General features: G+C 52.9%; 8 protein-coding genes across 13 annotated transcripts; 3 read left to right on the top strand and 5 right to left on the bottom strand.

Moving 5' to 3' along the window:
• The first annotated feature begins 51,092 nt into the window (after positions 1–51,092).
• On the top strand, positions 51,093–201,575 carry SKAP1 (src kinase associated phosphoprotein 1). 3 transcript variants are annotated; one of them, XM_086626537.1, is made up of 13 exons: positions 51,093–51,127; positions 57,236–57,341; positions 68,037–68,062; positions 81,777–81,893; positions 174,026–174,106; positions 175,010–175,093; positions 176,598–176,722; positions 177,480–177,543; positions 178,313–178,477; positions 183,327–183,389; positions 184,711–184,713; positions 189,197–189,309; positions 201,465–201,575. In XM_086626537.1, the coding sequence occupies exons 1-13, from the start codon at positions 51,094–51,096 to the stop codon at positions 201,564–201,566; spliced, it is 1,083 nt and encodes a 360-aa protein (XP_086482663.1). In that variant the 5' UTR covers position 51,093; the 3' UTR covers positions 201,567–201,575. The 3 variants fall into 3 exon arrangements, with proteins under 3 accessions (XP_086482663.1, XP_086482664.1, XP_086482662.1); XM_086626538.1 differs by lacking the exon at positions 184,711–184,713 and adding an exon at positions 183,423–183,437 and having other exon boundaries at positions 189,212–189,309; XM_086626536.1 differs by lacking the exon at positions 184,711–184,713 and having other exon boundaries at positions 189,194–189,309.
• Positions 201,576–205,423: 3,848 nt separating this feature from the next.
• On the bottom strand, positions 205,424–213,281 carry SNX11 (sorting nexin 11). Its single transcript, XM_086626539.1, has 7 exons — positions 213,243–213,281; positions 209,549–209,597; positions 209,136–209,222; positions 208,685–208,785; positions 208,335–208,433; positions 207,924–208,139; positions 205,424–206,556 (listed from the first exon to the last, which is right to left on the bottom strand). The coding sequence occupies exons 2-7, from the start codon at positions 209,567–209,569 to the stop codon at positions 206,415–206,417; spliced, it is 666 nt and encodes a 221-aa protein (XP_086482665.1). The 5' UTR covers positions 209,570–209,597; positions 213,243–213,281; the 3' UTR covers positions 205,424–206,414.
• Positions 213,282–213,735: 454 nt separating this feature from the next.
• Positions 213,736–224,047, top strand: CBX1 (chromobox 1). Its single transcript, XM_086626519.1, has 5 exons — positions 213,736–213,771; positions 221,476–221,651; positions 222,130–222,307; positions 222,953–223,047; positions 223,688–224,047. Exons 2-5 carry the CDS (start codon positions 221,512–221,514, stop codon positions 223,830–223,832), a joined length of 558 nt encoding a protein of 185 aa, XP_086482645.1. The 5' UTR covers positions 213,736–213,771; positions 221,476–221,511; the 3' UTR covers positions 223,833–224,047.
• Positions 224,048–229,504: 5,457 nt separating this feature from the next.
• Positions 229,505–238,449, bottom strand: NFE2L1 (NFE2 like bZIP transcription factor 1). 2 transcript variants are annotated; one of them, XM_086626532.1, is made up of 6 exons: positions 238,366–238,449; positions 237,428–237,939; positions 233,125–233,340; positions 232,427–232,516; positions 231,877–232,038; positions 229,505–231,524 (listed from the first exon to the last, which is right to left on the bottom strand). In XM_086626532.1, exons 2-6 carry the CDS (start codon positions 237,935–237,937, stop codon positions 230,199–230,201), a joined length of 2,304 nt encoding a protein of 767 aa, XP_086482658.1. In that variant the 5' UTR covers positions 237,938–237,939; positions 238,366–238,449; the 3' UTR covers positions 229,505–230,198. The 2 variants fall into 2 exon arrangements, with proteins under 2 accessions (XP_086482658.1, XP_086482660.1); XM_086626534.1 differs by having other exon boundaries at positions 229,505–231,233.
• Positions 238,450–249,887: 11,438 nt separating this feature from the next.
• CDK5RAP3 (CDK5 regulatory subunit associated protein 3) lies at positions 249,888–253,929 on the bottom strand. Of its 2 annotated transcripts, none has more exons than XM_086626582.1 (14): positions 253,898–253,929; positions 253,632–253,689; positions 253,079–253,210; positions 252,779–252,879; positions 252,644–252,692; positions 252,198–252,376; positions 251,769–251,905; positions 251,430–251,574; positions 251,211–251,327; positions 251,022–251,097; positions 250,705–250,793; positions 250,390–250,595; positions 250,055–250,226; positions 249,888–249,976 (listed from the first exon to the last, which is right to left on the bottom strand). In XM_086626582.1, exons 1-14 carry the CDS (start codon positions 253,901–253,903, stop codon positions 249,911–249,913), a joined length of 1,533 nt encoding a protein of 510 aa, XP_086482708.1. In that variant the 5' UTR covers positions 253,904–253,929; the 3' UTR covers positions 249,888–249,910. The 2 variants fall into 2 exon arrangements, with proteins under 2 accessions (XP_086482708.1, XP_086482709.1); XM_086626583.1 differs by having other exon boundaries at positions 251,022–251,094.
• Positions 253,930–256,230: 2,301 nt separating this feature from the next.
• On the top strand, positions 256,231–256,533 carry PRR15L (proline rich 15 like). Its single transcript, XM_009989786.2, has one exon. The coding sequence runs from the start codon at positions 256,231–256,233 to the stop codon at positions 256,531–256,533; it is 303 nt and encodes a 100-aa protein (XP_009988088.2).
• Positions 256,534–258,627: 2,094 nt separating this feature from the next.
• On the bottom strand, positions 258,628–261,299 carry PNPO (pyridoxamine 5'-phosphate oxidase). Of its 2 annotated transcripts, XM_086626509.1 has the most exons (7): positions 261,252–261,299; positions 260,462–260,586; positions 260,275–260,374; positions 259,953–260,006; positions 259,539–259,667; positions 259,373–259,443; positions 258,628–259,298 (listed from the first exon to the last, which is right to left on the bottom strand). In XM_086626509.1, exons 1-7 carry the CDS (start codon positions 261,294–261,296, stop codon positions 259,133–259,135), a joined length of 690 nt encoding a protein of 229 aa, XP_086482635.1. In that variant the 5' UTR covers positions 261,297–261,299; the 3' UTR covers positions 258,628–259,132. The 2 variants fall into 2 exon arrangements, with proteins under 2 accessions (XP_086482635.1, XP_086482636.1); XM_086626510.1 differs by lacking the exon at positions 259,539–259,667.
• Positions 261,300–263,510: 2,211 nt separating this feature from the next.
• On the bottom strand, positions 263,511–272,434 carry SP2 (Sp2 transcription factor). Its single transcript, XM_086626500.1, has 7 exons — positions 272,394–272,434; positions 269,069–269,144; positions 267,477–268,430; positions 266,597–266,897; positions 264,512–264,686; positions 264,240–264,433; positions 263,511–263,631 (listed from the first exon to the last, which is right to left on the bottom strand). The coding sequence occupies exons 2-7, from the start codon at positions 269,129–269,131 to the stop codon at positions 263,531–263,533; spliced, it is 1,788 nt and encodes a 595-aa protein (XP_086482626.1). The 5' UTR covers positions 269,132–269,144; positions 272,394–272,434; the 3' UTR covers positions 263,511–263,530.
• Between the last annotated feature and the right edge of the window lie 2,295 nt (positions 272,435–274,729).

Here is a 274,729-nt window from a genome sequence, read left to right as displayed (position 1 = left end):
AAACGAATTTAGTTTTCTCCCGTTTTAAAAATGTGCACAACGACTTTCGCCCGCAAGAATCCTGCATTCGATGTGTTTTTCGTCCCCGCGAGATTGTAAAAAAAGTTTTGGGTATTTTTGTTTGTTTGTTTGTTTCCCTTTGATTTACTGTATGTATATCTCGGAACGAGATCTGAGGCGCCCGAGATGCTAAAGGCCTTTGCAAAGACCCAACCACCAAGCAAAAAAATGCAACTCCCCTGCTACCATTTTGCACTATTACCGCTTTACAGGGTTTTTCTGTGCTCTCTGCGACTGTGACTGCTCCTGATCCTGGGGGAGGGAGGGTTGTGCTAGCAGAGAAAACGAGACGAGGCGAAGGCTGACCTCGGGGTGCTTTGGGCAACGGTCACTGTCGTGGAGGTGTGAAGGTGGATGGAAACAAGGCTGCGGGGTGGCCGCGGGGCTTGGATCCCCTAGACACGGATGCACTGGCTGCTATTTATTGTACGTTTTCGATAGCCTGAAGTCTTGGAGCGAAGTGGCACGTTCCTTCTACCCTCTCCCCCCCCCCCCCCCTTCAGGCTTGTCGGAGTTCGATAAAAACATTATTTAACCACAGCGAAAGTATTTCCTTTCCCCACGAGAAACTGTAGGGTAGGACGAACTGAAAACCACGGCAACTTTTGTTCAAGATTGTTTTAAAGGGAAAAACGTCACCGAGAAAAACTAGCGGTTTCTTAAACGGAATCTCCCGTTTCCCCTCCACTCCCTTTCCCGTGCTCTGTATCTCGAAATGAAACTACCTCAGTCTAATAAAGTTTACTTTTTCCACATGCAAGTCCTCTCGACTTTAAGCGAAATGGAAATTTCTCCCGGCCAGGGAAATGTGCGACACGGGGCGGGGGGAGCTCGGGCTCGGAGGGAGGAGAAGGAAGGAAAAGGTCTCCGGCCGCTTCCAAAGCTCCCAAACAAAAACACCCGATCCTGCTTCCTGCGGGTACCCGTCCACACCCCCTTTGGCATCGACGGGATCGGGTCCGGCGCTCGCCTCCGCTTCGGGGGGGCTCAAAGCAGGTTGCCCAGACGGGACCGGATAGAAACGCGGCGCTCCCCACGTGGAGTTATTCCACAGTGCACCGAGGGCTGATGAGAACAGAAAATCATCATCATCCTCAGTGTAAGCATCCCGGCGCGGAAGCGGATCTGCAGTACTGAAGCAGCAACATTAACTGGAACGAACTGGGGCTGCGGGGCGGGGGCAGTTTCTCATTTATACGGAACAGTTCCGTGAGGCTGACCCAACTCAAAACCAATACGAAGCGTCAGTTTGGGTTCCTCCCTTCAGCTTCCCAAGGCGACACTCGAAACCCAAGGCGACCCCTGAAAGGGTGTTTTCCACGGTATAAGTAACACAGGAGACCAGTTCGCGGGGGATGGAGCCCGCGGCCCGGCGCGGGTACCGATATCGGCAGCGCTGCGGGGCAGAGCCGTCCGGGGGCCGGGTGGGGAGGGAGGGGGCAGCGAGCCCGGGTTATAGCTCTGACCTTTTTACCTCGAAACGCCTCTGGGATTTCTAAACAAGTAAACAGAGGGGCTGCCAGGAGAAACTATTGTTCTGGCTTCGTCAAATTTGCAAACCTTTTCGGTGGGGGCGTGAGTGGGGAGAGGAACGAGCAAAGAACCTGCTGCGACTGCGGCCGAGCCCGGACACCCGGCCCCGCTCACCTGGAGGTCCCTGGGCGACAGAGCATCGCTCTTCCCCGGCGATACAATCTTCCCCCATCTAATACACCTCTCTTGATGGAAATAAAAGAGGTTTGAGTGTCCAATTAGCTTAGAGATAAGGAAGAAAACCAAAACCAAAACCAAAACAAAACAACAAGAAAAAAAAAAAAAGAGGGAGAAAAGGTGAAAAGAGGATTCTGGTTCACTAGCAATTTGCAAAACATCAAGACAGGGAAAGAAAAAAAAGCGCACAGGCAGCCAAACTGACTTTATAACCTGTTGGGTGCGAGTCAACTTGGTTTAAACTATTCGTTGAGCCAACGCGATGGAAGGTTTTGTTGAACGTGTGTGATTCAAGCTGTCTCATCGAAACAGGGTGCTGTGCTTCAGAAAGCTCGTGGGTTTCCACAGAGACGATTTTCGTCCCCAGTTATGTCTCTGGGCCTTGCTGTGGCCGGGAAAGGACCCGGAGCCCCGCTCGCTCCCAGGTGAGGCGGGCAGCGCCGGGCCGGCCGGCCCCGTAAGAGCCCGGGGAGAGAGGAAAGGCCGGGACAAAAAGGAGGGCACTGATGTGTCAGTGTGTCGGGCACAACAAAGGCCCCCAGCTCCCATTTGAAACTCAAAGGGAGTCTCCGGAAGAGTCCGCAGAGACGGTGCCGATGCGCCCTTACATATGTAGCCCCCTCCGGGCTCCCCCCTCACCCCGCTCCCTTTGCCTCCCTCGCTGCTGAGTCTTTCTCTAACAACGATCACCGCGCACAGCTCATCTCTTCCCCCCTCCCGCTCTCCTTCCAAGTTTCTCACGCTCCCTTTTGTCTCAAGAGCCCGAAACCCACTGCTGTGAAGTAGGAGACGGCTGGAAAAGCCACGCCAGGACACCGCAGCTGGGGGTCCCTTGACCGGTACCAGATGCTCCTGTGAAGCGGTGAGGGACACCCATGCTGACCTCACAGCCAGAGATGCAGATAGAGAGCGGGCACCGGTACTTCAGTACCCACACAGGTACCTATGTATCCATACGGGACATGAACACGTGCTCCTTACCACCGTACACTGGCACAGACTGCACAGAAACAGACAGACCGACGTGCACAAGTCCCTATGGAGACTTACCCCGACGGCCATAGTTGGGCGTTATCACAAATATGAGGTCTATACACACTCCTTTGTTTTATATAAGTGATAAACAATGACGTGGCTATTTATAATCCGCCACATTCCCGTATCTCCATGTGTCCGTCCATGAGTCCCTGGTATTGCATTTTTCATGAGCAGGAAAATTGGCCGAGTCCCCCCGTACGCTCACACACAAAGACGTGTCTTAATGGAGATTTATTCTTTTAATATCCCAAAGGAAGGGGAAATTCCCAGTTAAAGAAACATAACCGTGTAAATTATTAATGGCAGTCGCCGTGCTGGAGCTGTTGTCCCTCTGCAGGACGAGGGGATGGGGAAGGGACGCCGAGAGTCCCTCTCCCTTGGCTCTGCTCCCAGAGCAGAGGCCTGAGGAGCACACCCGGTGCTCTGGCCCGATGTGGCAGCTACTCTGGGGCCATCTGTTCCCTACCCCTTGGTGTGAAATGTTTCTCCTCTCCCTAAAGCATTTGTTCTCACAATGTGAGGCCCTTTTGATCTCAGAAGAAGACATTCTATTAAAAAATAATAATAATAATAATACGCTGAAGACTTCCTGACTTTCATCTCCCCTTTGCTGGCTGCTATTAGCTCTGCTTCTGGAGCCTCTGTACACTGAAGGTGTGAAGCCTTCCTAGGGGTCTCTGGGGACAAAACCTCCCCTTGGTGACTGCACTGTGGCTGAGTTGGGCCATTGCTGGCCCCTAAAAACCTTTGATGCCTTGAAGTGGGGGAGAAGAGAGGAGGAAGCCTTTTGGATTTCTCCAAACTTGTTTCACACAGAATCAGTCCAGGGCCAGCCCTTGCCCAGCTCTCGGGAAAACCAGAGCAGGACGAGGACAAGACGCTTTTGTTACAGAGCTGAAACAGAGCTCGGTCCATCTTCTGTCGGTGTCACCGAGGTGGCAAGGTGCCCAGGCACCTGCTTACGCACCAGCATTGCCAGGGAGCCGATACACCCTCAATCCAGTAAACCAGGAGGGATTTTCATGCCTGCTAAGTTCTCTCAACACTTTGACATGGACACATTTTCAGGTGTCACCAAAAAAATCCCTGCAGATTTGGGAAGCTCTGGGTGGGTGCAACTGCCCTCGGATCACACTGGGCAGCAGAGCTTGCACACCCCACAGCCCTTCCCCGTCCCCGAGGACTTCCCCAGCAGCACGGCTGGGCTAGATCCTGGGAGCTGGGCATATATGTGTTTATTCAGACTATATACGTTTTATAGACAATATATTTCACTTGTATTTGTATCAAATATGTAGTATAGTTATTTTTCAGGATTGATGCTGCACAGGTCACTTGGATTTATGTTGGGGACCTCCGACCTGCCATCTCATGTCCTACCCTGGCTGTGATGCTCCAGGCTCATTACACTGACAGGGCCACCCCACAGTGCCATCCCCTCTTTCACCCCTCTGCCCCCCAGCCATTCGCTTCCACCAACACAGATATTTCAGCGCCGACCAGCTTCAGGGTTGCTTTAGCCTCTTAGGCAGGTGGAATGAGGTCTGGGGCAAAGGGCTCGGGTGGAAGGAACAATTGCAGAAGTGAGTGTACAAAATGTTTCCTTGCTTTTCAGAGGCCTCACCTATCCTTTCAGTTTACACCGGTCTGACAGCTCCATTTCAACCCCAGGCTTCACATGGACTTGTTCAATATTTACTCAGGCTGATGGGTTTGCTCAGAACTTGCCTCCATCAGCCTTGCTCTGTCGGGTTCCCTTCCCCTCGGGCCCAGGTTCACACAAAGTTCAGCCTGAAATGAATTCACCCAAAGATGGGCCCAGCTTGGCCTGAGGACCAGAGGTGGGGTCAAGCCTGGGTCTCCGCATCCCAGCCAGCCCTCACGAAGGCAGCACTCAGCACTCCTGGCCAGGAGGCTGCTTTGAAAAATTATTTGGGGTTAAAAAAGAAAAAAAGCACTGGGGCCGGGGAGGACACAGCAAGAAAGGCAGGAGCACAGGTCAGCCCTTCCGGGAGGGTGGATAGTTCATGGACGTTTACTCTGCCCGGGGGGCCTGTGTGACAAGGTACAATCCTGCAAACTCCCTACAACCATAAAAACTGCAGCAGGGGCAAGAAAGGGAGAGATATACCCACACACGCATATAAAAAGTGTTTTTATAAACTATAAAATGCACACACGTATATTGCATATTATATATTATTGAAATCTATATTTTTATATGTAAAAGTATATCCGACGGCAAGGGATTAAAACCTATCACGAGCGAAGGTAAGGCTGATTTGTTTCTGACTGAAGCCGTGACAGGGGAGATGGCTTTGGGTAACAGCAAGCTGAAATCTGCCTCAGCAACAATAACAAAAGACTTTTCTGAAAGCCTTTCAGCAGAAAAGCAAATCAAAATTTGATGCAAAGCAGAAATAGTGCAAAGGGGCTTATTGCAAAACCCGTGCGTGTTCCCGTGAAAAAGAAAGAAGGCAGAACCACCAGGGAAATCCAGAGGAGACAGCGGCTGGGTCGATCCAAGGGCAGCTCCATGGCCGACCCTGTGAGGCGACTGAGAGACCAGGGGTCAGCTGGGGACGGTCCCAGGGACCTGGGATGTCTCAGGGACATGGTGGGAGCCGAATCTGTCCCTGTTCGGGGCACTGGGGCTGTGGTAAAGTCGGGGAGACTTTGTTTTTGGGGGCACTCGCTGTCTTTCTGGGGCTTGGCGAAAAGCTTGGACGAATTTCCACAGGGTTTGGGGTCAGACTCTGGGGTAGGAGCTCCCACCTGAGAGCTGAAGGGTCCCAGGGAGGGCAGGGTTTGTCCCCAGAGCCCACGGCAAGAACTGCTGTTTGAGCATCTACAGCCTTGCGGAATATTTGCACCCTTGGCAGAGCGCCTCTGAGAAAAAGGGGAATTCGAGGTCTGTATTGTGAATCTACAGCCCTTTCACACAGGATTGCCAAATAACCGTGCGTGAGGCATCTCTTAAATCAGACACGAGGATGGTGAGCTCCCTCTTAGCGGCCATAAAGTTAATCCGATGAGATTTAACGGGTTTGTTAATGGCTATGAAATTCTGGAGGTTATCACAGTCCCTGTCGATTAAACAACCTGGCGAGGTGGCAAAACACGGGCGTTTTAGTCGCAGGAAAGAAAAAAAGGCGAGAGGGGAATCTCACACCATTCTCCTGGTCTTTCCCCCGGGAGCCAGTCCAGTGGAAATATTTCCTTGCGGAAATCTTACCTTAATCTGTCTTTATTTAATTTCTTCCTTTATTTACCAACTCTGCCCGAAACATTTTCTTTGCATTTTCCTCTCCCAGCTCAGCAGTGGGTGCTCGGAGTCTCCCATGCTTTTTTTTTCCACGTCTCCACAATATTTTCCTCTCGAGACAGAAAAGCACGGAGCTACACGGGGGGAGACAGCGAGGAACCAGCGTCACCAGAAAGAAAACAACACGAGGCTTCTTTTACATAGAGAAGCTGGCACTGCAAAAAGACGGTAAAACTGTTTCTCGTCTAAAAAAAGTCTCTCTAACTAAGAGAATGAGAATTCAAAAGAATTCTTATTAAGAAATTAAGAAATATTAAGAACTAAGAATTCAAAAAGTCCCTGTTCTCGCCAAGCTGAAAGATCAAAACTAGCAGCAAAGAGCCTTTCCTTCAAAATTTCAGTAATTTAAGTGAGAATTTTCCCTCAAACAAAAAAGTGGCTTTTAACCTGGGTTATATTATTAATATGTCTCGGAGAAAGGAAGGAATTTTGGTTTATTTTAGTTACTACTACAAAACATTCCTCTGTATGAGTTACTCTGGACGTGTCGCATCTGATAATGTTGGCACGGCTGGCACGAAAAGGAGCGGAACTTGAAATCCAGTTCCCGATTTGGATCCTTTTTGCTCCCATTACCGTGTCAAACGGCCACGGCTCGGCCGTGTGCTCCAGCACATCACACAGCGCGGGGACCCCGAGCCCAACTCCTGTATTTCGGAAAAGGACACGAGAAAAATGCTGTTTTAACGACACTTTAGTGGTGTTTCCTACGGAAGGGTTGGCGATAGCTCACATTTAAATGCCGATTGGCAGTGTGAAGAAGAGACAGCTCCTTCCAGCAGCCGGAAATTTTGGAAGGCTCTCGTATTTCAAAGGCGATGCTGAGTCTCCCTGATAAAACGCTCCGGCGGGTGCAAACGGGATGTTTTTGGAGGGATGCTTCTACACACGGAGCGCATCCGAGGGACAGCCTCCAGCTGCTGCCAGCTTCGCTGCAGTTTGCAGGAACCCCAGCAGAGGAGCCCGCTGGAGCCGGGGGTTCCCTCGGCGCTGGGACCCGCCGCCCCGCCGGGCCCGCCCCCGCCGCCGCCCGCCCCGCCGCCGCGCAGGTACCGGGCGCTTCGCTCAGCCGCAAACATCTACCGCGGCTCAACCGAAACGATGAGAAAAGTCAGGAAAACAGTGGAAGTCCTTCCCTTTGCCTCACCGGTATCCATTTCTTTAGCAGTTGCCAAAAGATAAAGCGTTTCCTCGCTAGACTTCCTCCAGTGAAACGGATGAATTTACTGCCTTCCCATTTTTTTTTTTTTTTCCCCAGCCATTCTCCCCTTTAATGTATTATTCCCTCTGAGCTGAATGGCAAAAAAAAAAAAAGAAGCTATTTTTGTGCATTAGAAATTGTCCTAAATTATTCTTCAATAAGAGATCAAAAGTCGCCGGGGCATTATCTCTCATAATTATTTTTGGAGGGGATCTTGTAAAGAAAAAGAAGTTTATGAGGATCATTCTCCGCTTTCCCTTTGTCCATTTGCTCCATGAAGGCTCTCTTCTCTTTATTATTAATGGATTTGGCGAAGCTTTTCCTGCAGTTTGAAGGAATATGCTAGCAAATGAAAGCATCTCGTTGATGGATGAGGAGCTGGGCTTTAAATCAGTCCCTACTGATACAAATTATTTTAATATGCCCCTTTTATGATTTATTTCAAATTTATGAAGTAGTGAGCTATGTTGTAAGACTTGATTATGGGGGCTGGTTGCCTACAAAGTTATAAAGTCTTCTAGGGGAGTTTTTTTTTGAATGGCTTATTACAAATTCAGTACATTGACAACTGTGTTGCCAAGGCTGTGAGTATCAAGGCAAAGTAAATCTTTTTTCCCTTGACCCATACCCTGCCTCTCCTCTACACTGGAGAGAAAATTGATAGTGCCATGAAAATCAGCAGGCATTCTTCATGCATTTAATATTGTTTCTGCTGCTGCATCAAAAAAAAAAAAACAAAAAACCCCATCACAAATAATACAGTCCAAACACAAAATCTTTGTTTTCTCTCAAGATAATAAGGGGAAGAAAGTAGGAAGAGACTAGATAAGGTTTTGTGCTGTGTGTGCTATTTCCTGAGAGGGTGAGGCTCACAGGAGGTGCTGTGAAGGGGAGACACGTTCTGCTCCATGCACCTTACAGTCAGACTGTCGGGGTACCACGGCTGGCTGGGCTGTCTCGAGTGGCTTCTGCCCTTCGCTGCGACTCCAGCACTTGGGAGGGAAGTGACATTCCTCAGGTTTGTTGGACTGTTTAACTATTCCTGAGGACACGGCAGTCGGAGTTGACCGATTCCCAGCCACCTGCGAGCAGGCTGATGCTGGAAGCGGGCGTGCATCAAGCCTTGTCTGCAGGAAGGGCGGTCCGAGTGCTCCCCCAGTCCCGTTTGAGCGAGGTCCACTCGAACAGCTGATGAAGGTGGTCTGAGGTCAGCTGGCTGATGCTGTACAGCAGGACAGAGCCCGAGGGCAGAAATCTGCAGCTTGCAGGCAGTGCCAGGCTTGTGAGGGTGATTAACCTCTTCAGCCTTCCAGTGAGATGCAGAAGAGGGTATTTATTAAGGGCCTGAATCTTTTCCATGTCTTTGACCTGCTGTGTTAAGCTTTGTCCAGTCATACAAGAAATACACCAAGAGCCCTGTTTTAACTAGCCTGCACTTTTCTGTCATCATCAGCACTGGACATAAATCAATTGCACAGTCTTGGCTATGAAAGGTATGACTGGAACCTCATCTGGCTTGCTGAACTGTCTCTGTGCCAAGGCCTCAGTACCCCGCTGTGCTGGACTGCATTCCAGATGAAGCACATTATATTAACTGTCTTTGGTGGTCATCATCTCAGCGAGAAGAAACATTCATGGAAGCACAAGAAGAGGATACGTGTCACTAAACTAAGGCATTTGATGCATATCCAAAGTATCTGAGTACCTTTTGGGCTCTGCCTCTGCAAGATCAGAGTATTTCAGGTCAGTATCAGCGCCATTTCAAAAGCTTAACAGTCTAAATTTTGGTCCTTCTGAAGACCTTTGTACGAGTTTAAAACTCGATTCATAAAATTGGCCTTGTACCAGCTACTTGAACATAAAAACTTAACGCAGTGATCAGAGGTCAACAGCATCAAGCTGAAAGTGCTGGTGTTTCTGCCAGTAAATTCAGAGCTGCATATCCCCCTGCAGTTTCCTCGTTCTTGTTCACTAAATGGAGAGTTTGTGAAAGGTGCCAGTGAGAGGGCCTCGGAGAATGAGCCCTTGTGTTTATTCATAAGGTGGGGAATGGCAGGGGAAGTTTCATCCTGCCAAGGTTCTTTCCCTTCCTGATCTCGAGGAATGGGAATCCAGTGTCAGCAATTCACTTGGTCCCCAGGCTGTGCCAGACAGCGACACTTGCAATGGCTTTTGCTTGTTTGTTTATTTTTCTTTTACAGCAAAACCGCACTTCTGCTTGGCCTTAGGTCTGCTGAACTCATTTTAAATAACATCAGAGAAAGTTTATTCTCAATATTCACCAGCTCAGTGAAAGTCAAACAGTGGCATGAGCTTCCCCAGCTTTCAGATATGTCCAATGTTGCTAAATTTCTACTTTCTGGCTAAATCTTCTTCCATGGCGTAGCCACATTGCTGTGTAAAAGGGGGGCAGGGGGAAGCATTCCAAGGACATTTATTCACTAGCTTATTTAAAACATCAAAAACATGGAGTTTTTTTTGTCTGTTCAGTTCCTACAAGACAAAACAGACAGAGATGGTTGCAAAACTTCTCCTGATATTACTGCAGAAGGATTTTAATAAAAAATAACAGCACACACACAAAGGCTCCCAGCAAGATAAAAACTCTCCTTCATCTGCTGATAGGAAGGAATCTATAAGAGTGGCAGATCAAAGGGAGAACAAAGGCCAAACCTTTGAATAACAAAAGCAGTTATGTCTCCTCTTCTCCATCAGTCCTCAGTTATATCTCCTTCCTATGTTCTTTGGGGCAAAAGATTTCCTACAGAAAATAATTTCCAGAAATTCAGTGTATCAAGTAGCACAATAACCCAAGGAACTCAGGGAAAAGGAGGAGGATTGCTTTTCATAATGTTTCTTGGAGGCTCCACATCTTTCAATTTCTTATCAGTTTTGAAATACAAGGCACGAAGTCTCCAGCACCATTGGGACCAAAAGGTTATCAGCATGTAAATACCTGAGCTGGAAAGACATGTTTGAGAAAGAACAGATAACATTTTAAACATACTTATACCCCGCATCCTTTCCAGCTTTTATCCCAATTTCACCTGAACTTTCACAAGTAAAGGTGTGCTTCTAATAACCCAGCAGATAAAAAAAGGGTTTATCTCAGATCAAGAGTAATAGAACCAGCACCGTGATCATCTCAGTTATTTACTTTTGGTTAGAAAGTGACAGCCAGCTCTTTCTGTTAATAAAGAGGTTTTAAACTTGCATCTGAGAGTGTGGAACTGTGGGCCAAAGGTAACAGGGCAACCTGTGTAAGAGGGGTTTCACTTTATCTCTGACAAACAAGGAAATGGAGGTGAAAGACGTGAATGTGGCTTTCTCTTTCCTGTACAGGGGCAAAATCAGAAAGAAAATCCAGGATTTCTTGTTCTCAGAAGTAACCACTAGGCAACATCAACTCTTAGAAGACCACAGTTCTTTGTATCTGGAAAGGAAATACATCAGCCCAGAGGCCAAGACTTCCTGTGAAAATAGGAGGGGAGGGCCTTGGTTTGTAAAGGAGCGCAAAAGAGAAAGCTGTACTTCTGATTTAAATGCTCAGACTGGAGGCCTTGCCAATCAAACTGGTCTCAAACTGGTCAGGATAACCCTCCAGATTTCACTGTCTGTATTGACTAGATCTCTGCTGACTGTGAAGAGTTTCTGGACAACCAGCTTAGATGAAGATGGCTACAACCTAGGCAGTGGTCCACCCTTAGAAACTGGAGTGTCCTGGTTGTTGGTGTAAATTGGCATCACCCGATCAACTACAAACTCACACAAGGAGAATGCACAGTCTTCAGTGGACAACCCAGAAACCATGACTGTATCAAAACCGTTTTAACTTACAGTGGGGTGGTGAAAGGGTATAGAACTGTCTCAGATACAAGGAAATGAGACTCACTTCAGTTCACTTCTTCGTCCTCCCCTTCCATCCATGCAGAAGTGGAGAAAACAATACCCAGACGAGACCGAACAAAATCCTGGCATTAAATCATGACTCAACCGTGTCATGACTTTCTTAAGCTCCTTACAAAGGCAGAACAGGGAAAATCTGGGAGATCACATGCTGCTGATGGCATTTAGACCAACGCAAAATTGGACCCCATAGTAAATTCCCTACTTTTTGCCCAGTCAGCCTCATACTATGTCTCATAAATCTCTGTTTGAAAAAAGATCACACATTAGTGTTTTATCTCTGGTATGTGCTACCCCATGTTTTCCCCACTCACAGCATATTAGCCTCACACAGGTGGGGAGAAAGCAAAATAAACATTATCAAACAAGGGCATCAAATATTTAGTGTAGAGGTTTCTGAGTGCTTCAGGATGAGTGGGACTGTTTAGATATCAGATGTTCTCCTGCCAGGTCAAATGAACCACTGCTGAGTAATGGCTAAGTTCCCCCAACCACCTTTGGCCATCAGTGCATTATCACCCCTGCCCTTTAACTTTCTGTCCAGGGCAAGAACCACTTTCTTAATCCAGCATCTCAGTCTAAAGCTGTTTCAGCTGAGACAGAGAATTGTTTACAGAAGGTGCTGGCTCCCTCCCCTCCACCTGGTTTCTGTCTGGGCCACACTGTTAGGGATGAGGGCAATACATCATTTATCTTGGCCTCATTTCACAGGCAGGTCCTGCTGTCATTGTGCTGTTGGTGTCTGGAGGTGCAGCATCCTGATAAGCACACTCGGCTCTCCGGTGGGTGAGTAGCCGCCCAGCAGTCAGCAGATGATCTGTGCTTTGCTCGATACCCCCCCGGCGTACAGAGTGCTGCAGGACATGGGATCCAGCTGGCAGGGGCTAACAGGAGTTTATGCAAAAGGGTCAAGTGGTTCTTGTGTTCAAGGGACCAATAGATGCTAAATAGGGGGGGATTCCCCCCCCTCCATCCTAGGAAAAAGGCTGGAGAGAATGATGGGAAATTGTACGTGTATTGACGCTGATTTAAACCCTGGTGTAACCCCAATAGAAGGTGTTCCTTGCTTTTTCAGAGGTTTAGGGTTTCAAAAGCAGATGATTAAGCACATAGGTCAACTTTTTAATATGGACATTTAAAGTGATTGCTGTTAGAAGCAGTCCAAGAAAGAAACACCGTCCTTATCTGAGAACACAGAAAAGGAGGGAGAAGGAAAGGAAATGTTCAGACATAGAGTTTTGTAAAGCTTATAAACCTTCACGCTGAAGGGTGTAAACTACCCTCTAATGGTCATCAGGAAAAAAGTTTCCTTATGGGTAAGTGATTTGATAATTGCATTTGCAGAGGTTTCTTGTACCTTCCAGTACAGCAGCTAGTGCTGTGTCTTCTGGAGAGAGTCTCAAACCAGGAGAAACAATGGTCTAAACCAGTTCCAGTTTTATGACCCTGTCGATCCTGTACATCACTTCAGACAAGATGTTTGCTCTTTGCTATGCTCTGTTGGAAGAAAGTCAGTGAACGGATGGTGGTGGAAAAGCTCAGTTTAAACGGAGGGTTTGTTCTGTGGGATATTGTCCAGGGCACTGCACGAATTTGCACACAGCAGGGTGCTCACCTTAGGTACATCTATTTTAAATTACTGGGAGTTCACTATTTGTTACAGGGCAGGGGCAGAGGTGCTATGTACAAGGGACAATTATCCAAAGCCAGTACATGGGTTGGAATGGGGTGGAGAGGGTGTGACACCTTTTTAGCAATAAAACCCCCTCACATACACTTTAGGACTCAGCCCTCTGCTGTCTTTTCCCCTCTGGCAGCGTTCTTACCTGTGCACTCCTCCTGTTCACCGTTGTGAAAACACAGAACATGCAGGTCACGTAGAAAGGACAAGGCAACAGAGAACTAGGCTCGACGACTTTAAAATGGTCTATTTTAATTCACACACGCCTGCTTCTCTCATCATATTGATTTCCCTTTTCTCAACAAGTGCTCTCGGCTGTTGAGAAGCTGGCTGAGGCTTTGACATCTCTGAGTAACTAATATATTGTGTCAGTGTGCAGCATTTCATAGAGAGAAAAATGGCAAATCAGGAAAGCAAGCCCAGACTGTTTGCTTAGATTGAAAAAAAGAAGCTGTGTCAGTAGGATGACAAACATGGTCATCTTTCTATCCCCAAAATGCAGGGTCATCTTGTTCATAAAGATGAATGTTATGGTTTCAACCAGCTGTTGGGTCACTTCACAAAGCATTGAGCAGTTGGGCACAGTCTATCTGGCTTCAGTTGTATGAAGGGGTGGAGCAGGATCTACTAGGGTTAAAAGAGCTGGAAAGAAGAAGAGCTGGATCAGAGAGGAGTTACTGGTGTGAGGAAGGCCTGCTGATAGCTGGCAGACTTGGCTGTAGGCACAGGTGGGGATAACAGAGAGTTCTGCAGAAAAAGGTCATTGCCATTGTCAGATCCGGGGCTGTGAGATGACCGGAGTGGTTGGGATTATTGCAGGTTCAGCTGCAGCCACCCTGGCAGCTGCAGAGAAATCCTGCGAGCCACTGGAGCAGGAGTCTCAGCTGAAGGGCTGCACGGTGTTCTTGCACGGCTACAGGCAAAGGACAAAGTATTCTGACAGCTAGAGAGGTGGAGTTTTGTGGAGGTTAAATCTTCTCATTCCTATTTTTAGTGTGAGCTCATTTCTTCAAAAACAGAATTTAAAAGATTTAAAAAAAAACCCAAACCATTTAGCCATGGGGACTGTTTGGTTCACCTGCTGCTCTGTCTTTAGTGCCTGCTTATTCCTTCCACGGTGTACCTAAGGAGGGAAAAGCAATAGAGTGATCATGTATTGGGTTAGGATTTTAAATTGCTGCCTATCCTAGTAAGAGCTGAATGCCTTTTACATAAGAACAAGCAGCAATAGCAAATTGACCAGCAGATTTCACCAGAGGGACTCATCTCTGCTAACTTTAGACCCTTACATTGTGTAAGTTTGCATTCAGTGCAGCCATCCAGGCTCCTTTTATAGCTGGTGGAGAGCGACTGGCACTTTGCCTGCACAGTTCAGCTGAACTCTGGCTTGGGAAGAGATGAGCCACAGTTTAAAAGTGCCCATTTCCCTCCAGTTATTATGGAGCAAATATAAAGCACCAGCTTAGGGGCAGACGTCTGCCACATCCATGATGACTCACCTGTAGTGTTATTCATATTGCTCCCTGTACGGATGTAACAGTCTGCCTGAGTCAATATTTTTAAAGGTGCTACAAGGCTTTAAACATTTTCTGTTTTTTTCCTAGATGGAGTTTTGGATGAAAAAGGAGATTTTCCTTCAGAGTTGGGATGATTTCCCTTACACCACCAAAGCTTTTGTAAGGAGGAGCAGCATCTTTCAGAAATGGCCAGCTTCAGAGTCTGGGTGAGTGTCTCTGAAAACCTACCCCTTTCCACACTGACACTACAGCACGCTGACAACATTGAGAATTTGTTTTCTGAACACCTGATTTTGCAGACAAGACGCAGATAAACAGCAACAGCCCCTCTTCACGAACACAGCAGCATCTCCAGATAAACTGTCACCACTTCTGTCGTGCCCAGCTTCAGTATCACCAGAGGAGGAAATGCCTCAAAGCTTGTAAAAATACATTCCCCTCTTACCTTCCTCTTCCCAAAGTTAGAAACCACAGAAGTAGTTATCCATCATGTTTTTTGAACAAAGTAGAGATGAGGTTGCTTCCACCTAATCTTCCCATGTACGATTAGGATGTACAAGGTTCTAAATTATGCCAGTTTCTGGAAGTGTAGGTTGGCTCATTATAAGCATCTGAAAAGAGAACTATTAAGCTTCAATCGAGTTGGCCATTTTTGAATCAATCCACAGAAGTCTGAGAGCAGCATATGTAAAAATGTGCTCGAATCGCTGCCTCCACACAAGAAATGACAAGGTAGGGTTGGAAATGTCGTGTGTCCTACACCACCTCCTGCTTCATGAGTCCCGGAGCTTGAAGCTGCTACTGTCACAGCTGCTGTTTCACCACAGATCAAAGGGGAAGAGGAAAATCCCAAACCTGGTCATTGAGTGACGAGGTTGTACCGCCCTGCAAAACAGGAAACATTCTGGACTAAACATCTTGTTGCTCTTCTGTGCTTGAGCATAAGGTCCTGACTCAGGAAAACAGCTTCTAGATGCTATCACAGCACACATTAACAATCAGGATAATCAGGAATCTGGAGACAGAGGCTGTGGCTGTCACAAGGGCTATTGGTGAAAGAATTTGACGTTTGTAACAGACTTATACAGATAAGTTAATATCAGAGGTTTGGGACTACAATCAAGAAAGCTCAGCTAACTATATTTATAATCCTCATCTGCCTGGGGAGACTGGTAGTCTGATTTTTTTGTTCCTGCTAAGGTCCCTCCACACAAATTCCTTTTGCACACACTTTAGAGGCACTTTTTCCAAGCCAGAGAATTGTAAAAGTAGTTTCATGTAAATGAGAATCAGGCCATCAGTCTGAACATTATCCATGTCTGCAAATGCCTGCCAAGCTTCGGTCCCCCTATAACATCTGCTGAGGAGAAAAAATTCGTGAGCCTCAGCAGTTAAGGGTTTGGGTTTTTTTTCAAAGCCACATCAAGGTCCTGTTAAGCTTTGTGGTGACTGTTAAGCTCATTGCCAACGAGTGCATTTCTTTGGACAACATCACAAGGAAACGTGAAATGGAGCAGAGATTAAAGCACGGGTGGATTTTGAAAAATGTAGAGACTGGTTTAATGCAACCAGGTGGAGACTGTCCAGTGCTTGGAGCTTTTCTAGGCCCCTTTGTTAAACATCTCAGCCTTCCCACTTCTTATTTGAAAAGAAACTTTTCCCCATTATTCGCTGCGGTTTACAAGAGGTCGGTGGAGCTGGGCCAATTCACACGAGCGCAGAACCCAGTTAATTTCAGCGCAGTTTTCTCAGCAATGTTGTGACACGCACCTGAGATCCATACAGTTTTATGGCCTTTGAAGATCCGTCTAAAAGCTACATGTACCTTTGTTAGTCCTTTGTCTCCTTTTTACATGATTTCCTACTCGTTCTGTTTGTTCCTTTTGTCTCTGCTGCATTTATGTTGGTCTGTAGCCAGAGCTTCTGGCTGTTCCATTCATGGCTAAGTTTAGATGCCCAGAAAAACACACTTGAAAGAGGAGTAACATACCCCACAGCCATAGTAGGTTTACCACCCATCTAGAAAGAAATCTAGGGCCTATTTTAGCAGGATTTTTCACAGGCAGATTGCTCATTCCCTTTTTTGCCTCCATCCAAATGTCTCTTGGACTAATCTAGGTCTCTGTCCACAGTTTTTTGACATTCAGCTCCAGTGGGTGTTTGGCAACCAGGAGGACAGGGTTATACTGGTACTGCTGCTGCCAACGGAGTGCCATCCCTTGATCATGTAGGATATACCTGTACATGCTCTCCAACTCCCTAGGCCATCCCGGAGATCCTGGTTTAACTGAATAGCTGGCAAATCTTGACTCCTGCATCATTTTTGGGATTTACTTCCACCTGCCCATGTGCCACCACCGTGTGGAGCCATGGTGACTGTGGAAAGGGACTCTTGGAAGCAGGTATCTAAGGCAGGGCTCCATCCAGGCTTTTTTTTTGTGACAGTTGTAGGCAAAATTGCCTTCCCTGTTCCAATAGCTATGGCCAGTGTCCCTCCAGTTGTGTCCCTCTGATTGTCTGGGTCTCTGTATCACCCCCTGGGGTAGAATCCATGTTTCAGATAATTGAGCTCAGATGCCTGCGTAAAGCAGGATTAGACTAACAATGCTGCCTTCCTCTGTTGTAAGAACAGTGTTCAGGCTGCAATTCAGTTCCAAAAGGAAAGGACAACTCTCTCTCTTCAGATTGCACAGACCTATAATCTGGGATCCTAAAATTCAAACACCACAGATTTTTTTTTCAGTACTTTTCTGAAAATCCAAAGGCCTCAGTCACGTTTTACCCCACACCCCACCCTCGTACACAGACAAAATGGGATCCCAGGCTTGGCAAGAGGTTGGAGAACAGTCTTTCTAAGCGTGCATGGTGTTCGAGTTCAAATGCTGTTCACTTCTTCCCGCAGAGACGGCACGGCTGTCAACAACCTCTCGGCAGGAATCTCGCCTCACTCTGGAGAAAGGGGATGCTGGGTCCTTGGCACAGACAACAATCCCCTGAGCTGTGCAAGAATCAAAGCGACTCAGCTAACGAAAAAGAACACCAGTAAATCTCTGGACGTGTTGAGTGAGACAGCGAAAAGGGGCATTAAATGAAATCAGAAAAATGTCTGTCATGGCAGCGAGGATGTGTCAGTCTGTCAGCCGGGTGTCTCAGCCCTTTGGAAGCTCTCAGTGAGGATCCCTTTCGATGGCTTCGAATTCAGAAATCCCAACGAGGCAGTGGGCTAGGATTTCGAACACCTTGAGTCTTTCAAGGATGAAGTCATTTCCTCTCCCCCTTCCCCAAATGCACATATTCCTCATCACGATTATTTCTCTGGAAGACTTTTTCCTTTTGGATATACCATCTTTCCAAAGATGGGAAAAAACCCCACAAACAACAAAGAAAAAAAGCAGGAGACATTTCAGAGGTGAAACTGGCCAGCTGGCAGTTGATTTATGAAGTGTTGAAAAGCATCTTCGGAGCTGTCATTTATCTTAAAGCTCTCAGCCTAAATAAACAAAGAGCCCCCCTTCCTAATTATAGTTACAGTAGAAACAACCCCAAGCCTAATAGCTGGCATCTGAAAACAGCACCTTTCAGACACCCAGCCCACAGATGCACTCTAGTGGATCAACGCTTCCAGCCTTTCCTGGACCAACTAACCTGGCCCTCCTCTCCCTTGCCTTCTGGAAGGGAAACCGAATCAAAAGCAACAGAGCCATCCCAGTCCTGCTGAGCAATTGCAGATCCACAGCATGCTGGCAAAGAAAACTTGCCCCGTCACTAGCATTAGATCCTGCTCAAACAGCAAAAGTGCTCCCCATGACTTTGGTTTTAACGTTGACTGATGCTGCATTTTTCCTGGGTTTTGCTGCATTTACCAGCCTAATGGATCTTATCCTCCTGTTTCAACTAAGGAAGGATAATAAGTCTTCTGTAATTGCTGGTTGTCCTAGAGAGTGTGGGCTTTGTTTTAGTTTTTCATCACACTGAAGTTTATACACACGGAGTAAGAATCCACACTAGAAGGAACTCTACTTACTGTCTAGGAATAACTCGGACACGGAAGCGTCACGGCAGCTGGCGACTTGATGGCAGAATAACTGCAGCTGTATGGACCTCCACATCGATCTACAGAGACACATGGAGCAGAAACCACTCTTTCAAAATTCCTTTTGGGACCTAATTTTCCTCTTGCTCCTGTTGTAGCAAGAGTTCACTGGAGGAACTGGACTCTCTTCTCAGCTATTGTAAATAATCAGAATTCCATTGAAGGAAACAAAATTGCCCCAGCTAGACCAGCTGAAGACATGCCAGGATAGAAATATGCCATTATCAAAGTGGTGTGATAAAAACACTCGACTGTGTCCACTCTCTTCATCCCCCTCCCTGCACTACTTGAACACCAGTTGCATGCAGCTGACTGGGCTGAGAGAATTGGCACGAAAGGAACGAGGCCAGAAGCTAAGGGTGATCAGAAGAATTTTGCATCATCAGAAAAAATGCCCAGAAGAGCAATAATGGAGAGGCACATGAAGCTGCTCATGAACTCTTCTCACCAAGAGCACTCTATTTCAAATTAAAGCCAGGCCGGATCTAATTCCCAACTGTCTGAATCACCTCTGTGCCAATATTCCTAATATCCCCTGTCAGGAACCATCCCCAAAGCATGCTGGCAAAAGCCAACATTGGAGATATTCACAGCAGATAGGCCAAGAATAGAAGAGGTCATAGATATTATATTTTCTTCCTGGTTAAGGAGAAACTGTTTCAGGGGCTTAGCCCCAACCACAAGGATGCTTACAGGGAGGTCCAACTCCCAGGAGCAAGGGCTGGAAGGAAGGTATCCTCTCATTTCTTGTATTAGGGTCATGGTCAACCAGTAGTTCTTGTGGTACTAGCAGGAGGGAGTTTAGACTGTCAGATCTTCTTTCAAGGGAACTAAATGCCCTATTAAATTAGATCTAATTTAGACAGAAAGGTTGCTCCTACTGGTGGAGGAGATCAGCCATAGTGTCACTTTCATAGCAGTGGATGATGAATAAAAAATCCAAAATCACTGGACTGTCACGGTTACAGTACTACTACTGGGTATGATACAAACAGGCCTGGGATTCCCTCTGACACACTGGATAATTAGAGTCACCTTCCATCTTCCTCAAGGGCACAAAACAATGCATTAGCAAACCTACACTCTGAGTAAAACTACTTGACAGCATCCCTTTAACCTCTCCAAGCAGCTGCATATTTCTCTGTTCCTGCTCAGTTTGAACATGTTCTTATCCATCAGAACAGATCTGCTTTCAGGGAGAGCAAGAGCAGCCTTTTCTCCCTCATATCTTTCTCTACACTCAGCATCCCACCCTGTAATCTCAGTTTCTCCAAACTGCATGAGATTAAACACTTTGGTCTATCAGCATTGCTAAGACCCTCCATACCTTTGATCAATTTATAGCTCTTCTTTGTACCTTCTCCAGAATTTGTAAATCAGATAACTCCTCATATCTAGCAGATAAGTGAGTGAGTCCAGATGCACCAGACTCACCAAGAAAGCACAAGAGATAATGTTAGGGATTCCACATGCATGAAATCTGGATCCTTGTCTACTGGAAGATAGCAGCGTTTTGGGACTTGTTAATTGTTGTTTTTTAGACACAGCATCCGATATCAGATTATTTTCTACCAGAAGCCACAATTGCATATCTGATGGAAAAATAAAGGGAAGGGGAGAAAAGAGACAGACATGAGGATGAGGGATGGGAGGTGTTTCATGGAGATAGGATAAACTGAAGTTGTCACTCTTCTGAGAGGGATTTATTGCACAACTCGCTTCAGAATACATGGAGCTCTGTAGGTAACTGAATTGCACCTGCTCATTGTGGGTGCAAAAATGTGAAAGAGAGAGAGGGAAGGGAAGGGAAGGGAAAAAGAAAGAAAAGAGGAGACTAAAAGAAAGGCAAAGGAGTTATTCCATTCTGCAAAGTCATTCTGGACTTTTTTGATTGCTTCAGTCTGTTACTGTTTTTGCACCAATTCAGCCTACCTATTACTGCTTACAGGAACAGAAAGAACTGCATCTCTTCACCCAGAAGAAACAGAAGGAGGGAATTATCCTGGGCTCAATTGAAACTGCAGCCAGCAGAAATTTGTGTCTGTTTTTTCCTCCAGCTGCGAGCCATCTGTAGTTATCCCTATTTTTTTTTTTTTTATCTGTAATAAATTGATAGCTCCAAGGGGTAAGCACACTGCAAGGCAGAGAAACAGATTTCCAGGTCGCCATCAAGAAGGGGTTCAAATGGATCAAATGAGAAAGGAGGAAGCTGGCTACTCCTGACAGCCATCGTAGCAAGTCATAGAGCAATGAGGCAGTGACATGTCACCTCCCAGTAGCAATGAGGCAGTGACATGTCACCTCCCAGTAGCAATGTGAGCTATGGGGAGGGGGACAGGAAAAGAGATACATTTGAAAGCTGTTTCTGCAAGTCTGGAGCTGACAAACTCCAGTGAATGTGTGTACATGAAGAGCGTGAAGACGAGGGTGTAGGAGAAACATCTGCCTACTGAAAGGTTTTACATGCTCCTCTAGTGATCTACTTCTGGCTTCTGAAACAAATGGGATCAAATTCAGTCCAGCCACGGCGGTATGCCAGCGTTCTCGTGTGGCCCTGGTGGCCTGTTTCTTGGCTATTGACACTCAGAGGCAGAGCTGGTGGAAAGGAAGTATTTGCACCAGTGCGATCATGAGAATTAATAACTGAGCAATGGATTTGAAATGACATCTCAGCTTCTAGCTCCAGAGTAGATTCCATGTTCCACAGGGCCTGTTGTACAGCCTTTCCCAAGGCTGGCTGTGCCCTAGCTGTAGTGTAAGTCCTCAAGGTCATGCTGGGAGGCTGTCTGGACCTGGGCTGTGAAGCTCATGGGAAGGGGAAAGCTCCAGCTCAGCATGCACCCAGGTTCTCGTTCATGCAATTGCAGAGGGATCGGATACGTTAGATGAAGCCGACTGTCCCACAGCTCCATCCGTCAGCAGATAGTCTGAGGTCAGCTCTTTCTAAGTGCACTGCACATCTCTGAGCCTGAGTGAAAGCTGGCCTAACAGATGGCCCTGCGAACGGAACGCGTGCGAGTCGCATCTGCTCTCAAGCCCATCCTTCATTTCCCAGAAGAGACGAAGCTTCTGCCTCACCTTAACACCAGATATCTTGTAAAGATGGAGAATGCTGAGGCTGCAAGTCCTCCTTTGCATCACACCTCCCACGGCCGCAGTCCTTTGGGCAGTGTGCTGATCTGGCAGGGCTTTTCATCCGCATCACACAAGTGTAAACTGGGCTACTAGAGATCAGGTCCTGCAGCTTTGCTTTGGTGCCTGGTAGCAGTGATACATAGAGGAATGCAGCTCTGCCCATCCTCAAATATGGGCACTTTTTTTTCAAGGGAATGCCAAACATTTCTGAACCTGAAACCCCAGCAGCTTGCCTTTAGATCAAATGGTCGCTGAGCGTTTCCAGGAGGCTGACTCAGTGACTTTGTGGAATCACTAACGCCAAGTGCTCCTGTGTTGACAGGCAGAGGAATAGCAGTTTATGGTCTTCCTTGTTCACCAAAAGAAACCTTATCTCTGATCCTATAGTCACCCTGAACAAATGCAAGGCCTTTCTGGGGGAGATGTGTGTGTTGTGTTAATTACATATTTTGCTGAGATGAAAGGTCTCAGCATCTCTCAGTAACTTCCTCTGCTTCCTTTTGTTCTCTAGAAGCCTCATTTTTTCCCTCCTAATATTTATTCATGAGGATTTTTGCTTTCAGAAGCTTTAGAGCAGCTGCTCCTGGTCTGATGGAATTCACTCAGCAGCAGAGATGTCTTTTCATCTGCTCAGCGCAGCCAGCTTCACCATCGACAAGCATCTGCTTCTCTGGACAGGACTCCAGCTTCAGCACCATTAATATGCATTTTATGGAGTGCAATGGAACACATGTGCAATCTGCAGGCTAAAGCGTCTGCATAGTTTTGCACATATGCACACCTGCGTGCAAAGGGCATCTTGTCAAGCCCAGACCCTGGTCTTCACAAAATGGACTTGTTTTCATGAACAGCAGTGACACATAAATATGTATACATATGAATAAATCCTAATATTCATACTAGGACTCTTGACTTTTTTGGTATGTGCTACAACTGGCCAATTTATCTTTGGTTTATCTCCAAAATTCAGATTTTTAAAGTCATTATTCTGTTTGCGAGTTGAATTTTGATGACTCAGTCCCAGAAAATGGAAATAGGCTTCGGTTTTATCACGGCAGAGCAAAAAGTGCTTTAACCTGTATAGCCTGGCAGAAACTTTTCTTGCAAGACGAGACAGACTAGAAGTTCTGTTGTTATTACAGTATTAATAATAAAAGAATAGAAGAAGTTTCCACCCTCTATAATGTTGTGCTCATTTCAGCACACACCACTGATTTAATCTATATATTGTGGATGTGCAGCTGATTTTGTACACACAAAACATCTGGTCTCATGGGCACATCTGGCAGCTGGAGAGCCAACCACCTGCTGTGCAAAGTGGCAGCTGCACGTAGGGAAAGGGGATGTACAACTCGAAGAGTGAGTGCACACATAAACTGGAGGATGGATTCAGGGTCAGTATGTGCCATCTAATATCTCATCATTTTCTGGAGATTTTAAGGACACTTCCACAGCTCAAGTACACATCACTGTTGTCATTTCCCCACACATTAGACCTCCTAATGGAAATTCGCCAAATTTAGGAAATTCGGAGCTAGCAAACAAAAATCTTTTCTGAATCCCTTCCACCCTCAGCCTGTTATCTTTGTTTACACAGGGAAGGTAACAGTATCTCCCCTAGAAAAGTGAATTTTGCAATTTCCAGGCACAAAAGAAGGTGAGGGATGAGTTTGGAGTCGCATTAGTACCAGTAGCCATGAATGCTTGATCTAGTACAATATATGACCTACGTGAAACACATCTGTCTTTTGGTATGTCTCCAAATACCCTGAGATGACTTTGACTTTATTTTAAAGATCTCAGCTCTGAAAATATAATGGAAAAAGGAAAAGGAAAAGGAAACGGAAAAAAGAGGGTAAGACTAAGCATATGGAACAGGTTCTGCTCTGGGGCAGAGTTAATATGACAGAGATGAGTAAAACTGGTGTGATTGCTTCATTCTCCTCCCACTTTCCCCATTAACTTCAAGAGAGGAACCTCTAGGTACCAACTAGAGTGGGACGACTTTATCAGCTGCACCTTTCAGAAGCCCATCTCCCTAACGCCTCTGATTCAGTTTCCTCTCTGGCACTAAAAGGCAATAAAGCTTGTCCCACCCAGAAAATTTTGGAGATCCTCAGGTGAGTCACACTGTGGAAGCCTGAATCGCTGCTATTTAATTACTTCATTATCTCTTTGGAGAATTTCAGTGGAGTTCGGAGAACCAGGGTGGAGGGTCCCCAGATCCCTGCCAGCATGGAGATGTCCCCTGGGGAAACCTCGAGCTCTGCATCAACTACTTCCAGAAGGAAATCTGTGGAGCTGCAGGGCTTGCACTGGGGCAATGGCCAAAGCCTCTGCCTCGCCTGCCAGGCCTTCCATCTGGATGTGTCAGGGAGCACTGGGGAGCCACCGAGCCAGAGACAGATGCAGTGAAGAGGGAGCAATGTTTCACGAGTCTGTCAACATGTCATTAGGCTCTCGTGAGGGAACATAGAGCAGAGGGGTGTGGGGAGGAGGGGGGGGGGATGCTGAGGGGAGAGAGAAAGAAAGAGAAAGAGGGGCAGAGAAAACAAGAGTATTGGAGAGATGGAGAGGTTGGTGCCAATGCCATGTAAATCACTGCCAAGGGGAGAGCTCCATCAAACACAAGGCCAGTACTATAAATCAGCCCATAATTAGGTGCAAAGAGAAAGCTTTAACATCCTCATCAAATTGATTAATACATCTCGTGGCTCAGGACAGATGTAGATGGTGTTTATGAACAACTGCAAAGCAGCCAAGGCTGTGTCTGGGGCAGGAGAAAAAGGGACTGGAGGGAGGAGTGATGGATCTGAAGGCAGAAGCTCCCCTTCTCTTCGTCACCACAATCTCCTGGGCAAGGGCTGAGGGTCTCCCCTGCTCGTCTGCCTGCAAGCTTTGTGGAAATGAATTAGTTAATGTTAGCACAGCATGAGGGCAATGGAAAGCCTTCATTTTAGGGGCTGATCCAAACCCGTTAGTGCTAATGAGCATCTTCCCATTGATTTTGGTGCAATTTGGTTTAGATGGTTATTAAGCATGATTACAGGTAGTCTTGGGTGAAGACAAAGAGCAAGCTGCTGGCTATGGGAAAGCAGAGGGACGAGGGAACAGAAGATGAGAGGCTGGAACTCTGCTCACATTCAACTCAGAAAACCTGCCACTGGTTTGAATGGATCAGGGGTTCAGTCCGGATCCCATATCCCAGACGGGAGGTCAACAACAGAAAGTGCAGAAAAGGATGGGAAGGGTGTTCCCAGCACTGAGATCCTGATGTCAGTCGTGGCTGCGAGGCAAAGCAAAGCTAGAAAGGAAGAGCTCCAAGCCACCCTCGTGGAATATGGTTTTAGTACTTGCCATGTTATGAGTTTGAGAGTACTCAAAAGTTTTGGACAAGGAATGTTACATGAATTCTGTGCCATTATTCTCATTGTTGATGTATTTTGAATCCCAGTCTGCGGATTGTCATGAGTTGCTAACGCTCATACTCATTCGGAATTACAAAAAACCCAGAGTCTCTACCCCAAAGTGCTTATAATCAAAGGATAAGAAAGACAGCAGGTGGATACAGATAGATGGGAGAACCTAAGAAAATGATGAGACAACGTTGGTCAGCAGGGCAAGGCCACGGTGTCAGCGCACTTGCTGCCCAGGCATTGTCAAATGAGTGTGCAGAGTGCACAGGTGAGGTGGTCAAAAGTGCACGATGCAAACCATTTATCACATGGCTCTACAACTTAGCTGTTATCCATCACTTCTAGGTGTGTGTGCAGCATGTGTGTGCGGCCACCTGACCACGGGGTGGGGGGAACCGCTCTGCGGAGGGCAAGTCGCAATAGAATCTCAAATCTGCAGCTTTTCTACTCATTTTGCTGCCATAAAGACTGCAATGTTCAGCTCTTACAGACTGGTTTTTGTCACTTTGGTCATAAAACCCTTCATAAAGCAGGTCAGCATCACTCTCACCTTTTTAACAAATGGAGAAACTGAGGCACAGAGAAAGAAAGTGACTTATTTGCCCACTATCATCCAGCAGGTCAGGCACAGAAGCTGGAGTAGACCCCAAAACTTTGGAGGTCTCAAAAGTTGGAGGACCTCCAATCTTTGGAGCCCCTCCTGTGCTCTCCCCTTTCCCCCTAGACTACTCTGCCTGACATTCAGATACTATTCTGGGGTGCTGAGAGGGAGCCCTCAGCTTTCACTCTGGCTTGACAGCAGGGATCCCCTACTCCTGCTGAGGAGGGTTGGTAAAAAGTCTGGGATTTGCAAGTGAGGTGTCTACACTGGAGTGACAAGATACTTAACCCCTCAGCCCTTAGGAGTTACAGACGTGATGTGGTGTGCATGTGTCAGCAAATAATTCAGAGGTGAAGGGGTTACAAGAAACACAGCTCCTCCGGATCCCTCCCTTTGAGAAGACACAGGTTGGCTTGATTCCTCTTCCAAATATTGCTTGTTTTAAGACTCACATTGAGCTGCAGGGACTGTTTCAGAGGATATATTCAAAAATAAATAAAAAAAATAAATCCTTCCATAGAAACAGCACAAGCCTTATTTACCGCCGAGAAGCACCCAAGAAAGGAACTCTTTGTAGACAGGTTTTAAACACCGCTGGTTCCGAGGACCTTTAACCTCTCTGTATTAATCCTGGCGGACAAAGACCTTGCCCATGTGTCATTGTGGCAGAAGGATAAGGCCCCAAAAGACATGAGCAACTCCCTGTGCTCACCAACAGACCACAGACTCCGGAGATCCCAGCAACAGCCATCCAGCCCCAAGAGATGAGCCATCAAAGGGATTTTGTCATCCTCTGTCTGCCTTGGAGATGAGTTGAAGAGGGAAACACAGTCTTAGCAGTTACTCCACTTCGTATCACCACCCACAAAATGTTATGAGCAAGCCTACCAAGAGAGATACCGAAACCACTTGGCTTCTAAGCTTAAGAAGTCTTCAGATTAAGAGGATGGTGCTTCCTTGCTTGTTCTCTCTTTTTCTGCTGGAACTATATAGTCTCAAAACATAGGAAACACTAAAAAAGCAGAATATCCTTTTCAGCTGTGAAATCTCTCCCGTCCACTTAGGCACCCTGCCCACGCTGAAGGATAAACATCTAATCCTTAGCTAGAGCAGTCATCCTTGCTGCAGAAAATAAATGCTTCCAAGGAAAAATAAATCAATGGAAATTAGCAAAGCTCAGGGTAAAAAAATCCATGCCCTGCCAGTGTGATATTTGAAACAACATTTTTTTGCATGATTTAATGTCATATAATTACAGATATCAGCTTCCATTTTTTTAATTGATTCTTTCCCTCCATTTATTAAAGTTTCTCAAGGCTGAACCTGCTCTCCTTGTAGTCAGTGGCAAAAGGCTTTTAATTTAACAAGGACAGAATCTGTCCATACTGTAAACTCTAGGGACAGAGATGGTTTTTCCTCCTGTATTTCCCAGTGCTTGTTGTAACAGATACCACTTTCTAATGGGACTTCTTGGGTACTACTGTGACACACTCAAATGGCTATACTTTTTTCTTTTAACACATACATGTGCACTTAATGAAAAAGAGCCTGGAATCATTACAGCCTGGTTCCCTTCATGCCTGGGGAAATACAGAACAACTCATTTCAGTCTGTAGAACTGCATTAGTAAAATAAGAGAATCAAACCTGAGGTGTCAGGTGCACTGTTGGCTCACTGCAGGGTCCACTACTGATTGCCATGGGAATTTTGCTTGAAATTAGGGCTAAATGAGAATTTTAGGATTTAACTCTATGTATATTCATACAGGATGATATAAAATTTACTTTTCAGGCGTCAGACCTGGTTTTCTCACCTTTAACCTGATTTTACTTGGGTTACTTTTGATTTCTGATTTTTAAAGCTATCTGGGATTTAGAAACAGCAGCTAACCCCTTGAAGCACAGCTTTAAGTTGCTGCTGAATAAACTCTCCCACAGAGCAGACACTGAAGCTTCCTTTCTGTCCCAGTCATTGTATCAGATTGGACATTGAAGCTTATGATGTTCCCCAGGTTAACTGACTTGCCCAGTTACAGTTTTCAAACTTCATAATAAACAACAAAATCACGTGTCTATTCCTCTCTCCCCCAACTCTGACTTCCCTACAGAGTTTTCAGTCAAATTACTCCTCATTAACACCACATGAAGTCAGGTGGGAAAAAAGGTTTGCTTAAAGGAGGAAAGGGAGTGTTTGGATCTGAACCACAGGAGGGAATTTGGCATCTCCCATCTACCCATCCTGCAGAGCTCTGGATGCAACTGGTGGTCCAGATCTCTAGTGGGCAGCTCTTCGACTGGTTGAGCTGACTTAAACATAACTTCAGTCCATCATCTGAAGGTTATACCTGCTCTGAGTCCATAGCATACCAGACACAACCCCAGAGAAATACAGGAGTTTAAACATTCAAAGGGTGAGGGAAAAGATTTCTCTGGTGCTTTGGACAGTGAGACCAGTGAGCAAGAGCCCCACTGCGGACTGTGCCCCCGCTGGAGTGACAGCACAACAGACGAGCCACTTTGTGTATCCTTCAGCCCTGTCAGGGACCAGTTATTGATGAGTAAGGGCCATTCTTAAGGTCTCTGCTTCAGCCCTTTCCTCTGGCTCAGGCTCCATTGTGGGTCCAGCCCAGGGAACAGTTCACGAACCCTGATAAGCAAAAAAGAAAAAAAAAACCAGCAAAAAACCCTGTTTGTAGTGCAGGGAGAAACCGTTCCCCGTGGCTCTGCTGGAGGAAGTCAAATGTGCATCACGCACAACAAGCCAGAGACATGACCTCCAAGAGCAAAACACACATTCAGCAATGCAACAGTTCTGGTATCTGCAAATATTTATGTGATCGAAACAGAAGGCTCGATCCTGCAAAGTGCTACTAGTCCTCAGTTCTTGTCTGAACCTCTGCTTCTGAATTCAACAGCATTCAGTATTTTTATTAATAACTTAGGCAATGGAATAGAGTATATGTGCAGATGATTTCAAGATGGGGAAGAGAGACAGAGCTGCAAGCCCTCCAGAGAGTAGGTTCTGAATTCGGAAACAGCAATAATCTGAAAGCAGCAAGGTAATACAGATGAGTGCTAAATTCCAAACTTGTGAAGGAATAACCAACCACACAAATGCGAGGTGGGAAATAAGAGCAAAGAAAGCAGTTTTGCAGGAAAAGATCTAGGACAATCATTGAGCCAAAACTGAAGAGGCATGAACAGAGTTAGGCAGGCCTGCCTAAAAGGGATGCCAGATTTAAGATACACAAAAAAACCTCCTCAGCCCTAACAAGGGCCTCAGCTGGCCCAGTTTTGGACACCACAAGAAAAGAATCTAGAGGGGGAGTAAAAAAATAATGTCAGATCTAGAAAACATGACCTACATGTAGAGACCGAAAGTAGTGGCTGAGTGTAGGGAGGAGACTGAGGGGAGATTCATCAATCTTCAAGCACGTTAAAAGCTGCCACAAAAAGGAAGGTAATAAACCATGCTCCATGTTCACTGCGGATTTGACAAGGGGTAATGAGCTTAAACTGCACCAAGGGAGGTTTAGGTTAGGCATTAGGGAAAACTTTCTGACAGTAAGGATGGTGCAGCACCAGCAGGTACTGCCTGAGGGGGCCGTGGGATCCCCATCGCCACGTTTTTAAATCTAAGAAAAGTTAAACGTCTGCCTGAAGTAGCTGTTCCCACTTCCGAAGGAGAGATTGGCTGATACAGCTCTATCTTCTGGGTTTCTACAACTGTGGCTTCCAAGTGCCCTTGAAATGTGTAAACGAAATTGCTCAAAAGCACCAACGAAGCAAAATAAACTCCACCTGTTGTAAACCAGCCAATATCGAGGCGCTGAATTTGCCAGCGAAACTTCCAAGAGTCATTTGCTTAATGCTCCTCTCACACCCAGGTAATAAAAGTGGAGCAATTTCTTCAGCAGCTCAGAACCAGGCACCCTCACCCATGTGTCGCTCTCTCCAGTTTTTCTCCTACTACCAAATCTTGTTGACTTAAACAATAATAAATCAAGGGGAACGGCTGCAGCACATACAACACAGGCGAAATCACGAGCCTCTAACCTTCACCTTCAAGCTTTCCCTACAAGGGTTTCAACATCTGGAGCCCATTCAGCTTGAAGTGATGACAATTTCCAATAAGCGTTAATGGGGGATCCTGCCCAGTCTATACTCTACGACTATAATTCAGTCTGTCTGTCCATCTGTCAGGGTTTATGACAGCCAGAGCTCACACACACAGGAACAAACTACAGGTACAGATTTCTTAATGAGCACATAATGAAGTCAACCTGCTTCGTTTTTTTCAGCCTGGCTGATCATTTCCACTGGGCAGACTTCTCTTTGCTCTACCAGCTCTCGGTGCCAGGAGCGTGTCGGGCTGCGGATGAGTTGATGGGAGCAAAAAGCCATAAACGGGAATCTTGGGAAGGGGAACTATGGGGTGACCATATGCATCACCCCTGGGCTGATGAAACACTCCAGACAGCGCGGTACCACGGCCTCGCTTTTGTCGTGAGGCTCAGGAAAGCTCAGCAGCAGAGGTGAGAGTTTCCACCATGCTACGAGCCTTCACCTTTTTCCTTTTGGGAAGCTTTCACCCAGGTTTTGCTTGGAGTTTGAATTTGATCCTATTCGTTCAACGCGGCTCCCACTCAGCCAGCCTGATCTGTGCCTGTCTGAGTCAATGGAAAAGCTCTCGGTGGTTTAGGATTAAAATATTGGGCACTAAATCTGTTCTGGTTGAACTTAAAACTTTTTAAAAGCGCCTTGGCAGATTGAGAAGCTGTGAAATTATTTGCTTCAAGTGAAAAAGTAAAAAAGAACGTACGGTTCAAACTGCAACTTTATCCTTCATTTTGGTGTAGGTCATTTTTACCCTTTTATTAAGTAAAATCAAAGGAAACCTGAAAACGGAATGAAATAACTCCCTCTGGATGAGAGTCCTGGGAAGCTGAGCTTCATCTTCTGCCACTGCCCTGAGGGCAGGAGTGGTAAATGCTGCCAGTGGACCCAGTCTGCAATAGCTGCTGCCCCTCAGCAGCCTCAGCAGCCACAGCAGCAGAAGGGGTTGTAACCTGGTGGGCAAACCCCAGAGAGATTCCCTATTCCTGTGGCACGTGTAGCCAGGATTTGTCTTCTCCATCATGGTCAAAGCAGTCAGCAAGGGCATGGGCATTCCTTACTGGGCCTGTTTTACTGCTGTTCTAAGTACCTGTCTGTCTGGTGTGGGTCCTACTGCCAGGTGTCGCTCCTGTAACTTCTCCTGACACTGGCAACAGGCAGAACAGATATCTGACCATGTCTGACAGCTCCCGTGCTCGCAGAAATTGCTGCTTTCCAGCTTAGGGTTTTCTGCAGTGGTGAGAACTCGAGGAGCTCATTTCAGATATCTCTTGATGTCACATCTATAGGACGGGCAGGAAGCTCACAAACCCACAGGGCATCTTGCTCTGCTCTTTGGTCCCACTGCTGTGCACCTGGCTGCTGTAGATATTTGCAGATGTGTTCTACAAAGCTCCAGATTTGGTCTGTGAAAGGGCTATTTAAAAGACTAATTCTGCCTTGGGAAATGTGGGGTGGCAATTCTACTCAGGTAATGATGAACACCCATCGAAGATCTCCACTTACGTGAATACTAAAGTAAGCAAGATCTGAATTAGACCCTGTCTCCCTGTTTTTTTCTCTATCTCCCTTTGAACATGCTGTTGCTGTTCCTAAGTTTTCACTTGCTCTGGGATCTTGGCGGATCTATACAAACCTTCTCTCCTTCCTGTCGAATAATCTGTTTTTATTCTGATTGCAGAGAGAAAAGGTCTAGAACATCCTAGTGGAATCCCTCTGCCCACATACACAGACACCAAAGGCTGTTCATCAGCCCTAAGCCTGTGTGGCAGATGTAACAGAGCAAGGCTTTCCGCTTCTGAATTTAACTTACAGCACCTGAGCTAAGGAGTTCAACGGGAGTTTCTTTCCTGCCCAGTTAAAATGACAAATTGGTACATGAGTGTTTAATGAAAGACGCTGGAAACGTCCGTGAAGATCAGAAAAATCACCTCTTGGAATTGACAGGCAGGCCATCTGCATTCCTGCGTTCCTATTAATTCCCTAACAATAAACGACAGGAGAGCCTAGAGGGTTAAAAGCTTAATTCAATCTCCTAGATTCCTTCCAGCGGCCTGTCTGCATGGAGAATGAGAAAGGCATTTATAAAACTGTTATTTGCACACTAGATTTTTCATATGGCTCCATGCACCAAATATCAATCACGCCCCTCTCAGCCGTGGTGTCACCATGCATCACACAGCCCTGCAGAGACTAATGATGCGCCCGCCTGTGACATCTGCCACACAGATTGATGACATCACACCCCCTGCACCCCATGTGACTGTTGCCACGGCTCACACGCCTAAATTTGACCTGATTCAAGGTTTAATAATATTCCTCCCAAACTCTGATACTGAATTTGGGGCATTTTGTTTACTAAATTGTAAATGAGCTAACACATTTTGGAGAAGTTCAGAGCCAGGTTAGGATTTTATTTCACTGCTGTCTTCGCACTGATCATTGTTTCAGGGTAATTTCCATCAGTAAAATGGCAGTCCTCTTCGTCACATCTTCTGTAATCTCTGTACGGATCAGGCCTTGATGGGAGCTTAATTAAAACAACAGTCAAGTTCATTCTGTTACACACGAAGCTTTGAGGAAGCCTCAGACATAGATTTTCTTCACGCTTCACCGAAGGATGACAGTCTCTCTGTTCGCTTTGCTGCGTGTTTATCTGTTCTGCTGAAATTGTAAATTCATGGGAAGCTGAAATGCCAAAACCGCCTTGTTTTCCCCTCGTTCAGCTCTCCTTTCCCTTGCTGGGCTACACACCGACACACGCACACATCCCTACCTGTGGGAACACTTAGACCTGGCACTATTTACGGTCCAAAGTTCACAGCATGGATCAAGCTCCAATTTTAATATGAGAAAAGACTTTTCCACTTTCTTCTCTCCTTGCTTACTGATTTTACTTTCCCATGTCTTGGACCAATGACCATTAAAGTCAGAGTAATCCTTCTGTAAACTCCAATGGGCACTGAAACATGGTCAGAAAATACCCATGAGCTTTTAAAGTTAAGGTAATTGTTTCTCTAATCATATGATGATCTTATGAAGGGAGCTTTTGTCCATATCTGAAACTTATTCTGCAGTAAAGTAAGGTGCAAATGCAGAATGCCTCGCTGGGAGAACTTACATGTAGACAAGCCCTTACACAGTGGCATTAATTTCTGTGAAGGAGTGTTACAAGCATTGATCCTGCAGGCTCATCTTGGATAGAGGAGACAAGATTCATATTAAAGCATCTTGCCTCCCAGGGCTGGCCTTTAAAAAAGCACTCTGGTAGCATTAGGGATAAATACTTAAACCATGGAAAAACCTTTTATCCATTGCTGTATTAGTCAAACTGTCCCTCATGAGCAGGGAGCTTCAGCAGAAACCCAAGGACTTGGTTACTTGAGGAAAGATGGATGGAAGGAGTCTGTATACTTGAAATATTCAGCCAGCTGCAGTGTGGTAGAGCTGCTGCTCAGAAGGTTTGTGCTCTGACTCAGTTTACTGACCGCAGTTTTATTACTGCCGCGGCACAAGAAACAGGGATGTGGCTGTTCCTCCAAATGGAGAGTCCCCATGTGCTTCTGCCCTTCTGAATGTATTGATTATGTTTTGCTCTGTGTGTGTGTTCAGACTGCTTTCGCTGCAGGAATCAGAAGAAGTTCTGAAAACCCAGTGGAGCAAGCTCTTCTCTCTAACGAAGGTTGCATCAGGGCAAGGATGGCCAGGCTGTACCTGTAGAGCCACACACACCTTTTCAGCACTTTACTGCTCCTGACCAGGATGGCTTGCAGTGTGACCCAGGAACTGGTGGAGGTAACATTCCCCCAGTCCACAGGAAGCTGTTAAGGCTGACGCTGATGCAGTACCTGGTTTCCAGTGAGCACTGGAAGGCCTTTTATACCAGCCCTTCCACCTTTGCCCTTTATAATGGACTGGTTTACATGTATTGCCAGATCCTGCAACAAGGGAAAATGTTTTGCTGAAGTCAGAGTGCTGCGTTATAGGTTTTTACCAAGTCTCTGTTCTAAGTACTGGTGGAAAGATTCTCTCTCTGCTGGTATAAACAGACCTCTGACTGTTCCAATCATCTGATTGTTCCAACAATCCAACAGCATTCCTGTTGGAAGGAAGGATTTCTGACAGAAATTTTCCCTTTCCAATAACACGAGGCTTGCACGACTGGATATCAGCCAGGTGGTCATCATCACCAGTTCTCTCCAGACCTACTCACACAGACTGAAGTGGACCAGCTTCTGCAGCCAACATGAGGGAGCATCACGACTCCCTTCCTAATCAGCAAACTTCAGCTTCCCGGCCCAAACGACCGGCTACACGTGCACAGATGCCGCAGCTTTGTCTCCTGCAGCAAGTTTTCTCAGCAGCTCTGCCACTGCAGCTCGTTCTCTGAAGATTGAGGGAATATTTTGCTATTTCTGGAGGTATTTGAGGTAACGTTCAGCTGTGCATTTTGAAGGAAGCATAAAGGGTGGATGAACTACTTAGGGATATGGTTTAATGGGAGATTAGGGACGGTTGGACTGGATGATCTCTGAGGTCTTTTCCAACCTAGAAAATCTATGAAATCTATGAAATCTATGAAGCCTGGGAGGTAGCTGTTAGCCTGAGGGCTGCCTCCCCAGATTCACAGCCCCTTTTCCTAAAGAGCAAACTCAGACAGTTTCTAAGCTGTGATTGGCATGTGGGAATATAGAAATCAGCTTCATAAAGGCCCGTGCTAGCTAACACTTCCCACTGGTGAGGAAGATGGATGATATCCTGTAGTGTTAACATGTGGAAAGTGCTAATATTTCATCTGATTGTTCAGTCTGTAGGAAGGTGAGACACAGGCCCAGAGCTCCCCACTCATGGACATCTTGAATAAAGCTTTTCTTAAATTATTTCCATTGGAACTAATTCTCCTGCCCCTTTTGTCAGTGGCCCATCCATCTCGTGTTGCAGCTCTGCACACTTACCAAAACGTAATACACGGAATACAAAGTATTCAGAGGAAAACTAGTGAGTGTTTCTAGGGCTGGAATCAGGCTGAGAACAGCTTGGGAAGTCTCTGATGAAATACTCTGTCAGAGTTGTTTGTGCAGGTAGGAACACGGCAGTGGATGACGCTTGGCAAAACAGATTTTTCTCCAGATACCAGTGGAATTACAGCAGACATTAATTTAATCAAAGTCTATTGTACCTGACCACCAGCTGCGTTACTTAGTGTAGAATGATCCTGATTTACATGAGCAAAAGACCTACACTATTGAATGCTCTGTGTCCACCTTTCCTGGAAACACAAAGCAGAGGAGTAATTCTTGTTCTCCAAAATCTTGAAAGGGCTGACTTCTCAGGGCTTCCTCCATCCTAAACCAAGTTTCAGCTGTATACTAATAATTATAGACCTCAGAACTTTGCCCTGAATTAATATAAGACATGAAACAACTGGATATTAGCAAAAATATGTAGACACAGAATTGATGAGGACCAACTTTTGAGGAAACAGGAAAAATAGCCTTCAAGAAGGAGGCTGAAGACAGATCCGTAGGGCAAAATGCGGCTTGGAAGCAGATGCATAATTATAGAGAGAGAATGGGAAAAGATCTGAAAGGAGAGAAGTAATATCAGAAAATAATGATGATGTGAAAGCAAAGGAAGGGCAGGTTTATGTAAATTCTGGGTGAGGAGAAAGACCAAGAAACTAAGGCTGGTTCTTGAGGGAATGAAGAGACAGAAAATGCAATGCCAGAGACAGGTAAGTCTCAAGGCCAGGTTGGATGAGGCTTTGGGCAACCTGGTGTAGTGGAGGGTTTCCCTGCCCATGGCAGGGGGGGTGGAACTAGATGGTCTTTAAGGTCCCTTCCAACCCAAACCATTCTGTGATTCTATGATTCTATGATTCTAACTGGTATTGGCGGGACTGGAATGAACATCGTAGGCTGGCAAGAGGCTGAGAATACTGTTTGGATCAAACAGGTGGGACACACGCACCTTTCCCTGCATAGCTCTGGGAAGACAGTCTTGACTTGCAGCATCTTTGGAATTTTAGCACTGTTGGTCTCACGTAGCTCTGCGAGAGATCAGTTTCTGACCCTGAACATCTGCTGCCTTTCCATTACCAGCCTTCTCCCACAGCCATTCCAATTCATCTCAATCCTCATTTCCAACACAGCTGTCATTGCAGGACTTGGGTTCCCCCTGACTCCTCGGAGGCTGCCAAGCACACTGAATTGTGCTGAACTGCGCAGCAAGTTCTGCCTTGTTTTTTATGATGTGGACAAATGTCTGCTAGTGACTGGCAACCGGAACAGCTGTCTTTTGGAGCCAGCACCGTTTAAGAACACCACCTCTGTTAAACCTTCTCTGGGCCACATGAATCTTGATGCTTTGTGAGATTTATTCAGTGACCTTCGCAGGTACAAAACTAGGAAGGTGGCGGTAGGAGGGGAAGAAAAGGGGAAATCAGCTCTGAAGCGGTTAATTTTACTGGCTGCAAAACTGATAAGCAGTGGTACGTCAGCCTGAAATGAACTTGCCTTGTTCAGTGGGGTTCTAAGACAGCGGAACTCAATCAGCAACGGGCCACATGGTTCAAAGCCGCAATTCATCCCGCCGCGCCTCTGAAAAATGGGAGGTGACAGTTCATTTTGCCAGTGACAGTCTGTCGGTCTCGCTCACTGCTTCTCCCGTCGATTGCACTGCTGAGGTGAAGTGTGAGCTCCGAGACACCCTTGCTTTGTATTCCACTCAGCTGAACAGGACAATCCGAGGATCAAAGGTGGAAAAAACCTCTCCTAGCCCTACCCTATCCACTTCTATTTCTCCCTCCTTACTTTCAAAAGGCTTTTGCAAGCCAGATACCACTAGCCCAGGAAAACCCTATTCCTCCCATCGGTTTCCTCACTCTTTTGGGTTAACATTTGTCCCAAGCATGTATGCCTCTCACCATCAAAACCTAGGTGTGCACGGAGCAATCCACATGACAGACTGGTGACTCAGTCCCGCTGCTCTGAAACGCTAGATCTGCTGCACACAACTAGACAGGATAATATTTCAGGTGACAGGGTTCTCTGAGATGCACAGGATCCTGGCAGAGTTTCCATTCTCTGTCCAAGCACAGTGTGGAGGCAGGCGAAGCAAAAAAGATAATAGAGATGACAGGCAGAGAGATTTCTGCTCCTGAGCTTTGTCTTTAGCAATCGATTAGTTCCTCTCAGAGAGCACTTGCGTGAATGTACTCAGCAAATTCCCTCCTGAGCACAGCGATGGCACTTTGAAAAGACTGGCACAGCGCAGCGTAGCGAAAGTAAAGGACTGAAGAACTGGCTGGTGAGTGCAAGGGAAGCATGAACCAGTGGTTAAGGCACTTGCTCACATGCTGAAAATCTTGAATATTTCTGAAGTGTTCTGTCAGCCAAAGATTCAAAGGCACAGTTGCAAGGAATCAGTGCATGCCACATTAGCTGCCCAGTCAAATATGGGTTTGACTACATGTGAAAGTTAATCTGAAATTAAAGGCTATAAAGCTACAGCAATTTTGGATGAGCGCTGAATGAACAAGCCCTCTAACTCTTCTTTTCCAGTATCTGTCAAACTTGCTACTGTGGTGCTGCTCTGTGGATCCGATAGCACTCAGGGACCGACTCAGAATGCATGTGGCTCCTGCTAGAGAGAAGCTTTTAACTTCTCTTCGCTGCAAATGCACAAATACACAGGAGAGAAAGCAGTAATTGCTCTTTGACTTCCAAAGTCATCTGTGCAAACTGTTGACTCAGAAAATGGAGATCTCCAATACTATTACAGGCTGGGCTTAAAATATTCTTGGCTTAACAAGAGGGGAGAAGCCAGTAATTAAAGCTTATTAAACACTGTGCATCACTAAAGCAGTTTGGCACATGCAGCTGCTTTTGTCTTTGAAGATGGGAACTATTCTGTTCTGATGCATCTTAGAAGCAGATAAACTGAGGCTTGCAATGCAAGACAGATATACAGCCAGAAAAGGAAGGATAAGGAAAAGCATAAAGGTGAGAACTATTGGAAATACTCAACATACGACAGTCAGCGAATATCCACCTTCTGTATATGTCATAAATAGCCAGAAATTCTGTGTCTCATAGAGCACAACCTCAGCCCAGACCCTATAAAAAATCAGCACATGCCCTTCTTGTAAATCTTCAGCATACTCAGTAAAAGCCCCTGGGTACCTTCCTGCAGAGCTCCTCTGCAACACGTCTCATAAGAAATCCTCCCACCCTACGGAAGAGTCGTCTGCCTCTCCGGCAGCACCGAGGTACGCTGTTGTGCTGTATTGCACTTGGCATGGAGGCGCTGTGCAGACAGGCACGTTACAACACGACATCCATGTATCCTGATGGAGAAGGAATGAGAGACCTGATAGATGTGGAGTGGAGGAGACTGAGCTATGCCTCCAACCTTCCACCTGCAGGGGCAGCCGGTGTGGGATAGGGAGCAGAAACGAGAAAAGGTGGTGGGCAGCTGAAATGGGATGAACAGGCTTTTGCAAAGCCCAGAGCCCTGAAGGTTGGGCCATGCTGGTGGAATTGCTCTGTCGGTGCTTAAAAATTAAGGTGAGCTGGCAGGTGTGCGAGAGGACTGGCAATAGGCAGTGCCATCCTGAAGATAACAGGTTGTCTGTCAACGTGAGGAGCTTATGTACATGTTGGACCACAGAGCTCCCACTAACGGAGAAATTAAACCTGTCTCCACACAGCAGTCCCAGTGCTCTGATTACATTTACAGAGGTTGTGACCTGCATCCTGTCACCATGGAAACCTCTCCTGCTGCCGATGTACAGTCAGGTTGTTTCTGTGGGTGGCTGATATTTAAAGGTAGAGGCTATGGCGCTGTAATATCAGAAGCCAGGGCACCAAGTTTACGAGCAGCCGAGTGGCAAAATTCATTTCGCTCCCTTTGACACCTTATAATCTCGACTGGCAATTCCAGGAGATGCTGAGAAGCTGGTAGAGAAAGAATAGTAGAAAAGAAGAGAAGAAGAGAAGAGGAAAGGCAGAGGAGGGGAAGATAAATCACTCGTCTTTATCAAGCAATTCTCCAGAATAGCGAAGGGAATTTGTATATTAAACTCATTATGAAACGCAGCACTTTATGGATCTGTCAAAATAGCCTTCCCGTTCCATTCCCCCCTTCCATAACAGCCTTTGCACCCAGTCCACGTCTCTCCTGTGCCAAACATACTCGTACTCCTAGTCTGCCTTGATGCAAAACGATCTTTTAATTTTCTTCTACAGCTCTTTAGTCTATGTATTTGGAACTGAATGTGCCCTTGGTATAATTCTGTGACATTCCCTGAAATCAGGGATGTTGCTCCGGAGATGGGTGGGGTCCTTGGTCCCTGGCTGAGAAACTAGACCTCCTCTAGCACTGGGCTCTGCATCTCAGCAGTTTCATCTTCTTGTCAGCTAACTTGCCGCGTGTGCAGTGCACATGGACGTACGGGGAAACCACGGCGTGCTGCTGTGCAAGGGGAGTCCCCAGTGGCATGGTTACAAATACCAGCACAGAGAAAGAGCACGAGCAGGAGGACTCTGGGACCAGGGCTGATGCTCAGCACGGAGATGGCTGACAGCGTAGCTGACTACGATGTCAGCTTCTCACGCAGGCGACAGACACTACCTGACAGGCAACTACTTAGCTTCCAATTTTCTCTGGTATAAAACTATTCTGTTAAGCAATGGAAGGCAGTGCAATGAAGGTAAATAAAACTGACACAGCACCCAGGCGCTGCCCTGTCTCTGCTCTTCTCGCAGACGTGATTCTCTGATCGTTTGGCGGAAGACGGAGGAGAGCTGGGAGCTGGGGACTAGCTGATGGAGGCAGGATGAAAGGAGATAAACTACAGGAGAAAGGCACTTGCGGTGATAAGGGCCGGTGGCTGGGAACCAGAGCGGTGCCCCACAGAATGGGAAGTTTGTAGCTAAAGCATTTGTTGGGATCTGAGACGAGCTTGGTCCAGTTCCAGATTCTTCCATGATTCTCTGTGTGATCTCAGGTGGGTCAGTCAAAGCCAGCTTCCTCTGCTGGAACATTAGTTTCTGCAGGTTCAATTTGCAGGTGGTTATCCAGGCTCCCTCCACAGACAGCAGGGACTGAGAGCTGGAGATGGACGTTTTAACATACGTGGTACAAAGAAAAGAACCATCATGATGACGATTGAACCAGCACGACAGAGTGTCACGGATTTACCTAACTGGAAGGGTGTGACAAAACGGAAACTGAAGCAAGGAGAGCTGAAACAAGGGGGATGGACTCAAGAGCTAGAAGCCAGAAACAATGTGGTACATAAAGGGTGCTTCGTGGTGTGAGGAGTCAAGGATGCTCCCAGGGAGCTGGGCAGGCTGGAGACCAGCGCATCTAGCTGAATTTTCCACTAGACTCTCATCCTTGCACCCCTTAAGGTCCTACCCCTTTGTTTCCCTCTCTCGTCTCCTGCCTTATGCATCGACTGTAAGCTCTCCGGGGCATCCCTTAGCCTGGCTTGCCTATCCCAGCAGAAGTCTGCACTATGAAAAGATTCAACAAAGCCATCATGGTACAAAGAATAAGAGTTTGCATACCAGCTCAGGAGCCCCTGGAGCCCAGCTCAGTGTCAGAGATCCATTGTTTAGGCACCACAAGAGTGATTACTGTGAGCGCTGTAGACAGAGGATGCAGAGCCATGACTAAGAGATCAGTTGGTTCAGGAGGAGGTGAGAAAGAAAAGGCATCAGCTGGAATCCCAGATCAGCTTGCTCTGGGTTGGATATCTGACCTTTGTAATGCTTTGATTTGAAATTGTAAACCCTTGTAATCCTGGTGGATTACATCTCCATACCTTTAATATGTGCATCCCCCAAAGCCATGCAAATGCAGAGTGAGAGAGAATGGGGCAGCACCACAGACATCCCTACCGATGAAGGGTACTTCTCCACTGCCCTCTCTTTCACCTTGAATAATCTCCATTTGCTCTGGGGTAGAAGCAGAGAAACAGGGCTCGGAGGTTAAAAGTAAGGGGCTGCAGAAGTTTAGAGAAGTGCAAAACAAAGCAGCAGATAATCACATCAGAGGAGATAAGAGAAAAGTAGAGAAGGAAAAGAGATTTTCAGGCTTAATGGTATAATCAGGCACTTAGCTGGGGAAAGATCTCTAGTGTGAACAACCACTCCAAAAGGCAGACATCGTTGTTTACACTAATCAGTGACTCAAAAGAAAGGCCAAACTTGCAAGTTGCCACCATCCCTTTTCAAGTTGAAAGAGGGGCAGCAGTGAGGCACTGTTACTGCCTGCCTGGGTCTGTTTGGAAGTGATAAGGGGATGAAGGAGGGGAAGCCCTGCTGTAGGTGTCATACACTAAAGCTGTATTTAGGAGCTCCAGATTTGATTCCAAACTCTTCTACAGGTTTTGACCAAATGACTGGAGTAGGCTGGATCCAGACAAGGAGTTATAACGTTTATCTAGGTTGTCCTACTGCAGTAGAGGCTGATACTTCTGCTGTCTGGTTGCTATACTCTGCCATGGAGAACTTGGTTAACTTTACTGAGATCTGCTGTGTAATTCCACCTGTGAACATCCAGCGGGAAGCAAGTCAGATCTGCAGGACTGTCAGGTGCTGCTTCATGGCCAGAAATGTGCTCCTTCCCTGGAAACACAGGAGACTGTCCGCATTTGAGATGGCAGCAAGCTCTGAGCACAGTTTGCTGGTGATCCAGTTCTAGATCTGGGCCATTGTCTGAGCAGCCCAGTTCAGTCTTCATCCAGAGTGCTTGTGCTGTGCCTGCACAGCACCCAGAAAGGATCTGCTTGCTCTTTCCATATGCAGCCAAGCACGGATGGCCCCTACAGCCAGCAGAAGAAATGAGCAGCTTCGGAGGATGGTTCAGATTGATGGTGGAGTGAGGAAGCACCACCCCGTTTCTCCATCGCTGATGGACAGAGCCCGGTGTGACACAGCTCCTAGTGCAGATGTGTTTGTTGTCTGCCTTTTCCTGAGGTGGGAAGCACTAATTAGGGAAATGGTGCTGTTTTCTTTCTAAAGTACCATTTCTGCTGTTCTCAGACAATTCATAAGCTTGGAGTGAACCACGTACTTAAGTGCTTCACTGGACGGAGGTCAGAGTGTCCAGCACTTTGCACAATTGCATCCTTGGGGGACACCCATTGCAGGAGGAGTCGCTAGAAGAGGACTCTGGCTTTAAACTTTAAAATTAATTGAGCTAGTGGGAAGGGCACTGGGTGGAAACTCAGAGAATGTGGGCTCTGCTCCTCATTCTTCCACCGGCTCGAGGTGTTGTTTATGCAAGACACTTCCTTTCCTTCAGCCTCAGTTTCCTCTCCCGTGAAATGGGGATTGCGTTTTTGTACTCTGAACGTTCTCAAATCTGTGCATGAAGAGTGTAAGAGCTCGGCATTGGTGCTGTTAGCTCAAACGTGTCTCTAGGGTTTCACCTGGAGAGCAGCTCCATGATGTTTGAATTCTTCCCTTACACAAGAGCGTTTAAAGCATCTGGCAGAAGGGGGCAACACGATAACAGCTGCGCAAATGTTTGGGGTATTTTTCAAGCCGAATTCTTTTGCATCTGCAAGTTTTATCCTTTAATTTCATTACGAACGAGCTGTAGTAACACTTTGCATTTATAAACTGCAGCGTCATTCATTGGAAGATCTCAGAGCAGTTTACAAACATTCATTGATTGCTTGACAAGCATGAAACGGGAGGGTAACTGTTCTACAAAATGACAGGAATGAAACAATAAGCTCCTGAATTTAGGACCTACTTCTGCCTTCCAGTTCTTTTAGCAGATAAGATCGCCGACTAACGGTAGTCATTTCTGTGTTTAATTAATAATGTGATGCATCCAATATCCAAGCTCGCAGATAATGGACTTGTAATCCAGCCTAACACGCCTCCCATATCATTAAGTTTAACTGTCACACTAAATACCGGAGTGTCATGCAGCCTTGTCAGTTTTTCTTTTTTTCTTTCTCCTGAGTATGGAACAAGAGCAGCTGCGGGGAAGGAGAAGCTGAAGAGCTGAGATGATGCAGTGTGGCAGCAAAAAACCCTTAAGGGACAAAAATCATGGCTTATTCACCATCACAGCTTTGAAGGAACAGCGAAGCAGTGAACACTTGCAGCCAGCCCCTGGTGTTGTGTCCGTCACATTGCAGGGCTGCTTCCAAGACTGCCTGGATTGCTTTTTGCTATTTTTTAAATGCAAAAAAGAATTAGGTTTTTTTTTCCCCCCCCCAGGAAAAAAATATGTTTTCTAAAAATTGTTTCTTTCTCTTCTTCAACAATGAAATATCCTCAATTCCCTGGAGTGCAACTTGTTTCAACTTGCAAATATTATTACATCGCATGTTACATCGGACATAATCCCGATAGTCCATGTAATCATTTACCTGGACCCTGCTCTCCTCTTTCCACCCCTCAGCTGTTTCTCCAGGATGTGCCATGGCCCCTGAGGACATACTGTCTTTGCCAGGACAAGTCAAGCACTACAGGGAAGGCAGCCTGATCCTGTTCATAGAGCCTGAAACACCCAAATTCCTCCTTCCGTACAGCAGAACAACCATGGTGCCCAGGCAAAATACTTCAGACTAATATTTTGGCCTTAAGTCAAACTAGTTTGATTTTTACATTTCTACCAAAATAATCAGTTTCTTCAGGAAATCATTTTTGACCAAATCTATCGCCGTGCTGCTTGCAGTGCTGTGCTTCCATTCCCCAGGCCTCTGCCTCTCATTTTTCTTCATGAAGATTTATAGTAATTTCTCCCATATCACTGATTTCTTCATAAGAGAAAAGATCACTTCAGGGACCTACCTCTGTCTCCAGCTACCCTGTTTAACACCTCCAGATATTCCTATTTATGAACTAACATCTGGGTCAGTCTACGCAGCATAGTTTGAAAGCCATTAAGACAGATGCCTGCATTTCATTAAGCAAGATTTGATAAGGTGGGTAGGGTTACAGGGCAAGATTACTATGGGAATTCAGTGAGTTTAAACCTTCACTCCAGTTAATAAAATCAAACAATACATCATAAAAGTGTCTGGAAATTGGCTCAATAATTGAAATAGAACTGTGTGATGGATGGAGATTTATGGATGTTAATGCAGAAGCAGGGCTACATTAGAACATCATATCCGAGTCTCTTCTGAATCCAGACCCTCGAGCCCAAATCTGTCTTTTGTGCTCATTTTAGATTCTTTTCCACAATGAAGGAAACCTCACGGAATGGCTAGTCCAGTTTTAATCTGAAATGTCACTGAACTCTCCATGAAACCTCAGGACCGTCAAGTGATGCGATTGATGTTTACACAGATGTCTCCAAACTGGCTTTAATCTGAGCTGTGGCAGCCTGGGTCCCAGTGCAGGTGAGCCAACTATGTGACACCAGTTTGGCAGAGTGTACTGAAGCCAGCACTACAATACTGTCTGTATTCCTGTTCACCAGTATTTGACACATGCTGCCATCACCACCTTCCACAGCAGCGTAGGCACACTGAGTCATTATTATACTGACTAATAAAATCAAGGCTAAATTGAGCCATTAGCCACTCAATAGTTTTTCATCTCTCATCTTCATCCTGAACTGAAATATTAAAGGAAGTCTCATGTCATGTCCTCTGTGTCCATCAAAAATCTTCTTCAGGCCTGATCTCTCCTTCCTCAGTCCACTTCTCAGATCATGTGGACTTTCATCCTACATCTTTGTTCTCTCTTGGGAGCATGCAGGGAGCGCTCCCTCCTGTAGAGAGCTCTGGATCCTCCTTCAGCTCCATCCTTCTCCCTTAGCCTTGATAGCAGCCCTTGGTCCTAGCCTCTTATAGGAAGTGTCCCCTCTGCAGCCTTAATGAAGTGTGTGGCAGTCCTCCTCATTAAGACTCAGTGTTGTCAATAAAAGAGTCATTAAAGTAGTTTGATGAGGATTGGGAGAAAGAGAAGAGGTGCTACAACACATCTACAGGGCAGAGGGCAGCTCCATCACACATTGTAACCGAACAGCAAGGGATCAATATCACCTTTGCATTAACCTGAAGACCATCCGTCAGCCTGAGGAACAGCAGCCTCCTCAGAAGCTCAGCTCACTGCTCATTTCTGGCTTCCTATCTTTCTAACCCTCCCCTTTACAGTGTGTTCTTCCCTTTCTGATGCTGGCCAGCTTTTGCCAGAAGCCATAGAAATGCTGTCTCAGAGTTGTGTCCTGCTTAGGATTCCAGTGGTGATATCCACTCCCCACATCTAGCTTCAGGATCACAAGATTTCTCAGAACATGCTGTTGGGAGATGCCTTCTCCGTGTTGACATCTCCTACAGATCACCTCCATCCCACTGTGGGTACTCCCAGAGAAGGGCCTCCTTGCCATATGCCACATCCACAGGGGAGATGTAGTGGACGGACCGGTGGAGTCCACGCACCATGCAGGTGAGAGGATGTTTGTACCATATGAAAAAGAAATGCGTGCTCGTTCTTCACTGGCTCGTGTCCATCGGATTACGGTGAGGGGCCACGTGGCGAGCATAGATGAACCTGGACTCTGGACAGAGGCCCGGACTTGAACTTGAGCTTGATATACCGTCACGCGTTGCACAGGAAGAATGAAGCAGGGGAGGAAACCCGGGCCTCTCCACTCCTGGGTTAAGACTCGGAGCTTCCTTCCTCCCTCTCAGCTAACAACTGCTCTGACTCCACCTTTCCATTTCTGGGGTGCTGTGCACAGCGCGCTACCGTCGACAACGGCAGTGGAGACCTTGACAACCTGAGCACTAGCCCAGGCACCAACACTCTGATTTATTTTCCCAACGTCTTCTCTCGAGATGTTGTGCTTCTCTTCTATCCTTCATCGTGCCCGGTCACACTATAAGCTCTCTCGGGGCTTTATGTGTGCTAGTGGGACATTTCGGTGGGGTCCTAATGTGTTGGTGTGATGAAAACCAGTTACTATACATTCACAGATCCTCCAATAAATACATCTCAACACACCTGCTTGCTTCCGAGAAGCCTTCACAACAGAGAAAATGCAGCACGTCTGGAAGGTAAATGAATCTGGAGTCTGGCAGTCTCAGCCAGGAGCAAGGTCCAGTCATTTAGTTTTGCTCTGGGACCAGACCTGTTTACCATAACTCAGAGCTGCTGACATATTTTTGTTTCTCTCTGGCTTCAGAGACTGATGAACAGTAACCCGCGAGCCCTTGTGAAGCAGAGGTGCAGAATCGAATTATGAAGACCACTTAGCTTTAAAAAATGAAAGAGGTTTTGTAAGGATCGTAACCAGGATTTAACCGAACGACTTAGTCACATTAAAAGACACGTGAGCTGCTGGACAATGAAAATGACATCAGCATGTAAACTCTGGGATTACAGCAAAGCATTACCATGGCATGGCTGATTAGTAAACCAGGAGACATTATTCAAGCAGCCAGGTGCATTACCAGATTGGAAAGTTGCCTTTTTTCTGAGTTGTTGGTCACTGTCAGAGGCAGCAAATGATACCCAGTGGCCCAACAATTTGCCCTGGAACGGCAGGAGCTGTGATACAGAAATGGATGGACTGGCATCTGCTCTGAAAAAGCAAGAATTAGAGTCTGCTCTGAATTGGCAGGAGCTGCAGTACTGGGAAGAGAGGACAAAAGGGCAAGACTGTCCAGGGATATCGAGCAAGATGAATAAAGGGGCTGGAAATGGACTTTCAGTGCTGCAGCACCAGACTAGGTGAACAAATAACCTGATCCGGCTTAATGAAGCCTGTGATCCTCCACCTCCACCCTGGAATGGGTGTCCCAGGGTCAGCGTGTGCCCGCACGAGCATGCACACGTCCTTATCTTATCTAATGACTAGAAGTTTCAGATTAATTTCAGTGCAGCTGCTTGAAAGGGCTGTTATCAGCCAGGGCTTTGTGGTTTAACCTTGTTACCCTTTTGTTGTTAACCTTCGAGGGGAAGGCTGAGATCCTGATGTGCAGGAGGAGCAGGGAGGGGGCAGCCGGGAACTGGTGGGTCTGGACCCCTCTGGTTTTGGTGCTTTCAGCTCCTCTTGAGGCTGCGCGACAAGACGGACCGCTGCTCACCCCACCGACAGGCACTGGTACCCGGCCACACAGGACAGCCCGGAACAGGGACATGTCTCCTGCCAAGCCCTCCAGATCCTTTGATAGCTCTGACAGCGCAGCAAAAGGTTCCGATTCTCCCGTTTTACCTTGCCTCGCTCAGCTCCTCTAAGGCTGCTCTGCTTCGTTTCCATAGCTACCCCCAATCGCATCCGGCTTCCTGTGAAATTGGATTTCAAAGCAAGACAAGCCTTCAAAGGAATTTGTCCGTTTAACAGAATATCATTAGGAAAGAGCCTGTCTGCTGAACTTGGGACCTGAAATGATTAAGGTGGGGCTTTTATCGTGTAGGGAGGCAGCGTTACATCTAGAGCCCGTAAAGCTCGATGCTACACAACCACGATGCAGTGGAAGCTGCCAGTCACTGCCAGGCTCCCCCATCTCCTTCCCAGCCGACGACAAAACTAAATTTGTAACCTATTCACACATTCAGAAAAAAAGGAAAGGAAAAAAAAAGGTCATTTGCCTGGGAATCAGTCTGCCTGGCTCTATCTAGAGCTGCATAAGGTTGAGTGGAAGGCTTGGCTTGGTGCTAAGGCTTCGGGTAATAGCACCTATGTCTCCATGAGGCTCTTTGCCTCAGTATTCCCTTCCTCTAGGGCATGAAAGCCTGTTTCAGGCCCAATTCTAGGTGCTGGGTCCTGTCTCCGACTGCCAGGGCCATGGGATGGATGTCCAAGAACATCCAGAGTGCAACAGTGCCAGCCTCCGCACAGGATGCGACTTTCAATGCTTTATGATAACCTTAGGATCTGTAGCAAAAGATCAAAAATCACAACTGCAATACAGCTCAGAAGTTGAGCAGAAAAGATCTAGAGCTTTACTGATGCTGTAAACACTGCAACAGCAGGAAATTTCTTGGGTGAAATCCCCGCACGCTCTTAAGCAGTGATCACACCCAAGGCAGCAAAGGAAGGCAAAACCACACAAAACACCTGCAAAACAAGTCACTGCTAGCTTGACATGAGGAAAAATTCCCTCCAGACCCTAAATATGATAAATTGGTTTAACTCCTGGGTGAGACTCACTGACCAGGTATCTTCTAGTTCACTCTTTACAATATTGTGCTTTCAGGTTGTTGTGCGAGCTACAGAAATGCAGAGAACGTGTGAGATGACCCTTTTCTTTGCAGTTGCATGAACATTTCTTCCTCTGAGGTTTGCATTGATCAGGTTTTATCGATCTTTCTGGCATATCTGAAGGCAGTTTCTTCCGTCTAAGGGACCGAGCTCATTCCTTTATAAACCCATTTTTAAAGTTAGTCAGTCTCAGCAAGCAGCTGCTTTTATTTGTAGTCTGTAATGAACCGACTAAGATTTCCACACAAAGGTGTTTAAATATTTATCCCTAAACACCTCTAGGTGAGAACACGGGTACAGATCCATCTGCTGTACACAGCCACCTACACGTGCCACCATTCCTTGCCCACAATCAGAACCACTCACACGTGTCAGGATCCTCAAGCAGCTAACAGATTCCTGTTTTGCCACAGGAGACTCTCAATTTTCCAAATCCTGACTCATGAAACCCTACCTGACTTGGAGATGTAATGGGGAAGACTACTGTGATGTCCACGCTTTCTAGCAAGGCAATCTCCCGTGTGAGGTCCTCTGAACTGCAGCAGCAACATTTTCTGAGCTTTAAGACCTCTGCATCCGCTGAAGAGCAATTTCTTGTACGTGTTGTTCTAAAATCAAGAATACGTTGCAGGGGTGTTGTGAATGTGGGGGAGCCCCCACGGCAGAGCACAAGGTAAAAGGAGAAGGACAGAAACTGAGTGAACTTACTCAGAATAGGAACCTTGTAAGGTCTGGATTGGTAATGTCAGACGTGCAGCCTGCCTCCAGGTTGTTCTGAAATTACATGTGCGTGCAGAGCACAGCCAAGTGACAAATCAGAAGTGGTGGTGTGTTGCTTTTCCCAGAGCCGGAGAGCAATTGAGCCTCCCTGAGCAGGAGAGAAAACACACTGTCTTCTTTTCTTTGCCACTAAACCCCACATGGCAGCTGCCACTTCAGCATCACCACGTGGAGAGACTCAGTGCACAGAAAACAGTGCAACGTTACTCTCCTGGTAAACCAGCTGCACACAGTAAACATGTTCATGGTCACGGTATCTTCACTTCTCCTTTAAAGACATCCCTTCCTGACAAGTGTTATTTATATGTGAATTATTGAGGTGTTGTCCCCATGCGTAAAAGTGCACATTTCAACCAAAAAGTCACAAACCAACTCTGCAGCTGCTGTGGGAGTTTCCTCTTTCGCTCCACTGTCCACAGTGGAGACAACGCACTGGAATTGAAGACACACACCCAAAACCAAAAAACACAAAGCACTGTGCTTCATCTTATACCTGTTCTTTATCTGATTTGTACTGATAACGAAAAGCGTAACAGAATCTTTTCCCTTGTTTCACCCACTTGTCTCAGAAAGTGGGTCACAAAGCCTGTTGGCAGCTGATAGCATATGGAGGAGCATCTCTCTCATGTATTTCCATCTCTTCCATATCTGAGCCAGTATAGCTCTTATATCACATGTGTGAGATAAACCTGAAACACACAGATTGCCTTGACTGAACCGAGCAAGAAGCTCAGGGCAAATCTGGAATCTGCTCCAGGTTTCCTTTCTCCAAGGCCTGCTGCCCAAACCTTTATTCCACGCAGGTGATGCATTCAGAGAGCTGTAAGAACCTGATCCTCCTTCTGCTCCTCTCTGGCTCAGCACAGTGAGTCGCAAAAAGCTTTGCAGCTTCTTCTCCTGCAACCACAGCAGATTTCCCCCACTAAGCAGAAGGGGAGCAAGGATCTAGTGGCCAGAACCGAGTCTGACCCGGTTCCAAAACCAGGGAAGTCACAGGGAGCAAATCCCCTCTCCTGCCACCAGAACCCCTTTACATCAACCCATCACACTTGGCCAGAGCAGGAGGATTGAAAAGCAGCAAGAGAAGCAGTTGTAGGAGCCTCCTTGGAGAGTTTGGAGTGGCCCTGCCTCATCATGGTATGATCCACCTTAGCACAGAGCCTGGGTCTCCTGTCAGGACCTCGTGTCGTGCCCCAGTGCAAGCAGCAAGTGTTAATTTTCGTGAAGCTTTGTTTTGTATTTGTGGCCAACACAGCCAGATTGTATATTTTTTTTGCCATCTCCAACATTTCCTATGTTGGGAAAATGTAATTAGACATCACATGCCAAGCATAAAATACCAGAAAAGTAAAAGTGTCAAGCATGTCCAGAATAACCTTTTCTATGTGCTATGGCGATAAATATTTGTTTGATACGAGGATATCGCAAAGTAACGACTGGATCCTGCACACTTCACCTATGGGAAAGCTTAAACTGGTCTTTGGAATCATTGATGAGCTTCAGATAAAGAAGACTGCCTTTGGAGTTGTCACTACTGAGCCTAAAATTTGGGAATGCAAGAATGAAAAATAATAGCGGTACGCTCACAGTCAGCTTGGGCTAATTCATTTATTTAGGAGAGGAGCAGATGTCGGGCTGCGGGTTAACCTAATGCAATGCCATTTTTGTTTTGTAGAGCACAGTTTGTGTTTATTGCCTGTCATAAAGCAAGTTAAAGTGCACAACCCTGTTATTTCTCTGGGCAAGACATAGAAATATGAACGGCTATTACAATCTAGCCCCCTTCCTATGCAGGAAGAGGGGAAGTTTTATCGCAGAACAACCCAGTACTGCTCTTTTCCCCTGTGCATTAGAAGAGGGAGCCTGCCTTTGCCTGGAACAGCTCCAATCCTCAACTCCTGTTGTGCCAGGAGCAGACCCAGGAGGTTAAATCAACGGCTACGCAGCCCCGCAGAGCCCAGCAGGTGCATGGAGTTGGGTGATAATGAAGGAGATGCACCCCCCCCCCCAACTGCCACTGGATTAAAAGGGTGATGCAGGAGGTTGGGTTCAGCTGTGCTGTTGCTGAGCTGGGGTCAGGCACTGCTGTAGCTTGTTTGGCTGGAGCTGAGGTGCCTGGGAGAATGGAGGTACTCAGCATCCAGAGGAGCTGGGTATCTTGGCTGCCTGCAAGGAGGTAGGTTGAGTTGGTTGGGGTTGTAAGAGGAGGAGGAGGAGGTATCTGAGTGGAGCCCTGTGGTTCCTCCTACTTTTTTTGGGGTGTCCCCGCCCTCCCTGCTTCCTTTCCTGCTGTAGTAGCAGATTTGACTCCTGTGGAAAGGAAGGTATGATCCCAGAGGAGATTCAGAGACTCCTGGAAGGTAACCATGAATTCTTCCTTGCTCCCCTTCTGCTTAATGGGGGAAATCTGCTGTGGCTGCAGGGGAAGAAGCTGCAAAGCTTTTTGCAACTCACTGTGCTGAGCCAGAGAGAGGAGTGGAAGGAGTGTGAGAGCTACTTCTTCTCTAAGGTTTTGGGGTCGTTAGGTTATGTGTGCCTTCCCTGTCTCTAACCTCAGTGAGAGTGTAGAGGATGTGGCTGCCTGTCCTGGTGTGTTTTTGGGGCTGTCCTGTTTCTCAGGAGCTGGCAGGTGGGTCTGTGCCTGTTTCAGGAGTGGGGAAGCTGTCTGGTGACCCTAGTGTCTGTGCTAGGGGAAAAGAGTGTATGCAAGATTGAGAGGTTTCTTCTGGCATGGTCAAAAGATGTGCCCACTGAGGGCTCTCAGGTAATTGAGGCTTTGCTGGTGAGCATCACGAGGGTGAGGCAAGGGAGTGGGTGCCATGGGTAAGAGAAGCTGCAGTGAGCCCTCTCTGCAGGTGGCTGTGATAGTGGTGTCTCCTCACTCTGGATGTTGTGCAGATGGGTACGTTGTGCTGGGGATGCAGTGAGCAAGGTCACCCGGTGGGGGTGCGTCCTTGGGAAAGCTTGAACCCCGTTGAAAATAGGGGTACAGCTGAGAGGGCAATGCTGGCTTCAAGCCCCACTTCTGCTTGATAATTTGAACACCCTCCTGAGGTCTTAACTTCTGAGTGAATGAGCTGTGCTAACAGCTGACAGCACTTACTTCTGTGTGTGTAAGGTGGGAGGCCCCTGAAGTTGGTTTTCATGGCTTTCTTCACAAACTTGGACTGCAACACCTCTACTCATTGAAGCGGTGGGTCAGCCAAACAGAAACTATGCTAAACCCTTTGGTTAAAATATGCTTCACAAACATAAACAAGTTCTGCACGGACCTTTGCAAGGGTTGCTGACCCCGTGGTCTGGTAAGCAAAGGTTTGGTGAGAGAAACGCCGTGCAGAGGTGACCACATCACAACCTGCCCATCAACAAAGCTTCAGCAGCGGCGTTGTGGGCTGGAGCGATGGTGTCAGCCCGTTGCTGAGCACCACGTGCCCGTGCTACCGACACATCCTGCTCTCGCAGATGTGGTGGGTGGTGGGGAAGGAGTCGTTAGCATCTAGCTGGAGCAGTTGCATTTGGGGCTGGCCCTGGCTGCTGCAGGGTTTTGTGACCTTTAGTTTCCTGTTGCGACGGCTCCTGGCAGCACGGAGCGCTCGCCCCTTCCCCTCCGAGATGCGGGATAACTCCCAGCTCTGGGATCTGTCCGTCTGAGGGAGAGCGTGCAGCCTGCGAGCCCGTCAAAGCTCCCTTCCAAATGCTTTGTGTCTTCCCCCAGATGTAGGTGTAAATTTTCTGCTCTGTTTTTTAATCATGGGGGCTTCAGTGAAGTTCACCCTTTCACGTTTTTGATGTGCAGCGCTTTATTGTTCAGCGCTGACACTTCTGTAAACAACTCATTTCTGCACCTGCCACCTTCCTTTAACTTAGATTATTTTCTTGTTAGCTGACTGTTTTTAATTGAAGGCTTCAGATCTCCTTCTAAAGCACAGCCTTTGTTTGCTGACAAGTATAGCAGGCTATGAATGGAGATTAATTGCATGTCACATACCTCGGTATCAAACTTGCTGTGTCTCAACAATCTATATGGTCTTGAGGCCTTCCAGTGGCTGAGGAGGTTTCCAGCTACGCAGGCTGGAAATGAAGGAGCTTAAGCTATTACAGTGTTTGCAAGCTGCCTTATTGGAATTCTTGTATTTAAAATAAAAATTACAAATAGAGGGGGAAACACGTACTGCTGTTCAGGCGGTAACATCTGCTTCCCTGTATCAAAGTTTGATCTGTAGAGCAGGACTGATCACACGATGCTCAAAACCAGGTAATCAATGACTTGCTCGTGACAGTTGTGTTATTATCACCGAAGACATCTCTGAGGTTACAGTGCTGAAAGCCAACATAATATGGCTCTTCTCTCTACACGACAATCCTGCAACGCTTATGAATGTGTGTTACTTTCCGTTTACGAGTAGATGTGGTTGCAGCAATTGTGTTACTTCAAGTTCCACCTTGCAGATAAGCAACCCAAGTTCTCATTAGCACTGCCTTGTCAGTTAATTGCACGGGGTTTCACTTTCGACTCTGTCGAGTCCTTTTTAAAACTACTTTTGCTTAAGGGTATTTCATGTTTGTTTAGCACAAACTTCTTCAGAAGGCTGAAACAGCGGTGCTAAAAAGTGTGATGTATCCCTGACAAACCCAGAGCTTCTGCTTTTGTTTGCAGAAGCAAAGGCAGTTTGGCAGTCTGATTATCTCCCCTTCACCTGCAGTGCTTCATCCTCTTCATTTCAGAAAAGCTCTTTTCTTGATGGAGTTTGGGCAACAGGAGGGACAGAGCAGGTGCTGTGTGGGGAGACTGGCTGCACCTGCACAGCCTGACGAAGCTGGGAGCTGCTAATTGCAAGGCAGGCAGCCTCAGCGCTGTTTTAAAAATACACAGTAAAATACTTTGGTTTGTGAAGGCGAATAGTCACAGTCAGCACTGGTGTAGCATCATGAGTAGCTCTGGAACTTAAATATCAGGGAATTCAGAGTTGAGACTTGGAAGCTGTTTTCAGTTCCCCCATTGCATAGGGGACAATGTCCCCTTCGGTCTGTTCCAGGAGGATGGATGAAGATTGCTGCAGTTCTCAAGGTTTTCTCTGACTCAGCCCCACAAAAGCAGGACGGCTTGTCTGAAAAATGTTGTTTCACAATTAAACCATCCTTTCTCAAGCTTGTGGAAAAGTCAAGAAATCCTGTGTGTGATAGTTCACAGCTCTTATTTTGACAAGTGGGACAGAGGATGATACCACTAGCTTTCCAAATCCCTGGCTGTCTTGGGACGTATCCTGGAAATATTAATGCAGTCTCAGGGAAGCTCAAGGTATCTGTGCTCTCTGTGGTGATAGGTGTCCTAAACTTTTTTAAAATTAATTTTTCCCAGCCAACTGGGGTGATAAACTGCAGGAGGCATCATGTGAAGCATCAAACAAGTGTTGGAGCAGACTGGTTGGCTCAGCACTATCTTGCATAGCTAAAATGTGATTCTGTGGGATTAGTTCCTCTGTGAATGGAGCGCTGGATTTCTGCTGGCAGCATTCTGGTGGTAGAGGAGTCGAAAAGAGGGAGGAGGGAAGTGAATGTGTGTATAGAAAGAATGCACATGGCATCTTAATACCTTTCAGCTCTGCTCATTGAGTGCTGATTAACTCCTAGAATTTAGTGCTGCCATTAAAAGGTTATTTACTACCTGGACTTCAGTGGTTGTGACATAATTTTTATGATGCTGTGCATCTCCTGCAGGATTAAAGTGGATAACTGCAATTGCCTCTAGAAACTCCCTTGAAACACTTGATGAAATCTCAGCTATTTTTTTTTCCCCTCTTACCTTTTTAGCTGCAGGAAATGAAAAGGAGAGTCCTGTAAACTTTCAGAGTGGATCGCAGAGAGCAATCTATAAACATCAAGAATATAATGTTACCGACAAGCAGTAAAACTAACATTAGGGTGATTTACTCTAGAGCTGCTTACATATTGCTCTTCCTGATCCACTTTGAGAGTTTATGGTTAGGCTTTCTTTTTCATTTCCTGGTGCTATAAACATAGTGGCTGGCTCTGAAAGGGGCTCTGCCTGGTTTGCAGAAGTGACCCTCCTTCTACCATAACTTATCCAGCAGCTGATCTGTGCTGACATCCCAGTAAGTAAATACCATATTAGAGCTAATCACATACTCATGGAGCTAATCTGTGCTTAAAAATGACAGAGGGATGCAGCTGATATTTGTGCAAGTTGTGGGAGCAGTTTGTTTTTTCTTGCTTGTTCTCTTTCACTGGGAAAATACAGCCTGGATGTAGTTTCTCTTGCTGACCCGTTTCTACTGTGCTGGTTTTATGCTGGTTTGTATATAATAAATTGTCCCCTTAGCCTCATCTGTTCTTAAACAGTAAGCTCCTCGGAGTGAGATATATCCTTTGTGTTTAGATACATGTACTTGGGTACTTTCTATGTAATTTGTAAGTGGTGTGAGCCTCAGAGTAGTTAGGCTTGTTGTAAGCTGGTACTGGATCTTAGGTGTACAACTAAAACTGCATAGAGATGTACTGATAACAAAACTTAGCTGAAGGACTACAGGATGGGCCTGGGATTTACAAAACTTCACTCAGCTGCTCTGGCAAAGCCTTCGTGTTATCCCAGGCAGGTCACCTAGAGCTGAATTCCCAGCAGTGATTGATGTAAATAGGCATTTTGACTTGACACCTCTGCACTTCTGGACCTCCCAAAACCACTGTTCGATGTAGGTGTGGATTTGAGAGCGATGCTGTGAATTGGCATTACTGAGATGTGGCAACTGTGCATCCCCCTCATCAGAGGGACTGTGCCAGGATGCTTCGATATCCCAATGCTGCATTTGGGCTTTAAGCTCTGTTTCTCAGCTATGCAGTGGTGGCTGCAGGTGTCAGGCACGGCTGGCTCAGAGCTGGTTCTTGTGGGTCAGGAGCCCTCCTGGTAGGAGGAAAAACAGGGAGACAGAGCAAGGAGGTAGTGAGGACCTGGAGGAGTCTGCATTTGGCTGAAATGTGCTTATTGGTGAATGCTTCTATGGAAACTGGTGCCTTCAGCTGAAAAAAATCCAGAAAGCAGAACCTGATTGTTACGGAGACAAGTGTCATGATGTGGATTCACTCTTCCTTCCCAGGCTGCTGTGGTCAGAGTTGGATCTCCCTAGTCCTGCCCCTCTCTTCCTCTGAGGGGGAGGTGGGAAGAGAGCCCTGTTCCTGGGGGATGCCCAAGCATCAGCCTTGTTCCCCTTCATGTCCTTCCTTATGCCTTCTGCTTTAAAGAGCTCAGTTTTTCTGTTGTTTTCTCCAACCTCCCCCCCAAGCCTTTCTTGAGCATGTCATGAGCAGGCAACAAAAAGAAATGAGGGCTTGTGACTTTAATAAAAAAAGGTATTAATTTCTCTTGTGGCTTTTTGATCTTGAGATGTGCTTGCAGGTGGAGGAGCTGTTTTTAAGGAGCCGTGCAGACTCCTGGGGTGTGCTAAACAGTGCTGGCTGTTGTACCGGCAGCTGAAGCATAAGGAGCTGAAAGTCTTGCAAGCAGGATATTAAGCTGACATTAGTGTCACAGTATGGGGCCTGAGTTAAAGGTTGGAGAGGCCTGTGGATGTACACCACCATAGCTTTGAAGCCAACCTTTTCTCTGCTAGGGCAAACTAGCAGTACTGCTGCTCAAGTACGAGGCTGATATTGTCTTATACAGAGCAGGTGTGATTGCAACTGTTTTGTTTTCTGAGAATTTTTGAGGCTTCTGTAAAGAACATAAATATTTATGCAAATAGAGGACACATAATCCTTTTATCTTCCAGTTCAGGTTAAATTTCTGCATATAGATGTGGCTTCCAGGTGAGAGAACGCTGTATTTACTTTTGTCTAGCTGTCTCTGAGTAAGCACAGGGTGTAGGATTTCAGTGATAACCTTGTGGGAGAGCCCATGTTGTGATGCTAGTGCACAACCAACCTGTTGTTCAGTGCTTGTCCTTTGTGAGCATCATTCTTGTGAGAACCACAGGTTGGGGTTTCCTTGAAGTGCCCGTGGTAGCTTGCATTAGTGTTTCAGAAATGCTTTGAATCCTCCTCTGAATGGGAAAACCAGTTCTGCCTTTCACAGCAGCAGATTTTTTTTTTTAGGGTTTGGGGCAGCAAAGAGGCAGGTGGAATTGCACTTTTGTCCAATAGACTTACCCATCTTTTGCTTCACCTTCCTTTTCCTTCCCTCTGCGTGGTGGCTTCTTTGCAGTTGCTTGTTGGCCTTATGCTATTGCAACCAGAGAGAAGCTCTGTAATCACATGCAATATTTAGAACCTCTCCTATCCATGATCAGTTTAATGTCTTAATTTCTCCTAATGAAGTCTTCAGACTGACTTGTGTCTCTAGATCAGGCTGCTTGGTGCGATGCTTTGAGGGCTTCCCAGTGCACAGCCAGGTCCAGGTTTCTTAGCCAAGAACAAGTACCTGCCCGTTAGTTTTAACCTGTAATTCTCTTTCCCAGATGTTGAAGACTTCCTGGCAGATGGACTGCAGAATGAAAACTTGAGTGCTAAAGCAAGGGAGCAGAGAGATGCAATTCTCTTTGGCTTCCAGCAAGTCAAAGCCAGGTTTGTGTTGTCTGCATTACTTTCTAATGAAAATGCTTCAGAATAGGGTCAAGCCTTGAGATACCACATGCTGTAGTCAACTAGCTGGACCATGCTTTGAAAGTGAATGGGTGTTCAGGGCTTGGTATAGTGTGAGAGTGCACTGCACACTCGTTTGTGTGCTCTTGGATTTTACTAGTTAAATAATGATAACTTTGCAGACAACCATGTATGTTTGGAATTTTTGTGTTGCAAGGCAAGAAAAAAAATAAGGAAAAAAAAGTATTATGCCTTGGGCTGTGTCTGTACAACTCTTTGCACATGGGTCTCTCATCCTGTCGTGCTCTTCTTTGTGCTAGGGAGGATTTTGTGGAAAAAAATCCATCACTTGATAACTTAGGCATGTGGGTAAATCAATACAGCGAGCAAAGATTCATGCTGCTGGCTTGCTGCTGGAAGTATCTATTTCACAAGTGGCTCTTAAAGTCAAATATGCGTTGCCTGGGCTTTGATATAGTAGAAAGGAATGAAGATGACGTTTTGAGTTAACACTTGGGTCTGACCTGGGTTCCAAAGTCTCATGTCCTCAGCACTGTTCAAGTCCTGCATGAGAACATGAATTACATCATTTGGGTATGTGAGTGAAGCAAACAAGTTGTTCTATTGTGCTGGGGGAAAATCAAAGAACATAAACAGAAAACAGATTGCTGGAGCCTTAAATAAAACTTTCAGCCTCAGCTGCATTATATGTTTGGCTAGAAACGTGATCCAGAGCTTGCTGTTAATGCTCTAGTTATAAGATATGAGTTGTGTCACTTGAAGTTAAGACCTGACAATAAAACTCAGGGTGGTTGACTGATCTAAGCATCCAGTTTAAATAAAACTGCTGTCGAGTCCCTGAGAAGCAGAGAATTTTATCCTTCGGAAGGGCACAGCCAGACTCTATTCCCTGCAGTCCCACTGAAGAACTTTGCAAGATGCCCTGCTGTATCTTAATCGATCTTTCCTGCTGGCTAATTAAGCATCAGTTTTACTCAGCAACTCGGGACTGTGTAATTATCAGCCTGGGTTGCCCTGAATAATTGAAACAAGCTGAATGCAGAAGATGGAAGCCTTTGGAAAATGGGGCTGCAGCTTATCTAATGGAGGAATGATGTGTGTGTATAGCAGTGGCCTGGAATATTGGGGAAGAAAGGGCTTGATTGCATGTTTGCAACAGATTGGTGTGGTTTCTCTGAAAAATTCCCACTCATTGGTGGGTATTGATCTTGGATGGAAAGAGTTAAGTAAGCGGAATTCTGAACCTGAAGTATTCAGACATCAAGCCAAGCTTTATCTGTGCTGAGAGCATGCAACTGTAAAAGTGACAACTCTTTATCTTCATGTAGTGCAATTCTAGGTCTGTCTTTAATGAATTAAAAACAAGTAGCATGGAACTTGATAAATGTGTGAGGCAGTCAGTGAACTTGGAAATACTGGATTGTTCTTGGTTCCTGAAGTGGTCTGTCTTTGTGTGCTGTTGGGGTTGTGGATGGTGCTTGAGCAGCGGGGAAAGATGCTGCTATGGCCATCGTCCCGTGGACATCTGGCTTACCAGAGGTTGTGTGTGGCTTTAGTGACTTGCTCAAGAAGGAGCAGCCTTCAGGGTCTTGGGGCAAATGCTGATGCTGTGATGCAGAACCCAACCTTGGCTCTTAGCTCTTGCTCAGCTTAAGAATACAATTTGGGAGAAAGCTTTTAGAACCAAGTCCTGTGAAAAAGGCAGGAGACTTGGTGAAGCAGCCTTTGCGTCAGGAGGAGGGGTGATACACAAACACCTCCTGGATGCTCGGGTTCAGATGTGAGCCTCAGCCCTGTTGCTTACTGAAACAAATTGCAGGTCCTTCTGGCCAGGACAGCGAGACCCTTGAGCCAAGACTATGGGGCACCGCTGATTTCCTACTGTTTTATTGCTTGGTGGGACTTGGAAAGGGTGAGAAGAACAGAGTTATACAGACGTCCTTGTTCTGACCTGAGCCATTAATGCAATGATTTGTGGTGGGAGATTACTGTAACGATAATTGTATCTTCTTTATTTGAAAGGATCCGAGCAGGTCTTGCTCTTGGGGATGAGGTTTGTCTCTTCGGGGAGCTTCCTGTGGCTTTTGTGGCGGGTGTTCAGGAAATCATCAGCCGTGGTCTTCAGGAAGCTCCTGCCTCCCCCGAGCAGCCCCACTCTCTGCATTCCACCTCTGCTGGGTGAAACACAACCCGGTGCGTAGGGTTTCGTTATTTGGGTTCATAATGGACATAAGTAAACTGCTGAACTCCTGGGGAGAGACACACATGTCTCTGAAAGAGAAGAGCTTCATCTAGTAGGATTATCCTGAGCCAGCCTCAATAGCTGTTCCTGTAACTTGGCCGTCAGGTCTTTATAGTGCTGTTCTCCCCGTGGCCTCATAGTGTTGCAAACCAGGAGGTTTGCTGATGGCCATAATGTGAACGAGTAGTTGGGCTTTATGTCTCCATGTGCTACCTGCGAGGATGTATTGTTCCCGTCTCGCCGCGAGAAGTGCGGTAGGTAGGGAGTGGATTGTGTTTGCAGGTTATAATTTTTTCCCAGGCAGCCTGGGGTATTTTTTGCTCGAGGAGGCGTTGCTGGTGGTGGCTGTGGGGAGGCTGTCACCGTACGGCTGAGTTATGAGTCCCCGAACCGTCTTACTTTCAGAATTCATTTGGTTATTTAAAGTACACTGTGTTGAAACAGTTCTATTTTTTTCCCTCTTTTTTCCCTCCCTACTAAGTCATCCTATTTCACTTTCTAATCTCTTATATGTAAATCCTGGCCTGGCAATTTTTTTTCTTTGGTTTTGTTGCTAATCTCTTTTTAAATTGCTTTCTCTGATTGCTTTGCCTGGCATCCAGGAAAACAAGCTCCAGAACACAACTGGAGGCTTGGTCCCCAGGAATTAGCTGTGTGAGGGATGAGGATCTTGCAGCCCAGTAGCATGTACAACTACGTGTGTCCTGACTCTGCTCTAGTCCTGAAAAGAAAAACAAAGTGTTTGTAATAGATAAAAATTGCTTAAAAAGCAGCTTTGGTTTGGGGACGGGTAGGTGGAGGATGTGGTGCTGGGGCAGAGTTTTGCTTGTCTCCCCGAAGCCCCAACTGTTGTCAGTTGCTTCTGGTTTTGGTCTGTTGGTGCTGAGAGTTGGTTTCAAGTTGTTCCTTGGGAATGTCGCTGCTGTTTCTTGTGTCCTAATGAAGCCAGCAGCAGATGTCTGACACCTGGGATGAATCGGATACATGACTCTGCTCAGGAACACAAGTCTGTTCTTGTCCTTTGGCAAGAGCAGTAACAAAAAACCCTGTTTTCTTGCTGTTAAATGACCTCACCTCAGCATTTCGACATTTCTAGAGCAGTTACAATGGCAGGGGGTGAGATGGGGAGAATGGGATTTATTTAAAAATATGGAGATAAATAGTTCCTCCATCTCCTTGGAGTCAGCTAGTCATTTAAACTCCCTGTAGGAAGGCAAGTTTGCATTGATGGAAACAAATTCTTAGTGGTTTTTTTTTTCCTCCCCTGAGGTGAAATGCAATAGTGCTAAAGGGAGAGCAAGGCAGACCTGTTGTATATCAAAGCAGAAATGAAGAGAGTTCCTCACGTACACCCACTAGGAAATCCAAAATAGACACTGAAACTCTACCTTTAATTTGCTCCGCTGTGACTAAAACACTGACGTGACCCTGAGGCCCAATCCTGCACACAGGACCTTTTTTTTTGACATTCCTACCTGCAGCAGGAGCTCCAGCATAGACCAGGCTCTTCACCTCTGGATAACAAGCCCCAAAACCTCACTTTACTGCCTGGTTGTCTAATCCTCCTTAAAGTTTATGGCAATATTCCCAGTGCTGCTACTGTGCTATTGGTGAGAAAAAGTCTGCACGTGGTCATTTAAGTCTGCAATGAAACTTTTCACTTATCAGATGTGTCCTGGTGTGCCAAAGCCAAGGTTTTTCCTGGAGCTCCGCAGTCACCGTGGTGCCGTGCCAGTACCAGTCACCTTTCACGCCGTGCCATGAAAGTGAGAGTGCTGTGGCTGGTGGCACGTTGGGGTTCCCAGCTGCGGAGCAGATGTGTGCTCCCTGCCCAGTCGAGTGATTTAAGTCTGTAACATAAGTCTGGGATGAGGTTTGAACATCTAATTCTGTAGTGAAACACCAAAGCTGTCCTGTGTTTTATTTTCAACCAGAGGCTGAGCTCTGCCACCATGAGCCTTGTTCAGGAAAATAAACAGAACCTCTGAGCTTAGATCTTGCTCACCCTTGGTGCAGAGATGCTCCCGGTGCCTGGATATACATTTCCATACTCTGAGCTGCAGAAATACTTGGTTTTGGGGAGCAAACTTGGGTAACAGTGTCACCTAGGTCCTGCTGGGTGCTTGGCCACATCTGGCCCCGACAGCATTACTGTCGGTAGGAAATCCTGCGCTTGCTGCTGGAGCTGGAACAAGATGGGTAAAGCCAACACAGTGTGACCACCTCTGGTTTGGGTGTCTGTGGGGTTGTGCTACAAATCTCAGGGAGCTTTTGTAGTATGTGGTTCATGTGTGCTGTCACAAACCAGTAAGCTACTGGTTTTATTGGTTTACAGGTGCAGCTGAACTGTAGATACTTCAGCACCAAGTGAACTTTGCCTCATTATCAGGTTGAACTTGATCCTTTCTGTGGCAAAGTATTACAGTAGGATTGTAAAAGATTTGCTAATGGAAATACATCCAAAATTGTCTAAAGCAGTGCATTTGGCCTGTTTTAATAAACTTCTAACCATATTAACTACATTTATTACTTCAATTTTCAACCTTATTTTAAAGTTTCAAGATTGAAATTAAAGCAAATGCAATTTCAGGGTAATTTTGCTTCATTAGTGTAAATGCACTGCCTGTAATTCCTACCAATATTAAACTCATTATGCTGAATAATGTGTGATACCAAGATAAAAAGGAATTTAAGAATGTGACCTGATGGGCAGATAATTGAGCTCAGCACATTAATGCCAGGGCTGGACTATAGCCCCACCACATTGTCCTTAATTAGGCAAAGTGCTGTTCTCCGTGTTCTTCAGAGAGCTGAAATTTATTTGCTCAGCAAGGAAACGATCTTGCTGAGCAGGGTTTCATTCACACTTACTTTGGCCATTAAATACAGATTCATTCTGCAAAAAAAGAAAAGCGAATCCCTGTCAATTCAGAAGTATTTAGTGTGTTGGTTTTTTTTGGATTTGCATTGTCTATCCTAAAAACGAGCTCCTCGTTGTTTGGGTTTTTCCCCTTCATGCAGGGGAGATGTGGCCCTGCTCAGAGTGGAGGGGGAGCACTGGCCTGGGGGGACACAAGCTGCTGTTGATGGAGATCTGAAGCCTCTGCCCACCTTGCACCAGTACAGCTATGTCTGGGTGTGTGAGCCTCTGCCCACCTTGCACCAGTACAGCTATGTCTGGGTGTGTGAGCCTCTGCCCACCTTGCACCAGTACAGCTGTGTCTGGGTGTGTGAGCCTCTGCCCACCTTGCACCAGTACAGCTGTGTCTGGATGTGTGAGCACGGGCATTCCTTTAGTTTTCAACACTCAAGTTTCCTGCTGACCATGGCAATTATTTCTTTTTCAAGTCTGTTAAAGTTTCTGTTAGGACGTTCCCAATTTATTCTGTAATCTTGGTAGGGTTTTTTTTTTCCACCCTCCTTTTGAGGAGTGCAGAGGAAGGAATTCTGCATTAATATATGGTGTGGCAGAGGCACAAATTCCATTCAGTTGTTATATTTTTACCTGCTTTTATACCTGGGGTGAATGTGGCCGTTCACTCTGCCACTAATGCAGTTTGGTGCCTTCTGGGTTAGACTCCTTTCAGTAATTTGCATCGTTTTCCATTCCAGCTGATAAAATTACCCCTCTTTCCCCATCCATTTCCTTGTGAATGCATTGTTAATCTGAAACCTGAGGACTGTAGATGATTGAAATTGTGTAACCAGAGTCTTTGCATAGCTGCTTCTGTAACGTTTAACCGAGAAATGCATTTGAAGTGGTTTGTAACCGACTTTGCTAATGGTGAGCTCCTCAATCCCATTTTCATCTTTTCTTTTTCCTGCTTGAAATCTTGTACAGCATTGATTTTTTTTTAATTTTTTTTTGCAAACATTAAAAACCAACGAATACTGTGCACCAAACAAATTAGCCTGTCTTGAAATATCTAATTTAATAACATCTGTGGTGATATTAGTGTTCTTAATTGGGCAGGAAAATACAGGAAATTTGATTGAAACCTGACTTTATTTTATGGTTCCTGCTGAAATTGAGTCTGAGAGGAAAGTGGGGTTTAGACTTTTATAGACTTTAGACCTGTGAAGAGACCATTATAACCATCAAGTTTGACCCCCTGCATCACACAGACCATAAGATTTCAGACAGCAATTTTTGCTTCTAGCCCCAAATGGATCTGGTTTGACCCCTCCAGCTCTGGGATTTGCTGCAACCAGTGGATGCTGGTCAGCAAAGCAAACTGACCAGTGGGTTAATCATGTCTTTTACTGGATTTCTCTGCACTGATGGGATTTGTGACCCCCTTCCATGCAATGGGGTAGATCTGCTGCTTGAGTTTTGTGTAAAGCCTGGAAATTTTGGAATAAAACTAAATTATTTTGGTGCTCCAAGAAAATGAGTCCCATACTCATACCAAAGGGTAAATCTAGACCTGGTGTGGCAGGAATAATACTGACCCAGGGGGTGAATTTCATCCTTGCAAGTTCCGGAGTTTAGTCTGCCCTTCCTTTTGGAACAAGAAGGGATGTTTCTGGATTTCCCTGGTTGCTGAGGTGAGAGGGGTGCTGAAGTAACTTCTTTGCTGATAGTCCTGCATCTGCAAGGAGTGGAGTCCTGCTTGGTCAGGCCTGGCAGCACCACTGTCCTTGGGTGGCTGCTGTTGAGTAAGAGTTATAGAAAGCAAACTCTACTTTGTTGAAGGTGAATCCATCACACAGTACAGCTAGGAAGGGATAGAATTTGGAGAGCTTACTTTCAAACCTCAGAAGTGCTTCACTGATGCTCTTGGGGTTGCTTCCAATCTTGCTTCTGTTATAAACCAGTGCAAGGATAAGATCTGTGATCAAGGTCTTGGTGTGTCCTGGAAGCTTTGCTTCTGAAGACCAAGTCCTGGCTCTGTGAGAGACAGCAGAAGGCTCTGGTCCTTACAGACCAGCCACTGAGAAATGTTAATTCTGCCTGAAGACTGTTGACAGTGGGTTCCTGTTGGGAAGAAGGCTTTTCTGGCAAACCCGCCTGCTCTGTGACTCGATTTCCCTTTCCAACACAAGAACAGCATCTTCTTTCTAGTCCTTCTCATGACAAGTCACCCTCTGAGGTCTGTTTACACAATTGAGTTGCAATTTTGATTGGGTCCAGTTGGAGACACTGCTATGGGGAGGCTGATTGAATTAGAACTGGGATCTGTATGTTTTTCAGGAGCAAAGAACATAAACATTTCCAGAAAAGCGAGCCCCTCTGATGTTTGCTTGTTGAGTGCGTAACCTCAAAGGCTACACGATCATGAAAAACAGTTTGTGTTTTCAACAGAACAAATCTGTGGCTTCTTCCTGTCTGGCCTGAAAAACGCACCGATGAGGTGAGAGGTGGGTGGTTTGTTACAAGCCATGTGGGGGGAAATACTTATAGGATGTCTTTTGTTAAAGTGTTGGCAGTGCAACACTCGTTTTTTGGCTTTGTCATGGAAACCAGATATTTTTGGGTTAGTTTCCTCATTTTACATATCACATCAAAAATCTCAATTGATTCCTTTGTGAGATCGTTTGGCTGAAGCTAGTTAATAATTTCACAAGAGTTTTCCCTGTCTCCTTCCACTTTCTTTAGGTCTGCTGTAGATTGGACCTTCCTCTTTGGCTGGAGACTCTTTGTGTTTTGCCTTAAGTGCTGCTCTTCTTGGAGGATTCCACTGATAGCTGATGGATAGGAGCTTTTTAAAATAAAGTGCTTAAAATATATCAAATATAGCCAAAGACATCTCCTATTCTCAAACTTTCTGGTTAAGAAAATGAATGAGAAGCTTTTACTCTTGGTGTTCGTGAGATCTAAAAACAGTTGATTAAGGATGAAAAGGTCAAACCTGATCCCAAGGCAAAAAAACCCTCCAAAATAAAGATGCTGTTGAATAAGGATTAGGCCTCTGGTTTCTAATGTCCACTGTCTGGCTGGAGGAGGGGATGTGCGTGGAGTAATCAAAATAAATTTTATTTGCAGTGAGGAATTATCAGACCTTAACTTTCAGGGCAAACCTGCAAAGCTAAAGAATGAAACGTTGTGTAACTGCCCGTTACCCACAGACAGGACGCGTTACAGGCGTAATAACATGCTTGTCAGTTAATACTGTCTTAATTGGGAACAAAAATCCTAATTGGCCTCAAGCTCTGTATTTTGGAGAATGGCCCAGAATGAGTGACCTCCTCCTGCTAGCTGAGTTCCTCCTCCGTTGCACAGAAACGTGCTTTATTCTCAATCGATACGTGCGTGTGACTCAGGGCTGTAGATGTATTTGAACTTGCCCTATTTGCTACCTAGGCTGCTGCAGCAAAATGGATGTTTTGCCCAAATAATTGCATTTATTGGATAATGTAGGAACAACAACAACAACAAAGAATATTCTGGCCACCTCTGAAATTGTGGCAATATAACTCGCTGAGTAGCTAAAGCTGAAGTTACCTGCAGGAAAGGGTGGGGGAAGCAGCTGCTGAAAGTCAGGTGTCCCCTCACCCTGTCTCAGACACGTCCAAAACATCAGAAAGGAAGAAATCCTGTAAGTGAATATACTGAAAAATACTGTGGCATCGTATGTGGGTGCCTTTTAAGCTCTCAAGATAAGTAATTTATTCAAGATTTTCATGCAGCCAGTGGCAGATGAAGGAATTAGATCATTACTCTTTCATCTTCCATAAGAACATGACCATCTTCCCCCCACTCCCGATTAAATTCCGAACTAACTTGCATTCTCTGCTTAAGCCTTTCCAGAGTGAAAATGATCAAAGCAGGAGATTAAAGACACATCCTGATCTGACGAGATTAGATTTTTTGACTGTTTCCTTATGGTTTTTAAAAAAAAAAAGCAAAGCATCTTTTTGGTATTTCCCCTCCCTTTAAATTTGATCAGAGTGAAGCTAACATGGGCTTGCTGGTCCGGTAGGAAATGGAACTCAATTTTACATTTTTTTTCAACCATTTTACTGTATTAAAAATGACAGAGGTTAGAAACAAAGCTCTTATACTTTTATTGAACTGGAATTAGAAGTGACAGAAAATCATTTTGGTCCTAGTGCAGTAAATGTTATCACTAAAACATGTTCAGGGGAGATTAGGACAGTCTCTCAAGCACAAGAGACAAAAGTTCACAAAAGAAGTGATTTTGCTGTCCTTGTCTTGCAGTGTCTGTTCAGCAGATGAAAGTATTTCAGCTCTCAGGGATGCAGGACTTGAGGGGTCGGGGGAATGTGGGTACCACTCCCCTGGCAGAGCAGGGGTTGAGCCCAGGGATGGGGTTTTTTTTCTCAAATCAGATGTTGAATAATGTTTGAATCCTCAAAGCAAACGTTGAGCAAAAGCTAATGCTGGTTGGAAACAAAAGGATGGAGCTGCTCTGATGGTTCCCCTGACCTTGGGCAGGTGGTGTCACTTCTCTGGGCTCCAGAGATAAGCTGTGGCTGCCAGAGGAGGGGTAGAAAAGAGCTGGTAAAAATGAGGGGACCACTGCCAAGAGCATCCAAAGGCCCAGAGAAATTTGCAGCCCTTTCTTGCTACAAGGCACAGTGGTGTGGCTCTTTCCAGTATAGTACAGCTGTTATTTATCCCTGAGCCCATTCTCCCAGGAAAGTTTCTTCTTTCTGTGCACATTTAAAATTTTTTTTTGTCCAAGCAAACAAGTCAAATATTATGCCCTTAATCAGAATTCTGTTGTTGTTTTCTAATTAATCTGTGTCAGTAGCTTGAATGTTTGTGTTAAATCATTTTCTTCATGAAAGCTTTTAATGAGGAAACAAATTGATTGGATTTTTACGTACTGGATTCTTGCCACTAATGCCTATAGACCAGTCCTTTGTTACTCATCCTGCCTGTGAATGGGTCACTTTCTGGTTTATCCCCCATCCTTGATCTGTTTCCAAAACTTGCCAGTGCTGGTCCCTTATTAAAATGACTCAGATGTCAGACCAAGATGTGCTTGAAGTGTGAGAGATGAAGAAATCATGGAGGATTTAGGGTTTTTTTTGGCATGGCCAAATGTGGGCAGTGTGTGTTCTGCCCTCTGCAATGCTGCTGCTGTAAGGGAAGGTGTGAGATGAGGTCAATTAAGGCTGCAAAGCAAAAGGTCGTGTAAACCTCTGTCTGGAGAAAGAGCCCTGTGCTCATGGGAGGAAGTTGGGAGCCTTTGAAACTCTTGAAGGGGAGGTGGTTTGGTTAGCAAAGGAGGTTCTTGGGTGGCAGAGGATGTTGCAGGGGCCAGCGAGCATCTGCAGGACTTGTGATTCCTCTTGAAGCTTCGTGTGTGTTGACCATTCTCTGGATTCCTGGCAGCCCTTCTGGTGTAATTCTCCCATCTGTCACTTATTCATCAGGCTGGAACAAATCATTAAGAAAAGAATGTATGCTTATGTCTGTCTTTTTTTGTCTTTTGGTCTTTTAGGTATCACTTGGAATTTCTGCCCCGAGGTGAGTACGAGCCGATGGGGAAGGAGGGGTGTGATTTCTTGCTGCTATGTGCTTGGGGTTAGTGTTCTCTCTGGGCAGCAGAAGTCTGTTTCTTCTTACCCTTGAGAGCAAATAATACAAAACTGTGTGGTGCTGACATGAATGTATTGTCTTGAACAAGTGCAGGAAATTTTTCTGCAAAACTGTCTCCAGAAAAGGCTTAAAGTTCAGAAAGGGCAGTGTATTCCCATGAGCTGTTGACTTAGGAGCAAAGACTGTCGGGTAACCTTCAGCACGTTTTTGCCAGTCTCATTGCTTCACGTTAACCCGAACTTGAAATTGAATCAACCTCCAGGTGTAGACAAATGGTCGGGCTGTAAATTTTTCAGGACCGTGACCATCTCTTGTTATGTCTGTTAACAAGCTGGGGGATTCCGATGGCCACTTTGATCTACATTTCTGCAATAATGCAGGTGATGATTTAAACTTTCCAGGGTGCCTGCAGGTCACAAGACGTGTCAGTGGGTACTTCTGCATATTTGGGGCAATTGATGGAAATGTATTTGCTCAGAGCTGACCTGGAGCTCCTTTGACTCTGTATTGGATCGGTGGAACTCAGACCCTACTCCTGATTTGGGTGCAGCCAAGGCTTGTGGTTCGGTGGGTTCGTCCTTTTTCCTTAAATAACGGTCGTGATACATGAGCACAGACAGAAGGATCTGCCAGTGTTCAGACAAGATGGGAGGTGGGGCCGTAATAAAAAAATCCTTGTGAGTGTTCCAACTCAGCTAATCCTTCATTTACTCCAGGAATAAATTCCAGTATGTTACCTCCTCGATCAGGGCCCACTTCCAGCACATCCTGCCTGTCTGGCAGCACAGAAATGTCAGAAATGCAGCAGCATTGCAATTCCCACTAGAACAGTGTTATCACATTTTAATATGAGCCTCGGTGCAGCCTCGGTGCTTCTAATTGCTTTCAAACCATTGTTTTCATGCGTTTGGTTGATGAACCCAGCATCTGGCATCATTTGAGAAAGTACAACAGACAGCTGTGTTCAAAATTAAAAAAAAAGAGAGAGAGGATTAGAACACATAAAAGGGCTCAAAATTAGGTTTTTTTATTTCGAAAGTTCACACAATTTAAAGGGTGGAGGAGGGATGCTTTTGTTCTTTTGAAATACTCTTTATTCTTTTATAGAGTTGGAAGCCTAAGTAATATTAGGAAGATTGGTTTGTAGAACTGGGTGTAGATTTGTAAACGAAGTGCTTGGCTCAAATGCCTGCTACGAATTACTGTACGAGTGTTTGGGTCTTCAGGTATGTAGATATCTCCAAATGTGTCCCTATGTCACTTTGGGAACTAATATAATCTGGAAAATTTACTAAGGGAACAGGACAACTTGGGAGTGAAAGAGTGGGCTCAGACATCACCTGGAGAGCCTTTACTCCAGTTTGTGATACCTAACTGGGGGAAGGAAAGGTGATGAGAACTTGGTGCATGCTGAATGGAAAAGAGCCAGAGAATCACGCTGTGAGGCTCAGTTTTAAAGGAAAAAAAAATAAAAATCCCATGTGCCTGGACATATTGGTGAGAGGACAGCAAAACCTCATAGCCAGCATAAACTAGCTGCCTAACTGCACTGCCAGGGCATTTAAATAAGGCCGATGTGGCAAAGGAAAAGGCTGCTTCTCAGAAGGTTTGGGATTTTCTCCATAGTACATGGCCTTTCTAAAGGGGATGAACACAACTTGAGACATCTGGTAAAGGCAGTTGAGCTGCTTGATCTCAGAGCTGTGTTGAAATCCCTCTGAAGACCAAACCCTCAGTGGTTCCAGCTCCTCCCAACCTGTTGACTTCCAGTTTTGGTCAAAACTAATAGAATTGGTCTTTATCTCCCAGCAAGCAGAAACATGTATGAAACAGGTGTGTAGGTCTTGTCTTGAGGATGAGCTGGGTAGAGCAGTGTGGTTTCAGAAAGGTGTAACTGAACAGAGGGTAAGACTTGCAGGATGAGTTGCTGTGCCCAGTTCATACGCATCAAGCGATGCTGTTTACCATAGTGTGTAGCTGCAAATTATTTTTGCCTTGTTCCTTAGGTGTTCTTTGAACAGAGCCCTGGGTTGACTTGTATTTTCCTTTTGGAGGAGGGCTGACGGCCTATGTAAAGCATTTTATACACTTAATATATTTTGTGCATACATGCTCTTGCAGCAGCCTCCCCACTTTGTGGAAAGAGAGCTAAGGAAAGTTGGCAAAGAAAATCCAGGGAGGACCTGGGTTGGTGGTAGCCCTCCCCCAGGTTCCCTTCTGCAGTTTCCATCTCTTCTTGCAGTTCAGTGCAGGGGAAATGTTCTGCAACAGCTTTGGTTTAGAAGAAATGGATGGTCTGAGGGAGCAGCGCCAGGCCGTTCTGGGGTACTGCAAGGGAAAACCAAGAGGAGGGGGAAGCTGGAGGAAAGAGATGAGTATTTGGGAGGAGAATGGAGCGACAGGGAGCAATGCAAAAGGAGAGATTAAAGAAGAAAAAGGTGCATGTGTGGTGAAATTGAGAGCTGTGGGTCGGGGCTGGAAGTTTGGCTTTGCTAGAATGGGACTTTGCTCTAATTTATTGTCACTGACGCAGCGCTTCATTCTCCATTCCCAAACCCAAAAGGCATGGAAAGATGGGGAAATGCAAAAAGGCGATATGGCCACTGGTAGGAGTGAATTAGATTAAATCATTGATGTCTATCCAGTATTTTGAGATACTCAGGAGCACAAGTTGCTCAGTAATACTCTGCTGGAAGACCCAGACATTTGGAGATGGAGAAAAGGTGGCTCTGCCTTTCCAGCTGAGGGCTCCAGCCTGGGGCTGACAAAGAATTGTCCCCCTGGATCCTCCTGTGGGTACCTGGGCCTTTCTGCTGGGCAGGTGTCCCCTTAGCATGACATTAGACAGGAAACTCAACTTCCACATACTCGTTCACACTAAAAAAAACTCACGGTGGATGCAGTTGTAGGCAATGCCTTTTTACTTTATTTCGAAGAAAACAACCTCAAATAGATAAATAATAAAACCAGATTTATTTTCATTGTGCTGATAACACCCTTGTTTTTTCCATCAAAAATTAATCCCAAATGATTTCATCTGAAGTGCTGTGTGTTGTCTGAATAGTAGTGTTCCTCAAAATATTCGTAAGTAGTCAAAACATGTGAAAGAGTGAGGATTGTTGCTCCTATTTATGAAATTTAGGAAAACTGAGGCTCAACAAATGTGCTGAAGGTACCAGGGCATCTACAGGTGTGTCTAGGAATTGGGTCTGGATCTGCTGCTTCTCTTAACCCCAGAAAACATCACCTCCCTGAAGCAGGGAGGAATAAATATAAATGTATGGCAGGGAGGTGGGGCAAGAGACAAGCCGCATAAAACATGACTTAAAAATTGGGAGCCTTCATGTTTTGTAAAAGGATTAAGAAAGAACCAGTGTGGAAAGTCTTAGTAGGCCACTTATCTCATAGTATACACTATTTAGATGAAGTGTGTATCGTTTTACCTCTATCGGCACCGCTCACTGCGGAGCACGTCGTGGGTCGCCAGTTATTCTCGGGGTCGGATGCTGGAGCAGCGCACGGGGTATGCGGATACCCGAGGCACGTGCATCGTTTTCTTTCATGAACTGGCATTATACAACAGCCTCAAGTGTTAGATTTATGAAGTAGCTTTTCTACATAAAGCCTCAAATCCATCGGATTGAAGCGGAGCGGAGCTGGGTGGGAGACGGAACTGCGCGTTTCCCTAAACCGCTGCTCCCTGGTATTGCATATTTGCTTCGTGTAGTTATGACAAGTACAAGTAGCAAATCATTAAAGCAGCAAAAACACCATCTTTACTGTAAAGATCCCCTTTGAAGCCGAGGCGGAGTGTTCCTGAATTAATGGAGTGCATAGTGATTTTACTAAGTTTTATTTATAAAAAAGCCTCTTTGCGCTCATGCCAAGAGTCTCCAGCTCAGTGGTAAGCAGGGTTCACGCACAGAAACCCAGTCTGGATTTATGATGTGTTTGAAAACGCAAGGGGGAAAAATATGGGATTGACAATATTTGTAACTTATTGTTAAAATATCTATTCCATCGCCATGCGTGGAATTCCTCCACTTTATAAACATGAGTGCCAACTACAACCCTTGAAATGTCATAACACGCAGGGACAAAAAGAAAACAAAAAAACTTCTGTTAGAATGCCTTCTAAAGTCCAAGATGTGTTTGGGTGGTGCGTGCAACGGAGTTAATTAATGAAAAATAAAATATACACAAAGGCATATGTTCTTGAACTGAAAAAAAAAAAGAGAAAAGCTTTAATATCAACACTTCTGACAGCTCCCTTTATCAGCGCTGAAGCTTTGCTTCCTGCAGCTCCGAGCGTGCCGTTCTCTGCCTCTGTGTGTGTATTATATTCTGGGCAAACTAATCTGTGCAGAGACAGTATTTTTTTTTTTTTGTGTTGCAATCCCTCCTGTTTCATAGTTTTGCAAACTCTGAGCAGCTGCACAGCTTTGCTTTTACACGAACTTGTAAATTACTCTGCTACCTAAGGTATTGTGCACAAATTTTAGAGGCAAGGAACGATTATAGGAGAAAACAGAACGCTCTGCTTGGAAAAATGTCATGGGGAAGAGGCAAGTGTCTGTGCTCTGGGAAGGGCTGCATGGAGGTGTATTTGCATTTTAATTTACATATATGAATAGAAAAACTAAACGGTATGTGTAGCTTTGGAACTGTTACTATTGCATTTTGAGTGTTCAAACCAGAACTCAAGCCCCTTCCTTATCACGAAGCTTTAAAATCTTATAAAAAACCTGGGAGTCAAGGCCAGGGGCTGGAGCAGATGGTGCAGCACCCATCAGCCAGAGAGGACAAGAAAACTTGGTGGAGCACTGGAGTGTGCTGACATCCAGCCTTGTCCCAGGATGGGGCTGGGATGAAGCCTCTCAACCCAGACTGGTCCAATGAGCACCCTTGAATGCAGTTCTGTAGTGGTCAGTTATGTTTAGCTTGTTGTGAGTGCACAGTAACGAAGGGAGAGATTTTTACTCGTGATTGAAACTCGTATTGCTGTAGCACAACGAAATACAAATGGCCTTTTCCGCATTTCTTGAAAACATGAGTCACTTTTTTCCTTTTTGAGTGTGTTCGCTGCATGAAAGGAGGGGAGGAGAAGAGAAAAGCCTCCAGAAATAAACATGTCATTTGATTTTTAAAAAAAAATAGAGTTTATTGTTATTGGTCTTTACTTGGAGCCAACAAATTAAGAACTTGCAGAATTTATAATGGGATTGAAAGACCAGGTAACAGCAAACTAGCAATTTGGCTGGGTTACTCTGCAGTTAACGTCAAAACTTTCATGACCTTTATAGAGAAGAAGTAGGTTAATGAGGAGGGCTTTTGAACCCTTTTAAAACCAGCCCATTGATTTAAAACTTCTTACAAACTTGAGGAAAGCTTCCTGGTTTGGATTACTAGGTGCTGCTTGGAGATCTTTACTTCATTAATCAAAGTGTTCAAGTTACTGAGTCCCCTGTAGTCCTTTGAAACCCATCCTGATTGTAACACCTTGGGGCAGAGCTTGCCCTCTTGGCTCACATTTAGCAGTGTCCTGTGCTTCCCTCCCCAGGGAAGTTCAGAGCATGCCAGACTCTTAAGAATAGAGCAATGCACCATAAAGAGGAAGGTATAAAAATGTCAGTAAAGATGCTAAATATACAGCAGTTTGGGGAGCCCCAGTAAGTTAAATATTAACAAGTTCTATTGCTCTCACTTTGGTCAGTTAATAAAATACTCTTAATTATTAGATTGCCTAAATTGCCTGATGTGCAGCTTTGGAGATAGAACCTTCTCAAATGAACCCTCTGTGTTTTCTGAACTTGTTTGCATAATAGGAATGTGCTGCAGCTTTCTTTATAAAAAGAAATCTCAGGGGTTATTGTAACGTGCTTAGATGAACACGCAGCCCAAGTGTTGCTCTCTGCTCATGCAGAACAGAAGAACGTTCAAGAAATTGCCCAACTGGGGATAGAGCACGAGAGTGTTTGCATATACCATCACCTGAGCTTCTCACAGTGGGTAACAGACTCTCCTGTTCCACAAAAATGGGGGAAAAAGGTTGAAAATTTTCTATTTTGGCCATTAAGACGTTTTGGAGCCCTTGGGAAAAGCAATGCCCTGTTGGATACCTTTGAGCTTTGCTGGGGAGTGGGGAGATCGGTGCCCTTGCTCAGCAGGAGCAGTTTGGGAGTGCTGCTCTGGGTCTCCATTCCTGAGTCCTTCAAACCTTCAGCTGGTTCAAATCTGGAGTTTTGAGTCTCTCTCCCCTTTCCCTACAACAGCTTCTGTGTTGCTTTGGTTTGTAGCACAAACCCCATCCAAATCATCTACAAAGGAGTAATTCTGCCCTTTAGTCAGGCTCCATCCTGAAACACGACTGTAAAATCATCCTTTGCGTTGTCCTAAACACCTCATGGGCATCTCTTCCAGTCCCTAGAGTGCCTGTGGCTTTGCATTCACTGGCTGTACTTATTTTTTTTCTTAGCAGTGGAAAATTGCTGCAGATACGGGCAAGACAGCCTCCTTGTGTCTTGTCACTGGAATACGCTCGCTAACTCCAGCTCCCTCGTGGGTTAGTCCTGTTTATTCCTCGTTTGCTTGGAAGGGTTTGGGTTAAGAAAACACGCTGAACCTCCTGACACTGCGATGGATGTTGCTCAAAACTGTTTGGCCTGTAGTCTCCTCTTTGGTGCTGATGATGCTGATGTCTTTTTTAGATCCCAGACTGTATTTGCAGAACCCTTTGTTAACTATTGCACGGCACAGGCGTGGGGTCTGGCTTCACAAACGCTGTTTTGCTGGGCTCCTAGCAGGGCTGGTACCCCAGCTGATGAACCAAAGTGCAGATTTGTGATCCTCCTCTGCCTCAGTATCCCCATCCTTTAAAAGAAGACCCTCTCTTCAAAGAGGCTCAGGAGGAATAATTTATTAGCAGGCAGCAACACAAACTGTTGGTAGCTTTAGGCTGGTTTTGCTCACATTGGAGGGGCTTTGTACTTCACTGATGTGTTACTGGGTCATAAAAGAAAGAATAAATCTTGTTTACTTGTTTACATCCCGTGGGAATCTGCTGCTGTGCTGGGTTTCAGGCTTGTTTCTAGCAAGACCGAAATGTGCTGTGCTGCTGTCAGGCAGCTGGTCTGTGTAGCTGCTGCCCACTTGAGAGGCAGAATGTGCTGTGCCTGTGCTGAAAGGGTGCCAGGGACTGGGAGAGAGGAGCTGGAGGGAGGAAAGTGGAGGGGGAGGGAGGGGGAAGAGCGAACACAGTGAGAAAAGGAAGAGAAAACTGGAGAGGAGAGCCCAGTTGGGAATGATACGAGGGGTTGGTAAGGAGAGTAGAAAATACAGAGTGATGGGAGAGATGCAGCGTGAGCTCAGCAGCTTCTTTGTGGGCTTGGGAGGGCGTCGAGGCCCCCCAACCTCATCAGCTAGTTGGATTCATGAGGACTTTTGCAGTTTTACAGAGCAGCTCTGCCCAAGTTATCTTTTGGGCAAGGCCTCCAAGCTGCAAACTTCTTGGGTGTCATTTGTGGGGTGGCCCTTGGGGTGTGGGGGTAGGACTTGGGTTTTTTATTGCTGTTGCTGCCTTTTTTTTTTTTTCCCCCTTTTAGAAATAAACCTATAATCACTTGTGGGAAGGCTTTGGTTTGAATATCTGCATATCAGATTAAAGATCTATGAAAGAATAACTTCCAGGTTATTTACTGTTTTGTATAATGGTGAAGTTTCTTTGCCATGTGACAGGGAAAGAAAATAATTTCAGCCCAGCCTGCTTTGAGCTTCTCAGCCTCCTTTAGCTTTATTCTCTCAAAGCTGAGAGTTGCAAAACTTGAATTCCTTTCGGTGTAACAAAATACTTGGACCTGTTGTAGGGCTTTGATTCCCCTCCGACAATAGGACTGTAGGTTTTGCCCCCCAGAAAGCTGCTATTTTCCTCAGTCCGTGCTTTAGGAAGTCTATATTGTTGCTTTGCCCGGCTCCTGCATGATGGATTTTATTGCTCCAGGGCAGTTTGTTGCCGTTCCCTGCCCCAGCAGCGGGTTTAGGGCCGGGCTGGGGGCAGCGGGGCCGGTTTCTGCATCCCCCGGCTGATGCTGCGCGCTGCAGCCCGACCTGGTGGGCGCAGGGGATCATTGCACCCCCGCAACCCGCCACCAGCAGCCCCAGCACCGCAGCAACCCGGCCTTCTGCAAAAGAGCTTTGCACTTCGGGTGGGTTTTTTACCAGAAGTGGCGTTTTTAGTAGACCATTAATTTGCTTGACTAGGTGTAATTAGCAAAAAGCGGGTACTGAGCGAACGGAATTAGGCTTGGACTGGATTCACTTGTCAGCCAGCCAAGACCTGTTTGGGTCGGCGTTTCTAAAACAATGATAAATCTGCTCCTCCTGTGTGCGAGGACGTCCCTCGCTTCGCTTTTGACCCTCTTGCCACGAGCCAGACCTGTCCTGCTGATAAAACACAGCCTAAGCAGAGATGGGTCCTGCTCTCACCGTGGCCTTATTTGCCTCCTGAGCCAGGGACAAAGTTATTTTCCTTCTGTGCATGATCTCCAGATCCAAGAAAATATTTATTAAGCGGGATAAACGCTTTGAGATCTGTAGAGAAAGAAATTTCTCGTGTAATTTGTTAATAATACCACCGTTGTTGGTACAGCCCAGGGAGGGGAGGATGGACATGCATGCATGTCAGTGCTGTGCGATAGAAAACGCGGGATTTTTCGGGGAAATGTGATATTACCCGGGCACTGGCACTATAAGGAAATCAACAATCTGTGTGAAGAAGGCGCAGAAAATCTGCATCCGCCAAAACTTCAGCTATTCACATATTAATCACAGGGGCTAACCACACAGATCCAAATGGGTGCTTAGGAGCCGATGAAGCCTTTAAGGCATTGAAAAAAGAAACATCATACATTTTCTAGCACATAAATGTGCTTAAAAAGGTATATAATTTATAATAGCAATGTTGACAGAGCTTTAACTACATTACAAAAGCTAAACTATAATATATTTACAAGTGAGCAGTACTTACTGTGTGGGTGCGCCTCTGTTGATGTGTTTCCATGTGATTCTCCATAATTTCAGCAAGTGATTGTAGTAAGGGATATTAAACCATAGTATTGATAATACTTTTACAGCTCTGCTTTGGGAAATGCATTACTGCTAAATTAGTCCCTGAAAATCGAGAGATATTAACACTGCCGAGCATGAAGGCAGATGGGATTTGGATCAGAGACCTTTATTTGTGGTATGATACTAAGGAGTCATTACTTTAAAGCAGGAACTTCGTTTCCTTGAATATTAACTCGAGTTGGGGATTTTACTTCCGCTTTGGCATGACCGAGTTTATCATAAAAGCGTAAATGGAACTCGCTCGGTATTGATTTTTCTTATGCTCTAAAAAGATGCTTAATGAAACTCCAGGTACCCAGATAAAGACCTTCCCTGAATGCAAAGTAAGCTTAATTGCAGTTCTCTTAACAAGCTACTGGAGATAATTTTTTTTTCCCCACTACAAAGCCCTTTCACCTATTTAGATTGTTTCTCTTCCTGTGTGTGCCAGGATGCATTAATTCACCTTTTTTTTTTTTCCTCTTTCCTTCCTTCCCCCCCCATGAGAGGCAAACTGCAGCTTGAAGAAAGGAAAACTTCTTTGCTAGTTCACATGTGGAAAAAAATTCAGTCTTGAGGAACTTGATTTTTGAGTTCTCAGTAACGAGTTTTGATCTTAAAAGAGAGTAACTGTCCCTCTCCCACAGAAGGGGAGATGGGCATGGAGGTATTTTCTGACACTGCACGACAAAATTGTAGCAAAACCAGAACCTAAACTGAGATTTTTCTAACATTTGTCCTAATATCTGTCATCTGCCAGATCCTGCAACCATGCCAGAGCAGAGGTAGGACTTCTGATTTTTACCCTCCAGTGTTGCACGTCCCAAAGTGAATGGGAGGGGAAGGTTCAGGTTATTCCCTTCCCCACAGAGAGCCCGTTCGTGCTGTCGAGGTTGTGCAGAGGGAAGCACCAGTGTGTTCCCTGATTGTAGTCACTCTTTCTCCAGTAGGTCCTGCTCACTTGGAGCCCTGTTAATGCTTCATTGGGTTCTTTTCATTCTCCTCTTGCTAATTTTTCCCTCCTCTGATGCCAGGGGTCTGGCAGAGGCTGGTCCTGCAGGGACCTGGTGCCACTGCTGTGACCTGCCTGGCGCTGCTGTCCCCCCCCTTCTGCTGGGGACACCCCTGTCACCAGAGACACAATCTGTCCCCTCTGCAACGTGCTTGGAGTTGATGTGTATGAAGTGTGATGCCTGTGTTAATGACACGGAACGCCTTCGAGCCCCTCTCTCTGCTGCCGTGCGAGAAACTTTCTGCAGAAAATGTCAAACAGCTAAAAGATGGCATATATCCTTTCATTTTTATTTTTTATTTCCTGTACCACAACCATCAGGAAGCAAGAAAGGCGGGTATCCAGCACGCTTGGGAGCAGCCAAACAGTGGCAGGGGAGCCCCTGGATGAGGTGTAAGCCCAAGAAGCCTCTTGCTCTTTCCCTTAGAGTCAATCTTGCTTTTGTTCGTGCTCCAAAGAGCGATAAGTTGGGGAATTTTGCTGAGGATTTGAGTAGGAAGATAGAGCAGCTTTGCGTCAGGTGCAGAGTAATTATTTGCTGGGGTTCTGTGCTATTTGGTTTTTATTCCCTGTGTTTTCATTAAAAGCTAATGAGTTTTTTCTTCATTCAGAACAATAGCTTGGCCCCTGACAAGTTGTTGGTTATTTTTTCTGCTTGGACTCAACTAGCTGTTGCTGCTCCATAAACTTTATGGAGAAGTGGATTAAAGCACAAGAAGTTCTCGTAATGCAAATCCAAATGGAAAGGCAATAGGATTTGTTTTAAGTAGCTCTGTCTGCAGAGTTTTTGTTGATTATTTTTTTTTTTTGGTTATGGAAGCTCTAAGCAGTGTTTGAAATTATTCCTAATACTAAACCAAACAAAATGCCTTTGTTTGTATTGATTTGTGTTGCAGCAGCTCCTGCAATTTGGAGTCCTGCTGTGCTTGGCAGGATGGATGTACGTACGTGCTGCAGCCTGGGTGTGCTGGAGTGGGATACGGTCGCTTCCATGACCACGTGAAGCCCCAGTTTCCACTCCGGCGTGGGGACAGCAAGAAAGAGCACCTTTGTGGTGACAACCCCCCGTATGGTTATTTCATGCCTGGAAATTCTCCTGCCAAAACAGAGACCTGTGCCTTGATTCTTCCTCCTGGCTGATGTGTGCACCAGTTTCTCCCGTCGTTGGGAGCCAGCGACTTATCCTTGCGAGTAACTTTCCTGATGGAGCCCTTGTTCTGGTTCCAAACGGTTTCCTGCCTCCCCGGCGCGGCGGCTGCACCGTGCCGCGCCGCCTCCTGCGAGGCAGCAACCAGGAGCAGTTTGCTCGTTATGGCAATAATCCTGCACCTGTATCTCGTTAGAAGGGACCACCTGTTACCGCGGGCTGGGTTTGAAAAGCCGGGTTTAATACCGTGCAGTTTGGTTGGGAGAAAATGTGAGAAAATGTTCTTTTTTTTTTTTTTTTTTTTAAGGGGCTGAACAGGCTTATGGAAACCGCCTGGCATCGCTGGCATCTTCCCATCGCTGCAGCGCAGCTCGGAGGAAGGCTCCTCGTTAGAAAGAACGTTGTGTTTTCCTGCAAGACCCAGTCACTATTTTTTTTTTTTTTTTTTTTCGGGAGGATCTCAAAGTGCTGCAGTAAAACAGGGAAGAAACATTCCCCTTGTCACACACAACTGAGCAAAGCACTGAAACCACTTCCCCAAGGTCAGGCGGGCACTGGTGTGCTCAGGGATGCGCTCCGCTTCCCCGAGTCTGGCCAGCGGAGCGGCGGATTTCGGTCTCTGCTTTTTAACCCCTAATTGTGTTTTTTTTTTTTTTTTTTTTCTCGTGGAGGTGCATGCATGAATTTCAGTTTGTAGCGTAGAGGAACGTGCTTTGCTTACTCTTCGTGACTGAGTAGCCGTCTGTGGATGGGAGATGAGTGAGGTACCACCTCTGCTGTCTGATCCCACAGGAGGGGATCCGGGGCCAGGGATATGCAGCTTTCTTCTTGGCATGGGAAATCAGCAACGCACCTTCCAAAAGGAGAAAAGTTATTTTACAAATTTCCTTTTTCCATGTGTTGGGATGGCTGCTGGAAGCAAGTGAGCGTAGAGCTGGGAAAAGATTTGATTTTCCCCTTTTAGGAAAGTTGTAGTGGCTTAAAGGGTGGACTGCAGGGACCCCTCTGTGCTGTCACTGACCCCCCATAGGTCTTTGGTAAACCTCAAAGTCAAATCTTCAATCGTTTTTTCCAGATCTTTGAGCTTATAATATCAGCAAGGCTCTCACGGGGTCTGGCACCCAGTGTGATTTGGTTTTTAAGGAACTGATCTCTGGGAGGCCAATCTTGTCCCCGTTACGTTCTTCACAGCCAGGTTTGTTCCTTTTGGTGAAGAACTGGAGTTTCCTTGAGAACGTGCCCTTGGACACAGGAGCCTGGGGTCTCCGAGAGCTTCACGCTCAGAGCAAGCAAGGGAAGGTTGCAACCTGGGATGCTGAAAATAAAACGCATCCGAAATATTGTCGCGTCTTTCTAGAGCTGGAGACTCGGTGGCGTCTGCGCTGTGTTTGTTGGTGGGAGGAAGAGCGTTGCAACCCTCCATCCCAGGTCCTGGTACCCTTTCATCAGTGCTTGATGTAAACCGTGGGGCGCAGCTGCTCTGTTTGCTGAGATAAAACTTGTTTTTTGTGTTTGAGCACAATTAACATCAGCTGAAAACTCACCTTTCTTGCTGTTTGTGGTGTGTTGAATGAGTAAGCAGCTGTCTTTACCTCTGTTATCAGCAGCCTGGGCTGTGTGTATTCAGGAAACATTAAGGCAAAAGCTTGAAAGACCACTTTTTTTGCTTTGTTTAGGGTGAGGAGTGTTTTCTTCTCCAGGTAGGCTAGCTGCGCGCCGTTTATATGAAAATTTGATATTAACAGCTGTCACTGTAGTATCTGCTGCATAAAATCCAATCCCAGTAGCAAATTCCCTGGCAAAATGTCTGCTTACAGAAAAAATTCAGTGCAGCATCAAGTACGGGGAGGTAAGAGCTCCTGCCTCCACACCGACACACCGCTTTGCTAATTTGTACGTGACTGCCGGTCACAGCGAGTCAATCTTCCCCACCCCCCCCCCCCCCACTCTTCAGTTAAGGATCTCCAAGCTTTTTCCTACAATATAGGAAGATTCTTCATTCTAGTGAAGCAGGTAGCATAGTCCCCCATTTTACAGATGGGTGATTGATGCAGAGGTCACGTACTGAGGGCAAGAACGAGGAATTGGACATAGCTCTGGTATTTTGGCCCCAGGACTGGTATTTCCAGCCTCCTCCTTGTGTGCCCTCCAGGTGTGAAGTCTGTACATATCCAGCGTGAGTGTTCTTGCAGTTGGAATGTGCTGCCTTGGCCCAAAGTGATGAATCTGGCCTTAAACCCACAAAAGTGGTGTTTGTTTTTGTAGAGAACTTCAGTGGAAGGTGGGAACCAGGAGGAAACATGTCTCACAGTGTAGGCAATAAGACTTGGGTTTAGAAATGTGTCCTCTTCACTAAAATCAGGCTCTCCTTCTCTTTCTAGGAGAGGATCAGCATGATGCTGGTTTTGGACAGGACAGCTCTGATGAAAATCAGAGCTGGAGTTTGGCCCCTTCCATGATATCTGATGCTTCACTTCCGTCAGACTTCCAGGATGATGGTAAGTCACTGATGCTTTTTGAAGTCCTTGCGTGAAGAAGATAAAGGCAAGTGTAATCTAGTATGACTTCTTTGTTGTCTTTCATCCATCTTGTAATCCAGGAGGTGTTTTTTGGGGTTTTCTTTGTTGACTGGTACCTGTTTTGTCAATAACTGTAAAATGTTGAGGCAATTCTGAATTGAATTTAGTATGGCTGGAGTTAAATGTGTTTCTTGATCATCTTGGTGCAAGCTGGAGTTGGTGGTTCTATTTTGGTTGGACAGCCGTGATGGAAAAAAGCAGAATTTGACTTGGTGGCTCGCGTTTCCCAAAGTCAATGTGTGATTTTTGAGTGTGTTCCTTCTTGGGTGCTCAGCCTCACACTTCAAAGACTGTCTTCTCAAACCTTGTCTCCCCCCACCCTTTGAAAATTAGACCTATTGAAATTGCCTTGCTTTGGAGGGCTTTTTTGGGGACCTTGAAGTGTTGGGGAATTTGGGACTCCTCCTTCCCATGAGTGTAGAAGCCCTCCCAGCTGAGCGGTGAATGGGAGGTGGCATCCAAGGGCACTTTCCAAAGCATTAAATATCAGATGGGGGTTTTCTGGACAAAGAGTTGCTGTGATGCTCATGTGTGCTTGTGAGGGGTGGTTTAGGAGTGATGGGTTTGCGATGTGCTGTTGGAATTGAAGCCTACAGAGCTGAGATTGTTCTGAACTTCTCAGGGGTTATCTCTGGGCCCTAGCGAAGGCTCGAGTGCTTTGATCTTGGATTCTCAATCTCCCTCTTCCCACAGATCTTGTTTCCTCCTCCTCTTTCACTTCCCTTGCACTTTTCCCCCATGCTTTCTTACCCCCCTGCCTTGTCCTTCCTCTTTCATTTTCTCTGCTTCCATCCCTCCTCTTCTCTTTCTCTGCTCAATGTACTCTTTCATGTCGACCCTCGTTAGTTGGTAGCCATCAGTCAAAAATACCAAGAAATGAGGATTTCTTTAGGACGAGGCCATAAGAGCTGGTGGGCACCAACATTGGCTTCTCTGCGCAGCGCAAATCACTGGGTGTATCTGCTGGACGTGTTGATTCGTGCTATAAAACAAATGGCTTCGTTTAGACTGATTAGAGACAAGGTTGGCCTGATAGCTGGTGATGGCAGCAGGAGGAGAGGTGTGGAGCTGGGGATTGGTGGTTTTAAATAATCCGTGTGCTCAGACACGATGCACTTACGCGGCGCGCGGCTGGAGAACGTGTGACAAGGATAATGGATGTTGGCCTAAATGGGACATGAAAGGGTGGTGAAGTCCTCAAGCTTGGCCTCGTCAGGCGAGCGATGTCTTTATGAAGTCTAGGGTTTCTCCTGGCGTGTTTATTAAGCTTGTCTAAGGAGGTATTTGCTTTGCTAACTTTGAGTGGTGGTTTTTGGCAGCTCGAAGGGGCAGAGTTTGACATAACACTTGCAAGGTATGCAAACACTTGGCACCACTGGAAGTTTTCAGACGCAGATGAAATGCCCGGCTCGATGGAAGGATGCCCAAATGGGTGAACGGCGAGGAGATTGATAACACAGAAAAATTACACACTACAAAAAGGAAGGGGGGGGATGTTGGCTCGGAGAGCAGTTACATTAAAATGAGGTGTTAGTTCTTGGAAGCTGGTAAGAGCTGAATAACAGCAAATCACCAGCTTGACTTTGTGTGTGCTCGTTCTGGATGAAAGCTGAGCAATTTCAGCTGATTAGATGCAGGCTGTTGGTAGTCTGAAACAGTGATATCAAAGGGAAAAAAGCTGGATGCAGGATTTTGGAACCTTTTCCTTGCCCTGCCGTGGTTTGTAGGGGCATCATCAGAATTAATTTTTCTAGATACCTGCCAGTGGGATGGATATGGATTGAGGCTGTGATTTCCCTTTGGTTTTTCAATTTCTGTGATGACTTACTATCAGATTTTTTTGTTTACTTGTTGCTTTTTTTTTCCTCATTTTCTTTGCTTACTTTTTTCGCTATAGAAGGTAAAAGCACAATGATTTTTTTTTTTTTTAATAGAAGGCACAATGACTCTTTTCTTAATGAATATGAACTCGGTCACCTGAGTTTAAATCATTACTTTTGTGGAGTAGATTAAGCTAAAGGGTATGTCAAAGAGCTTTGGTTTCTGAATTAGAACATCCTGGTGGGAAAAGTAGAAAGTTTTAAGATTGCATGAACTGATTTTTGTTTTTTTTCAGTTTGCCTTGGCTTTTCCAAGCGGACACGCTTCACTCTTACTGTGCCCCTTTCTGTTTCTGCACTCCCTTGTCCCTTTAGCCAGCAAGGTCCCCGGAGCAGGCACCCTGCCCCTGTGTGCTGGTACGGAGCCTGGGCCACCACGGACCCTGGGGCTGCTGCCATGGGATGGATGAGTGACCGAGAGCTGCTCCTTTCAGGCAGCACAGGTGGCTGATGCATGGGGGTAATCCATCTAGCCATGGCCAGGAGAATAAATTGGCCAGTTGTAGGAACATACTTATCATTCCTGTGGCTTTTTTCCATCCCTTCTTAGCCTGTTTTGCAACAACAAGAGGTGATGTCCTCAGGTGCAAGCCCACAGCCCTGTTAAAGGCTGCTGTCTCCCGCCTTCCTGAATTTCCCAACTTTATTAATTCAAGGTTTTAATGGAAGCAGGTCTCTGTGCTGGGGTGATGCTTACCTCTGCCTTTCCTTGCTGTGAAAAATGGGGGAGTTGGGGGCAGAGGAATGCCACTGCTGTTCGTTTTGAACAGATTCTTCCTCACTTGCTCTGAAACTTCTCGTGGGAATCAGAGAGAACCTTCCAAGTTGTCTCTGGAGGGAGCACGAGGGATGGAACGAGTTGGGGATGACTTTACTCAATGAGGCATGGCCCAGCTCTATAGGATCGTCCCTAATGAGTGATTAAGAAGCTAATGTTTGTGCAGTGCTGGGAGGCTGGGAAGCACTGCGGAAGCACTAAGTACTGTTACAATGATCAGTATTTCTTAGGAGACACTTCCCATGTAATGTACTCTGCTCAGACCACTTGAAGACTTTTCAAAAATGTTTTGTCTTTTAATCTGGCAGATCATTTGATTTGCCAGTGTTTGGTCATTCAGTTTTACTGAAGCACGAGGTAGATACCAAAGCATCCTGAGGGGAAGGAGTTGTGCATCTTTAATATTTAGCGCTTCCAGATATCACTTTATCAGTTGGGGTTTCCCCGTGGCTCCTTAGCGGTGCTTCTGCCATCACTGCAGAGCATCTCATCTCTTGCTGGAGGGATGCTGAGCCAGGATCCAAATGATTCACTGGGTGTCACAGCGAGATCCCAGGGAGCTGAGGGGGTGAGGGCCACCGCGGCTTCTGCCCCCGCGCCCGGCTATCGGCTGTACTGCCGTGTCACAACGACGGAAGAGACAATATATTTTCTTTTATATTACACAAGTATCTGTTAGCACGTGGAAGGGAGCATAACTCACGGTGACAGGAATGTACTTTACGGGTTCTGTTAGGCATGATCTCCAGGGTAAGAAATCTTGCCTCTGACTTCCAAGATTTTTTTCCATCATATCAGCAGAGAACTTTGCCCGGACATAGAGCTCATTCACTTCTGTGTTGTGGTATTTTTTTTTTTTCTTATATGTAAGTTTTGAGTAGCTCAAAATCAAATCCTTCAGTGAAATTTCCCTTTGCTTTATAAAAATGTGCCAAAAATGGCTTTTATCTTAGAAGGCGTGGAGGGTGGTAGATGAGATGGTGCTTCACTGTGCACCAGTGGCTTGGGGACAACACATACAAATGCAACATGATGCTAAAGGTTTTGAGGGGGTTAGAAACTGCAAAGAGGTGGTACGTCGTTACCCATCCCTAGGCACTTCTCAAACCCGTTTGCGTCCTGGAGAAGACCCTGTTTGCTCACGTTTGGCTTTCTAGCACATAGAAACGGGTCAGGAAACAGGAAAACACCAAAGCGAGTTTTGTACATAACTTCAGAACCAAGATGCTGGCGGGCAGCTTGCAAAGCCAGGGGAGAAGCCTGCCAACTTCTTCTGGAAGTTTCTTGCCAGGTCCGTGGCAGCCTCCAGCTGCCCGCGGCACGCGGCTGACCGGAGCCCTCTCTTGCGGGATGCACCGTTTTCCCTCTTGGAGCACCAAACGCTTTCTCCCTGGAGCACGTAGTGTTCTCAACCCACACGTGCTTCCCTGCTTTTGGGTACTCCATGCAGCTACAAGTCCAGCCGCTGCTTTTACTCCCCCCATTCCGCTCACACGCGTCTAATCGCTACGGAATCGCTTCCGACGGCGGGAATTGGCTGCTTTACCCAAACCCAGCCCGCAGGAGTGTTTCCAGCGGCACCTGGAGGAGGTGGGGATGCGGGTGGGTGCGCAGCCCTGCTCGGGCAACGGTGGGTGCGGGGGGGGGCGTGGCTTAGCGCGGAGGGGGCGGGGCTTAGCGCCCGGGGGCGGGGCTTAGCGCCGGGCGGGGCGCGGCGGCAGCGGAGTTCTGCAGCGCCCCCGTGTGGCGCCGGGCGGCGCCGCTGCCGCGGGGCTGCGCGGCCGGAATGTCGCTTTTTTTTTGTTACTTCTATTAAAAAAAAAAAAAAAAGAAAAACCCCAAATCAACCAGCAAACAAAACATCGTGGCCCCCCCGTCGTCGTCCCCCCCCCCCCCATCCTCCAAACCAGGTGTTTCTGCGGATTTCTTCTTCCCGCTGCGGGAACTCTGACGGCTCAGCGTGAGCTTGAATTAAGCTCTTGCCTCGATTCAGGAATACCAAATCTCTGCTTTTCCAAAGCAAAAGTGGAAATTGCTGTTTTCTTTCCCCATGGCAGCCTGATGCCTGCTGCGCTGGGATAAACTGGCGGTGAGGCACTAGGTGAGCAGTGCAGGGGAGGGCAGCCTGGCCTGGGGCTCTCAGCCTGCGCTGGGGCCCAAAGGAGCTGCTTGCACAAATGCTGCTGAATTTCGGGTGTAAAAAGAGAGTGTGTGAAATAAAACGCAGACTAAGAACATGTTTCAGAAATGCTGAGTACCCACGAGTTCGAGAGTCTGTATAGATCAAACCCTGAATGTCTGCAGATGGGTGGAAATGCCTCGTATGCTGCAGCTGAAAGCTTTAAATTTTTCTTTTCAAATACCATTAGAAGCAATTATCTCTGCCTCCCTGATGGCCAGAAATATCTTTTGCTGCTTTTGACCTGGTTATTACAAACTTGCTGCTGACGTCCTTTTGAGCCTTATGAAACAGCGTAGGAAGCGTTCAGGGGATGGGTTTGTGACAAGTGCCATGGCTGCTGAAGGTTTCTCCTGGCTCCTTTCCTTTCTGATCCCGGGCATCATCCAAACGAGCCCAGGGAGCGAGAGGTTAAAACCCAGAGAAGTTATTTCTCCTGATTCCTTACCAGGGCTTCGAGCAGGTTTGACCAGTTCAATGGGAGTTTTGCCAAGGGGAGGAGAAACGGGCACGGATCCTTGTATAAGGGAACAACATGTTTTCTAAAAAATGTCTACTTATACTGTGTGACAGTTTGTAAAGAAATCAGAGTCCCTCAAAGCTACAGAGCTCACGTTCTTTGATTTATCGTTTTCTGAATGGAAATGCACCAGAACATTAGCGCTTTCAAGCCCGGTGTGATAATGTCTCTGGCATTGTGCAAATAAGTTCCTGGAATGGTACTCTGGCTGGTCGAAAGGTTTGGCTATATTTCATACAGAGCAACTCAATTCACCTCTATATTAAGGATTATTTGTTCGGGGTGGAGAGGAGGAGGGTGGGTTGCTTCCAGACTGCCAGAAACAGATGCATAAATTATATAGGAGAGCACAGAGCTTTGTAGCAAACAAGCAACAGTGAGAGTAATTTTATCGAGATTTTCAGCTTTCATTTAAGGCAAACAGGGGGGAAAAAAACCCCAAACCCATCCCAAAGGGGCTTCGTGTTTCCATTTGGGATTTTACAGCTGCAGCAAATTGTAGGACAAATAATTGCTGCAGAAATCCGATGTGACTTGTGACCACAGCTTCCATCAGCTGGGCACGTCGAGCTGCAGGTGCTGGTCCGGAGGGTGGCAGCCTGAGCCCGCGGGGTCGTGGGTGCCCATTTGGAGCCCAAAGTTGTTTTTCCTTGAGTGGAGATGTTTAGAAGACGGTCTGAGAGGCCGTTCTTGTGCTAAGGATGTGTGGACGAGTGGGCAACTGCAAGTGTCTCCTTGCTTTGTCTGATCCCCCCCCTTACCTTGCCCTGCACCCCGTAAAAGCAGCTCTTCTTTATAAAGTGGGGAAACGTAACACATCGGCGCGACCGGAGCGCCAGTCCCAGCTGATGCTCAGCCCCGTGGGGGCCTGGTGGCCTGGATCTCTTAGGGAGGAGCCTGTCTGATGGTTCCTTAGCGCTTTTTTGGGATAAAATCCTGACACGATCCAGATTGGGCCCCGAAATGTTTTGGTCCAGCCTATCCCTTAAGCTCCCACACCTACAGGTGATGCGATCTCCTGGTGGTTCTTTGCGATCGAGGACCGTCAGCCTCACGATTCAAACGCTGCCGTTGAAAACATCAGTTGCTTTTACACAAAATAACGTGTTTGTGATTCGGGCTTCGGGTGTTGAGCGCCTCGGTTTGTGGTTTGGAAAAGGGGGTTTCTGCCCAACCACTGGGATGTTTGTTTGGTTTTTAAGCTGAGATTCTCGAGCAATTCCTTGATTGCAAGAGCTCTTAAGGAAAACAAAAATGTTATGATACATGTGGTGTAAAAATCTCGGCGGTTCGACGGGGCCCCGGACAGGAGTTATAATTCAAATCGCTTAGAAGTCAGCGAAATGCCGATAACTTATTAATGCGGCTTTTCCAAAGCAAAAATCCTGCCTCCTTTGCTGTTCGCCGACAGGGAAAAAAGCATAATTAAAGTTTCTTTGTGTTGCTTTATAAGTGCAGGATCAGACGAATAGATTTATTTTCCGTACCTAGAGGACAGTCTTTAACGACAAGGTGTTATTTGGATTCTTTTTCTTTTTTTTTTTTTTTAGTAAGCGGCTTAACGACAGCGAGCTGGTGTGAAAACAGGGAGCGCTGCCTTCCGAGCGCGGCGAAAAATTAATTGCAGCAGAGGATGCCCTCAGCCCGTAGATTATTTCAGCGGGAGCGGGGGGCTCGGTGCACGGGCGCCTTGGAGCCGATGCTGTCGGGTGCGTGGTCCCGGGTGGTGTGGCAGCTGTTGGGAGCCGGGATGGAGCTTCCTGTCGTGGCAAATTGCATGTTCCTCATGCCAAACACACGTGAATTATCAATGTGCAAGTTAGTGTTGTGCTGGGGGCTGGGATAACTCATGCACCCGCCTCCGAAAGGCCTTTTTATTCATGAGTATGTAAATCCACAGCATCAAGGCTTTGTGTCTCTGTGCTCTCCCCAGCAGAGGGGATCAATATGCAGGAAATGTAAGTTAACGAAGTGTCGGGGTGGAACTTCATCACAGTGTCTCTTTTGCCCTGTTTTAAAAGAAAGTCATCCTAGTTTCCTAAATTAAGTGACAATACAGTATGTTGTTACTGACCCACGTGGGGTTTTGTCTATAGGAGGGATGCTCGGAGGGCAGGGTGCTGAGGGGTGCGGTGCTCGGGGAGGTGCCAGGTTTGGATCAGCTGGTGGGTGCCCTGTGGCTGTGTAGAAGCAGCCTTGGGATGCCCAGAGCCCCCAGCATCTCACTGTGACTTGGGAAAGGGTGTTTTGCCCTTGTGGAAGGGCCGGGGTGGAGCGTGCTTGGCACCGGTAGCGATGGGGTTACAGCAAATCTGGAGATGATGTTCTTTCACCCAATATATGAATAGTAAGAGAAAATATTTGGTGGGTTCTGTGTGCATACTTCAGCAGGAGCAAGGGTAAGAGATGCTTCACCTTATGCAGTTGAAATGTTTTGGGCTTATAGAAAAGATTTGGGTTTTGTTTTTTTATATTAGAATTTTGAGCGTACTGAGGTTATTAGCAGAGGAGGTGAGGGAGGTTCTTCCTCTGCTCAAATGACGAGATGGTTTGTCTGAAACCAGGGTAAACTTCTCTTCATTCCTCTGTGGGACACGTTTGTGTGATAGCTCAAGGACAAAAAGGCAAAAAACCACATCCTTTCCCCGTGTTCCTGGTACATGTGCACGCAGAGCCCCGAGACCCATCTCGCTTGGGGCAGAAGCAAGCTCTGTTCCGAGTAAAGACAGCCTCATCCCACAAACACATTCCAAATATTGTCCGCTCACCTGGGTGGAACTGCTCGTGGGAATAATGATGATTGTACCCGTATCTTGCAGGATCAACCTCGAAACACTAACAAGTCCTGAAACACAAAATTCCCAGCTGAGAGAAATGGTCTGGACAGCAAGAAAAGTCCGTGCTACAGAGATGTTGGCACATGCTGAGCTACTACTGACTTCACTGAGACCTAAGTGTGTGCTTAAACGTGCGGTTCAGTGTGAGCCACAGGGAATACGTTAAATTATTACTCAGGTTATGCGGTGCTGAAAATCACTACGTGCAAAAACAAAGCCGCCGTCCTGAAGAATTTAATTTAAAGACTGGTTATAATAAATTCTAAAGTGAAATGTGTTCAAGGACAACGGGAGGGAAGAAAATACCTCTCTTTTTCCTTTTCTTTTCTTTCATTTCTCTTATAAACGTGAGGAGTCAAGTACAACTTTATTCAGCAAGCTTCTCCCTGGAGCTGTGGTACCTGCTGGTGGTTTTACCCGAGCAAAGAGGCTACTTGAGACATTCTGTCGTCGTCGTTTCGCGCGAAGGCGCTTTGTGCGCACGTGTGTATTTTGAAGGGGAGCTTTGTTCAAGGCTCACGGTGATGAACTACTTCTTCAAACAAGTTAAACTTTTATTGTTTAACCCTCGGAGAGATGTGGCAGTTGAAAGAGATGGGGTGTCCAGATTGATATTTTTTTTTTTTTTGGTGTGTGTGTGTTGAAGGGCGGCCGGGAGCACGCGGCCGCGTACCTGTGTGCGGCGGGGGCAGAGCCGGTGGGGCGTTGAGCAAACACTGGGACTTCTTCTAATCCAGTGTCACGGGAAGAGCAGCCGAAACAATCGGCGTCATCCTTCACCCTGATGATGCTTTCTCGCCAACTAATAGCTCCTTGTTCATCAAGGAAACGAATGTGCGCGGAGGTGACACGCTCTTCACCCCCCGCTCTTTGTTCTAGGGTGCTCCAGACTGATTGTATCAGCTCCAGCACTGACAAATATCCCCCCAAACTTTAACACTATGTAAAATTGAGTTATGGGGTTTTAAGGTTAGACTCCTCTGGCTGAAGGTTGATTGTCTCCGAGAGATAAAGGAATCAGTACTCAACAATAACAAAATCTTTGCCATAGGATAATGCCTGTTATTGAGCTCACAGCTCTCTTTATTTGGTTACAAAGCTTCACCCCTATTTTTTTTCCTCTGCTCATAGGTTAAAGTGGGAGCTGCTGTTTGAAATTGGTGAATTGCTGCTGTTCCTCTCTCCACCCTCACCCTGTGCTTGAACAAACGCTCTGGCAGATAGATCAATTCCTTGAAACATCCCATCACCCAGGGCTGTGTCTCCGCATCTGCAGTTTTTAACCAAGTTGCCCTCCCAATGGCACCTTCCCAGCGTGAAGCAGCGCAAAGATGCTGCTGGCACTTGGGTAGCCTTTGGAGAAAGAAGCCTTGGCTTCCTTGCCTGGAAAAACCCTAAAAAACCTTACTAAGCCAATCAAAGAGTAGCAGGAGGAGGCCATTCTCCTAGTTTTACAGTAAGATTTTGGAATGGAATGAAAATAATTCTCATTGAGCTGGGGCCGATGTGGAGTGCGAGTGGTTTGGCTCGGGTCCAACAAAGAGCCTGTGGTGTAGGTGGCAATCGCATCTCAAATGTCTTGAAGCCCCAAACACCTTGTTCAGATGCTCTGGCCAAAGAACTATTTTGCATTTAGTAATGAGCCTTGGCCATCTGCTGTAAATGAAAATGTTCTGGCATCGCTCTGCAGAGGATCAAAGCGTTAACAAAAATGATGGAATTTGGGGGAAGAAATCGGAAGTTTATTTTAACTTTAAACTGATGGTATCTGGGGCAGAGGCATTCAGTGTCAAGACAGTCTTATGTTGAGGGCAACAAGAGGCTGCCAAAAGAGATGCCTGGGGGGGACTGTGCTAGCAGCGGGCGAAGAAGTCATGAAAACCAAGGGAGGACAAAATTTGGTGGAGTGAAGCTCCCTGTGCTCTCTGAACTCCTTCCAAATCCTGGAAACAGTCTGCTGTTCTTGATAAACACCTGATGCATGAGGTGCGTGGAGAGGACATGCATGATAGGGATGAACTTTCCTTGAAGATTTGGAGCAGGCAGGTGGTTGGTGTCAATCTTTGGACATATACGTAGGGTGGTGCTCTCCATCCCCCATCAGTTGTGGTTAAGTCTCTGCTTTACCCACTTTCAGTTACCTACAAAGACAGAACTCTGCTGTCCCCCAAAGGTTGTGGTCTGGGGCATCCACAGGAGAGATCTTTGGCTCAGTGGACCTTTCAAGTCTACCCTGATTTCTGCTTCCTCAAACTTCATTCATGACCTTACGCTTCAAAGCAGACCTGATTATGCCAGGGAGCCGTTGACTACAGGATGAGTTCAGAGATCCCCTGCCTCTGACCTCGGAGGGAAATGGTTTCCATCCTGCTCCACTGTGCACCTTTTGTGTGGTGTGTGTATCAGGTGTGAGTTGTCAAGATTTTGGGCCAGATCCAGCATTGGGGTTTAGCCTGTCTTGGTGCCGCATCGTTGCTGGAAGAAGCCTATCGTTACCTTGCCTCCCCTGCTCTCGGTGGCAAAGGTCCCCTACTCCACTGCACCATGTAACCAATTTATTTTTGAGTTCCTCAATTACATCACAAATCCTTCCTTCCTCCCCTTTTACTCCATAACGTTCCCTCGTGCTGGATGTGCTCCAGATCACTTCTTTTGTTACCCTAGTTTATTCTTTAGTAGGATGAATCTCATTTTATTATTCTATCCATATTCCTAACCTCTCTGTGTCCCCTACTATTATTTCCTCTGCTTTCACTTGATATTTGCATTACCACCTAATTTAGTATCTTCCTGCTCATTGAATTAATGGACTGTTTACTTGCCTTAGATAAAACGGGGACTAATACCCTGCAGTACCCCAACACAGACGCTTCTCCCCCACGTGACGCAAAGCCATTTATCACCAGCTTTTGTCTGTGGCCCTTGGGCCAATTTTCAGCCTGTGACGATTGCTTCTATCCGAGCTGAGGTAAATTAATTTTTTCCAGTGAGATTTGCTGTGGCACCACATCAAACGCTCAGTAAAGTCTCTAGATATATTGCATCTTCCACATTACCCTGCGTCTGCTAATTTTGTGGCTTGATCAGAAAGGCTGACCGTATGTGCCTAAGGTCATTCGCTCTTTGCGAACCCGAAGGTGGCTTGTTGCTAAGAAGGCAATTACAGCCTACGTGCTCGTCGAGTAATTTAGTCGTTTTTTATTTATTTATTTCTAAAATCTATTCCGTTATTTTATGACTGTGACATTAGGTTTGCCAGAGCATTAGTCAGCTTCGCCTTGTTATTGTATTTTTAAGCTTTGGTGCTACCTTTGATTGTTGCCCTGTCTGTGTTTCTTAGTCCTCTGCTAGGATTAGAAGGAAAAGCCAGTGGTTTGGTAAGTTTGGGAACTTTGGCGTAATTCCTGTAAGACTTGATGCAAATGGAAATTGGTGGGAAGGAAAGTGCAACCTTGGGAGTACCAGACAATAAATGGGTACGTTTGTCTACCCCTTTCCATGCTCACGTCCCTGTCCTAGCTCTAGTCTAGGAAGCCCATGGCTACCTGAGTAATCTCCGTAGCCATCAAGGAGCAGAACATGACTTTGGCTCCCTCAAGTTGTAATGGCCTCTCCCAAGTAGGTGAGAAATCTTTGCTGCCAACTTTTAGCTGCTTTTGTCATCTAGTGGACGTCAGGGTGGTGATGCTCCACTTGAGATGGGTTTCCAGTTTGCTTTCTGCCAAGGTTGATTTGAAGTTGCTTTATTTTCAGCTGTAGGTGGAAATTCCACGTCTGCTTTGAGTGTCTCCCTGGATCTCCTAGCTCTGCTGGACTGGATCCATCAACTTCAATTGTTTTGTTGGGGAAAAAATGCATCTTATTTTGAATCAAGGAAAAGTTTTGTATCCCTCCTCCCTTCCTTCAATCTAGGAGAAATCTAGCTGGGGAAAAAAAACCCACAAGCTTTTCTTTTCAGATGCAATTGGAAAAAGTCAATCAGAAATGCTTCAATTTTGGATTTAAGGCCTTGCAAAACCACTCTTAATTTAAGAGAAAAAACCCCCTGACAACAGAAAAGCAAAGCAAGAAGACTGCAAAACACACAAACTTTTACGATGGAAAACTAACCAGCCCTACTAAGGGAAAGCGAGGCCAGACAATCTGTATTTGAATATTCTCTTTTCCTTCTTTTCTTTGATATGCAAACTTGCTGCTGATCAAAGAACTCTGGGAGGAGGAGGACAATAGTGCAGATCGTGGCGACTTTGGGTTTTGGCTCCTCGGTTTGATCCCATGATGGCTGGGGTAGGCTTGAGGACTGGGGACGAGCGCAGCTTTCCTCCCCTCCCCCTTGGTCTTCCCGTTCAACCCCTGAATTCAGGGATCAGCGGGGGAGCGGAGCTGTCGGAGCCCGGGGCACAGGCGCAAGCCCCGAGGTTGCCGAAACGGCCATAAAACGGCTATAGCTCTGCCGTCTACAAAGCCTCCATCCCTCTTGGGTACCCCAGTATGCTAAATCTGTGGGTTCAGGCTTGGGGCAGGTGGTAGGATTTGCTCCTTTAATCTTCGGTGTCTATTTATTACGCCGGAGCTCCAGGGCATCTGAGCATGGCCTTTCTCGCCCAGAGACCATAACAAATGGACGCGCTACCTCTTTGACGCAGAGCCGGGGCTTGCGCACCACCTATCTGCGCCGTCCGGCGCTGGCTCTTTCTGTCTCCGCTCCTTCTTTTGTTGTGGTGCTTGTAAAACGAAGAGGGAGTGGGAATGGGAAGGGATTTGAATGCAAAGAGCAGCCTCCCGTTGAAGGTCCACACCTGCCCTCTCCTTCGCTTCCCGGCCGGTCCTTGGATAATTTTTCATGGTGGAAGGGGGTAGGAGGGGGATGCTCACCTTGTAGATGAGAAAAGGCTCTGCCCCAGGCCATGGGACCATGACTTGGAGTAACCCTTTTCCCTTTGTTTACTCTTAGGTATTGAACCCTTTTGCAATTGCTAATTATTTTTCAATTGCCCAAGACAAATGAGAAGGTTAGGGAGGTGCCATTTCTCAGTGACCCTGCCTGTCAATTGCCTTGGCTCTTTATTAATGTTGGAGGTGGTTTCGTTAGATTTTTTTCTTGTTGGTTTTAAAGGTTAAGAGGGAAATCTTGAATTGCAGAGATAACTTAAACCTTTCTATGTCTCCGAATGCCATCAGAAATTAGCAGGCTGATGACACTGGTGGGGAGTTCCATCCTCTCATTGCAACTTAATTCTATTTTTAAAGGGAAAAACTGTCCTCAAAGAAGGTGAGGATCCACAGAAAACCTCAGCCTTATACAAGAAGGTACAACAGCCTTGTCCTAGTCTTCCGGAAGATGATTTAATTCTTCCCACAGTGATATTTTGTGGCACTATCCCAGGACCAAAGCTGTTTTGCACCAAGTCACAGCTCTGAAGAGCTTTTGGTTTGAACAGGCAAACCAACAAGGTGAAGGATGACAAGGGGGGTGATGCTAGAGGAGAGTGAAGCGGGTTTGACTCCACGCACCAGCTGTTAGAAGTAACGTTGGACTGGGATCAACCCAGTGCCCTCCAACTTTCCATTTTGTAGTTTGGGAAGGGTGAATTAGGGGATGAAAAACCAGCGGTGTGATGGGCACGCGAGTCCTGGGTTTGTCATACTGACTCGACTGAAGCTGAAAATACCATTTAGCTGGAAACTTTGATTCTTGGCAGTTGAGAGAGCTTGGCTCGACGGTGAGAGGCTCTTTTCTTGGATTTGGAGGAACAGGGGACTGTGAGGCCACCCAGACCCCAATTTTTTGTGTTTAGGTTCTCAATGCAGTCGCCTTGCTCTGGAGTCACAGGAAACGTTGGCTTCGATCAGAATTCCTGTTCCCTGGTAGCGAAAAGCTTTTAATCCATGGATGCCAACAGCCCAGGCTTCCCTGGAGGGGGGACTGTGATGTGGGGTGTCACTTTGGGGGGGTCTGAGGCTGCTCCCTGAGCCCACATGCTTGTGATGGGCACACACTGTGCGTGCTTCCATGGGAGACGGTTCTTGGCAGAGCTGAATCTCCTGGTCCCCTATTGAATGAGGGAGCTTGGAAAAAAAAAACCACAACCCAACAACCTGCTTTTTTTCAACATGAGATGTATTTTGCAGCCTGTCTCCAGGCAGCTCGCAACCCAAAGGGCATCACCGGACGCGCCGGCAACAAAATAGCAACTGGGGGAAGGGAACAAGAGGACAGAGGAAGATGGAAAACCTCCTATACAATAATTAGAATAAAATTGGGGTATCAAGAATACAGGGGTCAGCTTCTGTTCACACCAATATGGCTTTCACCTTGTAGAGAAAGGCCTGCACCAGGTAATTAGGTCAAGTCAATGATTATATATCTTTAAGCGAAGTGGAAGGGACTGTAATTGTGATGAAATTTGTTTGAAGAGGGAAAGCATGGGGAATTTTGTTTAAAGGTAACGAGTTCAAAGGGTAAATGAAGTTCAAGGTTCAGTTCCTGTTCACTCCTAACAAAAAAAAAAAAAAAAAGAAAACAGCACCCACGCACACCAAGCAGCCAATATTTCTATCAGACGAGTTGCTTTATCTTTTGGGGAAGGGAATGGGATCATATCCCTTTAGGAAAAGTGGAATTAAAGCAGTGACAGCTCTTTAATGGGGCTTTCTTTCTTTAGGAGCCAACAGAAGGGTAAACCTTGTGTAATTTTTTTTTTTTTCCTACTTGGTTTATTCTTCCCTTCGGAGCGCTGCCGCATGCAGCCACCTTGCATGCAAATCGGTGACATCCCGAGAAGGGCCGTGCCTGTGATATGCAAATACCAACTTTGTTTATGGGAACTTTTTCCAGAGAGGGGAAGGCAGCTGGGCCATGAAGGGTGGGGAAAACTGCTCATCTTGGGGGATTTAATAGGATTTCAACTTCCCGTAAATGTTTTCAGTGGAACAAAAATGTGTTCGGATTCACGATTTTGAAATAGTCTGGGTTTTCTCTCGGTAAATACGCAACTTCTGTCTCTGCTGGTGGGTGTTCTGGTTTGATGGAGGGCAGGAATGGGATTTCCTGCAGCCCGGCTGGGAAGCTTCTCTTGGACCTGGGAGAAAAGGACGTAAGAAAAAATAGCCACGGCTGCCCTTGCAAGGTTGTTTTTAAATTGCACATGTAGGGATAGAAAGGTGGGCTAACAGATATGACACGAGTCAGGACCTCTGGCCCCTTCCTTGCAGCATCATTACATGATCTGGGAAGCAGTTTTGACCGTGGCGCCAAATGTGATCTATAAACCAGGACTGCATCAGTTCTGGGGGGCTGGAGCCCCGCTCCTTGCTCCAGCTGTGCCGGGCTCCCGTGGTGCCTTGGCCACAACTGGGCTGTGAATGTGCAGCACCAACGTTTGGGCCCAAAGAGTTTGCAGCTGGTGCTCGGAGGTGGTTCTGGAGGAAGACTTGTCCTCTTTTCTCTTTGGAAACAAGGAGGGGTTGATGGTGGTGATGATCATCCTGTTTTTCTTGCATGGGTGTTGAGTCTTGCTGCTTTTTTTCACCTAATGGCTTAACTGTGGGACAGGAGGCTCATTCTGAGCACAGAATAATGTCGTTTGACCTCATCTTGAAAGTAAACCACTGAAGTTTAGTGCTTCCCTCACTTCAAGGGGAAAAGTACCGAAGCAGCTCCCCAGGAAACCTCTACATTGGATAGAGACAGGGGCAACCCCCAAACATCTTGCATGGTCAGTAAAGCTCGCTGTGAACTTGGTCTGTGATCCCACCGGCCTTGGTGCTGGTGCCTGGCTTTGAGGACACACCATGGAGGAGGACACGGTGACACGGGTGACGTGGGTCCTGACCCATTCCTGCTCGCAGCACCAACGGGCTGGCAACCAGAGCTGGGATCAGGGAGGGGTGGCCGGGGCATGAAGAGGGTAGAGCCTCACCTCTGCTGAACCCCAGCTGCAAATATTTCCACCCTGGCAAAATTTAGTAGAAGTTCAAGGAACAACATCGCGACAATATTAATGACCTCGAAGGGCATGCAAAGTTCAGAGTTCGCCTTCTGTTTACACCACCGGTCCTTTTCTCCCTTTTCCTATTGCACCCATCCTGTCTTCCATATAAATTTGATGTCGTCGGTCGCCGTTAAGATCTGTTTTGTGACATTTCAATCTGGTTTCGTGTTTTTTGTTTGTTTTTTTTTTTTTTTGATTTTTCCCCCCGGAAAAAATATACAAGGTTTTGTGGGGATAATAGAGGGTGAAGGGTGGGGGCGGAGGGTCTGCGGGGGAGCAGGGTGCTCTCGCCATCAGTTCAAGGTTCACTCTTTTGTTCGCATCTCATAAAAAGTCTTCAGTTATCAGGTATTTAAACCCAAATCAGCAGTTCCATATCCGTAACCTGAGCTGGAGCGTTCCTCCGCCTAATGGCCGCGCGGCTGTCGTTTGCGGCGAGTTGGGTGACACTCGATTTGTACTCGGTGACGGGAACAGATGGGTCTTCATTGTGAGAGCCCGCCTGTATGCAAATGTGAACGGAGTTTCACCCGCGCCCGCGCCTGACCTGACCACGCACAGGCATTTACCCAGCGCGCTGCGCCGGGGGGGCGGCCAAGGGCGATAAAAAATGGCACTCGGATAGTACCAGCGGCAGGTCAAGTTTACCATCCGTCTTGCCGCGGGACCGAGATGGCAACGCTGTTATTTAGTTTTCAGCGTCGATGTTGGTTGCAATAAACTCCGGCGGTTTCACCTGTTTATGAACCCAACCTCGTAGCGGGTTTCTCTGCGGAAAAGAAAAAAAAAAAAAAAAAAAAAGCAAATGAGGGCGGGCGGCTCCTCGTTTCTGCTGGGATGGGGAAGGGTCCTGCTCTTGGATGGGTTTTTTTTTTTTTTCTCTTTCATTTGATCCCACTGTCCGCGTCGTTGCGTTTTCCTTGCCCCCCCCACTTTGTATTTTGTTTATTTCTTCGGAAGAAACAGAAACCCGTCTGTGCCGAAATGGGCTTTTTTATTATTTAAAAATTGAGAAAAATGATAATTGATGCCAGAATAAACAAGCGGCGTTTTAGGCGCCGGTTAACAGTTTTGCATGTACATGGGCGGTATACAATCTATAATAAATCTTACCATTTAAATGTGCAGCCCTTCATTAGAGGGAAAATATGAACAGCTGTAATCGCGCATTTACGCCGGCGACAGAGAAAAATCTGGTTGCACTCATAATTTTTCATGCTGATGAAGAACCAAGAGCAGGTTCGAACACTGATTCTGTAACTGGGTGGAATTTTATTCCTCCATCCTCTCTTTCCCCCCCCTCCACCTCCCTCTCCCCCCACCCCCCCGCCACCTCTCCCCAGCCCCATCCAGTAGTGTAGCAAATTAGTGTCTTTTGCTCACAGCAATGCTCCGTTTTTATATTATTCTCTGGCTCATCAGAAAAGTAGATTTCTCATGCCAATTGTAGAAGCCCCCTTGGCTGTCGGCTCCTACGGGACTGACCCCCCAAACTGTGGTTAGGATGAATGGTTCCGCGTCCCCAGGACATCTGTTCTTCAAGGGATGCTGCGAGCTGGAGTCTGGAACCGATATAAAAGAAACGCTCCCTACAAATATAGTAAAAGCTTCTTGCTGCAGTAAATCTTATTTCTTGCAGCTTGGCTTCCAGCAAGTGACCGGCACATCTTGGGAGAGGAGGGGGGCTGAGAGGGCAAATGCTTTTTATTTTATTTTATTTTATTTTTTTATTATTATTTTTAATGGTGGAAATGTGCGTTTTGCAGAACCGGAGCCTGAAATGCGGTAGCTGTAACCATTGCGAAAAGCATCTTGAAATCTTCCTGTCTTGTTTTTATAGTTTATTGTTCCTTCCGTGGGAAAAAAAAGAAAAAAAAAAAAAAAAAAGGCACCAAAACGGAACTCATATATATTTTTAGGCAGTTGAGCCTCTGCTCAAATCATCATGAATAGAAATGAATGGCCGGAATTCGAGCTGGTATTTGTCCAGTCGGCACTTGTCATAACTGACAGGGATGATGAAAATAAGGCACTTTGTACGTATCGAGAAATGGAGGGTTTCTGAAATGGTTTTATTCCCTCGTTTTTAGTCATTGGAAAGTGGGGAGGTCATTAATTTCCTGTCCTGGAATAAGGAACCGCTTCGAACGCGCGGAAGGTTTCGGCCGTGCGTTTGTAACACAAACATCCCGGCCCGACGGTTCCCATTTAACCCGATTTTCTTATTTTCATACACCGAGGTCTTTATTAAACCATTATTTGGGCATTACTTGTGTGGGCTGCGGGTCACGGGCAAAACTCTCAGCGAAGTCAGAATAATTACTAAATAAAACTGAATAAAGGCTTCAGGATTTGGCCCTTTCTTTGTGACCTTGAAATTGCTCTCCGAGGAAATTCTGGCAGGTAAAGAGAATTGGATTTATATTCTGATGTATGAAATTCTGGTCGTCTTACTTCAACAGAAAACCGGCTGTAGGTTTGTTGAAATTTATGGGACTAACTAAAGAATTTGTAAATGATTTTTTTTTCATTATTTTCTGGAGGAAAAGAAGCTAAGGGTGACTGTTAGAAAATTATTGGTCACCTGAAAGCATAATTTTTACCATTGAAAGCAGCTTAAAAGAGACTGGTTTAAAAGAAAAGTAGAAAAAAAAATCCCCACAACTTTATTTCAAGCAAGTTGATTTTATTAATCGCTGCCTTACCAAAATGCGTTGAACAGTTTGCTGGTTATCTGCCAGTCTAAAGGAGCTTTTTCCAAGTCAGGCTATTTTATTTAAAAAAAATATATAAAATCTCGGGAAGCTGGGAGATGCTGCTGGATGCAGGAGTGCATATGTACTTATTACAGATGAGTGCCCTTCGGAAAATAACTGCGGTGTTCATCCGGAGTGCGGCAGCTTCCCATCACCGTCCGCGACTCGAGCACCCCTTAAAGTGTGACTGGTTCTCATTAAACCAGTTATAGAAACAATCTGGCTCATTTTCCCTAAAAGGCTGCAGCGTGGTTTGCAGAACACTCAAATTTTATTATTTCAGCCTTATCCTGTCGGCCCGGGTGAAGCTCCAGTGAGGTGCTGGGAGGCTCGGGGGGGGGGGTCAGCTCTGCGAGTGCCCGAGCAGCCACCGACTCTCAATATTTGCCCATCTGGGGTGTCTAATCCAGCCCCCCCCCAGAGAAAAGGGGCACCCGCTGGAGTCCTCTACCCCTCTCCCCATTTTTTTACCCATCTCACATCTTTTCCTACTTGCTAGCCTTCCTGCAAAAAAGAACAGCCAGAAGTGAGCTAATAATCAGGGAAAAACAAATTATTTGATTTTTCTTTTCGGCTGTGTGGCCACAGGAAACCCTTTTTCTCCGGCATTTCGGGTGCCCTGCTATTTTTAGGTTTTTAAATGAATACTCCATCTTTTTTTTTTTTTTTTTTTTTTTTCCCCCAGCATTTCGGGTGCCCTGCTGTTTTTAGAAGATATTCCATCTTTTTCTTTTTTGTTTTCCCCCTCCTATTATTTCTTAAAAGCAGCAAAAGGCAGTTATTGGGGGGGGGGGGCAGTTTTGTGCATAGATGTAGGTAGCGCTGATGCTCGGATGAAGTTGGGGGGGGGCTGTCCCTCCTGTCTGGTGCTGCATCCCAGCTCATGGCAGCATTGGCCCTTTGGGGGGGGGTTCCTGGTGTTTTTCTGGGACCCTGTGCAGACCCCGGCAGTGGCTGGAGAAGGGGTCCAGGAGCCATCTCGTGGCCACGGAGCCGAGCGGCAGCCACCCCGCTCCGAAGGTGGGACCTCAAGGAGAGGCGAGAAAAGGGGGGGAACCCGCCTTCAAATATAAATCAAACCCATCAGTCACTGGGAATCCGGAGAAAGTGGCACAGGATATAAATAGAGGCTATAACTGCGGTGACAAGCGGGGCTGCAGTTGTAAATACTCATTATCTTTCTTAATATGACACCGAGTGCATTGGGAGAGCTCGGGAAATTACAAAAAGGGGGGGAAAAATAAAATTAAAACCGAGAGAAGGGAATCCAGCGGTTTTTAAACCTAAAATCTCTGTCCTGCTTTTCTGTAAAACGATAAAAGGACACCCCCCCCCCCGACATTTATATATATTATTAATACATATTAACTTAGCACCCCGTCTCCTCCCCAAAGCTGAGAGAAAGCCCCAAAGACATCTGTTTGCATACATTGTGTGTCAGGCAACATCAGATCTGAATAGAATTTATCTAAATTTTATATGCATGGCTTGATGTAAATTGAAATAAATTGTACAGCATACTCTGCCTGGACATATTGGTTTTTCCTTCGTTGCTTGAACTTTTAACCTCGGGGTTTGAGCCGGTCACACGCTGACCCGTCTGAACTCTACTGGTGCAGAGCCCAGTCTGGAAGGATGACCTTGCAGCCATGGCAACCCCCAAAGATAGTCCAGGCCTCCTTCATCTTCCCCTTCCTCCCCCCTCCCAGCCCTTAAAAACTGCCAATAAATTGGTTATATTTCGGGCACCTTCTCGCCCGCATGCAAAAAGTTGGGTTTTGTTCGCCCTCCTCTCTGCCCGCTGCTAAAAAGCTTTTGCCGTGGCAGCAGTTTGTTGAAGACCAGTGGAAAGAAGATGGGTGCTGGGTACCGTGGCATGGGTGGGCAGGATGGGTGCCCCAGTCCTGCCTCGGCCACTGGCATTGGTGAGGAATTGCTGCAGAGTCGCTTTTCTCCTCTCTGTTGTGCCTCAGTTTCCCCATGTCTCATAGCAATAATCTTTTGGGGCGTGTTTATTATTTTTAAAAGCTTTGAGCTTCCGAGGTGATGGATGTTAGGTACTTGTACACCTGCGTGTGAAGTGGTGGTGGTACCTGGCCCACGTGAGAGTCCAAATTCCTTAAAAGTTCAATGGGGACACAGCTGGGACCTGACGCCTGGGCTGGGGGCTGACCCCAGCTGCTGCCATGGGAGGGCACGTTTGATGGCTGGTAGCTCAGGATCGTGGTGGATTTTGGAGACCGGTGTTCAATCACAATTTTTTTGCGCTGAGGAAGGGACACGTTTCCGTTCCTGTGCCTTGGTAGGGCAGGCTGCAGGAGCATTTGGTCATTTTTCTTCTGTGCCACGTCTTTTTCTTGAGCTCCATAGGAAAGGAGAAAACTTTCTGTAATTCTGGGTGATGCCCGGTGCTACAAGGCCAAATCTGGGATAAGGACATCAGCCTCGGTAGCATCAGTAGGTCTCCAAGCTCTAAAGAGGCTTTGTGCAGGCAGCAAGAACAGGCTCTCCGTCATCCCTGCTCCATAGTTGGCTCAGCTGGAGCTGGTACTGGTTTTGGTATGAAAATCCAATATTGCTGGTTTTGTGTTGCTGGCAAAATGAACGTTACCTGGATGGAGAGTCTCTCCACGTTCGGTGTTTCCCTTTACCTTTCTGGTGAACTCCCAGTCTGTGTGTCCCAGAAGAGATCTTGCTCCAGCTTTTTTGGGACTTGAGAAATGCCAGCTTTTGCTGTTGAAGTTATTTTGAAAAGAATTATGCGATCTCTCCCTCTCTAAGCTCCCGAACACAAAATGATTTCTCATCAGCACCACATGTAAGCATATGCTTAATTACTTTCCTGAGTTGAGGTGTCTAAAGGGCCTGACTGCAACTTCCAAAGACCTTGGAACAGCTGTGAAAATGCTCACTTGCTCTGAACAATACAAATACTAATGGCGTTATCTACTCAGCCAAAGGCCTTGGGGTAACAGTGGTCCTCATCTCAGCAGCACAGTTGCCTCGGGAGAGCCATGCTTTTGTGGTTGCAGTGACGCCTTTGATGACATGGACCAGTCCTCCACCCTGCCGCAACTCCGGGGAGATCCCAGGGAATGGGACCTGTGTCCCTGCACGTCTCTTGGGGTGGAGGAAACTGGACCAAGAGATTCTGGAGGTACCAGAATGGGAATTGAGGAGTAGAGTGTCTATTTTTTTTACATGATTCTGCTTGACCTGCAAGAGCACCTCTTTGCATCTTCCCTCTGCATCACATTTTTTCCCCTGTGGACACAGTGCCATAAATTTAAAGTTTCACAGTGTCTGAAGTACTCTGGGAACCTTGGATGGAAAGTACTGGAGTGGTGCTGGGCTTTATTTACTTCTGTTCCCCACCTGGGCTATATCGTGAAGTTCCAGTGGTGTGTGGTGTCTTCCAGACAACAGAACTTAGCAATAATTTACTTAATAGATGCGATATTAAAAAAAAAAAAAAAGCTTTCTTCCAGCTAACTGGCAGTCAGTCGTATTTCATCGTTACAAAGCAATAAGCAGGCTATAGATCCCTGTTTATGGCCTATTTTATCAGTATGACTTCATTGTCTTATTTTTAAAAATTGTTGTTTTAAGCCTATTATTGTAAGTGAATAGATAGAGGGCTGTAACCGTAATGTGAAACAACTTTTGCAAATCAACTGCCATCTGCGTGACTGAGACCTTTTTGATGCACGGAGCACAGGAAGGGGCTGCTGGTCCTTCGCTGCCGCCGCGTGGGGCTGGTGGAGTCGGTGCTTGTATCTCTGTGAACATAGAATATAGATAAGAAACTTGGAATATAATGAACCGAAAGCCCTGGCAGCTCCACGATATTCTTTCCTCTTATATCTGCTATAAACCAAACCTTTCCCGTGGGTGTGCAGGAGAGCGCGAACGCGCTCAGGAAGGCACAGAACGTTTGTATTTGAAGGACTTTGAGTTTTCCGTAAGAAAAATGGGATGCAAGAAAACCAGGAGCATCGTGATGCTCTCAGCCACGGGAGCTTGTCACCAGGAGGAAGCCAGAACCCCTGGCTGTTTGTTTGTCCGCTGCCTTTACGGCCGGAGATGCGCGAGCGATAGCCGGGAGGAAAGGAGCAGGCGTATAACCGGCCCGGCAATTCACGGAAAATTTGCTTTTTCAAGTTATTTGCTTTGCCCAATGTATTTTTAATGCATTGAAATGTCATAATAAAGGCATAACTACGCTGGGAAGCTGTTGTAAAGCAGACTGGGATGGGGATTGTAAAGTGCCAGGACTGTTGTTTTGCGAAAACTCCCTTTGTAGATATTTCATACCAAGAAAAGCCTTTTCTGCTTTCATCTCAGCTGGATCCGTGTCTGAAATGTGCTCTGAGCCAGGAGGGGAGCTGCTGGGAACGGGCAGGGTCTTACGTGATGCTCTTCTGACAAATATCAGACCATTTTATACTCTTTAACCTGTCAGAAGTGTAGTATCTCTGCCTCTGGTTTATTAAAAGAGAAACTGAAAGGGGAAAATAAGTTGCCTAAGATGAAAGAGATTTAACAGCAAAATTTAGAGGAACACCTGGAAGTCCAGACTCCATCTCTCTGTTCTGCTCCTGGAGCTCGTTCTCTGTCGTTCCCTCTATCCCCCCAGCTGTCACTCCTTTCATTAAAGCCCTACGAAAACCTGATGGGATTTTCCCACCCTTTTGGTTGTCTTTTAGTTCTTTAGCGGCTGTTTTTCTACACCTTAACCTTATTCTGAGCGGGAGGGTTAATTATTTGGACGGTGCTGGTGCATGAGGCTTTTCTGAAGCTGCTCCAGAAACACGTGGCCCAAAATCTCCGACCGAGATGAGCAAGTGAGAGGCAAGTAGCTCATGGCTAAAGGTTTCTACTTCTGCAAAATAGAGCATGAAATTGCAGGTGGTCACTAGGAAGGTCAAAATCTGGGCGAGAGAGAAGTCTCGCCCCGTGCCCTTGTTTCGATGGGCTCCTTTGGTGCGTTGGTTAAGGAGCCCATCTTTTATGGTTGCTCCTAATGTCAAGTTTTGACCTGATTAGTTCCCATAATTTCCCTCAGTTGTAGCCCAGATGAACTGCTGATACAAGCCTCTTCTTCAGCGGGTGTTTAGCAGAGCTAAAACCTCTAAGTTTTCGCACATTAGTACCAATGTGTAACCAAACGGGTTTTGTGGATTACGGCTGAGCGTCCTCCCGGGTCCGGCTTTCTCATGGGACTTATCTCTAGGAAGGAAGAGCATTTGCTCAGAATACCCACCCCACCATTGTTTCTACCAAATTCCTGACATTACTACTTCTCTTTGGGCCAACTCCTTCCCCTCCTCCTTTCCTTTCAGATACCATTAAAACTACGAATTGTTTATAAACTTGACAATTCCCAATCCATGGGATTCAGAGCTATGGCTTCTTGTCTCTTCTTAGCTGGGATGAGGGTTAGGAAGGAAGAGAGAAACGAGGAGAGAAAGAAGGGATGATGATCTTTTTGACCTATTGAGATCCAAGTTCAAACATGTTCCGGGGTTTTTAATCGAATACAGTGGGTTTGCCTCTGATGGGGAGTATTTCTGTTAAAAATTCAGCCGAGGGGAGCTGGGCTGGGAGAGTCTGGTTGAGAAGGAACCTCAAGGTGGCTTGAAGAAAACCCAGTGATTCTTCTCAACTCCTTTAAAAGAGCGCTAGTCCTTGTGAGCTGAGGGCTCCATCTCTAGAGCATGACTGTTTTTTATTGAGGCTGATGGGATGTGGATCTCTCATGGTTCCCTGGGTATTTCTTTCAATACCTTGCCTGTTTTCAACCAGATACTCCATTGTCAAAGGACTGGAGGTTTGGGGTTTACTCAGCAAGCTGAAATACAACAGCTTCCCTCCAGAGCACACCACAAAGAGTTGATCAGCTCGCCCTTCCCAGTAGGGTCCAGTAAAACCCCTCACTCTTTAACTGGATAGTTCAGAGACCGTAGAGTGAGAAATTTGGGTATTGGGGCTTTTGCTTCTTGAAATAATAATAACCCTTCGCATGGCAGTGGGTTGTGTGACGAGTCTCGGTCAAAACACGTTCCTCCTGGCACGGTGCGGGCAGGACGTGAATTAGGTTTCTGTCCTTATTGTTGGTGTGGGAACGGGGGGAGCTGGGTGGGGGTAGGGAACGGGAGCTCTGCATCATTTTCTGTGCTGTTTGCAAACCCCTCTGAATAGTGAAAAACAATGCGATTAATTTTCTCCAGCGCAATCATGCATAGATTTAATAAGCATCCAAAGGTAGGATCCATCTGTAAAGTACGCGCTGCATGCTAAATTACTTCTCTTCTGCAATTTTTTTTTTTCTTTCCAAACCTTAATTAATTGAAGAAAAAAAAATTGTTTATTAAAGTGGGAACAGGCTAGGCTCTGTCTCTGCATCTCTGGTTCAAAAGTTCATACAATTCCCTGAAGGCTCATCTGTGTGTGTGTGTGTGTTTGCAATTGGGTGTGTGTGTGCACATCTCTCTCTCACTCCCAGATTTGCTCGCTCTCTGCTAAGAGACAGATGCCCAGAAAAGTGCTGTACTTTAAACAAAGGTGGTTTTTTTTCTCCCCCCCCCTTGGAAGAATCCAAACTTGGTAGCACCCTTCCTCCTCTCCCACCTCTGCTTGTCCTTTATCCCTTTTGGCTCAGAAAGGTAAAGATCCATCCAATGCAGAGCTTAAAACAGCGTAAGTGAATAAACAGGGGTAAGGGATGGAGGACAGGAAGTCAATTCCGCAGGTGGATCCATGGTAGGAAGCGCCTGTGTGTGCGTGAGAGCAAGAAACAACCAAACAAGGTCCTGTGAAAGGAGAGGGGTTTGGGCGTGCGAGGCGCACGTGGGAAAAATATCCATCCGTGAGGAAGGACGGTGCTGGGGGAGTGTAACGGCTGTGTTGCCAAAACCTCCATCCCCTCTTGTCTCCTTTCAATGTTGCCCTCTCCTTGAATCCCTGCCCTCCTCCCTGTCTCCATCAGCCTCTGGATTTTCAGCTCCCAGCCCTGGCACGCCGTGTCCTCCTTCGGCACCGTTTCCGCTCTGGGGTTCTGCTGGCTCAGCCCACTGTGCCTTCCCCTCCTGGGCTGGCTGCATCCCGTCATCCCGCAGCCACTGTTCTTCAGGGGCACTCTGTGCTGGCCGACGTGGCCGACCTGCTGCCCTCTTGCTTCTGCTCTGCCCAGTTTGCCATTTTTTTTCCATATGAAGACAGGCTGAAAGAGTTGGGGTTGTTCAGCCTGGAGAAGAGAAGGCTCCGGGGAGACCTTCCAGCACCTTCCAGTGCCTGAAGGGGCTACAAGAAAGCTGGAGAGGGACTTTTGACATGGGCATGGAGTGACAGGACAAGAGGCCATGGCTTTAAACTGAAAGAGGGGAGATTTTGATGGGATCTAAGGAAGAAATTCTTCCCTCTGAGGGTGCTGAGGCACTGGAGCGGGTTGCCCAGAGAAGCTGTGGCTGCCCCATCCCTGGCAGTGTTCAAGGCCAGGTTGGATGAGGCTTTGAGCAACCTGGTGTAGTGGAGAGTGTCCCTGCCCATGGCAGAGGGATTGGAACTAGATGATCTTGAAGGTCCCTTCCAACCCAAACCATTCCATGATTCTATGATTTTTTTCCACCACTGTCATTTTCATCTTGTCCCTTTGAAGTGATGTAGCGTCAAGGGCTGAGAAACTTGGTCTGAGCTGGTTTGCTCTTACCTGGGATGAGCAGAAGGGTGTTGGGTTGCTTGAAGTGAAGTGCAACGTCACATCACGAGATGCAGCTCACCTGAGTGCTCCCATCCCAATGCCCACGCCTGCCGCAACGTGGCACGGTGGGCTCTGCGCAGTTGGTAGTAGGAGGCGGGTACTCCCATGGTACCACCAATCCCCTTTTTCTCAGGACAAGGAGTGTCTGTCCCTCTCCACTGACCATGTGCAGAGCTTGGTGACGTTACCAGGCTTGAGATGGGTAGAGCTGGGGAGGTGAGTCTCGGTGTTGGAGGAGGTGATTCCTGCATGGGCCTTGGAGCACATGAAGGCTGGGAGGGAAAAAGCCAAAAAATTACTCAGGGGGTCAACAGCTGGGGTCAGAAGGGGCAACCAGGCCCTCAGCACCTCTGTGTCACGATGGTGGGACTTGTTACCTTGCTGCTGCAGAGCCCCGTGTGTGCACCCTTCAGCTCCCGAGAGCAGAGGAGGAGGTCGGGTGGTCGTCGACCTCCTCCCAACATGGCAATGGCTGCCTCTGCTTCTCCATCTGCAACAAGGGAATAAGTTCCCTTCCCAGAAGAGAGGAGGCTTGATCAGCTCACCATAAAGACCTGTGATGGTTTCAGATGAAGGCACTGAAGTGCACTGTTTAGATTTTAAATAGAAAGCAATTAAAATTTTATTTTATTTTTTTTTTTAAATAACTGTATCCAGTGATGTGGGTGAGGTGGCACAAACGCTTCATCCGATGCAGCTAAATTTATGCTCGGTCAGATGAGATTGTTGAGGTTTTGATTTCCACATCCGATCTGTTTAAAGTTGTATTTATTGCAGGAGTCCTTTAATTTGAAATAATGGCATGATTTTGATTTTATTGTTTTCATGCTGACAGTTGGCCAAGGACTCCGAACCACGCGCCACAGATGGCAGGTATAGTGTTGTCTTGGATTATACAAGTCCTCCAAAATAAAAATTGCAGCTGGATTTTATAAGCCACCTGGATGAGTGATTTGAGAGTGGAGGAATGGACTATTTCACTTTTCCAATGAATTTTGTAAGAATTTGTGAAATAATTGCCACTTGGGTAGCAGGATTTAGCCGTACATATGTTTGTGCTCGGGAGCATCTTCATAAGTGTTCACCTGAAATCCCATTGCAACTGGTGCTGAGTTCCTCTGAAAATCAGGCGCTGACTGCGATCCCAAGCATTCAGAAAACCGTGAGATTGTTGGGGTTTTTCTAAATGGTCTTTCCTCTCTTGGATTCAAGTTTCCTGCTCTTTCCCACAAGGAAGGGGATGAGGAATTTGGGAGGAATGTGAACTGAAAGTTGAGAATCTCTTGCGATTGTATTACTCCAGTTGTTGAGATTCCTGGAATATTCCAAATACGACTTCTTCAAAAAATTAGCAGGAGCTGCTCGTCCTGTCTGTAAAGGTCACGCATCCAGCAGCAGAAGAGATGTGGTGGTTTTCCCTTGGAAACCTCTAGTGAAATCTTTAAGGGTCTGAAGAACGAGGAGTTGAGGAGTGGACTGGCATGGGGAAGAGAAGTTAATTTAATTTAATTTTATTTTTTAAATTAGAGGGAGGAATGATGATGCCCACATGGCTTGAACGTGGTGGGCACCAGCCAAGAGGACACACGTGGCACCTCCAGAACACACTCAGGACCTGACGCGGTGTCACCAGCCGCGTGCCTGCTCTTGCCCTACTCTGCTGCTCTCACCACAAATAACTTTTTTTTAAAAAAAACCCGACATCCCCATTTGGTGCCTGCTGGCCCATCCGCCTGGGAGGGAGGTGTCCAGAGCCCCCCCTGCCCCACTTTCCACCCCCCTCCCCTCCTGCACCACCTTGCAGGGACCAACCTCCCTCCACCGCCGCGCGGTTTCGGAGCCGAGCGGGTGCTGCTGCAGCCACTGGCGAGCGAAGAGGGTGGTGGGAGAACAGGGAAGGGGGGGGGGACACGCAGCAAACGCTGAGGCCGGTGGCTGTAATCATCCCAGTTGCTGTCTATTTCCTCAGACTAATAGCAGAGCGATCGGAGTCGGGGAGTTCAACCAGAGGTTATCTTTCCCAGGTACCATCTCGCCCAACGAGAATTTGATTTTTTTCTATAGGACTTTACTCCATTAGATTAATGAAATTTCAATGAGAGCCCGGCGCCCCCCGAAGCTTTGTTAACAAAACAAATGGGGGTTCTGGAGGTGTGACAGCTTGCCAGGAGAGTTACGAGAAGGTGAATACATCCTCGCAATCCACTCAGCCTGCAACACATTGATCTCTATTTAAAGCACCGATCGGATTTTTGTTAATTATAAATGATTGATCTGCAGTTCCCCCCCCCGCCCCGCTCCCCTCGCCGCCCGCCCTTCTCGTCTTCCATGTGCTTTCCCCCCTCCCCGAGCCCCCCAACACACTTGTAACTTCTTTGCATGCTGCTGCATGTGGAGCTTTTTTTTTTTTGTGTGTTTCAGAGACAGCCCTGGCAGGCAAATTGCAGCCAGACCCAGTGGCCGTGCTCTGTCTGTGCTGGTGCTGTCAGCACTTTCGTTGCAAGCCCCGTGTTTTTCATGGTTTATCAGCTGAACGGTAAAATTAGCTCCGTGCCGGGTGTATTTTACAGGTTTAACGAAAAAAAAAAAAAAGAAGATGAAAAAAAGAAAGCCCTTTGAAACAAACTAAGGTGCAGTAATTAAAGCCGGGAAAATACATTTATTTCCTGGGTTCTGAGTTTAAATCTGCAGGAGCTGGGAAATGGAGCTGCTGTTCTTAAATCACCGTTTTGAACCGGGGGTTTTACAGGGGGCACGGTAGGTGCGTGATGCCACGTGCAGCGTGGGTACCATCTGAAGCCCGGTTGGACACGAGGGTCCCTCCCGCCTCCGATTTCATCCCTGGAGCCGATGGGCAAAGTCTCCTTTGGCTCCGGTTTTATCCCAGTAAAGTCGCTCCGGATTTGAGCAAAGCCCGGAAGAGCAGACCAAACTCTGACTAAAAGACATTTGCCTGGTTGCTAATGCTCTGGAAAAGCTGTGAGGTTCTGGGTTTGCACCAGGGCTGCCCAGCCTGATGCTCACGAGTGCCAGCAGTGGTCACTGGTGGCCCGAGAGGACCAGGTGCTGCTCTGGTACCTCCCTGCAGATCATAAGAAAACCTTCCGTAGCTTCATAAATCCAACTTATCTCTTGAGGAGGTGGTTCCGCTGCCAGGGCGCTACAAGCGTAGGATATTTTTCATCTTCAAATCGTCCCTGTTTATTATTTTTATTTTTGCTCTGGCTTTCTGAAGCTGGCTTGGTTTGATTGCTGGGAGGGAGGAGGAGGAGGAGGATGGTTGTGGTTCATGTTCTCTTTTCTCTGATGTTTTTTTCTAAGGGAAGAGCCTTTGGAGGGTACCACCACATAAGTCAGGACCTACTCTGTGCCCAAGTCTTTGTGCTCCTGACCCCCGTTTGGGTCAATTTGGGGAGTTGTAGGGTTTGTTTGACTCTTCTCAACTGCTTTAAAAAAAAATCCAAAACTAAACCAACAACCAAAGACTAAAATGGGGCAGTGATGCTTCTGTGGCCTTTATTCTGGAGAATCCATCCGAGATTCTGTTGCCTTTCCTCATACCCTCCCAAAACATCGTGATCCACGGCGCTGCGACCGAACCCGCCGCCCCGAACAGCCGGTTGCACAACCCTGCGATACGAGAGACGGACGAAAAATGAATAACTTGAATTAATGCGGCAACGTTTACCATAATAGTGATATGGATGGTGGAAGGTGTTATTAAAGATGTCCCCCATGAGATGCTTAGTGGGGGAGAGTCTAAATTAAATGTGCTGGTTTTATTACTTAATGCTCAGATAACAACTTGAAGCAAGTGTACTTAATTTTGCTTCCTCCCCCTTTTTTCTCTCTGCGCCGTGGAGACCCTGGTTGGGTTTCCAGCACAAGTTTCTTCTCCAGCAGGAGCAGGCATGGTCCAGCCTTGGGGGTTGAGCTCCACCATCTCAGATTTCCACGGCTGGATGACGCGTTCCGGTTTTAAGGAAAGCCACGTAAAGTGTTTGATGTTTATTTCTGAAATTAGGAACTAAATTCTGCCTCTACTGATGATGATAAAAAGGTGTTTAATAGTCTGCTCTCCTTTGGAAGGCAGCGGAGGAGCTTTTCAAAGGACTCCAGAAATCATGGAGGGGGGAAAAAAAAAGTATATTCTGCAAAAAATGTTCTATAGCTGTCTCAGATGCTTTGGTGTCGAGCTCAAATCAGCACCGATGTGGGAAACCAGCTGATTGTGCCGAATTACCAAATACCTCGGATTTCAAATACAAAGAAGCGTTGATTTTAAAAGATATTTAATTCTTTGCCTGTTTTCTTTTCGAGTAGCCTAACTAACGATTTTCATTAGCGGGGCTGTAATTTATGTGGTCCCAGTGGGCTCTACCAAGGTTAAATAATTTAAAGAAATAAACCCCTTATCTGATGTAACGCAGCTAATGAAGTAGACGAGATACTTTGCGCCAGCGCTGCGCGAAATAGATCTCCGAAGGAAAACAGCAGCCCGGCGCGAGGACACAAATCTCCCCGTAAATATCCAAATGCAGCAAGATGCTGCAAATTTTTCAAGGTACGCCCATAAACCGAGGCGAACGCCGGGATGCAGCCCCCCGCGTTCCCGAGTTGCAAAGGGATGTCATGGGATTGCAGGCGCCGTTCCCATAAATAAAAAATCAATTCTTAATGACGGGGCAGGCTCGTTTTAGCGCGTTACCCGGGTTAAATGGGAGCACGCCGAAAACAGCGAGCCCTATAAGACGAGTGGAATCGTTGTGGATTAATATGATTTAGAGAGCTGCATACCTCGCTGGAATAATTGTTATTATATCTATACAGCCAGATGGCACTTGGTGTAAACAGCCATCGAGCACCTCCGCCACCCGCGCTGTCAGCGGAGCTTTCAGGTGTTCTCTCCGCATCCCCTCCGCTCGTCTCATCGCCGCAATCTGCGCTTCCCTTTGGAAAAAAAATGCTTCAAGTCTGCTAAGTAGATGCATTTTTCAGACTTATCCTCAACTTAGGCCCTCTCTCTCTTTCTTTTTTTTTTTTTTGTGTCTTTAATTGAAACAATTTTTTTAATTAAAGAAAAATCTCTGCTACGAACGCTTTCTAGAAAAACTTGCGGAGCGTGAATTTTGCCTCTGCCGGGTGGCACAGTGAATAAAGACAGAGAATTCACTGCTGCCTGGTTTTGTTTTACACGTTTACAATGACAGATGTTTTAGAAGTCCTTTCAGCTGAAGAGCTTTGGACTTTTTTCCTTCCTTCCTTCCTTCCTTTTCCTTTACAAAAATACAAGAGGTGAACATTTGAAAACTTAGATTAGCTTGAAAAATTGAAGACTAAGAAATCAGGATATCGGTAAATTCGGTGACGCTGAATTAAGCTAGCCAGGTCAGATTTTGCATCCCGTGGCTTTTATTTTAATCGATTTTAACACGGGTGCTTTCTCACTGGCCTTCCAAAACGCGCAACGCTTTACAACGATCGTGGAGGAGTTATTTTATTTCTTTTTATACTTTGCCTCTTGTCACCCTCTTTCTGCCTTTTTTTCTGTGCCCCTAAAGATGTGGTTCTGGTGTCTGAAAACAGCTCAAATCTCCTGCTCTTCCCCATCTTGGGTGGCTCAGATGTTGCCCATCCGTTACTCTCCGTTCATACCTTGCACATAGTTTACTACAGGCATAATTGGTTTAAATAATTCAGTCGCCGAGTTTTTCTGGTCGGAGTTGATCCGAATAGATAACTCTGCTCTTCCTTCTGCAGCTGAAATAAATATATTTGTGACAACTGTCTTTGGGACACCTGTGGCCTGGAGTGGGGGTCTCCCATGTGGAAAGACCATACGCGGAGACGGTGTCTTTTATTTTTATAGAGGGTGAGTTGTAAGGAAGGAGCCACTTCCCTGATAGTTTATCTATGGATCAGTAAAGGATCTCGACTGTAACACAGGGAACTCGCGTTGCCCGGACCGTCTCCGGATGGAAGAGTTTACATCCGCGCTCTTTGTTCCGATCTCTCTCTTTTTTTTTTTTTTTTTTTTGCCTGGATTTTGTAGATATTCCGTGTAGTAGCCAGGGCTCGGAGAGAGGGCTCTGGCGAGAGAATCGCAGGAAGAGGGTCGGAGATGGAGAGCGATGGTTGCTGGCGATACGGCGGCGTTGGGAAAGCGCCGGCGCGGTTGTGACCCTGGGCAGCCGCGCGGGGCTATTGTTCCCGTGATGGAAGGGACTGTCAGGAGTGAAATATGGGCAGCGTGGCTGGCTTTCCTGTCCGGGGAAACAGGAAAAAAAACAACCCACAGCCCAGAAGAAAAGTGAAGCCCCTTTTTTTAATACTATTTACATCTTTGCTTACTTGTAGATCTTTTTTTTCTTTTTTCTCCCCTGCATGTCTGAGAAGTGTTTTGTTGAACTGCAGCCTTTGGCTGGGGGGAGAAGAAAAATCCCATTGCTCGGGAAGGGATGTCGTGGTTCTTTCCCCTTTCTTTAGATTAGGGAACGGTTCTTTAGGATCTCTTAAAGATGTTTGTGCTGCTCTGCAACGAGCTCTTAACTTAAAACTAATTCATTCCCTCCTCCCAGTATTTCTCTTCATTAGATGAACAGATCCTCAGCTGTTGTAAATTGTCATAACTTCATTATGGGGTTCGGGCAATTTACACCAGCTGAAAATCTGCCTGGGAGAGTTTTGCCCGGAGGGAGAAGGCACAATTCCGTGCATGGCATTTTGACCCTGGCATTACAAACGTCCTGGGTGCCTGTGATATGTTACCCTGTTTGCCTCGTATATTACTGAACTTGAGCAGGAGGACGTGATGGAAGACTTTTGGTCTTGAATTTCCAAGTCTTTTCTCTTTTGTTTCGTTATCGCTAGAGGATGTTTTGTCTCTCATCCTTGTGTTTAAAGAAGAAGAGTTTGTAGTACAGTGATTTTTAGGATGATGGTTAGAGGAAGTCAGCAGGCTTGTGATTCCCACCGCCTTGGGGGTGGGAGGAAACTGAGGCACGGAGCAGCCAGCCCCCAGCCAGGCCAAGGACGCCGAGCCAAAGCAAAGTGCTCCCTGTTTTAATTGCTCTTAAAGTTGTAGTATTTCATCCTCAGTAACTTTCCCATTCTTAAAAGGATTCCTAGGTTGTTTTTTTTTTTTTTAATTGCATGTTGTAAGTGTTTAATAAAGCGTTGCTCCTCCAGCACAGAGCCTGGGCCGTGCACCTCCCCGCCGCTCCATCCTCGCCGTGCCGCTGGTCCGTGGCGGAGCGACTCCAAGTTCTGTGGCCTCAATTGCAGCAAAATATTTAAGCATATGCTTAAACCAGCCTTTACTTAACAAATTAAGTCAGCAGGGCTTAACCATGTGTGTAAGTACTTTTTTGAATGGGGATTGTCTTTTTAAAGAGTCGGAGCCTCCATCTATTAAAGGCGTGTCTGCGCGCTCCCGTACTGTTTTAGCGATGCCTTAAGATGTACGACCCGTTCCCGTGGAGGCACTGGTACCAGAATACTTCCAGAGGAAGTAAACAAGTTGTACCAACATAAACCAGATCCGTTCTGGTCTAACTACACTCATTTTAGAAGTATGTGCTAATATAATTATTGTAATCCAGTTCCGATAAATCACAGCAGGGGTTACAGCATGCAAAAATCCGTTGCTGGACCAAAGTTTTTTTCCGGGATGGGGTTTGCTGATAGATGGGATGCTTGTGAAATCCTGTGTCTGTTAGAAATACTGCAAAGACGCTGCTGTCTCCTGACTGAAGGAAAAATCAAGCAGCTCCACCAGCAGCAAGCAGCCCTGCTGTCACATTTGGGCTCGACGGAGGAAAATGTAGTTAAAGAAGAAGCAGAATTTCTTTTTTCGAGCTTCCAAAGGCAAGACAGAGTCATAATTAAAAGTTCTCTTTTTTTTTTTTTTCTCTTTTTTTTTTCCCCGTAAACCCATCAGTGCAAAATCCTGAAATAGTTTCGTTTGGGTTTAAGTCTCTCCAAAGCATTTGTGCGATTCAGCCGCTCCAACTGCTTGACTTTACACGTGCCTCCCCGCCTTTCGCTCGCATTATACCTCTCCCTGTGCTCAAGGGGAGGAAACTACTGTTAATTTCAATGAAATTAACTTACATTGTTGTTTTGCTGCTCAGTAATAATTTTTACGGGGTGCCCCAGGGGCACCTCTGTTCCCTGTTATAAGATGTCACCATCTCTGGGATACAGGATTGCTGTTCAGCTTGAGTTCTCGTTTGTGTTGCCTGGAGCTGTGCTGCTCTCAGGAAACCAGATCCTATAAATCGAGGCATCTCTGGGCATTGTATACACATATATAATTTATCTATTTTTTTTTTTTTTTTTAATATTTTATGTATACTTTTTAAAAGCTGCGGGTTGCTAGTGTGTTTTTCTCACCTCCAATGATTTTTTGGAGGTACCCAAGGGCCAAATTCAGTTTGGTTTTCCGCTGCAGCCAGACTGAAGTGAGCAGGATTGCACCGGTACCGCCGAGCGGAGAATTTGCCCCCAAATAGCAGTTTAGCTACGTAACGGTGTGGGTTATTTTCCGGAGGAACTTGGCAACGTTACGCGACGGTATTGAGCGCGGGAGGAATGGGATGCTTCGGTGGCTGTGGCAGTGGACACAACCTATAAGAGGATCTGAGCGCAGCGCCTGGCTTAGCAACGGGTTCTGCGTGTGCAAATTATCTTTATGTCTCTGTCCCCACCTGCAAAATGAGGTTCATTATCTTCTGTTTAAAATATAATCTCCCCTGAATATAGACAGCCTTTTTCAACGTGTCCATAAAACACCCTGCGTGATAGGGCCCTGATCTCTGCAGGGACCTCTACTTCCATACCGGTATTATTTATATATGGGAGTTTTTATAAGACGTTTGAAGGACTCTAGAGATGAACCGTCCTTTTGTGCGATACCCGATATTGCGTTTTGTGTCGTGCGGCGTGTTGGCAGCCCCTCGGCGAGCGAGGGCCATGTTGGCAGCAAGGCAAACCCACCCAGGTCTGCTCTTGGGCTCCGAAGAGAACAGTCCCATAAGGAGAAACGGAATAAATTCTCCAAGATGATTTTAGCCAAGAGGATACAAGGGCGTGTAGTGATAGGACAAGGGGCAATGGATTTAAACTGATTTTAGATTTAGGTTAGATATAAGGAAGAAATTTTTCACTCAGAGGGTGGTGAGGCAGTGGGACAGGCTGCCCAGAGAAGTTGTAGATGCCCCATCCCTGGAAGTGTTCAAGGCCAGGTTGGATGGGGCTTTGGGCAACCTGGTGTAGTGGAGGGTGTCCCTGCCCATGGCAGGGGGGTTGGAACTGAATGGTCTTTGAGGTCCCTTCCAACCCAAACCATTCCATGATTCTACGATGCAAGCAAAAAGCTGCGTTGCACAACCCCAAACTAGAAGTTTCCGACCGAGCGAGCACCCAGCTGGAGCGTTTGGATCCTGTTTCTAAACGCCGTCGTCTCAGTGGGGGCAGTCCCCTCGTGTGGGTGCTCTTAAACCAGTGTGAAGCGCTGACTCATGTGGGTGCTCCTAAACCACGTGCTTTTGTGTGCGAACGGTACAGAAAGCCAAAACGACCTGGGGTTGGTTGGTTTTAAACTGGTTTGGGATCTCATCGCCGAGTTTCCTCAAGAGGTTAACCGTGCCTGTTAACTACAGCTGAGACCTGGTTGGAGTTTGCAACACTTCGTATAATGCTCACAGTCAATAATTTGTGTTGGAAAGGGTTTTGGTGTTTGTATTGCACTTTATTGTGCCTCTTGGAAATCTTCTAGTCAGGAAAAAACCAAAAAAAAGACAACTCAGATGAATCTTCAGCAACGTTTTTGAAAGAGCAGCCCTTTTCCTTCATCAATAGAATGGGGGAGAGGATAGTTACTGCGTTTTTAACGTGGTTCCTGGAACTCTGGAAGTGACCAGCTTATAGGGGGGGCTGGGGAGCTCACACTTCTCGACTGGCTCTATAAAAGGACATGCAGCTCACTCTGTCTAAACATATTGCAAATATTTAGTTAAACTGGGAACGCTTGTGAAGAAGCAACTGGATGGTTTTCCTTACTCTTGTCCCACGGCGTGCGTGTATCTGGTCTCTGCATGGGAGGCTGTAAAATTTGACAGCCTTGTCTTCTTGTAGGGAAATAGTTGATGTAATAGCTAAGAGTCAGTCACCTATCGCAACCAGGCTCAGAAATTGTTAATTCAGGAGCCAGACAGATGTGTCTGGTGCAGGGAGATGTGTTTATCGAGCATATGTTTAGCTTCATGAGCTTATTCTGCAAAAGATGCTGAAATACTTTTTTTTTTCCCCTCTTCCAGTTAGAAAAAATTACAGAAGTACTTTGTGTTTTGGCCTCGGTGCAGCGTTGCTGGTTCTGGGTCCCAGAAGACAACTTGATGCTTGTCCCGTCTTTGAGGACGGGTGCTATGATGTGCTTGTGAGACCCAAATTCTCAAAATCTAGGAAAAATCCCGATTCCCCAAGCTATCGCAATCCCGGCAGTGGGAACGCGTGCCTGGATGTTTCCAAAGCTGCAGTCTCGGAGCAGCGGCCGGACCTTGCACTGCGCGAGGGCAGGTCCAGGTGCCCTGCTAAGAGCAAGGGCAGCTCTTTCCTTAAACTGGGACCCCGTCCTCCCCCGTTTTTGCCAAAGATGTTTTGTGGGACTGCGCCAGCTCCACACAATTAAAAAGCTTTGATCAATGGGTGACTGGAGTTAGAGGTGAGTCAGCAGCCACAGTTGGGGACGTCTTCCCCATCAGCCTCCCCATGCAATGGCCAGGATGGCCGTTCTTCCAGCTCTCCTCTTGATCCCAGTACACCGGGCAGCGATAGGGACCTGATGAGCCCCTCTCTTATCCTTTTAATCCCTTTCTCTTCATCCTGGCCATGCCCCGTGCAACAGCCGGGGAGCAGAGCCACATCGGAGCCTCAGCGCCGTGCCCCGGGCTGTCGGGGACTCGCTGGCAGAGCAGATGTTTGAGCCCAGTCGCCCCAGTTCCAGTCTGCTTGCTGGCCCCAGCAGACCGTGCTTCCTATCCATCGGCTTCGAGCTGCTCATGCGAGGCCACGCCGAATTCCAGCCCCTGATGAATCGCTCCCTTCCCAGCAACTGGGAACGCGCCTGGGCAGAGCACGGGTGACTGGGTTTGTGGAAACTTCCTCGAGCGGCGGCAGCTCCCGAAGCCAGCGGTGAATGTGTTCTGGGTAATGTTTAAAGATGCCCGGGTGGCACTGTTAAATATTAACCCGGCTGTATTTCTTTATTTTGGTGGTTTATAGCCAACGGCGAGGGCTGCGAGCCGCAGGTGTGCCGCGCCGGGGCGGGTGGCAAACGCGGCACTGAGCTGCGGTGACATTCCTGGCCCCGGCCGCGGTGGCTCGGTGCCCTCCGTGCTCGTTGCCCTGCGGGTGTTGGTACCTGGGGAGGTTACTGTGCCCTTCGCTTCCTGCCAGAAACTTGCTCCTTTAATTGGTTTTGCTTTTATCTGAGTTTTCCTGAGGGGGGTGAAGGTTATTGCTCACCGTGGCTGCTGGGGGGTCACCGCCTTCGCTTGCCTTTTCAACCTGTTGGCCAGTTTCGGCCAAGTTTAAGTGTGTTAAAGGATTTAATCTCTTATGACTTGGATGGAATGCTGTGTCTGATGGAGAAGAGGGAGCAAGTCAGTGCCTCAGCTTGGCACAGGGACCGTGGCCGTCGAGCTGGGCTGTCGCAGGACCCCAGGGTCCCCAGCCCTGGGGACAGCTTTGGGCTGCAGTCCCATCCGGGGGCATCTGTCCACCCCAGGGCTGCTCAACCAACCTGCTTTTCCTTTGAAGTCTCTCTCTTTGAAAATAGTCTCTCTAAGCAAACATTTTCAGGTTTTGTTTTCGAATGGAAAACGAAAAAGTTTTGGTCGGGGAATTGGTAGGACAGAGAGAAATGATCTCAGGTTGGAGTCCTTGACCCAGCCTCACTTGTTGTATGAGTTTTGGTGTGTTATTTTTTTTAAAACTCCAGAACTTTTTAATTCAAATAAAACTTTACAAACATGAAAAGCTGCCGCTTCCCTTTGCAATAAAACTCGCTGCTACTTTTCTCAGAAAAAGCAAATGGATCTTTGTGGCAAATAGTTCCTAGCACGGATTAATCTTGGTATTAAAAGCAGGCGAGGTAAACGGCCAGATGTTTCATTTCCAAACAGGTCACAGTGCAAGAGCAGTAAACTTCTTCATGTGAAATGTCCTGCGGTCTGCGAGCGCGCGGCCCCGCTGCCAGCCCGCGACAGCTGCATCGATCCAATTCGGGGCTGTTACCGGCCGCTGGATCAATGACCGGCGACGTAAAAAGTCACTTAGTGCCCATGACACGGGCTGTGTCGTTAGGACCTATCGTGTCAAGGAGCCCGGTTTTATTAACTCTGTAATTACCTGTTAAGCCAAATCGGCCAATTTTATTGCACATTTTCTCCTACCTGGGCGGGGACCTTTGCCTCCCTATTAGAGCCCTGGGCATCCCCTCATTTTTCTCCGCTTCCTCTGGGGTCCTGTGCGTTATTCACCGTTGCTTGGGCTGGGAGTGTGATGAGTTGAGCGTTTGCCTACCTGCCCAAGAGCCGAGCTCCCCGCCGTGCCCGGCCGGGCTCTACAGGCTGTTCTGGAAGCAGCTTTCCCAGCGAGCCCGGGATGCAGCCCGGCACGGTGGATGCCTTTCCCTCGGGGCGAAGCCTGAGGATGAGGTTCAAGCAAAGTTGGGTGAGAGAAGAGGGACTTTTGTAGGAAGCTGCTTCGAGGGTCTTCTCCATACCTTGAGAGCCCAGAGAATAGTGTAGGAACATCTTCTATGGAACAACATTGGCACGTTTTGGTGTCTCTTTGGCTTCCAAGTCTTGTTATGACGATTTACTTATTTACACGTTCCTTTTAACATCTTTTTTTTCTGCTCCTGAGGAAGAGGAGGTTGGGGAGGGAGCCCGAGGGTGATGGGCAGGTCTCTCCCTTGAATTTCTTTGCAGGTTCTCGGGAAATCGAGCCACAGCGCGGCTGTGCGTAGGATGGGGATAACGGCCCCCCGCACTCTGGGGGACATTAATGACCACAAAGTGCTCAGACGGCTCCGGCAGCGCTCTGGGCAGTCATGGAGACCAGGGAAATACACAGGAGAGAGTCATGATACTGGTTAGCTCACTAATCCTTGCTATTAACTGTCCCAGCGGAGCCATACCTTGGGGTCTAGTGGGGACAGATGAGGGGGGGGGTGTCCACTGGTGTAGCCTTGGAAACTACAGTTCTCAGGGAGGGCAGGTTGTTGAGTAAAAGGGACTGTTTAAGAAATCCATCCAGGGGAATTCACTAGCTTATTATCAAGTATAGCATCTAGAAAATCAGATATTTTTATCGCTAATCTGTGCTTTGGGCATTTAAGAGGACAGAGGAGCTGCAGGCCTGCTGTCGTTTATGGATGAGCTAATTCTTGCTGTGCTGAAATTAGATGTTAAAGTAGTCCCGGCTTATACCCAGCATGCATGCAGAATTCCTGTTACGGAGCCAGCTGCGCGGAGAGAAAATCTGGGAGCCCAGAATTAAATTTCTCGTGCAGACCCAAGAGGCTGGAGCAAGATCCTGTAAACAGCCATCGGCGTGACGGGCAGCCGGCATGCCAGGATTGAGCGTTTGATCTTTCCCTGGGTGGTCTGGCCTGGTAAAAATAAAAAAATAAAAAAAATACATATCTGGCAATGCTGAGAAAACCTTGTTAGGGAGGTGGGGGTTCAGTGCAGTTGCTGAACCAGGAGCTTCGTGTTCTGGGACTGTGCTAGTGCAAGGGGGACAGAGACACCAGGAAGGTGCATCAGGAGATGGAATTGAAGATCCTGGAGCCATGTGGACTCCTACGTGCACAGAGCCCTGGTCATTGTGGGAGGGGAGAAGGCTGGATATGCCCCTCTGCTCCTTGAGCTCCTCTTTCCATAGCATTGACGGATACCTTTTGTCTTGTGCTGCCCATATCCTCTCATGATAGCTCTCCCTTTGACAATGGGAGATTGGATGATGCTTGTGGAAATACTCGAGGCTGTTTGATTCAAGAGTACCCGTAACATTAGGTGGAAGTATGTATAGAATCACAGAATAGTTTGAGTTGGAAGTGGCCTTTAAAGATTCTCCAGTCCAACGACCTCTGCAATGAGAAGCAGCATCTTCAACCAGATCAGGTTGCTCAGAGCCCCATCCAACCTGATCTTGAATGTTTCCAGAGACCAGGACATCTCACCACCATCAGTGTAGAAAACTTCTTCCTCATATCTAGTTCTGATCCCAGCTTTGTTGCTGGTGTTGCTGGCTGATTGTACAGGAGCAAGGGCTTCAGCAGAGATCACTCTTGACGTGCAATGTACGATCCGTTGGCCTTGGTGCACAGCTGAGGTGTAAAAACAAGCAGATGAGAAATCGCAGGACGATGTTGTCCCTTGGAGAGCTGGGGATGAAAGACACGTGTAAACCTCCGCTGCTGGTGAGGTGGCTTCTCATCAGCCATGCCAAGTTCATCAAGTAGTGCGTGTTGCTCTTAAAACTCCGAAAAGTGGTTTGTGTAGTGATAGGACAATGGGCGATGGCTTTAAACTGAAAGAGGGGAGATTTTGATGAGATCTAAGGCAGAAGTTTCTTACGATAAGGGTGGTGAGGCACTGGCACAGGTTTCCCAGAGAAGCCGTAGATGCCCCATCCCTGGAAGTGTTCAAGGCCAGGTTGGATGGGGCTTTGAGCAACCTGGTGTAGTGGAGGGTGTCCCTGCCCATGGCAGGAGGTTGGATCTAGATGGTCTTTGGGGTCCCTTCCAACCCAACCATTCTGTGACTCCCCTCGCTGAGCGTGACCCGACTGAAGTGGCAGAGGGATGGGGTCTGTGGGGCTGAGCAGGGCTGGCCCTGGCCCCGTGTGCCCGCAGACCCGTGTGGAGCGAGGGGGAGGCTGCAGCCAGCGCCGAGCAAACTCCCTGCAGAACCACCCCCTCGCTGCCCACCCCTGAGTGTTTACTCTGTGCATGTTTGAGTGCTGCTGGGGTCATTGCCGCTGACCCAGGGACTAGTCTATCTAGCGCTGATGTCAAGAGGCTGACATCCATAAAAAATTAACAAACTCCCGTTTACCTACAGACCGTTCCTTGTCTCAGAGACAGAACGGGAAGAAGACAAGAGCAACAGAGGCAAAAATGCCGGAATGATGTCCAGGGCCAAAGCCAGGCCGTGCGCTCCCTGGCAAAGATGAAAACTTCCAAAGATTCTTTAAAGAGCTCCTGCCGTAATGATGGGGTGGGATTTTTTTTTTTTTTTTTTTTTTTTTTTTTTGGATCAAACATGTCTTTGCTTTGCTGGAGAGCAATCTGGAAATTAGGGAGAAATGCAATAAAGACGTGAGCCAGGGCACCTTCGTGCAGCGACGCCTCAACCTTGCGGTGCTGCTGTCTGCACGAGCCAGTGGGCTCCATCCTGCCGGGTGCCACGCAGCATCTTCCGTGGGAGCAAGAACAAGCCTTTAATTTCTCATCTCCTGCTACGGTCTGCGGTGACCATTACCCTGTGCTGAGCTCCCACGCTGTGTGCTCCCAGCTCTCCCTCCCCTCCTCTGCTTCCCCTGGTTATAATGGGTCTCCTCCCGTACGCCGAAGACTTGTGGGGGGAGGAAGGCTGGAGCAGGGTTGGGTTTGTCGAGTGCTCTCAATGGTCTGTAACGTGCGAGCAAGTCTCAGCTATAATGTAAAGCGTAATAAGCAGTTTGCAGGCTATGAATCTGCAATTAAAACAGTTATAGTTAATTTAAATAGTAGAAAATGAGGTTGATTTAATGCTTATTGATTTGGTAATGGGCACCGGCTGCATGTGACCAACCGACTCTGGGTCACGGCGGCTCTCGTAAAACCGCGGCGCCGCTCGTTGCAGTTTATTTACCCCCACACCTGCCTCACCAGCCCCTTCTCACTCACGTATCCCCCCCCCTCCCCAAAATGAAGTACATCCAGTCGTTGGGTGCTGTGACCCCAACGTCGTTCAGAGGCAGCTAAAACTCTAAGGGGGTTCCCCGGACCCCCAGGGCTTTCCATCCAGCCCCCCCATCAATAACGAGGGTCGTTCCTGGTGGAAAGTCCTTCCTCACAGATCATCTTAGCCAACAGCGGTGCTCAAAATGACCGTGTTCGACACTAAAGCGGTGTGTTTTTAATTAAAATTGATTTTGGACTAAGTCCCTAACTAGTGTTTCTAATGGCTGCCATTTTTTTTCCCTGATTGCAAAAACTTGAAGTTTAGAACGAGGAGGGAGCGCCGGGCTGTTGGGAAAAGGGGGGGAAGGAGCGAGATGGAGCTGAGCGGAGCAGCTGCCTTGGATTTGGAGTGTCAGAAGCTGATGGGGATGGAAAAGCTCAGCTTTTGGAACTCAGCCGCGCTTACTGCCCCGCCGAAAGTTTCCGCATCGCTTCAGCACCGGGTTTTTTGGCGAGCGGAGGAGATTTGTTTCACCGCGCGAGCTGGAGTATCAAACCCACAGATCTCACGTTACGCTGTTATTTCTCTTTTTATTAATTGATTTTTGGCAGAGTGTTTATCAGGATTCTTTTAATTATCAACCCTTCGTACGGCGTTAATCCTGTGAATACACTGAAGTTAATTCTCGGGTTATTACGTGTTTTAGCCTGCGGGAACCAACGCTCAGTTGTAATTTGTTAATGGAAGTTGGGATTTCTCTAAGGTGCCTGTGGGTGTTGGATCCTCACTCCCAGCTAATTTGGAGGTGGGTTCTGCACCTTCATCATAAAATGCAATTCTAGGCCTGTTAAAATAAAGAAACTGGGGGTTTTCTGCCTCTCTCAGGTGTGCTCAGCCCGCGGAGGAGCGAACGCCACCGCCCGCCTCGCCAGGACAGCTTGGGGGGGACCCGCAGGCGCTGCCGGCGTTTGTTTTTAAACGTTACTCATCTAAATGAAGCAGAAACCCAGGAATTTCATGAGCGTGGCCAAACGTATCTGAATGTCAATCCTTGTTCCTTGGGCTAGCCAGGGTTTCCTGGGAGGCGGGAGGGAAATCCCCAAACCGTAGGACGGAGTGGCAAAGAGCCGTCGAAGCAAACGCGGCTTCGTTTCGCCGTTTTTCCTCCTTTATTTTCCTCCTTTTTTTTTTTTTTTGCCATTTTTCCTCCTTTATTTTAAGCCAGGCCACTCGTTGAACACCACCATGCTGTGCCCATCGACTCGCAACCCAGGGCTGAGGATTTCTCTGCGGCGCGCTGCCGGTATTTGGCTAATTGCTCCGACATGTATAAACCCAAACAGAACCCGATGCCGAAAATCCGCCCGCTCCGGGGCTCGAGCATCCCTCCAGTTGTGCTCCAGGGATCTTCAGCCACTAATTCACTAGTTAAGAAGATTCCCCGAAGAATGAAGGCGCGCTGTTGTTTTCATCGGAGCGGAAACGCGCTCTTCCAGGGTACAGCCCCCCAACCCAGCTGATCGTTTTCCTAAAATCCCTCCCGGCTGTAGTTTACCGGGAATCGCCGCAATCGGGCGACTCCCCGTTCTTAGCTCATCCCTTTAGTGGTACCAGTGGTGTCTTATTGTCCCCACAGTGGTGTCGGCTCTGCCAACTGCTGGATGGGGACCGGGGATGAGACGAGATGGAGAAACCCTCCTGGGGGAAGGGAGAGACTAAAGGGCTGGATTATTTTCTTAACCACTACAAAGTAAATTCAGAGTCTAATTGAGTCGAAGTCGCCGCGGGTTTGTGCGGGTTCGAGTCGGTGTAAACTTGCTCCTGATGCTTGAACTGACCCCTCTGCTCTGGGTAGAAAGAGTTAATTTTTGAGCTTGTGCAGAGGGAGAAAGGAGAAACATGCCATACTGCAAACTTGGATAAAGCAGAAAAGATGCAGATGGGTTGGTCTTGCAGGAGGCATCCTGGAGACAGGCCAGCTGCGTTTCCCACATGCCAGAGGAGTTTGCCTTCGGACAGATGGGACGCTGGGGTCACCCAAGAAAACTCCAGTGAAAAGGTTACCTTGTAGGAGCATTAGACACACTCCTCGGCGGAGCGCAGGGGTCGGGCACGCTCCGCTGTACAGCCACCGTGCGAGGGAAAACAAACAGCCAGCAGCCTGCAAGGCGGTGGGGGCTGTGGGAAGCAACTTTAAAAAAATAATTAAAGGTCCCCATAAAGTTTTCCCGGACGCAGAGGAGGCTGGAGGCATCCGGGGGTTCTCTCTGCCTCCCGTTAAGAGGGGTTATAACATTCCCTGTGCTCTCCATCTTCACGAAACAAGCGGCAGCGGGGAAGGTTGCGGGGGTACGCGGGGCTCAGCTCGCCCTCGGCAATTCAGTTTTTCTCCTTGCGTGGGGAAAAAAAAACGGGCCAAGCACTTGTGTTTTGGTTGCAACCTCCTTTCCGAGCTCAGATCTCAAGGAAGGAGAAAATCCAGAGGCTTCGACCCCGCAGCTGCTGCCCCTGCCCCGGCTGGGCTGTTCGCAGGAGGAGGAGGGTGGGTTTTGTGCCGGTGGCATTCGGGAGTCGGGCTTGGGCACCCAGTGCCAGCTTTCAGAAAGTCAAACAGATGTTTCCTCATTTAGCTCAGTGTAGCTTGTCAGTCATCCCAAGAGGGAAATGAAAACGGGCTCAGGACAGGCAGGGCTCTGTCTGCAGCAGCCGCTGAAAAGGGAGATGAAAAGCTTTATTTTTCCTCTTTTTTTTTTTTTTTTTTCCCTCCAGTGTTGTGGGCTTGGCATCTGTATTTATTTACTCGTTTTATTTTTAGATGGAATGAATCATCTCTTTGGGGCAGGGGGCAGAAAATCCCTCTACCTCTCTATGCTGCCTCTGCTACCTCGAAGCATATTTGGTTGGTTTGTTTTAATTTTGCCAGCAGAATTCAGCGTCTTTTTAAGCTACTGGTTCAGGCAGAGTACATGTGTGTAATAACAGTGTGTTTGTAGTGATGTGTGGGGTTATCTTCCATCTGGTAGTCTTGGAGGACTTAATAGATGTTCTTTGTGATAAGCCTGATGGAGGAGGATTAATTATTATCCTCATTTTTCACCTGGGGAAACTGAGGCAGCTGCGGGCGTTAGTGGGTCGCTCTCAGTCTCGCAGCGAGGCGACAGAAGAACAGGGGTATCGCTGCAGTTCTGCTTCTGTTTAGGCAAAACACCTCCAGATATCTACAGACCCTTGATTGTACCTAAACCTCCTGGGCCAAATCTACAGTCAGCAGAAAAAAACTCTCGTCATCTGTGGGCTTTAGGCTCAGACCTGGGTTATGAGGTTAAAAAACAGCGAGAGTTTCGTTTCCCTAACCTTTGCGCTGCTTAATTTTGCTCTGGATTAATAGGTTGTTCTGGTCTATTAGCAGCAGGGCTCGTTCTCTCTTGCCTCATTTTGCTTGGAATAATAAGGCCAAAAAATGACGCCTCGGCAGAAGGGAAGCGGGAGGGGGGGGAATAAAAGGGATCGGGATTTCACATCCTCTGATAAAAGGGCACGGAGCAGCGTGGCTGTTCCCAAATGGTACCGTGTTTGGTGTTCAGTGTTTATTTGGGCCAGGAAAAAATCCACCCCGGAGTGGGGAAACACAAAGAGAGGAGAGATTTGCCTCTTCCCTTTTGTTCCGGGGCGCGGGAACGGGAACGCGGAGCTCCGTACCCTCCTTTCCCGGGGCTGCCGTGGCACGCCGCGGTTTTCTCAGGCTTGGGGGGAACTCTTGGGGTTTTGGGGGCTCTTTGTGAGAGGTGAGCTGTCGCCTTCCTGCCCCGGATGAGTTCCCCCTCTCGCCGTAGGGCCCGTAACCCAGCGGGCAGGGTCAGGGCTGCTTTCGATGATGCTCTCGCTCCCTCGCTCGCTCTCTCCGCCAACCAGCGGAGTGATGTCTGCGTTTCGGGGAAAAGAATGTGTGTTAAAAGGACTAATGGTCCGACTTGTCCATCAGACTGGGCAGCCCTCGAGGTCATCCAGCGGTCAAAACCAAATCATTCCAGCCTGTTCCCGCTGCTGCGTGGAGTTCACTGCCTTGCGTCGCTCCGGTACCCCGCCAGAGCGAGCGGGGTCGGGTTTAATTAGGATTTTTCGGAGGATGTGGAGAGAGCCATGTTTTCTCCTTAGCAACTGGGTTTGCACAGGGGCTCAACTGGGCTGCGAGCGGCCGAAGAGCGCGCGGTGTTCGTCTTTGCTTGGGAAAGAAAGAGAGAAAATTAAATCTCCCCGGACTCGGCGGTGATGAATAGACAACGGGATGGATTCTGACCTCAGGGCCAGCGCAGGGGGGGTTTGGGAAGGTTTGTGCTTGTGCACGAGATGGGAGCGTTCGGTGGAAATAAAGTATTTATATGGGGAGAGAGACTTTGCTCAGCCCTGTGTAAACACGAGCGAAAATGCTCCGTTGTCAGATGGGGAAGAAATCTGGTCTGGGATTTGGGAAAGGAGATGGTTTTTTTGGGGGAGCTGCTCGCTTTGTGATCGGGATGGAAACAATTCTGCTTTTTCTGTCTCGTGGGTGGTGCTGGCGTGGGGTTTTCTGCATGGCCTTCATTGCCCTCTGCCGACGGCAGCCCAGGGGCCGGCCGGGTCCCGGAGCCTCCGACGGATGCAGGTGGTGGAGCTGGAGCTGAGTCCGTAGCCAGGATGTGGGGGACTCATCCTGGGGGGTGGAGATGCTTGAAACCATCCTGGTATCTGCATCCAAATTTTGCGAATGGCAGCAATTTGTGCAGCAGTCCGAACTCCTGCGGGCAGACTCTTTAGTGTGTTTCAAATCCTGGCTCTGGCTAGAAACATTCGTATTTTAAAATCACCCATAATAAAGTCCAGTTTAAATTAGCAGAACAGCAGAGAGAGACATCTCATCTTCTGCTGACTCCGATTTCAAGTTCTCACGCTAAATTATTTTCCTCTGGACAGGGAAGAGAGCCGGGACCTGAGGGGCTCCTTGTGCTTCTTTCACTATTTCATCAAAACCAGACGCAGCACGTCGCTGCCCAGGCAGTGCGTGCGGGATCGGGTCCATCCTGGCTCTGGCCAGTGGAAAAGGCGTTAACTGGAGGAACTGGAAGATGCCCAAAGTGAAAGCTAAAGATAACGCTCAAGTTCCGACAGCGTCTCTTCAAGCACCTCGCAAGATTTGACTCTTAGGGGTCAAAACCTCCCTTTCCTGCTCAGTTCCAAAGCAGATCGTTCTTTTTCTCTCTTCTTAAATATTTCCTTAAAAAAAACCCCTCCTGCCTCTTCACCTTATCTTTATGGCGTTGCTGCTCTATTCCTTACATTGTTTCCCAGATAAGACCGCGTGCCAGAGGTTGGGAGCCTGTTCCGTCCTTTAGCCGGTCCTTTTAAGACAGCTAATTGCCCAGGGACCCCCTTTGGCAGCAAAGGCCTTGGGTAAACTGTGAGTTCATCGCTGTGTTCAATTGATTCTTTAAAATTTATGCTTAATTACAAAATGGATTAGAATATAGCACGACCTCTTCTTGTAAAAGGCATTGCATTAGTTATGATTAAAATTGAATGACTGACTCTACTGGAATTACATCGAAGAAAGTCCCAGAGCGGTAATAGTAATGCTTGGTCTCCTCTAGTGCCTTATGTGTGTTCCCGAGGTACCACGTGGACTCCTAAAATGTCCTTCCAAAGGACTATGTAAATAGAAATCATCCATAAAATTGTGTGAATTTGGTGATTCCTACGTCCCCATTTTCCGTGTCACGTGCAGAGTCCAAAGCCAGAGGGAGGTCTCCAGGTCTGCTCCAGGTTATGAAGATCTTGAGCCTCAGGCTCCTATCCATCGGGGTGGCCATGGTTACCTGCTCTTCTAGTTGTGAAGGTTTAACCAAAAAACATTCCCTGCTTCCTGTTCCACTTTGTAAGTCAGCTGTAATGGTTGTGTCCCCCCCTCGCACTTTTAATGTCAGCCCTCTCTCACCTCATGGTGCCACCAGGCAGGCCAATGGCAGTGGACATGGAACAAAAAGGGCAGGTTGTCTTAATACTCTGGCTTTTTGTCCTCTGTGGAACTGAGAAGTGCTGATTTCCAACTTTTTTTTTTTCAACCATGGCTGCCAGGCCATTGCTTAAATGATGGCCAAGGTCCTCGGGCAGTCTTGTAACTTCAGGAGTTGGGACTCTGAAGGCAGTGAGAGCCAAACGTGCTGAGCTGGCGATGCTGCTCATCCTCTCCAGGTGCCTGGGAACTCCTCAGGGACCGTGTGAGACACCGATCAGAAGAGTTTCTGTGAAGCCATCCCTGTTGTGAAGGACAGGGAGGTGCAGGCCAGCCTCAGGTCTTACTCTCAGCCAGGTGGAAGAATTGCCATGTTTATGGACAAGGCTCTTCACCAGCACCAGAGGTTGAGATCTGGTGACAAGGATGGAGCTTTCTTCAACAGCACAGTCTTTTGGGCATCCCCTTCATCAAGGAATGCCCTGGGAGGTCACAGAGTGATGTGGTGGTAGGAAGATGGTGTGCCACCATTCTAACTTGATCCGTAGCTGTTGAGGGAGACCTTTCCTGTGATACTCAGATTGATTTCAGACTGTGTTCTGCCATCTGTGTCACCTGCAAGCACCAGAATGTCCTATTATCCCATCAGCAGCTTTCTGATCTTCTAGTCTTGATATTTAAAATTATGTTGACTGTCAAACCGGATATATTTCCTTATGGCTTAAAATGAGATTAACAGCCAAGATTGCTGGTTTCTGTTTGAACTCTCCTGGTGAATTTGAGACAGTAATGGAACACGTTTTGCCTTGGTTTGCTCATCGATGACACTGGATGACAACGTTCAACGTTCCTCTTCCTACTTTCCCTTTTCCCAGGAGTAACTTGTTGACGTTTCTACTGTCTTTTGATGTGGTCTGGCAGGAGCTGCTAAATGTAAGGAAAACTTCCCGACTAAAGAGCCTCCGCTCTGGAAAACCAACTTGTCTCTGAAGACTCACCTAACTTTTTCTAGCCCTTCTTCTAAAAAGACGAGTATCTTTGTTGTATTTCTGTACTGCTGCATTAATATCGGATACTTAGTTCAGTCGTTCCTAATTTTCCTTCTTCTCCTCGATCCTGGTACCACCACTGTGCTATGACTTTTTCCAAGGTCTAGTACAGCGATTTTGGTGTCGTTGGATCAGACCTCTGAAGAGACCCAACTTGGAGTTCTCCCACAAATACCTCGTCCGCCCTCCTCGCTTGTCGCTCCTCGCCGTGCTTCTGCTTGCTGCTCCGCTCTGCTCATCCCTTCGGTTCAGGCTCGGGAGCAGTCGTTGGAGTAGTTGGTTCTTGGTCTCAACTGAGTAATTTTGAGCAAATGACTTTGCCTCGCTTTCTCTGTCTGCGAAACGGGATTAATGCCATTAAGCCTTCTCATACGAAGAACCCCGGAACCTCTGCGTAAGAGCCTCATCCAAGAGCAAACACTGTGTAATCCCTGGGCTGCTGCTTTGGCTGCTCTCACAGGTTTGCAGTGGGAACCCATTTCACTCCAAAACATCAACCTGTCATTCTTTGCCCATTTGGCAAATCCTGGAAGTTGTCCTGCTCCAGAGAAACACCACTGGCTTCGCTTAAAAACATTGCCTCTTGCCACCCATTTCAGGATGAGAATATGTAATGAGCTTCCAGCGAGTCTTCAATCTTGCCCTCCCTTGTCAGCCGCAGGTTCCACTAATTAAAAAAATGAGCGAAGTTGCTTTCCAGATAATGGAGGTGGCTCTGTTATTCTTCCTTTAACACTTGTTCTTCTCATCACATGGCGGTTATTATACGTGTGGTATATCTTTCCCCGCTGTCAGTCCATTTACCTGTCTCTTCTTGTCGTCGGTGACAGATAGATGTTGTCAAGGATGTCCTCGCGCTCCCTCCGGTTTCCAGTCTGACGTCCACTCGTCTATTCAATTAGGCTGAATTGGGAGGATAATTTACTGACCCCTCTCTCTCCTTAGCAGGTAAACTAGAAAATCATATACATGCATCTCCCGCACTCGCTGACCTTGGGAGGCAAATTTAAGAGGATTTATTGTCGTCAGCTGCAGGCAAATATTGAAAACGTTACGTTTTGTCTGAAGGGGGACGCCGCGACGTTTGCGCGCGCGCGCGTTGCTTAATAACGTTTCGCTTAACTCGCCGTGATTAATCCAATTGATATTAATTATGTTGCAATATAGGAGCAGAGACCGTAATACTTTTTCATATGGGTTCCCACCAATGAATCATTTTACATGTGGCATTTGCTAATGGGCCCTTTTTAAAAACATTAACCGACGGTTATAACGGGAGGAAATCTGATCCGCGGCGGAGCCGCGTCCCGGCGCTCCGCGGCTCAGCGACCTGCTGGCACGCGCAGGCTCCGCTTTTAATTTTTTAGGCAACGATTGTCCAAATCTTCCGATCCATCACTTTATTCGAATGGTATAAAAACCCAGCAGATCTCATTTCCTTTCTTTGACTCTCTTTATTAGGGGATTGGTTATATCTCGCGTCCCTGCAGACTGATATTTTATTAGCTGTTAACAATGATCTGATAGAGGGAAAGAAGTTAACGTTTCGAGATGTTATTTATTTTTGGTGTGTTTGTTCCTGGGTGAGGGTTATTCTGCCCCCCCCTCTTCTCCCCGCTTTGGACATTTCCAGCTGAGAAGCCTCGTCGGGAAATGTCGCCACTGCCACCTGCTTGCGGAGCCGGGACTGACACGCACCCGCCGGGGCGATGCGGGGTGCGGGATGTGGGATGCAGGATGCTGGATGCACGATGTGGGATGGAGCACCCATGGGGCCGGGATGGGCTCTCCACGGGAACCACACTCCGTCTCTTAGCTGGGACGGGGGGGGTGTCGATATTTTTTATTTTGAACAGACATTTAAAAACTCCTCCAGGGTGCAGATTTATAAATGCCTGCCCAATTATAACGTTAATTTTATTCCTCGCTTCCCCAAGCCCACCTACTATTCCCTTACTAGCCCAGCAGACTATAATTTTTTATTATTATTTAGATACTCAACATCGGGCCCGCGTTTGATATATACGTCCACGTTCATCTATCATCTCGCTCCCAGATACCTCGTTCCTTGTTCACGTTGACGTCAATGGGAGTTTTGCCATTGACTTAAATGGGAGCAGGATCAAGCCCGGAATGATTCAGTGACGGGATGACAAAACAGTGAGGTGTGGGGAAGGAGAGACCGTAAACACAGCCGTGAGATGACACGGTTCCTTGGCAATGGCCCATGCACGGCGCGCTTGAACTTTTTTAAAATTTATGGTACCATTGTATAAAATAAATGACTCATCATATAAAAGAAAATAGTCTCGAGGGATTCGCTTCTTGTGGGCATCGCAGCAAAAGTAGGTTTTAAGAATAATGATGAATGGATGGGTTTTAGTCTTTTTTTTTTTTTTTAAAGAAAAAAAAAAAGGAAAGGAAAGAAGAAACGTGCAAATATACGTTTTTGCAGGGCTGGAGATGGAAGCCCTCCCCAGAAATGCCTCTCACTTCTGTTATTTATAATGCGACAGTTTTCCCAGTTAACAGTTTAAATGAAGGGGCCGTTTCTTAAATGCTTTATTCATATTATACAGCGATTACCAGCTATAGCCATATTCCTTAATAACCTGTTATAAAGCATGTTATAAAATCCATTAGTGATGATGCTGGGAGAGGCTGTTAGGAAGCATAATGCACGGTAATCAGGGCTGTGCAAAAGTGACAAAAATGTTTGTTGTTTCATGCCGGGGTTTATATAAGAGCTAAATAATTTATTTTGTGATCAAGGCATTTTGGGTGGATTTTTTTTTGTTTCGTGGAGCGTTTTCAAAATGTCCCTTTTTAACGTGAAAAATAAACCCATTTCAGCTGCTTAAGTATTCTGGGTTTGATTAAAATAAACACTTCTTCCCCCCCCACCCCATACCATCGTTTGAGAATTAATACATAAATAAAAGGAACTTTTTCCCCCACTTTCAAATTTTTGCATAAGGGGATTTTTGTGCCAGATCTTCCTCTTGTGCAAAATTGAGTCGTTTTTCACAAAGCTGAGACGTACCTGTGCTTCAGGTCCTCGGTGTGCTTGGAGCCATTAGCAGGAGGGGGATTGAAATGATCTGCTTGTATATTTAACACCCAGCTTTGTGGCGTGGACACCCCGTTTGCTGTTTTTAAATACCTCCATAACGTGTCCCCAGCAGCGTTTGCTGTTTTATGGGGAATCGGTGACATCGGTGGAGGTGACAGCACGAAGCAGCACCCGCTCCGCCGCGCTAACGAAGCCCTCCCACCCCACCTTCGTTATTCGTTAGGAATTAAGTGCTAAAAGAAAGATAGCAGGAATCTACCAGGAATAAGGGGAGTCCAAGAGGGGCTGTGCCCTGTTTCTGTGGCCCGGTGGGATGGAGGGGTGGCCCTGCCACGGCGGAAGGGGGTCGGATCCTGCGCAGGGGCTCAGGCTCGGGGCTGAGGATGTTTGTGGGTATTTGAGAAAAGTCAAAATCGCCCGTTTGCAGGATTTCTTTGTGGTTATGTGGGAGCTGTGCTCTGCCAGAATAGGGCTGGGGAAATATTCTGGAATTAAGCAAATATTATGAGAGAATTAGCAAGCCAGGGGTCGGTGCGCAGAAAACACAGGAACAAGGTGCAAGGTTAAAAACAGTGCTTGGAGAAGAGAAGTCCATCTAAAGCTGCCCACTTTGGGGTCGTTTTAGGATCCCTTCTCTTATGTTTTCTTCTCCCCTGTTCAGCCCGATCGCTGCTGTCGAAGCAGCTCTTTCAGCCTGGTTTGGCCTCGGGGTCTGAGGATGCTCGTGGGATGCAGGGGCCGTTATCTGTCGAACACAGGCTCCACGTTTGCTCCCTGAAAATGGAGCGTGTACACTCGGGGGGTTGTACGAAGCCAACACCCCCACACTCCCACACCATTTCCCACTCCGCAGATCAGGTTTTACTGCATGTGCAAATTTGAGGGTCGCTCGGAAGCGCCGTTTGAAATAACACCTGTGGCAAATTCGGGGTATTAGTAGGGTTTGTGAGGGCAAACGGGAGTTTGGAGCCAGGACCAGGGAGCTGCGGGCACATCGTGTGTCCGTGTGGGTCCGTGGGTGTCTCGTCACATTCTCATCTCGCCTGTTTGGTTTTAAATCTCTTTGGCACAGTTTGGACTCAGCTCTGCTGTCGCTGTTTCACAAGGGTAAATCTGAAGCAACGCCGGTGAAGTAAAGAGCAATACTCTGGATCCGGTCCTGATTTTAAATGAACAAAAAATAAAATGAAGGGGCTTCAAAGCTCTAAACAACAGTTTTTGAATTTTTAAAAATTTTTAAGTATTTGTATGGAATAGTGACTGGAAGCAAACGGCCCTTTGGATGGGGTTAAGATGCTGCAGGGGAGGAAGGGGAGCGTTAGGTACCAGGTACTCTGGGGCTAATGATGTGCTTAAGATTGAGGGCAGCCGTAAGGTCCTTTTACATGAAAGCACAAAGGTGCTTTATTGCACTCAGAAATCAAGTCCAGGATTTTAAGGAGCTTCTTGTGGAGCTATGAGTGGGTAAGGGCTTGCTTTGGAGTAACATCATGTAAAGAAAGTAGCTGTGGCTTAAATCGTCTTTCCCCCGTCACGATGAACCTAAACCCTGTGCAGTTCTTCCTCCTGTTATCCTGAAATGAAAAGCCATTCAGTTCTCCCTCGGTGCTCCCTTCAGTGGGATACAACATCCCACGGTAAAACAAGCCCCGTCCTCCCCCCGGGGCGTTCGAGAGCGAAGGAGAGGGGAGTTTTGTGGTTTTAACTTTTTTATCTTGCAGATGGCGAGTGAGAACTTGGCTTCCTGCAGCCCGGCGGCGAAGGTCCGTGGGCTCTGGGGAGGGCACTCTCCTGGTGCCCAGCACCACAGGGAAAAACTCAGCCTTCAGGTTTTTTTCCGATGCAGCATATGGTTGGGGGGTGTTGGAAATTAAGCCGTGCATTCTGCTTCCCCGGCTCACAGCCGCGGGTCGGCGCGTCGGAAGGACCCGCTGCAGAGGGCGGCTCTGCCGGGCCGTGGGAAGAACGAGGCAGAATTCAATCTCAGCCTCCGTTTTTCCAGGCTGAGATGGTGTTGCCTTGTTAGGGTGGGGGGAGCTCCCCCCTCTCTTATCCCACCCTCCCCACCCATTCCTGCGGCTGCCGGGTCACTCATCCCAAAGCACCCATCCCCATCCCAACGCGTCCTCCTTGCGTCGGGAGCGTTTGCACATCCCAGAGACACGGAGACGGTCCCAGTGCCTCGGTTGTCTGCTGCCAGAGAAACAAAGAAGCTGTGGCTAGCCCGGTTATTTAAAAGGAGCTGTAATATGTTACTGTTATGGGTCATTGCGGGGTTTTTTTATACGGATATTACCATTATTATCCTCTCCAGCCGTAAAAATTGATTGGCGAGATGAGCAGCCTGCGGTCCTCTCTGATTCTGGCTGCGGGACTAAATCTCTCCATCCAGGTGGAGCAGAGGAGGGATGGAGACAGCCCAGCCCGGCTCTCCCCCCGGCCCCCCGTGAGGATCCCCTCCACATACGTATACGTCGTTCACATCCATAGGATACGTGGCAGCTGCCAGGTTGGCTGCCTCGTGCAGGACCCAACGCCGAGGTTTCACGTGGGTGAAGCTCTCACGAAGGGCACCGGGAACTGGATCTGGGTCCTGGCATGATGCTGTTTGGGAATTTGAGTCAGGACTGGGGTTATTTGGTCCATATCTCTGGTTTTGGTGGGTCAGGACAGTACGAGCACGCGTGTGAGAAACAGAGGCTGAAAGTGGATTTTGGGAGGCGATGGGGAGGGTGCCTGTGAGCAGAACTGGCCACTTATCCAATGCCTTAAAGCAAGGAATAAACAGGAGCATAAACAGTAGTACGCAGCGATGCTCAGAGAATTGTGGTTTTTTTTTTTCACCACGCGATTCCAGCTGCTTTTGCAAAACGACTGTAGTGTTGTTTTGCCAAAAACCAGGAGACTAAAGGTAAAGAGAAGCCGACAGAATCAAGCAAGCTCAAAAGACACACGCGGAGCTGGCGAAAGAGCGCGGGCGTCCTGGCTGGGAATCTGTTGGAGCAGAACTGATCCCAAAGCGGTGATAAAACCCCGGACTCGTGCCGGCAGCCCTCGTGCGCTGCCTGCTCAACCCCAATGGCATCGTACCGTGGCTGGAAATGGTTTTCTGGCCTGTTCTCCAATTACTTTGGTGGAGTTAAGCCAGTTTACGCCAGCTGATGAGCTGCCCTCCTGTGTGTATAATTTTTCACGGAACGGGATCCGGGAAAGTTTAGATTAAGGCCATGGGTCCACGAATGGGTCAACATGAGGCATTTCAGCCCGTCGTGCTTTTTAAAAGCTGTATCCACATCGTGCAACCCCTTGAAAGCAATTTAACCCCGATAGTGACAAATTTAAACCCTTGAGGAATTAGGGCTGAATTTGTCATGTTTTTTTTCCGTGCACAGCCTGCTCGTTTCTCACGCCGCCGGGCGCGCAGCTGCCGCGCTGCGATTGTCCTCCGGCTTTCCGCCTCGAGCTTCACGTGGATGTAGCCAGAGTAACAGGGACAACGGGCACAGGCTGGTCCTACAAGAGACCTTCTAGTGAGGAATAATGCCAGCTGGATGTTCCCTTTTCTGGATGTTCCTTTTTCTGGATGTTCCCCTTCTAGACGTGGAGGAGAAAAGCAGATCAGCTCTGCTGCTCTCCAGCCAAGGGGATGCTCCTGCCCAGACCTTCTCCCTCGGAGAGACCAAGAGGTGGCAGAGCAGCCCAGGGTCTTGTGCCACCAAAGCCTGGCATAGACCTGATTTATGTGACCTCAACCCCGCCGGGCTTTTGTTTGCTTCTCTGCAAAATAAAGGAGAATCACACGTTCCTCCCTCTGTCGCTGCTTTACCCACCAGCTTGTTCCCGTAGCAGCACTGGGCTGTCGGCGGGTCCCAGTTCAGCCGACACGTGCTGAAGTCTTCTTGACTTCAACGTGCTGATGAACATGTGCGAAATGAAGCTCTCAGTTCCCACCACGGTACATTAAATCTGGATTTTAGTGTTTCTCCAACTCAGAGGCTCTGCTGGTGTCTGGTCCCAGCACTTGGCTGGGTTAAATCCTTATTGGTGATGTTGATCCATACAGGATTTTTTCCTGCGTCTTTGCTGTGCTCGTTTTTCTGTCTTTCTTAAGCTGATTTTTTTCAGTGCATCTAACAGCGTCACCCGTGCCAAAATCCTTCCTGATCTTTGTTGCAGTGACCAAAACTCAACATCAGGCTTAAAAATAAAAGGCAGTTTTACGCATCCAAACCTGGGCTTGAATCTTACAAGGGAATTTCAGATTCCACAGACCTCTAAAGGTGTTGAGGCAACAAAATAATTATTTTCAGGAATGGCTTTTAATTTTTTCTGACCTGTCATATTAGTTGAAACGGTGTCAGAATATATAGCAGTCATGGCTCAGACAGGAGGCACGTGTCACGGTGAAACATGCAAAACCTGCGTGTTATGTAATGAGGTTTGCATTGATTTGAAAAATGCACCGTGCCAAAACCTCCGCATGTTCCCCTGCTTTGCAAAAATAAATAAAATAAACGGGGAAAACCTCAGGGAAAAATTCCTGACAGTCCCTGAGTGCTGCAGGGAGACGCCAGCTAGTTAGGAAATATTGCGGTGTCAGCCTGATTTCATTTATGCAATTTATTTTATTGAGAAATATCGGCTGAAATAAATTTCCAAAACAAATGTTATGACTTTCTCTCCTCGGCGAGCACGGTGCCTGTGCTTCTCATCAGCTGAGTGTGTGGATCCCGCCGAAAGTGAAACGCTTTTGCAGGCTCAGGGGGAGCGAGGAGAAAGGGATGCGAGAGCGTTACGATAACCCGGGGTCGGGTATTTAAGGATGCCTGGTCGCAGGACGATTATTAATATCACCACCAAGGGCCATAATGGGATGCCTGGGATAAATTTCCATTTGGAGGAATCGCTTTGGGTTTATATCCTTCTCTCCGCACGAGCACGAGCCACCCCGGGATGAGGGGGCACGGTGGGTCCCGCTGTTCCGACACCCAGCACCCAACTTCTGGGTCTCACCTTCCCCTGGGCTTGGGCAGGAGATTTTGGGGTGTTCCAGGCTCCGGCACGGAGCAGCCAAGAATTTTCTGCTGGAAACTGCTCATCACCTGCCTTTGCTGGCTCCTGGGGAATACTCAGCTCCTTCGGATGCCAGGACCTGCAGAGGGTCCCACTATGAGGAGTTTGAGCATAAGCTCTTTTTTTTAAAAAAAAAAACAAAAAACACGGTATTGGTTATTTTGAATCACACCAAAAAAAATCTGATCTAGGAAGCTGCTTGGGATGCTTTATTATTTAAAAATTTTTTTTCCTGTCTTCCTAAAATTCTCTGTGCCTTTGCTTTGTTTGGCTTAGTGGTTGTATGGGAAATCAGGTTTACTTAAATCAGAAACACAAAGAATTTTTATCCCGTTGCAGATATCGAGGTCTTGGGGAAAAAGGCAAATGCCACGTGCCCTCACGGACACCTGTGATCAGGGAGTACGATAATCCTGATTCATATTTGACTTTTAAAGCCTGGTTCATATTTCAGCCTTAAAAAACCCCACAACGTGTCACTATCACGACGTTCCTTTTAACCCTGTGCATGAAATTAGATGGGAATTTGTCAGTACTTTAAATTTCTCGGGCTTAAAAGTAGGTGCAGGTGGTGCTGCCTCTTGGACAAAGTGTGATTTTTATTGCTCCAAACATCCAGAAATGGGTGGACATCAGTGCAGTGGGGCTGTCCCAGGGGACAGCGGGTTCCTGGGGCCAAGGGGTGCTGGTGTAGGGCAGAATATGGCCCAAATACTTCAGAGCAGCGTTTGGGGCAGACGTGAGCGCTGATGGGGGCTGATCCGTGGCGGTGATAAAACCTCTTCTTCCGCGGAGTAAATCCCGGTGAGGGGGAGGATGGAGCCGCTGTTGTGTAAGTCAAACCTAGAGAAATGTGAAGACATAATAAAAAAAAAGAAAAAAAAAGATTTAAAGTATGCAAACCATACTGAAAACTTGAGCAATTAATTACAACCAGTGGACTAAATTCTGCTCTCAATTAACACGTGCAGCCCCGTTGAAATTAATGGGGTTGCACGCGTGCGCGGGCAGAAATCGGTGCGATAGGTTTATTACCAGTAAATGGCAATTAATAATGGTTCTCCTTTTATATTTTCTATTAGAGCCTATTAATATTTCCAGTCCTTGGAATCGCACTGCTGCCACGACAGCCGGTATGAATTAGGAGCTGGGGGAACCCCCTTTTTTTTTTTTTTTGTCTTCGCTGAAAGAAGTTTCTGTTACCAAAAGTTTGCCCAGTGTTATTTTTATAGCCGAGCGAGAGAGAATTTACAGGGAGCTGAAATCATTGAAGCTAATTAGCTGAATGGCCCTATTATTTATCCAGGGACACGTAGTACAATAATTGCTATTGCAGGTTTGAAGCATCTCAGGGATATTAATTCCAGAGCTTTCATGTCATCTCAGTACAGTAAAACTTCCTAATGGCACCCTGAAGGTGCATAATCTCATTTTAAAACTACTTTTTCTTCTTTTTTTCTGAGGGAACTGGCAGAATCTCCTTCCATAAAAGCTGAAAAAGGGGAAGAACTCATAATATTTTCCTCATAAGAAAGCAGTTATATTTTCTTATTATTTTTTCCACTCTCTGACCTTTCTTGCTTCCCGACGATGGGCCTGCCAGAGCACTTCATCAAAAGTTTCCCTGAACTTTGATCTTCTGCTGCTCACGGGGGAGTGGGGATGACCGTTTCGGCAGCACCCTGGGGATCAGAGGTGGGGGGGTGCTCATGTCCCTCCTGGGGTTCCATCAAAAAACAGAGAAGGGATGAACAGAGGACTGATATCCTCATGGAAGGGACCTTCCAGAGTCCAGGTTAATCCTGCAATGTAGAAGATGTTGGGCTTTACCTTCTCACTTAGGGTGGCCCAGGACCTCTTGGGGGTCACCCAGCCCAAGGATGGTGCGAGGAGCTTGAGGCAGAGCCTCTGCCCCCTTCTCCCATCTCTGCATGCTCTTAACAGCTGTTTTTCACTGGTGATGCTGAAGGACAAAGTTTTTGGGAGCTGGGAGCAGGATGAGCTCTGCAGCCTTTTTCTTGTGGGGTTTGATGTTTTGCTGTGCCCCAGGGAGCACGACTCATAGCATGTCCCCTCGGCTGTGGGTCCTGCCTGCGTTGGCCGTGTTACAGCTGCTGTCTCACCACAGACACCAAGTTCAAGGTAGCCCCAGCCCCTGGTCCAGCCATGCAAGGCCAGCGCAGATGGGAGAGAGCGGCCAAGTCCCCGCGGTGCCACCATCAGTTGTGTGACACGCACAAAGCCGCGTCTCCCAAACTCTTGTCCCAAACTGGGTCCTCCCAGCTAAGCTCCGTCCCACCCGAGCTTGCCCTGTTGTATCTGGTGAGAGCTTTTCACCCGCTGGGGCTAAAATAAAGCATCCACCAGAGAGGAAAGTCAAGATGAAGCCCAAGCGTCTCCATTCCTGTAGTTGATAGATGGCTCAGATCCATTTCACTTCACTTCAGGCTGTCTAACCGCAGCCCGGGTGAAGACCCTGAGACCTTGGGGCAGAGCTGGGCATCTCCAGGGAGAGGTTTGTGTCTGGCAAGAGGAGGAGGCATTTTGGCTGATGGAGACATCTCACATGGGTATTGAAAGTCAAATGAGGTGAGTCTGGGCTTTAGACAGCAGAGGACCGACCCTCCACAGCAGCTGCGTGATGACCAGTTGAAGGCAGGTTCCCGGAGTCTGATCAGACTCTTCCAGAGATGCTTCTCCACAAAGGGAATCGGCTGTGGGACCTGTTTTGGGGTGAGGTACCTTAGAGCATCTTGGCAGCCCTCGCAGGGCTGGGCTGTGGATACCCGGGAGGTGCCCGGGTCGCTGCGCCTGGGGCTGGGCACCGACGTGGAAATCCGTGGGTTCAACCAGCCAGGGTTTGTGATGGAAACGTCGACGGGCCTTTAATTAGAACCATGTGAGCGGCGCTGCTTTCGCTTTAATTTAGCTTGATTTAAATGACACTCGTGGGCCAGATGAACCAAAGTCACTGGAGCTACACCAATTTACACCAGCTGAGGATTTGGCAGTAAAAAGGGGGGATGAAGGTGATTCCCTGTACTTTGTTTTAACCCAACAATCTTTACAGCCATCCATTAAGGCGTTCCACCAGGCATTTCTCCTTCTGCAGAAGAGGTTTCAGCGGAAGAAATAAAGCTGTGAAGATTCAGTTTTCACTTTGTTTCTCGTAAAGACAGTCAGACTCCAACATAAACAACAATTTACACCCAGCATTTATTCTGGAAATTACAGTATCGTGCAGCTAACGCACACAGATAAATAATGTTTTATGGGATTCTGTGGAGTCCTTTCAGGGTAGCGGATGTTTAGTAGAATGAGAAGACTTGGAAAACGGAGAGCTCCGGCTCTGGCTGTTAATCCTGGAAAACGCAAACGCAGAGCAGGCTCCCGCAATTAAAAAGATAAAAATAAATTCCTCCGTGTTTACACTCTTTTCTTTAAAAAACATCTTTATCAGACATTCAAGGGGACAAGCCCTCAAACCTTCCAAGGCGGAGAGAGCTTTGCATTGGTCACGTTTCCAGCTCGTGATGGGAAAGACTGGTCAGAGCTCCTTGGTCCTCTGGAAAAGTTATTTATTGGATGATGCCCATCTTGTCCGAGCTGTCCCGGCGCAGGCTGACCCTGCACATGATGGGTAACCTTTCCAGGCACCGCTGCGGCAGAAGCGTCCCCGGGCTTTATTGCTTAGTGTAAAATATCAGAAAGAAATGGCTGGATGTAAAAAATCTGTCATTTTTGTGGTGGACTCGATGCCAAAGGGAGTTTGTTTTGGAAAACTTTAGCATAAAACCCCTTGATGTGCTGATGGACCGAGGGAGAAGCATGAGATCTCTGGCAGGAGCTGTCTGGAGGAGCTCCTGGAGCAGCTCCTGCAGCTCCCCAAGCCCAAGGGGAGCTGGGGCACATCTGGTGGCAGATATAAGAGACCTTAAAATGTCGTATCCTCTTGTGAGATGCAGCTGGTCCTTGGCTTCTTAATACTCATTTTATCCTTGCAGAAGTGGCTGATGTGCCTGAGGACTCGGAGAAGTGGCTTGGTGTCCCCGTGGCCATAGAATCCTAGAATGGGTTGGATTGGAAGGGACCTTCAAGACCATCTAGTTCCAACTCCCCTGCCACGGGCAGGGACACCCTCCACTACACCAGGCTGGTCAAAGCCTCATCCAGCCTGGCCTTGAACACTGCCAGGGATGGGGCAGCCACAACTTCTCAGCTGTTCGTTCAGGAGGCAAGATGCAGGGCTGAGCCGGAGCATCCGTGTTCGGGCTTCAGCGAAGGAGCGTTGTCAGCTTGTTTCCTCCTCCAAAACTTTCACCCTTTTAGCCAGGATACCCCCAAAACACATCGTTCATAAAATCGAAGGTTGGGTCCAGCGTAATAAAACAGTCCAGAGCATCCATTCCCTGGGCAGGACGAAGCAACATTTAGTAAACTGTTTGAACAAGAGTCCACTTGTCCTAATTAATGTCAGCCTGTTGCTGTTATTATTAGTTAGGGAGTTTTAACTGCTTCGCCCAGAATTTGTGCTTGGAAGCAGAGTGCCTCCCTCCCGATTGCAGCTTTGTTGTAGAGAATCACCTCCTGGCTACAAACATCCCAGGGGTCAAAAGCGCCGTCGGCTTGTCAGGCTTCTCCTGCTCGTGGGATGGTGGAGGCTGAACGTGTCCGTACGCTGCTCAGGCTTCCTTTCCTGTTTAGTGTGTTGCTGGCTGCAGAAATGTGGTGTTTAGGGGAGGGGGTGCTGGCCCCCACCGCTGACTCCATTGCCGTTTGATGTATGACCCCATCCGAGTGCCTGCTCCGACCTGGTTGCTCCACGAGTGCGTGGAGGGCTGGCTGCGTGGGTTTTTGGTTTTATGGTATGTCTGTCATAAGATGGTGGATATGGCAGCAGGCTAGGCTGGAAAATTAACACTTGGCATTTAAAAAGTAGGGAATTAGGCTGCAGAATTCAGACTCAAGGTTTTCCGAGCTCTTGATAAGAGTGGGAAGGCATCAGCCCCAGGATCGACTGTGCGCAGCCAAGGACGGGTGAGCTCCAGCGGTTCCTGAATAAACTGTTCCTCCTGCAGAAACACCCGTGTCCTTCCTGGTCCAGAGTTGAACATTGTGAGCCAGAAAGTACCTGGTGTGATACAAATTGCCTGCCCAGATCTTCGAATAAATAGAAAAAATAGGTCAAAAAGGCGACAGTTTTCCCAATTCTGCTCAAGAGAACATTAGTTACGGAGCCTAAACGTGGCTTTTCCTGTAAAAGCTGTGGAGCATCAGGTCTTCAGAACAGGGGTGGCTCCCTGTTTCTGTGCCAAATAATGTGGCAAACCCTGATCTTACACGATGTCGTCGTGTGCTGTTGCGATACAGAACGAAGGCTGTGGAAATGTGGGATGCAGCATAAAACGAAGGCTGTGGAAATGTGGGATGCAGCATAAAACGAAGGCTGTGGAAATGAGGGATGCAGCATAAAACGAAGGCTGTGGAAATGTGGGATGCAGCATAAAACGAAGGCTGTGGAAACATGGGATGTGTCAGCTCACATCAGACTCGTGGCCAGACTCGTGGCCCACCTCGTCCAGTAGCCAATGCCTTCAAGTGACCAGCACCAGCTGCTTTGGAGAGTCACGAGAAAACCCCGTAATGGACAGTGATGGAATAACTTGCCTATATTTAGAAATTCCCTTCTGACCCTCACTGCTTTACGACTTGAAGCATAAAGGTTTATAGTCCTTAACTTTTATCTTGCCTAATGAAGCTGCAGATGTTCGCGCTATTCGTGTAAATATCGAACCCGCATGGGCGCAGGTAAACAAGAGGGTACATTAATCCTCTCCACATCGCCTGTGATTGAGACACGCTGACGTGGGGGCACCCAGATCTGTCGGTGGTTTTGATTTTGGCCCCATCAGAGCTGATGATGGGTCCTCCTGGTCCTGGGTCCATGCCACGGGCATCTCATGGGGGACTTCAAAACCCACGTAGGAGACAGGCGTGGGTTTCTTTCCTTTTAATGGGCAGATCCTGTTTTCCTGTCACCCTCACCCTCTCCTTTCCCCTCTGTTGTTGGTGGAAACAAACCTGGAGAGGAAGGGAACTGGCCTGGTGCGTCCCAGCTGCAAGAGACGGAGCGAGAGGCGTTTCCAACCTGACAGCGAGATAAAGATAAAGATGAATCCGAAGCCTCGGTGGCTGTTAGCGAGGGGAGGAGGAAACGTTTATGGCCCCATCTGCCGGCGTTTCAATAGGATGGGACTGGCTTTATGGCAGGAGCCTCCAGTGCCACTTCCTTCCATTTGGGGACGAGGACCTGATTTCAAGCTGTTCCCAGCAGTCCCGCTGTTTGCTCCGCAGGACAGGAAGGAAGGAAGGGAGAGGATGCCGCAGGGACCTGGTGGGGTCCGTGGGCATGGATAGCACCCACGGCCTTGAATTCAGGATGCGTGGCAGTTGAGATGACGGAGCCAGCCCAGAAAAGTCGGCTCCGGGGGTATTTGTGTGGGAGCTGGGGAGCAGCGTGGCCGCCCAGCGAGCCTCTGCGCCGCTCTCTCTGTCCCAATCACCTGGATTTATTGATGATCAATGATATTCTCAATGATCAACACTGTCCCCAATGCAAACAGCATTGCACCTTGCACGGAGCTGCTGCTTTTTTTAGATCTGGAGGAGTCAAAGCTGTTCCTGCTCCTGGGACAGAGAGTCTGAATCAGGCTGGATGAGGATCAGCCTCATCTCAGTTTCTGTGATAATAGGGAAAAATTACAGTCGTTTTCCCGTTAGGACAGGGCACCTTACATGGAAGATTATCAAGCACTTTACAGTAGAGGTTAACTGGTGTTATCCCTGTTTTGCAGCTGGAGAAAATTGATAGTTAGAGAGGTAAAATGGTGTTTTCAGGGTCAGTGGAGAGCTGGGAGCGGCATCCTGGCAGGTTTGCTGCAGTTTGCTGGGAGCTGGCACCAGGTGCCAGAGCCCTCGTGCAGGGGCATTTATCGCTTGGGTGCTGAATTGGTCTGATTTTAAATGGCACCCTAAATGTTTGAGGTTTGCCTGTGTTTTCTGCAAAAGCTTGCTGAGAAGAAGTCGTACGAGTTTCTCCGAGCAGGTGGTCTCTCCCCTCTCCTCTGCGCTGGCTCTGTGCTCGGCTCCGGGACTCCACAACAGCTTCCACAAATATTTGCTCCTTGATATGACAAGGTGCCAAAAGAGACCCAGAGCAGCAAGAAAATCTCTAGAAAAAACAATTATAACACACCTGCGATTTTTTTTTTCCCCTCTCCAGTAACCATAGCAATAATCTCCTGGTATCTTGGGGTTACTGAGTGGCTTTCAAAAGCCTTGGAAATTGCAAGCAGCCAAATCCTGCCGGGTGCTGAGCAGGTCCCGGGGAGGGAGGGCAGTTGAGCATCTTGCAGGAGCAGAGCCCTGAATGGTTTTAAACCACGTCACCTCCCACCTCGTGGCCTCGGCCAACTCTTTCTGCCGAGGAGCACAGCCCTCCCTTGAAGTGGTTAACTCAGCTGTGAAGCCTTCTATCAGCCGTAATAGCTTCAAGGTGGGGAATAAAAAATGGAGAGTGTTTAAATTGTTAATGGGTTTCATGTTCTTGTCACTGTTGAGGGTTTGTTCCCTTTTATAAACTCATAGTTTTTGGTTGACATTGCTTTTATGTGAGCCATCAGCCAGTTGGTGATGGTGTTCCTGTGTTAGACCATTACTGCCGGATTGTATTTGCAGTAAAGAAAGGGAATGGAGGCCGTAAATCTACAGCCAGAGATTTAGGGCTCTGTTTCTCCGCAGTTTAGGTCCATGTGCTCGGGAAGTCCATTCTCCTCCAGCAGAATTACACCCCTCCGAACGCTCCTGCTCGGGCGCTGATGGACGGCGCTCACCGCCGCGCTGCAGCCGATCCGGCCGAGCCCGGAGGGCGGCTGGGGATAGGGAAGGCGGATGCTGGGCAGGGAAGTGGTTTTATTCTGCTCCACCTCAGTCTTAAACTTTCATAAGGGATGGGGAAAGTGGAGACGAGAAGAATTGCTCCGGGCAGGGCAGATCCTGCTCTTGCTCGGGATGGGGTCTGGCGTGTGTGAACCCCTTTGGCTCTGTGCAGGGGCTACACAAGTGCTTTGGGCTCCTTGGGATGCTCAGCAAAGGTGTTCGCTGCACGTAAGGGTGGCCCAGGGATGAGCACAGTCCCTGGGGTGTCCCTGCTGTGCCGGGGGGGTCACTGACAGCCGCGGGGCAGGGAACCCGTCACTGCGGTGAATCACATCCCCATGGCCCTCCTGTCTTTATCCTCCCCGGGTCCCTGGCACGGGATGCTTTGCACCACTAATTGTCTTGATGGTGAGTTGTGCCTTTGCTGAGACTTCCCAGAAAACCTGGAACAGGGACCAAGCGCTTCCGAGGTCTGCTCTTGGCTTTGCCCACTGATTTATTATAAACTGCATAAAGTACAAAGCAAAGGTGATGAATAGGTGGCGGGTTGTTAAGAGAATTAATTGCCTGCGTGGGGCCAAATTCTCGTGGCTGCTGGCACGTTAGCCTGGGCTTTATCCTGGCAGAAAGGAAGTCGGAGCCAGCTGAGAGCTGGGCATGAGCGCTGGCAGGCGTGGAGCGGGGTAGGAGGTGATGGAGCGAGTGTGTGCGATGCTTTTGCCCCATGCTCCTGTGGAGCAGAGCCAGTGGTTGGATGCGGAGTGGTCCCCAAAACCCCCTCCAGCACATCTGGGCCCCCCCCCCCCGCCCCAGCCCTGTGCCAGCCGCAAAACCAGTGTGCGTGATTTAATTGCGCGCAGCCGCTGAACCCGTGTTCGCCCATTAAGGACGTCAGATGATCTCTCCAGGAGCTGTCAGTCCAAATCGAGCCTAAACTCTGGTGCTTAAAAGATCTTATTTTCATAATTATCCCCGAGACCGCTCCTGCCGGCCTCTGTCCCTCTCCCCCTCTTGCCACCCGTCCGCAGGCGAAAGCCGCGCCGAAGGGCACGCTGCCGGAGACCCATCGCTGCCTCTGCTCCGAGAGGCTGGGGGGTTCATGCCAGGGTCAGGCACGGATCCTGCACAGGGAGCCTGGGGTGCTCTTCAGCCTCTCAAGCTGGTGCAGGTGTGTTTTGGGGGAGTCTGGGACCAGCAGCATCACTTGGTCCCTTTGGAGAGGTGTGGGAATGCACAAATCCAGCCTGGATGGGGCTGTTCCTTCCCTGTGCTGGGAGCTTAATGCAAAACTGTCAGCTCTGAGCATTGCAAAAGCCCAAGCCAGCCTTCCCCGCTCTTCCTTCTCCTCTTCCTCCCCAAAAAGGAAAAATCATGACTTTTTCAGAGCACATGCTGCCTGGGAGGTGGATTCAGGCAGATGGAGTCATGTGTGCACTCTGGTACTTGGCACCGGTGCACCCCTCGCTGCCCTCCAGGTCGAGACGGTGCTGCCCCTAATTCCGAAATGTCATAAATGCGGGATCTGGCTTTGTGTTCTGTCTTTTGCCTTGTGTTTTAAAGCTTTTCTTTCCTCTGTAAGGAAAACGAAGCTGCGTGTTGTGTATTCACGGGGCTCCAGGAGCACAGGGCTTTAAAGGACCCGCTTGCGGTACTCACGATGACATCACACAACTGGCAAGCGGTCGCTCGTGCAGTGGGGATCTGTGAACTCCCCCTCACTGCCCGAGTTACTGGTTCCAGGACCTTGTACCAGCCCGGGATGGGGTGTTTCTCGCTCCGGCTGCCGGTGGTTTTGCTCTCGAGGGGCGCAGGCAGCGGGGGGTGGGCAGAGCGGGGCGATAATTTCCTGGGCTCGCTGCCCTCTGTGCGCATCTACGTGTGTATGTGCATAGATATGCAGATATGCAGATAGATATTATCATAAGTGAAGGTCGAGCACATTACTCAAACCTCAGCTTTTCCCCGAAGTCCGTTGTTTACAGAGACAATGCCTGTCCCCAGGGCTCTCTCCCATAAAACCTTATTATCCCATATTCCAGGGCATAAACTTCAGCCGTCAGCGCCGGCACGCTGCTCCCGAGCGGAGGCAGCCTCGGTTTTGTCTTCCATTTTCCTCTGCTTTTTATTCTTGCTGCTGTGGTTTTTCTTTCCGTTAGGATATTTGATCCGCAGGCTGATACGCTCCTTATCCTTCTAATGGGATGGGAGATCCTGGGAGATGGTTCACGGATCCCGAATCCCTTTCTCTGGAGCCCGTTAAAAGGTTTTCATACTGCACAGGCAGCACAGTCACCAAACCTGCCTTCCTGCTCCGTGCACTTTGCTCCCGGCTGTGCCGATGCGATGCGGGGACGATGCCGGGCCCTCGGCGGAGCCGCTCCAGTTGCCACTTGCCATCAGGCCAGGCTTCGGTGCCGTATAACATCGCCAGAACTCGGCAACGCCGCCCCGTTCCCCAGCCTCCACGTTCACGTTACGGAGGTCGGTTATTTAGTGACGCCGTTTCCATCCTCCCTCTCACATCCCTGTCACCAGTACGGGGGTGACTGGTGCGCTCGCTGCTGCTGTGGTGTTGCTGGTGACCGGATTTCATCGATGCCCTCTGTGTTTTCCGAGATTTTTTTTTTTTCCCTTTTTTTTTTTTTGCATGACTCAACTCTCTCTGCCTCTGTAGCGATCCCTCAAGCCATGCAGAAATCCCTCCGCGTGGCCCGCCAGCCTCTCGCCGTTCCCTGGAAGGCTCATCCAGCATTATAATATAGTAACAGCAAAAAGGCACCTCCTTTTACTCCCCCCACCCTGTTTCATTCTTTTTTTTTCCCCCTTTTTCTTTTCTTAATTCACTGTCTAGTGAGTTTCTGATTGACTCAAAGACCAATTAAAGTAAAATTTAATGGGAGAATAGATTAACTCCCTGAGGTTCCCCTGCCATCCATCACATTTTTATAGCAGGAGCTGTGAAGAAGCTCATAACTTCATGCTGTGAATGTGATAATAAAGAGGGCACGGAGAGGATTCCGATTTACTGCCGGGCTGATGTGCACCGGGATGGGATTTACTGCCCCGATCCCATCCTCCTTTTATTCGGAGGGAGGTCACTGGATCCACACCCAGCACCGGCTCGTGGAGGCTGGAAGATGGGACAGCAGGTTGGATCCTGCACCTCCATGGTTGAGGACTCAGCTCTGCTCTCGTGTGCTCAGTCTCAGCCTGGGCTGCTAATAATGATAATGAGGTTGGAAACGAGGTGGGATTTGGGGAGCATCACAGCTCCCTGCCTGAACCGCTGCTCCGTGGGTCCTGGGGAGCCCGGGAGACGTGTGTGCGGGGATGCCCCTTGCCATCGAGACAGGCACGAGCACTGGCAGGGAGATGGTGGCAGGGAGAAGTGACGTGCCCAAGGCCAGGTGGGACGTCGGTAGCGCTCCTGACACGGGATCCTGGTGGGACTCTGCTCCTCGTCTGCGGCGTCGGGGACTCGCGAGGGGACGTGTTTTCCTTAGCTGAGGGTCAGAAGAAATGTGAGGCTTGCGAAGAAGCGTGTTTCCTCTGGGATGGATTATAAAGGGGTTGTGGGGGAGAAGGAGGGGGAAGAGACAGGAAAAGATGCATCTTCCCTGGTGGGTTTCGGTGAAAAGGTTTGTGTGCGCGACCGCAATGAACTGCAGAAGAAGGAGAATTTATCTGGAAATAATAGAAACTATTTGTTGGATTTTCTAGGCTGAAGATCTGGAGTTAATCATTATTCCACGAAACCCTGAATGATGTTTCTTGCAGCTTTCCTACATAGATAGTGTTCCGGTGGGAGTGCTCCGAACGGTATTTTGTCAGGCACTATCAGCAGTATTGAGCCAACCTGAGCACCCGATTATTAATCCTTTTCTCCCGGTGACATGACGGCGATCGATGTCTGAACAAGCTATTGAAACTGCAGCAATCAACTGGACTCCAGTTAATCCAATGGCATCCTGACTCGGGGCCTGGCAGAAAGAGGGGATTTTAGGAAAACCTGAGCTTGGTCTGCGTCTGTGCCCGCTTGGTGGTGGTACGGAGCCTTCCGATAGACACCGGTGTATATAGGAGTGGGAACCGTGTCCTGCCGGGTGGCAGGAGGTGTTAAGGTGGTGTAGCACCATCTACATCACCCACAGTGATGTTATTAATTAATTACAGGTGGTAGAGTATCTTATTGCCCCAGATGAGGAAAATGATGGGATTTTTACATGAAAAGGACTCCACTACGTGCACACACGTGAAAACGCGCGTGTGTGTGTGTGTGTGTGTGTGTGTGCACACACGCCGGGGGCTGTTCCTGGTGGGAGATTTAGACATGGGAAGATGCTTCTCCCCATCCTGAGTGCCAAGGTGCTGGGGGGTGGCGGGGGGTCAGAGGGGCTGGTGCCATCTGCTGGTAAATCCACTGGGGTTTCACCCTGGGATTTCCGACTCGGCGAGCGGAGTTGGTGTTTTTCCGTGGGCTGGTGTGTGGTGTGGGGGTCTGCTCCCATCTCCAATGCATCCCCCAGCATCCCTGCTGGAGCCCCGGAGGGTTTGTTGATGCTGCGGGTCAGCACTAGAAGGGCACAAGTTCCTCAGGAAAATAGAAATAGAGGAAGAAATGAAGAAAAAAGCTTGTACTGTCCCTTCCACTCTTGCTGGCTGCCAGGGAGGGGAACACGTCCTGGCTGGGCGATGCCGGTCGGTCCCTGGGGCTGTTGGATCCCCACATTCAGGCCACCTCCACGGCCCTGCTGAGAGCACAGCAAAGGATTTGCAGCAGGAATTTGGGGACTTGAGCAGGCGAATGTCACTGCTGAGCCTTGTGCACAGGCTCGGTCCTCGAGCGGACCCATGGGAGGGCAGAGATTGGGGGAAAGTCCATTTCTTGACACGGTGGCCGGGCTGCAGCAGTTGCCTCTCACCTATGGCATGAAAAAACGTGCCCAGTCCTGCGATGCCAGGGTAGGAGAACGGCTGGGTCCTGCCCCACGTTGCTGGTAGATATTTGGTGTGCAGAGAGATGGGGGATCCCTCAGAGATCCACGGCCGTTGCCCCCAGAGCTGCTGCAGCACTGTCCTGCCACCACTGATGGGGCTCTACGGGTGCCCCCAACGCTCTCAGCCATGCTGGAGCCAACCCTGATGGTCGGCAACCACCCGCGGTCCCCCCCAGCACCCACCCTCGTGCGGGGCTGAGCCCATGGAGCCCGGCCGGTGCACATCCCGTCCCCAGCATCCTCTCCTGCCAGGTGGGACAGCCCGTTTCAGGGCGGACGAGGGCGGCTGCCGTGGGCTGTCAGCCCCGGCGAACGCTTGCTAATAAGGTTGGCCATTAAGGTGGGTCGGTGATGGATGGGCTGCGTTCCCGTGCCCCAGCCTGGCGTGTGCTGAGACACTCCCTGACCAGCAGCTGTTGTACTGGCTGCCTTGTTAAGGGTCTCTCGCGGTGACATCAGCTATACATCAACCTGGCTGATGCCTTTGATTATTTGGACAGCTCTTGGCGTGATGAATCGTTGGGATTGATCCGTCTTTTCTTCACGTTCGCTCCTTGCCCTATCTCTCCCAACTCTCTCTGCTCTTCAACCACAAATCCTTGAAAGGTTAGCACCTTCTGCGGCGTCCCGCTCGCACAACTCCGGCGTCTAAATCGTGGCGCTGAGGAATCCATATGCCCTGACGTTATTTTGTGGAGTGGGAAGGACTGAGGTGGGATGGCAGGGAAGGGTGGGTAGCTCTGAGCTGACCCTGGGGAGAAGTGACAGCCGGGGGAGACGGCTCCGTCGCCGCGTTGCCACCTTGGTGATCCACGTTGCATGACTGCTTCAAAAAAGGGCAAGAAACGAGCGTGTCTCAACTAACCCTGGTGCTTATTGCAGCCCGGGGAGGCTGAAGCACAAAATGCTTTCTGGGAACCTCTCCCCTCCTCCCTGCTCAGCAGTAATTAGCCCTTGGAGCTTTCGGTAATGGCTAGATGTGAGTTCATGGCTTGTCGGGACACTGCGACGATGGGTCTGGTGATGGTGTGCGTGTGGTTACTGTCCTGCATCTCCCCGTGACATCCTCTCACGGGTTGTGGTCCAGGTGCTGGTGAGGACCTGGTGCACACACACCCTCCCCTCCCAGGGACTCGCCAGGATTTGCCTCCTAATGCCACTCGCCGTGTTGCCACGAAGATGCTGCGACGCTGCCCCTGTGACCGTCGCGGTGTAGAGCTGGGCAGAGCCTCCTCAGTGTCCGTCTGATGGATGAGTCCCACAGCACGTTTTGGACCATCCTCTACAAGAGGAACTGCCTGTACTGGAGGAGTCAGAGATGCTGATGGGCATTTTCAACTCCCTTCTATGAGCTTTTGGTCTTGTTTTCTGTTGAGCTCTGTTATACGTCCATGGGCTTTATTCCAGCTTTATTCCAACTATCTCCTCCCAGGCCATCCTGTAGCAGACAGCTTCCCAGGCCTTTTTGTTCATTCCCTGAGTTTTTGCCTGGTGCGAGTGCTCTGGTGACCTCTCTTACTCTGCCTCTGTTGCCAAAGCCTGACCAAAACACCGCGGGTGCTGCCCGAATGCATCACGCCGCCTGTAGCAACCAAGGCTGGGGGAACCTGTGTTCCTCCATCCCAGATCCCCAGCAGACAGCCTGTCTCCAGGGGTCACATCCCTGCCCTTCTGGCAGTCCAGTGGCCAACCTCCCATGTTTTACAAGCTACAATACCCCTCAGCTGGCAGCACCTTTGGCTGCAGGCGCTGTCTGGGAGGTGCTGGGTCCCCAGCACCCTGTGCAAGATGCGTGGTGGGGCTCGGAGGGGTTGTGGAGCAAAGCCTGGGGGCCTCCTCACCAGAGCATCTCCTCTGCCCGTTGCTCCAGGGCGGCACATCGAGGTGCTGGAGCCTGAGGCTGCACGGAGGGCGGCTCTTTACCTGTTCCGCTGGCTGGGTGCCGGGAAGCGGGTGCTCCCTGGGTGCGCCGTGGCCTGAGCGGCAGCCAGCACCGGCTGTCTCTTTGCATCGCTTTGAACTCCTCTTATCTGTGGCGTCTCCTGATTTTCGCTGGAGCAGACGGTTGAGCCCCATGCGGGTCCTGATAACCTTTCTCTCGTTCATTAAGGGCCCACTTAGTGCTCTGTGGGACTGGAGCGAGACAGTCTGGAAGAGAGAGGCAGCACAGGGCTTTTAGCCCGGGTAATGCAAAACTTCATCAATAACCTTCCAAATGCAAACCCAGAAGTTAAATGCAACCCTAGCGCTCCCCGAACTACCCCCTGAAGAAAGCAAAAGCTGCAAGGTTAGGACAGAGCGTCTCCTTCTGAGCTGTGGTGGTTGGGGAGGATGAGTTTGCCCAGCTGTGTCCTTAACAGTGTGTGTGTATGGGCAGATTAACTCTTTGGGGCAAGGACCATGTGCTGGGGGTGATGGATGAGATGGTCTTTCCTCGTTCCCAACGGCTGCTGATGTTTTGGGTGTGCTGGTGGCACTGGCACGTTACCGAAAACCAGCGGAGAGCTGTCTGGGATGGCAGCTGGGGCAGGCTGCAGGGCTGGCACCAGGGCATTGGTGAAGAAAGAGCCAAATTATTTGGTTCAGCATTTCAGCAGTAGGACATGGATCGACTTCGGGCTTGGACACGGGCTCCCTCTGCCCTCCCGATGTCTCTGGAGGTGGTTGAGATCTGTGGGGCTCCCAACACACCCACCCTGGGGCTGGGGGGAGCCAGGACCTACCTATCCCCCTCTTGAGTGACTTGGTCTGATTTTCAGCCCAAAGGGAGTTGAGCCGGAGGTGGAGAGGAGGGAAACACCCCTTAAAAATTGTCGAGGTAATGGAAACAACCTTAAACTATCATATTTCAAGCATAACGCCATAATAAAAGTAACAGGATAATGATTTTTTTCAGTCCAGATATTAGAGGCCCAGATATTGATTGGTTGTTTCCCTTGTCGTTCTCGCCTCTGATGGAACTGCATTTTTTGACAGAGAGTGCAATAAAATCTACAGTTTCCAATTTGAGAGCCCTATAAATGTCATCTCTACATGCACGGTTACAAATTCTTCGCGATGTTCCTCTCCCTCCCCTCAACGTCGAGAGGGTCCTCGGGGACGGAGGAACACACGGCGTCTCCCTTCCTGGAGGAGAAAGTTTGTGGTGAACCCGTCCCAGCTCGGTTACGTGCCGTAAGGATGAAAAGATGCTTCGTTCCTGTGGGAGAGCTCTCCTGGGGTTAGAAGGACCGAGGTTACCGAGTTAATATATCTCGTAGTTTTCAGATTTATAGATTCTGGGGCAAATTAGCAAGCGTGCCGCAGCCCCTGGGTGTTTGGAGTTGAGCTGTCAGGAGTTTCCAGTTCAACTCTGCTGGGCAGAATTTTATTTGTAATGTTTTTGCCATGAGAACTTGGTACCTTTTGGGCAAAGGTCTGAAGAAAAGCTGAAAATTTACCGACATGTCAAGGTTGAAACGCAGGGTGGTGGCGTATGAGGTTACATGAATAACGTGGTGGTGCGTGAAGTTACGTGAGCCCTTTTTGCTCTGCGCTCATATTTTTGGGGGTTCGGTTTGTTTGATGCCTCAATCGTCTGCCCTGTCTGGGTTTCCTCCTCGGTGTAGAAAGCCAGGATTTTCAAAGGAGGCTGAAAAAGTGAGTGTTCACATCCTAAGAGATAAGGTGTCTCCTGTGGAGATAAGCCCTTTGCATCTTACCGCGGATGGGTTTTGGGAGGATACAGCCCAAGTCCTCTCGCGTTTTAGGGTCAGCAGAAATGCTGATGCTAAAGGCTCTGTGGAGAGGAGGGAGTGATGCTGCAAGGCCGGGTCAGGCAGGGTGAGGGGCGGCTGGAGGCAGGTCCTGGTGGGGAAGGGCTGACCAGCCCCGCTGCATTCCCTCCTGAAGGCTGTTATTTGCCTTTTTTCATTTTATTTTTAAATCCCTGAACAAATTCAGGGCTGGAAAAGGGGGTCAGTGGCAGGTGCCTCAAGAGAAGTAACAGAAAGCAGGGGAAGGCGGAGGGGCCTGATGAATGCGCTGTTCCTCCACTGCAAAAATAACAATAATCCGTTTTAGATAAATCTCTTTTCCACAAAGAGACTTGAAACCACCAGCACCATCCCCAAGGTGCAGGGGGGTACCCCGGCATGGGTAATGAGGGCAGTCACCTTCCATGAGATACGCTCGCGCTGTGACCTTCCGTTAGGTTTAATGCAACCTTTTTATTTATTTCCAATAACTCTCCAATCAGTCAGCACTCTGCCAGGTTTCCTCTAACCTCAGATCACAGGCTCATAACCGGTTTTGGGGCTTTTATTGGTCTCCGAGGTAGCCAGAGCCATTAAGCTCAGTGTTTTGATTTGATGAGAGACGTTTCAAGGGTCTCAGTGTCTCTCTCACCTTTGCCTAAATGTTCCAGCCCTGTCTCTATGCCGGGAATTGGGATTACAGAGCCCAGCCCTGCTATTCCTCAGCTCCCCCTCTGCCAGGCAGGAGTTTTAAGGCTTAATATCAAAGAGGTGCAGAACTGGCACGGAAAATTTGCTTTTTCTCCCCGTTTTCATAGAGCAGCTTACCTGTGGTTCATGCCAAATCCCTGATCGGCGCCTTTACCCAGTGGGGTGCTGGAGGTTGGGTTAAGGTCTGAATGTCACCCCTGGGTCCTGAGCCCCCGAGCCAGCCTGAATTTGTAGCCAAGGACACATGTGATTAACCGCATTTGGTGCTTTTTATAATAAACTCCTGATCTATAGCGTCCTGGATTTATCACTTGGTGGGTATCTGAGATGTAATAAGAAGCAGCTTCTTTTTTGGACCTGGCATTCTTTATACAGCCCTGTCACTTTCTTATATTTCCAGAGGTGGGATACAGCCAACGCGATCAATACTTTATTTTATCTCCTTTTACCAATAATTTTTTTAATCATAGTGTGTTTCTCTCATCCCCCACCTTTGGATAAATAATTACCGTGAAGCAGTGCCGCGTTCAGCACTTTTTAGAAAAGTCTGCGGAGGAAAAGCGATGAAGTCAGGAGAGGGGAAGGGCAGGAGCTGGGCCATCCGCTTGCCTTGGCATCCCCATCATGCACAGAAATGGGGGCGTGAAGATACAGCTGCTCCGAAAGCTGCAGCAAATGGTGCCATTGCCGACCTGCCGGGGGTTACTGGAGCCCCCGGAGCCCTGGTGGGATGGGGCTGGGGGCACGCTGCCACCCCTGCCAGCTGTGCAGCACCCCCAGGGGTTGGGCTGAGGATGGGTTGAAGGGATGTGGGACCAGGGGAGGCCGGGAGAGGCTGGACTTGGCCAGTCTAACCTGTAGGACCCCAGACTGGGAGCTGGGAGAGCCCAGTTTTACCTCCAGGTCTTGTTTTAGTACCTCTTTGACTCGGCCCAAGCGTATTTCCTTACCGGTCCCCTCCTCTCCAGGCTTTTTAGGATAAAAAGCTCCAGGATTGAGACTAAGGTCTCTGAAAATTATTTTTCTGGGTCCTATAAGAACCCCGCCATCTTCCAGCCAGCTTTGTGCTCTTGGGCATTGCCCGCAACTGAGGGGGCACCCCCAAGACTGGGGCTCCCCAGGGGCAGGGTGCTGGGGTGCCGACTTAGGGGGGATCGCAGAGTCATTTAGGTTGGAAAAGACCTTTAGGATCATTAACCTAGCACTGCCTAACCCCACTAAACCCTCTCCCTTAGCACCACATCTACACGTGCCCGGGGCTGGCGACCCAACTACTGCCCTGGGCACCCTGTTCCAGTGCTTGACAAACCTTTTAATGAAGAAATTTTTCTTACCAGCCAACCTAAACCTTCCCTGGAGCAACTGGAAGCCGTTTCCACTCCTCTTTGGGGAGCACAAACTGGGCAGGGGGATGGGGGGGTCCCCCCTTGCCCCGCACCGGGGTCCGACGCTGCTGCTGCCATCCCCGGGCCGGGGCTGGACCACGGTGCGCTCGGTCCGGGCTTCAATCCTGAGCTTCTGCTGCTTCCTTGTGGCGAAGCCCCGAAACGACACGGTCCTTCCCCGCCTCCCTCCGCCCGCAGCCCCTTCCTCCCCCAGCCCTGCCCGGGCACGGCGGGCCCAGCCCCCCGGGACACCCCCCACCACCCCCGGCCTCCAGCATCCACTGGGTCCCAGGGCCAGGGTAGGGGTGGGCTGCACCCCCTGCCTCCAGGTTGGGATCCCACCACCCTGCAGTCGCAGGAGAGAAGTACTTCACCCCCGTCCATCCCCACGCTGACCTTTGCCGGGTCCTTTATAAGTCAAAGTGGGATTTCTGTCTGGGAGCCCTTCCTGGAGACCGTAAATATGCCAGAGAAGGTGATGGAAGCACTTGATTTTAGTCGTATGTGTTTTTAAAGACCCGAAATGTAACCCTGATGTCAAGACGGGAATTCATGGGATATTTATGGTGTAAGGTTTTTTTCCTCCCTTCCTTTTCTCCTGAATTTTAGTGCCGTTGTCGCTCAGGATTAAACGTGGGCTCCCCGCAGTGATAACCTCCCCTCTCTGCTCCCCAAAATCGGGGCTGTTGCCCTGGACTGCTGTTGCCCCCCCGCAGCAGCAGTGTCAGGGCTGGCACGTGGCTCCTTTACCCTCAGAGACCCCGTCACGATGCCCAGCAGGGACAAGGACAAAGGGTGGCTGGGCAGGATGAGCCCGTCTGGGGTCCAGGGTCCTGCCTGGAGCTGAGTGGAGAGGACGGATTTCTTTCCATGTCTCAGCAATGCAAATCCTGTTTATACATCGCTGGGAGATGCTTCATCCCCCTCGGTGTGACACCGGTGATTCATGTTGGGCTCATGAACTGCCCCATCCTTCTCAGATCCATTCCTCCGCTCATGTCTGGAGGAAGAAGAGGATGGGACCGACGAGGGCTGCGCTGCTGTTGGGGCTCAGCATCCCTGGGTGATGGCTGTGCCAGAGAGAGTGATGCTGGCAGCTCCGGGCTGGGTGCCCCGGGTGCCCCGTGTCGGCGGTGGGTTTTTTTCCATGGGGAGATGAGGGAGCACAGCGCAGCCGGGAGGGACGGGGAGTGGGTGACCCCCCGCCGCCCTCCTCCTCCTCCTCCTCCTGGCTGCGGGGCTGCAGGGTGAAAGCTGAAAGTTGAAGAGTACAAAACCATCAACCCCTGGCTCTCAGCTTGTGATGGGAAATGAAAATATTTGGATAAGCCGCGATACGGAGCTGCTGCTATTTACAAACCTTGATCCCGCGGCCCGCACATCAAAAGGCCGTCTTTTATAAAGCGCTCTCTGCTCTCTCCCGGCTCCGTTTTCAGGCTGTCAAGGGCATTATTTGATGTTCCTCTTTTGTTTGTTTACATTAATTAAGATGGGCAAATCCATCACTGTGACTTTCTCCCTCCGCGGCGGCGGGGCGAGAGCGGCCGGGGCACACGCCTGCTGCAGGTGTTCGGCGGGTTTTGTCGAGCGGGTGATAAAACACACATTTGTTCTCCAGGTCGTGTGGACAGACTGACACTTTCCCGATAAAAGCCCACCTCCCCCCCACCCCGACACCCACCCCGCCCCGCGGTGACAAATGATTTTCTTATCTGGAACAAGGAAAAGCAGTGGCCAAGTTTCATCTCCGCTTCCCGCCCGGATGCTGGGGGCAGCGGGGTGATGCTGCCGCGCTCGGCTCTGCCCGCCGCGCCGGGATGGCTGGAGGTTTAAGGAGAGCACCCAGGCGGCTCGGCGTGGGGCCATCGCTGGTGTAAAGCACCAGAAACGCTGAATTTCCTCCCTGGTTTGCCCCAGGGTGGCCCCAGCTCCTGCTCTTGGCATGGTCTTGTATGGGGAAGGCTGTGCAGGGCTGACCTTCCCACTGCTCCCTGCGTGCTCCCGGCCCTCCTGCCTGTGCCTGGATGCTGTTTTGGGGGTTTCTTGGGTCCCCCAGCTGTGTGGGGCCAGTGGGACTGGGGCTGTCCCTGGTGTGGGCTGGAGGGGGACAAGGCTTGGTGGAGGGGATGGAGGATGGAGCAGGGCTCACTGTGGTGGCAGAATGACTCAGACTGTTGCTGAGCTGGACTGGTATGAGCAAAGTGGCGTATAAATTTCAGTAAAATTATCATAGAATCATGCAGTGGTTTGGGTTGGATGGGACATTCCAGATCATCCAGTTCCAACCCCCCTGCCATGGGCAGGGACACCTTCCACTACACCACGTTGCTCAAAGCCTCATCCAACCTGGCCTTGAACACTGCCAGGGATGGGGCAGCCACAGCTTCTCTGGGCAACCTGTGCCAGTGCCTCAGCACCCTCAGAGGGAAGAATTTCTTCCTTAGATCTCATGGAAATCTCCCCTCTTCCAGTTTAAAGCCATTGCCCCTTTTGCTGTCACTACATGCCCTTGTCAAAAGCCCCTCTCCAGCTTTCTTGTGAGCCCTCCAAATCAGTTGGCAGATGTGAGACAGCGTGGTCTGATGAATTCTGCATGGGACAACTATCTCTTTCCAGTGATTTCCCTCGTGTCCTGCAGAAAGTTGTCTGAACTGGGGTGAAGGCTGCTCAGAGCTGCTGTATCCCCCACTCCCCGGCACGACGATGCCCAGTTCCCGCAGCAGCAAAGACCCCTGCCCTTCCCGTGTCCGATGCGTTACCATTGCAATTTAGCGCTCCCTAAAAATTTGCCTCACCTTTATCATTTCCCAACTGTCTCCCTTTAATAGACATCCTTAATTTTTTGTTAAATAGGCCAGTTTTTAGAAACGGGTTCGCAGGGATAGGCTACGCTGACACTTAAATTTTAGGCAGCGGACTTGGGAGCCCGGAGCCTTTCTGAGAGGAAGCAGCTTGCTCTTTTTTGCTGGTTTGTTTTTTTTTTTTTTTTTGAAGGAGGTAACTGGCACTTCATTTATCTGTGGGTTTGTTATGACTCTGAGCTAACAGATACCACACTTAGCAAACTCTCACTCTTCACTAATGGAAGATACTTTAATCTAATTGCCCCGTATCACCCAACACCGGAGCCTTGAGCATCCTCCTCCTCCCACGGCGCTCCTCCTCTGCCGGAGCTAGCCACGGCTCACGGGGACGCTTCCCCGTTTCCCAGTTCCCCCGTGGCTTCGTGCCCAGCCAAGCTGGGACTGCTGGAGGTGGGAGCCTGGGAGGACTCACAGACACCAGATTTACTCGTGTCAGTCTCACCTCGGGGTGCCAGACCCCGGAAAGAGTTGGGGAGCGGGAAATGCAAGAGGGGGGGTTGAAACAGAGCAGTCGGGAGGTGGAAGTTGCTGGAATAATGGTGCCAGATTGGGAAAAATGAGGTGTGAAATCCCGGGTTACGCTCGCTGCAACGAGCCCCATCTCTTCACTGGTCCCACGTTTGCAGCTTGGGGAGGGCGAAGGAAAGCGATGCTCCATCTTTGCACCCTGCTGTGGGCTTTGGGGGGCTCTGGCACAGCTGGAAGCTGTGCCAGGGGCTGGATCTGGCACGAGCGGTGCCAAGAGGCCGTGGCTGCGGGATGCTTCCCCCTGGGAAGCCAGCCCTGCCCAGCCCTGGGTGCTGAGCCACCTCGAGCCTCGCCGGGCACTGCGGGGTTTGTCATGATGCCATGGAGGAGTGAGTTCAGCTGGGTGTATTGGAAAAGGCCAAAGACATTTTCTTGAAAAATGAAGTTTTAAAAGAATCCTTAAGGCTCAAAAATAAAAAAATACAGCCCCCCGAAAGTTGTTGCTTGCCAAAGTCTTAAGTGAGTCCCTGGAGAGTCCCGTTATCCCAGGGTTTCTTAATGTCACAGAGGCACATTATTTTCTTTAATTTGATACACTGCAGCAGAGCCAAAAACTGGAAGGCTGAGAAAGGCAACCTCTGGTTTTGGTCAAAATTTAGAAGAGGGAGACAAGGTTTGGGAGGATGAGATCTGCCAGCTGGAAGGATGTGATAACCAGGCACCTTAAACCCCATCCCATCGCTACGAAAAGTACTTCCTTTGTTCAATAAATCAGCTTTAAATTTGATAGGATATGAATTCTTTCCCCCTCATATATCCATCAAGTTAAAAGTAAATTTGTTTTACCAATAAAATTCCAAACGTTGCTTTTGTGTATTTTTATTTCAATTTCAGTCTCAGACCATAGAGTGTTAAATGTTCGCTGTGAATAAAAGTTAATAATCACTTCCTAAAAACTGCGTCTTTCACCGTTTTGTGACATAATACAAAATTTAAGTACTCAAATAAATGTTTGTTAAACTACATAATGACTGAAATATTTTTGCAGAGAAATAGCGCGTTCTGCTGGTTAGCCAAGAGAAATGTTAAATTTACCATAAAAGTGAACTTTATCAACGTGTTTTAACGGTTACCAGCTTCCCTTAAGAAAGCGAATAAAAAGCACAAACGCAAAACAACGTTAAGATGGACCATTTCAATCAAGATGTCTCGCTCCATGGTTTAAATCATCCTGAAAATTGACGATTTAAATCACTTGGAGTTAACTCAACCCACCCAGGGCTCCGGTTCCTGCGTCTCCACTGGGACCGCCGCCACCCAGAACGCTTCTTTCATCACTTGGGCTCCTGCCCGCGGGAGCTCGAGGCTTTAAAAAGAAACATCTTTGTCCCAGACCAGTGCAAAGCAGGATCCTCTAATGAGCTCCAGACGCTTCCCCGCGCCCTCGCTCCGTCTCCTGGTGGAATCGCGCCGGGAGCGATGAAGTTGAGTCAAGTCTTGGGAAGGGCAGGGGCAAACGGGGACAGAAATTATTGCCATCACCTGCCCCCGGCTGCGCACCCCGGGCACTCTTTGTACTCGATGGGGAGAAAGTGGCTGTTTCTCTTGCAGAAGAGCCGAGGGGATTAGCCAAGAGGTCGGCAGATGGGTCCCAGGGCGGCTGGTTTAGGGGTGGGAATACAGCCCGGCTCCCAGAGCCCCCGGGCTCTCTGTCCGAGACAAGGAGGCGCTCGGAAATTTCTCAAGCCCTTTCAATTTTGCAGAGTTTGCATCTTATAAAACAACCCAACAAAGAAACAAAACCCCTCAGACAAAAAGTTGAAGCATCTGGTCAAAAGCTCTTTCCCAGGGAGGGGTTCCTCAGTCCTGACGGTCCCAGCCCCAAGTCCTGGGATGCTGCGGAGGGAAAGTGGTCTCGTCGGGCTCCTGCTCCACCTTGTCTTGCCCCTGGTCCTGGTCCCACTCCTCATCTACACGTGTGTTTAATTGTGCCTGGGGACAGGCAAGATACTAAAAACCAGTGTAAGGCCCTTAGGACCGAACAAAAGCACGTGGTACGGAGCCTTCTGCCGGTACGGACGGCCTTGGCTGAGTCAGGTTTGTGTGGAAATAATCCTGAGGTTAAGTATGGTCTGAAATGCCTTTGGTGGCTCTGGAGGTCATCTCTGGTGGTGGCTCCCGAAGGCGTCCCCACCCCCTTCTCCTCTTGGTTGCGCTCCCGTCGTGCAAAGCCCTCGGTGCCTCCTCGCAAGGTGGGTCACCAGACTCAGACTGGGGTGATGCATCCAAAAAGGCAGCAGGTTTGGGATTTTTTTCCCCCTAAACCTGCTGCCTTCTGCAGATCCCCACTGGATCTGCATGGAAGGGAGCTGGAGTGGGACAGCACTGTGTCCCGAGGGACCAGGGGGACCCCGAGGTATGGGGTCCAGGGGAAGGAGCTCCCAGTACCGCTCGCGTTTCGGTGAGGCTTCGCTGGTGCTTTTGTTTTTTTTCTAAACAATATATCTGTATCCAGATTGGCAGTTGCTCCAGCACATTCATTTTGCAGAAAGGCATCCCTAAATGGGAAGAGAATAATTTATACTGACATAAAGCACCTTTATTTGGATATAACTATCTACATTAAGGAGGTTGGATTGCTCTCACCGTATCAGGATGGTGTAGTTGAAGCTCTATTACTCGTATATAAGCTATTCCTGGCTCTGCTCCTGATTTATTTGACGAGCAGAGCTAGGCTGGGTGTGTCTAGATTCATGTTGTGTTGATATCAGAAAATCAACGTTTCTTTCGTAATCCAAGGTATGTGATGTAAATCAAAAGGGCTCCAGGGAAGGCAGGGGCATTTTATCAGTGTAAAACGAGAGGAGAAGTGAGCCCAAGGGGAGGATTTACCAGAGAACGTGCTTTTATCATTTTACGACCTGTTGATTTTACTTTTCTAACAATTACTCAGAAGTAGGAAGCAAGGAAAAAATAGACCTGAGCCTAGATGAAAGGGAAGTGGGAGAACCAGGCTGTTCGTTTGAGATGTAAGAGTTTAATAAATCCGGGAGGAGCGGCTTCCTCCCGCTCGCTGCCCCCGAGCCCTGGCAAGGACCTTCCTCATCATCGCAGGAGCCGCGCGGATGCGACAGCCATTTCCAGTGTCGGATCTGGACCTTTAAACCGTGCCAGGGAGCTCAGGAATTTGTTTAGTTGGATGCAGTCCGAACCCATGGCCATCGCACCCATGAGCAGACGGTGTGTGTGTGGGGGCGTCTGTGCCCGCGGGGTCACCGCGGCGCTTCCTGGCCACTTCCAAATAAGCTGATTTGATTCCCTAAGGCTTCTTCTTAGCTTCTGCGCTTGCTGCAGACGTGAAAGCCGGACTAAAACCAGCCAACGTGGCTCAACTCACCAAAGTACCCCTCATTGGCACAGCCAGCTGCCCCCCAGCCCATCTCAGCTGGACAGGAACACCCATCGGAGGCAGGATTGAGCAGGAAGGCCCATTGCAGGCAGGCTCAGGAGGAGATTTAAACCGTTCTGCTGCCTGATCTGGAGCAGACCCAAACCCGTGACTCCGAACTCGATTGCCATCGGACATCTGCCAGTCCCTGCCAGCTGCCTGCTCCTGCCTCCGGAGCCCGTTGCCTGCATTGCTCTTACCCCAGGTCTCTCTTGAAACCTTCCTCTGCTGTGTCCAGTGCTTGGGACCAAGTGTTTGGTGGTGGAAGGGGCTTCCAGGGATGGCACTGGACTGGCTGCTGCCTGGGAGAAATAAATCTATGTGTGATCAGGGAATAACTCCCATCGGTTTTCTTGGGATGACCACATCGGGTGCTGAATACTCTGAATTCAGGAGGAGGCAGCAGAATGGCTCTGCCTGACCTGGTGTTCAGTACTGGGGAGAACGTGGCAGCACATGAGTGTTGGAGTTACAGAAACAGGAAAATACCCGTAGAGAAGGGTGCAGGGTCGCTTGTGCACTCACGGTGCCCGTGCGTGGGTGGGCACCTCTGTCCCGTGCAGATGCATCCCCAGCACCAGGGACGGCCACAGCTTCCAGTACCCTCCGTGAGGTCTGTGATCCCTCTTTATCCCGCGGGCTGGCTGTCTTCCCAAGGTGGTAACAGGCCAAGCAATGATGCTTGCCTGGTTTTATTCTTTCTCTGGGATTTGCTCACTCACCTTATCCCCAGCAGCGGGATGTCTCCTGTCTTTCTTACCCCTTCCACGAGCAGCCCTCACTTCTTTATATCTCCTTACTGGACCTGCAGTGGTTTGGGTTTGCATGAGGCTGGGAAGGGTGAGGACGGCGAGTTGGGGCTGCGGCTTGCGTCGTGCCCCTCCTGGGTGGGTGCTGGCTGCCAGCATCCCTCTTCCCCACCTCCTCCCCTCCGTTTTATCCACAAATCGAGGTCTCAAGGGAAAGTTGTTCTTCATGTGAAACGCGGCTCTACAGTTACAAGAGAGAAGCCAAGTAACGATGAAAACCCTCAGGGAAATCATTTAATATTTCCAGCCTTCTCACGTGGATTCTTGACACTCGGGTCTGCGGAGGGGAAAAACTGATTTATGCCGTCGGTCGTTAGACAATGTGGAGGTGAGGTCAGGCGCGGGCATTCCTCATCTCTTCCCCGGCGCTTAGAGATCCCCTGGGCAAGGTGGAATCAAAGCATTTCAAATGGTAGAGGTCATGAGAGTGACACCACGAGAGGTAAAAGAGCACAGCCTCCTGCCTCCTCCGGAATGGCTGACACCTATATATCTTCATATTGCCATTGTTTCCGCTTGAAAAATCGCGTGTCGTTTGTTTTACTTTTCCCCAACCCTCCTCTCTCCTCAAATCCTCTCGATTTTCCGCGGTGATCTATAGGAATCGTTTGTGTCAAGGCTGACGATTACGCGGTACAGAATTTTTATTAGGAATAAAGGGCTTAAGCTGTAAGATGGGCTTTAGCCAACAGGTGTCTGGTCTTCTCGCAGCCTTGCTGAGACCCTGGACATTGAAATCACGTCTGAGTTTTGGGAATTTCCCTGCCCTGATGTGCAGCTCTGGTGAGGGGCTCACATCGAGTGGCTCCGGGGCACGGCGTGGCTGTGCTGGATGGCAGAACACAGTGGGAAGGTGCAGCGGGACGTCGAAACATTGATGGGGTTTGGCCCCTCAAAGCCAACATTCCCCTGGGAGCCCAAGCAGATGTCCCAGCCACCCAAGATGCTGCTGTGGGCACCCAGAGTTTGCATTCACTGCTCAGGTCCCTCGTTTCTGATGTTCCTGTCTCTGGCTGTTTCTCTAGTTCCGTTCGTCCTCATCATTTGTTTCTGGCAGGAAAGTTCATGGATGAAAGATGTGGAGGGACTCTGGTCTTGGAGAACACAGGAGGGCCCAGATGTACTGTACTTGGTGTCTTTAGCGGGTGCCACAGCTTTGTGACAGCTCTGCAGAGCAGCTGAACCCTTCCAGGAGCCCGTCTGGGGAGAATGGCCAAGAGCGATTTGTGGAGTTGGACCCAAAACACCGCAGTCACATCTGGACTGATGTCCTACTGTGGTACAGGGTGGACATGACAACCTCAGAGCAAATTCAAGTAGGTGAAACATTTCTAGCAAGAAACTCCTTGGTGGGAAATTGGCTTCCCTTGGGAATTAGAAGAAATGGACGTTGCAAATCCCTTGGATCTCTGTATTCGGTCCCATCAGCTCCACAAGTGGATGTTTAATGAAGCTGGAGAACGGCTGAGCAACCTCCTGTCTGGCAGAAGGAGCAAACGTCACTCAGCCGCACCCTGTGTCGATAACCACCGGTGCCTTCCCTTGGGAAGCGGTGGGAGGAGGCTTCAAGCTTGAGCACGAAGGTCGAGGTCCTCCCAATGCTGCATCCCATCCCTGCTCTTCCATTGATTTGCTTATAGCTCGCTCCAGAAGAGAGGAGAAACATCTCTGAAGGCCACCCTGAACGTGCAGCGAGGGGACACGTGGTCATTGTGGGGACCGTCTCTTTGCTCGTACAGCTGCGGTGGGTCCTGGCTGGAGGGACGTGGGGGAACGGGTCTCATTTGTGCGCCGTGGGAAAAGCACATTCTCGTTCAAGTCCTCGTTGGCGACGCCACGATAACGAACCCATCAGCGCAGCTGGTGGGTCAGACCTGCAGCTCCTGTCGACGCCAGGGATAGTTTTGTGCAAAGATCTCGGGATTGAGACAGTAGTTAATAACTGGGAGGTGGTGCCTGTTATTGCATCCCCATGGCTCCCATCCCCATAATTCCCCCCTGGGACCCCTCTGAAACCCCCTACGAGGTGAAGGGGGATGGGGACAGACGGTCCCACGCAGGGACCAGCCAGCCCCGCCGTCCACCCCCGCGCCGGGCGGCGGAGGGAATTTCGATAAGGCTTCAGATGTCAGGGTTAGGTTTCCAAGGTGGTGGTGCAACATCAGTGAGAAGCAAATATTTGGCCAAGTGCACCCTGAGGTAAGGCGGTGTCCGGTGTAACCGCACAGCGTGCCCATATGTTATTACTTATCCATCAGCCTCTTTGAGTAACGAGGTACAGGGCCGGGGCGAGGGTTGGCTTTTGTCAAAGCATATATTTCAGCGGCGTTTAAATAAACTCATTGAGCCGCGCGTCTCGTGAACTTTCCTATTCCATCTGTCTGCGCCGAGCCACCCGTGGAAGGAAATGGATGAGGCCTTCAAACCTTCGCCAGTCCCCGGAAAATGAGCCAGTCCAGTTAACAATAAATGGTGGCCGGTCGGAGCACACATGAGCGGTCTGGTGAAGAAGAAAAGAAAGTTGAGCTTAATGAAGTCCCCGCGCCGGTGTCCCTGCGCGTGGACAGGAAAGGACGGGTGGTTTATAACTGTTTGTTGGAGTTAATGGTAATAAATTCCTCACTTGTGATGCATTAACTTTAATGTTTTCATTACGTGATGATTTAGGTTTTCCCTTTTCACGTTGTAAATCATGTTGTCCCGGTAGCGCAGCAGGTCGAATGTCTGACATAATGTTATGTTTGGGGGAGAGAAATAACAGGGGAATGAGTTACACGGATTATCTATTTATATAGTTCATACATTAGGCTTTTTTTTTTTTCCTAGAGGACTTTTAAAAATTGCATCCCGGGGAAGCGGGTGGACGGACAGACAGACCCATCTGAGCAGGGATTCGCGAGATGCGGCTGCGAAGGGCCCGTTTCCATGGCAACTCCCCAAATCCACTTGGTGCTGAAGGTTTTTTTTTTTTTTCCCCTCCCTCTTTGCTGAGTGCGAGCCCTTGGCTAATGAGCTGTGCAAATAGATATTGAGATTTAGTGTTTTTTATTTTGCAATTATAGACTTAGTGATTTGGAAGGAAACTTTTGGGCCAAAGGCTCTGCCTCCTCTTTGAATTTTCTTTTTTTTTTTTTTTTTCCGTTGGCAAAGTTGGTTTAACTTCAAACTTGCTGTTGAATTTTCCAGACAGAATTAAAACAAAAAACACCAATAAAACTTTGGAGGCTTTTTGCCACCCACTCAGGCTAAATCCCAGCCCAATGTACAGTCAACTGTTTGCCGTTGACCGACTCTTCTCTTGTTTGCTTATCAATCATAAAACCCACAGTCATGGACTCCTCTGAATCAACACCGACGAATCCAACACTAACTTGGTGTTTAACAAAGGTCCATCTATATGTCCCCTATTTATTTGTCTTCGGTCATTAATTGCAGGCCAGTGAGGACGTTGGGGGTGACGCAGTTAATTAGGCACCGCTCAACCCCAGGTGAGAATCGTGGTTTTCTCGAGCGACTTCCATGGATTTTGTGTTCGCTCCTGGCTGTCAGCACGTGGCAAAAGCCTCCACCGTTGCCTGGGCCCAGTTAATCTTGGTTCCTGCCTTCAATACTGGTCTGTACTGGCTGCTACAAGGGAGCATTTAGCAATTCTCCGCCTGTCCTGAAGGAAACTCAGGGTTTAGCTGCAGTTTTTGGATGGGCTCTTTGGGTTGGGATGCATTGTAACATCCAAGGGCTCCTGAGCCTGAGGACTAGTGATCCCGAAGCTGAACATGGGGATATTTCAGCTGATAATTTCCTCTCAATGATTTGTTGCCATTGATTTTTAACCGCCTCCTGCTTGCTGACCAGCTTTCCATCTAGGTGGTTATCCTGGGGTGGATGCCTATACCCTGAATTTTTGCTTACTAGCCTCTTTTGAAAAGTCAAGCTGAAGCCCAAATAAATCTTCTCTGCCGTGCCTTGCCTTTTCTCCATCTACTTTCTTATATTCCTGCTCGAAAAAATGCAATAAAATTAGTCTGGCACAAGATCTATTTCATGTGATCCATGCTGACAATTGCTCAGTTCCCCATTTTCTTTGAAATAGTTGCTCATTTCGTTCCCGTCGTTATAAATGATCCCCAGCTGTTTCCAAGGTGCCGGAAGGTTCGGTGACATTCCTGAAGTGCAGAGGGAAGCGTGTCCGAGGGGCACCGAGGGCCTGGGAGCCACTGAGGAGATGGGCTGTGACCTGGAGCAGGGGAACGAGGAGGCAGAGACCAGGGGGACCGCGGTGATGGAGGGTGGTTCGCTTCCCTCCACGGCTACGCTTGGTTGGGACATCGGTCCGTGCCCATTGCTGGCTGCTTCATGGGGCTGCAGCATCTGCACAGCACCAGAAAGGTCCTGGGATGGAGGCAGTGCCAATATATCCAGCCTCCATCAGCCAGAGCCTGGAGCCAAGGGGCCGAGCTCGCTCCCGTCCTCCCACGGGGGACTGGACCGCGGGGTAGATCCGGCTGGTACCTTTGATTAAGGGTACCCTGGAAGAGGGTTTGGGGGAGCACCCGTGTGGATCACGATGTGAGAAAGCAGGGATGCTTTCAAGATGCTCTTGACCCCAGAAAAAGGTGACGGTTTAGATAGGGGCAGCATTATTCTCCCGTCGGAGCGCGAAAGCAGCGTGGCTCCCAACCAGCTCTTTGTTTTTCCACGTTTTTTCCAACAGACCCGCAAACGCCGTTCGTGCCGTTCGCCCCAGCAGCCCCGTCCTGGACCCGCCTGGCCGTGGCAGAACTTGGCAGCGGGTGGGATTTCCAAAAGCTTTCCGCATTTCCCCGAGACCGTCTCGCTTTGAAGCCGGCGGGAGGGGTTGTTTGTCTCTTTCTGAGTGTTGGATTTTTATTTTTTTTTCCCCTCATTAGCTTCAATGGAAAAAGAGCGCGGCCGCCACGGAGGGCTTTGGGAAATCACAGCCGATCGTGCTCCGGTTTGAGATGTGTTTGGGTGTTCCCTGCGAAGTCCCCGGGAGCAGAACCGACTCTTGGCACGTTTGAGGCTGGCGAATAAGCGGGGAGGCTGGGGAATTCGCTGGAACCGTCGTGCCTCCGTGCTCCATCCCTTGGAACAGGCGGGTGATGTGACAGCGTGGGCACCGACGCGGCCCCCGGGGCGTGTTTGGCTGCAGCTACCGTGACATTTCGTGCAGCTGCTGTGCATGACTCAGAGCGGGAAGGAGCGAGGGCTGGAACCCAGAGGTCCTTGAGGACATGGCAAGGACGGGGCGGAACGGTCACGGCGCTCGGCAGCCAAACTCCTGGAGACTTTGCCCAAAAGATGCCGTTTGGCCAGCAAAGCCAGAGGCTCGGTGGGTCCGTGCCAGCCTGGGGTGGGAGTGATGCCTTTGAGGCTGAGAGCATCCTTGGGCAGCACCTGGGGGATGCAAATCGCTGTAAGGTTGAGGTGCAATAAGGAGGGGAAGGGAATCACCCGGTGTCTGCTCCTGCACCCAGCATTGTGGGTCTCTGGCCCCAGTTTTCTCCCACTCCTGAAATGCTGCAGCTTTGGAGCCTCTGCAGAAAAACAGTCTCCAGCATTTTGGCACAGAGCTATTCCCAGTGCCACCAAAGTGCAGCCCTTCCGCGGGAGGCTCCTCATGGAGCGATGTGTCCCAAGGATGGGGAAAATTCTTTGGGATGAGCAGCTCCCTCGGGAGCCAGGCTGGAGAGGCTGCAGAGGATGGAGGGGATGCCACAAGGAGTCTGAGGTGCTGGTGACACTGGGCAGCGCTGCTGGTACCAGCCGTCTACTGGGAAAACGGTGGGCTGGGTGGGGTGTCAGGGGGGAAGGGACCACTGAGACCATCCAGGCGCAGCCGCAGCCCTGCTGTGCCGTGCCAGGAGTGAGCAGAGAGGGGCTGCGTGTCTGGGAGAGCACAGACGTGTCTCTCCCAGATGAATTTAAGGCCTTTTCTTCCTCTGTTTTTATAAACGGTGAATGGCTGTTAGTGGTTGGAACAGATGACCAAGTGCTGGGCTGGCTGTTCCATCGCTTGGAGTCCCAGAAGATGTGGTGAGCTGTGGTTACCTGTGAGCTGTGTGGCCCTGGGGCTCCGATGGGACCATCCAACCAAATAAACCCTCTGTCCTTAGAGACCGGAGAGCTCCCTGGGGCTGGGCTCCCGCCTGACCTCTCTGGGTCTTCTGGGTGTCCATTAGGATGGTTCAAAGAAACAAAAAACAACCCCAGGGACTGTCTTTGCAGGTTAATTTAGCCATTTGCTGCTAGCAAAAGCCATCTGGCTTGTTGTTAGGGGCAGGCTGGGGACACGGGGAGGGACCGGGACACCCTGCGTAGCCCCAGCCCCGGCTGCAGCCGGGCAGAGCCCTGGCCACCGCGTGCCCTGCGCTTGCCCACCGTGCACAGATTTCATCTTCCCAGCCGTGCATTAGCAGGGCTGCATTAGAGAGGCTGCGTGCAACGCGCGGGTTCCAGCTGCCATCCTCATGTCAGATTCTGTAAAACTTAACATTTCCAGAGCCCCGTGCAATTGAATCAGCCCTCGCCACCCCTCCTTAATTGTATTAGTTTGTCTGAGCAGCCACTGGGTATCTAAGAAGAAGGGAGTCTCCTTTCACTCTGATTTTCCTGCTGGGAAACTGAGGCACAGTCGTCTCTTGCAGAGCAGGAGAAATTTGAGTTCCTGAGGGTGTTTCAGGGGTGATGCCGCGGAGGTGCCTCAGCCCAGGTGGGCTGATCCTGGGACCCAGGGCTGCAAATAACCTGGAACACGGGACCTGCTTATGGGGAAAATTGATCTCAAGTAGGACAAAGCACAGCTGAGGAGGCAGCAGCCATCCCGGGGCTCCTGCCTGCGTACGGGCACGCACCAAGAAACGATGGGCAAAGAGAGATGCGGGGCTGGAGGAGGTCGCTGCTGTCTCCTGTGCTGCTTCCCCGCTTCGGTAGCTCTTTGTGGTGTCTGCAAGGTCCTTGCACTCCCCCAAATCTCTCTTGGCAACTGGGAAAAGAGCAGAAGGTGCATCCCGAGGAGGACCAGGACGGCCGGACACGTCCCCGCCTTGGCTCAAGCGACAGCAGCATCCCGCACGCCGGCGATTTCCACCGCCGGTTTTCTTGGGGGAGCGGGGGCAGAGGGAAGCCCCATGCTGATAATGTACTGAAAGTAAATGAAATTAAATAAGCGAAGCAGCACTCGCAGCTCCTGCCTTCCCCCCTGGGTAATTCAATTCGAGCGCGAGCGCTGATGGGATCTCGCCGGGGCTGCCTCTGTCACCCCGCTGGGGCCTGGATTCTTAACGTCTAAATAAAAGTTTCACTCAAGCATTTTTTATGCTCCTGCCAGCGGGATCAGCGAGCTGGCGTTGGGCACATTAATGTAATATTCATACTCGCAGGGTCTCCCTGTGTATCCGGCAGCACCGTCCCATTTTCATAATTATAAATGTCCCATAAAATGACATTTAGATTTGCATTAGCAAAAAGGGGTCGGGGCTTGGGTTGGAGAAGACAACGTGCCTTTTTACAAGTCGGATGCTCAGCGTCTGCCTGAGCAAAGCCCAAGTGGGTTTGTGCCAGGCAGGTGCCTTCACGTGTGCGTGGAGGAGGGATGCCAGGTCGGTGTCCTGGGAGGCAGCAGCACAGGGGATGTTTTGGCCCCATTAGGGTCTGGGAGTGCAAGGTCCTGTCTCTGAGGGGCACCCAAGGAGGGTGCAGGACCTCCTTGAGATGTTATTCTGCACCTTCACCCGTTGGGAAAAATCTTCTGATTTTTGACCGGCCTCTCTGAAGAGGTTGTGCCAAGGGGTTGTGGGAATGGGAAATCCCAAAGTTCTGCTTTGCTCTCTGTAGGACTGGAAGAAATCCCACTGAAGCCTATTCAAGACTCAGGGAACGTTTTGAAGCAAGGGTATCTGGAGAAGAGGTCCCGAGGTAAGGCCTGACAGAACATTACAAGATAATGTTTGGGGATGTCACCTCCAAATTACCAAGAATGCAAATTTTCACATGAAGAACAAGCAGGAAAATACATTTTTTTCTGCAGATTTGTCTGGAGGCACATGCAGCATCTTTCAGGCATCATACACACAGGGAGGGCACAGCCTTTATTTATTCTCTTTTGCAGATCACCAAACTGCACAAAGATTAAAACCCAGAAATTGAATTAAGCAGCAGCCCAGTCCTCTAAGGCAAGATGTGCCCTTCTAACGAGCGATACCTAACGAGGATAAAATCCGGGTGAAGACAAGGTAGTTCGTAGCATCACACCCATTAGCAAGTTGAGATAAGGACTGTGAGTCAGCCTCGGGTTTATCTTGATTTTACTGGCTCTTGTGAAAGCTACAAATTATTTCCTCATCACTCAGATTTTATCTTGATTTATTTAGTGTATGACAGGTGGTATGAGGCAAGAACGGCCCTTTTTTTTCCTCATGGCCATCAGCTGAGCTGTGTAACTGGCCCTGTGCTTGTTTTAGCTTGCTCCAATTACAGAGTAAAAGACATTTGCTTAAACCTCAATTAGGGAGGTTTCACCCAAAGCTGTGTTTCCTCCCAGTTGGCAGGACTAAAGGTCGCAGCAGCTTGGCTCAGCTCAGCCTGGAGGAGACTCCCAGGGGCTCCAGCCTGGTAGGACAGGCTGGTTCTCCCTTACTTGACTGAGGTTTCGTATCTAAATTTGCTTGCCTGAATTTTGTGCCGGAAACCTGCAGGATTTTGTTGGGAAGAAGTTCTTCTTTTCCCTAAATATTCATCTGAAGCATACAGTGAAAGAACAGAAATGAATGTTTTTATATTTTTTTTTTTTTCACTCTTTTGCTGTCCTTTTCTTTCTAGAGCACAGCTTTTTTGGGTCAGAGTGGCAGAAGCGGTGGTGTGTCCTCAACAGAAAGACCTTTTACTACTATGCCAATGAGAAAAGTAAGTGGTGAGATACCTGCCTGTGGTCCCCAACCCGTGGGTGGTGGCCAAGGGCATGGACAGGGCTGGAAAAGAGGAGAGTTCTTGCTGAAGGACAGGCTGATATCTGAACAGAGAAAAGCCTATACCATGGGAAGGTTGTAATTCCCTATCAAGACATAACATGCAGGTTCTAGAAAGGTAGATCTCAGCTTGGTTTGTTGTTTTTTGTTTTTTTTTTTTTTTCCCCCTAAACGTCTTTATAGGTGTGGAACAAGAGAAGAGAGACACAGGGACAGAGCTGTGTGTAAATAAAATGATGTACTGAGTTTTCCATTAGCCATCAGCTGGGCTTCAACCCCCTAAGTGACTGTATATAATCCATGTGTCAGTGCATATAAATATTTTGCAGTCATGCTCCATCAGGTACATATAAACAGACAGCTAATATCTCCAACAGAGTTGGCATGATTAGATATATGGCCTTCCTTACCCCGTTCCACCCATCTAGAAACACGGCATGAAAACAGCTTCAAAACACACACGTCCACCCTGGGTTTACAATGACCGAGTCTGCAGCCAGGACAGGATTAAACCCCAGTGGGTCATGGGGGATGAAGCTGGGTCTTTGTCCTTCTTCCACATCCTTTGTCTGAAGATCTCGAGCACTTTTTGTTTCCAAACAAGCTTCCCAACTCCCCTTGCCCTGGCAGGGGTACGAGCTGCTCGGGCTTTCCCAGCGAGCTGCTGGCAGAGGTAGGTGTTGAAGCCAAGAGTGAATATTTGGTTGTTTTTGTGAGGGACGAGCAGATGTCAGCTTCCAGATGGTCTCCAGAAGACGAGAGAGTAAAGCAAAACCTGTTATCGATGAGCTGAAACCCTTACACAGGGCTTGGCCTCACCCCTGGCAGTTTCTTAAGGATCTGTGAATCAAAAAAAGATTCAGAGCAACTGCCTGAATCGTCCTTCAGCACTTCCTCAAGAAGATTCATAAGGAAAAAAACAAGCTGGGGTAAACAAAGATGCCTCGGATGACTGCAGTGAAGTCCCCTCTCCCCACCCTGGCTCACACTGGCCATGCCTTGTGCATCGATGAGATCCGTTGGCCAATTCTCAAAAGCCCCACTCAGTATTTCTTCCTGGCCACCAGCCCGTTAATGCCTCACCAGCAGAATAATCATCGGGATCACATTCCCCCAGTACACAGTGGGCTCTGCTTCATTACAACCAGCTCGTTTCACGCAGCCCTCTGACCCTGGCAACCTTTCGCTGGCTGCTCACAGTCTCTCGAGGCTTCAAAGGGGCTTCCTCTTTACTGTGTCTTCATGAAGATGTTCTAATATTCTCTTTGGATTTCCTGGGGGTGGATATGCTTAGACTGAAGGGGTTTTCTGGCCGTTTCTCATTGACATGTGGTGTACCTCGAGTTCCTGATGTGGGCGACAGACATCTGCACCAGCCAGCAGTGCTGGGAGCTCAATAAAGAGATGCAAACTCCAGATTCAGCGTGTTTCTCTTCTTCCAGGCAAACAACCTAAAGGCAACTTCTCCATCGAGCACTATAGTGCCCGGCTGGCTTTTCATCTCCGCAAAGACTCCCGAAAAAGATGCTGTTTCGAGTTAACCTGCCCTGGCAAACGCACCTACGAGGTAGGAACTGGGGAAAGAAATGGATCTTCTATGCTGGTTTGAGCACTAGGCACAAAAGCAAATGGTCCCAGGTCTGGGGGCAGAGGTACAGGCTGGACCTGCAGGGTCAGGAAGGCTGTGAGTCTCCAACTCCTCTGGTACAACAAACCAAATGGCACTGCAGAAGGTGCCAATGCTGCTGCTGCTTGGCAGATCATCTCAGCATGAACCTTCCCTTGGCACAGGAGTGATGCTGGGCTCTCTCTGCTCTTGTGGGGCGCAGGGGTTAAGTGAGAACGTAGGTTAGAAGCAGTAGAGGATTGGGTTTGGAAAGCCCATTTTTAAATAAGCAATTCAGAGCCAGGTTAAATTTAAACCTTCAGTTTGTTGAGTGTCCAGGGGGAAGCCTAAAACTGGCGTAATGAAAAACCTGGCCCAATCCACAAAGTGTACGTGAGAGCCTTCCTGAGCTTCAGGGAGATTTTTGGATGTAGAGTCTTGGTTCAGAGTCGGTATAGTGTATTCAGTGGGGATTGTGGTTTTCATCTGAATTATTTTAATGAATTGGGCTTGACAGCCTTCCTCTGGGATAGTCTAGCTTTGTTCCGCTTCTGCTTCCCTGTTTGGAAGAGGGAGATAAAGAACTGAAATGACTTTCCCAAAGTTACAGAGTAGAAAATGGCAGATCCAGGATCTCCATCCCCTGTTCTAGCTGTGAAGCTCTTTTCTTCTTCCTACATACAAGAACCAGCACAGTAACAGGTGAACCTCTCTCCAGTTCACAGCCCCAAGCCCGGCAGAGGCTGAAGACTGGGTGGATCAGATCCAGTTCCTTCTGAAGGGTGAGTCTGGCATCTTGGCCCAAGCCAATGTGCCCAGTTTGTTTGGGCAGATCCTGGCAGCATCTTCCCACCTGGCTTGGGCTGCTCCTTCTGGCAACGCGTGGGCTCGTGCTCATCACCGAGACCTTGCTGGAGTCCCAGCATCCCTTCTGAGCAAAAAGAGAGGTTCTGGGGCTTTGCTCGTTCAAGCAGGTGGTTAAAAAGAAGGGGTTGTTTGGAGCCCACAGGTATTTGGTTTCAACTCAAGAGCTTTTTGGCTGCTTTTAGAGCACAGAGTTGTGCGATGTCTCAAAGCCTGCAAGTGTCACCAAGGGGGACAAAAACAGCTCCTTGCTGCTGACGTTGCAGATCTGCTGTTCTGCCCTTGGCTGATGCAGGCTGGGGTTTGGCTCCACTGGAGTTGCTCCAATTTGAGATCAACAATACTGAGAGAAAGCACCAGCCCAGCTTGTGGAAACTCTCTGGAAACCATAGACAGCTGCCCAGGAACTGGGTCAGGCTCAGTTCCTTGAGGCACTTGTTGAATTTGACTTTATTCTCTGACATTTGCCACCTGTTCTTGGGCTTTTCCTTTGTTTTAGCCTATTCTCAGCTTCCATCCCGTTTTCTTTATCCCAGGTGCTCATGGGCCAAGCAAGAGGCCAGTTCACTCCTGGCAAAGTCCATAGTGAGCACAAAGTACAGTGGCACAGACCTTGTTACTTGATTTCAACTCGCTGAAAGTACCAGGTTTGCCCTTTTTCACTCTGCTTTTGCTCTCTCCTGCCAGACCTGAGCTCCCTCACCATTCCATACGATGAGGAGGATGAAGAAGAGCCCTACAATGATGTGGACAGTTCTGACTCTGTGAACACAACATCCCACAATACTACTCTGAATCAGGATGAGCTGAACATTGAGATGAAAGAGGATGACATCTACGAGGTTTTGCCAGGTGAGCAACCAAATAAGCAGGTTAAAACCCGAGCGATCCCCTAGTTGTAGTCCTGCAAGCATGAAAGGAGACCTTGGCCACGCAACATGTTGATGGGAACGAGCATCCAGGACTCTGCTGAGCACAATGGACCCAGAACTCAAAGATTTAACCCCATTTCCTTGTCCAGACTGGTGGATGGACCACAAGAGCAAACCCTTTCTGTTCTGGTGAGGCAGAGGGTTTGTAAATTCAGGTGAGGTGGCTTTTAGAGGTTGTGCTCCGTTCAGCTCAGCTGATATTAAGTTTGGTGAGAGTGGAATCTCTGGGCTGTGTTACCTGGAAAATCAGACTTTAGATGATGAAAACGCTCCCTTCTGGGCATGCAGTCATGGCTGTAACACAATTAGTGGCCTTCCAAGAGATGATAGAATAACTGCATTAAAGACTCGTGCTTGTTCGCTAACGGTGCACGAGGTCTGGAGGTAGCAGGAGCCTGGAGCAATCTTCCTGGCACGGAACCAAACAGCCTGCGAGGGTGACACGGTCTGCAACGTTTTACTGTTACAGCAGAAACCGTGGGGTGACATCCCTGGGGCTTGGTCAACAGGTCACCTGAGCCTTATTGAAACCCCTGTGCTGTTCTGCCTCGGCGCCGTGGTTGGGATCACCCAGCTCTGCTCCCTGTCCCCGAGAGCAGGGTCCCTCGCTGTCGGTCTCTGGAGATGTTTCTTCTTATTTATTTCAGAACTTTTATATTTGTAGTGATTAAAAATATATATATATATATAAATATTAAGCGCACCGGAAAGTTTTGCGGTGCCTGAGATCTTTGTCTGGTCATTGCTGCCAGAGGAAATCTCTGCTCAGCGGTTTGCAAGTGGCATCCAGACAGTTGCCAGCAGCGGAGCTGGGGCTCCGGGGCTGCCTGAGCAAAGCCTCAGCCTCTGTCCATCCTTCATCTTTCCATCCTGACCTTCCCTTTCGCTGTTTACATCCTCAGCAATTTGGGCAGCAGCTTTCTCTTCCTCCGGGCGTACGTACAGCCGTCCCCCAGCTCAGCAGCAGCCTCCACGCTGTGGTCCCAGGCTGGTGTGTGTGAAGCGCTGATGGCCCGTCGTGCCCAGGGCTCTCAGCATCCCTGGCTCCTTTGGCAGCTGTGCCCACCTCCTCGCCTGCTTTGGCAGCTGTGCGCACCTCCTCGCCTGCTTTGTGGCTGCCGACACCGACTGCAGAGCAGACAGACGTGAGGTTTGTTCCACACGTGGCTAACGGTGACCCTGCTAGGAGCTTGTGCACGGTTGATTTAGGGACAGACCCCCCTGTTGCCCCTGCTCCGGGATGTGGTTGTCTTGAAAGAGCTGGAGCTGACCCTGCCAGCCAGGTTCACCCTTGGATGCCATGGATGTTGCTCTCCCATGGATCAGAGCCCTGATGCTGGGGCTGCAGAGCATCATGGTGGTGGAGGAAGGAACATCCCAGCCAAACCCTACCTTTAATTACGGGCTTTTCCTGTGCCCTCCGTCCTGCCCATCCCAGCATCTTAAGAGCTTGAAGAGGTTCCTGGGGCAGCCCAAAGGCTTGTGTCTCAGGCTGCTTGCCAGCCCACACCCTGCAAGTGGCTGGGTGGGAGCCCCTTGCTTTAGCGGGGCTTTCACAGTGTCCTTCGGCCCCAGTGCGGGGCAACCCAGGGGCTTCGCTGCTGGGCCAGGGGCTGTTGTCCCCGAGGTTCCACCAAGGGCATCATGTCTGCGCTGAGCCAAGGTGCAAGCAGGAGCTGCGAGACAGCTGGCACAGCTGCCCCTGCCCGCGAGCATCCTGCCTGCAGCCCGCGGCCGGAACCGCACCCACGCACAGGAACGCAGCTCGGGCACCGTGCAGGATGCTGCCAGCAGGAAGCAAAGCCACCAGCTCTCCTGTCTGGGTGAGCTTCTTTTCCCCCACACCCCCTCTGCACCCCCCCCAAGTTCCCTGCCAGGTTGAAGGTAGGTGGTGGTGGCACGTTGCTGTAGAGCCCAGCATGCAAGTGGTGAGAAACTAGTTGCAGGGCTCGGGGGCAGGTAGCAGAGGTCTGCTCTGCCCCAAGTTTGTGTCTCCCCCAACAGCCCTCCGCACCCTTAGACCCCCCAGTAAGCACTGGGAAAGTCCCCCTCGGAGCTGGGGTCTCCTCTGTGCCCGACTGCCTCCCTCGTGTCCCGAGTGAAAACAGAGAGAAGGGGTGGGGGGAAGAAAGGGGGGGGAGATGAAGAGATAATTTCCTCAGCAAGTCATCGTCGTTAATGAAGTTTTACAAAAACAGATACAACCAAGGAAAAATAAAATTTCACAGGTGATAAATTTTTCCAATTTCCCTGGCAGAATTCGATAGGATTGTTAAATTAAGAGTGAAGGTGTCTGTTAGGAAGCAACGAGCAGTGATGGGTAATTTTATAGAGTGGAAAATTGAATCAAATTGCTACATTAAAACACAGCTCCTCTGAGAATCTGCCCAACGCCCAGGCTGCTCCGGTGCAGCCGTGGGGTGCTGGGCCCGCCGGTACCCCGGCCGTGCCTGGGGCTGGGGGCTGCCGTGGGGCTCTGGACCAGGGGTGGGTGCTGGGAGCTGCCCATGGGATGTAAAGGCATTTTCCCGAGGGTGGTGTGGCCGAGGCCGTGATGCTCCGCACAGGGGGATGCAGCCCCCAGGAGATGCGTTTTTTGGCGTTTCCCTCTGATTCATGGCTATAAAATCCAGATCCCAGCTGAGATGAGACGCCCAGGCCCTGGGAAGGCAGAGCATCGCTTTCCCACTCGGAAAAGCACCTGGATGCAACAGGCTGGGGTGTGGAGGGGAGCTGCTCGTGTCCCCATGGGTGCCGTTCAAGGCTTGCACGGCTCAAAATCTGCAAGGACTGTGCCTGGGGCTGGCATGCCGCAGCATGAGCCGCGGTGCAGGGAGGGCTCAGCACCCCAGGATCAGTGCCTTTGGGTGCCAGGAAGAGCTGGGACCTGGATTTTCTTCCGAGCACCTCCTGCGATAGGCACGGAGTGAGCGGGCAGCAGGGCAGAGGCTTTGTAAAGAAAGGGAAACTGAGGCACAGAGGACTGGAGCACGGGAGAGTGCCTTGTCCAAGCTGTGGGAGCAGTCAGCTGCCCAGCTGACGTCTCAGGTGGGCGATGCAAACAGAGGGAGGGTCCGGGGCTTTGAGTTTGGGTTAGAGCATGCCCCATTTCATCAAATATGGAATAAAATGGCCCAAGCTGGGGCAGGGAGAGGGAGGCTTTCCAGAGCAGCAGCAGCGTTTTCTCCATGGCCCGTGTTTTCCTGTGCCAAGGAAGCTTCCCAGGGAACGTGTGTCTGTGCCAGGAGGTGCGAGAAGGGCTCTGGGAAGAGGGTTCCTGAGGACAGCCCGGCTCTGGGATGGAAGCGGTGCCTGTGGGATGCCAGAGGGGTGTGCACAGCACGGAGAGGAGGTGGGGGGTGGCCGTGGGTGCAGGTGTCACCCACAGCGGTGGGGAAGCGATGCCACCCCGCTTTGGAGGATGGCTCTGGGGTGTTCGTGGCTGGTTCGACCACCCCCCATCGCATGCCGGGCTGGGATTAGGGGATTTGGTGCCGTTGGTTAAAGCATAAAGGAATCCAGACGCGAGGGTTTGGGGTGGGTGTGTAGGAATGATGGGGGGGGGAGCGCTGTTACAGATACATTTATGTTCCCTTTTTACAAATGCAAAGAGCAGGCAAAAGCCACTTTCAATAATTTATTTTAAAATCAATGCTAATGAGGTTCTGTCTCGTCAGCGGCCGAGTTTCACAATAAAGTCTGATTTATTTAGAAAAGATCTTTGGTGCCGCTTCCCGTCTAATGGGGGAGCAGTCGCGGTGACCCTCCGACTCGGGATGCGATCCGTAGTTGGCAGCGGAGGGCTGACCTGGTTTGCATTGATCAGCGCCCAGCGGGACGGCTGAGGCCGCATCCTGGAAGGGTGCTGGGCAGCGGGATCCGCACAAGACCCAGGCTCGGTTCCCGTTGGCTCTGCCTAAAGGTGACAGCAAAGCCACATCCCCTGGGATGCACCAGGGACACTTCTGTGCCAGGCTCAGCCGTGCCCAGGCTGCCCCGTGCTGCCCAGCAGCCCTTCGCCAACAGCGGTGCCAGGGGAGCGGATGGGCACTTTGCCGGAGCGTTGGCTTTCTGAAACGTGTCGGAATCGGGGTTTGGTTCTATTATTTTATTAGGTTGCTTCTAGTCTTTGTGGGTGCAGAAGGAAGCCTGGGCTGTGATGGCAGCTAACGTGGGTGCTGTGCACCGACCCCCCCCAGCACCCCGAGCAGCTCAGGCTGGGTGGGTTGTACCCGGGTTGGTGTTAAATAATCTTATTTCAACTTATTTGCTTCCAGCCCCTCTGTCCTGAGCCTTTTCCATTATATCATTTCTTAATTATTTTCTTGTGTCCTCTTTCCCCATCCTTCTCTTTCCCTGCCCTCCACTGCCTGGGCTCCTCGTTCTTCTCCTTAATTTCTGTTTCTGTGCCCCGTCCTTCCTCGCGTTTCTGTCCTGGCATTTCTCCTCTTCGTCACGTTTTCCCCGGCCCGCGAGTCCCGTGCAGGAAGCATCTCTTCCTCTGGGGCACTCGGCAAAGTGCCGCCTAAATTTATGAGGCTATAATAAGTGATTTGTTTTTAGCAGTGTTAACAACAATTCATGTTTTTATGCAACACGTTTTAAAATATTAGCTGCGACTTCCTCCCTTCCACTCTTCACAATTAAGCCAGGAATTTATTATTCTGACAGTCGGATGCTCTCGCAGCCCTCTGCCCGCCTGGGGCTTTGGTGCAGCAGCAACGCTCAGCCCTTCCCCTGACTTCTCTGCTCTGTTTTTATCCCCCCAGATGAGGAGCTGGAGCCCCCATTCCCAGAGGACAGTGAGGATGCTCGAAGCAGACAGAGAAGGGGTAAGAGCCCACCCTGCTTTGACTGACCCAAAGGACCTCCAGGTCATGGTGGTTGGGGGGGGTCTGAGTCCCCTTCGTGTGTCCTGGGGTGCAGGTGGGGATGGAGAAGGTGCGTGGAGGATGGGAGAGGCCCCGAGAACAGACCGATGGGTGACAGAGGAGACTCTGCAACTGGTGAAGTTCAGGTAACTCAAGCTTGGGGTGGTCTCCCCATCTTCTCCATGCCATGGGCATGGGGGATGCGTCTCCCATGGGCAGTGGCCTTAGTGAGCTCTCCACAGAGGAGCCCCAGCATCCATCCCCCCTCCTGCCTGATGAGATCTGTGTGCTGAAGGATCTCCCATGGAGGCACTCCCATCCCTGTCCCTCATCCCATCCTGGACCACAGAGAGGGAGCCAGCCCTCCCAGCACATCCCACAGGGACGGGGAGAGGCGTTGGGGCAGAAACAACCTGGAGAGAGGGCAGGAAGCGACTCCTGGCCCAGAGGAAGCTGCCATAGGGAGGGATCTCGGCGCGGGAAGCCGGAAGGACGCGGACCACCACCCCAGGAACCAGCGCCGCCCGCCTGGAGCCAGCGGCCCAAGAGCCTGCCATGGTCACCAGGGCCCCCACCCCTGCTTTGTCCTTAAAGACCCGCACTGTGGGACGAGAGCGGAAGATCTGTTTCCTCCCCAGTCCCACCTGCTTCGCTTTCCATTGCCGCTTCCGCCCTGGCGCAGGAAAGCGGCGCTTGTGTCCGAGCAGCCGGGGCTGGACTGGCCAGAGGCTTCCTGCGGCCCCGCTTGCTCCTCACCGTGGGGGAAAACACGTCCTCCTGGCAAAGCCCAGCTCAGGAGAGCTTCCCACACCATCCTCTTGCTCCAGAGCTTGGAGGGGACAGTCTCACCCCGATGATGCCCAGCTCGCGGGGTGCCTGCCTGGCCAGGGACACACAACAGGCATCCCGCTGCCATGGGTGATGGAGACTGGAGGGATTCAGTGTTGGATGCTGTGGATGGTGGGTGGCTAAACCAGCTTCACGCATGCTTGTGCTCTCCTGAATGCATGAGCACCCCAAGCATCGCTCAGCTGGTTTACTGCTGCCAGCAGTCCAAGAACCCCTCTGCCCAACTTCCCGGTGTTTCTGGAAAGCCTGATCCAACAATTCCTTTTAGCCAACATCAAACCCCCTTGGCTATTTCTCAGGCAGTTGGCCCCAGCCCAGGAGGGTGCTCAGGCCTCTTTCTACTGGAATCAGTAGCACAGGCAGGGTTGTGTCCCAGCTGTTTGCAGAGTCTGGAGCAAGTCAGCGTTTCTCCACTCCCCATAGTTTTGTGGAGCTTGTTTCCCAGCCTCCGGCACGATGGCAGTACTGTGTTCAGTTCTGGGGCCCCAACATCAGAAGGACATGGAGCTGTTGGAGTGGGTCCAGAGGAGGCCATGGAGATGATGTGAGGGCTGGAGCACCTCTGCTATGGAGACAGGGTGGGAGAGTTGGGGCTGTTCAACCTGGAGAAGAGAAGGCTCTGGGGAGACCTTCCAGCACCTTCCAGTACCTAAAGGGGCTACAAGAAAGCTGGAGAGGAGCTTTGGGCAAGAGCATGGAGTGACAGGACACGGGGCAATGGCTTTGAACTGAAAGAGGGGAGATTTCAATGAGATCTAAGGAAGAAATTCTTCCCTCTGAGGGTGCTGAGTCACTGGACCAGGTTGCCTAGAGAAGTTGTGGCTGCCCCATCCCTGGAAGTGTTCAAGGCCAGGTTGGATGAGGCTTTGAGCAACGTGGTGTAGTGGAAGATGTCCCTGCCCATGGCAGGGGGGTTGGAACTGGATGATCTGGAAGGTCCCTTCCACTCAAACCATTCTACGATGGGACGTGTGTGCACACACGTGTCTGTCTTTGGCTTTCGCAACTGCCCCAGCGTTTAAACATCCAAAGGACCAGGGGCTGGAAAAGCAGCTCCCCCGTGGGTTTTCCAGCTGGAGGTGGGGTCAGCGGGGAGCAGAGCATGGCTTCGTGCCAGGCTGGTGCCGGAGGTGCCGGCAAACCTGCACCCCAAGGCCACCCGGAGGATTTTGGCTCTTGCCTGTCGCAGCCCTGCCAGCCACTTAAACTCCCTTCTCGTGCTCATTAGCATCTGCCCGGCGGCTGTAATTGCTGTTAATCGTTATAACTGGTTTCGTTATCAGCGTTGTCGTGATCGCTCTAAGTCCTGTGTCTGTTCCTACACTCAATAACGGATTTGACTCTTGCCTTTCAAGAGGGAGAGGTTCTGGCAGCACCGGGAACCCCAACGCTCCCGCCTTTTGCCTTGGGAATTTGTGCTTCTGTCCAACTGGACCAAGGGCGAGCGAGACGATGGGAGTCCTCGAGCAGAGGGCTGGGCTGCGGGGAGGGAGAGAGGGAAGCGGCTATTTCTTAATTATATCACACGGCCGAAGTGCCAGATGAGCATTTGGTTAATGGAAAACGATTGTTTCTAATTTCTAAGAACCAGAAGGATGCCATGATGCTGGAGCAGCCCAGCAAATCCAGCTGAGAGCTTCAGGCTGCTCTTGCCAAGACACCCATTTGCTCCGCTCAAGGCTGCTTAATCCCTGCCTTCTGCGCTGGACGGGCTCCGGGGCTGCCGCCGCAGCGCGAGCTCACCAGCCGCATACGAACAGAGCAAAATTCCTCTACTTGGAAAACAAAAAATGCCTCGTGGCCTGCCTGCTGTCACGGTCCCCTGCATTTAGCGTGGCAGGAGGTTTCACCTAGCACGAGCACAGCAGTGAAAACCCTGAGCTGCAGACGGTTGTCATTAGGTTTCAGCATCAACAGGCTTCTGAAGCAACATGCCCGAAGCAAAGGGGTTGGGGCGGATCGTGCCTCTCCCACAGCCTCTTCTTGGGGCTGCGCAGGCTGCAGAAGAAAACGATGGGTTGTCACATTTGGCTGGTTTTCTTAATGACCCCAAGGCCCATAAACACGGGCGCGGGCTCTCGTCCCACTTCCATCAGTGTAAATCAGCCGCGCTGAAATCACGGCTCTGCCCTGAACGCAGATTTAAATGTCTGAATGAGGCATCGGGGCTTTTTCAACGAAACCTCTTGTCTCTAAAAGTGAGGAGATTTGATGCAGAGTAACGCAGGAGTCCTGGGATGGCTCGTCTGGATCCGACCCACGTCCCACCAAGCCTGGAACCGGCAGGTTGAGGATCACGGACATCCACCGTCCCGCGCGGAGGCTGCAGAGTGAAGTTCTCCCTTCCCTGACCATATCTTCCAAGTGCTAAAATACGAGCCAGGGTCCCTTTTCCGCAAACGGTCTGAATTTTAACGGGATTTTCAGTAGCTGGCACAAACAGCTTTGTTGCCTTGAAGCCATGGCTGGGCATGAAGCGCAGAGCCTGACCGCACTTCCATCCTCGGGCATCTTCCTCCTCTGGTGCAGTTAATTCCGACCTTCTGAAGGCAGGGTTGGAGGGAGGGGTGAGACCTTCCCCCCGAGCAGCTGGCATAGGTGGGGAAAAAAAAGACACAAACTTTTGGGAGCACGAACCTTCCTGCGGGCTGGAAAATTTTCTCCCTTTGTACTCACGGAGTGTCCCATCCGGGTTCATGGGTGCAGCTTTGCAGAGGCTCCATTTTAGCAGTGGCTTCTCCTTTCTCTGCTCCTTGACAGGGTGGCCAGATGCCTCCAAGGTCCTCTTGTTCCTTTGGTAGGCAGGAAAGAGATGTGGGACAGGAGGGTGACCTGGTGACCAAGGGACAGCTGGAATGTGCTGGCTCCAGCTCCCCAGCAGCATCATCCCTGTGGATGAGCAGGCACCTGGGTCCCCACCCCGGGGAGCTTCAGAGGAAAACGGGCACTTTCAGCTCTGGAAACACCTTCCTAAGCTGTATTTTCTGTCTCAACATGAACCCCTGTGCCCTCCCAAAGCACGAGTGACACAGCAGAGCTCCATCTGAAGAAGAGCAGAGGCTGATGTGGGGGATCCCTGCGTTTAAATCTCTTCACCAGCAAGTTAGTGATGATGCTCCATGGAATTACTGGTATTTTGGATACCTCCAGAGCAGCCTTTTGACCAGCAGGTCGGTGCCAAGCGCCGTGCCCCCTGCACCAGGTTATTCTCCGCAGCGCGGCGTTGTCCTCACACCCTCCCATAACGACCTTTTGTGTTAATTGCACAATTTGCTGGCTCCTACCAAAGCCGCTCCTTGCCGCGTCCTCCCCCGCGCCCTGATGTTTCCTCTGCCTCCAGTTCGTAACCTGCACTGGTTCCTGCACTTAGCACGAGCTTAAATAACTCAGGAGCTCTACTCCTCCTATTCCCTTCCCAATCTTTTCCTCGCCGCTCTGTGCTCCCCCTTTAATACTTTCCAAAGGATGCAGACCTACTTTTTTTTTTTTTAATTCCTAGCCTTTCTATTTAAGTTCCCCAAGTCCCTGAGTCATTCCGGTTGCTCCCTGCTGTGCCATTATCCATCTCTGTAATGTCCTTTTTCATATTTAGGTGATCAAATCTGGGCACAGCACTCCAGATGCACCCTTATCGCTCGGTCCCTTATACCATATTAGAAACATTTCCTCCAACATGTGCTCGATATTTTCTATTTATGCTTTCTGGGCTTGGTTCAGCTGCGTGGCAGAGCGGCACAGATCGCTGGTACAGCCCCGGTGCTCGATTCCCACCCCGTGCAGAATGTGGTTTTACTGGGTTTAATTAGCCATGGGGGTCACATCACAGAGATGTCCGTGTCGTGACATCTGGATTCACCCCCGCTTTGGTGCTTTGCCATCAGGGCAGTCTCCTGCCTGAAGCTTTTGGTCCAGGAGCGTGTTTTAATGGTCCTCTTGTGTGCTTGAGAACTGGGAATCTGGAAGGTTTTGGGTTTTTTTTTTGATGCTGAGAAGGGTCTGTTGAATGTGCTGGGACGAGTCACTTCCCCAGGCTGCAGATTGGGCAGAGCAGCATCTCCTCCGGTGCTGGGGCTCTGCAAGACCTTGGCATGGGGCTCGTCTGGTCCCATCACAAGGCGAGATGCTTTCTGCTCCCGTGGTGAGGACCCACCTTTTGTGGTGGCTCTGGTCCCTGGGCCGGTTTCTTGAGTGGGAAATGCCCTTCTGAGATGGTGAAGATGGAAACGTTTCGTTCTGGAAACGCTGCTGCAATATTTTCCAGGAAACCCACGTGCACGTTTAGCCCAGGGCTGACCCCAGCCTGGGCACCCTTTGCCAACAGTCTCATGAGCCCAAAGCTGCGGCTTTCAGCAAACAGATCTTTTGCCTCTCAAAAAAAAAAAAAGGAGAGAAGAAAAGAGTTTGCTGACTCACATCCCCTTCCCTTCCCACAGCAAACTGGTCACAGGCAACGAGCAAAGGCTCTGCCTTCCCAAACTCACAGCTCCATGGAAAGATCAAGACCTGAGCTACGAGGTTATATTGTGCTGTAGAAGTTTTGGGACCTTCTCTGACCTCCTGGGAATGGGAGGGTGAAGGCAGATGTTTGCTCCCTGTTCTTCTCCTATCCCTGCTTCCTACTCCTGGTGTAGTGGAAGGTGTCCCTGCCCATGGCAGGGGGATTGGAACTAGATGACCTTGAAGGTCCCTTCCAACCCAAACCATTCCAAGATTCTATGATATTGTGTTCATTTCTTGACCAGCCCCTTGCAGTACTTCTTCAGCCTCTGCCTTTTAATTGAAACACAAAATGCACATCACCACCATGTCCTTCCTTTCCCCAACAAACACCAGCCCCTCTCCACCACCCCAATACTTCCCCATGGAATTCCCCATCACCCTGACCTCTCTCTTGTTTGGTTTTTTTTTTTTCCTAGGAGGTCCCCAACGACGAGATTACGCTAATTACTACCAAGGCATGTGGGACTGCAACGGCGAGCATCCCAACGAGCTCTCCTTCCACCGTGGGGACCTCATCTATGTCCTAAGCAAGGTAAGAGCATCAGTGGGAGCCCAGTATTCACTGGCACGAGGCTGGGGCTCAACTGCAGGGTCAAGAGCTGATGAAATAGGTAAAAATCAAGGTCCAAAGAGTTAGGGGGAGCGGGATGTCGGGGTCTGGTTCCCGCGCGTACGCGCGGGAACCAGACCCCAACATCCCGCTCCCCCCTTCCGTGACTGCCCCATACCCCCTGTCTTCACACGTGGCATTTCAAACGCCCCAAAGCAAGATGATTTTTGATTTTCTTTCCTTTTTTTTTTTCCCCACTGTAATGGAGTCTGTACGTGCTGTTGCTCGGGTATTACAGGGGTAATTGAGTTGCTCAGCCGGGTGTGACCAGGGTTCCCTTCGGCAAAGCGCGCGCAGGTGAATAAATTAAGTGTTTGCATTAGTGGGTTTGCGGGGGCAAGAGCAAAGGCACTGGTGCCCGTGACCCTCTCGTGCCATGCTTGTCCCTGGAGGGCTCTGTCCCGGCTCCGAGCCGGTCCCTGCCAGACCACGGTGGCCGTGGCTGGCAGCGATGAGCTGGGGCGGTTGCATTTTATGGATGATGTTTTGCAACACGCTTTGCATCCCAATCTGGCAGCAGCGATGATGTCAAAGGTTGTGCCCAGTCTGCCCTCAGTGGGCACCCACCTGGGGAAGGTCAAGCGGAGCTGAGGTGGGGAAAGGCATCTCAGCTGTGGTGGGTACGGACCTTCTGGAGGTGAAGAGCACCTCCAAGTCTCAGGCTTGTTAAGACCAAGGCTGTGTTTTATCGGTGAGAAAAAGGATCAGGTTTAGTTTGGCATCCTGGCAGCAGCCGCAGGACAGTCCCGGGGTGGACACGGGTGGTCAGCATGGCTGACCGCCGGCTGCTCGTCCACCAAAGCCTTGCAGCCAGCGTGGCACGGATGTTTTTTGCTGGCATGTTTGATTCCGGAGGCAGCTGCACCCGCCGTCCCTGTCTGGAAGGCTGCGAATTCCCCATCTGTGGATCTCAAAGCACTTCACGGTGGCATTTAACACCTCGCTGCCCCACCATGCCCCCCCAGGATGGGGCTGACATGCTCTGGGCACCAAACTCACAGCCCTGGCTCATCACCTCATTTATCCAGGAGGGTGACACCAGGAGCAACCCGTGGCCATCCCTGGGGGCGGTACCCGCAGCCCCCCCATGCCACTGCCAGCACCTCGGTCCATCCCGCCGACGGCTGAGCGAGTCGGGTGTCCCCCCCACACACACACACACCAGCTCGGGGACCCAGCTTGGAGTCACGGCAGGGTTTTTGCTCCCTTCAGTGGCTCCAGATTGCGACTCTTGTGCCGGCTTCCTCACACGTAACCGATCGGTCCTGAGAGCTTTTCCCCCGTAAATTACTTTGCGCGACGGATGCTCGCGGCCGCCGCGGAACGGAGGCGGCGTGGGGCTGGGGGGGAAGGAGGGAGGGGGTGAAGGAAAGCGGGGGGGGGGGGGAAAGGTGTTTGAAAAGCCTGTTCACTCAGCTGCATTTTAATTTCCTTTTCAATCTTGTCCCAATTAATTTCGCAGAATTAATCTCGCAGAAGCAAACTCGGCAGCGGCGAGGCTGCCGTTTTAGCGACGCGGTCGCTCTGTCTGAACATGAAATAGTAGCTAATATAAAAATCCATCTGGTGTGTTTGAAACACACGCCGGCTGCTGCTCGGGTCCTGTCTGACATTTCGAGCATCAACAGCGGGGAAAAGTGATTTGGGGGTTAGTGGACATCAGTAGCTGGGGGGGGTTCTTGGTGGCGGGGGGTGGATGCTGCAGCGAAGGGGATGCAGGGTCCTGGCCTGGGCATGGGCAGCATCATCACCTGCCGCATCCCTCCTTGTGCCCGCAGCGCCGACCCCTCTCCTGGGCGAGTACCGGGAGTCTGGGAGATGCCACCATCAACGGCTTTTCTCATTGTCACCCCCTGACCCAGCCAGGAGGCTCCTTGTTGCACCCCCAGTGCCACCAGCGCTTCATTGGGCCCCAGTGCCGCAGGGATAATGGAGATGAGGGGGTCATGGCTGGAGCTGGCTCAGCTGTACCCCGAAACATCGCTACTCCGCTCGGCGCAGCTCAGCCAGGCTAATACACAGGGGAATGAATTTGGGGAGGGGAAAGCAATAATCCCAGCAAAGCCCCGGCGTGGCGTCCCTTTCCCCGGCACCGGTCCCTTGTCCCCTGGCTGAGTGATTTGTACGTTATGATAATTATTTGAATGCAGCGAGACTTCCTATTTTAAGTGGGCTTAGTTGGATGTGACAAGCGGGCCATAAAACCGGATAAGTTAATTCTCTCAATTGCTTTCAATGAAAGCAGGGGGGGAAGGGGGGGGGGGGGGCATATTCCCATACCCCGGACCCCGAGCGAAAGGCGTGTGGTGACATCTAGTGGCATTTTCCCTGGATTTGGGGCCATCTCGCTCGTGGGGAGAGGCCAAGGGAAGGCCACGGACCCCCCCACGCCCCCTCCGTTGCGCTGAACCTCGTGGGTGGTGGAGGCGACGTGTAACGAGCCCCGTCGGGGCTCAGCACCCAGCTGCATCCCGGGGCAGTGGGCTCAGCCCCCCGGGGTCTCTGGTGGGGAGATGGGCTCCCTCGGGGCTCGGCGGCGTTCGACTCCCATTAATAACCCCTCCGGGAGGCTCCCGGGTTGGGAGGGATGGGGATGGGATGGGGATGGGACGGCGGGGTCAGCTGGAAGGCAACGGTCACCCACCGGTCAAATTCAAGCGAGGGCCATCCTTCCCCCGCCGGCCCCCTCGTCACCCCCCCGGTGGGAACCAATCGTCCAGAACAAGCCCCTGGCAGCCTCATTCCTCCCAGGTAATTTTTATAAATGAGGGGACACCCATCGCCGGCGAGGACAAAAGGGTGGCCGAGCGCCGGGGAGGCAGCACCGACGGTGCCCAGCGCCCGCGTGTCCCCACCACTGCCACATCCCAAATTTTGCCCCATCCGTGGGGGCTCACCCGCACGTCTCCAGTGCTGCATCCCAAATTTTGCCCCAACCCTGCTGCTTTCACCCCAAACCGACCATCGTGCTGCCTCCAAGCGTGCCGTCCTACCCTCGGCGCTGGGTGACCCCGGTCCCCACGGGGCAGCGGTGGCCGTGGCAGGGACATGTGGTGGCCCCTTCCCCACGGTCGTGGTACCCCAATGCCAGCCCTGGAGGTCTCAGGGGGCTGCTCAGTCGTTGCCCCCTGGCCCGTGAACTTCTCCTGGGCTGGCACATGTATCCACTGGGGGGGTTTAAGCTTTAAGGCGTACCCTGACCATTTATTTTGCACTGAAATTTATAATAAATGCTGTTAAAGACTTTGGCTTTGACAGAGGTAATAATAAATTCACTGTTAAAGACAGTAGTTTAATTCCTTATACTCTCCAATACTGCACAGAATAAACTATATTCATCACCGAGTAATTTTTTACCATATAAATCTTTAAAACTAACCGTTGTAGGCTGTTGAGGCTGAAATATTGTGAATTTATTAGATATGCCCATGTAGTATTGGATTCAGAGGTTTCCATTCGAATATATTACAGGGGAAATTTGTGTCTTTAAGTGTGACAATCCTTCCATTTTCCAAAGCCGGCGTTAGAACCAGCAGCTCCTCCAGAGTCAACCCTGCCTTTATTAGACAGAGATTTAGTAACGAGCCCCTCGCTAATCTGAGCCGGGGAGGTGGGGGTGACATTTGCTGCGATGCCCTGTTTCAAATGGGTGGTGGGGAAAAAAAAAAAAAAAAAAAAAAAAAAAAAAGCAAGGGAAAAAAAAAAAAAAAGCAAAAGCTTTTTATTTCCAGCGTAACAAATGCTCAACGTTTTCCCAGCTTATTTCGTAAATGGAAGTGGAAATTTCACTTGGGGTTGTGACGATGGGAAATATTAAAGCGGAGCCTCGTCGTTAAACCCATCCCTCCCCGGCCATAAGTTTCCCGGGCTGCCGTCGTTTTATGGATCTACATATTATATCCATACGTACGGATGCGGGCGCGGGTAGACGGATGCGAGCCGGTTTTGTTTGCGGGGTGCTTCATCGGCAGGAGAGGGATGGAGAGGAGAGCCGAGGGCGAAACCCCAATTGCCCAAAAGCCATCGGGAAGGTTTTAAACCTGGCATCGATTTGCCAAGAGGTGACACCCTCAAAACTTGGGATTTTTGTTTGCCTGAGCCTGTTGAGCACCCGTGTTCGGGCATCCCTGCTTCCTTTGCTGGTGCAAAATACCAGCAGACAGTCGAAATCTTTGTTCGTTAGAGAGAGACGGAGATAATTATAAACCCATCTCCCGGTTCATGAGGCGCGGGTAACATTTAAACCAATTGATGTGGTAACATTTAAAGCAGTTATATTGCAAAATGTCACGTACACTCTAGTTTCATTAGAGACGAGTTAATAGATGGATGGAATTGGAACTCCCAGGCCTGGGCATAAAACAAAAAGTTTCCCTTTGCCATAACTCAGTCCCTCCAGCCACCACCGTGCCCGTCCCACAGACCCAATCCCCAAAGGTCTAAAACTTCCAGCGCAGCCATCGCAAAGTGGGATTTAATAATGAGAATTATGGACAACACAGCAATCCCATTGCTGGGGAAAGGGGGGTTCGGAGGAGCCCGTTAATATTCAGCATCCCCCTTTGTGCTCTCCTCCACCCGAGGATGCTCCCAAGCCGCCGGTGTTCCGCACCGTCTCGCCTTTTCTCCTTTTTTTTTTTTTTTTTCTCCTCTTTTCCAAGCTGCTCCATCTGTAAATGAACAAACATCTTGATTTTATAGCCTTTTGCTTTGTAACACGGAGGGGTGGAGGGGAGGGGGGCGTGGGGGGGAAGTAGTGGAATGCCTAAGTAAGACTTTAATTCCGAATTCATTTACGCTATAGCGATGAAGTTGTCACAAACCATAATGCAGTATTTAATTAAAATAACAGAAGTGTATCTAGATATGTCCTGGGGTAGCTATCACCAAATTATAGCCTGCGCTACCCGGATTGTATTTATGAAACGGCGACGTCTGAGGTACAGCTGAGTGGAGGCAAAAGAGGAAACGTTTAAAGCGTCGTTCTCGCCAAGGCTGCGCCTCTCTCCCTTCCCTGCAGTGGGTCCCCGCTGATTCGGGACCCTCAGTGTGATTTTGGCTGCGTGGGGGTTCTGGGGGGTCCCAGCTCTGGCCTCTGGTCCTGACCCAGTGCATCTGGGGCTGCCAGTTATTACAGAAACGGGCTGGAGCTGGTCAGGGCTGGGATGGAGAGGGGCATCTGCTCCCAGTGACCCCCTGTCCCAGGGCAGAGGGGAGCACCCACTCCTGGAGACCCCGTCTTGGCTCAGCTGCCTCTCCCAGCCTGGCAGCAGTGGGTACCCCCACCCCTGGGGGTCCCTCGCCTCCTCCCCGCAGCCCTCGCAGCAATCCCTGGGGAAAAGATGGGTGGTTTAGGGCCATCGATTAATTAGGAGCACAAATCCTAACGGAGGAACGAAACCGGGACTTTGGGGCTGGCCGGGGTCGGGTTTCGCGCTGTGTGGAGCAAGTGCGAAGGAAAACGGGTGTTTTCACAAGTTCCTGGTGAAGTCATGGAGCATCCCCTCCACCAGTCCCCATCCCTCCTCCCAGTACGGTGGCCGCAGCCCCTCGGCTGTCCCCCCTTGGCCCCCTCTGCCTCCCCCACCCCCTGAGCCCAACCGAAGGGTCATGAACGAAGGGGAAATAATTGCGGCGACCTTTGCGGGGAAGCGGCCCCGGGGGTCACTGTATAAAGATATTTTGATAATACCCATCATGTAATCGGCCCTCGCTGCTCCTGGCCACAGCCCCCCCTCCCTGCTCCCCGCTCCGGGGATGGATGGCTGGCTCCTCGCACGCGCGCGTGCACGCACACATGTACGCAATTATTTCCGAGCCCTCTTCACAGGTCACAGGCAGAGTTTAACTCAGATGGCTGCTAATTTTCATCAAGCGTGAGCGTTCAGGACTTTAAAGGCGAAAATAATTGGCTGCAGAACAAATTTAGGAAATGGAGTGTGCGATAAAGCAAATAAAAATCTCTCCCGGTTTTTCCCCCCCCCCCCTCCGCCCTTCCCGATGGCGGGGAGGAGGGGGAGAGGGCAGGGATAGGTGGGAAGGGAACGGGCCTGCTCTTATTTTACCTCCCTTGCAACTTTGCCATTAAAGTTGCACCTACAGCTAGGAAGTTTGTCCGTGAAAAATGGTCATTTTGTTTCCCCTGCTCAAAGCACGTTATTAAAATGCTAATTTAAAAGAAAAAGGAGTTAAATATCCAGCAATGGTGCAGTCTAATTGCAGCCATAATGAGCTCTCTAAATGTGAGTGCCCCTGACACACAGAGAGCATAAACAGCCCGCAAACACATCATTAGTGCTCGCGTTCATTTATTCTGCCGACCTGACTATGACCCCGCGGAGGGTCGGGGAAGGAGCAGGTGGATCCGGCTGCGCCGGCCCCCGGGGATGCAGGAAGCGAAGCCGGGAGCGGCTGCCATGGCAACGCCGGGGGATGCGGCACCCGCCCGCCTGCGCGCACCCCGCGCAACCCCGGACCCTGCGCATCTTCCCCCGGACTCTGCACCCCATCCTGGACTCTGTGCATCCCCCGCACCCCGTATCCCCCCTGGACCCGACACCCCCCGGACTCTGCACCCCATCCTGGACTCTGTGCATCCCCCGCACCCCGTATCCCCCCTGGACCCGACACCCCCCGGACTCTGCACCCCATCCTGGACTCTGTGCATCCCCCACACCCCGTATCCCCCCTGGAGCCCACACCCCGTGCGCCCCGGGCCCCGCACTCCATCCTGGACCCTGTGCATTCCCCAGACCCCGTATCCCCCCTGGACCCCATACACCCCCTGCTCCCTGTGCGTCCCCTGTGCACACCGGGACCCCTCACACCCCCGGACCTCATGTGTCCGCTGCACACCCCCGGACCCCGCGCATCCCGGGACCCCACGCACCCCCCGGACTCCTTGCATGGCTGTGGGGCGGTTTGTGGGTGGCAGCACCCAGCAGCCCGGGGAGAGAGTGGGGGCCTCGCAGTGGAGATAGAATCCTGGAATGGTTTGGGTGGGAAGGGACCTTTAAAGGTTGCCTAGTCCAATCCCCTGCCATGAGCAGGGACTTCTTCAACCAGATGAGGTTGCTCAGAGCCCCATCCAACCTGACCCTGAGTGTTTCCAGGGACCAGGGCATCTACCACCTCCCTGGGCAACCTGTGCCAGGGTCTCACCACCCTCAGCATAAACAATTTCTTCCTTATATCTAGTCTGAATCTCCCCTTTTTTGGTTTCAAACCATTACCCCTTATCCTAAGTCTATCCCCATCTTTCTTACGTGCCCCGTTTAAGTATTGAAAGGCCATATGGGGGAATTGGCCTTGATGGAACGGGGAAACTGAGGCACGGGGCAGCAATGCACGTGAGCTGGAGCATCTTGGCTCTAGGTCACAGTTGTGGCGGGGTGGGGGACCCAGGAATGCTGGGCCCAGTCATCCCCACCCCGGGCTGCTGCTGCTTTGGGGTCTCCCCCCTCACCCACGTATCCGTGCCTGTTTTGCGTGTGAAGCTTGGAGCAGGATGGAGCCCTCCGGAGAGAGGAACAGCGGCAGCCACACGCGAAAGCGAGCGGCCGAGGAAGGAGATTAATAAAAGCGATTCTTTGGAAATGATTTTTGCTCCATTCCAGCCTGTTTGCTTCTAAACAGCCTCACTAATCGCCTCCCAGCAACAGCACAATAACTTCCCTCTGATTCCCCCCCCCTTCTTTTTTTTTTTTTTGTCTCCTCTCTCTCGCCTGTCCGAGGGGCACAGGAACACCGTCCCTGGGAAATATTTTAAAATAAAAAATATCCCAGCCGACACCCCCGTCCCTCACCCTCCCCTCCGTGCACCCCCCTTCTCCCGTGCACTCTCGATGAACCTGTGATATTGTAGCAATGGCCCTTGAAGTGCGGTGGGGAGGTGATTTAGGAGAATATTAAAGGCAATGTGGAGATTCGAAGGCGCCTCTCTCAGGGAGATCTGGAGAAATACGCAGCACAGATGGGCTGAGCAGATTAAACATTTCCGTCACATTGTTTTCCAATTGTGTTTGCGGTGCCTGAGGGTTGGCACTGCGGTCAGAGCGCGGCGGAGGCGCGCAAAGCTGGGAGCCGCGCGCGCTTTGTGGAATAAATATTAATATGGCAGTTTCGCACGGGCTCCCGGTCCCATCAGCGCCGCCGATCCGATCGGATGCTGCCGCCGCTATTGTCTCCCAGCCCGGCTCCGGCGGCTGGCGGGGCTCCAGCTGCACCTTCTGCCCGCTCCCGCGCCGCACGGGGGTCCGGCCACCGCTGTCTGTCTGTCTGTCTGCCCTGGACATGTGTCCCCCGTGCTGTCCCTCCTGGCTGCGGCGTCCTGACGGGGAGCTGGCTGGACTCGGGGTGCCCAAAGGGATGTGCGTCTCTCCTGCCCAGCTGTGTTGGCACCCTCAAGCCAGGTGGTGCCACCGCCGCGGTGTGCTCAGGGTTGGCTTCTCATCCGGTGCCGTGGTGCTGCCTCGCTCGGGTGGTGGGACAGTTACTTGTTTTGAATGGGAAACGACTAAGGGGCCAAATCCTGAACGCCTGCCATCAGGCTGGTCTCCCCACAGAAAGCCTGAGAACTCGTCTCGAGGAGGGGCTGTGGTGTTGTCCGTGCCAAAACCCGGGCCCAGGTGGTCATTTCCACCTGGCCTTCCTCAGCTGGAGACCATCACCCTCCTCTCCCTCTGGCTCCCCTAGTACTGCTTGCTCTGAGCCCCTTATGCCTATTAGCTTCTTCCTCCTGGGCTGGGACCTGGAGAGCCCGGTGGGATGGGACACGCGGATCCCGGTGGGATGGGGCACGCGGATCCCGGTGGGATGGGGCACGCGGATCCCGGTGGGATGGGGCACCGTGGCCACCCCAGGCGATGCCAGAGCGGGTGCTGCAGATGGGACAAGGGGAAGGAGCAATGCCCGAGCCCCAGCTGCGTGTCCTCAGCTCCTCACAGCAGCTGAGAATGGAATCATTGGAATCAAGTGGGAATCATTTGTTTTTATAGGGATTTACCCTACAAAAAGCCGCATGGTGGTAGGGGGCAGGTAATAGTAGGCCACGATCGGAAGCAAAGGGTGAGCATCACCCAAATTAACTCCTCCGTGCACCAGGCTGGGTGATGTGCCAAGGAAACAGCGTTCCCAGCTGCATCCTTCAGCTGCCATTGGCTCCAAATCTCCGAGGACAGGTAGCCCCTGGATTTCAGAGCTTGCTGCAGCTCCGAGCCGCTTTTCGAGGTAAATAGATGTATAGCTGACCTGGTATAAAACTCCCCGGTGTCAGCCGACCCCTCGCACGCCCGCCATACCTCATCTATGAATTAGATTCCTCCATTTTCCTAACAATAATGTATGACACACAAGCACTAATAATGGGGCCGAGCAATCATAAACCGATAAGTCCCTGACTGATTGGCTTTTCCTTCGGCATCCATCAAAGCGTCATTGATCTTCTGTGCGAAGGGGGGGTGATTAATGGCCCTCCCGAAGCCCGACGGGGTTGTTTACGAGGGCTGGCGAAGGAGCATGGTGGCAAGGAGGGCTTGGGAGCACTGCTGGGGAGTAAATATCATCCCCGCGGCGCTGGTTGGAGGAAGAGGGGCAGGAGGGGTGTCGGATGGGACAATTTGAGCTTGGTGGAGCCGGGGAAGTGCTGCCGGAGGGATATGGCCACATGTTCAGGATGTCACGGGGTGGCTGTCCAGGGGATGGTTGGCCACGTTCCCGTCACCACCTCTGTGACCACAGGCTTGGGCTGTGGGACAACCCCCCCGATAGGGACAGGGAGAATCTGCAGCTGGATGACTCAGGGATGCTGCTTTCCCCCTCCTTGGAAGAGCATTGTCTCTCCCGGGTGATGCTGGAGGAGCCGTGGTGCACGGCAGCGAGAGAAACTGGGTTGTGGTTGTTGTTTTGTTTCTTTTTCCCCCTTTTCCTTCTCCCTCCTCGATGGAGATTAGCAGCATAAAGCCTTTTACGGCCCCGTGCACCAACCTGCCATAAAAGCCCCGATTGCAGGCGATTATGGGAACGAGCGTCTGCTTCGGCTGCGCTTGGCACCAGGGATCTCGGGAATGAAATGTGGAAAAGTGCTTGGAAGGGGATTTCTTCCTTCTGGGAGGAAATCACAGCGTTTCAGGAGTGGAGCAGGGCTGTGGCTGTGTAGAGGATGGCTGGGCTGGGAGGATGGCCGCCGGGATGCTGGGGTGACCCCCAAATCCAGTTCCCAGTGCCTGGAAAGAGGGTGGGGTTCCCAGTTCGCTCAGCCCTGCTGTGTTTCTGGGGACGGGGCAGAGCGATGGCTTTGCTCTGCTTCCTGGCTGACGCCCAGTGCTGCGTGCCGGGGCTCCCAGCATGGCATCAGCACCCATGGGTGCTGCCTCCAGCAGCACCTGATGGAGGTTAAGCAGGCGGAGGGGGCAGAGCATCCCACACCCATCTCCTGATGCCGCCGTACTGGCACGCTCAGGGCCCTCCGACCTCGCTGGAACAATTATCTTCCCAATTAGTGGGTTTTCAGTCCCTTCTGTAAAGTCTCAGCTAAATTACTTCCCCCCTCCCAACACAGTCCAGGCAGGTACTGAGCACAGAGGCCCCATTAGCATGTAATTAGGTAGATTCCAGCAAAACCATCCTCCAGCTCCCTCCTTCTCCTCCAAAAGCCGGTATCAGGCACCAGCACGTCGGCACGATGTAAATTAGCACCTCCAGACGAGAGCAGAGTTCACCCTGCACTGGGCTCTGCCTCGCTGTGCCAGTGCACTCCTCGTTTTAATAGTTTAATAAAAATTAGCATAATTAACGAACATCTGTATGATCCAGAGTGGTGCAATTTGGCACTTGGAAACGAGGACTTAAACATTATTGCTGGGAGTTTAATGTTGTTTTAATTCTTTTTGGCACTGCGCGGTGAAATAAACGCTCGGTGCCGTGAGTTCTCGGCTGGCTCTCATTTGCATTTTCCTCCCTTTGATTATGAGCAATCGTGGACTACCCGGCAATTCATCAAAGCAGAAATTATTTTAAATACCTCATAGTGTTCAGGCTACAGCAGAGCTGGGGGGGCGGGGAGAGGCTGGGGGTCTCCCCCCAACACGCCCGGGCTGCCTCTTGGCCCCTCTGCCCACGGCTCTCCAGGCTACAGCAAATAGATCCAATTTTTTTTTTTTCCTTCTGGTTTTGCAGCAGGATTTTTCCTCCAGGGCAGGGGGATGTAACCTCCATCCCTCCCTGCTCCTTCCTTTCCAGCAGCGTTGTGGGGTCTTGGTACCGTTTTCTGGGATGTGGGTCCCTGTGGAGCATCAGGATCTCAACCCGGGGGGCTGTTGGGACTCCTGGGACCCTTTCCCAGTTCCGGCAGCACCATCTGCAGAGCTGGAAGCGTCGGGAGCAATGTCTGTCTCTGGTGACTCAGCCCCTTGCCCCAGTGAAGCCCTTTCCCTGTTGGGAAGCTGGGATGAGCTCGGGGACCCGTTAAATGCCCCGACCGAGGTCAGAGCTCACGTGGAACGCGAGATGGGACGTGCTGCTGAGCACATCGCTTTAATATCTCGTTTAAAAAAAAAAAAAAAAAATCTATTTTGATGGCAAACTTCTTAAGCCTGTGTGTACTAACTCCTCCTCTTGCACATGCGCCGGGGGGGGGGGAAGTTTTCTCTGTTATTATTTGCCTCCAGTATCCGCTGTCAGGGGAAAATCGCACGTCAGTCTGGGGAGGGGATGTGTTACCCAGGCACGATCCGCCTGGAGGGGCTTCACAGAGCTCCAGGCTGGGGCCTGGGACCTGCTGAGGGTTGACATCCAAAACTAAAACACCCAAAAATATTGAGGTGTGAATTAAATGCTGAGTTTCTGAGTAAACCCCAAGCCATGCCCCGCAGGACCCAGGGTGAGGGGGGGGAGCGGGGCAGGACGGAGAGGGGGGGTGGGATGGACAGTGAAGGATTTACCAGGGGCAGAGGTGGGACCGGGGTATTTTCTGGTGGGAGTCTGGGGGCTGCTCTCTGTAGATCCAGGTGCCGAAGGGACCTGAGCCATGTCCCCTGTCCTGGCACTAAACCCGCGTCCGTCCTGCCGTGTCTCCCCAGGCGTACGACGTGTACGGCTGGTGGGTGGGAGAGCTCAACAACGTGGTCGGGATCGTCCCGAGGGATTACCTGATGCCAGCCTACGACCTGGAGGAGCGATGAGGACCACAGCACCCCGGGTGAGAGGTGGTGCTCTGAGGTGCACCTGCTGGGGATGGGGCCTGGAGGTGGGTGCTGGGGACGCAGCTCCGTTCCTGGGATGCCCCAGCATCTCCAGGGTGCGGAGCCTTGAGGACTGTCTTTGGCTCCATCTCCTGGTCTCTGCTTCACGTGGGAGCAGGTGAAACCAGGAATCGCAGTTGCCGTTGAGGGACCATGCCACCCTGCCCAGTGTCCCCCCCTGCATTTTAAGTCCTTCAGGCTCCATGGGAGAAACATAAAGCCATGGCCCCCACCTACATCGGACCCAGAGACCTGTGTGTCACCGGCTGTAACACCAACGCTGGCACCAAGAGCTGCACATGCAGTGTTTTCCTCCCAAACAAAACCCATTATGGAGGCATTTGGCAGATGGGGAAACTGAGGCACAGGTCAGGGCTGGGAAAGTGGAGGGGGTCCACAGCCGAACTAGAGGCAAAGTCCTGGCACCTGCCTGGGGCAGCGAGACCCCCACATTCACCCACAGATCTCCCACCCTCGGTATCCCTCTGTGCCCATGAGTCACCGATGCGTGAGGCTGTGTCAGTCCCAGTCTGTGTCTCGATGTCCCCTTCCCACCATCACCCATCTCTCTCCCCCTCCCCAGATCCAGGTGTTCCTCTCTCCCTGGCCATGCTGAGATACCAGTGACACCGTCCCTACCACCAGCCTCCCCCTGCTACGGGCACCCATGGCACGAAGAGACCCGCGTCCCATCGCCCAGCCCACGCGTGGTGCCATGGAGCCCTGCTCTGCCCCGTGGTACCCGCTGTGATGCCGTTGGGGCACAGCGGGGTGTGGGGGGCTGGCAGCCCACAATAAAGCCGTTTTCCTCTCCACGTTTGGCTGCTCCAGACTTCATGGTGGGTCTGGAGCCGGAGCTGGGTGAGGGCAGTGGCCCCTGGCCTCCAGCCCCAGCTCTGAGCATCCCCAGAGCCCTCTGGTCCAGGCCCAGCCCAGCCCACGACTGAGGATTAACTCAGCGCATCCTCCTCCTCCTCCTCCTCCCGCACTTGGCTGAAGGGCCACTAGATGGTGGTAAGTACCTGCTGACTGCAGCCTTCCCGGGGAGGGTGCCCAAACCCCCTGGGCTGCTCCGGAGCCGCCCCCGGCACCCTCCAGCCCCCGGCCGGCAGCGGGGGTGCCGAAACAGGAGCATCGCCCGCGGGGTCGGCCGAACGGCTGCTCCCAGGCACAGCTGTGCAGATGTTTGGGAGCCAGGCACAACCATGGGCACCGACAGGAAAGCTGGAGAGGGATTTTTTTACAGGGGGGTGTAGTGACAGGACACCACGGGGTAATGGCTTTAAACTGAAAGAGAGGAGATTTTGATGGGATCTAAGGAAGAAATTCTTCCCTCTGAGGGTGGTGAGGCACTGGCACAGGTTGCCCAGAGAAGCTGTGGCTGCCCCATCCCTGGAAGTGTTCAAGGCCAGGTTGGATGAGGCTTTGGGCAACCTGGTGTAGTGGAAGGTGTCCCTGCCCATGGCAGGGGGGTTGGAACTGGCTGATCTTTGAGGTCCCTTCCAACCCCAACCATTCCATGATTCTATGACCCCATGGGACCGCGGACACACGCAGGGGGCTGTGGGGACCATCCTGGTGCCTGCTGCTTTGCCAGGCTTCTGCACACAGCGAAGGGACCTTCCTGCCAGGCCTGTCCTTGGTATGGAAGATGGGTTTGTGATGCCAGGAGCTCAGCTCAGCAGGGCACAAGCTTGGCTCAAATCCCTCTGGTGTTCCCAACCTGCTCTTCCAGCCCCGGCTCTCCACAGCATGTGCAAACCTGGCGCAGCTGTGGGAGCTTGTGCCAGCGCGACAGGGATCTGGGCACCTGGAGGGAGAAATGCTCCTTCTGCTCTGCCCCTTGGCACGATGCTCAGCCCTCCCATGTCTCCATTTCCCTATCCACGGGCATCTTGCAAGGAACAGTTTGTTTTGGGGGCAGCTGCAGGGCCAGGGTCCATCTCTCCGGCATCGTTCCTAGGAGCTCTTTGGGATCCCAGCAGGGAGGAACTGATGCTCTTGCTCAGACGGATGCTCCAGTGCAAAAGGGACCAGGGCTTGGCACTGACTGGACGCATCTGCCCCAGTACAGAAGCGGCCTGGCTGTTTGCATCCCGGTACCACTCCCGATGCTCCAGCATCTGGAGGCCTAATCCTGCCCCAGATGCAGGGACTTGCTCAGGACTCCAGAGCTGAGACCTTCCTACTGGGCTTGAGGAGAGGCTGGGGAGATGGGATGGGAGTGGGACACTTCGGCCGAGCACGGGCTGCTCCAGCCCCGGGTCAGAGCAGGACCCACCCCCTGGCACTGTGCGCTGCGTGGGGATGCGGGATGGGGGGGAAGCACCACGGTTTGTTTGCATGGACTTGAGAGACAGCCTTCCTGGGGGGGGGGGAGGATGCGCTGTCTGGAGAGCCTGGCCCGCTTCCAAGCGAAGAGACTATTTTTCTGGCAGGCGGTGGGGAGGAGAGAAATGTGCCAGGCTGCGAGGGCATGGCGGGGGGGGGGGGTGAACTGAGCCGTCCTCACCTGCTCAGGGTGGGGAAGGTTACCCTCAGCATCTCTGTGTGCCCACCGCGTCCCTGACCCCACACGGGTGACGGGGTTGCTGCTGTGTGCCCAGAGCTGAGTCACCAGCTGCTGTAACCCCCCCCGGGCACCGCGCTCGCCTGCAGACATTGGGGGCAGAGGGGGCTGTCACCCCCCCCAGCCCAGGGCCGTCACCCCCCGCTTCTGCAGCAAAGCAGCCCTGCGTGGTGCCACCCAGGTGGGACCCCCCCCCACGCAGGGGCTCTCTGCAGCCCTGGGGGCACCGATGCCAGGCTCCCTACGAGGAGTTGGGCTGTTTCCCCCCCCTCAAGCCCCCCCTCAGCCAGGGCTGTCTCTGAGTCACTGTTTTCCCGACAGCTTTGCAAAGCTGATCAACACCACTAAAAATAATTTCCGCTTGGCTCTGAAACGCAGCCAGCCCCCGGGCTGGGGGGGCAGGATGGGCACCATGTGAGGAGGCCAGAGAGGGGCCGAAACCCACGCTCCCACCTGGCTCCAGCAGCCCCACGGGTACGGCTGAGCCCCACGGGCTGCTCTTTTCCAAATCTGCCTTCAGAGGGAAGCCCCTGGGGCTGGCTGGCTCCTGGCAAGGCATCAAGCAAAGGATGCTCCGAGCAGGGTGGCGATGCCAGGCCAAGCTCACGATGCAAACCACGCTGGGGGAAACGGAGCAAGCCCAGGGGGCAGGATCCGGCCCCAGCCGAGGGCACGTTGGCTGTGTGAGGCTGTGCACAGGCAAAGGCCACGCATGGGCGCAGGAGCGGGTCCATGGGCACAGCTGGCCTCACAGCTGCACCATTTGGAGCCGCACACTCATGAATAGACATGAATATGCATGAGGGGGGGCAGCCAATGGCAGCGGCGCTCCGGCGCGCCAGCAGCTGCCAGCCCTCGCAATGAACTTCTCCTGACATTTCGGATGCGCCTCGGCGGGTTTCCAACCCTCCCTCTCCCCTTCCTGATGTACCCTGGCCCCCGTATGGGGCCGAGACTCCCCCCCCCCCCCCAGCCAGGCCCAGCACTCGAAAACGCACTTCAGGGACAAGGTGGGACACATCAGCCCTGATGTGCTGGCCCAGTGACCTCTCTGCTGCCCGGGGCAGGGGCAGCCCCAATGGTTCCAGCAGCTCCAGCCCCCTGGGGAGAGGTGCCATAACCCCCTCTTTCCCCTAAAGCCATCTATCTGCAATTAGCTCGGCCGCAGCTCAGCTCCCTCCACCCACGCAGCGACGACACACGTTGCCAGCAACCAGTATGTCTTTTCTACTTCATTTTTATTTCAAGTCAGAGCACGTCAGCTCTGCCTTCACCAGTGCCGAGGGTGGGAGGAAAAGGTGCAGGAGAGCACAGGAAGTGGCATCAGGAGTAACCAGAGCCCAAGCGCTGCTGGACACCAACTCCAAGGCAGCTACGTGCTCCTTTCCCAGCAAATGAGATCCTGGCTGTGAGCCCCACCGTTCCCTGCTGTGCATGGCAGTCGGTGTGTGACGAAGGAGCCCATCTAGAAGAGGCATCCCCTCAAAAAGGGCAGGGGAGACAAACTGCCCCCTTCTACCTCCCCACTGACTCGTTCCCCTGCGCTGTGCTCCTGGGGGGAAGCTCATCTCCCTTCATCCCAGCTGCAGGCAACCTCGGGGGGGAAGCTGTGCCAGGAGGCCCCAGGTGTGGGTACGGTATCTGCACCCCACATGTGGGCTCTGGCTCTCGTGCAGCTGCGACCACACTCCCCAGGAGCTGCACAGCGTGGCTATCAGCGGTGAAACGTGGCCTCCCCTGCCTGCAGCATGGAGGGGAACGTGGCGGGGATTAAAGAGACCCACTGGGCTGTGGCCAGGCCCTGCTCCCAGCCTGCAGCTCCACCAAGGAAAGCCTTCTTCTGTCATGCTGGATGTGAGGCGGTGTATCCCACCCTGGGCCAGGGACATGCCAAGAACGCAGGGCCTTGCTGGCACTGCAGCCTAACTAAGCCCTGCTACTGCTCCAGCCAGAGAGCAAAGGCCATGGGAACGACAAACACAGGTTTCACTAACCACTAGATCTCTTCTCCAAGAGAAGAGCGTGACAAACACACTGCCTGGGACATCAAGGACAGTCAAAAAGTCAGCAGGGAGAGAGCATGTGAGCCCTGGACAAGGCCACATTCCCAGTGCAGCTCCAGTCTTCACCAGCCTGGATATCCCTCTGGCTCAGCAGTGGTCCCTCTCCCAGCAAGGGCTGCAGGTGCCAGGGAAGGCAGGTGAGGTCGCCAGCGCCGGTCACTGCATCTCACGCCGTCCGCCCAAGGGCTCGGTTGGCTCATCCGGACTCTCCGAGTGGGTGTCGTCCATGCCGAAGTCGCTCCAGTACGGGAAGGTCTCCAGGCAGCTCGGACCCTGCGGGCTTCCCAGGCCGGCACAGCTGGAAAGAGAGAACAGGTCAGAGCGGAGAAGGGATCCGGGGAAGATCCGAGGTGCCGGTGTGTCTCCACATCAGCCGCTGCCTCCTTGGCGCAACCTCTTCTGCACAGCTGAGGCCACTTCCCCTGTGCACAGCCCCACCGCAGCCCGCAGCTTCCAGCCAGCGCAGCCACGGAAGCAGCCGCTCACCCTTCCACGCGAGCCCGGAGCAGGAGGAGCAGGAAAAGGGGGGAAAAGTGCCACCAGCCAGAGGCAGACGGTGCTGGCAGCCGAGAGGGCCGCAGGAAGCCACGCTACCTACCCATTAGCCTGGGCTGCTGCGCTCCCTCAACCCCCTTCCTTAAACCAGAAGGGCTCTATTTAAAAACAGGTCTCTTGCTGGAGTCCAGACTGCTCTTTCTTCCTGCTATTTGAAAACCAAGATGAAACACAGGCAGGGGTGGTGCAGAAGGTCAGATACAGCCTCCTGCTTGGCAGGCAAATACCTCATCGGAGGGGCAGAGGGGCATCTCTGCCAGGGACCCCGTGCCTGCTGCAGGTGATGTCTGTGCTTGTTCAGCTTCTTGCATGAAGCTGCAGCAGCAGCCCGAGGATGCTCTCCTCTCCCACCAGGTCAGCTGCCTCCCCAAGTGTGGAAAACCCTCAGGGACAGCCACCCCACGGGGAGATGCCCCATTAATTCCCCAGCACGCAGCAAGCACTCTGAAACTCTGATGGGCAGGAGGAATTGTAGAACCTGCTCACGCTGTGAAGGCCAAGGCAAGATGCATGGAAAGCCCGAGCTTGGAAAGCCTCCAAAGGCTCCTCACTCCCCAGAGAGTAAGGGAGGAAAGCGGATAAAGACCTTTGTAAATCCCAGCTTAAGTTCTTCTGAGAGACCCGAGCTCTTTTCTGCTAACTGGCCATGGCCAGGACAGGGCACCCACCCAGGCAGCCTGGAGGGCAGGGCAGGAGCCTGGTGGTGACAGCCCAAGACCGCTGGCCTGACCCACAGGAATCCTGCCCGTTTGGTGTGCAGGGCTGGGGAACACGTGCTCAACTTCATCCCCTCAAACAACTGTAGCAAGGATAGGACAGGAAAACTCAAAACCCTTCAGGGGTCTCTAGAAAGCCTGGCACCTTCTCTTATTTCACAGCACAGGCTGTTTGCTACTGGTGGAAGTCCCTCACACGGGCACCAACCATTCCAAATCAGGCTGTAGCCAGCCCCACAGCAGCAAGCACTGGCAAGGGGCAGTGCAGCCAGCAGGTCACCAGCTGCCTCAGAGCACTGCTGGTATAGCCAGAGCAGCTCCAGGCACAGCAAGGGGGCCGGGGGCTGCCCCGCTGGCAGCACCCCCCAGGCTGGTCCTTCCCTGCCCGCGTTACCTGCCACGCAGGTCTCCTCCCGGTGGCAGCGGCGCGGGGCGGCTCTCTTCCTCCTGCACCCAGCCGCAGTTGGACATGGCGTAGTGCAGGATGGCTTCTGTCACCGTCTGGGCACCCTGGCCTTGCACGCACGCCTCTATCTCCGGTACCGAGAGCTGGCTCTGCAGGAAAAGGTGCAGCCGGCTGTCGGAGAGGAGGACCACGTTCTGCACAACCCTGTGTACGGAGAGAGGAGGGTGAGGCAGGTGTGTGGGAGCACAGAGCACGCCGAGCCCTGCCCCCCCGACGTGCCCCGTGCCACCGGAGTGACCATTGGCAGCTCTGCTGCCACCTCACAGCCAGCATCTTCTAAGCAAGACTGGAGCAGTGTGTCCTCTCCCTTCATCCAGCCCTCAGGAACGCTCTACTCACTTCTCCAGGAACTGCTGCAGCCCCTGTCTCCGCTTCTCGATGAACTCATCCGTGCTGCCCACGAAGAAGGTGGATTTCCCAGGCAGCTCTGGGACAGGCCTGCGGGCACAGAGTGGAGACAGCAGTTCAGGGTCAGATCACCCCAGTGCCAGGGCAAGGAGACACGGGACACGGTGGCAGCAGCGGCCAGGAGCCTGCTTTGTGCAGAGCTGGATCCCAGGAGCTCAGGTATCCCGTGTTGGTGTCTGGGGTTTCTGTCCACATGTTCTGAGATCACCTGGGTCTCCCAGGGCAATGGGAAAGTGTCTGGCTGCAGGAAGGGGAAAGGAGGGAGAACAAGGCATGCTTACACCAAGCCAGCATTCTTCTGGAGCTGCCGCCTCAGCCACACGAATTCACGGTACCGGCGCCGCACGCATGAGGTCTTGGCAGTAAAGGCTTTGCTGTTGGTCTGCAAAAAAAACAAACCCACACCACTATGGAAATAATCCACATGATTAAGGGGCAGCAAGGCAGAGGAGGACAGGATCTCGTCAGCACAGACCCCTGAGCTCCGTGACTAAGGGATCCTCTCCAAGCACTGGGCTCTGGGGAGCTGAGAGTGCCTAGGAAACCTGAGCAGGTTCCAGGGGGGAAGTTGGGTCTCAGACCCACACAGAGACAGCGCAGGAGGAGGGATGAGCTGCTGAGGGTTCCCTCTTCGTGGCTCCTTCCATCCTCACCGGACAACTCCACTCGTGAGCCTCGTGTACAGCACGACCGAGCTCCGCCGCTCACCCCTCTCCCCCAGCCACAACTCACGTGGAGGAAGATTTTATAATCCACATAGGAATTCCAGGAGCCTTCGTTCTGCACCCGGGGGTCCTGGACACGCACCGTGGTCAGCTCCTACGGCACAAACACTGCCTGAGCACGGGGCTGCGGCGCTCGCCGCCCCACGCCAGCGTCGGCCCCCTTGCAGGGCTGAGAGGGGCTCCTGGGGACTGGTAGCCACAGCCACTCTGGCTTGTCCGGCCACCCTGCCCCTGGGGCAGCACGGACACCTCCAGCCTTTCCCATCCCTGTCACTAGCCCCCCCTCAGCTCTGCCCCACAGACCCTGCTCGGCGTTCAGCACCTCTCACCCCTCAACACGGTGCTTGGCCGAGCCCACCCACTCCAGCACTGCCAAACCCCAGCCAGGAACAGGCAAAACCACATCAGAAAGGGTCTTACTTCCTCTCGGTTCTCCAACATCCTAGAGCCAGAGCCCAGCGGGAAACATCTGCGCAGAGAAAAAAAAGAGGATTTAGCAAGACAAGATCAACACGTCGGGGGTCTCCCATGTACTCTGCATCCCCCCAGGCACCTCTCCAGCCCCCACCTCCACACTCAGCTGCCCTCCCTTGTCCTCTCCCCTCACTCAGCACGAAGTCAAGAGGACACGTTCCAATCCAGCAGCCCACAGGGGAGGGAGCATCCAGCATTCATCTCCCAGGTGCTCCTGAGGCGACGTGGCCTGTTGGGCTCACACCGGAGAGCGTGCCGTGACCAGAGCTGGAGCCTGCAGCGCTTCTTTCCTCCACGGCTCGTCTGCAGGTCACCCCTGCCCACAGAAAGGCACTGGGATCCCACAGCTTTCTGGAACAGCGCTCAGAAATCACCGGATCACAGCAGAGGTGAGCAGGGCTCCCAGCTCCAACGGGCTGTAACCACCCGAGGACGGGATGGGGCGGCCGGCTGCTCCTGCTGAGCTGCCCACCCTCCTCTCCCCCAGCACGTCCCCGCTCCCAGCAAGATACTGGGGTCTCTGGGAGAGCCGGACACAGATCTAGGAGAGCTTTTCCCCCAGTGGAACTCCTGTTAGGCAGGAACAGCCTCCTCGTTTGCACAGCACCGAGATCCCAGGTTCCCAGTTGGCTCCTGCAGAGCCAGAACTGGCAAGGCAGGAGGGAGAGGGGGTGGAAGAGCCCGGCCCACTCCCCACACGGGCAGGTTTGCGCTGAAATGCCAGGGGAGCTGGTTCAGCTGGGGAGGAGAAAACTCCGCTTCTGGCACCAGCTGCGGATGTGCCGTTTGTCTCCGGCTCTTTCCCAAATCACCGGAATAAGCAGCAAACTCAGTACCATGACTTCTCCACCCAGTTGGGATTTTTATTCTCCCTTGCTGATCTCCCATTCCTCCACTCCCAGCAGGAGCCAACGAGCGTTGGCAAAGCCTTCGGGGCACCGCAGAGGTGCCCGGTGCCCCCCGTCCTACCCAGCTTTCCTGGCTGTGCCGCTCGCACGCTCCCATCACACCAGCCTCTTCCTCTGCCACATCCCTCCGGTGCTCCCAGCTCATTTGCTGCACCATTACGTGCTCCTGCAGCACCATGAACACAGCCCCAGGGTTTGCTGGGGAAGGGGACAGGGAGATAACCCCCCCACACCCAGTAACAGCACAGTCCGGCCAGTGAAACCCCTCTGAGCCAGTCCCCCCACCTCTGCAGATGCACTGGGCGGACACACACCAGGAACACTCATCAGGGGGAGCTGGAAGACCAAGAGTGTCCCGTGTCCTGGTTTCACCTCCTCTGCAGGATGGTTTGTAGGAGGTTTTGGAGCCCCTGGGATAAACGGGAAGCACAGGACTTTGTCTGTCACCGCTCGGGCTCCCAGGGGACACAGCTGCCTGGTGGCAGAGGCGACGCAACCCTTCACCTGTTCCCCATTCCTGGACTCCTGCCTTTTAGGCCACGGGAGCTGCCAAGCGTCAGGCGGCGCTGGAAAGCCAGCCTTTATTTATCCGCTCGGATGCGAAGCAAAGCTCTTCTGGAGAAGGAGCTAAATTTAGCTGGGACAAGGGGAGGGGCTGAGCCACAAACCACACTTCAAAAATCTGGCTCCACCGGTTTGCAGGTACTTTCTGCAAGACTTGAGCCATCCGATTCCGCCCGGAGAGCACAGAAAGTGTTAACAGCAGCGGAGAAGAGTTTTGGGATAGACAGCAAGAGAGCCAGGCCTGCTCCGAGGTGTCTCCAAGTAGCTGAACTCTCACTGGAGTCGGGTCCGGCTGCTGCTGTTTCCAATTTGAGCTGTAAGGGGGAGGGGAACCTACCAAAAAAAAAAAACCCAAAAAAAACCAACCCCATGCTTCAGCACACATGATCCTCCCCTGGGGAAGGAGGGCAGCAAAGGAGCCAAATGTGACGTGAGTCACTGTGCTCAGTGTGGCCATAGGGGAGCTCCGATCCTCCCCCATGCTGGGGGCTCCCAGCCAGAACCAGTTCAGCAACAGAACTTGACCATTACATTCCCCGGCCTCCCCAGGGGATGCTGCCGCCGTCCCGTTGCTTTTAGAGCTCCTCGCTCCGCATAAGAGCCCTGCCTAGATTAAAAATGCAGGAGGGAGAAGAGAGAGAGTCAGGAATTGCCTAATGGAACAGCGGAGGGCTGCCAGGAAGAGGAATTTAATTTCCCAGCTACTGAAAGGGTGCTCCGAAGAGCAGAGAGACCCAAGGGGGGGGATGGCTCTCTGCAGTCGGTGAAGAGGTGGACAGGCTGTGGGGAAAACGGAGCAGCGAGCCCGAGTGCTCACATCCTCCACCTTTACTTTCATCCAGCGTTGTACCAAGAAAAGCATAATCTCATTTAGCTTTATTTGGAGTTAATTGCTCTTAACTTGATAAATCAACTTGAACCCAGTGGAGAAGGCAGCTCTGAGTTAGCTTTAACCAGTTACTCCAAATCCTCTTTCAGGGCTTTTCCTTAAAGCCTGTTTAAGGGCCCTGGGATACGCGGTTTGGGTTTGGTTTAATCTTCCTCCAATTTGCATTCTGGTGTTTCCAGGGCTCGTGCTTCCAACGTCTGCTGGCTCGAAGGATGCCAGAGGTGGAAGCCACATGGAAACACCCCACATCCACTGCTCCTGGAGCCTCACAACCTTCACCTGCCCAGGACACGGCAGTCCGGCTACAGGACGAGCCCCAGACAGGGTTGGGCTCCGACGGGGGGGTTCCTCCCCCAGCCCTGTGCTCACAATGCTGATGGAGAGAGTTACTTTTGATCTCCGGAGTCCTGTCTTTTATCTTCCTTCCATCTTCCTTCCTTGCTATCTTTTACCTTCCTTCCTTTTACCTTCCTTCCTGACTCCGACACATCCTTGGCAGCGGTCTCTGCCCCTCTGTAACAGCACGACCCGCACCGAAAACTCTCTCCTCCCCAGCACACCCCAGTCAGAGTTCAGTCCAGCCGGCAGCACCCTCCTCCAGCCCCGTTCCCTGCCCAGCTCCAGGCTGGCCGAGGCTCCGTGCCCACCCACGCAGGCACAGCGCTGCTCCAGGCGACTTCCAGCCCCACAGGAGCCTGGATTTTAAGGAGAGCAGCCCCACAGCAGGAAATAAGGAGCGAGGCCCGTTTGTTTCTGCTTTGGCTTGCCGCGCTCGGACAGAGCTTTCCACAACGGCTCCCAGCGAGGATTCCCGGGATTGTTTCCCCATCCGAGAAGGAAAGGGCTCCCCATCCAGCCAGGCGCCCCACACCGAGACCCCCCCCCCCCCCAGCCCAGCCCACCGCTGGAAGGGGCTGTCCCCACCCAGCCCACCGCCGCGGCACACTGGCACCGCGGCCGGACGGTTGACCCGGCCCGGCCGCCCCAGGCTCAGCAGCACCGGCGCACGGGCCGGGATCGGGGCCAGGCCCCGCCGCTGCTCTGCCCGCCCCGGCCCCCGCCGCAGCCGGCACAGCTCTCAGCGCTCGGTACCGGTCACCGCGGCCTCGGGGCGGCCCCGCCGAGAGAGCGGCCCAGCCCCGGCGCCGCCGCCGCCCCGAGCGGGTCACGGACCCCCCGTGCGGGGCTCGGCGCTACCCCCGCGGGATCCCCGGCCCCGCCGCGCCCCGACCAGCCCCGGGCCTGCCCCCGCGGAGCCCCTCCCTCCACGGCCCCTCACCTCCTCGCGCAGGCCGCGGCCCCTTTAAGCGGCGCAGCGGCGCGGCCGCCTTATAGCGCGGGCGGTGCTTCCCCTTCCGGCGCGCGGCATGCTGGGAGCTGTAGTCCGCCCCCTCACGCAGCGCGGCGCAGCCCTTCAGCGGCGGGCGGCCTCCGCGGAGGGCCCGGCCGCGCCGCGATAACCACCGGACCCAACCGGGAAGGCCGCGCCGCGGCGGGCAGGCGGCAGCGGCGGCGTGGTGGTGGTGGTGGGGACTCCCGCTCCCGGCGCGGCCCGCGGAGAGCGGACTACAACTCCCAGCGTGCCCCGCGGCGGCGGACTACGACTCCTAGCGTGCCGCGCGGCGGGCGGGCGGGCGCGGCGCAGGCGCAGTGCGCGCGGCGGGCACTGGGGCTGGCGGGGCTCTTTTGTTCGAGGGAGGCGGACGGAGAGCCGCCAGGCCCGCGGCGCCGCCCGACCCGCCCCCGCGCCCGGCCCCGCGCCCCCGCAGGCCCCTTCGCCTCGGCAACCCTCGGCGGGGCTGTGCAAGGTGAGTGCCGGCCGCGGGGGGGGGCAGGGGGGGGCGGCGCGGGGGGTGGGGAGGGATGCTGAGGAGGAACTGGGCGGGTACTGGGTGGGGTGGGGGGCTCGGGGGTGGGGGGTGCTGTGGAAGATGGTGTTTAGGGTGATGAGACGGTGGTAGCTGGGGGGGGATGGGGTGGTGGGAGTGGGGGGGGTAATGGGGGGGTGAGGTAGGGCGTGAGGAGGGGGTTGGGGTGCGGGGGGGGGGGGGGTGTTGGTGGGGGGGTGCGGGGTGCTCGGAGGGGCCGCGGAGCGGGGAAAGCGGCGTCTCGGGGTGAGGAGGGGCCGCGCCGGGGGCACGGCGGGGCCCGGGCGGGCCGGGGGAGGCAGGAAGAGCTGAAGGGGGGAGAGGTGCGGGGGCGCCTTTGGGCAGAGGAAAAAGATGCGTCTGAGGGGGGCTGATGGCCGAGGAGAGAGCAAGGGGCTGCCGCGGGGGGGCTGGACTGGGGGCTGCAGGGTGAGCGGTTGGGAGGGAAGAGGCTGGAGCAGGGATGCTCTGGGGGGGGTAGGTGGTATTTAGCTGAGACAGGGCTTAAAAAAACCCCCAAAACTACACTGGTGGAGCCCCTGGGGTGAGGAGGAGGGGAGGGGGGGTGTTCCGGGGGGGGGCAGAGCTTCAGGGGAAGGGGGAGGAGGGGGATGCAGGCTCGGGCCGGCCTGAGCGGGGAGGGGACGAGTGTCAACTTTCGGCGGGGAGAATGAGCGGGAAGCGGCTCAACAGGCTGCGGGGGGGCCGGGAGCGGGGGGAGAGCTGTTGGGGAGCAAAGGAGGGGGGACGAGGGGCCCTGGGGCTGGGGGGAGAGCTACCCTGCGGAGAGCTCGGGGTCGGGCTGGCAGGAGGTGGGGTAGGGGGTCGTGGCGGGCAGGCTGAGATGTGCTGGGGAAGAGGGGGGGGGGGCCGATTCAGCAGGAGCTGTGGGTCGAGCCCCTCAGCGTGAGGTGGGTGTCAGGGCAGCCCCCCGGCACCTTTCTGCAGCCTCTTTGCTGGGGAAGGGAGAATGGGAGCTGAGGGAGTGGAATCACACTTGGAACGAGAGTTGTAAAGCATTGAGGGGGAGAGCGGGACTTCTGGAAAGGGAAAGGTGGTGGAGTCAAAATGGGATTTGTGTCTGCGGACAAGGTGGTGGCGACGCTTTGCCGAGGAGGTGGCAGGCGTGGGACTGCCAGAGAGGGGGGCAGCGGGAAGCTGACCCCATGGCAGGGGCTGGAAAGTGGCCTGCGGTGGGATGGGGAGCGTCGGGGGCTGCGTGCGAGGATCCCAGCGGTGGGGCAGTGCTGTTGGGCTTGGGGTTGATCGGTCTGGAAACAGCAGGCACATGTGTTATCCCTACAAAACCAAGAGATCGGAGTATGAACGAGTTTTCTGACTGAATAATTCCAGGCGCTATCTTTGAAAAATTTTATTAACTTTAAAAAAAAAAAAATCCCTCACACTTCGGAGAGAGGAAGATAATTACAGTGAGTGAGTTTGGAGTCAACAGTCCCCGTCGGATTTGCACCTAAGGACGGTTTCCTGTTAGTGCTTGAGATCCTGGTAGTGCAAACGATGAGAACCAGATGTGGCTGCTCCAGCCCCGCTGCCCAGCGCCAGTGGAATGCAAAAATATCCAGGTGAAGGCGCTGGAAGGCAGCTCCCGGGCACGGGGGTGCTGGGGGAAGCGCCCCCCGATGCGGCCGCTGTCCCTAGGGATGAAGGCTGGCAGGGGAAGGTGCTGCAGGGGCCAGGGCTGCTTGTGGAGGGGGAGACGGTGCGGTGTGGGGGCTCTGGAAAGCTGGGAATCCTGCGGCACCTGGGGCAATGTTTTCTCATCTTTATGGAAAAGGACCACCTCCACAAATCCCCGCTCTGGTTCCGTGAGCGTTTCTCTGGTCTAGAGGCGTTCAGGAGTTGTGTTTGCTGTCACAAACCAAAATTCCTGTCTGCATGGCGGGATTTCTTACCTCAGCTTCCCGTTTTTCAGCAGGGAGGTGAAGTCTCTGCTGTTGCCTGGTTGTTTCTCCTAAATCCAGAGGTGCTTTCTCTCACGGATTGTGAGTGTGACTGAAAATGATGTGGCTGAGCTTGAAGGTCGTGGCTTTTCTTTAGTTTGGTCTCTGCTCAAAGGTTTGAGCTTTCACTCAGACTTTCCAGAAATATTTTCTGCTGTTTTCAGGTTCTGGAGAGTGGAAGGCTTAACGTGCTTGTTCCCACTTCCAAAGATGCCTGCTGCCTTTCCCTGGCACGCGTGGAGTAAACTTGGCATGCTCCTAAGTTTTGAAAGAGATGAGTGATCCCAGCCAAGTTTGAGGAAGGCAGGAGAAGGAAATATTTTGAGTTTAAAACTCGTTAGAGCTGAGCTGAACCGTTATCCTTTAAGGTGCAGCTAATGGAAGTAGTCTGTGCTCGAATTCAACCTCAGGGTCTCCACGTTTTTCTTCTGAGGGTGGTCTTCCTCTCCTCTGCTAAACTTTCTACTGAAAAGATCAGCGTCAGGCGTCATGGAATGGCATTAGAGCTTCCCAACATTCCAAAGTGTCCCAGCCAGCAGGGCTGGGGGGGGTGTGTTTGTCTGGTGGTGGTTTCCCTGCCTGGGTGCTATTCTCCAGGACATCTCCCGACACCAGTGTGTGCTGGCTCTCGCTCCTGCTGCCCCAGTAACGTGGGTTTTGTACACACCTTCATGCTGGGCCTCCTTTTTTGTGGCTTTTTACTGCAGTTGGAATTCTTTTCCAGTGCCTTAGGTGTGTCCTGGATCCTTTTCCTCTTAGCTGCAGACCAAGAAGTTATTCTTTCAGTCTCTCTTCTGCTTTCTGCTTCCCAAAGGGTTTCAGCTTTGCCTCGTGTGTTAGGTGAGAAGCAACAATGAAAATGGAAAGATTTGGCCTGGGCCCATCCCAAATTTGTCTTTAAGTAATATTTTTCCGTATAAGCCGACTTTTTTCATGTGTTAAATATAGGAAATCGAAGCTGGATTTTAGGAAACGTACTGCTGAAGAGATCTCTCTCAGGCAGGAGTCATCCAGCCCCACATTCTATTGACATGAGACTGTTCATGTCAACATCTCAGGAGTTGTCTGTGCTCCCCAAAAATGCCCAGGCGGAGTGAAACGGCGCGAGTGAAGTGTGTTTATCTGAAAGCTCTGGAGACGAGGGAGCAGAGTGCGGGGTGAGTCTGCTTTTCCAAACAGATGGGGATGGTTCCACCTCTCCCCCTTCCTCCAGGGACCGGGAACCAGCCCATGCTTTGGGTGCCTGTGGTTTGTTTGTAATAACTAAAACTGGAGCCTTGGGATGTTCCTGCTCACGGCAGGCTGAAATCTCCGTCCCACGGAGGCATTCCTGACGCGGAGGGAACTCAAAGAAAGCCACGAGCGGAGTTCATACCCCCCCGGGGGGGCTGGAGTCCCTTTCTCGTGCTCGAGCTGCATTTTTGACTGCAGTGCAGCAGCTCGTCTGTGTGCTGCTGGCTCGAACGCCGGAGTCTGTGCCGTGTCTAGCAGCAGGCGCCGGGATCTACGGCTCAGCCTTCTCCACCCGGAGCACCTTCCTGGCTTGCAGGTTCTTGAGGCAAAACCAGACCCGTCCCCGCCGAGGGGGATGGCTTGTCAGCAGGCAGCTGGGTGCCAGCCCCGTGCCCACGCGTCTCGGGGACCCACAGGAGGCACAGTGGGTCCATGCAATGGGGTGACACTGGGACTCTGTGGTGTAAATGCCTCTGGAGAAACGGAGGAACGTCTGCTGGAAGGAAGAGGCCCCCCCCGTGACTGGGGACTCCGGAGAGGTCATTGCAGCCCTCTGCACTGGTGTGTTTGTCCCTCCCCTTGGCAAGCTCTTTCTCAAAGTGCTCCTGGCCTTGGATTTGCATCTTCTCTGCCCAGTGCTTCCCACAATAAAGTGATGGATCCGCAGCGTTGCGTTGCTCTGCTGCCGCTCTCTTTCCCGTTCCACACCTCCCTGTCCTACACACCACCTCTGGTAACAGCAACTCCTCCCTGAGCTCGTCTTGGCCAGACTCTTTCGTCCTCTTTTCTTCTTAGGAAGCCACTTGAGCAGCCCAGCAATCCATCCTTAAAAACAAGTCCATCTCCAAGCAGTAACCACAGCGCTTTTGCCTAAAATCCTTTTGGCTGCATCTGGGAGAGGGGGAGCCTGAGATCTCACCCCTCGAGGATGCCTCGGATTTTATTTGCTGATTGTGGTCAGAGCTGCCACGGCACCTTCTTGGGAATCTCCTCTGCCATGGCACGCTGGGATCTGGCCCCCTTCTCTGGTGGCGCGTGGAGGAGGATGGAGTGGAGGAAGGCTGTCCTGCTCTGGAGGAAGGAACTGCCTGAAGAATTCCAGAGTGAAACACGATCTCTGGGCTTCCTGCTGGGGGATTAGATGCCGGAGGTGCGTTGGAGGCTGCACATTGTTGTATGGCACACCAGCCCAAGTGGTGCCAGGCAGCCTGGCCTCCTCCTCCCCGAGTCCACAGGCCACTGGCAACCTCGCCGCCTCGGGTTTGCCTCCGCTTGGCATCTGATTGAAGATGCTGTCCGTGTATTTCAGCCCCGGAGCTGAGGAGAGAAAAGCCTCTCTGATGCGTGTTCCTGTACAGCTTTGTGTTAGTGGGCTGTTTCCAGGTGGTTGGTGTCGTGTGTGTCCCCCCCCCCGCCATGGAATAGGGCAGTAAAGCTTCATCCCTGGGGGGCTGAGTGTCCTCTGACATTCTATAAAGGATCCACAGGGGAAGCACTGCCTGTCGGTGGGAATATCCCTACCAGCACCCCTGCTGGTCCATACAGGTCAGGGACCTTCTCACTTCTTCATTTAACACTTAGGGTGGGTTTAGCTTTCACCCTTTGGTGGACACTGGAGTTCTGTGACCACAACGCAGCACCAGCAGTAGCAGAACAAGCTCTTTCCTTGTCCCTGTCTGCACTGCGGCCCGTTCAGGTGCTGACCCCCCTTCTGAGACCACCAGTTAAAAGAAGAGCAGGGGAGATGTCCAGTGCTAAACATGGAAAGAAGGAGGAAAAGCCTCGTGCTGCAGAGCCTGGGACTTGCTCGGTGACCACCAAACACCCCAGGATGGTGGCAGCCACTTTGGCCTGGCTTTTCCCGCCAGTCCCCTGCCTGCTTCATGAGCAGCCCCAACTCTGGCTGCTGTGGCGGGGGAAGATGTTGGTTCCTACTTCTACCTTGCCGTTGCCATCAAGCCAGGAGGTTCTCTGTCCGCCGGTGAGCGTGGCCAGAGGTCGAGAGTCCTGCAAAGCCAGAGTCCAGGCGCTGGCACAGCGCGTGTGCCAAGGTCAGGTTGAAAGCAGCAGGGCAGTAGTGGGGTCCAAAGTATGAACTTGAAGTGCTGCTTTCTCCCTCCGTGCTCCTTGGCCGTGGTGGTGGGACAGCAGCGGAGATGGGGTGGTCCGGAGCGTGTCATCCATGCCGTGCTCCCTCCCGTCTTCTCCGCTGTGGTTTCTGCTGGTCTGAACTGGCTGTATGTCTTCTGAGCTTTGTGGGGTTTGGTTTTAAGCCTTCTCCTTTGAAGGATTCTCCGACAGCAGCCGCTCCGCTCAGCAGCATCTTGTGCACAAGGGAGCTCGTCCAGAGCTGGGGCTCTTGCTGAGCTCCGACATCTCCTTCGGCCGGCGTAAATCCGCAGGATTTTTGTTTTGCCCTATAAACCAGCCCCAGTTTGCAGAGATTTTACCAGCCAAAATTTGTTCTAGAAGATTCACAATAACCCGAGTGGCAAAACGAAAAGTTTCCGGGCAGGTGATGTCTGAGCTGCTCACCAGTCGTTTTGCTTGGCAGAAAACGTATTCCAGGTATTTTACTGGAATAAAAAAGAAGTCGTGTTCCGCGGCGCTCAGGCTGGGAATGCTCCCCGGGCAGCCGTTCAGCAGGGTGGGATTTGGGGAGGCCGAGGTGCAGAGTTGCTTTCAGGCGGTCTGGGTCCCGCTGCCAGCTTTGCCAGTGGCCCTCCGTGACGGCGTCGCCGCTTGTTGGAGAAAACAGACGGGGAGACTCGGAACCTCCGGGCCCTCGGCCGGCTGCGTGGGCTGCTTTGGAGCAGAGGTTGGCATGAGGGCACGGTACGAGAGGGCTCTGTTTTCCTTGAACCTAAGGATAAAACCAAACAGCCTTCCCGCACAAGCGGATACTCCGTCGGTGCCTCCCCTGGCAGGGCCGTGCAGTGGCTCAGGATCTGGGCTGTGGGTCTGGGGCCTGTTGGTGTAACTGGTACCAGCTGGAGAACGTTTGCAAGGACCAGGCGTGTTTTTAGCAGAACGGACAAGGTGGACGGGAGCAGCTCTGACCCTGGATCTGCCTGGCTGCGGTGCTCTTACTGGTCTGAGCCGGGTTCCAGCGGGGAAGCGGGGCCTCTCTGTGGTTTTTGGCTCTCCGAGGTGTTTCGTTTCAGCCTGGGTTGGCAGAGCTGCTCCTCCTCTGCAGCCCTCCCCGCGGGAGTGGGGAGCCAAGCGCTGCGCCGAGGGCCGCCCCGGCACGCGTTACGGCAAGTAGCCCTGGGCTGCGTCGGGCTGGAGAGTTCGCCGAGCCCCGTGTCACTTCTGCCGCTTCCCAGCAAGCTCTGGATACACACGCAGGAATTTTTGACTGTCTGAACAGCTCTGGGAGATAAGAAAAAAAAACCCAACCGTTTTCTGGGTTGATGAGTGAGATAAATATCCCAGAGCGCACATCCATGAACCAGCAAAGGAATCGTAGGATCATCTGGGTGGAAGAGCCCCTCAGGATCATTGAGTCCAACCGTTCCCCCTGCACTGTCAGGATCTCTAAACCATGTTCCTCAACACCAAATCCACACAGTTTTTCAACACCTCCAGGGATGGGGACTCCACCACCTCCCTGGGCAGCCTGTTCCAATACTTCACAACCCTCTCTGTAAAGAAATTTTTCCTGATATCTGACCTAAATTTCCCCTGGCGTAACTTGAGTCCATCCCCTGTCATCCTGTCATTCTTAACATGGGAGAAGAGGCCAACCCCCATCTCCCTGCAACTCCCTTTCAGGTAATTGTAGAGAGCGAGAAGGTGAGAGAAGGAACATGGGGAGCTTGGTATTGGGGACTGTGGCTCGTGTTCATCTTACATTAACTCTTTATGAACTTCTAGTGAATAGCAGCGGTGGCCGTCTCCCCCCCGCTGCTGTGCAGCTCGGCAGGTGCTTTCTGCAGCTCAGAGCAGGGTTGGAGGGAGCTGAGGGGCAGGTCAGTGGGGTGAGGAGAGAGGAGAGGTCAAGGTGGGACATGTGGGACTTGCCAGAGGGAAGGGCAAGGTGCGGAGCAGCTGATGTTGGATGCGCCGTTTCTGGAGGTCGGTGGGCAGCACACGGGAGCAGCGAGGTCAAGACACGGTGTGCTGAAAACATGAGACAAAGTAGGGGTGGGATCAGGCAGAGTCTTGATGGAATTGCTGAAATAAGGTGCTGGGGAGACAAAAAGGTCGAAGCTGTGTGTCAAAAAGGCGTCGTGTAAACGCAGCAGCTCTGGTGGAGGTTCCTGTTGGCCTTTTCAGCTGACAGGACCATCCTGGCCCACTTCTTCTTCTGTTACCTGCTTCGTGTGTGCCTGTTTTCTCCCACACAGCGTTCCTGCACCGTGCTTCACATATCCGGTGGGTTTGCTGCCTGGCAAAGGCAAACCTGGCCTCGACACAAACGTGTGCTTCTCTCCCTCCCCTCTTTTAGCAGCGTCGCCCGTAAGCTGAAAAACTGGCCAGCACAATGGGAAAAAAACAGAACAAGAAGAAAGTGGAAGAGGTCTTAGAGGAAGAGGAGGAGGAGTATGTGGTGGAGAAGGTCCTGGATCGGCGAGTGGTAAAGGGCAAAGTGGAATACCTGCTGAAGTGGAAAGGCTTCTCGGAGTAAGTGCCCCCTCCCTGCTTGCTGCTGCTTTTGGCTCCCGAGGCCTCCGGGCAGGTGGATGGGTCTCCCTGCACCTCTCTGCTTGTCTGTAAGACGACAGAAACCGGCGGTGCTGAGTGCCTGGAGCTCTAATCAGGGTGCTGAGAGCACAGCCCAGGCGAGAAGGTCCTGTTTCTGCCTCGCAAACAGGCCGTGCAGTGCCCTGATGGGCCTTCCTTCCCTTTGTCTCTAGCGTGAAATAAGCAGCTGGATAAAACGAATTGCATTTCTCTCTTGAGAAGGGAAATAACTGCCCTGTCCTTTGGCATCCCTGCCTGGATCAGGGCAGGGTCTTCTTTCATGGGGCGAGGACACCCGCATCCAGACTGCTGCTTCCCTCAGCATCCTTGCACGACCTGCTGTCCAGGACTTTGCTTGGCAGGGAAAACTTCCGTGGGCTGCCCGTGTGTCAAACTGAGCTGTTGTCTTTGATTGCAGTGAAGATAACACGTGGGAGCCCGAGGAGAACCTCGACTGCCCAGACCTCATTGCAGAGTTCCTTCAGTCCCAGAAAACCGCGCACGAGAGCGAGAAGTCTGAGGGCAGCAAGCGCAAAGCGGAGTCCGACACGGAGGATAAAGGGGAGGAGAGCAAACCAAAGAAGAAGAAGGAGGAGGTGAGGCAGGGTGGGGTTTTTGTCCTCACCTACCCCTGTGCTTGACACGGTGTGTAGCAGCGAGAGCAGCCACCCTCCAAGACCTCAAACTCTTCTGCATGGAGGGGAAACTGCTGGTGCTTTTTTTGCAAAGATGTAGCTTTTGGAAGGAGGCATGAGCTGCTGTCTGAGCCAGGCCTCTTCGTCAGTCCAGCACCAGTTCTGGCACTAAACTGAAAGGCCAGTTCTTGACCCAAAAGGGTTTGGAGCCCCAGCTTCTCCTGAGGAACCGCACAAGGGGCGAAACGGGAGGCAGGGGCTGCCTGTTGTCCCTTCAAGAGGGGGAACGAGGTTGATCAGAGAACTTCCTGCTCAGGGCGCTCACAGCTGCTTGGGGAAAACAGGGCGGTAACTCTGCGGTCTGGTTTTCATCCCAGGAGCTGCTGAATCTTGGCCAGTACAAGAGTTTGACCAGCATGGCCTTGGAGATCAGATCCTCTGCTTGCGGCATGAGCAGAGCACTCTGCTGAGCTGTCCTGGGTCACCTCAGCGCCATGGGCTTTCACCAGAGTGGTCTTTCTGAACAGCCACTGTGTCCTGGTGACCAGGAACAGGGCTGTGGCTGTCGCCCTGTGATGCTACAAGTGGAAACTTGTCTCTTTTCAGTCGGAGAAACCGCGAGGCTTTGCCCGGGGATTTGAGCCGGAGCGAATCATCGGTGCCACGGATTCCAGCGGGGAGCTCATGTTCCTGATGAAGTGGTGAGTGTGTCTTTGTGTCTGTCACTTCTTCGCTTATTCTGTGCCAGAGAGGGAAGGACCTGCGCCTGGGGAGTCCCTGCTACCTGGCATGAAATCTCTGGCGATGGCGCTGCTGCCTGAGGTGACCCTCTGCGCCGAGGCTAACGCGGATGTGAAACCAGCAGGTAGGGCCCTTGGGATGGTGGGGCTCTTAAGGTGTCCCCCCCGCAGCAGGCGCGAGCTTGGGGAGAGAGAGGGGCATGGAGACGTGGCACGGGCCACGCTGTCGGAAGGCTGCACCCAGAGGAGAGCCGTGACCATGACCGTGTCCCCTTCGGCTGCAGGTGGGAGCCAGACCAGTGGGGCGTAGCTGTGGGAGCCGTTGGCTCTCGCACTGGCCCAGGAGCACGGAGTGGCTGGGGGCTTTGATTCGCCTTCTCTCCCTGACCCCGACAACCCAGAGCTGAACTCAACGCCTGAATTTTTCCGGAGCACACATCCTGCTCCAGAGCCGCTCGGGAAGGGGTCGCGTGCATCCCCCGAGCGCCTCGAGGACTCCGTTTAGCTGACACTTCTTGATTTATTATTTTTTTTTCCGGTCTCCACTTCTTCCACCTCCCCTCTGCAGCACCCTAACTTGCACCTCTGCTCTGGCCTGTAGGAAGAACTCCGACGAGGCAGACCTGGTCCCTGCCAAGGAAGCCAACATCAAGTGCCCCCAGGTGGTCATCTCCTTCTATGAGGAGAGGTTGACATGGCATTCCTACCCCTCAGAGGACGATGACAAGAAAGAGGACAAGAACTAACCCCTGGCACCCGCGCTGGCCAGCCTTTGCGTAAAAGATCTGAACTGTGGGTTTGAGCAAGAGGGAGAGAACGCGGCTCTGCTCGCTTGGGAGCGTAGAGATGGCTGGAGAAGATGCCCTTTGAAGAGACCAGTATGGTTTCTGTGCCCTGCAGCTGCTCAACTGCTTTATGCAGCTTCATGCTGTGTGCAGATTCAAACCAGCCTGGCTCAGTGTGGGGGGTGGGAAGGGAAGGGCAGGGGGATACTGGGAGTGTTGAGGGGGAGAATTGGGGGGTTTGTTTCAAGGCTGTCCATTTTACAGCTAGTGGGAGAGGAAGCAAAGCCCCTTCCATGAAGGACTATCACTGGTGATGGGTGGGCTGGGGAAAGGGAGTGCAGATGGATACTGCTTATTCTTCAAAGACCATCTCAGCAACCCACAGCCTTCTTCCCAATAGTGTTAACTCTGCATTTTTACGGCGTAGCATGTGTGTAGGTTTTTTGGTTTTGTTTTTGTTTTTTTTCCTCTTTCTTTTTCTTTTGCTATTTACTGGTGTATCGGTTTGGGGGGCTGGGGAGGGAGGGAGGGATGTGGGGAAATTGGTCTCTTGTTTAACTGGGGAGGGAGGGAGATGAAGTCTGGTGACCATGTCCCAGATCATTTCCAGATCTTTTTTAGAACCTGAATTCAGAAAACAAACGATAGGAGAAAAAAAAAAAAAAAGGTTTTTGGGGAAAAAAAGCCCAGTATTGCTGACAGAAGTAGGGAGACAGGGACACTGACATGAGACTGAAACTGTGAATGTCCAAATCTCCGGAGCCGAGATCTCCAAAACCCTGCGAGCAATTTTTTTTTGGGGGGGGGGGTGTGAGGGGAGACTTGTGAAAATGCAAACTTGTGATTCGTATTGTCCTGAAGCAGAACTGCCAGTTACTGACACATGCATTGTATGGGGGAGGGTGGGGGGGTGGGGCGGGAGTGGATTTTAACCCTTTAAAAGCCTTTCTACCCTTCTTTCCGTTATAAGGTGCTATTTCTCAAAATCGGGGGGGGAGAGAGACTTCTGACTACTCGTTCCTTTTCTCACCGTAATTCAGCTGTCCAGCCAGCAGCACTGGGAACCCTTTAGTTGTGGGAGGGAGTGGAAATCAACAGCAGCACAAGAAAAAAAAAAAAAAAAAGAATTCCATATTCTCCTGTAACAAGTAATTGTTTGTAGGAGGCCAGACGTCGGTGCTGGAGCCGGATGTGTTACCCTGAATCTTCTGAGGTTTTTTTTTAATCAGATTTATTACAAATACTGAACTATTTAATGTCTGGAGTCATGAGCCCCACCAGACTCCTGGCACCTTCTTGTAGGGTGGTATGTATCTAGACTTGCATTGTACAAACCTTTTTTTAAGAGCATGTGTTTAGGTTTCTGTGAAAACGTTGTTTAAATGTAAAGTACGTGTTTGGATTTTAACTTCATACCGAGCTCTGTCAGTTTTTTGTCTCAATAAAATTTTAGATTTATAATCTTGATTTTTTTTTTTTTTTTTCCTTCTCTACCTTGCTCCTTCCTCCAGCTCTTTGTGCACGAGGTGCGTGCCCAGGTGTAGAGCGGGTCGCGGAGGGCAGGTAGCCCGCGGTGGCAGTTCTCTGAGCGAGGGTAGCTCCGACCCAGCCCAGGTTAGCCCCTGGCTCCCATCCGGGTGTCGACAGCAGCAGGAGCTTTGGAGCAGCTGACAGCAGGTGCTGATTTATGTTGACTCCCATCTGGAGAAGAGAAGTGTCGTAGAGGTTAGTGTCTAGAGGCCTGAGTCGAGTCTCGCCCCTGGAGACAAGAGGACTAGCTGTGATTCGGGACCTCGCTTGACGTAGCGAGATGCTGCTCGAGCCGGGAGCGCGCACTCCGTGTGTTCCTGGCCAGGATCCGGCGCCGGAGGTGGGTAAGTGACCTTTCTTTCATTCTCATCTGAACGTTGAGCAGACTTTCACTTTGCATTTATGGATGGGTTTGTAGAGTTCTGGCAGTGGTTCTGGTGACTGTTGGGCTGAAGATGGAGATGGCCTCGCTTTGTTCTTGGTGTGGACTTGCTGAAGGCCACGTGTTCTTGTGCGTGGAGAAGAGTAGACCCGTCCTCTGCTCAACCGAGCAGCAGTACGGACGGCAGAGCGGGCCAAAGTGTTCCTGGGAGGAGGATTGTGCTCCTGGCTCAGAGGTTACCAGTGTTTGCGGGGATGTACTGGGAGGTTTGGAGTGTTCAGGGCTGAACAGGGGCTCTGCCAGCTGCGAAACTACGCAGCCAGTAAAATCCAGGTTATTCCCAAGGGCACAGCCGCTACCCTGCGGGACGGCGAAACGTCTGGCCTGCCCCAGCAGCCACCAGGAGCAGCAATTAAACCTGTATTAATCACTGGAGAGGGAAGGGGTAACGTCCACTCAACTGAACGGAAGAAGGCTGCGGCTCCCTGGGGAGGCTCCGGGGCGATCCACTGCAGCAGGGCGCTGGAAGCTGCGCCCCGCCGAGCGCGCAGGGCTCCTGTGTGAGCTGCCAGTGGGCACCGGGGCACCGGGTACCGGTTGTCCCTGGCTGTGGCACTGCGTAAGTGGGATGGGGTCACCTCTGGAGAAACTGAGGCACGGGAAAAGAGCCTCACGACCCTCGTAACATGCTTGGAGATCCACGGGTGATGGTGTGGTGGGCTTTGCCCAGGCTCACTGCTCCGAGCTGGACCTGGGCTGCCAGCAGCAGGGTGGGGAAGGGAAAAGGCAGCTCCTCCGTCCCTGCCGTGCCACAGCAGAGGCTGGTGAAACCAGGGTCGGTCCTGGGCAGCGATGCTGCCCGATTGCCACGCTGAAGGCTCGGGCAGCAGCCGGACACCGGTTCAAAGGGCTCCAGGGCCGTGGCTCTTGCCGAGATCAGAGGCACGAGGCCCCGCTGGTGGCTAAGTGCTTCCTGCTTCGGAAAATGAAAGGTCTGCACTTCACCTGATTATGGGCTGGCAGGCAGCCCGCGCCGCTGACAGCGCATGGCATGACATGCGAGTGACAGCAGTGGAGGTAACAGGCTGGTGAAGCTCCCATCTTGCCTTCCCCTCCTTGTGATGGGCACGGGCAGGGTGCCAGAGGGGAATGGATTTTGTCAGGATTTTTTCTCAGCTTGGGCTTGCCGCTCGGAAGCCGTGCCGGAGGCTGGGGAACAGCGTTTTGCTCCCCTGTAGCCTCCCGACAGTGACCCCACCGGGACGGCCGTAACCTCCTCGCAGCATCACTGGGATAGCAGAAATCCTTGCAGGTTTTTTTTGCAAGCCAGTATTACGTTCCAAAACAGCCCCTGAAGGAATATCTGAAATAAATACCCTGGAGCCCAGGAAGAGAGATGGGAAAGCACCTTAGAGTGTGTATTTTAATTCCCGTTCCCCTTGGCTGAGCTGGTGCTGTGCGTAGAGCTGGCTGGGGCTCAACTCCGACAGCAGGAGCAGATGAATTCTTCCAGTCCTACCAGGAGAGGTTTAATCCCCGGGAAAACGCTGTTTGCCCCACAGGAACCCCAGTGGAAGACTGTCAGGGAGCAGAGCAGGACCAGCAGGGTGCTCTTTGCTTGGTCTTCTGGTTGTGCCTGGCCCACGGGGGTGTTTGAGGCTGCTGGACACAGGGAATTGTTGCCCCCAGGGTGACGTCTCGCTCTCTCAGCCACCCTGGCTTTTATTGCCAGGCTCTGTTTAAATAATACTGGATGTGGGATGCAGGACCTGCTACGGAATAACACTGCCAGGTGAGACAAGACAGGGCCTACGAGCAGCAATGCCCATCAGGCAGTGGGCATTAAAGCCTTAGAGGGAAACATCTAAAACGACCCAGAGTTGAGAGGGTGCTGAGCCACAGGAAGGCATCTCAACATCCTTCTTTTCCAGTGCAGCGGTTCAGCACCAGCCCAGTCTCTTGCTGGTGCATCAGCAGTTCCCAGCAGCAGTTTTCCAGCCCTGAGCTGCATGTGGCATCTTCTGCAGGGCCTGGGTTCCCTCCCCAGTATAAATACACTTGGGATTGAATAAACTTTGGCTCCGTCGCCAACTCCACGGCCAGACCCTGGGGGGCAGGTGGGACTGGCGCAAGGGCAGTGGCGCTGGCTGGAGCAGCACGAGGGAAGGGAGGGTTCGCTCGCCCGACAGGAAAACAGGACGGGGCAAGATACTGTTGTGAAGGAAGGAAAAACCAAAAAAAAAAAAGCAGCTGAGCCAGCGCTGCCCGTTTCCCGCAAACGAGGAGCCTTTCATTTTCCTCCCCTCCGAGGCTGGTACCTGCAGGCCGGGATGACAGCAGCTCCCTCTCTGGCCCCAGACCATCGCTGGAGGCAAACCAGACCTGCTCCAGGCTCAGCACAGGAGACAGCCAGGAGCTACCGTGGGTGAGAGGAGGATTCACAAGAAGAGGCTGTTTTGTTTCCCTGACACGCTTCATCTTTTACAAAAATAATAAAAAAAACCTCCATGAAACGCTCATACAGTGAATAAGCCGTTTTATTTTTTGTCCTGTGCTCACACAATCTCTCTTCTTTCCCTGACAGGTCACAGATCATTCAAATAAAGTTTCTAAGAGGAAAATAATTTAAAACATACGCGCAGGGCTCCCTTCCAACCTCCCCACACCCACATCTCCACCACTTGTGCTTCATCTCGTCTGTAAGTAAAGCCACTGAATCTCAGGAGGCCGGGACGGGAGAGCCCCCCCGGGATCTCGCGCTGCCCGGGGCCGCGGCCAACGCACCCAACGCCCCGCGATGCGCTCCGAGATCCAACTGCTTTCCCTGCAGCCTGGAAAACGTGCCCGCAGCCAGCCAGCTTCCCCGTGGGCAGCACCATGGGCTGCTCCAGGCCTCCCTCCTGCATTACCGGGTTTCCTTCCCTTGAGTTCCCACCCCGAGTCTTCCCTCCGATGCGCCGCCCTCACCCAGTATCACATGCACAGGACTGGCTTGGAAAAGCCTTTTTTTTTTTTTTTTTTTTTTTTTTTAAGCTTTTTCAGTTGCTGGTAAAGTCAGTACACTCCCAGCTGTGCTATATTGTAAATACAGCTTCTAGGATCGTCTCCGAGGCGGAGACGGACAGTGATCAAGGCACTACCCCCACCCCCCTCCTGAAAACAAAGGAAGTCAGACCAACACCTAGGGACAGAAGAGAATCCTATAATGTGATCACACGGTTACACGGAATCTTTATGGCAAAGAGAACATTTAGCAGCTTTGAACGGTCGGGCTTCTCCCTTTTACTCAACACAAGCACTCTAGACCCTATAGGGAAAACCAGGGCTGAAGCCCCAAAAAAATCAAAGCGCGGTTAAGAAACAGGAATCCTAACAGCTGTCTAATTTCTATAAGTGACAAACCCTGCGCTCCCCTTGTGCTGTACGCTGACCCGGGGGTGAGGGGGTTGTCAGGGGGGGCCCCAAGGACCCTCCCCACCTTCCTCCCCCAGCAGTTCCCCAGCCAGGCAGTGGGAGAAGACAGCGATTGCATGCAGGCTGCTGCGTGTGCCGTCTCGGCATCCCAGCACAGCGCTGGCTCGGCGGCAGTGACATGCTCTGAGTGTGGTGGGGGAACGCGTATCGCACTGGTTCTGTTAACCCTCTCCAGTTCCAAACACCCCCCCCCCGCCCCCACCAAAATCCTAAAGCTCTACATGCCCCCCCCCCCCCCCCAAGGCGTCACAGTTCCTCCGCACGTACAGTGACAGTTCCCCTGCGAGCTCCCCTCTCAGCTTCCTCAGACTGGAAAGGGTTAATGGAAGTCACAGCACTTGTGTTTCCATGTGTGCACTGGTCTGATCTAGGAAGGGATGTTGGTTAATCTGGAATTAAGTCAGATTGAATCACACACACCGATGTCAAAACTGGTTCAGGGAAAAGAAAAAAAAAAAAAAACAAGGAAAAAAAAGGAAAAAAAAAAAAAAACAACTACCTGAAATCACAGAACTTTGGAAGTTCAGAAAAACGTCTCTCCTATAACTTGTTTTAAGTTCATTCGCTTAAATCTCTTTTCTTATTTAAAGCCAGTTCCTAACAGTAGTTTTTCCACCTCTGCCCATCTCACCACCAGCGATGCCAGCTCCTTTCCTGCGCTCAGAGGATGCCAGGGTGCGGAAGGCGCCGGTCTCGCCCGTGCGGGGTCGGCTTCTCCCCGTGCCAACCCGCAGGGCACCCTCACAACTCAGCCCGCAGGTCCCGCCGTCCCTCCCGCACACTGACCGGCAGCAGTCACGTTTGTGGTTTGTTTTTTTTTGTGTTTTCGAGAAGATATATCGGGTAAGAAGGCATGAAAGTTCCTCTAAGTACTTCCAGGCTCAGCCCTTCTCCAGTTCTCCCTTGAGCGAGTGTCCCACTCCTCCCGTGGCACCGTGCCCTCACTTCCTCCGGTCCTTCTGTTTGCGCTCCTGCCGCCGTGCCTGCTGCTCGGCCGCGGCGCGGGGTATCAAGATGACGCTGCCATCGCCGGCGTACTGCAGGGCATACTGGCTGGGCGAGTAGGGCTGCCCGTTCTCGTCCCGCAGGCGGCCGAACACCTCCTGGTAGAGGTTCTGCACCTTTTGCTTCATCTGGCGGATGGATTTGAGGAATTCCACCTTCTCCCTGAGCAGTTTGGACTTGTCGCGTTGCAAGTCCTCGACGTCCCGTTCCAAGTTGAGGATGGTGTCCAGTTTGCGCTTGCGGCAGTTCTGCGCGGCCATCTTGTTCTTGCCTCGCCTCCGGATGTCGCGGATCAGGCTCAGCTGCGCCTCGCTCAGCTGGTACTTGGAGAGGAGCTCGTTGAACTCCTCCACGGGCAAGTTGATGATCTTGTCGTTGGTGAAGGGGATTTTCATGGCTCTGGCTCGATGCTCGTCCCTGCTCATCTGCTTATCCAGGAACTCGGACGGCTTCTCCTTGCTGCTCTTCTTCGCCGCGCTGGGCAGCTTGGGCTCCTCGGGATCCAGGGCCCCCGGAGCCATGTTGTAGGTGTGGTTGTGGCCAACGTGCTCCAGGTAAGGCAAGTAATGGAGCTGCGACGGGTCCTGGTAGCTCATGCGGCAGAACTTGCTGTACTCTGGCTGGTATCCAACTGCCCCTTCCGCTTCTTCAAAGTCCACGTTTTCAGAGTCTGAGCTGTAGCCGACAGCTCCTTCCTCAGAAAACGAGGAGGAGGAAGAGGACGAGGAGGAAGAGGAGGAGGACGAGGACGCTTCTGAGCTGCTCAGAGAAGCAGGGCTGTGGCCAGAATCCAGAGAAAGACCTGAGTCGGAATCAAACTCCTCTTCCAGCTGCGAGGCCTGCACCGGGTTGAAACCTTCTTCAATGGCCAAGTCCATCAAGCTGATCTCATCAAGCATGGCTTCGTCGAGAAGACCGCCCAGCGGGTCCGGCAGCTCGGGGCCGGCCGTCTCGTTGACTGTGCTGTTCAGCTGTGGAGGGAAGAAGATGCCGCTCAGGTTGGTGGAGCCGAAGGTGGTGTTGAGGCCGGTGGAGTTGTCCGGCGCCAGCTGGAGCAGGGCCGAGCTGCCAGCCATGGAGGGGCTTTCGATCTCCGAGCTGAAGAGGGAGAAGTCCTGCGAGCAGCTGCCCAGCGAGGCCTGATGCAGGCTGACGTTCTGATTGATGGGGGTGTTCGGCGCGAGGCTGTAGTTGGAAGTCAGCAGGTCTCCACTCGTGCCGTTGTACAGCGTCTCTGCGGTTGTGTTGTTCACCTCCATGGCCTAGAAGAGACGCGGAACAGCTCGGTGAACGAGCTGCGCTTTCCTCAGTGCCCTTCGCTCCCGGCCAAAAAGACAGGACAATCCTCGATCCCATGGAACGAGCTCTCTCCAGCAGCTCGGCATCACCCACCAGCTGCGGGAGGGTTAAGGCTGCAGCGACTGCCACACGGGTGGCACGGCGTCGCCGCACTGCTGGGACGAAACCAAAGCAGCTGCCACCAACCCCAAACCACGATTTGTCTGGGAATCGAGTGCTGGGGACAGCCACGGCATCGAGCTGGAATTCAACGGAGCAGCGACACGCACCTGGAGGGGCAAACACCCTCCCGCAACCCCCCCTCCTCGCGCTCACCTGCATCTCCATGATGGACATGAGGTCCTGCCACTGCTGCTCCAGATCGAAGGGCGACTCGGCCTCGGTGAGGAGAGGAGACAGCAGGCTGGTCTGGATGTCCGCGGACCTGCTCTCGCCGGGCACAGCCTCGCTCAGGGTGGAGACATCCGCAGCTGGAAACTAACCACGTGAGGCAGAGTCAGTGCCCGGCTGATCCGCCTCGGCCGGGGAGCCAGCAATCCCCACTGCCCTTCCACCTCCGCGCGGGCGGCCGCTTCTCCTTTGTTCAAAGCAAACTGGTTGCAGTTATTCCTCCACAGTTCGCTATGAACTAATTAGAAGCAAAGCCAGAAGTCTTTAATTAATTGTGACCACCCCCCTCCCTCCCCACTGCCAGTTTCTCCGGCGCGATGCCTGGAGCCTCCTTCAGCAGGCTAACCCAATTTACTGCCGGTTCTGCAGTCTGGATTAGGGGGACGAGAGGCACCGAACCCCTGGCAGGCGGGCAAAGGAGCGCTGCCGCCTCTGGATCTGCCGAGGGGCAGAAGCCATCGCCTGCTCCGCTCACCTCCGAATTCTCCCCGAAAGGGAAGGTGGCCTCCAGCAGCCTAAGGCACTCCTCCAAGGACAGGGCTGTCTGATCCTCCGCACCGGGCACCTGATGTGAAACACAAGCAATCGTAGCCCCGGGATTAGGGAGGTGGCGGTGAGAAAGGAGCTCCTTACAGCAGGGCTTTATTACGGCGCATCCAAAAAAGAGCCAGAGGCCCCACCCAATGCTTCGCAGACTCCATCCTCCCGCTCCGGAGAGCGTCAGCGCGGCCCCGGAGCGCGGCGGGGAAGGAAACGTGCTGCCTCTGCTCCCGGCGAGCCTCACCTAGCGCCAGCGCAAGGACTCGGCTACAGGCTGGAGGGGACGCTGCGCCCACCCACGCCACCACCTCTGCCAGCCAAGCGAAAGGCACAGCCAGAACCAGCCGCCCTCGTCCCAGCGCCCCGCCAGCGGCGACACGCGCCCTGCCCGTCTCGCTGCGGCTCCCCGGCCCAGCAGGCAGCCTGCGCTTTCCCAGCGCCAAATCTCCCCGTCCGCCCGGGCAAACCCTCATCCTGCAGCTCAGCAGATGCCCGGTGAAAGTCACACGTGACGCCGCTCGCCCCAACGGCCGGCCAGAGCACCCCTCCCCTCCGCCCAGCGGGAGCGCGGACCCCTGGCACACTGCAGCCCTGCGGGCGCAGCCCCCGGCCCCACTGGCCCAGGGGTGTTACCTGCGCAGGGAAACTCTCCCCGGTCTCTCCATCAACTAGTAGGGTCCTATCCAAGATCTCGCTCCCTCCGCTCCTCCAGCCGTCCCCGCGCTCCCTCCCATCGCTCAGCTCTTTGTCCACTTCGCTCTCTTTCTGCCGGTGGCTGTAGTCAAAAATCTCTCGCCCAGCGCCGAGATCAATATCCTGTCTCCACAGGATGTCAATCAAATCGATGTCCTGAAAGACAGACCACATTTCCTTCAGCCCTGGGCAGGGTCCCCACCCATCGGCCCCTCCCAAAGGACACCCCCCCCCAACGCCGGCCTGACCCGCAGCCCACCCGCCGGGCACCCGGCTCCTCCGCCCGCCTTCCCTCGGCGGCCCGGGGCCGTTCCGCCTCCCGGGGTCGTCGAGAGCGGCTCTGCGGGCTCCGCATGGCGGGTGAGGCCAGTCCTCCGCTCCCCGCCGCCCATGGCCGCCCGCCCGCCGCCGGGAGAGGCGGCTGGGGCCGCCCGGGCCCGCGTCGCGGCGGTGGCTGCGCCGTGGCCGCCTTGCATCAGCCCGTGGTGCCATCCCGGCCATTTGCATAAGGGGTGGGGTGCGCCGGTAGGAAAATCCCCGCATTTCCACCCACCTGATGCAACTTGAGCCGCCGCCGTCGTCCCCAGGCTGCCCGCAGCCCCCCGGGCACCCCCCGCCGCCCACGGAGCCTGCCCTGCGCCCAAGCCGCCGCCGCCGCCCCGCAGCCCCCGCCTCCGGCAGCCTGCGCCGCCGCGCCGCGCCTCCCCCAAGTCTCCCCGCACCCTGCCCCGCCGCCGGGCCGGCAGCATCCCCGCGGCGGCGGCGGCGGGAGCGGCCGCCCTCCCTCCGCGGAGCGCCGCCGGTACCTTTCTCATGTCCCCAGCTGCCGCCCGGGCCGCGGCGCACGCCGATCATGGTCCCCGGGGGAGGCGGGGGGGAAGGCGGAGGGGCGGGCTGGCCGGGGCGCGGCGCCGCGCACGCATCGCCGGCCGGGGCGGCTGGGGGAGCCGCGCTCCGCTCCGCCCTACCGGCCACAGGTGCCCGCGGCCCCGCTGCGGCGGCAGAGCCGCCCCCCGCGCACCGGCAGCTGGTGCTGCGGCGGCGGCGCCCCCCGCTCGGCTGGGCCGGGCTCAGCAGGGCCGGGCTCGGCTCCCGCCGCCCTGCCCGGGCCGGGGCTGCGGCGCGCCCCGCCCGCCCCCCCCCTCCCGCCGTTACCGTGGCTGCGGCGCCGCCAAGCCCCGCCCCCTCCCCCGCCCCGCCGGGATGCGGCGCCGCCGGGCCACGCCCCCTCCGCCAATGAGCCGCCAAGCCCCGCCCCGCGCCGGGGCGGTGGCCGCCGCCAATCGCCGCCGCCTGGGGCCGCCGCCCCGACCAATCCCCGCCGCCGGCAGCCGCCGCCTCAGCCAATAGGCGGCGGCGGGGCGCCCAGCCGGCCGCTCCCCCGCCCTGGCGCAGCGCGGCCGCTCCCCCCGCCCCGCACCGCGCCCCGCACCGCACCGGCGGGTGGGGGGGAGGGAGGAGGGGCGGGGGGCTCGGCCCGGGGCCGGGGGGGCTTCCCCGAGGGGGAGGCAGGACGCGGCGACCTTGGCAGCCTCCCCCGGGAGCCCCCGGCCCGGAGCATGGAGCCACCCGCCCCGCGCATCCCGGGGGCAAAGCCCCCCCCCGCCATGATCCGAGCCCCCCGGACCCGCACAACGGGCACGGCCCGCCCCGGGACCGGGCGGGAAGCGGAGCAGATGGAGAGGCAAGGCTGAGTGTCAGGAGATTCTCCTCCTCCCGGCTGGGGGGGCGGGGGGGTGTCAGGCGGGGACGGGGCTGAGCACCGGCAGCTCATCACATGTCCGACGGCCGCGTATTTTTATCCTCCCGCGGTGGAAACGGCCCCGGGCAAGCGGTGCCTCCCGCCCTTCCCCACCCCCAATGCTGCAGAGGAAAGTAGTCGGGATTAAACCTGGCTTTGCCTTTCGGATAACAGGGAGTGGATAAAAAAAAAAAAAAAAAAAAATTAAATTCCCCATTTTGGATCATCCCCAAGCTGTCGGCCAGCGCCCGCCGCAGCCCCCGCCCCAGCTGCACCCAAGGGCGAGCTCCAGCTCCCGAACCATTAATAACAGCCGCGTTCCCCCAGCAAGGTCGCACCCGGCCCGCGGGACGCGCAATGTTGGAAGTGCCAGGGAAAGTCATGGAAAAATGTAAACCTCGGCCCTAAAGCCATCTGCTGATCATCCCCGTCCCCCTAACGAGCGCAGCGGGGAAGGATTGAGCCCTGCAGGTGCCGTCCAGCGGCTGCCAGGAGCCACACGGCTCATGCGATATTCCCGTCGGAAAAGCTGGGCAGCTGCTGGGTGTTTTCCAGGGAGTCAAGGTTCCAGACAAAGACACAAAAATCAAACCCCGAACCCCGGTGGGGTAACGCTCTGAAATAAGTCGGGGTGCTCCGAAGCGTCACACCGGCAGCGGAGAGGCCGCGGCGGCGTGATGTGGGCGTGCGAGGCGGGGGGCGGCACCTCCTGGCACTGGGTGCCCGGGTGCCGTGCCCTCAGCAGAGTAGCACACCTTGCAGGTGCAACAAACCCTTCCCTCCTGTCCGAGATGGGGGTTGGAGTGGGGAAAACCAAGCAAACCAACCCAAAAAAGTCACCAAACTGGAATATAGAGACCCAAGGAAGAGCACGGGTGTCTGAACACCCCGATCCGGGACGGTGCAGATCTGGATCTCCCCACCCTTCCCTAAAGGAGCGAGCAGAGCGACACCACAGCACGGAGCAGCGTGCTTCCCGCCGGCATCGCCCAGGCCGGCCGGGAGTCTCCCTCCCAGCAAGCCCAGCCCGAGCCGGCTGGGTTTGCAGCTGGCATCCTGCGCACGGGCGGCTGGTGGCCATGGCACCCAACGTGGGACTGTGCAAAGCCGGAAATCAAACGGGCCTCTGGAAAACAGCAGCGTTATCGGCCTCGTGCCGCGCAGAGCTGCAGGGCTTCTCTCCCAAATCTGATCCCAGATTCTCAACGCTGCACCTGGAAGGCTCCCCCAGACCCACCACCCTCCGCCAAGACCACCGGACATGGGGAAGGACAGGAAAGTCTTCCATGGGTTGTGCATGACCTTGTTCGAGGCGTTTCACCAATTTTTTTTTCCCTGTTCCCAAGACAGGGAATTACCCCTCCCAATTATCCGGGAAAAAGCCGAACGTGCGAACGTTTCGCCTTGTGTTCTGCGACCCTCAGAGCAAAGCTCCTCTCATTGACGCCTCCAAGGTCGACGGTGGCAAAGCTGGAGCAGGGTTTCACCCACGCCTCCGGAGCCGGGAGATGCCCGCGGGCAGGGGGAAGCTGCCCACAGGCACCACCCACCCTTCCTTTTGGCAGCACCTCGCTGCTCAGCCGCCAACACCAGACCCGGAATAAAAACCCATCACCTTTGTCTCTCCGGCGCGCACGCGTTCGCACCGCCTTCCTCACTCCATTCCCTGCCCGTCGCTGCGCCGGAGCCACATGACAGAAGCCCCAGGCATCCGCGACAGCTGCCTGCAGAGCTGCCCACCCCTCGCTGCAGGGCACAGGGGTGGCAGCAGTTGGATTTGGCTCTCCCCGTGCCCAGCAGCTCACCCGAGACACGATTTACGCGACGCTGGAAGGGCTCGACGCTGCGAATCGGCGCGAAGCATCCCCCACGCCACGGCCGGGGAGACGCCGAACATGCCGTGACAAAGAGAGCGGTGCCAACACGAGGGGGAAAAAAAAAAAAAAACAACACAAAAAAAGAGCAGCAGCTCCTGGGCACCAGCATTGCATCACAGCCTCCGAAAGGTTGTGCTCAGACAGAAAAAAACAAACCGCTTTCCAGTTCACCTCTCCCCGCCCGCCTGTGATGAAAACCAGGCAACAAACATCTCCACTGGACGGACTCCAGCGCCAAGTAACCCAACCACCCGCTCGACACCTGGGGTGAGGCTGTTACCCAATGCCCCTGTTTATTTCCCAGCCTTGTTTTATCGGTTTCACAACACGGAGCTATGTGCACAGGTTGAAACGCTGACCCCAACCCCTTCCCCCTCCTTTCACTATGACTTCCAGACCAAGAATAAAGCAAACAAAAAGGGAAAACCACCCCAAACATACCCCTGAAGCCCTCTAACTGAACCGTAATTTAGTATTGCGCCATTCCCAAGCGGGGATCCACTTTTCCCAAGTGCTAAACACACACAACATACAGAGCACCACTCCCTGAGATGGATACCAGAGGGCACAGCCCCCCAAGGGCTCCCTTTGCCCCCCACCACAAGCAAAAGAAGGTCCTGCCTACCTCTTTGGTCAGGTCTCCATTCCCCGGTGCAGCCACCGCTCCCAAATCTTCCAGTTCTTCCCCAAAGCCCTGCTCAGCTCCGCTCTCCCTCACCCCGTTGTCGGGACTGCTCCCATCCTGCAGGCCGCTGCCGTTCTCTAGGGCGATGCCGGCGCTGGGCTGGCTGCCGGACACGGAGCCTTCGGGGTCTCTGTGCACCAACCAAGCGTTGACTTCGGTGGTGGGCACCTGAAACCTGTCCAGGGCCCTCACCTGGTTGAGCAGCCTGCGGGCGGTGAAGTAATAGTCCAGGTCTACGCTCTTTGGGTGGATGCCATATCCATCCAAGGTGTTACGCAGGTTGTGAAACTGGGTCTGGGTGTAAGCGGAGCTCTGGCCAAGAATGATCTCCCGGAGCGGGGGGAGCTGCGAGGTCAGGTAGGTGTCCACGTCCACGCGAACGCCGATCAAGCTGAGCAGAATGGTGAACTGGATGAGGCCTTCAGTGAAGTACTTCTTCAGAGAAAGCATTTCTGGCAGAGGAGAAAAGAAAACAGGTGGAGAGTTTGGGAATTAAAAAAAAAAAAAAAACAAACCAACAACCAACCAACAACACACCAGCGTCAGATGAATTCTCCACACAACAGGTTGGTTGGGTTTGTCTTTCCTCTGCCCCACTTTCAAATAAAGTAACGACTTCAGCATTCAGCTTAGCCCCAAACAACAGGATAAAAGTTTAAAGAACATCCAAGACTTTGCGCTCAGGACGACTTCGTTTTCCTTTGCAAATTCTGGAACGCGCTGGTCAGCCAGCAGAGCTCGAGTGAAGATTTAAATCTCGAGAAGCAACAAACCCTCCCAGAAGAACAGCCTCCACCCTCTCTTGCCCTTTCCTCTTCTTCAGAGGAGGTGCTTTAGAACACGGACCATGCAGCACCACAAAAAAACGTGCGACTTACTGTCCAAAAACTCCACATACAGCGACTTCCTCTCGCCCCCCCCCCCAGTTCCCCAGGCTCCAGGACGGGGTCTGCTCCCTCCGACAGCCGGCGTCCCCTTCTTCCCCCCTTCTGGTCCGCGCTGCTTCTTCACGGAGCCTTTCCCGAGTCCAAGGTCCCGAGCATGGGAAGGTCCAAAGGCTCCTCCACTTCTGGCTGCAGTTCCACCAGCAGCTGAAACACAACCAGAGAGCAATCGCGATAACGCCCCGACGGGGCACCACCCCGACCGCCGCACATGGGACCTGCCGCACCGGGAAACGGCGCGCTACCCGCGCGTGGGGCGCCTGGAAAGCCGAGCGAATTCCACCCGAGAATTCCCATTTCCCGGACACACAAACACCCAGCGCGGGGGTTCCCTCCGGGGCCAACACCGTCCATGCTTCCCTTCCCCGAGCTATTCTTAGGCGGGTGCGTCAACTTCCCCCCTCCCTGCAGGAATCCCGCTCCCACTCCCGCTCCCTCCCGAGCCCCGCTGCCAGCGGCTCTAAAAAACCCGTCGCGGCCTTTCCGCGGAGCACCAAAACGCCCCGTGCCCGACCGGGGAGCCCCGGGCTCGCCCCTCCCGCCGCGGCCCCGGCCCGACCTTCGCGGCCCGCCCGCCCCCAGCGCGGCGGGGCGGCTCCCGCTGCCCAGGAGGAGCCGTCGGGCCCCGGCTCTGCCCGCCCCTCCCTCCCGCGGGGGTCCCGCCGGGCCCATGTGCCGCGCACCCCCCCACCCCCGCCCGCTCCCCGCCGCGGGCCCTTTAAGACCGGGGGGACCTCGTGACCCGCCCCCCCGCGCGGCCTCGCCGTCCCTTCGGCGCCGCCCGCCCCGCGCCCCACCTCGCCCCGCCAACGTCGCCGCGGCCCCTCCGCCCGCCGCTCCCCGCTACCCGCTCGCCGCCGCTGCCGCCGCCGCCTCTCGCTCCCGGCCCCGCCGCCGCCGCCGGCCCCGCTCCCGCTCCCCGCCCTGGCCAACCCCCTCCCCCTCCCCCTCCCGCCTCGCGCGGCGCCTCCGCCAATCGGCGCCCGGCAAGCGGAGGCGGGAGGAAGTGGCGACCCAATGGAAGGCGGCGGTGAGGCGTTGTTCCCGCCCCCGCTGCCGCCTGGATCGGCAGGCTGGGAGACCAATCGGAGCGCGGGTAGCGCCGCTAGCCCTCGTGCTTGGCCCGGCGGTCGCGCTCTGGGCCAATCGGAGAGGAGGAGCGAGCCATAGCCACCCGCCCCCCCTCAGCGATTGAGCGACAAGGCGCCCGCCCAATAGAACGCGAGGTCTCCGCCGAGAGACAGCGGCTGCTACCAATGAGACGACGCGCAGCAGCCAGCCGCCCGTCCGAGCGCCTGACTGGCAGCGGCGCGCACCAATCCCCGCGACGCAGACGCACCGCCCCTTCGCCCTGCAGCTGTTGCTATGGCAGCGGGCGCTCCGCGCCCCCCGTGCAGGGCGAGGCCGGGGCCCTCTATGGCGGAGCCCCCATCGCCCCGCAGGCCCCGCCGCTGCCCCCGGGCCCCCCCCGCGCCCCCGGGCCGCCAGTCCCCGCACCTCCCGGCGCCGGGGGGCGCTGGGCTTCCTCTGGGGCCGCACCGCAGCGGGGCCTGCGGGAGGGAGGCGGCTCCGCGGCCGCACCCACCCCCCGACAGCCGTCGCGGGGCCTCCCCCGCGCTGCCGGGGGCCCTCGGGGTGGTAGCGCCGTCCAGACTCGCCCGTAGCCCTCGCAGGTTGCCGGCCCCGCGCTAGGCAGCTGCCGGAGCCGCTCGCGGATGGGAGGACTGAGTCATACAGCAGCCCCGTGCTTCGCTTTCTTCATTAATCCGGCCCTTCGCTAATTAAAAAGCTTTAATGTCACGCTCCGGCAGCTGCCCTGCTCGTTACACCCGGGGCTGTTCGCGGGATGGGAGAAGCGAGCTGTCCTGGTCAGCTGCGCCTCGCCCGTGGCGGTGGGAGCTGCCGGAGGTGCCAGTGGCTGTGGCAGAGAGAGGTGACTGCCAGCCCCTACCCGGGCTGGCTGAGAGCCCCGAGGAGGGGGGGAGTCTGGGGAAGGCACCGTGCCCCTGGGGTGGTGGTGCTCGGAGCAGGATGGGGCTCCCACCACCCAGCCAGAGCTGCCACCTTGGAGCTGCTCACGGCCACCTGCAGCTCAGGTGCCAGGGACTGTCTGTATGTCTGACCGACACCTGGCAGCGTGAAACAGCCACACAGTCTGTGGGTCACCTCAAACAGCCACACAGTCTGTGGCTCGTCCCACCAGAGCTGCTTCTCCTCCCAGGTGGACTCACCGCCCAGTTTGAGTCCAACTGAGCAACCAAAGCCTCGGTGTCCGATGCCTTTTGAGACCCCGCAGAGGTGAGGGAAAGGCTGCCACTCACGCCAACCAGCTCCCCAGGTGCCCGAGATGCTGTGCCACGCAGCCAGCAGCTCTGAAGCCACTCGATAAAAAGCGCTGGGATATCCCGGCAGGGCTGCGGGAGCGGAGGCGGAAAGGTGCTGCCAAGGGCTGTGGGAGCCCCCATCCCATCCATGCCTCGCTGGGACGATCCCCGACAGGAATTCCATAAACGGTTTAAATAAATCAGCACAGAGCGAGGTCGGCATTAAAACCCATTGCTCTGAGCAGGTTCTTTATAACTTCCCCATCCATCGATCCGTGTGGGCTTCCTGCCCAAATCAATGCTGGTGCCCACGGGGCGAGGGGCAGCCCCTGCCAGGCCTGGCAGCAGAGGCGGGCAGGTAGGAGGCCAGGGCAGCACCACCCCTGCCTGTTATTCCTGCGACGCTGCGGCTGCCCAGGGCGGCCACAGCTGCCAAAACCAAACACCCTCTTCCCTGCCCTAGAAACTCGCCGGGACAAACAGGATGCCAGAGACAATAGTTCATCCGAAAAACCGTGGAAAATGAGCGTGGGCTCCCACGCCTCATAGCGGGGTGAGGTTTTCCAGCCGGGGGTGTCTTCCCAGGGCAGCAGAGCCCCCTTTTTTTGCAGCAAGGACCAAGCTCACTGCGTAGCTGAGAGGTGGGGGACAGGCTGCACATTCCCCAAACCCGGAGAGCCCCAACGCTGCGAGCACGGATGCTCCAGAGCATCCAGAGAGACAGGCATGGCATGGAAACAAACCAGAGCTGCCAGGGGAAGGTGGCGAGGAGCCTGGAAGTACCCAGATCAGAGCGATTTTGGGTCACGGGCTCCCTCTGCACCGGCTGCTCCGTCTCACTAATCTCCTGGAAAACAAGCCACGGAACACCCACGAGAGTCGGGTGCGGCGCTGGTCCACGTCGTGCCACAACCGGTAATTTGCTGAGGCAACGGCGACGGCCACAGCGGGCAGACGGGCACGGCCCCATGGCCAGAACAGTTCCCCCGGTGTACCGAGAGCTGCCGGGTGGGCAATCCAGGGGTGCTGCCAACCCCGATGGCCCCCGAGGCTTCGCAACGGGGCTGCCTCGCTTGGGAGTGTTCTTCGGGCACCGTCTCCTCGTCCCCCTGCACCCCGCAGGGAAACGGGTGTCCGAAAAACATCTCCCCGGGGCTGTGGTCAGCCTCCAGCTGGCCACCCGAGCCGGGCTGCCCCGAGCCGGGTTATTTTTGGTGTCCCCCGTGGGGCTATTTGGAGGGCTGGCAGGCGGCCCCGTCCCCACACCCTGCCCAGCTCCCAGCCCTCCTCCGGCTCGGGCAGGCAAAAGCCTTCCGGTGCCTCGTGCTGGTGGGGGGCACACGGGAAAATTGCCCCCCGTTTTCTTTTTGGCAATGGCTGGTGGAGACGGTTATGGCCAGCCCGGGGTGGGCAGCGCCCCGTCGGTGGGATGTGGTGGAGAGTTGCTCTGGACATGGCATGTCCCGCTGCCCCTCGCTCCGATGCCGTGGCCCAGGCTCCCCTGGTGCCTCCGCCGTGGGCAAAGGCTCCAGCCCCGGAGGTTAAAGCAAACAAGGGTGATCTGGGTGCAACGGGTGAGTCACCGGCAAATGCCGCCAGGAGAGGTCAGGGGACGGGATCGGGGCAGGACGAAGGGCTGATTCCATGGCCAGGATCACCCATGACGGCACCTGAGGGGGTACTGACCCCTCAACTGAGCCACAGCCTGCATCAGGCATCTGCTTGCACCCACTGGCTGGACCTCGCGCTGCCAGGACCCCCACCCACCTCCCCCTGGGTACCCACTTCGTGGGTGATGGGAACCGAGCAGGATGGGTGCCGAGGGGATGCTCCCCACGTCGGGGCACCCAGTGGGTCCCCTTCAGCCCACAGGTGGTGCCAGTCCCCTTCCCTCCCCTAGACTGGTGACAACCCTCTGCCTGAGCAGAGCATGTCCCAGGTAAGCGCTTCATTAGCGTCGCTAATGAGGGGGTGGGTGGCCCAGCTTTACCCGGCAGGACGGAGATGGGACACACCCTGGGTCCCACTCCCGTTGTCACCCCAAAATGGGGTCCTGCACACCCATAATTGCTCAGCACGAGGTGTGTCCCCTCTCCCCAGCCAAGGGAGCAGAGCTGTCCGGCCGGGAAGGGCACCCCAAGGTCAGCCTGACCCAATCCCCATCCCTGCGGTCTCATGCCAGGTCCTGCAGCCCACCAAGGAGCACATCAAGCCACCCCTGCTGACGTGATGGCTCCCGGGTGTCCCCTTGGAGGAGCTGGCTGGAAATGTGGGACCCCATCACTAGGGGATGGCGGGCAGCAGGACACAGTGACCTTCCCTGGCATCCCCCCACTCCAACCCCAGCCCAGACCCCGCAGCGCAGCCTGGATCCCCCAGATGGCTCCTCCCCGGCTGTGCCACCTCCAGAAGCCCTTTGCCAGGTCTCAGATCCGCCCCCAGCATTAGTAATATCGAGGGAAAGATTAAGCACTAATGAAGGAGAATTGATTCACCGTTCCTGCTTGCTCCTGCCCAGAGCAGGCCACAAATAAAGGTTTTCCTCCCCAGTTTAGTGTCCTCTCTCCATCACTGTGTTGGGTCCCCATGGGCACATCACCCATGGAGGCTGGGCTCCGGGGGCTCAGCTGGCGCCATCGCTGAGTTCTGCTCTTCAACGTGTTTCCTTTGGAGGAAAAAGCAACATTTGTGAGTTTTTCTGTTAAATCCCACTCTCTGTGGGTTCATAATTTCAAGCCACTGCAGATCAATGGGGTCCAGCACAGGGATCATGGAGCTGGTAAGAGGCTGCTGCACCCCACAGTTGCCGTGTGGGTCTGGGCAAAGAGGACAGGACCCCCCACCCTTTCCCTGGCCATGCCCGGGATGGGGATGGGTACATACAGCCAGGCACCCAAACGGTGCCCGCCTGTGAGTACTGGTGCGTGGGGCAGCTGTGGTGCTCACACCCACAGGTGGGCACAGCCTGCTCTGCCATGCTCACGCTGCACCAGTGTAGGGACCTCTCCACTTTGAGATCGCCCCCTTCCTGGAAACCCCCCACCCTACAGACCCTCCCCATCCTGGGACACCCAGACTGGGAACACCCCACCACACCCCACCCCACCCCATCCCACCCCACCCCATCCCACTCCCCACCACCAAGGGAACTCCACCGCCTCTTGCGCGACGCTCCCTAACGCCGCGGCCGCAGCGCGGCTCTTGCCAGCCGCTCCCTGGCAGGATCATTTGCATAGCTCCGCCCCGCGCCGGACACGCCCCTTATATGGTGCGTGGCCCCGCCCCTGCCCGCCTGAGCCCCGCCCCACCTGTGCGGCGCATTCTCTATCCTGCAGCGCCACCTGCCGGCGGTCGTCGGGGAGCGCCCGGGACCCCAGCCCAGGACACGCCCCCCTGCTCAGGACACGCCCCCTCCCCGCCCAGAACTATCCCTGGACCCTCCTCCCGAAATCCTCCCCATCATAGCCCCCCCCCGCCCTGGGATCCCCCAAATCCTCCCCTTTGAGACCTTCCAATCCAGCGACCCCCCCCCCAACATAGGGACTCCTCTCCCTTGGGACCCCCCACCCAATCCTGGGGACGCCCCTGCTGTGGGACACCGACCCTTGGGACCCCACTCCGGTTTCCCCACCAGCCTGGGGCCCCCCGGGACTCCCCAATCCGGGGACCTCTCCCCCATGCACCTCTTCCCCCCCCCCCCCCAGCTGCACCCCCCCCAACCCCCTCCCCACCTTCACCAGCCCCTCCCGGGGTCACCTCGCACCCTGCAGCCACGTGGACCCTAAAGATGTGTGTGTGTGTCCCCAAAACACGAGTGACACCCCAAAGCCTTCCCCCCCCGCCCCCCCCCCCCCCCCCCCCCCGCCCTGCGACCCTCTCCCTACCCAGCCCAGCTGCAGGGGTGCTCCCGAGCCCCGGGGGCTGCGGGGGGGGCAGTGAGGGGGCTGGAGGGGGGCACGGCGCCCTGGGCAGACGTTGATGGATGGTCTCGCCCCGGCCTGGGACCCCCCCCAGAGACCCGGGCAGGGAGAGCAGCTGGCAGAGCTGCCTGCGTCCCGCGGGGGGGCCCAGGCAGCTGGGACCCCCCTGGTGCCTTTCTGTGCCCCCCCGCGACCGCCTGCCCAGCTCTGGGCCCCCAAAGTCCCTTCACTCCTCTGGGCTGACCCCCCCCCCGAGGAGGGGACAGTCCCACGTACACCCAAGCGCCCCCCATCCCATCCCATCCCATCCCATCCCATCCCATCCCATCCCATCCCATCCCATCCCATCCCATCCCATCCCATCCCTCTCCTTCCACCCGCCCCAAGGAAACAAAGGGCAGCGTTCGGTAGGACCCTTCCACCCCAAAACTGGGCACGATGGGGCAGGGGGTGGCGGGGGGCTGCAGGGGTTGGGCAAGTGGTGCTTTTCCACCCTGGGGACCCCCCCCAGCCCCATGGATCCCCAGCCCGGGGCGCCCCAAGCCTGAGGACCCTGGTCAGGGGTGTTTGGGCCAGGGCACAAAACCCACCCCAAAACCCACTCCAGGACCCCATCTGGTCCCCATGGGTGCCCGGGTTGGGGGGCACTTATCACTGGGGGGCTGTGTGCCCCCAGCTGCCCCTTGGGGTGGGAACTCCGAGTGTCCCCCTCCCTCCCCATCCCAGGCAGCCTCCAGCGTGGGAGTGGAGAACAAAGAGGAGGAGGAGGAGGAGCACGAAGGCTCCTCGGTCCCGGCCATGACAGCTGGTGCCCCCCAAGTGACACGGGGACAAAGGCGCCGCAGCAGGGGATGGGCCCTGGCACAAAGGGGCTTCGGTCCCTGGGGACCACGGGGCTGGGGGGCCCCGAGCCGCCACTCCTGGGGGGACAGGGCACTCAGGGACTGACTGGACCAGGGGGCTTCCCGGGAAAGACAGGGCTGGGGGGCCACCAGCCCCATGTCCCCGCTGGCCAGACCCACAGCACCGCCAGCCCCATGCGACCTCCAAACCCACAGCCATGAGACCCCGAAATCCTGGCAGCTTGCCTCTGTGCCACCCTGCACCCCAAATCCCTGCCCGTCTGGGGCCACGCCACCCCCAAATCCATGCCAACCCCAAACCATGCGACCCCCCAAACCCACACCACCCCCAAACCATGCAACCCCCAAACTCATGTCACCCCCAAATCCCATGCCACCCCCCGATCCCATGTCACCCTGTTCTCAGGCCACCCCGTCCCCCTTGCTCCATCCCCACTCCAGCTGGGACCCCAAGTCCATGGGGGAGATGATGGGGGTGACTGGGGCGAGGGACAGCCATGGCAGGGGGTGGCTGTGCCAGGGTGGCCGTGCCGGGGTGCCGCAGCGATGGGTTGGGAAGGGGATTCATTAGAGGGGGGAGAGGTGGTTCCAGCGGCCGCCTTGATGGATGGCCTGGCCTCCGTCTTGTCAGGAGGGTTTTGTCTCTCGGCCGGGGGGAGGAAGGGAAGAGAAAGGGAAAGAGGAGGGGAAGAAAGACCCCGGGGCGGGGGGGACAGCAGGGGTTGGGGTGCCAAGGGAGGGGGCCCCTCCTCGCCTTTCCCGGGGCTGTCGCGGTGATGGATGGCCCGGCCAAGGGCGCCGCTTCGCCACAGCGTCTTTGCTGGGGGGGGGGGCACGAGGCCAGGGACCCCCATCCTCTGGGGCTGGGGGGCCCAAGCAGCCCTTAGAGACTGGCTGGGGGCTGCATGCCCTGGCATGGAGGGCACGTTGGGGGTCTTGGCCACACAATGAGTCCCCCCCCATCTCCCATAAACCCCTGACGGAGCCCCCCCAACTCATCACACCCATGGGTCCTGCTGGATGGGGGGGCGGACTGCGCACACAGCCCCTTACCCAGCCTGATCCCTCCCCAAAAATAAACCCCGAGGATTTTCCTCTCTTCGGTGCCTCGACTTTCCCCCCCAAACCAGGCTCCAAAGGAGCTTGGGACCCCCGAGGCGGCTCCTGGGGAGAGTAGGGGGCCGCGTTCCAGCGCTCCCCCCCCCCGGCACGAAGCTGTCGCCCCCAGCCCCCGGGTGATCCATTCGTCCCCGGGTGCGCTGGGGCATCTGTCGCCCCGTTCCGTTTTGTTTTAACGAGGAGATTTAGAGCCCGTTAAGCAGCTGCAGCGTCTGCCCGCAGGAGAGCACAGGCAGAGCTGGGGGGGTCTAGGGGGGGCTGATGCCAGCCGCAGTCCCTCTGCCCTCCCCACCCCCTGGAGAACTTGGGGATTGCTGCTTCTCCCTAAAAAGTGGCTGAGAGGGGATGGAGGGGGGAGCAGAGCATCCTGCGCAGGATGGAGAGAGGGATGCAGGGATGGATGGAGGGAGGGGGGCTGAACGGGGCAGTGAAGGACACTGCGGGTGGGGGTGGTGCCACAGCCCCGGGGATGGTTGGGGACAGTGCAAGGGGCAGGGGGGTGCAGCGTGGCCCCCCCAGATGGTGGGTCGGGGACGCTGCCCCCCACGCCGCGCTTTGGAGCTAATTGAGTGAAATGTCTGTCAGCGCTGTAATTAAAGGGGAGCGCGAGCACCCGGGCAGGGCTCAGGCAGATGGAAGGGCCCTTAATTGGTAATTAAATCCCTCCCTGGCAGGTGAGATGGAGCAGCAGCCGGGGCCCCCCCAGCAGCGGAGGGGGAGGCAGAGCCGGGCCCCGGCAGCGCTGGAGCCCAGGAGGGGGGTGACACAGCTGTGGGGCTGGGGGTCCCCGTCCCCAGCCCTGCCCTGGCCCTTTGTCTGCCGGGTTCTGGAGCCAACCCAGCCCCGAGCCCCCCCAGGGCCACGGCCCCCCCTCCCACAGCCCGTCAGCCGCTGACAGTCACCCATCTCGGAGGGAACAGCTGGGCAGGGCACAGGGACCCGCAGGGGACCCCAGTGTTTTGGGGGGGCTCCTTGCCCAGGACTATAGGTCCTCACCATCCACACGTCCCCCTGTTCCATGTCTCCCTGACCCCCCCCCGACCCCCCATCCCCATCCCAAGGAACACAGACACCGGGTGATGGGCGCACGGGCAGCGGGGTGCAGGCAGGGATGGGCAGGGGGGCTGGAAACCCACGCCAGCTGCCCCTGGCCCCCCCCAGCCCCGATGCTGATCCCCGCCAGCCGGGAAGGAGATATTTTATTTTTCTGTCATTATCTCCCAGTAACGTCGGAGATAATGGGAACAGCGATCGGCGGCGCCGGCCGATATTTCATGCGTGATGGGATGGTGGGGAGGGGGCCCCCCCGAGACAGCGATATTAATAACGGCCCCACGTCGCCACCCTAACGAAGCCCCTAATGCGGGGGGCCGCCCTGGGTGCCCCCACTACCTCACAGCGGGTGGAGGGGTGCAGCGGGGGGCACTGCCAGCCTCCTGCCCCCCACCGACTCATTGAATTCCCCATTAAAGCCCCCGCGGTGCCGCTGGCCCCCCACCAGCCGTGACCTCCGGAGGCGGCACTGCCCTCTGCCCCCGGCCGGGCCACCACCGTGACCCGTGGGGCTGGCCGGGGGGGCTGGGGTCAGGGGCCGGGCGGCAGCCCCGCGGCGGGGGGACGTTAGTTCCAGTGGGGCGGGCGGATAAAGGGGCTTTATGGAGGGGACCCCCCTCCCCGTGCCAGATGCCTTCCCTACCGCTCGCTATGGAGATGATGGTGATGGCGACCCCACAGCTGCACCGGTTCCTCCTCCAGAGGCATGGCAGGATGGGGACCCCCCCAGCACCCACCGACCTCGGAAGGGGACCCTCCACGCTTCCCAGCTCCATCCCTGGGCAGTGAGGAGTTACAGACACCATTTAATTGGCCCGTTAATCACCGTTAGTGGGGTAATGAGGGGCTCCCCGAAGCCGGGCTGTCTCTCCGCGACCTTCACCCACGTCACCGCCGCGGCGCTGGCACAGCGGTGGCCGCACACCGCCCCCCCACACACGGGGGGAATGGGATTGCGGGGTGCGAGAGCTGGAGCTGGGCTGGGACATCCCCACAGTCCCCAAAATCCCCACTCGGGATCTGCCCCCGTTGTCTCTGGGCCCCACAGCCAGTGGGGATGGGGATGGGAACGGGGATGGGAATGGGGATCCCACATCCTCCTCCGGTGCCGACTGGTACCAGACCCCCCCGTGGCCCCAAGGGGGACGAGATCCCCCAGACCCAACGGGGCAGGATCCCCTGGCACAGCCCCACACCTGCATCCTATAGGGGCAGAACCCCCCAGCCCCATGGGGACAGAGGCCCCCTGCTCCCCGCATTGCGGACAGACCCCCACGGCTGCACCCCCGTCCCCAGCAGCGATGGGACCCCCCGACCCACTCTGGGACCCTCGGGGAGGGGCGGACCCACAGCACAGCCCGACCAATGAACGACTGCATGGTGGCAGGGGGTGGGACAAGAGATGCACAAGGACCAATGGCCTGTTGGGGGTGTGGCCAATGTATGACGTCGAGTGGGTGTGGCAAGCCCCTCCCAGAAGATGCGGGGGGGGGGGGAGGGGGGGGGGGGTGTCCAGCCACGCCCAGCCCAGTATGTCCCAGTACAGCCCAGTATGGCCAAGCTCAGCCCTCCCCCCGGCAGACGGGGAAGGGACGGGGGTGGCGGTGCCCGGGGGGGGCGGGGGGGTGATTAATGGGGGCCATCGCTCACTGTCCGGCGGGGGGCGGGGGGCCCCCCCCGCGCGGCGATAACGAGCGGCAGGAATAATGAGCAGTGTCACTCCACTTTTCATCGTGATGGAAAGTCATTACAGGCGTCACCGGCGGCGACAAGCGGCCATGAATCAACTGCTCTGCTATGAAATTAAAATCGAATCGCCCACCCCCTCCCCGTCACCCCACCACACACCCCATACCCCCCCCCCCAGCAAGGACTGGCAGCCCTGGGGGGCGGCTCTGCCCGCTGGCAGGGAGAGCCCCCCACAAGGGCCACCCCAAGGACAGGGCATAAGCTCCCACATCCCTGGGGTCACCCTGGGGCCCACCCCCCCAGAGCAGAGGATTGAGGGGCTCCTCTCCCCACCTCACTGAAGTCCAGAAGGATGGGTGGGTGGGAGAAGGGCTTTGGCTTTATTCAGCAACATCCACTCCCCCTGCGAGGTCACGGCCACGTTACCAGCACTCCAGGGCTGTGAATGGGGGGGGTCCGGGGAGCAGGACCCCACCCTGCCCCTCTCCATGGGTGCCCGTCCCGGGGGGGCTCACAGGCAGACACCCATCAGGTTCACCGGCCGCCCGCTGTAGCGCTTGGAGATGTCCGCCTCGATCTGCAAGACAGAGCCGGGAAGGGGTCAGGGGCAACAGGGGCCCTGCAGCACCCCAGTGGGTCCACCTCCCTCCCTCACCAGCTTCTGGAGCTCCTTGGTCTTCTCCAGGAGACGGTCGAGCTTGGGCTCCAAGGCGCCCTGCTCTGCCAGGGCCTCCCGCCGCTTCTGGCTCATCACCTCCTTCTTGGCCAGCAGCAGCTCCGCCTGCTTCAGCTTCTGCCGCAGCAGCTCGCTCACGCGGTCCACGTACCTGTTTGGGGACAGCCAGGACCCTCCGTCACCCTCATCGCCCACCCAGGTGCCAGCCTCACCCCAGGACACCTCCATCGCTTGCTCCAGACCTGCCCCGCAGAGCCCCGTGGTCCCTGCCACCAGCCCTGACCCCCCTGTTTTCCCTCCTGCTGAGTGAGGACCTGGGGGAGGCGAGGATCATGAAGAGGTGCTGCATGCTGCGGGTGCAGAGCTGGCCCAGCAGGGCCCGGGTGGTGGCCAGGAGAGAGCCCACGTGGGTGCTGGTCTGGCCCTGCAGCACGGTGGGGGCCAGCTGGAACTGGCTGACGGCCACGATGTCGGCCTCCTCCTCCATCTCCACCAGGCGCTGGGACAGGAACAGCTCCAGCTGTGGAGACAGGGCAAGGGGGACACTCCGGTACTGCCATCCTTGCGGTGGGATGGTGGCAGAGCTGCCCCTTACCCAGCTCCAGCCCCGGCTGCCGCGTCGTACTCACCTCCATGAGCTCGTCGATGAACTGGCTCCGGGTCTCGGTGTTTTCCAGGAGCGTCAGGGCGTCAGAGCCGCAGGCGACACCCTCGGGCACTGGGGGACAAGCCAGGGGTGAGTGAGACAAGGAGGGGACACGCTGGCCATAACCCCCCACCACAGCCCATCCCACGCACGGCACCCTTTAGTGGAGTCCCCAACAGGGCTTCGTGCACAGCCAGGGTGCTCAGGGTCACTGCAGGCAGGGAAGGAGGAGCAAAGGCAGGGTGGGTGCTGCCTGCTGCCCGGTGGGACCCCCCTGTGTCCCTCCGCAGCCACGCTCACCCTCGGTGCCAGCCTCCAGCACCGTGATCTGCACCTCCTCGCTGTCACCATCTCCCCAGTCGATGCCATCATCCTGCTGAGGAAGAAAGGGCACCCTGTGAGACGGGGGTGCCCGGGACACCCCCAGGTCCCCAGCCCAGCCCTGGAGCAGCACCAGACCCCAGGAACACACATCCAGGGGTCACCCACCTGAGGACCGGGCTCTAGTGTGATCCCCCAGTCAATCCCCTCGCCCCCGGCTCCCCCATCGGCAGCGGCACCTTCATCCACCTTGGTCGGCTCCAGCGTGAAGTCTCCCCAGTCGATCTGCGGGGAGAAGGAACCTGAAACCCCGGGGGCAAAGAGCCTGATGCCAACTGACGCAGGGCAGAGCCGGCTGGGGCTCAGCCCCGGCGCGCCAGGACGTACCGCGTCCTCCTTCGGCTGCTCCAGCACCTCCTCCACCTCCGGCCGCTCCACCCGCAGGGGCTGGAGCCCCGTCCTCCACTCGTAGACGGTTGTGTTGCCTCTCTTGCCCACGTGCCGCAGCAGGGGCACCACCAGCTCTGCGGATCTGGCAGCCGCCGCGGGGACATCAGTGCCAGGCACAAGGCAGGGACCCCCCACAGCACCCCCAACCCCACCAGGGTCCCTCTGAGAGCCCCGACCTGGGTCCAGCTTCCAGCCCAACCTGCTGTGCCCACACGCAGGGAGAGGAGAGGGGTGGGGGCATCTATCCCTGCACCCCCGTCCCCACCCCCTGCCCACCTCTCGCACACGAACTCCACGCAGGCCTGGTACAGCTCGATGGCCTCGGAGAGCGCGCCGACTCCCGCCCCGACCTCGGACAGAAGCGATGGCAGGTCCTTCACCAAGGCGAGCAGCTCCTGGCGCACGTCGTCACCCTGGGCACACAGCAGGGACGTGTCGGGGTGGGGAGACTGGCAGCCAAAGCCCCCCCCTGGGGCGGCTTCACCCTCTGCTTGCGGAGTTCGATGCGGGCAGGAAGGGGACAGAGAACTGTGGGGTCACCCTGTGTCCCCCAGCTCCTCCGCAGGTGAGGTGGCACTGCGGGCACATCCCCTGGGACACGTGGTGCCAGCGTTGAAGCCCAGCACGGGCATGTGGGGGCTGCTTTGGGGAGGGAGGTGGCACAGCAGGATGCTCTCTGCCGCGGAGCCAGCCGCAGGGACTCACGGTGATGCCATACTGCTTGCAGGAGGCGAAGAACCGCTCCCGCAGCTCGGCCGCCCTCAGCTGACACTCCTCCTCGCGGCGGGCAAAGTCTTGCTGGGCCTGCTGGCACCGGCTGATCTGCTTCTTCAGCGAGGGGATCTCGTAGCTGACGCTGCGCACCAGGAGGCTGGCGAGTTCAGCTGGGGGGGGTGGGTCACGGGGGTGCTGAGAGGCCGTGACAGCCACCCACGAGGCCCCCGGGGGGGGGGTGCTGCAGCCACCTCAGCTGCTGTCCCAGCCGCACAGCAGAGCCAGCTCGGGACCCTCAAGGTAGGATTTGGCAACCCATCATGTCCTGCCCCTTTCCCTGCCCACCTCATCCTCATCCCAGTTTGGAGACCAAAAGCCACCCACAAACTAGGAGCCACGGGCTCTCTGGAGCCTGCCTGCAGCCAGAGCTGCCTTACCCAGGTAGGTGTTCTCCTTCTCGTAGAGGGACACGATCTCCTGCCAGTCCTGGGGAGGAGGAAGCAGAGGGTGGGGGAGGCTGTGAACACACCAGTTGCCACCACCCACCCACCCACCCCCAGGCCCACGCTCACCTTCATGCGCTGGGACGAGTAGCGCCCAAAGAGGTTCTTGGTGGAAGCCTCAGTGCCCTTGAGGATCTCCACGATCCGCAGGCAGTGGAAGTAGTGCAGGTCTGCGAGGGAGGGAGAGACACAGTCACCAGGGTGCCAGCCTGATGCCACCCTCAGCCCAGGGAGCGCAGGTCTCCGAAGGGGCCGTGCCACTGACTGGGAGGAGGTTGCCATAACCAAACCCTCAGGAACAGGGTCCCGATGTGATGCCCACCCAGGCCGCCCATCTCCTGGGGCACCCCGACCCCGGGCTCCACTCACAGGCCCCCGCCAGCAGCTGCTTTATCTCCTCGTTCTCCGGCATGTCTCGCATGGCCGCCGTGACCTTCTCACGGATGGCTGGCACCTGGCTCTGCCATTTCAGGCTGCAGTGTCTCCTGTCCACCAGCCAGTCTGCACGGCAGGTGGGAGGGAAAAAGGGGGTCAGCGGGGAGAGGGGGGGTCGGGGAAGGGGCCACCCCCCACCCCAGGCTGCCCTGCGGTGCCAGGTGGAGGCCGGGAGCAGAGCCCCTGGCAGAGCGGCTCCCCGCGCATCCCGTCCCCCGCCCCGGGCAGAGGGACCAAACGCTGGGATAACATCCCAGCTCCTTCCCAGGCCCGGAGGGGAAAGCGGGGGGATTGCAAAGGGGGGGTCACCCCGCTGCTGCCTGAGCTGGGACAACCCACCGCGGCACCGCGGGGGAAAACCCTCCCGGGGAAGGACACGAGCGACCGGGGCCACGTCCGGCGGGGAGTCCCGGCACGGCCCCCGCCCGGGACCCTGCCCCTCCGGGGGGGCTCCCGCCCGGGGCCGGGGGGACCAGGGGTGCCGTACCCAGGAGCTTGCCAGTCTGGATGTCGATGGGCACGTTCTGGTAGTCCTGGGGAGAGACCTGCGGGGAGGCGGCGGGTGGCGGAGGGACCCGGCGGAGCCCGGTCGGGGCCTCCCCTGCTCCAGCGCCCGGGCCCTGTCCCGGGCCCTGTCCCGGTACCGGCCCCGCTCGCCCCGGTCCCGGTGTCCCGGTCCCGGTCCCGGTCCCTCCCTCCCTCCCTCCCTCCGCCCGGCCCCGGCCCCGGCCCCAGCCCCGGTCCCGGTCCCACCTGCATGCCGGCCGCCACCGTTCCACTTCCGCTTTCCCCCGCTCGCTCCCCGCGCCCCGCCCCGCCCCGCCTCAGCCAATCCCCGAGCGCGGCCTCCTCCTCTCAACCAATCAAAACGCGACCGGTCCAACGGGCCCCCGCCCTACTGCCAATCACAAAGGAGAGACGTGTGGACGGCGCCACGTGCCGGCGCCCCGGTTGGCTGGGAGGGAGAGAGGGGGAGGAGGCGCCGCCCAATCGGAACGGGCCGAGAAGGGGGACCCGGGGGCGGGGGTAACGACGCTCCGCACGCATGCGCAGTGCAGCGGGTCCGGGGCGCATGGCTCGGGGGTCGCGGGGGCCCCGGGGCGGACCGCGGGTGCGCAGCACGGAGCCGCCATCCCGCGGGGTTCCCGGCCATCCCGGAGGGAATCCCGAACCCTCGGGGATCCCCGGCTGCCCCCGGAGCAGAGCCCGGATCCCACAGGGCCATGAGCCCCCCCGGCACAGAGCCGGGGTCCCCCGGCTGCCCCAGAGGATGTCCCGGGTCCCTCAGGGATCCCCGGCTGCCCCCAGGCGGATCCCAGACCCCTCGGGGATGGCCGCATGCCCCGGCACAGAGCCAGGATCCCGCGGGGACCCGCCCGCCGGGACCGACCACCCCGGGGCGGCCGCGGGACTCGGGGAAGCGGCCGCCTGCAGCGCCCCGGGGGCGTCCCCGCTCGGGGGGAGGCCACGGCTGCCCCCCAGCCCTGAGCCGGTGCGTCCCGGTGGGCCACGACCCCGCACGGGGACGGGACGGCGGCTCTCCCGGTCGCATCACCCCGTCCCCGGGCACCCAGGGGACGGCGGCAGTGCGGGGACAGCCCGGCGGGGGCCAGCGGGTGCCCGCGGGGCAGAGGCAGCCGGCGGGGAGAAGCGGGAGGCAGGAACCGGTCGGGCAGCCCGGCCCGCCGGCCGCCGGTTTCGGCTAATCCCGCCGACAGCCGGAGCCACGCTCCCGCCGCCGGCCCTTAACCCCTGGCTGCCCGAAACACGTGCCGTGTGCCGCCCCGGCACCCACCGGGGACCCGCCTTCGAGGCTGGCAGGGCGGTGAGCCCAGCGCCGCGGTCGGTGCCAGCGCCCGGAGCCGCCGCGGGCTGGCAGCCGCCCCGTCGGGGCTCAGCCCCGGGATCCCCCGTCATGAATATTCAGCCGGGCCCGGGCCCGGCCCCGCTGTTTGCTCCGGCGGGAGGGGTTTGGTCGCGGGTTCACCTTGACGGGGAGAACGCGGGGCAGCCGCAGGTAGACGGCACCTGCCCGCGCACCCCCGCCGGAGCTGCCCCGGCACCCCCGGGACCCCCAGGCTGGGCGGCCGCAGCAGAGGCGTGGGAGGCACAGGTACACCATCGGGGTCCCGCGGTGCGGAGCGGGACAGGGAAGCCCCCGCTGCCATGCCGGAGGTCGTGGCTCGGCCTGGCCGTGGTCCCACCCGGCTTTGGCACACGAGGAGGGGGCAGGCAGGGGCACGGCAGGGGTGGGTGATGGTGGCAAACCAGCCCAGGGGGCCACCAGCTGTCTTCCCCAGGGTGGTGGCCCCAGTTGCAGTGTCCTCGTCTCCCTGCCCTGGCACCCAAAAACGACACCGGAGGAGCCAAGCAGGGGCTGGTCCGCGGGGTTGGTCGTGGCTGAGTGCCATGGGGTCACAGAGCTGTGCTGGACCCCGGGATGAGGACAGGGTGCTGGGAATCCCCTCCCTGCCTGCTGCCGGGGAAAACGTTTGGCTCCTCCACTTGGGAACCGCCTTCCCTGTCCCTGCCCTGGAGCCACGCTCGGCACTGGAGCCTTCCTGGCCCGTCGGAGCCTTCCTGGCAGCGGCCGGGACCCCCCCGATGCTCCTGCCTGTCCCTGCAGGCAGGGATGGGCAAGCGGAAAACTCTGACCCTGGGGTGCAGCAGGTGGTGACCCCCAGGCAGGGAGCCTGGCACCTCTCCAGCTCCCACCTGCTTCCCGGTTCCTGTTCCTGTTTGCTTACTGGGCTCCCTCCCTCCCCTGCTACATGTGGCCGATACGGCAGCTCCCGGCAGTGCCAGCAGCCTTTCCCCCGCGCTTGGCAATGCCCAAGTCACCTGAGCATCCTTTGCTGGTACCTGCAGGGTCCTCCTGCCCTGGGCCCCCCAGCTTCCACCCCACACAGTTCCCCTGGTGCCCACCTTTGAGCAAACACGGCACCAGGCTCCCTGCTGGCACTGCCGGATCGGCAGCCCATGTCCCTTGTCCATCCCCATCAGCTCTGGGATGGCAGGACCAGCGGGCTGAGGGAACCCCCCCAGAGGGAGTACGACCCCCATCTCCATTTCAGGCGTCGCTGGCGATGGCCGACAGCCACGGCTGGTGGAAGCTGACCTTCCTGCGGAAGCGCCGGTCGGTGCCCACGGTGCTGTACGAGAGCCCCGACAGCCATGCTGCCGCTGCCGCCGGCGAGAGCCAGGAGGGGCCGGGTGAGGAGGGGCCGCCCGGCTTCACTGCCCGCCTGGAGAAGATGGTGGACAAGAGCAGCAAGGGCAAACATGTCAAGGTCTCCAACTCGGGACGCTTCAAGGAGAAGAAGAAAGTGCGGGCGACGCTGGCTGAGAACCCCAACCTCTGCGCCACCGGCGAGCGGGAGGAGAAATGACCTGGCTGGTTGCCACTCTCTGGCCACCACCACTGGCTGTCCAAACCAGCTCAGCTCCATCCCTGCTGGGGACACTGGACCATGGGGCTTTGGAAGGAGAAAGGACTCGGACTGGAGTTTATTTAAGGGAGAAGCAAGGACCCTGTTTAATCACAACCACCCGGGTTTGTGGCACCCCAGGGGCGGAGGGAGAACCAGGGAGCGGAGCCAGGCACAGCTTGTCCCTCCCAGCCCCTCGCAGGCAGCGGGAGCCCCCGGAGGCTGACTGGTTTGTACTGGGATGAGGGTGCTCGCCCCAGCTCAGTCACTTGCTGTGGACCACCAGACCCCATCATTCGCCCAGCTCTACCCCAAGCATGATGGCCCCGATCCCCTCCTGCCTGTCACTCCTGTGGGGGCACGACCGGGGGACCCCCACTCATCTCCCAAGCCCAAAGGGCCACGTGGCTACAGGCTGAGCCACTGACGCTGCGTCCTCGCCAGCAGTCACCCCCAAACCAGGGGATGCGATGCTTCCATACCCCGAGGGAACAACCCCACGGGCAAAGTCCCCCTCGAGCTATGCCCATCGGGACAGTGGAGAGTTCTGGGCTTCCCAGGAGCAGCTGTATTCCCGCTGGCATCCAGGAATCGCTCCCTGCTCCAGGAAGGGGAGAGCTGGCCACGGAGCACAGTGCCAGCGCCGAACCCAGGGGCAGCCGCCGTGGCGGATCTCCCATCCTCGGTGTTTGTTCGGGTTGTTGGAAGCTGAGCCTTGAGTCAGCTCCCACGGCTGCTGATTATTAACTGTTGTTAATAAACCAGGTCTGGAAGCAAAGGCAGCTCAGGGGCGCGGGCAGGGGGGGAGCTGGGCAGACCCCCTGGTGCCAGCCTGGCAGGGTTGAAGGGCTGTGGGTGCCTCCCGGGACCCCAGTGGGGAGTGGTACCCGCTGCGGCCAATGCAGGGAATCCCCGACCCCGTGTTGGAGGGGGGGACAGGGTGGGGTGTCCGTCACCAGCGCTGCCAGCCTGGGGTGCCCTCCCTGCAGAGCAGGGTGCGGCCGTGCCTGCAGTCAACAGAAGTCAACCACTTCCCAGCTATTACAAAAGCCGGACGGTGCCAAACGCCAGAGTCCAACCTCCCCCTTTCCTGGCACAAACCCTGCGCCGGGGCAGCCCGGGCCCCCGGCAGCCCCCGCCCTGCTCTGTTTGCTCTGCCCGCGCCCGCCGGCTCACAGGCTGCTCTTTGTCCCGGGCTGGCAGTGCCAGAGGGATCCTGCCCGAGAGGGAAGGGAGGGAGCGGAGAGGAGAAGAGCTGTCGGCACGCAGTCAGCGCCCATCGGCTCATTTACGCCCATCACGGTGGTATCTGGGCTCCTGCCATGCTCCTAATGCCGGGATGGGTGGGAGACCCAGCTGTGCCGCCATCCCCAGCCCCAGCAAAGCCCCCAGCCCCTTCCTGGCACATCAACCTGCCACCTTGCGCTGTCCCCTTGACGCGACACCATCCCCATGCCAGCCCTGCCCATCCCACCATGGCGGCTCTCGCCACGGGGTGAGCGCAGCCGGGAGCGACCGAGGCCGCGGCGCGAATCTGCGACGGCGGCACGAGGTGCGTGACGGTCCGGGCTCCCCCCATCCCGGGGCCGAACTTCCCACTCCCCCTCCCACTGCCACCCACCGCAGGGCTTTGCCCAGCATGGCACAGCCGGGAACGCACCAGGGCAACCCTGGTTGTGGCAAAGCCGCGGGGCACAATCCTGCCCCAAGAGCCAGCGACTGGCAGAGCAAACACGGAGCCGGGGAGGGCGAAGGTTATCGGTGCCCGGTTGGTTTCACTGGAACGCAGCCCAGGGGAGCGAGGGCTGCCAGCAGCCCCTGCCGGCTCCGTGGGCAGGGATCCCCGGCTGCACCAAGCTCCGGAGAGCGTGCCCGGCCCCGCATGGGTAAATATTAACTCGAACCCACTGCATGGCTCCGTGCCGATCGGGCTTTATTTTTTCCAAGCTCGGACAGGCAGCTGGGGGGGTGCCAAGTGACCGGGTGCCAGCCTGGTGCCCCCAAACAAGCAGGCTGAGGGTTGTGGGGTCCCACAGCCCCGGGGAGACGGGGTGCACCAGTGGCAACACACACAGAGCCCGCCACGAACAGCGCTGAGCCGGCGGCGACGTTAAAGCTGCAAATAAATAAGTCATTGCATGCACTGAGCACATGGCACGGTTCTGGCTAAAACACGAGGCATGACGGTGGCAGTGGTGGCAGGACACGGGCAGGGGGTTCACTGGGGTCTCTCTTGGTCCCTCCACAATCATTAACATGATTAATTAACCACCAGTGGCACTGGGAGCGGTCGCTCCCCACAGGCTGGCAGGGGGAAGCAGATGGTCTCTGGGACCCACCTGCAGCTCCTGCCCACGCCGGGCAGAGGCGAAGGGAGATGAGGGTCTCGGGGGCCGGACCAGAGCCCCCCGCCAGCACCCCCAGAGCTCAGCACGTGTCTCCCAGGAGAGGGCAGAGCAAGGCCAGACCCGTTCCCCAGGGCATGACAGGGAACAGGCGGGAAGGTTTGGCACGGGTGACGCTCCCGATCAGGCAAACGCGGCCGGAGGCGCCGGCGGCGTCACGGGGAGAAGCGCTCGAAGACCCAGTCGCCCTCTCCCCGGTGCGTCATGTCTCCCAGGGGGCCCGAGCGGTCTCGCAGGCGTCGGAAGACGATGCGGTCGTGCAGGCGGTTGGTTTGGCCCTGCCAGAATTCCACGACATCTGGCTGCAGGATGTAGCCCCCCCTGGCAGAGAAACACGGGGCTTTAGGGAGGTCCCGTGGCAGGCAGCGCCCTGCCCGCAGCCCCCCCCAGCTCACCAGTACGCCGGCTTCGGCACCACCGTCTCCTTGTACCGCTCCTCCAGCTCCGCGTTCCTCTTCCTTAAATACTGCGGGGAAGGAGGTGAACGTGAGGGTGGCGGGGGCAGCCCTGGCTCTCCTGGCACCTCCGGGCGCTGCCGTGGGGAGAGGACCAGCTGCTCACCTCCCTGTCCGGAATGACAGTGCTCTGCCGGCTGACAACAGCCCCGATCTGGCTGCTCCTGGGGCGGGAGTGGAAGTACCGCTCGGATTCCTCCTCCGGCAGCCGCTTCACCGAGCCCTCGATCCGTACCTGTGCCGGGCACGGTCAGCCAGGCTCCGGCCAACGGGCGCCAAAGGGGCTGCGTTGGCTCCTGCGCCAGGAACTGCCCCGTTCCCCGACTCTCCGCACAAAACACGGGCACCCCCTGGCTCGTCTCATCCCTGGGGACTGGGACCCACCCAAGCGTGACCCCCACCCGAATACGTGAGCCCCAAAATCCCACCCTGAGAGGGGGAGCACCCACTGCCTGACACTGTGCCAAGGGCCCGACCATGCCCCCCTGGCACCTGCTGTGGCAGCGGGACCGCGACTCACCTGCCGGTTGAGGGGCTCCCAGTAAAAGACAAGCGAAGCGAAGGGGTTGGCATCCTGGGGGATGGAGAGGGGGGAGATGGGAGCGCCGTCAGCAGACCGGCATCGCTCCCAGCTTTAAAATCATGGAACCCCCCTAGCTTTGCCACAGCAGGACCTGCCTGTGAGCGGTGCCAGGCAGAGCCCTGACCCAAACTGGACCTGCTCTGCTCCTCCAAGAGCCTCAGCCTCCGTGCAAAGGGGCTGGAAAGCCGCTGTGCCCCCCGGGGACCCCCCCAGCACCCCTGGAGCCTCCCACCAGCCCCAGCACGGCCGCAGCCCTCACCAGCTCCTTCCCCTTACGGCTCTCGTGGTTGGTGAAGAAGCGGAAGCCATCCTGCCCGAAGCCCTTCAGCAGCACCATGCGGGCCGACGGCTTCCCATCCCTGCAGCAGGAGAGCGGAGGTGACGACAGGTCCCCCGCGCAGCAGCCGGGGACCCCCCACCAGCCCCCCAGTCCCTCCCGGCCTCACCTGGTGCAGGTGGCCAAGCACATGGCATTCGCCTCCCCGATGGCCGGGCAGCCCACCGCCTCCTCGAACCAGACCTTGAACTGCTGGATGGGGTCGTGGGAGGCCAAGTGCTGCTCCTCGAAGGCCTGGGGGCACGGGGGACACGGTGAGGTGGGGCACCCCGGCCTTGGGGGACACAGCCAGCGCCGGGCAGGGGGTCCCATCGGACTCAAGGGCACGGCCAGCACAGGGGATGGGGTGACTCCAGCCCTGGGGGTGCAGTAAATGCAAGGGGGGGGGGTCAGTCCAGGTCCTGGCAGCCCAGCCAGCATGAAAGGAGGGTCAGCCCAGGTCCTGGGGGCACAGCCAGCATGAAAGAGGGGTCAGCCCAGGTCCTGGGGGCACAGCCAGCATGAAAGGGGGGTCAGCCCAGGTCCTGGGGACAGCTTGGGGGTGGTCACCCCAATTCCAGGGGCACAACCGGCATGGGGGGGGGCCCACCCTGGTGCCAGGGCCACTGCAAGCACAGAGAGAGGGGTCCCTGGGGAACTAGGGACAGTCTGGGGGGGGGGTTACTCCAATTCCAGGGGCACAACTAGCACGGGGGGGGGTCACCCCATGCTGTAGGAGGAAGGGGACATATCCTGGTTCCAGGGTCACTACCCGCACGGTGCGGGGGGATCCCCGCAGGCCTCGGGGACAGCCCGGGGGGGGTCACCCCGGCCGCAGAACACAGCCGGGCCGGCGGACCCCGCGCCTCTGCTCGCCCCCGGGAGCCACGTCTGCGCTCCCGCCGCTCGCCCCGTCCCACCTCCGCGTCCCCCCGGTAGCTCCTCCGCAGCACCTCCAGGTCCATCGCGGCCGACGGGCGCCGAGAGCGGCCAAACGGCGCAGCGCCCCCCGCCGCGGCCCCGCCATCGCCCCGCCCTTCGGGGGTGGGGCATCCTGGCCACGCCCCCTCCCCCCGACAGCCAATAGGGAACGGCGAAGCGCGCCCGCCGCAGGGAGGGGGTGTGGAGCGCTGCCAGCCAATTGGAGGGGGTGGCGGGGGGCGGCACGCGGCCGGGTCCTTAAAGGTACAGCGTCCCCGGGGGCGGGGGGCGCAGGGGAGCGGGGACAGCGGGCGCACCGAGGAGACGGCGGGCCGGAACCTTTGTGGCGCGGAACCAAGTAGCGGGGGCGGGGGGGACAGAAAAAGTGACGGACCGGGCGGAATCGTCCTGCTCTATAGGGGTCTACAAGGGTCTATAGGCCTCTGTGGAACTCTGTAGGGCTCTGTAAGGGCCTGTAAAGCTCTATAGCTCTGTATAGGGCTTCTGTAGGTGTATATAGGGCTCTGTTGGGCTCTATAGGGCTTCTATAGGGGTCTATAGGCCTCTATGGAACTCTATAGGGCTCATTAAGGGTCTGTAGGGCTTCTATAGGTGTCTATAGGGGTTTATGGGGCTCTATAGAACTTCTGTAGGGGTCTATAGGCCTCTGTGGAACTCTATAGGGCTCCATAAGGGTCTATAGGGGTCTATGGGGCTCTATAGGGCTTCTATAGGTGTCTGCAGGGCTCTATGGGACTCTATAGGCCTCTATGGAATTCTATAGGGCTCTATAGTGTTCCAGAAGCCCTATAGAGATCTATAGAGCCCTAGAGGACTTGGGGACAGGGAAGGTGGGGACGGGATATTTGGGCCTGGGGGACGCTGTGGGTATGGTGATAGGGGCTGGGAGAGGGGGAGACAGGGAATGTGGGGCCAGACATGGGGCTGGGAGACACTGGGGGGACACTGGAGACAGGGCAGTGGAGGGGGCCAGGACAAGGGGACAGGGGCTGTGGGACAGCACGTCGCCCACCACAACAGCACCGTGGAGCGGCCCCTCCGCCTGCCCGTGGCCATTGCCACCAAAGGCAGGGGACGGGCAGGGTGGGACGGGGTCCCTCGTCCCCCCATGGTGCCATGGTGGCCACCGTGGTGGGTCAGGAACGCGCCACCCATGAACGGGGCCGGGTCCGAGCGTTCCGCCTTCAGCTCCTCACCGCCGCCGTCGGCTCTCGCTGCACATCCCAGTGGCGGCGGTGCCTGGCCCAGCGCCGCGGCTCGCACCGGGACGGCTGGGCAGAGAAAGGACCCTCGGTGGCACACGCGGCACTGGATTTGCCTCTGGTTACTAAATTTATTTAGCAAGGAAAGCTCCCGGCTGGCCCCACACCGGCCAACCAGTTACAGTTAATAAGGAATAACAAATCTGTCACGTCATCCAGAAAACCACCTCGGGCAATTACAGCTAAAAAATAAAGAGGATTTGTTTAATTTAAAAGCTCAAAAATAACAAGCCATATGTTTGGTTTTTTTTGAACATGTAGTAAACACGAAAGCGATATAATCTATGATACAATGTACACTGTACACAGCGGGCATGGCGGGCAGCACACGGGGGAGGAAAAGGGGGCTGAAGGCCCGAAATTCCGAAGGAAATGCCACGTCGCTTGGAAACGGAAAAGTGGGGAAGAGAGAAAAAAACAAACAAACAAACAAAAAAATCTCTTGAGTATCAGAAAAGAAACGTTAGGAGAAAAGAGGGGCAAGGAGATGGGCAGCGTCTCACGGAGGAATTAAATAAAGGTTAAAAGTGAAAGCGCTCACGTACGCAGGGAGCGGGAGCGTAAGGCAACGATCTCCGTAGAAAAAAGGGACCTTCCAAAGGGCTTATAGAGATATTTATAGCTATTTATAGACTTTAAATATAAAGTAGGAATGTGCTGTGGAGCCTCTCCCAGCCCGCCCACACCGGAGCGTGCCATCGCCTCCGTGCCCGGCTCCTGCGCGGCCATGAGCCGTTTCGCCGGGCTCCAGGCCCGCGCCGGGCTGCCCCACGGCCCCGGGATCCACAGGATCGGCCCCTCGCACCCTTCAGGAAGGGCTTCTTCTCCGGGGGGACGCAGGCGGTGGCAGAGGAGGGGCAGGAGGGTGTCCCCGAGGGCTCCTCTCCGCAGTGGGCCGCGGGTTGAGGACGCTGGAGTGCCGCGGCGGCGGTGCCAGCTGGTGCCCTCGCCGGGTGTGCCACACGAGGCAGGGCGCCGTGGGGCAGCTGCTGACCCTACAAGTTCTTGGTGACCAGGTGGGTTTTATAGTGCTTGGTCAGGTGGTCGCTCCGCATGAAGCGCTTCTGGCACTGGGTGCACTCGAAGCGCTTGTCGCCTGCGGGGAAAGAGCAGGGGCGTCAGGGGGTGGCAGCCGGCGTGCCACGGCGCCGGTGGCACCGGCACCAACCCGCTGTTGGCCTCACGTTACCCCAAACCAGCCAAGGCGGGACAGCAGGAACCTCCCGGGGTGGCAGTGACACCCCCGTGCCAGGTCCTCTTTGCAGCCACTCTACCCCAGCCCCTTCCCATGCCACCTCTGCCACCACCATCACCCGGAGAGCCCAGATGCAGCAGAGACCCCCCAAAAAACCTTTGGTCCCTCCCAGCAGAGACCTCCCGGGGTGGCACTGACACCCCCATGCCAGGTCCCCTTTGCAGCCACTCTACCCCAGCCCCTTCCCATGCCACCTCTGCCACCACCATCACTGGGAGAGCCCAGATGCAGCAGAGACCCCCTCCAAATCCTTTGGTCCCTCCCAGTAACTCGGCCAAATCTCAAGGACAACTGTGAGTTTTGGTGGCCCAAATATCATCCCAGCCCTCGGCTCAGCACGCCCCCTCGGCTCTTGCAAGGCTCAGGACCCCGCAGGGGCTGGGCGGGCTGCCCTGGGAGGGGAGGGGGCCGCGCCACGGTGCCCAGCGGTGCCCCGCGGTGCCACAGACCTGTGTGGGTGCGCGCGTGCCGCTGCAGCTCGTCGCTGCGCGTGAAGCGCTTCCCGCAGAAGACCCAGTGGCAGACGAAAGGGCGCTCGCCCGTGTGCAAGCGCACGTGGGCACGCAGCAGGGAGGTCTTGCGGAAGGTCCTCCCGCACTCCGGGATGTGGCAGATGTGCTTCTTCTTCCCCGGATCCCCCGGCCTGGCGAGGAAAGGCACGGTGAGCCTCGGAGACGGGTGCCAGTGCCGCGGGGCTGCCCCTCTCCCTCTCTGTGCTCACCTCTTCTCCCCATCCTTGCAGTTGGGGCAGGTACACGCCATCCGCCGCCTCTTCTCCCCCAGGTGCATCTCTCCGGACAGCGCCTGCTCCATCTGCAGCTGGATCTGCGTCGGGCTCAGGCCGCTGATGGTCAGGTTGTTGCCGGACACGTTCTGCACGGTCAGCTGCTGCTGGCCTGGGGAGGAAAAGGGGGTGTCAGGCTCTGCCCCTCCGCTCCCGGAGGGGCTGCGCCACATCCGTGCGCCCGCCGCATCCGTCCGTCCTGCCGAAACCCTCTGGAGGCGGCTGGCTGGAGGAAAAGCCCCGCCACGTGCGGGACGGGACACCCCGGGACGCCCCCCAGCCCCGCATGCAGCACTGCCACAGCCCCCCCTGCCCCGCCACGTGCTGGTCCCCAAGTGGGGCCGGTAAGTCCCTTTTTTCTGAATATACTGTGCGGTTTTTCAAAGTTTTCCGTTAGACCCTTCGGGGTGGGGAAATGACCAAAGTGGAAACAAAAAAGAAACTTTGAAAAAACGTGCAATATATTGACCAAAAAAACGGGACTTACCCCGGACCCTAAGGGCCGCTCCACACTCGGGTGCTCACGGAGGTGGCGGCCTGGGCCTCGCACGGCACCCGGCAGCCGCGACGGGTGCTGGAAAGAAGAAGACGGGGTCAGCGTCAGCAAGCGGCACGGCCGCTCCGAGAGGGAAAGCGCCAAGCTGAGGGTCGGGGCAGCCCTTGGGCAGCACCGTGAGACAGGTGGGCGCTCGGCGGGTGGGCACGTCCTGGCTGAAGCCAGGCTGAGACCCGACTCGATTCGTTTCACCCATGGGCAGCAGCCAGCAGGTCCCGCCGGTGCCCTGCGCAGCTGGCGCTGCGGCCAGGCCCCTGCCAGCCTCGCGGCACGTCGCAGCAACACCCGCCTCGGGCATCTCCCGGCTGGCCTCGGGTTTACACGCAGAGCAGCAATTAAAAACCCCCTCAAAAGCAACCCCAGCGCGGCCGGCGCGTTTTAAACCACGCTGGCCCGTGGTTTGTGCTGACACGGTTTGGGCAAGCGAGAAAGAACAGCTTCCCACTGCAAAACGGAGCCGGGACTCCTTGCTGGTTCTTGCTGGGAGAGAAACCACTGCGCGGCAGCAGGTCTTTCTGGATCAGAAAGCAGATAAAGTTCCCTCCGAGCCAGTTTCCTCCCTGGGGACAGCCCAAGCCGCGGGCACTGGGCTGGGGGAGGTTTGCTGGGCAGGACGGGAGGACAGAGCGGCCGCCGGGATGTGTCTACTTGGCAGCGGGGAGATGAGCAGGCGACGCCGGGGCGGGCAAGCACGGGGCTGTCTGCGGCTCCCAGATCACTCCAGCCACTGGCCAGGGCCACGTCTGGCTATTTTTGGCTTGAGGAAGACACTCGTCCCACAGAGGAATGGTGATTCCTCACTAGAGCTTGGAGGAGCACAGAGCCCGTGTGTGTGAACACACGTCTCTCACCTTGGCTACTGGAAGCCCAAACCAGTAGCCATCCCACCCAGCAGATACAAGGAGATATCCCAGCCCCGGGATCGGGAGCTGGCAGCGTGATCTGTGGTAGGGGCCGCTGGCCCAGAGATGCTGCAGGAGGGAAAGCCCTGGTGCACCAGGTCCCTCTGCCCAGCTGGGTCCTACCTCTCCGGAAAAAAGGCACCCTAAGAGTGGGCACGGCTCCGCCTTCCCCTGGCACAGAGCTCAGGAGCAAACAGCTGGTTGGGGCTCTTGGGCAGCCTCAGCCCTGGCACTCAGAGTCGTCCTACAGCCCGACCCTGCGGGCGGCTGTCTCCGCTAACTGCCCTCCCTGGCACAGCCCACCGGGACGGGCTGGGAAACACTCAGCAGAACCACCACGGAGAGAACCTACGGAACGCTCAGGGTCTCCTGGAGCCACAGGAGCTGGAGAAGCTGATGACACGTAGCACCCAGCAACACCCAGCCTCAGGGTACGAGGGATAAGCGTACAAAACCGCAACGTCCCAGCTGCCAAGAGTGCTGGGATGCACGATCCTCCGGATCGGGGACCTGCCTACGTCCCGCCGTCCCTCCCGCCCCGCCGCAGCGCGGGGCGCAGCTCACCTCCGCTGTTGGTGATGGTGACGGGCACGCCCTGGACTTGCACGCCGTTGATGTTGATGGTCTGCATGGCCTGCGCCGCGGCCGCCAGCTGAGCCGCGTTCAAGCTGATGACGCCTCCGGCGGGGGCGATCTTGGGCAGGGTGCGTTCCTTGTGCGTGCCCGCTTTCTTGCTGCCGACCCCCGGGCCGGAGCTGCGGGACACCAGGCTGCTGCAAGAGGTCCCAGACGGAGCCACCGTCATGGCCGAGCCTTCCTGGAGCAGCACAGTCTGCAGCTCACCCGACGGCGTTTTGAAGAAGAACTGATGGGAGGAGAAAAGCGGGATGAGAGCAGCTGCCATCACCAGCCTGACCCCCTGCCCCACCACGATGGTCGCCCTCCCCCATACAACCCAGGAATTTGGGCCTGTGATGAGCCAAAGAGGGGGAGAAATCGCCCAGGCACCTGAAGACCCTTTGTGGGCCTCCTGAAGAAGGTCCTGGCCTTGCACGGCAGCACAGGGTTGCATTTCCAAAGGCAACACTGAAGTCACAGTCCTACAGCCCCACTCCCTCGCCTCCCTCTGTCTCCCGTGAGCTTCTGAGCAGGCTGGCTCATGCCAACCCAAGCTGGTGGCACAGCAGAGGTTTCAAGGACGCCGCAGTTCTGTAAAAGCACGCGGCCAGCAAGACAGACTTAATAATGAAGCCCTGCGGAGGGAATGGCTGAGCGCCCAACTCTCCTCAGACATCGGAGAATCCACACGAGCGATGCCCAAATTGGATGCCAAGTTGAGGATGTCTGGCAGCTCACAAAACCCTTCGGCTTTCTAAAGCCTGAGAACGAGCTCAGAGGAGAAACAGGGCAGAGGGACCTGGGAGGAGGCCACAGGAGGTGGTACCTGGGTAGGAGTGGGTTCTGTCGTCTGGATCTGGAAGTTCTGGGAGGATTTCTGGGGGACGGTGGGGAGCGTGGCAGAAGCGGCCTGGACCACGCGCAGGGCCTGCTGCGGGATCTGCACCACCTGCGACTCCGGCTTGGGCTGCACCACCTGCACCTGCTGCACCACGGCCGCCTGGCCGGAGCCCGGGCTCTGCACGATGAGCAGGTTGCTGCCCGCCTGGATGATGTTCTCAGCCGTCGTCTCGATCAACACCGTCTCCACCTGCTCGGCCACGGCCACCGCGGTGGGCTGGGTAGGTGACATGGTTTTCTTCCGAATCTTTTTGGTGGGCTTCGAGGGGCTCTCGGTGAGGATCTGAGCCTGCGTGCCCGGCTCGGCGGCGCTCATCAGGTTGTTCACGGGCAGGGTGAGAGTCACGTTGCTGCCACGGGCTAACTTGACCACGTTCCTCGTGCCCTGCGCTGGCGAAGCTCCACCCTTCTGCGCCGGAGCCGGTTTGATGGGCACGGGCTTGTGAGAGGAAGAGGAAGGGGTGAGGATGGCTTGATTCGTGCCTGGAATAATCTGGATCTGGTTGGTGAGGTTGGGCTGGACCTGGATGGTCTGTCCCCCCGTGGCCTGGATCTGGGGCACCGCCTGGTACTGGATGTTGGCGGACGAGCGGGAGCCCTTGTTGATGACAGTTGGGTTCTGAATGGCAAAAACCAGCTGCCCCCCGGGGTAGGAGGTGCCGACCTGAGAGCCCTGGATCTGGAAGAGGTTCCCTTTCGCCGAGAGGATCCCAAAGCTGTTCTTACCGGAGCCCAGAGGGAGTGGAGCAGGTTTGATGGGGACCAGTTTGCGAGGCGTTGGCTGAGGAGGGGCGGGAGGCGTCACGGCGGCTTCCACGGCAGGGGGCCCGATTTTGCTGCATGTCGCTGCCAGGAGGGCAAGAGGAGACGGCTGGGAGTCCTGGGGACACAGGAAGGAGGTGGGTAAGCTGGAGACAGGGGCTTGTGCCAAACATCTGGAGATCAGGCATCAAAGGAAAGGGTACATGCTATCGAAAGCAACCCAGTCCATGCCAGTAAGACAGCCCTTATTAAGGGAGCTGCTTAATTACCCACCCCACGTGTGCCTCCAGCTCACCCCAGTGACACCACTTTTAGCCACCAGGATGGCGACTGCTTTTTAATCGTGTGCCCAGGTTCTTACAACCTTCACAAAACTGCAAACGCCTTCCAGCCTGCTGGGACTTACACCCTTCACACCCCCCCCAGGGCGTTTCACCGCAGTTCTAATTCCAAGACCACCTTGTGATCCCAGCTGCTAGCACAACCCAAGGGATCCTTAAGGAAAACACGGCGCAGGGAGGAGAAACAACATGGCAGAGTTGGCGTCAGGGCTGGGAAGGAGTCCAGAGCTCAGCTCCCCAGCCTGTCCTGCAACCAGTCCTGCTCCTGCCGCGGCGACGCTGGCAACGGCAGAGGCAGGAGGGGCTGAGCGACGCAGCGTTTGCTGTCCTGCACCCCAGGCCAGGTCCCTCCGCCCAAGGAAGGAGACCTTCCTGCCCTGGGAAGCAGGGAGCCTGTGGATGCCCCTCTGCTCACCTGGGCAGCGGAGGCGGCCGGCTGCAGGTATTCACTGGGGCTGACGGCGGCAGTCGCAGCCATGCTGTCTCGTGATCTGCGAGGAAGAAGAGGAGAGGTGGAGGAGTAAGGCCAGCAGCAAGACCACAGCAACTCGGGGCGCCCAGCTCAAGGCCCTGATGCCCCAGGGACTCTGCCAGTGTCTCCCTGCACCACCCAAAGCATCACACCTCACCCACATGCCTTCAGCGGGGGGGTTACAAAGGGGCTTGAGAAATCTTACGACCTGTTGCCCTCGCTTTCCTTTGCCCTTTGCTCACCACCAAAAGGAAACGCTGATTATGGTGGGCAACCGGCTGCGGCTCTCACTCATGTCGCTGCACCCCAGCACCCACAGCCTCGACCCGAAGCCGTGCCCCCCACCCCCAGGCTGAGAGCCCATCATTCAACGCGGAGGCGGGCATGCCCAGCTAGCCACCGGCCTCCCGCTTCAAAAACAGAATTTTATGAATCAGTGCTTTTTAATTGCCATAAGAGAGAGTCCTCTCCCACTTGAGGCTCGGCTGGGGTTTTCCAGAAGGGCAAACTGGGCCTGAGCAGCTCAGCAAACTCTTCGTGGGGTGCGGATGAGTGTGTGGCACGGCAATGGGAAGGTGCTGGGGGGGAGCTCCTGCCTCTCCAGAGGGTCTGTGTGCCCCCCAGGCAGCTGCAAAGTCGTTCCCCGCAGGCAGTGCCAGCCCTGGGCAGATATGTGGCGAGTGGAGCCGTGTGCTGTGGCACCCGCTCGGTTCCACCGTGCCGGGAGTGGGTTTGTACCGAGTCACATCCTCGGGGTGTGAGGATCACTGCTGGGATCGGACCAGAATGGTGCCAGTGGGAAACTCCTGGAGGGATTCCACTGCCACCGCAGCGACGCGGCGCTTCCCCCCAGTTGTTATCCTTATTTATTCGCTCGGGCTAATGGGATCTCTCCCGCTCTGTGTCTCTGGCCAGCTCAGCGTTGCTCTGATTTGCAGGCAGGGCTGTTCATCCCCACCAGTGCCCTAATTCTGCCCGCCGGAGCCGGGCAGCTTTCTGGGAAGAAAGTGTCCTTTCATGGCAGGCCAGCTCGCTGGGAGCCAGCGCCTGACACTTTCATCCCCAGGAGGTCACCACAGCAAGCGGCTACGGAACGGGGCAAGTCATTCCCATGCCATGCCATGCCTGGGACTCTGGCCTGGCTCTTCACGGAGATTTCCATGCTCGGCCACAGCAGGAGCCTCGGCAGTGCCACAAGAGGAGCCGGCAGAGCCCGTGCTGGCGAGGGGCGAGCTGCCCGCCTTTGGGCAGCGGGCTCCTTGGCCACCTGGCCTGGCCACTCCATCTCAAAGCGGCTTTCTCAAACAGAAAGGAGACGTCTGGCTCGGTCCGTGCCGCGCGGGGCGGCCGGGGGGCACAGGGGGAGCCAAGGGCACTCGCCTCCGGTTCTGTGCGAGCGTTGGCAGCATCTCAGTTCCTTGGAGGACGTTTTCTCCCAGCCTCGAGCTGTGTTACGGTGTGCCACCCGGCCCGTGCGCTGGGCAGCGATGCGTGCGCCTCCCGCGCCGCCCCTGCTCGCCGACAGCGTCACGGCAAAAGAACCCCTTTATGTGCCCAGGGCAGATGTGCCTTTTGCCACGTGCTGGCAGCGGGTGATGCTCCAAGCAAGGCTGGAGAGTTGGGGCTGTTCAGCCTGGAGAAGAGAAGGCTCCGGGGTGATCTTATTGCAGCCTTCCAGTACTGAAAGGGGCTACAGGAAAGCTGGAGAGGGGCTTTGGACAAGGGCATGCAGTGACAGGACACAGGGCAATGGCTTTAAACTGAAAGAGGGGAGATTTTGATGGGATCTAAGGAAGAAATTCTTCCCTCTGAGGGTGATGAGGCACTGGCACAGGTTGCCCAGAGAAGCTGTGGCTGCCCCATCCCTGGAAGTGTTCAAGGCCAGGTTGGATGGGACTTTGAGCAACCTGGTGTAGTGGAGGGTGTCCCTGCCCATGGCAGGGGGGTTGGAACTGGATGATTTCTGAGGTCCCTCCCTACCCAAACTATTCCATGATTCTATGACCATGGAGCTAAGCACAGTCATAATGAAAAAAACACGTTGTTGGTAGCAGCCCCATTTGTTTGTCAGGGTACTGGAAGCCGACGGAGCTCCAACAGCTGCACATTTACACCGTAACAGCAGGAAATCAAGGAATGTCTCGAGGGAACCGGCCAGGATTTCTGCTGTGGCTGTTCTAACCCCTGCTCTGGCTCCCACACACCTGGGACAGCGCCGGCCTCGCAGCCACCTGCCAACTCGAGAGTTTGTTTCCTCCTTCCCTGATGCTGGAAGGGAATTCCCTGGTGCTTGGGCTGCGTTAAAGGAGGAGGAAGAGGAGAAGCAGCAAAACCAAAGCGAGCCAGGACGGCCGCGCTGCCAAGGACGCACAGGGATTCTGCGGAAGGCCCGGCCGCGGGGAGAAGGGGGCAGCTCCTCGCTCTGCACACAGGAGGGAGGGGAGGTTTGGGGGGCACCCTCGGGTGGTGCCCCCCAGGAGTGACGAGAGGCGCCGGTGGAAACTTCCAGCAGCGTCAACCTGCACTCCCGGGGCGGCCAAGATCCTGCTGCGCCGCGCAGCCCCCGGCACCAGCGATGACCATCGCGGTGCCCACCCTCCCGCTGCACCCACCCCGCCCCCCGGCCGGTGCCCGAGGGGAACGAGCCCGAACCCCCTCTCGGGGGCACCCCCAGCTCCCCCGTGACCAGCACAGGATGGGGCTGGAATCCTCTTCCCCGCAGAGCCCCCCCAGACACCCAGCGGCACCGCACCGACTCCGGGCATCCCTCCCCAAACCGGGGCCGCCTCCCACCCGCCCCCCAGCCCCCTCCCCGCCGGGCACCGCGCCCCCTCCGCGGGGGCTCCCGGGCACCTCGCACGGAACCCGTCGCCTCGGGCACCCCCGGCCCCAGGAACCCCCGCAGCAGCCCGGGCACCTCCGGCGGGGCCGCCCCGCACGGACGCACCTCGGTGCCCCGGAGCCGGACACCCCTCGGGGCGCAGGGGGACCCCGACCCCCGCCCGGGCGCCCCCGGGCCGCCGCCGCCAAGCACCGGGGCACCCCCCGCACACGGCGCGGCCCCCCCGGCGGCGGTCCCCGGGGAGGCGGGTCGAGGCGCCGAGCCCGCCTCCGCCCGGGCCCCGGCCCCGGAAGCGCCGCCCGCCCGGCCGGCCGGCACTCGGGAAGGGCGGGCCGGGGAGGCCGCACGCCCCTTCCGGGACCGCCGCCCCCCGCGCCACCGCCCCCCGGCCCGGCGCGCCCGGCCCCGCCGCGGGCCCGCACGTACCGGCCGGAGCGGCGACGGCTGCTCGGACCCCCTCACGGCGCCATCTTCCTCCTTCGGGGCCGCTGGGGCACCGCCCTAAACAGCCCGCCCCCTCGGCGGCCACTTGGCCAATCTCCAGCCGGCTTGCCGGCGCTCTGGCCAACCGATGGCGAGATGCTTTATCATCGACCAATCCGCCGCGGATTTCCGCTTGATGGGCAGTTCTGCCGAGCAATAGAACCCGTGATGGAGTGACAGCTCCGCCAATGGGCGCGGGCCTCTGGGGAGACGGACGGAAGCAGAGACCCAATGAGAGGGCACATCTCTGATTGACAGCGCAGCTGGCTAATGGAAACAAGCCCAGCCTGTCGCCATCTGCTGATTGATTGACAAGCCTCTGAGGCGGGGAAGGTGGACTTCCTCGTGGGCGGGAGCCGCGCAAAACCCGCCTCTCGATTGGTCGCTGTCATCTTGATTGACAAGCACAAAAGACAATGGGAGACGTGAGGCGGCCGAGCTCCCCTCGTGATTGGCCGCGCCCCTGTCGGGGGGAGGGCGGTTTGAAATGTCGAAGTCCGATGGCGGCAGTGGGGTCGCTGCGGGGGTTCCGGGGGGTCCCGATCCGGCCGCCCCCCCCGCCTGCGACCACCCCCCCGGGCCGGGACCCTCTCGCTGTGCCCCGGAGGGGCTCTGCGCCCGCGGGCATCGCGGTGCTGCCCCTCCCCGGCCTTCCGGGCGCCGCGGCTGAGCCCGGGCCGGGCCTCAGCGCCCCGCGGCGGGGGGGGACGCGGCTCCGGGGGGGCCCATCCCCGCCCCATCGCCCCCACGCTGCGGGCCGGCCCGGAGCCCATCGCTGGCCCCGCGGGGCACCCCCGGGCCCTCGCCCGCCGGGCCCTGCACCCCAGGGGGCAACCGGGAGCGGGGGCAGGGGGCCCCGCTGCTGCTGAAGGGCCTCATCGCCCCCAGCGGGGGGGTACGCGGGGGGGCTGGAAGGGTTTGGGGTGCTCAGAGGGGTTTGGGGTTCCCAGTCCCCCCGTGGGGGTGGAGGGGCGCGGTCAGGGTGCCCGGAGGGCGCGGGGGTGCCCGGCATCTGTGGCACACACAGCCCCCCCTCCACCGCCCCCCCCCCGCCCCCCCCGGCTCCGGCACAATCCGCTGAGAGGCCACCGGCCACCCTGTGAGCGGCTGAGGGGGTCCCTGGTGGCTCCTGCCCCCCGCCCCGTGCCAGCCTGCCAGGGCCCCGGGGTGCCCAGCTGGCTCCAGCCCCCACGGGACCAGCACCTCCCACTGGAGCCAAATAATTGCTCGGTGCTTTGTTGTGCAGTGTCTATGGCCGCGGGGCCTCCATTTGTGGGAACTTGCTGTGGCTAGTGCCTCCCTTTTAATTACCCCCCCTCCGCGCGCTCCTGCTTACTCACCGCCTGGCACCGGCGCCTCCGACCCCCGCCCCGGCCCCCCGCCACCCCAGCATCGTGCGGGGGTCCCGGCGGCGCGTCTCGGGGTGCCAGTGCCACGCTGGGACATGGTGGTCCTCGTCCCACCATGGGGTGAAGGCAGGTGGTGCCCGGCCCGGCGTGGCAGGTGGCAGAGGAGGGTTGGGGCTGGGTGCCCGGCGGGGTCCCCTGGGTGGGGGCCGCCCACGGCCACCCCCGAGACCCGGCTCCAGCCAAGCTCGTAAACGCTGCGGGAGGCACCGCGGCCACCGACGCTCCTGACGCCGCCACGGCGGCGTCCTCCGCGTGCCGGGGACACGGGGCCGCGCACGTGCGGGACGCGGCTGAGCCGTGGTGCTGCCTTGCCCCGTACCCCGTCTCTGACTCTGCGCCCCAGGAGTGGGACCCCACAGCCTGGCACAGCTAGGGGACACCCTGGAGTCCCCATCTGGCATTGCTGCCCTCCGCAGAGGGGACGCCAGGGCAGGGGTCCCCGTGGGCTCAGCCTGCAGCGGGCTGCACCTCAGCTGTGCCAGGGTGAAGGAGGGCAGTGGGGTCAGCCCCAACGAAGGGACCCCAGGCAGCGGGCGGGCGGTGGGAGGCAGCCGGTGCCCAAAGGCCACTGCCCGGCCAGGCGCACGCGCGGTCTCGGCTCTGCTCCCGGCGCTCCCGCCCCGGCTGGCAGGGCAAGTCCCAGCCTGCCCCTCCCTGCCTCAGTTTCCCCAGGCAGGCAGTGATGCCGGCTTTCGGCTGTGAGCCCGGTGCGGACGCGAGCGCGGGCACGATCGTTGTCACTGGCCCTGGGAAAGGGCCAGCCCCGCGTCCCCAGCTGCGCCATCTCTATGCAGGGGGGTGGGGACAGGGGCACGGGCTTGTGCAGCGAGGGTGGCACAGGGACGATGGTCTGTGCAGCGAGACAGGGTA

Source organism: Tauraco erythrolophus, chromosome 25, assembly GCF_009769465.1.
Source record: "Tauraco erythrolophus isolate bTauEry1 chromosome 25, bTauEry1.pri, whole genome shotgun sequence".
NCBI classification, from domain to species: domain Eukaryota; kingdom Metazoa; phylum Chordata; class Aves; order Musophagiformes; family Musophagidae; genus Tauraco; species Tauraco erythrolophus.
The sequence above is the reverse complement of the archived record's forward strand: the minus strand, read 5'-3'. Positions and strand labels throughout refer to the sequence as shown.

What these genes read in the sequence shown, in the direction of transcription:
- SKAP1 (XM_086626536.1), top strand. Translation starts at nt 51,094, where the DNA reads ATGATCCCAGAGGAGATTCAGAGACTCCTGGAAG. An exon ending in CTTGGAATTTCTGCCCCGAG is followed by an intron (nt 68,063 to 81,776) that starts GTGAGTACGAGC and finishes TTCTCTTTCTAG; the next exon opens with GAGAGGATCAGCATGATGCT. An exon ending in CTACTATGCCAATGAGAAAA is followed by an intron (nt 175,094 to 176,597) that starts GTAAGTGGTGAG and finishes CTCTTCTTCCAG; the next exon opens with GCAAACAACCTAAAGGCAAC.
- SNX11 (XM_086626539.1), bottom strand. Translation starts at nt 209,569, where the DNA reads ATGTTGGAGAACCGAGAGGAA. An exon ending in ATTATAAAATCTTCCTCCAC is followed by an intron (nt 208,786 to 209,135) that starts GTGAGTTGTGGC and finishes TTTTTTTTGCAG; the next exon opens with ACCAACAGCAAAGCCTTTAC. An exon ending in CTGCAGCAGTTCCTGGAGAA is followed by an intron (nt 208,140 to 208,334) that starts GTGAGTAGAGCG and finishes CTCCGTACACAG; the next exon opens with GGTTGTGCAGAACGTGGTCC.
- CBX1 (XM_086626519.1), top strand. Translation starts at nt 221,512, where the DNA reads ATGGGAAAAAAACAGAACAAGAAGAAAGTGGAAGAGGTCTTAGAGGAA. An exon ending in AAGTGGAAAGGCTTCTCGGA is followed by an intron (nt 221,652 to 222,129) that starts GTAAGTGCCCCC and finishes CTTTGATTGCAG; the next exon opens with TGAAGATAACACGTGGGAGC. An exon ending in CAAAGAAGAAGAAGGAGGAG is followed by an intron (nt 222,308 to 222,952) that starts GTGAGGCAGGGT and finishes GTCTCTTTTCAG; the next exon opens with TCGGAGAAACCGCGAGGCTT.
- NFE2L1 (XM_086626532.1), bottom strand. Translation starts at nt 237,937, where the DNA reads ATGCTTTCTCTGAAGAAGTACTTCACTGAAGGCCTCATCCAGTTCACC. An exon ending in ATGGAGACCTGACCAAAGAG is followed by an intron (nt 233,341 to 237,427) that starts GTAGGCAGGACC and finishes TCTGTCTTTCAG; the next exon opens with GACATCGATTTGATTGACAT. An exon ending in GGGAGAGTTTCCCTGCGCAG is followed by an intron (nt 232,517 to 233,124) that starts GTAACACCCCTG and finishes GTTTCACATCAG; the next exon opens with GTGCCCGGTGCGGAGGATCA.
- CDK5RAP3 (XM_086626582.1), bottom strand. An exon ending in GCAGCTGCTGGCGGGGGCCT is followed by an intron (nt 252,880 to 253,078) that starts GTGAGTGGAGCC and finishes CCTCCCTCGCAG; the next exon opens with ACCTGCACTACTTCCACTGC. An exon ending in TCATCGACGAGCTCATGGAG is followed by an intron (nt 250,596 to 250,704) that starts GTGAGTACGACG and finishes CTGTCTCCACAG; the next exon opens with CTGGAGCTGTTCCTGTCCCA.
- PRR15L (XM_009989786.2), top strand. Translation starts at nt 256,231, where the DNA reads ATGGCCGACAGCCACGGCTGGTGGAAGCTGACCTTCCTGCGGAAGCGC.
- PNPO (XM_086626509.1), bottom strand. Translation starts at nt 261,296, where the DNA reads ATGGACCTGGAGGTGCTGCGGAGGAGCTACCGGGGGGACGCGGAG. An exon ending in TGCTTGGCCACCTGCACCAG is followed by an intron (nt 260,375 to 260,461) that starts GTGAGGCCGGGA and finishes CTCCTGCTGCAG; the next exon opens with GGATGGGAAGCCGTCGGCCC. An exon ending in CTGTCATTCCGGACAGGGAG is followed by an intron (nt 259,444 to 259,538) that starts GTGAGCAGCTGG and finishes CCTTCCCCGCAG; the next exon opens with TATTTAAGGAAGAGGAACGC.
- SP2 (XM_086626500.1), bottom strand. Translation starts at nt 269,131, where the DNA reads ATGGCTGCGACTGCCGCCGTCAGCCCCAGTGAATACCTGCAGCCGGCC. An exon ending in CAGAACCCACTCCTACCCAG is followed by an intron (nt 266,898 to 267,476) that starts GTACCACCTCCT and finishes TCCTCCCATCAG; the next exon opens with TTCTTCTTCAAAACGCCGTC. An exon ending in CACCATCACCAACAGCGGAG is followed by an intron (nt 264,687 to 266,596) that starts GTGAGCTGCGCC and finishes TTTCCTCCCCAG; the next exon opens with GCCAGCAGCAGCTGACCGTG.